A 268,576-nucleotide genomic window follows, 5' to 3' on the forward strand; every position below is an offset into this window, starting at 1 on the left:
GAGTTTTAAAAATGGACTAATTTCATACATCACTTTAAGTTTCAAGAAATTCCAATGCTCTGAGAGAAATTGCTATGAGAAAGTTGAGATAATAGCTCACATTTTCCTTTTAGCAGCTTCTATAAAGGTGGCCATAATTTTACAATTTAGAGTTCAATCACCAACACCACTTAACCCATATTTGTTACTAAAGAATAGGTGTGTTTTGTAATTGAGGTTACATTTGTCACTAGGAAAGGCATTCTGTTTATTACGAAGAATGTTTGGTTTGGTTTGGTCTGTGTTATGTTATGTTATGACAGAGATTGTTTAATAGCTGCTGAACCCCCTTAGTAAATGCTGATGTGGGAACCTCACTGAGGCTTAATAAAAGATGCCCTTCCAAACTTTACTGACTTTCAGGAAAAGCCAGAAGACCTGATTGTGGCAGTTGGCTTGGGGTCCCATGAGCGGAGGATTGTATTGGAGGTGGTTGGCTAATTAAGTTCAATACCACCCCCTCTGCATCCCCCCCCCATCTGTCTAGCGCTCTTCTTTGTTATGTGACTCTATGATAAATGTTTTTATCTGCTGTTTTATTTTTTTTTTATTTTTTTAGTAAAAAAGTTTTATTTTTACAATCATGTCAAACAATTCATTCAATGTACAGTTAAATACATTTCGTCGGGCCTGCCCAGTCACCACCCCCCTTTTTAACACTCCCCTCTTCTACCTTCTTTTACTATCCAAACCTTCCTCTCCTTCTCTTATCTACATCCTCTCCTCCCTCCACCCTACACCTTCCTTCTCCCTCTTCTACCCCTCTTCCTTCCTCTTCTCCTCTTTCCTACCTCCTACTCTCTCTTTTCTCCCTCCCCACAGTTCTAAAATGGTAACTGGGCAGACCCGACCCTACATTAATTATATTTATACATCTTCAATAATCCCTGTACATTCGCCATCACTCCATCTCTAGTCTCAACCCCCCAATTCCCCTCCCCCATACCCCCGCCCCCCACACCGACTTCCCAGAACAAAATGCAGGGTATCAAAACTAACAATCATAATCTAAAATAATTCCTAAATTATAATCTCTAGTCTCTCCACACTTAATCACACTCTCAATTCCCCTCTCCTTCAGAAATATATCTAATACAAAATATTTCCTAAATTTACTCATATGCTATTCGATATTTTTTTATCTGATACTTATTCTGAATATAATCAATCCACATTTTCCATTCTAAAATATATTTTTCTTGTGTATAGTCTTTCAAATAAGCAGAGATTTTTGCCATTTCTGCCAGATTTGATTATCTGCTGTTTTATAAGGGACACTTTAAATGTTTTTCATGTTGTAAGTCACCCAGAGGCGTTGGATATGAATAAATTTAACAAACAAACAAACAAATGTCCTTAGTTATAAGAATCAACACCAGTTTGATGGAACTGAATTTTCTCTGAAATTCCTTATAATTTCTTCACTTTTATTCCATTTTAAAATGTATATGTCAGACACTGCATCAATTTTTGTACAAACTACAGTACATTGGAGAATCTTCAAATGTAGGTATACCACCCTGAAACTGTGAGTTCAAGACAAACTGGTTTTAATTATCCCCAAGTCCCTCTTCAGGGAAATTTGTTCACTGTTTGTATTGCATGCGTTTGCATATGTGCATTGTACAATGCCTTATTATTGCTTGTATTAAAATCATTCTACAGGATCAAGTCAAACCTGTTTCTGTTTTTCTACTTACTGTGTTTCAGAGAAGACAGAGAAGTTGATTAGGAAAAGTTTCCTTTTTAAACAAAGATAAAATGATCAAAGGTTGGAAATAAATCTTATCATATGCAGGCTGCAAATATTCATATTGCTAGTAGCAAAGATACAAAGTCATATTATGTGCCCTTGGTACCCTGTGGTTATCCAGATTTTTGCAACCTAGGGTAGGTCTGCTTGAAGAAAAGATCTTTGCCTTTGCAAGGCTAAGTAATCTTAATAATGTCGAATTGTTTTATCTTGGTTATGAATGATAATTTTCCTAGGAAGTTAATAAACAATTTGATTTGAAATTGAACTTCATTAGGTACATTGAATGCCCAGAGTTTGGCCTGCTTTCCATTTTGGATTATGTGCTCATATTCCATGTTTAGAAAGAACTGAGAAAAATTACAGATTGGGTTTTTTCTATTATTGGAAAAGGTCAACTGAAACGGCTACTAAAGTAGTAACAGTACAGTGTTTTCTAAACTTTTATCATACATCATTAAAATATGTTTCATCCTGGTTCCATGTTGCAAGATGGATGAGCAGGGTTATTTCAGGGTTATTGGTTTTATGTATGCTTCTATCCTCAACTGTTCAGTATTGGAGATAGCCAGGCATAAAACCTAGATTATCACTTCTATTCTGACTTTTATTTATAACAGAAGCATTAGCCATGCCACTTTTATTAGAATTATGAATTATTAATATCTATGGAATCTATTCTTTTCTAGAGACTTGATTTTAGAACTCCAGCTAGCTGCCGATGTTCCTCATCTATTTATATCAGTTTCTCACGAAATATCAAGACCTATTGCCTGGTCAGACCAGCTGGCTAGGTTCAAAAAGTCTAAGGAATAGTCACTGGCTGGATTACTGTGACTACAAAGAGGAAGTCCATCTGTTGTGTGCTTTGTTTTTAAAAATATTTCTAAAGAAGGGAAGAATACTTTCAACAGAACAGCTAAAAGCTTTCTTTGTCAGACATCAAGCAAAACAGATTAAGGACTGAATACCATGCAAAATATCAGAAACAATTCTCATCCAATGTGTCAGCCCTTTGAAGCAGTCCAGACAAGAAGGACAAACCTTTTCCATGACTAGGTTATGGTTCTTCTTCCTGTCTCCCAAGGTCATTTCCACATACCATTAACATGCAGTGGATTTTTTAAATAAAAATAGATGGTTGTGCTGTTTCATTCTGTAAAAGATGTTTGCCCCATAACTGAACTACTATTTCCTCTTGCTCTGCTTGTTTCAGACCTGCCTGTAGAGACCAAGAAAATGGTAGCTGTAACTTGTCCTGTAGCTGATATTCTTAGATTTGCTTTAAAAGTTGGATGCCTGCTGTAAGGGAGGTAGCATCAAAAAGATAGAGAGTGGGGATTAATTGGTCTTCTCCATTCTTTTAATTGTAACAACAGATCCCACTCCATTAAGAAGCAATAATGGATAGGACTGTGAATAAATATCAGGCTGGCTTTGATAGCATTCTAAGAGTAATTAATAAATGGAACCAGAGGGAACTTGCTTGAGGTGAATTAGCATGTGTGAGAAAGAGACAGAGAGAGATTATGTTAATCCAATTTGCACTATAATTTTCTTGTGTTTCAGAAGAAACACCTGGTAGGAAATCACTGCCACTTTTGAGCAATTATGGTTTAAAAGAGGGATCTGGGGAATCAAAAGATTAATGCCATTTCTTTGTCTAATTCTGGTTTCCCTCAGTCAAAACAGTGAAAATATGAGAACAATACTTGTAAGTGGATAGTTTATAATTATACTCAGAATATCTTCTCTATTGTGGGAATGGGAGAATATTGTTATATTGCAAAGCAATTTAAAAAAGATCATTCACATTGACCCTGACTTAATCAAAATTTACACTATTCATAAAATAATTCTTTAGTGTGCAAATTGAGTATGACAGGAAATATATGAAAATATAAGAATAATAAAAGAGAATTAGATTGAACAAAATCATTCAAAATGTACAATGTATTATTCTAGGCATTCAACTAGCAAGCTCATCTTTGATCCTATAAATCCTATAAAGAATATAAAATCTGGGTTTTTTTCTAGTCTAAAGACACTTGGCTTTATATTTTATCAAGGAAGAATATTCTGGTTTTTGTCTTAAATCATAAATGAGAAAATATATTGAAAAGACAATACTATACAACATCATGCAATAAATCTGTTTCATCCACTCCAACAGGAAACTTTTTCATAGCGTTAATTTCCCAGAAGCCTTAGAGCCTTAGACAAGAAGTTAGTATTTACGTAAATATGTAAAAGAATACTATAAAAAAAAGAGAGCTTTAGGGGGCTACATTAGGTTCATGGGTGTTAGATTAGGTTTAGAACAAGAATACTGTTATCCAAAGTATCTAGAAACGTTATTAGTATATAGCAGCAGAGGGTGCTGATGCCCATCATTTCTTGATGGCCTTGTTTTATTAATGGAGAAGCTGGATTGCTCTTATGTTGCTTTTAAAGCAAATTGTATTTAGTCCACAATGTCTGATTGTGGAATCTTCATGATAATTTCTTCCCTTCCATGTGACCAAGCTTCCTGTGATTTCATATCAAGAAATACTTTGTAAAATTAGGGGTCTTTTACTATTTCAGAATCATTGATATATCAGGGCAGATGTGATTTGTCAATCACACAATATTCATTTTTGTTTCCCAAATTGTTATAGCATATAAGATGATTCCATTCAGACTCAATCCCTTGACAAGAAAATAATGAAAAGCTGGTAAAGCCAAACCAAGCCAAGTTATAGAGAACATTTGGGGGAAAGGGGTGGGAAGGCTGCATACTGAAAGAAAAAAGAAATTGCACATTAGAAGAAAGTTGTCTAGTTTTACAAGCCAAGGTATGTCTGGAGACAAAAAAAATTACCTAAGGATTTTCATTTTTAGATGAGAAGTAAAAGCAGAGAAAGAAAGCAATAGCCTCCAAAATAGTACAGGATCTTCAACTACATCCCACATTTTAGAACTATAACTGGACAAATCAATCTTCACACATATATTTTATATGTATTCAGTATACAGAGTGAGCAAAACTCAATTAATTTTGGATATTCTTCTACCTATGTGTGAATTAGTAATCTTCCTTCCTCTATTTTACATTTCCAGAGGAACTGATTGAAATATTTTGCCAACTAGAAGGTTGGCAATACTGAAATGAATATATTTGTACTAGGAAGATTGGTCAAATGATTTGGAATAAGATAAGATGACACACTCCTGGGCTCCAAGATCACCGCAAATGGGGACTGCAGCCAAGAAATTAAAAGACGCTTGCTCCTGGGGAGGAAAGCTATGGCAAATCTAGACAGCGTACTAAAAAGCAGAGACATCACCCTGCCAACAAAACTGCGTATAGTCAAGGCTATGGTTTTCCCAATTGCAATGTATGGCTGTGAAGGTTGGACCATAAGAAAAGCTGAGCGCCAAAGAATTGAGGTCTTTGAACTCTAGTGCTGGAGAAGACTCCTGCAAGTCCCTTGGACTGCAAGTCCCTTGGACTGCAAGGCGAACAAACAAATCAGTCCTAGAGGAAATCAACCCTGACTGCTCTTTAGACGGACGGATCCTGAAGATGAAATGGAAATACTTTGGCCACCTAATGAGAAGAAAGGACTCACTGGAGAAGAGCCTAATGCTGGACAAGATTGAGGGCAAAAGAAGAACGGGACGACAGAGAATGAGGTGGCTAGATGGAGTCACTGAAGCAATAGGCATGAGCTTAAATGGACTCCAGAGGATGATAGAGGACAGGAAGGCCTGGAGGAACGTTGTCCATGGGGTCGCGATGGGTCGGACATGACTTTGCAACTAACAACAACAACAAGATGACACATGAAAGGGCTCAAATGCCAATATTAAAAAAGAAACACGGATTCTTTTGGCGGTCACGATACAGGTTATAAAAATGCTATAGAATTTCATAGAATACCATTTCCATTGATTATCTTTGTGGGAGAGATGAGGGTTTCAGATGCTAATCTAGTGTTAGAGACCCATGTGGATGTATGCTGCAATTTACAGCTTAATTTCTTAACAGAAGATTCTATATTAAATCCACAGTTATTGTTATTGATAAAAATGACAAAATGGGATTGAAACCTAGTTTTGTTGTAATGATTTTAAATAATCAGGACCTTGTTTTAAGCATAGTTTATTGAGAGACAAAATTAGTTGAGCTCACACATAAACTCTAAACCAGTTTATTTATTTTTTATTTATTTTATTAAATTTTTATACCGCCCTTCTCCCGAAGGACTCAGGGCGGTGTACAGCCAAAAGGTAAAAACCCAATATATATACAATTAAAACAAAAAATTTAAAACAGAGCACATTACAAAATTGGCCAACATTAAAAATTTACAATTTAAAACCCTAAAATAATAAAACCCCCAATTAAAATTTAATAAAATGTTAAGCCAGTCCCGCTTGAATAAATAAGTGTGTTTTCAGCTCACGGCGAAAGGTCCGAAGATCAGGCACTTGGCGTAGGCCAGGGGGAAGTTCGTTCCAGAGTGTAGGAGCTCCAACAGAGAAGGCCCTGCCCCTGGGGGCCGCCAACTGACATTGTTTGGCGGACGGCACCCTGAGAAGACCCTCTCTGTGTGAGCGTACGGGTCAGTGGAAGGCATGAGGTAACAGCAGGCGGTCCCTTAAGTACCCGGATCCTAAGCCATGGAGCGCTTTAAAAGTGGTAACCAAGATCTTAAAGCGCACCCGAAAGACCACAGGAAGCCAGTGCAGACTGCGTAGCAATGGTGTACGTGGGAGCAACGAGTGGCTCCCGTTACTACTATTCTGGACTAGCTGCAGCCTCCGGGTGCACTTCAAGGGCAGCCCCATGTAGAGAGCATTGCAATAATCCAAACGAGAAGTGACCAGAGCGTGAGTGACCGTGCATAAGGCATCCTGGTCAAGGAAGGGACACAACTGGCGAACCAAGCGTACTTGGTAAAAGGCCCTCCTGGAGACGGCCGCCAGGTGATCATCAAAAGACAGCCGTCCATCCAGCAGGACGCCCAAGTTGCATACCCCCTCCCTTGGGGCCAATAACTTGCCCCCAACAGTCAGCCGCGGTTGCAGCTGACTGTACCGGGGTGCCGGCATCCACAGCCACTCCGTCTTGGAGGGATTGAGCTTGAGTCTGTTTCTCCCCATCCAGACCCGTACGGCTTAAACATCAATGTCTGGTTCCAACACTAAACCAAAACCAAACAAATCCCATTTATAGTTTCATATGGTATATGGAGTAAGAATAGGTATTTGGAAAGTCAATACTTCTATCACCGTTCAAGTAATATTTATTATGATTGGTAAAATGACATTTTATTTAGATAACATAATTTTCCAGAAAGTTTAAGAAACACAGAACAATAAATTAAATACTTTGCATATATTGAGCACAACCAAGCCCCCACCCAAACACACCCCCAGCCAATCAGAGCACAAAAAAACCTCCATCCAATCAGAGCACAGCCAAGCTCCCACCCAATCAGTTCAAACCCCCACTAGCAGTTAAAAGGAAGAAACAGCTGCGATCACACATTGCTCCCAGAAGCACGAAGCTGAAGCCTGAAGATGACGAATGAGACTTCGTCGAAACGTTGATATTCGGGCCTTGTCAATTCCATATGCTTTCCTTAGCTCCTCCCATAGCTTCAACAATTTGTCATGCTGATAGGGGAAAATGGACATTATAGTATAGTGTATCTATCTGGAAAGTAAAAGGATCTTGCTTAAAATGAATTTAGTCTTAGATTCTGGTAATCAGAATAGATAAAATTGATAATTTTAGTGGAATAGCTTGCTTTGGCATTGAAAAGATCTAACATTAGACTTTGATTTGTTTCTGAAGAAATTTTTTTTCTTCAGAAAGCTCCATAATTGGCGTCCAATAAATGCTGTCACTCCTATGCCTTAAAAAAAGATAAATTTCAATAGGGTGAACAAGTTGTTCAGTTCCAACCTTTCTACCTGTTGAATGACTGATTGTCACAAGATTTTCAAAAACATGGGGAAGTTCTGACAAGTAGGAGGAAAGTGGCATTTCGTTATGAGGCATAGCTATTGCAAAGCACTGTAGCAACCAGGAAATAGCTACCTCTGTGGTTTTTGGTTTTGTGCTGTTTATAAGCTTTCTTTTTCATTTTTACACTCTAGGTTTAGCACACATAGGAGACAGCCTTAAACTCCATTAGCTCTTCTTCCAAGCATTTTAAATTATAATCCTATACTTCTTAGCCATTGGGTGTACAATCTGGGAGTCATGGGAGATAAGAGTGTAATATATCTCGAGAGGAGGAGATTAGGAAGGCTATGTAGGGAACATGCAAAGTACAGTAGCTGTCATCTACTCCGAGGCAAAGTTCAAGGGAGTTTTTCCGCTTCTAGTAGACGCAGGAAAGCTTTTCTAAGCCTGCCTTTTCTTAACTTGGCCGAACTGTCTGAAAATAATAGGCACTATATAGTTGGGAAGTTCAAGGTTGAAACACTCAAGAAGAGCACCGTTGTGGTCCCGGTTCTCAGCCTATTTTTTAGTCCCACTCCCCAACGCACGAAACCTTTGCGCGCGCGCTGCAAATTTCCTTTTCGTCGTTGTTTCAGGCTCTCCCTCCCTCCCTCCCTCTCCCTCTCCCTCTCTCTCTCTCTCCCACCCCTCTCGCACGTGAGCGCCGAACCCCACCCCCTCGCCGCCAACCGTCTGGCGTCGCCGTCTTCCTCCCTCACCCCCTTTGTGTGCGCGCGCGGTCGACCGCTCGCGCTGACGAGGAAGAAGGCGGAGGCGCGCGCGCAAAAGAGAGTGCCTCGCCGCGCCCCTTCCCTTCTTAGTTGCAACCAGCCATTGCCGGGGCGGCTTCCTGCTTACTCGCCTCCCTTCCTTTCCGTTGCTGCCTTTGCAGAACCTTCCCGAGGGCGCAGTTTTCGAGGCGGCGGTGGCAGCAGCAGCAGCAGCAGCAGCAGCATTCTCTCTCTAACACACACACACACAGAAACACGCAGAGACCCTTCCTTCCCCACCTCGCTTCGGTCGCCATGAATCCCAGCTGCGCCCGCTGCGGCAAAATCGTCTACCCAACCGAGAAGGTGAACTGCCTCGACAAGGTGGGTGCTGTGAAGAGAAGGCGCGAGCCCCGCGGGGGCGGTGGGTGGGGTGGGGCGGTGAGTGGCTTTTGAAGGAATGCCTGTGAGGAACTGAAGTGGAGATCTCGAAGCCGAGGAGGGCGGGGGGAGTCGAGGAGCAGCGGCAGTTGGCAGCCCTGAGGGAGACTGTTGTTGCTGGTTGCCCGGGTGGGGTGTGTGTGTGTGTGTGAGCGTGTGAAGGGAGAGCGTTCGCGGGGGACGGTTGGGGTGGAGCGGGGCAAAGATGTCAAGGGCGGGATGGTCGGTGCGGAGCGTGTGTGCGTGGAAGGAGAAGGGGAGGCGGGCCAATTGGAGGAGAGGGATAGGCAGGCAGGCAGGCAGGCAAGCTCCGAAGTGGTGGATTGCCGGAAGGGGAGAGCAGGCCAGGCTGAGGGAAGGAAGCGTGTGGAAAGCACAAAGGGGGCATTTTAGAGAGCGGCCATCGGGGAGTGGTTGAAGGAACAGGGCGTGGGAGGATAAGGTACAAGGTAGCCTGAACAAAAGGCGGGCTGCGTAGAGGAGGGAATGGGGGACGGGTCACCCGGGAGAACCTAGCGCTTCCTAGACGCGGTGGAGCTGAAGCAGGCTTTCTGGGTGTGGAGTGGCCAATCTGGTGTAGCTGAATTTTACATGTGCTTTTTGCGAATGTCTCTGTAGGGCCATGATTGCAACTTAAAAAGCGACTTAATGGTTGTGGGGACAATATATAAAGTATGGGGTATCACCTGTAGAACGGCGGTTGATGACACGTTGAAAGCTTCATACTGGTGGCAGCAGCTATTAAGGTTCAGATTCTGCTTGTCGTGAGCTATACAGGAAAGAAGTCAATTTTGGAATCGAATATAAGAGATGGCGTGAAGAGAATTTGAGAAGCCTGCCGATCTCTAGCGACAGGTGTGCCTTACTGCCAGTACAGCAGACCTGCAAAGAAAGTATGAAATATATTCAACAGTTATATTATTGGGAGTGTAGTTTAGGGAGGATGGAGTGGTAGAGAAAACTAATAAGATCTATATTTTCAGCTTCTAAAAATAATGGATTAAGTTGACACCAGTTTGAATTGGGAAATATTGCATAAAGACATTGTGGATTTAGGGAAGGAATGTTAAAAGCAGGGCAAGCTATTGCTAAGTAATTAACACTTTTGGCATTGTTCTGGTTATAAACATAGCATCTATAATGTAAAGGCTTCTCACTTTATCCTTTTGCAGTAATGTAACTTCAGTAAAATAAATTAGGAAAATAACCAAACCTGAAGCTTAGCAAAGCTCTGTTCTTAATTTTTCTTAATGTATTGATCCCTTGCCTAGAAAGTATCTACTTGCTTTTTACTGTATTTTTATCAAATTACCTGCCCATTTTTTTAAAAAAATAAAGGAATTACAAAATGATTTTCTCAATTATTTCCATCAAACAAATTAAGTAAAGGTTATATAGAACAGCTGATTTTGATATTGAAGACATTCCAGTTTTGAATTGTCAAATATGCAGGCTTTTGAGCCACGTTGTCAATTGTTTGTTTAAGCAAATGTTACGACTTTGAATAGTTTTCTTAAGTGTTTTAAAAGTGGTTTTAAATGTCAAGAGAAGCTTTCTACCAATTTTTGCCACAATTAAAAAATAGCTTTGTTGTATCAACAGCTAAAAAGATGAACAAATTAGCCATCATCTGTTTTATATTAGATTCTGTTCCTTTGCCACCTCCCTTTGGATCGATGATTACTGCAGTTTATCGAGTTTATAAGAACAGATCCTTTTTAAAAATGACTATTTTGCTCTTTGAAAAAGAAACTGAGTCAAGAATTGTAGGGATTTTGCTGTGTATCATGTTTATAACTACAAAAACTTATATGCCTTGCTCATCTTATTACATATTGGCTTTAAAAAGGTCCTGACTTTTTAGATTCATAGATGATGTGGCAACTTTGTTTCCCTGCTTACTATGCCTTTATTAGGGGAGGAGATTTCTGTCATAAACTGCAACTACTAATTATATACTCCTGAAATAGTGATGGAGTTAAATCTTAATGAAGTTTGAGTTAGATTTATGTGATGTACAGATAGAAGTAGGGAACTACAGGTTCACCATTTTTGCAGTAGACCTTTAAACAGCTTACGCTCACAAGTTGTTATAAGGCAGGCCTATCAAACAGGCAGCCCACAGGCTGGATACATCAAGTGCAGGCCATGCCCACCCCATCTTCGCAAAGGCAGAAATGTCGCGATATGTCACAATCTGGCCCATGACGCAATTGATTTTGACACCGTTTTTATAAAGGCTATCTACGATTAGAAATGAATCTGTATGTTGTGGAAGGCATTTAGTGGTAATTAAGAGGAAAGGGGAAATTTTTCACTGCACTGTGCAGTAATATTTTTTCTATTTATAATATAAACATGAAAATCATGTATGACTGTGCCATGTGCTAATAGATTGGTATGACACAACCTGAGCATTGTGTTTAGAATCATTGTTTTTTTAAAGCTCTGTTTTGGTATTAAAAGAATGCAAAAACTATGACATAAAAGCACATTTGGTCAGCTCCCAAAGTCCAGTCTTTGATTTAAAAGCAGTGGGACAGAGACTGAAATTTACTTCCGTATAATATTTATCAGTTAAATTGTTATGGTTGTCACTCTTCACCCATTGTGGGTGGGCTTGCAAAGATTAACAGAAAAACAATATATTAATATTAACAAAATATGACCATGCCCGAAGGAGAGGAATTTATTAACATTTCACCAGAGACCTATATCTTCCATTTCTCCCAGGACAGGGCTTGGAAATAGGCAGTAAACTTCAGGGCTCTTTTGAATGACTGTGGTTTCAGGGCTTTGAGAGTAATACCATTCAGAAAGGCAAGTACTACAGTAGAGAAGACATCCTTCCTTGGTCCCATGAGACAACATTGCTTAATATAGGTGGGACCAAGCATGACAATCCTGTTATTTTACAAGATCACAGAAAGAATTTAAGAACTAATTTTTCCCCCAATACTTAAACCCTATTATAATTTTATTTTGCCTTTTTAATACTTAAGATGGCAAACATACCTAATCCAATCCTAATCCAAACATACCAAAGGAGCCATGGTGGCGCAGTAATTAGAATGCAGTACTGCAGGCTACTTCTGCTGATCGCTAGCTGCCTGCAATTTGGCAGTTCAAATCTCACCAGGCTCAAGGTTGACTCAGCCTTCCATCCTTCCGAGGTGAGTAAAATGAGGACCCAAAATTGTTGGGGGCAATATGCTGACTCTGTAAACCACTTAAGAAGGGCTGTAAACACTGTGAAGTGAGTGATAAGTCTTAAGTGCTATTGCTATTCTCCTGCCTATTATCATGTGAGATGCATTGGGTTGAGAGCGAGTGCCTGGCTCCAGTGTCACCCACCTCATCTTTCATGCCTAAAACTCAGTCTCACAGTCTCTAAGTCATCATCTTAATCACTATGCTAGAAAGACACTATTCCATTTAGGGCTTTATAGATAACAACCAACATCTTGAATTGTATCTGAAAGCCATCTAATAACGATATGGAATCTCTTAACAGATGGTATTAGTTGATATTGTTTCTCATCTAATGGTTTTGCTCCATATGTGTATCATTGTGTTGCCAATTTTCTAAATAGTAGCCCATGTAAGTTGTATTTCCTGATAAGTTGCATTTTTTATTAAAGCTCTATACTAAAGTAAGCCCTGAAAATCTCTAATTTGGCTCAGTTTTTGTCAACAGTAATGACACATATCTGACATTCCCAAATCGTACAAGAAATGAGTATGACAACTTAACAAATATAGATTTTACTGAAGATAATGTTGGTAAAGCTCTTCACAACTTGAAACCAACTCTATGCATTGGACCTGATGGACTTTGTGCCTACTTCTTAAAAAAACTTTCTAGTAATTTAGCAGAACCCCTAAGTATAATCTTTAATAAAACTTTCACAACCAGTTCCCTTCCCAATCTCTGGTCACTAGCCACAGTCATTCCAATTTTCAAAAAAGGCGACCCCAGCTTAGTTGAAAATTATAGACCAATCTCCTATGTTGCGCCTGCAAAGTAATGGAATCCATCATCAACCAATCCATTACCTTGCACTTAGAATTACACAACTTACTCTCAAATAAACAATTTGGCTTCCGAAAAAAATTATCATGCAATTTACAACTTCTCCACTGTAGTCCATTTGTATGGACTACAAATCTTGATTTAGGTAAAACAATAGATGCAATATACATAGACTTCTGTAAAGCTTTTGACTCAGTAGTACATGATAAACTTCTCCTAAAATTAAAATCCTATGGCATTTCAGGACCCTTACATAACTGGATATCTGCTTTTCTGTTGAACAGACAACAAGTAGTTAAGGTTGGTAGTACTATATCAAATCCTGTTCCTGTCAAGAGTGGTGTTCCTCAGGGTAGCGTTCTTGGACCAACTCTCTTTATAGTATTCATAAATGATCTTTTTGATCACATCTCAAGTGACTGTGTTCTCTTTGCTGATGATGTCAAACTTTTTAACACCACTGAAAATACATCTACAATTTAAAAAGACCTTGATCATCTAACCGCTTGGTCTAAAATTTGACAACTACGAATCTCAACCAGCAAATGCTCAGTCCTACATATTGGAAGAAAGAACGCAATCACTAAGTACATGCTTAATGGACATTACCTCACAGATGACCCCCACCCAGTCAAAGACCTTGGAGTTTTTATATCTAACGATCTAAGTGCCAAAGCCCACTGCAACTATATAGCAAAAAAGGCTCTAGAAGTTGTTAACTTAATTCTACGTGGCTTCTTTTCCAAAAACACCACACTACTGACCAGAGCTTATAAAACTTCTGCTAGGCCAATTCTTGATTACTGCTCGCCTGTCTGGAACCCATACCATATATCTGATATCAATACAGTTGAGCGTGTCCAAAGATATTTTACGAGAAGAGTTCTCCACTCCTCCGTAACCAATAAAATACCTTATTCCACCAGACTTGATATCCTGGGTCTAGAAAACTTGGAACTTCGTCGCCTTTGACAGGACCTGGGTTTAGCTTATAGAATCTTCCATTATAATGTCCTTCCTGCCAATGACTACTTCAGTTTCAACTACAATAACATGAGCTACCAACAGATTTAAACTTAATGTCAACTGCACCAGTTTAAATTGCAGAAAACACGATTTCTGTAACAGAATTATCTATGCCTGGAATGCATTACCTGACTTTGTGGTCTCTTCTCATAACCCCAAAAGTTTTATTAAAAATCTATCCAGTGTTGACCTCACCACATTCCTAAGAGGACTCTAAGGGGCGTGCATAGATTTCTTTGAGGGCCGGATCAGCATTGAAGTTCTCCATGGGCTGGCTGGTGGGGGAGAGGGAGAGAGATGAGACGGGCACTTCCTGCAGTACCCTGCTGCCCAAAATGGGGCATAGGGATATGGACAGCCCCCCTCTGCACCCCATTTTCAGCCTGGACAGCCTCTTGCAGCACTTTGTTGCCCAAAACAGAGCACGGGGCCACATGAGGTTCCCCACACCACGTTTTTGACCTGGACAGCCTCCTGTAACAATTTGCTGGCCAAAATGGGGCGTGCTTTGGTTGGCAGAGTACTGCAGGAGGCTGTCTAGGCTGACACAGAGCATGGAGGGGGGGAGGTGTACATAGCCCCCTGGTGCCCTGTTTTGGCTGGCAGAAGCACCACGGCCCAGATTTAAGCACCCCAGTGGGCCTTGAGTTTGACATCCCTGATCTATACCATGTATTGTTTACACTATTCCCATCTTGTATATGGAAAATGAAACAGAAAGATTTACTAAGTGAATACAGTGGCTAAATTTGGGTACTTTTTTTTTTTAGTTTTCAAGTTCCTACATGCCCTTTTTTAAGCCACACTGGCTATGGTTTAATTATGCTATACAATAAGTATTATTCTATAGAACTACTATGAATTTTGTTCCAATGTAACAATAGTGAATATAGCATTTAGCTATATTTTTGTACCTAGTATCTATTTATTTACAAAGGTATGCAAGAATGTTCCATCTCATCTCTAAAACTGGATTTTCATTGCATAATTAGCCAACCACATTTTAATTTACTATGTGTAAAACTGTAGACTGTTTATGATTCCATGTACTATATAAATACTAGGTAGGTTAAATAATGAAAAAAACCTGTCAAAGCTGCGATTATATATGATAGTTCTTAGCTCTCCTTTTTGTCGGGCAGTAGTCATAATTTTTTACAATGATCACCTTCAGTGTTACAACATTCATATATAATATATCTTTGGTCCCTCTCCATCTCAGAATAAATAACAGAATTGTAAGAGGTCTTGCAAGTCATCCAATGCAACCTCTTGCTCAATCTGGAGGCCCTAAACCAGTGATGGCTAACCTTTTCTGGACTAAATGCATGTGTGCACTGCCAAATCCCCCAAATACAATGCATATGTAGCCCCTGCGCATGCATACATGGGCCGCACTCGCCTCGCCCACTGCACATGCATGCATGCCCCCCCCCACGCATGTGCAGCAAAGATCTGAAGACCAGCTGGCTGATGGGAGGCACGCGTGCATGCGCAGCAGGGCTGAACTAGGGCAATGGCTTGTGTGCTCAAAGAGAGGGCGCAGTGTGGCACCTCTGGCACGTGAACCATAGGTTCGCCATCACGGCCCTAAACCATTCTGGATAGTGACTGACTAATTTTGTCTTCAAAACCTCCAGCAATGGACCACCACAACTCTGGGACATAAATCATTTTTAAGACAATTGAAGCAAATTTTAGTATAAACTTGGCTTGTGTCACACCACTTTTTAGGTTGGAAAAATTGCTATATGAAAAATGTATTTGCCCAATTTTATTGGGTAGCTACAATATTTTGTTACATATTAATGTGAATGACTTATTATCTGATAACAGTATTCACTGTTATTTATACTGTATTTTATATTTGAGATGAAATTTGCAGTCACTCAAATTGTGTACATCATGAGGGTAAGAAAGCTTCCAGTTACCCTGCATTTGTTTGGTGACTGAAAACATACAGTTGTATATGGATATACATTAAAGAGGTTCTGATTTTGGTTATGTCAAAGGTTCAGTGAAAATTAAAAAAATATAAAAATGAACTACATGGAAATTGGGTTTCAGACTCGTATGAAAGTATAAATCTGTTGCTCTAGGCAATAAAATGAGGCTGACTTCTAATACCGATGAGTCATTACATGCTCTTGTCATCTAGGCTGTATTTAAAAATTGGGTGTGGTGAATTCCCATATTATTAGCTGACTCCAGGATACTTTGCAATTAACACTGATTGTGGGTGTTCAGAAGAGTAGCAAATCTAACTATTGTTCTTGATCATTAAATAGTAGTGTACCAATTCTTGCTTGATAGTCTAGTTTAGAAAGCTGCTGTTTTGTATTTGAAAGAAAATAAAGAGGTCCATGTGGGTACAGATACTCTTGAGAAACTTTGATTTTACTTCATATGTTAGCTGATAGTTTTCCTAGAATTCTAAAATAATAAAATGTATTTTATTTGTCATGAAAGCAAAGTTAGTCCAACAAGAAGAATCTTTATGAAGATTTTAATCAGTAATTTTATCCTTGTGATTTTACTTCAATTTTCCCCCCTCCCAAAAGTGCTGAAGAAGGATTATCAAGAAAAAATGAAGTCCAAAGTTATATGTAGTAAATAAATACATTTAATTCATTTTGACATCAAATGGAACCCTTGAAAAGAAATGGAAACAGATTAATTCTACAATATTATTGGAACATGTTATATAAAGTACATTAGTAAGTGGTCTAAAGCAGGGGTCCCCAACCTTTTGGACTTCAGGGTTCACCAAGTTGATAATTTTAAATCCTGCGGACCAATAATACGAATCCAGCACGCTGCTTGCTGAAGTGTCTGGACTCCCATTGACGGGATGGGGTCCTTCAGGCACTATCCCTCCTCTCTCTCTCTTTCTTCTCCCCTCCCCTCTCTCTCCCACTCTTTCTCATTCTCTCTCTCCCTCTCCCCCCTCATTCTCTCTCTCTTTCCCACTCTTTCTCCCTCATTCTCTCTTTCTCTCTCCCCCCTACTCACTCCCACTCATTCTCTCTCATTCTCTCTTTCTCTCCCCCCTCTCCCACTCATTCTTTTTCTCCCACTCTCTCTCTCATTCTGATTCTCTCTCATTCTCTCTCACTCTCTGTTTCTCTCTCTGATTCTCCGTGCGTCCCTTTCAGAGCCAGGCAGCTTTGAGTAAGAGCTGCGAAGAGACCCCTCCCCCAGGCGACATCCACAGGGAGGCAGGCAAGTCGGGCGGTGGAGTGCCCTTTGAGTTTTCCCTCCGGCTAAGTAAGCAGCCCAGAGACTCTGGGGGCAGGAGGAGGAGGAGGAGGAGGAGGAAGAGGAGGCAGGCAGAAGCGGGAGGGGGTGGAGTACTCCAAAGAAATAAGGTGCGCTGAGAAGGACTGCTGCCTGCTGGGCTGACCTCGCAAAATTGAGGTGGGGGGGTCCATACTTAATACAAGATATCCCCCTTCGGGGGGGCCCTGTACTTCTTCCAAGAAGGTGGCTCTCTCTCTCTTATTCTCTCCATCTCTCAATCTCTCTTAGTCTCTTTCTCTGTCTCTCATTCTCTCTCATTCTCTCTTTCTCTCCCCCCTCTCCCACTCATTCTTTTTCTCCCACTCTCTCTCTCATTCTGATTCTCTCTCATTCTCTCTCACTCTCTGTTTCTCTCTCTGATTCTCCGTGCGTCCCTTTCAGAGCCAGGCAGCTTTGAGTAAGAGCTGCGAAGAGAGCGCCCCCCCCAGGCGACATCCACAGGGAGGCAGGCAAGTCGGGCGGTGGAGTGCTCTTTGAGTTTTCTCTCCGGCTAAGTAAGCAGCCCAGAGACTCTGGGGGCAGAAGGAGGAGGAGGAGGAGGAAGAGGAGGCAGGCAGAAGTGGGAGGGGGTGGAGTACTCCAGAGAAATAAGGTGCGCTGAGAAGGACTGCTGCCTGCTGGGCTGACCTCGCAAAATTGAGGTGGGGGGGTCCATACTTAATACAAGATATCCCCCTTCAGGGGGGCCCTGTACTTCTTCCAAGAAGGTGGCTCTCTCTCTCTTATTCTCTCCATCTCTCATTCTCTCTTAGTCTCTTTCTCTGTCTCTCATTCTCTCTCATTCTGATTCTCTCTCATTCTCTCTCTCTCACTCGCTGATTCATTCCCTCTCTCTCTCTCTCTCTCTCTTTCATTCTGTCTCTTTTCCTCTATTTCATTTTGTGCGGCATCAGCATTCCACCTCAGTATATTTGCCTAGCAGGTGGAGCAAAGCAGCCCTTGTCTCCTGCTGCTTGGGACTTGGAGCTGTAAACGGCTTCTGATCAGGGGAGCAGCCGGATTTTGCTCTCCATTGTGGACACCAGACCGGCCCCCTGCAAGCTCTTGTTTCTCGAAGAGCCCAGCCGAAGTTTCCCACGCCACTTCAGCGAGCGCTCCTCGAGAGACGAGAGCTTGCAGGGGCCCAATCTGGCATCTGCAATAGAGAGCAAAATCCGGCTGCTCCCCAGACCAGTCACCATTTACAGCTCCAAGCCCCAAGCAGCAGGAGATGAGGGCTGCTTTGCACCACCGGCTGGGCAAATACACAGAGGCGGAATGCTGATGCTGCGCAAGTGCAAGTAGTGCTTTGCTCCCACAACTTCCAACCATTGCAGTCGCTGCTTCGGCCCGCTTGCGCCACAGCTTCTCCACCAGGGTGCACCGGCAAAAATACAAAGATTTCTCCATGGACCACCAAAATTTTCTCGTGGACCACCGGTTGGTGACCGCTGGTCTAAAGTACATACTACCTTGAATATTTCTCTCTTTTTTTTTAATTATTATTATTATTTATTGAATTTTTATACCACCCTTCTCCCGAAGGACTCAGGGCGGTTTACAGCCAAGAATAAAAACGACAACAATATACACATAAAATAATGAATTAAAAAACTTATTAAACAAATGGCCGAATTAAAACATTAAAATAATAGAACCCCATAAAATTATAAAATTATAACAAATATTAAAATATTAAAACTATTAAAATCCTATGCCAGTTCTGCGCGAATGAACAAGTAGGTCTTCAGCTCGCGGCGGAAGGTCCGAAGGTCCGGCAGTTGACGAAGTCCAGGGGGAAGTTCGTTCCAAAGGGTGGGCGCCCCCACAGAGAAGGCCCTCCCCCTGGGGGCCGCCAGCCGACATTGCTTGGTAGACGGCACCCTAAGGAGTCCCTCTCTGTGCGAGTGTACAGGTCGGTGGGAGGCATTTGGTAACAGCAGGCGGTCCCGTAAGTACCCTGGCCCTAAGACATGGAGCGCTTTAAAGGTAGTCACCAAAACCTTGAAGTGCACCCGAAAGACCACAGGTAGCCAGTGCAGTCTGCGCAGGAGTGGTGTTACATGGGAGCCACGTGCGGCTCCCTCTATCACCCGCGCAGCTGCATTCTGAACCAACTGGAGCCTCCGGGTGCTCTTCAAGGGGAGCCCCATGTAGAGAGCATTGCAGTAATCCAAGCGAGAGGTAACCAGAGCATGAGTGACCGTGCATAGGGCATCCCGGTCAAGGAAGGGGCGCAACTGGCGAATCAGGCGAACCTGGTGAAAAGCTCTCCTGGAGATGGTCGTCAAATGATCTTCGAAAGACAACCGCCCATCCAGGAGGATGCCCAAGTTGCGCACCCTTTCCACTGGGGCCAGTGATTCGCCCCCAACAGTCAGCCACAGCTGCAGCTAACTGTACCGGGGTGCCGGCATCCACAGCCACTCCGTCTTGGAGGGATTGAGCTTGAGCCTGTTTCTACCCATCCAGACCCGTACAGCCACCTATTTCTCATATTTCTGTCCTTATGGTACAGAATGAATTGCCCCTCTCAGAAACTGTGTTCTAGGATTTTCATAACATTTAAGATCAAAGAAGTGACTGAGATGCTTAGCTTCCATTTTATGGTTTAATACAATTTCAATTTAGGCAGTTAAGTAAAAAAACATTATTTTACTACATGGGCGCTCTAGTTCATCTTCCACTGTGAATACAGGTAGTCCTCAATTTACAACTACACTTCGGATTGGAATTTCCATCATAAGGTATACTGTTATTACGCAAGTCATCAGACCTGATTTTATGACAATTTTTACTAAATTAAATGAATCTCCTGATTATTAATTGAATACAATTTCCTCAATTTCCTTGAATACAATTTGCTTATCAGAAACAGTTGGGAAGGTTGCAGATGATGACCATAGGATGCTGCAATCAATTGTAAATGCAAACCAGGTGCCTAGTGCCCAAATACTGATCAGTGGTATGATGGTTGTAACTTCAAAGACACATTAAGAATCACTTTTCCCAAGGCCATCATAAGGTTGAACAAATGGTCGTAAACTGAAGATTACCTATATATTCTTTCCATTATCAGAATATTTGCAGGTGACAATTCAGTGCTATCTTTTCTCAGTTCAGAAATTTCTGTTCCTATTTCAGAAGACATAAAATCTTCCACTTAGAAATGCTAGCATGAACTAATTCTGTTCTTAATCTTGATGATAAAATAGCTATCTTTCAAACCAATGGGAAACTTGGTTTTCTTAAGTATCAGAATAGTATTTCTGTTGTAAGATCACATAAAATAACTTCCATTTGCGAAGTATTATTGTGGGCTTTAGTCAGATGGTATTTATATATTTCTGTATTCTAATTTTATACAAATCTGTAAGAGCAGGGGTTCCCACCCACGGGCCGCAGACTGGTACCTGTCCATGGCCTGTTAGGAAACGGGCTGCGTGGGTGAGCAAAGCTTCATATGCACATGTGCAGGATTTAGGTTGCAAGAGAAACACACCCATCCCAGTGTGTGGAAAAATTGTCTTCCACAAAACCAGTTTCTGGTGCCAGGAAGGTTGGGGACCACTATGTTAGAGTTAATAGGTTTAGTAGTTACAAACTAGTTATTTTAAGAACTTACTACTGTTTTTACTAATTAAATAAAAAGACATGTTTGTCCTGGACTTGTTCAGTTTTTGTTATTACATTTGAGCAACATAAAGTTCTTACAGTGAGCATCTGTTTAAAAAATCCATCAGGACTGGTATAAAGACATGTTATCTTTAGATATATATTCTTTAGTTAATTAATCCACTTGCAATGTTTCTTATATTTCCCTAGTACTGGCATAAAGCATGTTTTCATTGCGAAGTCTGCAAGATGACTCTCAACATGAAAAACTACAAGGGCTATGAGAAGAAGCCATACTGCAATGCGTAAGTATGCTTTTCAGAATTTGCCTCATAATTCTGGAGATGCACAGATTAAAATTATTTTGTACGGAACTATACATTTATAGATCTTGGTTGAGATATTAAATCATTTGCAAATAAGCAATATGAAGAAAAAAAACTGATTGAAGAATGTTCTCATGGAATTCTTAATCCTATGCAGTGCATTTTAGTTTTCCAAATCTCTAAAACGGACTGTGTTTCTTTTCTTGATAAAGATGAAATTAATGGCAATAATATATTAAATGACAGTGATACCAGTATAACATCTTTTGCTAAAGAAAATATTGGTGCCACTGTTGGTTAATAAGATTGTAACAAAATATAAAAGGAAAATTTGCGGTTTCACTAAAAGAAAAAAAAATCCGAAATAATTCCTTAGCAATAATCTAATGGAAAAACTTGGAGAGAAGTTTCCAGACTGAGGAACAATTGTGATAAAGCAGAGTGGTAATCACAGAAAGAGGAAGAGCTACAAGATGAACATATTTAAACATGCTGGAAAGTAATGAACAACCAAGTATAAGAAAGTACTGCAAGGGAAATTTTAGTCAGCAGTAAGGAGCAGAACGTTTTGTGAGAGAGAGCCTTATATATTATAAAGAAAAACTGAGAGCAACTTACAGTTAGAATGGACTTGTTAAATGAAGAGCAGTTACATATAAATTTAAGCAGAAATATGTAGCATGAAAAGCATAGCTGCTAACAGTGGGCAATAATACAAATTGCAATTACTGTTTCCTCAGATCTTGGTCTTCTGGTAGCATTGTTTATTTGGGTTGCCATAGTATCTTCTAAATGTATTTTTAAAATAGGTGAACAGGTGTTCTGGATGTGCTAAGCCCATGTTCCAAGTACTCTGAAATAGCCTTTGGAGATAGGCTTGGAAGAATTGCATAGTTGTATGGTGCATTACAGATAATGAAAGCTCCTTAATAAGTATTTCACTTAGTAAAAATATTATTAGTTGATTTCCTAAGTAAATTTCTTACTACTGAAATTAATTTAGGATGATATTTTTAAAGGCTTTCTGTTTATATCACTGCTACACTGCTACATATATAACATGTTATATATATATATATGTATGTATGTATGTATGTATGTATGTATGTATGTAAGTGAAGCATATAAGGTAGCTCAGTGGCTAAGACGCTGAGCTTGTCGATCGAAAGGTCGGCAGTTCAGTGGTTCGAATTCCTAGTGCCGTGTAACGGGGTAAGCTCCTGTTACTTGTCCCAGCTTCTGCCAGCCTAGCAGTTCGAAAGCACATAAAAATGCAAATAGAAAAATAGGGACCACTTTGGTGGGAAGGTAACAGCGTTCTGTGCGCCTTTGGCTGGCACATGACCACAGAGACGTCTTTGGACAGCCCTGGCAGTGATACTGATCTGCTTTGGAAATGAAAACATAGGAAGACAAAAATTAAAATTAAGTGTGGTAAATTTTCAGAATTCATATAAAAGCTAGTGAAATGTTTGCCTGAAATCATTGGACCACTTCTGCTATTTGAATTCATTTGAACAAAGAGAAAAAAAAGAAAAATTAATATTTAATGTTAGCAACTTCTGTAAGGCTGTTTTCTAATTAAGTAGAAAGTAGTTATCCTATGCTAGTAGTACTATGAACTGCACATTCATAGCTGTATGTGTTGCAGGATACAGAATGTTCCTTATTGGGAATGGTCATTTTGAATATTCCATCACTTGTGCAACAAAATAAAATACATTCGTGATTTGGGACAATATTTATTTATTTATTTATTTTATTAGATTTATAAACCGCCCTTCTCCCGAAGGACTCAGGGCGGTGTACAGCCAAGATAAAAAGAGACAATATACAATTAAAAATAAATTAAAAAACTTATTACACAGTGTGGCCGAAATTAAAATAATTAACATCTAAAAACCCCAGTTAAAACTAATATTTTATTCCAGATTATTTTGAATATTCGAATATGCCATAGTTATGTATATAGTTGCATATTAGAAAAACACTATAGTGTTCAAATATGCCAAGTCTCTAAATCCACCAAACCATGGTGAATATTTATCTACCAATAAAATAACAGTTACAGGTTACATTTCTGCTGCTGTTGACTGGAACCACTGAAGGAAGAAAGTCTTAGGTAAGAAAATTTATTAGGAGAATAAATTAAATTCATTACTATTTGTTCAGTAAATATATTGAATGCTGGGTATTCAAAATTGTGGAAACCTTTTGGGAAAAGTGTATTTTTAAGGTTTGATGGCTAATACCACTTTTTTTTTTAGTAGTACCATAAAATTATATATCAATGGAAAGATAATTTAATCAACAATGTAATGCAACGAAGTTTGTTTAATTATCTATATTCTGTGAAAGGTTATAGCCAAATAACCAGAAAAAGGAAACACAACTTGCTTAGGTTGATATAGGTAGCTTTCCTTGATCTGACTGTAACCAATGAGCATGAGTGCTTAGAGAGCCAATCAGGTGTCATCTTGTTTTGGCAATGAGCCAGTCAGAGCACAGTAGGATTTAGTTATTGATGTCATGTGTTGAAGCTGAGAGGAGGACATTTGTCACTATGTTATGTGATCGCTATCAAGTTGGTTGGGGTTTTTTGTGTTCTTTCATTTAGTGAGCTTGTAAAACGTAATAAAATTAATGGTGCAAAGAGTTAACTGTCACCCAGAAAGCAATGTAAAATAGTATTATTAAGTGAACAAGGCCACAGTTATAAAGAAATTAGAAGAAAAATTGGTGGAAACTTAATCAAAGGTAGCATTTCTAAGTTTTTGAAGACAATCACTTAATCACATGATTTGCTTAACCATGGTGATTTGCTTATCAACTGCCATAAAAGTTATTGTGAAATTGGATTTGACTGGACTTAATGGCGGCAACAATATACAGTGGAAATTGTAGACTCAGTTGTGGTCATAAATTCCACAATTTATATGTTCCAGTGGAACATTTTAAAAGAGACTTCTTTCGTCTGATTTCAGAACAAAACATTTTCATTTGGGATACTGCTTGCTTCAGAATTATATTATGACTAGACTTCAATCATGTGACAAACCAATTCCAACCCCCATGAATAAAAAAATTTGGATAAAGATATTTGGCCTTTGAAAAATTATTGAGATTATAGAATTACCCTATTTTTGCCTAAAAAGAAGCAGATTTTACAAACTATTTTATTTTTCTACTAGAACCCTAACAACCATTAAGTGGACACAAGTGTGAAATTGTGGCTTATGTAGGTAGATAGTTGCAGAAAAAAAGGCTTCTGAGCACCTGCTAATCTTTCAGTAGTATAACTGAAGCATGCATATAAATCATACCCCTCATTTACAGCAATCTAATTTAGAATGCAAAATGAGCTTTTTGTTTTGGAATTAGAAGCATTTACTTTATTTATTAAATTATATTACATATCTACAATATCTATAGACCCTAGGATATTTTTTTCTACTCATGCCTCATATTATACTTGGATTTAAAATGTTCTTTGTCCAAACCACTGAATTCAAATGTAAAACCTCAAATGCTAGTTTTAGTTTAAAGAAAGTAAAATATATTACGGCAGAGCCCAATATATTCATGGTTTGACATAATATTGTGGGGGTGGACTGCAACTATGTTCAATGTTGCTTACAAGGTTCTCTTTTCTAAACAACCTCCATAAAAATCTGGATTTGAACAATGAATGTCCTATCTTTAGGGAGGGATTGAAGAAGAAAAATGGCTACGTTTATACTGGCAGAAGCAAGTGTGCTTCTTCAAATATGCTTCATACAGACTTTCTTCTGTCCATTTTCTGGCTTTGTTCCCAGTTTTAAGTTTATTTCTCAATGAGAGCAATACAGTGAAAGCTATGCTTCCTCTCTACTGTCATGGTGCCATATAGTAATTTAAACATAACTTTCCAATGGGAGTTGTTGCTTTTTATGTCCTCTGAGGTTTTTCCTCACAGGTGTAGTAGGGTGAAGGGGGCACATTTAGTGCATTCTCAAGGATTTACTTCATAGTCTCTTCTGTCAATAGTGCAAATTGCCATATGCCCTTGTGATTTAGAAAACTGATCACAGTTGTTGCTGAAGACAGAACAAGAAACTGATTTAAAGTGGAAATAGCTGGACATGAGGCATCATTTCCTATTGTTAAAGCTGTTATACAATGGAACAGATTCTCCCAGGATATAGGCTTTGTTTTGCTGGAACAGAGATTGGATAGATATAGTAATTCATTATTACAGAATCTTTTCTGGGATTCTATAATAATGAATTACTATACTGTCAGGGAGTTGGATTAGATCGGTGGGTCTCAGGCTTGTGTTCCATGGGCAATATATGGTCTTCCAGGTGATTTTTTTTTTTTTTGGCAGCCTACTTCACAAGGACAGAGGCAGAGTGGTGGAAGAATGACTTGTTTGTATAACAAAAGGCTAGCAAAAGGGTGGTGCTACTATTTGAAAATGGATTTAGATCTAGAGAGGTGTTTGCATTTCTCCCTCAAAAGTTGGGTCTTGTTAAGGTTGTTACTGGCTGATAATTGGGGTTGGGGTTGGCTTCATCTCAGAATGTGGAGTTGGATAGTGGGGGAGATATTGCCAGATCAATTGCCAGAATGCAATTCTGGAGAGATATTTCTATTTTACAAGATCTTTTAAAAAAATTTTTTTAATAAATCTGGTGGCACACTATGATTTTCAAGTTATAGGAGAGGGGTTTTTTTTGGTTGCAGTCTTTAGTATCACAATCTTTAAATTGGTCATTGTGCGGCACTCTAGTGATTTGAATTTGAGCTTTCTGAACTAGTAAATATCTCAGGTCTCTTCAAGGCCTAAAATACAATACTATTTAAAAGAAAAAATAGAAAAATATTAAAAATATTAAAAATAGAAAAATAGAAAAAGCTGAGTTCCTTGGTGGTATTCAGTAAATTAAACCCTAGATACTGAAATAAATGGTTTTATTTCCAAACAACAAACAGTTATAATAAAATGATTAAATAAAATGATTAAAATTATTTGAATAGGAGATAGTTAGGAGAAGATGTGTTGCATGTAACCCATTAAATCAGGTGTCTTTATTTCCTGAAATGCTGTTTTAACAGCAGGAAGCAAGTAACCTCGTACAGCTATTTCCTCTGCCCTCCCTTATCCTGGGAGGAAAACATACTGTTCCTTTTTACAAAACAACTATTTTAAAATAGTAAAATATATTTTGTTTTTATTGAGATTTGTACAGTTGGAATAGTGCTCTTGGCTGATTAAAGCTGTGATGTCCTTTTCTAGCATTCTAGGAAGAAATCAATGTGTTTTTAGGTGTGTTTGTAGGTGTGTGATAATGAAACAACTATGGGTTCATTTAAATTATGAGTTTGGCCTTTACTTGCAGCTGGGATATATCATGCAGACAGAGGAGTTGAATGTTGTGGAAGTTTAGAGAAACATTTTATATTTTAGACATCAGAGAAAAATGATACCTAATGTTTTATTGCCAAATGCTCTTCATTGGTACATAAAGCAGTTCTGTCTGTATATGAATAAGCACTGCTTTTTTATTTGTATTCTTGTTGCATCATTAATACAATGAATGACCTTTTTTGTACTTTTGTTTATGATATTCTGGAGTTTACCCCATTGTGATTTCTACTTAGTATAACTGCAAAAAGGCGATATCATAAAAAAAGAAAAATTTGCTTTGATCCATATATGCTGAGAAGCCATAATCTAATCATTTGTTTTGGGATTATGTCTAAATAAATCTAAACAGTTACTTTTCTAAGATTATTTGCACTTTAAAAAAATGAAAAATTATTACAAGTATTGTGATTCAATTCCTAATGGGACCATTTTCTTTCTATCTCCCCCTGTTTTATTAAGCACTTGTCTATTCTGTCTCAGATAAATCTTTCATTTAAGTGAGTTTTTTTCCCTCCAGTATTCTGAATTTCAAGGAAGTTTCTCATTAATATAAAAGACTTAAATCCATTTCTTGTGTGGAAGGTAACAGGAAAGTATATTGAAAAAGCAGTTTTTTCAGAAAAAAGGTTGGGAAAGAGAATTTTTCATTTTCCCCCCTTCCCCTTGGATTTCACATTTTCAGATGTAAATATATTCCCATAAGTTATCTGTATAATAGTGATAACTGCAAATCACTCTTCTTTTTCTCCAATGGTCATGAAATATCAGGGAGAAAAATCAATGGAGACTGAAAGTAATGATGGATTAAATAACAACAACAACAACAACAGAGTTGGAAGGGACCTTGGAGGTCTTCTAGTCCAACCCCCTGCCCAGGCAGGAAACCCTACACCATTTCAGACAAATGGTTATCCAATATTGTCTTAAAAATTTCCAGTGTTGGAGCATTTACAACTTCTGCAGGCAAGTTGTTTCACTGATTAATTGTTCTAACTGTCAGGAAATTTCTCCTTAGTTCTAAGTTGCATCTCTCCTTGATTAGTTTCCACCCATTGCTTCTTGTTCTACCCTCAGGTGCTTTGGAGAATAGTTTGACTCCCTCTTCTTTGTGGCAACCCCTGAGATATTGGAACACTGCTATCATGTCTCCCCCAGTCCTTCTTTTCATTAAACTAGACATACTGAGTTCTTGCAACCGTTCTTCATATGTTTTAGCCTCCAGTCCCCTAATCATCTTTGTTGCTCTTCTCTGCACTCTTTCTAGAGTCTCAACATCTTTTTTACATCGTGGCAACAAAAACTGAATGCAATATTCCAAGTGTGGCCTTACCAAGGCATTATAAATTGGCATTAACACTTCACGTGATCTTGATTCTATCCCTCTGTTTATGCAGGCCAGAACTGTGTTGGCTTTTTTGGCAGCTGCTGCACACTGCTGGCTCATATCTAAATGGTTGTCCACTAGGACTCCGATCCCTCTCGCAGTTACTACTATTGAGCAAGGTACCACATATCCGGTACCTGTGCATTTTGTTTTTTTGGCCTAAATGTAGAACCTTACTTTTTTCACTGTTGAATTTCATTTTGTTAGATAGCACTCAGTGTTCTAGTCTGTCAAGATCTTTCTGTATCTTGAGCCTATCTTCTGGAATGTTGGCTATTCCTGCCAGCTTAGTGTCATCTGCAGATTTGATGAGTTCCCCATCTATCCCCTCGTCCAAGTCATTGATGAAGATGTTGAAGAGTACTGAGCCTAAAACAGAGCCTTGTGGTACTCCATTGCATACTTCCCTCCATGTGGATGTAGGACTACACGTTGAGTGCGGTTGGTCAGCCAGTTACAAATCCATCTGGTGGTGGTGCTGTCTAACCCACATTTTTCTACTTTATCTAGTAGTAGGTTAAAGTTTTCTACTTTATCAAATGCTTTACTGAAGTGCAAGTAAATTGTATCGACAACATTCCTCTGATTTGCGACCTTATTCAGGGGAGTCCGCGGACCTTATGGGCATTACGGAAACCTGGTTGGGCCCAGAGGGGGTCCCCTGGTTGAGATGTGCCTCCAGGTTTCCGAGCATTTCATCAGCCGAGGTCCAAGGTAGGTGGGGGTGGCGGTTGTTATCAAGGAGGATCTAGAGCCGAGGGAGGCCACTATTCCTCAGATTGCCGGTTGTGAATCCCTTTATGTGCGGTGGGGCTATAGGAATCAGTTGGGCTTGGTGATCGCGTACCTGGCTCCTTGCTGCGTGACCACAGCCCTGCCTGAGCTGTTGGAGGTACTTGCTGCTGTGGCGGTTGAGACCCCCAGACTTATTGTCATGGGGGATTTCAACCTGCCATCAGCTGGCTTGTCATCGACGGCAGCTCGGGAGTTCTTGGCTTCCATGACAGCCTTGGACCTGATTCGAGTAAATGATGGCCCTACGCACACGGGGGGAGGCACACTGGATCTGCTTTATATCTCTGGACAGTGGTTAAATGATCTGGTATTAGATGATTTAGTAACGGAACCAATGTCATGGTCGGATCATTTTCTCCTTCGCCTAGACTTCCGAACCGCCATTCACCACCGCAGGGAAACGGAACCTATACGGTGGTTCTGTCCCAGGCGCCTGATGGACCCCGAGAGGTTCCTGACGGAGCTTGGGCCATTCCCTGAGGAACTGGCCCACGGCACGACTGAGGAACTGGTCGTGGCCTGAGAACAGGCGCGCCGGGCCTTGGACCGTGTCGCGCCTGCGGCCTCTGACCCGCGAGATCTCGACCGGCCCTTGGTTCTCCGAGGGGCTGAGGGAGATGAAACGCCGGAGAAGACGCCTGGAGAGCACCTGGAGGTCCAGTCGCCCGAACTTGATCGGACACTAGTTGGGTCCTATTCTAGGACCTACCTAGTGGCAATGAGGAAGCGAGCGTTCCTACGCCTCCACCCTCATTGCGTCGGCAGATAACCGCCCGGCCGCCTGTTGGGTCACCCGCTCTCCTACATCAGGAGGTGCGGATGACCTTTGCAGGACGAGCCGAGGAGTTTAGTGTTATCTATACGATAAAATCGCTCAGCTGAGGGACGGTCTGGATCAATTTGGGATGATCCAAGCGAGGGAGAGGAGGCACGCCTTGTTGAGTCCATTTGGGATGAGTTTGACCCTGTGGCTCCGAGGACGTGGACAGGTTGTTGGGGAGGCTCCACGCCACATGTTTACTGGACCCGTGCCCTTCCTGGCTGGTACTGGCCACTCAGGAGGTGACACGAGGCTGGCTCCAGAGGATTATCAACGCTTCTTTGTTGGAAGGGGTTTTCCCTGCCGCCTTGAAAGAGGCGGTGGTGAGACCCCTCCTTAAGAAGCCCTCCCTGGACCCAGCTGTTTTGGGTAATTATCGTCCAGTCTCCAACCTTCGCTTTGTTGCGAAGGTTGTAGAGAGTGCCGTGGCGCGACAGCTACCTCAATACCTGGATGAAGACGTCTATCTAGACCCGTTCCAGTCCGGCTTCCGACCCGGATACAGCACGGAGACAGCTTTGGTCGCATTGGTGGATGATCTCTGGAGGGCTCGGGACAGGGGTTATTCCTCTGCCCTGGTCCTATTAGACCTCTCAGCGCGCTCGATACCATCGACCATGGTATCTTGCTGCGCCGGTTGGGGGATTGGGAGTGGAGGCACCGATATCGGTGGTTCTCCTCCTATCTCTCTGACCGTCGCAGACGGTGTTGACAGGGGGCAGAGGTCGACCGCGAGGGCCTCACTTGTGGGGTCCCCAGGGTCGATTCTCTCGCCCCTCCTGTTCAACACCTACATGAAACCGTTGGGTGAGATCATCAGTGGTTTCGGGGTGAGATACCAGCAGTACGCTGATGACACCCAGCTGTACTTTTCCACCCCCGACCACCCCAATGAAGTTGTTGAAGTGCTGTCCCGTGTTTGGAAGCCGACGGGTCTGGATGGGGAGAAACAGGCTCAAGCTTAATCCTCCAAGACGGAGTGGCTGTGGATGCCGGCACCCGATTCAGTCAGCTGCAGCCGCGCTGGCTGTTGGTGGCGAGTTATTGGCCCCAAAGGATAGGGTGCGCAACTTAGGTGTCCTCCTGGACGATCGGCTGTCGCTTGAAGATCATTTGACGGCCGTCTCCAGGGGGCCTTCCACCAGGTTCGCCTGGTCCGCAGTTGCGCCTTCCTTGATCGGGATGCCTTATGCACGGTCACTCATGCGCCTGCTACCTCTCGCTGATTACTGTAATGCTCTCTACATGGGGCTCCCTTGAAGTGCGCTCGGAGGCTTCAGTTAGTCCAGAATGCAGCTGCGCGGGTTATAGAGGAGCTACGCGTAGCTCCCATGTAACACCGATCCTGCGCAGGCTGCACTGGCTGCCTGTGGCTTTCCGACCCGGATACAGCACGGAGACAGCTTTGGTCGCATTGGTGGATGATCTCTGGAGGGCTCGGGACAGGGGTTATTCCTCTGCCCTCCCTTATCCTGGGAGGAAAACATACTGTTCCTTTTACAAAACAACTATTTTAAAATAGTAAAATATATTTTGTTTTTATTGAGATTTGTACAGTTGGAATAGTGCTCTTGGCTGATTAAAGCTGTGATGTCCTTTTCTAGCATTCTAGGAAGAAATCAATGTGTTTTTAGGTGTGTTTGTACCCATTTTTGAAAAATAAAAGTTCATATCTTTAATGGGGACCCTGTTTTATTAAGCACTTGTCTATTCTGTCTCAGATAAATCTTTCATTTAAGTGAGTTTTTTCCTCCAGTATTCTGAATTGGAATTGAGGGCCCTTTTAATTTGAGATATTAGAGTATAACATTCTGTTTTAAAATATTCAGACTTTGGGAAAGTCATCTTTAAGCTAAAAATGCTTGCTATTGAGGGTACTGGTGAAAAGCAAATGAATTGTTAGATAGATGTTTAAGATTAGGCACTGTAAACCGCCCCTTCAAAATATCTTCAAGGATATGATGTTTGTAGATTACATTTTAATGTCTGTTAGTTGCCACAGTTCATTTTCTGCTGTCTCGCCTCCCTGATTTTGAGGGTGTCCCAGTGACACCTGCTTGGAACCAATTCTGACTAGAATAGTCTATAAATCCTTTAAAAATGAAAATTATTACAAGTATTGTGATTCAATTCCTAATGGGACCATTTTCTTTCTATCTCCCCTGTTTTATTAAGCACTTGTCTATTCTGTCTCAGATAAATCTTTCATTTAAGTGAGTTTTTTCCTCCAGTATTCTGAATTGGAATTGAGGGCCCTTTTAATTTGAGATATTAGAGTATAACATTCTGTTTTAAAATATTCAGACTTTGGGGAAAGTCATCTTTAAGCTAAAAATGCTTGCTATTGAGGGTACTGGTGAAAAGCAAATGAATTGTTAGATAGATGTTTAAGATTAGGCACTGTAAACCCGCCCCCCTTCAAAATATCTTCAAGGATATGATGTTTGTAGATTACATTTTAATGTCTGTTAGTTGCCACAGTTCATTTTTCTGCTGTCTCGCCTCCCTGATTTTGAGGGTGTCCCAGTGACACCTGCTTGGAACCAATTCTGACTAGAATAGTCTATAAATCCTTTAAAAAATATAAATACATATTGAAGTCGCCTATTTCCTTAGAACAAAGAATTTAAACAGTGGAGGTTGTTATTCTCAACTAATTCTCAACAAAATACAGAAGATTTCATAATCCAAAAAAGCAAAAGGTAGCTCATATCAGTAGAAGGAGGGAGTTAAAGTTCTATTGCTTCACTATTTTGTACCAGGACATAGAGATTATTCATTCATAAAACCTGATGATACTAACTAGACTGAAAAAACTCACATATATTTTTCACTGGTTTAGCTACAAAATTGTTATGCTCATTTTTTTTCATTCTTGGGTAAATTGAATCAAATATACTTATTTTATATTTTAGACATCAGAGAAAAATGATACCTAATGTTTTATTGCCAAATGCTCTTCATTGGTACATAAAGCAGTTCTGTCTGTATATGAATAAGCACTGCTTTTTTATTTGTATTCTTGTTGCATCATTAATACAATGAATGACCTTTTTTGTACTTTTGTTTATGATATTCTGGAGTTTACCCCATTGTGATTTCTACTTAGTGATAACTGCAAATCACTCTTCTTTTTCTCCAATGGTCATGAAATATCAGGGAGAAAAATCAATGGAGACTGAAAGTAATGATGGATTAAATAACAACAAAAACAACAACAAAGTTGAAGGGACCTTGGACGTCTTCTAGTCCAACCCCCTGCCCAGGCAGGAAACCCTACACCATTTCAGACAAATGGTTATCCAACATTCTCTTAAAAATTTCCGGTGTTGGAGCATTCACAAGTTCTGCAGGCAAGTTGTTCCACTAATTAATTATTCTAACTGTCAGGAAATTTCTCCTTAGTTCTAAGTTGCTTCTCTCCTTCTCCTTGATTATTTTCCACCCGTTGCTTCTTGTTCTACCCTCAGGTGATTTGGACAATAGTTTGACTCCCTCTTCTTTGTAGCAACTCCTGAGATATTGGAACACTGCTATCATGTCTCCCCTAGTCCTTCTTTTCATTAAACTAGACATACCGAGTTCCTGCAACCGTTCTTCATATGTTTTAGCCTCCAGTCCCCTAATCATCTTTGTTGCTCTTCTCTGCACTCTTTCTAGAGTCTCAACATCTTTTTTACATCGTGGCAACAAAAACTGAATGCAATATTCCAAGTGTGGCCTTACCAAGGCATTATAAATTGGCATTAACACTTCACGTGATCTTGATTCTATCCCTCTGTTTATGCAGGCCAGAACTGTGTTGGCTTTTTTGGCAGCTGCTGCACACTGCTGGCTCATATCTAAATGGTTGTCCACTAGGACTCCGATCCCTCTCGCAGTTACTACTATTGAGCAAGGTACCACATATCCGGTACCTGTGCATTTTGTTTTTTTGGCCTAAATGTAGAACCTTACTTTTTTCACTGTTGAATTTCATTTTGTTAGATAGCGCCAATGTTCAAGTCTGTCAAGATCTTTCTGTATCTTGAGCCTATCTTCTGGAGTGTTGGCTATTCCGGCCAGCTTGGTGTCATCTGCAAATTTGATGAGTTCCCCATCTATCCCCTCGTCCAAGTCATTGATGAAGATGTTGAAGAGTACTGGGCCTAAAACAGAGCCTTGGGGTACTCCACTGCATATTTCCCTCCATGTGGATGTAGTTCCATTGAGGACTACATGTTGAGTGCGGTTGGTCAGCCAGTTACGAATCCATCTGGTGGTGGTGCTGTCTAACCCACATTTTTCTACTTTATCTAGTAGTAGGTTATAGTCTACTTTATCAAATGATTTACTGAAGTCCAAGTAAATTATATCGACAGCATTCCTCTGGTCTACTAATTTTGTCACTTTGTCAAAGAATGCAATAAGATTAGTCTGGCATGATCGGTTTTGACAAACCCATGTTGGCTTTTGGTTATTATTTTGTTTGCTTCTAGGTGTTCAGTGATTCGTTGCTTGATTATCTTTTCCAGAATCTTCCCTGGTATTGAGGTTAGGCTGATAGGTCTGTAGTTTCCTGGATCTGTTTTTTGAAGATGGGAACTACATCAGCTCTTTTCCAGTCCTCTGGCAGCTCCCCTGTGCTCCAGGATCTTTGAAAGATATAGTTCAGTGGTTCTGAGATCACGTCTGCCAGTTCCTTCAGAACCTTGGGGTGTAATCCATCCGGTCCTGGTGATTTGAACTCGTCTAGGGTAGACAGGTGTTCACTTACCATTTTCTTCCCTATTTTAACTTGTGTTTCTAATCTGTTTTTTGTGGTGCTGTTTTTGATAGGTTGGATTGTTTTTTTCCTTTTGTGTAAAGACAGATGCAAAAAATGAGTTAAGTAGATCTGCTTTCTCCCTGTTGCTTGTCATCTTCTTGCCACTTTCTCCCAGCAATGGGCCAATTGTTTCCTTGACTTTTTTCTTGTTTTTAACATGTTGGAAGAAGCTTTTTTTGTTATTTTTTACTTTTGTCACTAGCCTTTGTTCATTGTGAGCCTTAGCTTTCCTCACTTCATCTTTACAGGCTCGGACTATTTGCTGATATTCTGCCTTAGTTATTTGCCCCTCTTTCCACTTTTTATACTTGTTCTTTTTGTCTTTTAATTTGTCAGATATTCTTTATGCATCCATGCTGGTTTCTTTTGAGATCTATTATTTTTCTTCCTCGTTGGTATTGTGCCAATACCTTTTATAATCTCACTTTTCAAAATTTCCCAAGCTTCTTGAGTTGTTTTCCCCTTGAGAATTCTCATCCATGGAATCCTTCTCAAGCTCTCTCTGAGTTTATTGAAATTAGCTCTCTTGAAGTCCAAGACTCTATTTTGACTTTGTTCTATTACTTGTGAGGAGAGAAAGCCAGTTTTATGTAATAGTTAAAGGTATTGGACAGGAGACTCTGAAGGCCTAAGGAAGAAGGCAATGTTAAAGCACTTCTAATAAAGTTGCCAATAAAGTAGTTGAATTGGACCAGGCAATCACCAGGAGACAAAATTGTCTCAAAGGTTTCTCCTCTCCCCACCCACCCCCAAAAAAATCCCAGACATAAAACGATGAAATGAGAAGGAATTTGAAGAAAATTATAAATATGGAATTTTTGGAGTAATGGAGTAATGTTTCTTGATTTACTAGAAATTCTATGAAGCAGAATAATTGAATTGCTTTTGTGAACTGCAGTTATAGCTTAGAGGCCTGGAATAATGGGTATATGACAACTTTCTGCTGCTTATATTTCTACTAGCAAGAAAATGGAAAGGAGTAATTGAGATCTGTTCCCTGTACTAGATTTCTTTTTTGTCTCTTGCTTCATAGCTGTTGCAGTAGCAATTTAAATTGCCAGCATTGGTTCTAAAATAATTTTGTCCCGGTTTGTTATGAAGTATGCCATTTTTTTCAATGCACAGGCTCCTGATGTGTTTTAATCATTGCTAATGTTAATGGAAAGCACTATATTAGCTGTATATGAGTGTGTTTGTACCCATTTTTTGAAAAATAAAAGTTCATATCTTTAATGGGGACCCTGTTTTTATTCCTTGCAGTTCTTTATAGATTGGTTACATGCAAGGAATTAAAGTTTGAAGTATCAATATGTTTATGGTAAAGAAGTAATTAAATCAAATAGAAAATGAAATTCAGACAAAAACCCATTTTATTTCAAATTCAAATTGTTTTGCTGCACTTAATGGGAGAAGTTAGTTCTGCTTTAGGCTGCAAATAATTTTAAAAGAAAATTGGTATTGGCATTAATTGTGCCAGAAAAATATGACATAATACCTCCATAGTTGGTGGCTTTGGAACTTTTCAAAAGAGCTCTGAAAGGACATTAAGCAATTCTCTTTCATAGATTCTGAGTAACAATTACATTTTTCTAGGCAGTTAACTGTCCTGATTAACTCAAAATCTGCTCCCAACTTTATCCACCCTGAATAAACATTAGAAATGTGCATATTGGTTCTTCTGTATCTCCTTTAATTTTGAGCACAATAGATGATTTTGAAGCATGAACCTATTGGGATAACTATTTTTGGTAGAAGATTTTCTTTGGCTTTTCACCACATGGTTGTTGTTGTGAATGCTCCAACACTGGAAGTTTTTAAGAAGATGTTGGATAACCATTTGTCTGAAGTGGTGTAGTTTCCTGTCTAAGCAAGAGGTTGGACTAGAAGACCTCCAAGGTCCCTTCCAATTCTATTGTTCTGTTCTGTTCGTTTGGGGCATTAAATTTTGCATTATATTGTCTGGTCTAAAAATGGTTTTATGGCTTGGATTATTTATTTATTTATTATTTTATTGATTTAATTTTTGTAGCCACCTATCAGCAAGTGGGTCTGGGCAGCATACATCCTAAGATGTTAAAATATTAAAACAATTATTATCTTAAGTTTTTTATTATCATGTATTGCAGTAACCTTACAACTGATATTAGTAAGTAATCGCCCATTTAACATCTTTTAACATTTAGGCATACAATGTTGCATAACTATAATATTTCTCCTCTATAGTTAACCAGTAATAGAATGAAGATATCTGTTCATTGAAAAGGTCTAGTAGAAATATTAGGAAGATGGAAAATAGATTCCTGGCTACCTTTTTGGCAGTAGCTTACAATATTGCATTATACTATATCAAATTTGGCTCAATGGTAGTTTGAGCAAGGAGAGCGACTTGGATTTAAAATGACAGATTTTACCTGTTCCTATTATTTAGGAGTTAGGGTTAATTTCTCACAATCTCTTCATATTGCAGAACTCCTTAAGAGAGCTTAAAAATAGTGTTTTCATGCTTCCGTAAATTAAAAGCAATATATTTGATTTGGGTATATAATATTGTATATTAAATACATTGCCCTACATGTATTCTGGTTTTATGTATACAGAACAATGTAGTTTATTCTGAATTGGAATTGAGGGCCCTTTTAATTTGAGATATTAGAGTATAACATTCTGTTTTAAAATATTCAGACTTTGGGGAAAGTCATCTTTAAGCTAAAAATGCTTGCTATTGAGGGTACTGGTGAAAAGCAAATGAATTGTTAGATAGATGTTTAAGATTAGGCACTGTAAACCCGCCCCCCTTCAAAATATCTTCAAGGATATGATGTTTGTAGATTACATTTTAATGTCTGTTAGTTGCCACAGTTCATTTTTCTGCTGTCTCGCCTCCCTGATTTTGAGGGTGTCCCAGTGACACCTGCTTGGAACCAATTCTGACTAGAATAGTCTATAAATCCTTTAAAAAATATAAATACATATTGAAGTCGCCTATTTCCTTAGAACAAAGAATTTAAACAGTGGAGGTTGTTATTCTCAACTAATTCTCAACAAAATACAGAAGATTTCATAATCCAAAAAAGCAAAAGGTAGCTCATATCAGTAGAAGGAGGGAGTTAAAGTTCTATTGCTTCACTATTTTGTACCAGGACATAGAGATTATTCATTCATAAAACCTGATGATACTAACTAGACTGAAAAAACTCACATATATTTTTCACTGGTTTAGCTACAAAATTGTTATGCTCATTTTTTTTCATTCTTGGGTAAATTGAATCAAATATACTTATTTTATATTTGTTGTAAAACATACATTTTAAGACAGGATGAGTTAGGAAGAAAATTGGAATTAGTAATGGGAAGATAATGGGAATATAATGGAAAGATAAGGAATAGGTAAAGCAGCAGAAAGATATTGGGAGGAAGGTAGAAACTACATTAGAACTGATTGTTACCGGATTTAGATAACTGGAAAAGAAAGTTCAAATTTTGCTCAAGGACAACACTAACTGTTACACAAAATAATATGCACATGTATAGTTTACTTGTTTGTTTTGTTGGTAAAACTACCGCTTTCCTGCCACTGAAATTTTGTTTCATTTATTGTTTCATTTATTAGGACTTGTTTTTAAGTTTGACTGATAGCATTGACTGATAGAAGTTTGTTTGTTTGTTAAAGTGATTCTAAACAATTTTATAGTGCTTGTGGGCATATCCTTCTGACCTACTTAATTGTCTGCAGCGCCTTAAAAGAATATATTTTTTATTTCTTTGTAAACTCATCATAATTTTAATTGGCCATTGGTAATAACCGTGACCATCTAATATTGGTTAATAAGGAACTAATTTTCTCCCAATCACTATTGTTATGAGCTGTCTCTTTTCATGCAGCATGCATACACCATTTGGGCATTCTCATAAGTCACAGAACAAAGTTATGCATAAAATAAATCAAGCTATAACATGCTCTCGTGCAGAATCCTTCCACTTGTTCATTTATTAGCAGATTGATATTTTATGCATCCATGAAAATCTATACAAAAGAACGTAGAGCTGATGCTGAGCAATGGTACAAAATTTAGCATACTACGTATAGGATTTCAGTGATAAGGATTGAATTTTTATGAAAGCTGAATTTTTGATAGAAAATATATTAATAGAACAATATGAGTATTGCATTTAAGTGTTCAGGGTTATTTTTTTAATAGATTAAGGCTGAGATTTTCAAATTTAAATTTTAAATAAATTTAAATAATTATTTTTGTAGTCTTTCAGGAACCAAAAATAACATCAATAAATTGTAAATACGCTTACTGTTATGGAGAGAAGTATCTTGAATTGATAATGAATGCTCATAATTTGTTCAGAAGCCAAAAAGTGAAGGAAACCTAGAAAGAGGAGTAGTTAGTACTGCTTCCTTAAATATTTATTGGCCAGTTTAGAGTAAGATTAGACACTGTTAATTCTGCTTTATTTATTTATTTATTTTGCAGACATTATCCAAAGCAGTCCTTCACTATGGTGGCTGATACTCCAGAGAATCTGCGCCTTAAGCAGCAGAGTGAACTTCAGAGTCAAGTAAGGTTTTTAACTGTGTGTTCTCATTCTGTAGGTTGCTGTATGTTAGCAATTGCATTCCACCAAACCATACTCAAAGAAGATTTTAGCGAAGAAGTCAGTATCTTAAAAAGAGAGCATGGCTGGATGCTTAAAAATCAAAGCTGCTTTTACTTCCCCCATATTAGGAGAAGAAGAAAAAATACAGAAATGAAATAAAATATAAGCTGTCAACTCTACAAGCGATAACTCTTATGATGCAACACATGAAGGATAATATCTTAAAATTAGCTCAGGAATCCAGAGCATGAAAGTACAATTGTGAAAGTCCTTATATACCTACTAAGAGTGAGAAGGATGACTCAAGATATAAACATGGCAGATAGTTAAATTATGAAGAAGTAGGGTGATATGTGCAGAGATGAAATAGCATAGAGTAATAGAATTGAGAAGATTCAATGTGAAAGAAGAATTCCACTATTCAGTGTTGAGGATTGAACCTCTGGGTTCATCAATCCTTTGCCTGAATCTCATTTATAAAGGTGTAGAGTCATGCCATATTGCACAGAGCAAAAATAGATAAAGGACTGTAAAACTTTTTGCATACTAGGAAAGCAAAGTATGCATTTGAAAGCAGAAATAAGTTTCTTATAGTATTAATAAAATCATATTTTATTCCTAAATCATCATACAAAATTTATCTGGGTGTTGTTCAGTACTATGCTTTAGCAAGCCAAACCATCATATATTCTTTTGCAATAAAAATAAGAATGCATGTTGAAATCTGCATATCAAATAAGAAATGGTTACATTCAAAGGCTAGCAGAATAAAGTAGCCCTCAACTTATGACCACTATTGGGAATAGAAGGGGAATTTTGTCATAGTTGGATGCAGTTATAAAGTGTGACCAGATATGATTTCACTGTTTTCACTATGTTCTTAAGGGAATCACATGATCATTAAATGACTCCAGCTTCCCCAATTGACTGTTTTTGTTGGAAAAGTCATATATTGTGACTGCAGGCTTTTGCAACTGGTTGGAAATGCAGCCAGTTGCCAGGTGCTTGAATTGTGTTCATGTGACATTGGGAGTGCAGCAATTAAAAGTGTGAGAATAGTGTGTGTCACCTGGCACACATGGCATTGCCCGTTCCTCTTCTGGGTTTCTGGCACGTACGTGTGCACAACGATCATCTGTCCTTTGTGCATCGGCCAGAAACTGGAGGAGCTGGTCTTCCGTTTTCCTGCATGCGTGCCAGCCAGCTAATCGTTGCGTGTACATGTGCACCAGAAACCCGGAAGACTAGCTTGCCAGCGCGCATTGGAAACCAGAAGTTCACTTTTGGGGACACGCATGCACCCTTGTCAGCTCCTCTTTCAGGTTGTGGCCCAGATGAGCACATGCGCTTCCTTTTTGTACTCTGTGCCAAAAAGGTTTGCCATCACTTCCCTAGGACATTGTAATTTTAAATGAATGGTCGTAAACTGAGGACTATTTCTATTCCTCTTATCAAATTTACTGCATATATTAAAGAAATTGTTATCTTTCATTGTTAGATGCAAGTAGTTGTCTCATACCAAACTAACTGCCAGTATACTTAGTTTTCCCCCCCAAACCTCCCACTTAAAGCTGGTGTGTTCTATGAGCTAGGTAGAACTTTTTCACAAACCCTCATTTCCTCCTTTAGAGCGTACTAACAATGAGAGAACTTTGCTCAGTGAGGAGGAGAAGGAAGGAGAAGTAGATTCGATGGAGATTTCTTTTTTTCAGCACATTGATCCCTGCAGCAATTGAAGAATATACAACAAGATCTAACAACATAATACTACAACTCTAAAGTTCTTCTTTATATAGGTCATAGTTACTTCACTTCTTGTCTTTTTTTATTAAGCCTCAATACTTTTGCCATTAATAATTTTTTCTGATTTTAAAAGAACATTTAGAAGTGGCTGGCCATAGAATTTGTAATTATAGGCTTGTTAATATGCATTATCGGATATGCATTTCTTGCTTTGTTTTTATTTTCATATAAAACTTCCTTATTTTTCCCCCTTATTCCTCTATTTCCTTTGTTCTAAATGTAAACCCAGATTTATAAGCTGAAACTTGGTGAATGATTAAACAAAGTCATTGATGTTTAAGCTCCTAATTATGCTTCAAAGTTTTGATACTCTTTTCCAGCACAGATTCATTGATAGGGATAATTGCAAGTCAGAAAACAACTATTTATCAAAAAACTTTCCTGGTGCTCCCTGTTATCCCTAGCTTGCTCCAGGGTATGTGGATAATCCTCTGAACAAAGCAGTGAGAAGTCATACTCCATTTTTTTAAGTATACAGTACATATATGGGCCATGAAGACAGATCAGAACAAAGAGTAAAGTCCACTTTCTATTGCTTATCCCTGTGCTAGCTAAATAAATATAGTTTTATCATAGTTCACTTATGTTATTTATCAATTACTTCTTTCCAGTTCTTCCTCCTTTAAACCTGCCTTATAATCATATTTGATATTCCATATTATGTTTATTTTGTTCCAAAATTGGATTTCATGCCCCACCAGCCTGGTTGCTAATGTTGATTTAACCCTGGGAGAGGACTGAGTACATGTTCTTGATTCTTGTTTGCAATCTCATGGAAATATTTTTAGTTTTCATAAGTGCTCTGCTTTTAACCTGTTAAACCTCATATAGATCTGATTTCAGGAAAGAGGCTGAACGTAAGTTCCTCTAGTTGGGTGTCCTCACTGCAGATCCAGGGTATGAGCATTATGACAAGCAACCATATTTTTCTGGGGATGCTTTAATTTCAGAAGCTAATGTATATATTGGAATACATATATTAGGAATATATATTAGGAAGATTAACGCGAATCACTGTTACCTTAAAATAACTGATTTTTACTTCCATTTCCTGTATCCAGTTGTGGTGGCTGGAGGAATTAATGATTCAAGTAAAGTGGTACCTTGGAGGAAGACAATTACAGAGCTCAGCAAAGTTAACCAAACTTCTCTTTATGTGGTCAAAACCTAAGCTTAGTGAGAATTGTTTTTTTTTAATTATTATTATTATGCTTTATTAATTTTCTGCTATCAATTTATTTAGTGCTTAATAAACATCAACCCAGTTGTGTTGTCTGGATTATTTTGTTTGCTGAACAATACTGTCAGGCTGCCTCTGATTATATCTAGGAAAGAATACACCTTGACTTCATTTGAAAATAAAGAAAAGTACTTTTACTAGGTACATCTTGATTGCAGCAGTATAAAGTTGGATCTGAGACAAAATATGGCTAACATTTCATATCCCTCCATTTATCCCTCCTCTCCTCAGGAGGTCAGGCTGGTCTGGTCCAATGCCAGCTCCTTCTCGGGCCCCGTGGTAATCTTCTTCCGCCGGTCTCTAGCTGTTAATCATCTCAGGAATGCAGTGTCTGTTGAAAAAGCCCGCGCTCTTAACATTCAGCCGTTAATCACCCCTCCTCCACTGTTATGTCAGACAACACTCTTAAAGGGCCCTCTTCCCTTACCCTGTATGGGGCAATGATACATCTTACATCCTTAACTATTTTACATTACAGAAAGAACCATTTTACATTCTAACTACTGAATATAAATTGTACAAAAAATATGTGAGGATTGGAGTGGAGGCTGACAAATACAAACTATATTCCTAATCTTTACCTCATTTTTCCAGGCATTGATAGAATAAATTACATTTTTGATACTATTCTGTATCTTCTTTCTGTTTAATCTTCAATGTAAGTCTGTCCATTTCTGCACAATCCAATCTCTTTTTAATTATCTCTTCATCTAATGGTATTTCTTCATTTTTCCAAAGCAGAAATACAATCCTCACTGCTATTAATACATGCAATATTAAATGTACACTTCGTTTATCAAATTTTTCTGATACTATACCTAATTTTAAAAGTTCAGTTTTAAGATCTACCTAAATCTTTTTCCTAAAATCTTTTCTAACCACATGCATATTTTTGCCCAAATGTTTTTTGCTTTAATACATGTTCACCACAGATGGTAATATGTGCCAGATTTTTGGTTACATTTCCAACATTTACTAGCCATATTTTTGAACATTTTGGCTAACCTAGCAGGTGGTAAGTGCCATCTATAAAACATTTTATATAAGTTTTCTTAATACGAAGTTGTCATTTTTATAATTTCTTTTCCATATATTTTGCCATTTCTCTAGTTCTATATTATGTCAAAAGTTTTTTGACTACTGTATCGTTGTTTCTTTTACTTGTTCATCTTTCTTTTCCTTTTTTATTGAAAAAGTTTTTAGAAAAAAAAAGCTTTTCTCCCTCCCCCCTCTCCCCTCCCTTCAACCCGCCCCCCCCCCCGACTTCCCGGAAAAGCACAAGGTATAGTTAAAAATAAAACAAACATATGCTGAAAATTTTTCCTCCTAAACTCAATTATACTCCTGCCTTTCTCATCAAATCCTAACCTCCCCCAATGGAATCAGAAATAAAACATCGTAATCATTCAAAGGCAGTCTGATATCTCTTCATCTGATATCTGTTTTGAATATAGTCAATCCATTTTTTCCATTCATTTAAGTATCTTTCTTGCGTATTGTCTTTCAAAAAGGCTGAGATTTTTGCCATCTCAGCCAAATTGGCAACTTTCAATATCCATTCTTCTATTGTAGGTAATTCTTTTTTCTTCCAGTACTGTCCTATCAGTAATCTTGCCACTGTTGTTAGATTTAAAATCAATTTAGTCTCAATTACTGTACAGTCCGTGATAATTCCCAGTAAAAAAAAATTGCGGCAGGAACTTTATCTTGGTTTTTTTTACATTATCCTGATATCTAAACAAATTTTCATTTAATCTCCCATGTTGTTCTGCCTTCTTTTTCATACTGCAATTCCATCCAAACTGGGCTATGATCAGATAAACATCTTGAAAATATCTTAATTTTCTTTTCCCTAGAAAGCAAATCATTAGAGGTTAATATAAAATCAATACGTGAAAAAGATTGATGCCTATCAGAGAAAAAAGTATAGTCTCTTTCCTCCAAGTTCCGCAATATCCATACATCTCTCAACTCAAAATCTTCTATCATCTCAAAAAAGGATTTAGGGAGCTTTGCATGTGCAGGTATCTTTTTAGAAGAAATTCTCTTGTCCTTTCGTGTATCAATTACTCCATTCCAATCTCCTAATATAATATACGATCTATAATCCCATAGAATCAATTTATCATACAACATTCTGTAGTATTTTTCTTGTTGCTGATTAGGTGCATATATACCCAGCAGAAGAATCTTTTTTGTTTCTAATGTAAGTTCAATAGCAATATATCTTCCATGAATATCTGCCTCTATTAACTTAGCTAGTATATCCTTTCTTAAATATACCACTATGCCATTTTTCTTATCCAAAGCTGAAGCAACAAAGTGTTTACCTAATTTTGAGTTTATCAAATATTTTTGATCTGATAATTTAATATGTGTCTCTTGTAAATAAATCACATCATTTTTAAATTGTTTCAGATAATGAAATACTTTTTTTATTTTCTGAGCTGAATTCAAACCATTGACATTCCAGGTCAGAATTTTATTTGCCATTACTGGCCTCCTGAAGCTTTTGAGCAGTCAGCTGAAGATCATTTTCTCGTATCTTTGGCCTTGCCCCTCCCACCACTTCTGTAGCAGAATCCTGACCTTTGCTTTGAATTTGTTGCTCCTTTTCTTTACGCTTAAAGGCTCCCCTTGTCACTCTTTGTTCTTGTGATTGTTCCTCAGATGATAACATCACTGGGGTCACCTCCACTTCCACACTCATTTGACTCTCTTGAATTCTTTTTTCTATTACTTCTATTTCAACTTTCAACACAGTAGAAAGAAAATCTAATACGATATCTTCTTCCTGATAATACACTGTCAAACCAACTGGAACTTCCCATCTAAATTGAATCTGGTACTTTTTAAGTTCTTGTGTAAAAAATATAAAGTCTTTCCTGTCCCTTAGCATCTTGGGAGGAATCTCTTTCAAAACCTTCAACTCCGGATCTCCTATTTTCAATTTTTTCTGATATGCAACTTGCAAAATCTGGTTTCTCATTGTTCTTTTCACAAAGTAAACCACAATGTCTCTAGGGAATTTCTTCTGCCTAGCAATCCAGGAATTAACTCTGTATATTTTATCAATTTGATAAGCAACCTCTTGTGGATCAAATTCAATAAATTCAGCCAAGGCTTCTGATAATTTTTTTTAAAATGTTCACCTTTTTCCTCTTGTAAACTCCTAATTCTCAGTGCTCCTTCCATCATCCTATACTGCATCACTACCCCTTGATCTTCATTTTTGTCCAATTTTATTTGAATTCCTCCCATTTTATTTTCTAATTGCTGGTTTGACTGGGCAATTTCTTGCACCTCCTCCTCCAACCCCTCCAGTCTTTTTGCCAAACCTTGAAAAGCCATCAAAATATCTTCTCTTATTTTTTTATTATTCTCTTTCATTTCTTCTCTTCATTTTCCATCAACTCCTTAAACCTCTCTTCAAACATTTTCCCTTGTTCTTTAAGCATATCTTCCAAAGCTACTTCAGATCCCTTTCTACCAGCAGTCTTAGGTGGTTTTGTAGCCATTTCAGTTTTTAAAAGTCACAAAATTTAAGTTTAAAACTTTTCTTTTCCCCTTTAAGTATAGGAGAGCTCAATTCGTTGCAATCCACAAATAACGTTTCTTAGTTACACAGCCAGCTTTCACTTCACTTCCCTTTCGCTTTCTCTCAGAGACGCCATTTTAAACAGTCAGTTAAGGGGGAAAAAAAAGATTTTTCCACTTTTTAAAGGGTAGGAGTCAGGAAGTCAAAAATACTTGCAATCCAATAATTATTCACTCGCGTTTATTCCGTCTGCATGTAGAAATCCACAGAAAAAATCGATTGGGCAGAGATGGACACTTTCTTCTTTTCCTGCATCTGCAGGAGTGTGCTGAAGTTCGGAGCTCGGCAGGGTTTCAGTGGACTCAACCCTCCGGGGCTCTGCTTAACAAAGCCAAGGCCCTGGGGAGATCTACCACTCTCCCGCTGCTCTATCCTCTCCCTTTCTCCCAGGGAGTTGAAGCCGGCGAACAGCTGATTTTCGCTGTTTCGCCAGCTTTTACGAGATTTCATCACTGAGTGCCTTGATTAGGCGCCCAGCGAGGAAAGTGGTGCCACCGGAAGCCACTTGTTCATCTTTCATTTTCAAATTTAGTTGAAAGTTATATAGCTCTTAATCAGTTTTTCATTAGAGTTCAACAATTTCTGATTGAATATTGTCTGTTCTTTATAAAACTTAGTGAGAATTGTTGAATGTGCCTCTTCATTTTGTATTTAAGTATTTACATCATTAGCAAATTCATTACAACTTTCCCTTTTAAACAACAGAAATATGAAATCCCATAAAACAATTCACATTATTTCCCACGAACCTCACCCCTCACTAGAGCATTAGTAAAAGACTGCTGTTGTTTATAGTATCTTTGTGTTTTTCTTTTCATGGCTGTTTCCTCATATTTTCATTTGGTCTGTAAGGTAGATGCTAAATGGCTTTTTCTTTCATAATGCTTTGTTATATAATGACTGTATTTTTAGATTGTTTTGAATTTGGAAATACACGTTATACAAGTGATATACGGGACAAATTGCTAAGGTCAAGTAACATTTTACCAAAGTAGCATCAACACCTGACTATAACCTCTGTGCTTGTTTTGGTGCAAAAAATAGATATATTTTAATAAGAACTTCAGAACATAAAATCGGGAGGGTTTAGAATCTAAATACTGGTTATATGTTATTCCATTTGGTAGTTCCTAGAGCTGTTGTTTTTTTTTTATTTACATTTATATCCCACCCTTTTCCGAAGACTCAGGGCGGCTTACAGTGTATAAGGCAATAGTCTCATTCTATTTGCATATTTACAAAGTCAACTTATTGCCCCCCCAACAATCTGGGTCCTCATTTTACCTACCTTATAAAGGATGGAAAGCTGAGTCAACCTTGGGCCGGGCTTGAACCTGCAGTAATTGCAGGCTATTGTGTTCTAATAACAGGCTCCTAACAGCCTGAGCTATCCACGGCCCTTGGACCTTTTCTCTAACAACATCTGGAACTGAAGTAATGATGCTGAGAGCTCCTACTACATACTTCTGACAGTTTTGCTTCTTTATTTTGAGTAGCTTAGAAGGCGTAACTAGTTCCGATAGCTTGCCAAAAACACACAATTATCTTCTGTGTAAGTAAACAAGTCTTCCAGCTGGATTAATTTTAACGCCTGCAGCCCACAGATGACTGTAAAATAAGAACGTTTATTTCCTGTGGTCTTGGTTTACTAAATGTGGAAAACTGCAGTTTGGGGGAGAGAAAATAGGAAATAATTTCAGGCTAAACAGCACCTGAAACTTGAGAATTCTGTATTTGTTCTTCTGTAAGAGAGAATGTCCAATTTTAAGCACCTATCCATTTTTGTAGCAGTATAAAAAGAATCCTATTGTAGTGCTTAATGGTTTGTGAATATTTTTGAATTTTCAACATTTTTGCATAAATATTATAAAATGTGATATGTAACTCACACTAGCCCTAAACCAGATAAAGAAAAAACAAATACATGAGTCAAAACCACTATAGTTGTTCATTTATTTATTAAGGAAAACAATCCAAAGCTATTTGTGTGTTGCAAAAGTATGTGAACATACAAGATTATTTGAAGGGGAAGTTAGAGTCAGATGTTTCAATCATTGAGATGATAATCATGTATGAGAAATCTTGCCTTGAATTCTCAGTAATCTCTATCAAAGTATGATCTTTGCAACACAGGTATGTTGGAAGTGTGTCATGGCTTGAACTAAGGAGATTTGTCAGGGACAAACCCCCCCCCCCCCAAATCCATTGTTGATGTTGCACAGGCTGGAAAACATATTCCAGCCCGGAGCCTGGTTTCTTCCAATGGAAGGGACTGCCTTGCCTTCCACTCCTCCCAAGTGCCCTTTTCCCTGTGGTGCCCTTTTGGCTGCTGGCACCCTGCCTTATTGGGAGTATGGCAGTGGGGCTGCTTTCTTTGCTGCAGCTCGGGATTCTTCATGCACTGTGGCTCTGTGTCTCAGTCTGGCCCAGCAACACAATGCAGATCTGCTATTCACCAGGAAACCAGGGGTGAAATGCTCCCGGTTCGGACTGGCTCTGACGAGATTGGGGCTGGTTCGCTGACCGGGAGCAGTGGCTGGCTGGCCAGACCTCCAAACCGGTCCACAGCGTGCAGTCCTGCCATGCTTGCCTGCATTCAACGCTACATTCCATGCTGCCTTCCTGGTGTACCGGTGTCCAGCTTGTGAAGGCAAGCAAGCGGAAGCCCACATGGAAGGCCAGTAAACATGGCAGGGCTGCGGGGAAGGACCTAGCAGCTTACTCGCTCCCCCCCAACTCAAGCAGCGGCTTCCCTGTTTAGCTCCAACAAGATATCCATCTATGATGCCTGCACCAGCATCTGGAGAGAAGCAGAGAAGAAATGCCGCTGCTTGAGTGGAGGTGGTGGGGGCAAGGAGAATGTGCTTTAGTGCAGCTCCTGCCTTCTGTGACGTTCTGTGAAAGACAGAATGTGCTTCTGTGTCAGAATGTGGAGCTCCTGGTTCTAACAGTGAGTGACACCAAGTTGGCCATGCCCACCCAGTCACGTGACCATCAAGCCACGGCCACAGAACTGATAGCCAAAAAGAAAAAAAAAGATTTCACCCCTGCAGGAAACTCTAACACTATGGCAGGAAGCTGGCTCACTTTGGGAAGTCCCAATGTAGTCCAGCTGATTTTGTTACCCTTTACTTCAAGGCTTCTGCTGTCCTATACTCTACAGTCCTGATATGAGTGTATATTTTATCCCCCCCCTTTTTTTTTTAGCAAAAATTTGAAAAGATTGGAGGCAATGGCCTATGTAACTAATTAAAATACGTGTCCAGTATGTGTTAATTTGCTGACTTCTTTTGCTTTCCTTAGGGTTAGGCTAAATTGCAGGAAATCATTATTGTTTCCACCTTGTTTTTTAAGTATGAATCATTTTTTTCATATGATTAAGAATCAGATTTGCTTTTTTAATGAAACTTAAGATGGACTAAATGCTCGATTGAATTTGCATACTGTTTTCAAGATGCTTGTTCCCTAGCATTCCCATTTATTTTAAAATTGGAGTAAGAATTTGGGCACCCTGATTTAAAAATGAGACGTTTGATAGACTTCTACTGCTTTGAACTGAAGCTGCTATGAAGAGAAGGAATGGAGGAAAGAATTCACTAAATAACTTTTCGTTTGCTGGTGAATTGAATTACCTCACTCAGGGATTGATGGTGGCTGTCCCCGCCCTTTTGACTTCCCCCAGTTAGTCCCTTTTTTTTTTCAGCATTAGACTCCCACCATTCTCCTTTTAAGAGTTTATAATAGCCAAGCATTAAGCAAGACATGGGAAAGAGCTACCCAGCTTGCCTGACTCACTTATGTCTAGCCTTCTACAAGCATAAGAGTTGAGTCGATTCCAGCTGAGTGCCCATAAAAGGACAAAGAAAACTGAAAGCCAGCCTTGTCTGAGTATTTCCTCTGCTTGCTTGCAACAGACTTGTTGCTTCATCCTCTGCACCAGAGGAATGTCTCCCTTTTTCTGTGTAGTTTGCATAACTTCAATAAATAAATTCAATAAATTATATTTCTTTGTTATTTTTTTCTATGATTAATATAGTAATTTATTTCCAATATGCTTCCATAATCTTGTCTGTAACATTCAAAATTTGGAGATTTCAATTCCCATGTTAAAACATGGGACAAAAGGAACAATGAATTCTGTAAGAGTTGGAAATACTTGGAACAAAAATATGAAGGAGTAGAATGTCTTATGAAATACCTTCAGAAGATATTTAATTGATAGCAACTCATTAGTTAATCGAAGTAATAATTGTCTCATTAACAACATTGTATATCTGTTATCAGTTACATCATCATAATTTTTGTTTGCTACAAGTATGATGTACTTTAAGTTTATGATTCTAATAAAATATAAGAAGAAATTTGCAGATAAACATAAGCACCCAAAGGGTGTATGTTTCTACTTTCCTGTTACTAGCTGTTGTAATAATTTACAGACATTGCTTGTCTTGAATGGTAAACTAGATATACCTTAGGGATATATCATTTAAATATTTTCTTTGCTAAACTTTAATGCCTTGATATACTTTGATTTGAATCCCTAGTACCATGTAATGGGGTTAGCTCTTGTTAACTTGTCCCAGCTTCTGCCAACCTAGCAGTACGAAAGCACATAAAAAATGCAAGTAGAAAAATAGGGACCACCTTTGGTCGGAAGGTAACAGCTTTCCGTGCACCTTTGGCATTTAGTCATTCCATCCACATGACCATGGTGACGTCTTCGGACAGCACTGGCTCTTCGGCTTTGAAAAGGAGATGAGCACCACCCTCTAGAGTCGGGAACGACTAGCACATATGTGCAAGACGGGGGTGGGTTCTACTTACCTTTACTATCAGTTCGCATTGTGCTCGCGCATGCTCAGAAGCTTCTGCGCATGCGCAGATTGCTTTTGATGACATTCGGGTCAGTGGGTGTTCTATAAAACCGTTTTACTGGTTTTATAGAACAGGTCCAAACTGGGGGCAACCCACCACTGATGCAAAGGGAATCTTTACCTTTATCTTATACTTTGATTTAGAGAAGTGTCTATTTTCTTTCCCTGGTTTGATGAAATCATTTAGCACTAAATGCTGTTCTGGCGGGCAGGTACAAAGTATAGAATATAAGGGGTTACACTCCTGAAGTTTTTGGAGTATTTTTTCTGAGTGCTGGGCATCCCTTTCTATAAGAAAGTTGGGAATGGAAGCCCCTCTGCTGACTACAGATATGAGATTAGTGAATTTTGTTTAGAGATGAATATATCTGGAGGAAAATAACTTATTTTTAGGTATGTGTGGTTCAGGTTGATGGTAACAAAAGATTTATTGATAGAAAGACAACATGGGTTGTGCAACAGAGTTTTCCAAGTTTCCTAAAATTCCTCAGGAGGTAAAATTGAAAAAAAAAAGGAATATAAAGAGAAATTGGATAAAACAATAGTGTGAACTGATAACAGATGGTTATAGTATTTTATATTGTGCAATGATGAATGCTTGCAATATTTGATTTGCATATTTCTGAAAATACTGCTGTCCCTATGTCAAATAGTCATAATATTGCCCCCTGTATAAAATGATAAAGTTCAGATATTTTTAAACCAATCCAAAGATTTCATTTTTCCTGCTCTAATTGTCCTATTATGGGAACAGCTAAAGTTATAATAACACATTTACAAAACATACAATACTTTTCTGATATCTTTCATTAAGACATGTTCATACTGGAGCTGCTTTTGCATTGCTTCCAGACCGGGGTGAAATGCTCCCGGTTCGGACTGGATCCCCTGATCCGGTAGCAATGTCGGCGAGTGGTTCGGAGAATCTCTCCCCCTCCCCCCGCATGCCCAGCTGAGCCCACGATCATCAGAGGTTTTGTTTTGTTTTTTACTTTTAAAAGCATTTTTTCTTTGGCTGAAAAAATGCTTTTAAAAGTAAAAAAAATGCCTCTGATAATCGCACAGCTCAATTGGGGTCGTCAGAACCCTTTAAAAGCATTTTTTTACAACCTCTTCGACCGAAAAAAAGGCTTTTAGAAGGTTCTGGCAATCAGGCAACTCAGCTGGGATCGTCAGAACCCTTTAAAAGCTTTTTTCCCTCTGGCAATCCCAGCTGAGTTGCCTGATCATCACAGGCTTTTAAAAGAACACTCACCCGGTCACATTACCACCACCACCCCAATAAGCCATGCCCACAGAACCGGTAGTAACAAATTTTACATTTCACCCCTGTTCCAGACTCTGGATAACCTAATATGTATCAGAAGTTTCTTATTTCTTGTTAAAATTTCTCTTTTGAGTTGGGTTTCTTAAACTTTTTTTTCTTTGATTCAGTCATGACCAATGGAGATGTCTGAATAGGTCCTGTAGTTTTCTTGGCAAGATAGTTCAGAAGTGGTTTGCTATTGCCTCCTTCCTAGAGATGAGCAAAAGTGATTGGCCCAAGGCCAGCCAGCTTGCTTCATGCCTAAGGCGGCAATAGAATTCATAGTCTTCCCGGTTTCTAGTTTGATGCCTTAACCACTCTACTAAACTGGCTCTCAGACTGGTTTTAGTTGTCTGTATTGACATGCACTCCTGTCAGTTTCACAGTTTAGATTTAGAAAACTGCTTGCAGCTGTGAGTGTCTTTTTGCTGTCAGTGAGAACAAGGCTGTCTGTCTGTCTCTCTTCCCTCCCCTTTGCTGGCCCCACAGGGAGCAATAGCAAATATGTTTACATTCATCAGAATGTTGCTCTGTACACTGAGATTTTTTTTAGGTAAATAATTTTTAAATTGGCATTCAGGTGTGTATGTTTTGATTTTCCTAATATCTTGGACAGATGCCTTCAGGAAAACCTGCAACTCACCAGAATAGAAGCACTATTTACTTTAGAATATCTTAATATATACTAATATGGGGAAATTTTGCTTATTGGGTGATTTCCCCTTTTATATATGGCCTTCTAGCTTAGCTACTGACTAAGAGGATCCTAAACTCAGCTTCTAGGGACAGAGTGATTCTTTGTGTGTATGTACATGAGTTTCCTCTTTAAATTGGATTTAAACACATAGAGGTAAGGGAGATTTTAAACATATGAGTATCTGAGTATGGGAAAGTTCCATCCATCAAGAACCTTGATTTTAACATGTCTGATCCCTGCAAATACAATTCAGTGTGTCTCTTAACTTTAATTTGTCAAATTGCAGTGTTAAATCCATTCTCAAAATGAATGCATGTACAGTTCTCTTCTACATTAATTTGTTGAAAGAAAGTAACTGTTTATTTAACAAAATGGGCACATTCAAGGCCAAGGGGAACTGATTGAAACCCTTTGATTTGATTGTATTTCCTTAGCAATTTTCTTACTAAGCCATGTTAATTGACAAGAAAGCAGAGTACAATATGTTGCTTTTGTAAACAAGTTTGTATCTATTTGCCATAATAAAAATGTTTAGCAGTTTCAGCAGATGGTAGCATTTGACTGACCTTTCTTGGGCTCAAATATTAATCAGTTTCTGGAATAGTTCATGGGGAAGCTTTTAGTGGGCTAGAGAAAAGTTTAAAATGCATCCTGGAAGATTTTAAAGGCAAACTACAAATAGTCCTTACTTATGACCACAATTAGGATCAGAATTTCTGTCGCTCAGAAATGTGGTCGTAAAGTGCAACATGACTTGACTGCATTGCTTAGCAATGGCTATCTCAACAATTCCCATTGTGAATAGGTTGTTAGCCAAGGACCCACTCCAATCCAAGCCATTTCAGCCTTGGTTCATCCCAGCTCTGAGCCTAGGTTCTTCCAAGGTAAGGGACTGCCTTTCTTCAACTCCTCCCAACTGCTGAAGGTCAAGTAGGGTGGCAGGGACTGTGTAATGCAGAGGCCCAAAAAAGCATAGAAGGGGAAGATAATATGTGGGTGAATGGATTGATCATAGGTAGGAGTGGGTTGTCAAACACCTGAATTTTGATCAAGTGATTGAAGGAGCATTGCAACCACAAGAGTCACCATGTGGTGAGAGGGGCGACAACAAATTTAATAATAAATAAACAAACTTTTGTAACTCTTGGGTCTGGACATAAATCCCTTTGTTCAGTGCCCCAGTAAGTTTGAACAATTGCTAAATGAAAGGTCGTATACCTGTATTTTTATTTTCATAAGGAACATTGCTTAGTTCATGGCTTATTAATTTTAAACATTTAGCAATTTAGCACTATTATTTTAGATTTTTTGAAGTGTTTTAATCTTTTTAAGGATTAGTAAGCATGATAGTTTTAATCAGATATGTCCAACCGTCAGCTCTGGACAAATGTGGTCCCACAAGATTGTAAATTTTAACATTATTATGTAATTTATATACATTAAGAGCTGAGGTGGCGCAGTGGTTAGAATGCAGTGGCGCAGTGATTAGAATGCAGTACTTCAGGCTATTTCTGCTGACTGCCGGCTGCCAGCAGTTTGACAGTTCGAGTCTCACCGGCTCAAGGTTGACTCAGCCTTCCATCCTTCCAAGGTGTGTAAATGAAGACTCAGATTGTTGGGGGCAATATCCTGACTGTAGACCACTTAGAGAGGGCTGTAAAAGCACTATGAAGCAGTATATAAGTCTAAGTGCTATTGCTATTGCTATTAACTATATTTTATAATTTCCACATGGCTCAGGACAATTTCTTTTTAGTCAATGTTTACACAAGCTAAAAGGTTGGACAACCATAATTTAAATTTAAGATTGAGGTCTTTTTCACAACTTGCATCAAGATTTGAACTTTGACTCTTAAAAGCAGGGGTGGTATTGACTTACCTTCGCTACCGGTTTGCAAATGTCACTTGCACGTGACACCTGCGCACGCACAGGACCTTCTGTGCATGTGCAGAGCATCAAAACCGGAACGTGATGACATCTGGGTGGGTGGACAGAGCCTCCCACAGCCACTGCTACTGGTTCGCCCAAACTGGATAGAACCGGTTGAATACCACCACTGCTTAAAAGCCACCTATCCAAACAAGCTGCACATCAGTGCCATAGATATGACACCATCTATAATTAAGGATACATTTTTCTGAATTGGGTGACTTCTGAACCCATAACATTGACTTGCTGGGAATTGAACCTAAGCCAGATCTTCTCCATCTACATCCTACCAGCCTGCAGGCATGAGGTCAACACTTTATATCTGTTATAACATATAAAGCCATTAATTCATACTAGGAACTTTACACAATATTTAGAACTTTTTTAATTCAAGTATTAGCCATTGCAGATTGTTTCAGCAAGTATTTCTAATGGCAATTTCAGACCCACAATAATAATCACTTTTAACATTCAGGTGAGGTTTTAAATTAGAATTCATACACAGTTGTGCTGGCATAATATAAATAATGTCTGTTTCTTCATTCTCATACACAGGTCCGCTATAAGGAGGAATTTGAAAAGAATAAAGGGAAAGGCTTTAGTGTAGTGGCCGACACACCTGAATTACAGCGAATCAAGAAAACTCAAGATCAAATCAGCAATGTAAGCTGCCCTGCACATTTCATCTTCTGTCTCTATGTTTCAGATATTTAAAACCTTTTCCTTTGTCAGCTTCATTTGTTCCTTTTCTTAAAACATCTTAATTGCAGATACTTGAATTTTGTTATTAAGGCAGTACTGTGAATACTTGCTTATAAAGTCCAAATACTGCAAATACATTCCTGTTCATCTAACATTTATCCCAAGACACTGGGCTAAACTGGATTGGGCTGTAAACATCAAACAAGAACATGTCTTCATACATCCCATTGCAGCCCTGGGGGTTCTGTAGCATAGACAATTGGAGTTTCCCTCTGTAACTGAAGAGGAAAAAAGCAAAATGAAAAAGCAGTTACCTAATTTCAAACTTGCAAATCTGGCAAATATACCATGGAGCAGAGGGCCTGGGAAGGGAATCCCCAAGGGATTCAGTTTATTTTGCATGACACCCCAAATCTTCAGGTTGGGGAATGACAAAGGTCCTCATTCACAAGAATGGCTTCAGGGATTGAAATCAAAAGCAGATGGTCTCTGATAGATCTGATCGTTGTGGATTTAACTAGCATAAGTGACCACGCCCTTATGCTAGTTAAATCATATGATGGATCCTATCATAGTTTAAATTTTTCTCAAGTTCCTGTTGTAAAAATAAATAAGTAATAGTTAACTAATATTGATCTGATATTCTTCAAAAAAAATAAGGAGGGAGGGAGGATGGATAGACAGTCAATCAATCAATCAATCAATCATTCTGGCTAGGAAAGGCAGTTTAATGGGCAAAAGAAAGTGGGAGTTGATTACACTCCACAATATTGTGTAAAAATGAACCAATTCTGTTTCCATCCTCTGGTTCATATCCTCTATTACAGTAATTCATCAAGTGTAGAGATAGGTTAAAGATAATTATTTTAAGGAGGGAATCAGTATTTATGGAAAATGAATTGACTACTTATACATCATGATTCTTGGGTTTATGTCTTCCTGGAACTGCCCAAGACTATGTGCTGGTATTTGATAAGCAATTGCTAAACAGCATAATATATTATTTTCCTGATCATACTGAGTAGAGACTAGGTAACAAAAACAACTTGATGTGTTAAGCTTTTGATAAACAAATGTAGAATTGGTAAAAAAGGAAAAATCGATTACAATTTTAGTACTATCCCTACTCTGCAGTAACCCAATTCCTGACTCTCAGTCCTTCAACTATTTGAATATTCATCTGTGACTTTCAGTGGAAGTTCACAAACCAATTGAATTTGAATTTTCATTAAGACAGTGAAAACAAAAGTGCATGACATAATAAAGGTCAGCAAGGGGTCAGGAAAATTTCTACTAATGATATGGCAAATACATTATAAGCTTTCCCATTTGTCTCTGTGCTCTTGCTGATAGTATCTTGTCCTTCTTTTGTAGATCAAATACCATGAGGAATTTGAGAAGAGCAAGATGGGTGCTCCTGCAGGGGAGGGAGGTGAGCTGGAACGCCGTAATTCCCAAGAAGGTGCCAATTACAGGAGACCAGTTGAACAGCCGCCTCCATCACATCAGCAACCTCATCATGCCCAGCCAAGTAACCCTGGTAATGAGCAGTAGGAAAAACAGATTGCTGGCAATCCCATCAATGTATTCATATGAATATAAGTATTAATTTGCCCTGCAATAATTTTGTCTTGCACAAATAAGATAGGATTGCCTTTGTTCACTTTATAGTTATAAGGTGGTGTTTTATGAAGCCTTATAATGTATAGTTAGGGACACGGTGGCTCAGGGACTAAGACACTGAGCTTGTCAATCGAAAGGTCGGTAGTTCAGCGGTTCGAATCCCTAGTGCTGCCATGTAACGGGGTGAGCTCCCATTACTTGTCTCAGTTTCTGCCAACCTAGTAGTTCAAAAGCATGTAAAAAATGCAAATAGAAAAAATAGGGACCACCTTTGGTGGGAAGGTAACAGCGTTTCGTGCGCCTTTGGTGTTGAGTCATGCCGGCCACATGACCACGGAGACATCTTCAGACAGCGCTGGCTCTTCGGCTTTGAAACAGAGATGAGCACCGCCCCTAGAGTTGGGAACGACTAGCACCTATGTGCGAGGGGAACCTTTACCTTGATAATGTATAGTTATTAATTATTTCTTATAATGCAGTCTAAGGAACTCGTGCTGGGATACAGCCTCATTTTATTTAATTTACCTGTGAGATTGAGCTGAAAAAAGGTAGCAGCCCAGAGTTACTATTGATAATTAAAGGGGTACTTGAATCTGAGTCTTCCTAATCCTAACCTTGTTAGTATTATATCACATCAGAATTCTGTTAGAAGAATCAAAAGATATGTGGGTGAAATGAAACAGTTCCATAGCATTGAGAAGTGGGGGGTGGGGCTGTGCTAAAAGAAAAGGGGAAAATGTGACATAACTGGAAAGACTTTGCTAGTTGATGCAAAATATGCCATTCTATTCCCACAGTTTATCCATCTGAGATTAAAAGGCAAGAATATTATTGTAGCTGAAGCCTGCCAATATTGTGTGCAAAACTGGAGGGATCGTCTGTAATATTAGGCAAAGTAAACAATTGTAGTCACTAAAAATTATTAAAATAGTAGGACAAATAATTGTAAGTACAAAAGATATTAGTTTCCATTTTCTTATAAACAATATTCTGCTCAGTTTATCTGTTCAGTTTTGTTATAATCGCTGACCAATATTCAAATTCCTGTATAGACCATGAAGAACCAATATAAAATTCAAATAAAATTAAGGCTTAAAACTATTAACTTTTAATAAGCATACGAAATGCTCCATTTGATTACAAATTATTCTCCCCAAAATCATGACACGAGGCTCTAAAAACAGCCAGAGGGAATTTTGCAGCATGATGTGTAATCTCATTCCACAAATAAATAGCACAAATGATTTAATATTGCAGGAGTTTTAAAAACATAATGACAAATAGAAACAAAGATGAAAGCAAAGGATTGTACTTATTCCTTTACCAGATTTTGTTGTTTTAAGGTAGTTAAATTGTGAATTTTGCATCTCGGAGACATTTTCATCAGGAATTTTGTATTGATCCAATGCAGATTCATGTTATAATCAATGGTTAACAATTTCTTTGATCCCTATCCCCCCAATTTTAGTTTATCATCAACAGCCATCACAACAACCAGCCTCTCAATCCTATGGCTATAAGGAACCAGCAGCACCAGTCTCAATACAGCGTAGTGCCCCAAGTGGAGGAGGAGTAAGTATGGTCCTTCATCGACATGTTTCTTGGAAATATTTCAGATTTTTATTCTGAAATAAGTAGTTTTAACTCTTAACCATTATCCAATGATGTGGCTTATCTCTAAGGTTCAGGTGAAGACAGGAGGAAAGTCAAAGTATATATTAAGCAAAATTACTTTAATTGCAGCAATTAATGTACATTATTGGAAAGGAATAATTTTGCAAGTCTAATCTCTGCATGTGAAGCTACAGAAGGCAGCTCAAAATATGGTAATATTTAGCTTCCAGCTGTCTATTGATTCTCTGATTTCAGCTGAAACTTGAAATTATGGTTTTCTTAACTTAACCCTTAATTTTTTCAGTTAGAGAAGTCTCAGATACAGTAAAACTTTTAATTCAAGTTTCATTCAGTTCATGCTGAACTGCAGGATAATGGAACACAGTTCATCTATAAGCCAAACAGTAAGACCAAAGTTCATCCAAATTGGATATTGTGTAGCATTTCTAGGTGTTTTGCTTAATTTTTGCATGTTGTTTTTATTTTTTTATATTTCAGTTTTGTAAACAATAATATAGAAAATAACATGAATTGTGCTTGCATGTAACAATTGGGTGGGGGGAGTGGGTTATCATAAGAGTTATCATCTACCAGAACAATCCAGAAACACTATTTGGGATGGGAGCTAATAGGAGCCAAATGTTTAAATCTATCTTTTCACACTTTTTAATAGGTTGCTGGAACACTGAAAAAAGGAGGCATAGCATTGGAACGGCACAATATTCTTTTCCCCACTGTCAGATTATTTCCAAACAATCAGTTAAGCAGCAAACATTAGAGATTGTGGAATGGGAAGACTTAAAAATCCTTTGCTGCAAACTGCAGCAACATAGAGTACAGGGGATAGGGGACAGGACTATAGAGGAAGACATAGAGCATATTAAAATTTCCTGGAACAAGTGGCTTTCCAGGGAGATAATTATGTGGTTTTTATTTGGCCTATAGGTTGGGTGCCTTCCTATATTTTATCTCTGAGAGACGTGCATTTACCACTAATTCCACTTTCCTATTGATATGTTTATATGCTTGGACATAATAATGTAAGATACAGTGGGTTGTGTACTTAGGGTGCTGTGAGCAACAGGAGAATGTAGAAACCTTAGGAGAGAAGGAGATCTTGTTAATTTGTAGTGTGTAAGATGCCTAACAAGGAAAAGTAATAAACTGTTCTTTTCTGGTTAAATTTCATTTTCTGCAAAAAAAACTCAAAAAACCCAAACCCTTTCCTAATATTGGGAAATTTAGATTATTTGTAAACAAGGGTGGACAGAGAAATAAGCCCTTCTATCAGCCTCTATTTGTAGACGCTTAGCTGCATTTTCTTCTCCAGTTTTGGGAATATCCATTTCTGAGCATTGATTTATACTTTACTTTCTTCTCTTTCCCCTCTCCCAGAAACGGTTTCGTGCAGTCTATGATTACAGTGCAGCCGATGAAGATGAGGTCTCCTTCCAGGATGGTGATACCATAATCAATGTGCAGCAAATTGATGATGGCTGGATGTATGGCACCGTTGAACGGACCGGTGACACAGGCATGCTTCCAGCTAACTATGTGGAGGCTATATGAGCTCTGTTGTAGTGCTACCCTGAAAGCCAGCAGGGCAAGGGCTCTTTGGGGTTTTTGTTCTCTTATCACTTCTTTGCTCTCTCTTGTTACCCATCATTTATTATGTTATGAATCTTTGACACAGTCATCTTTTTCTCTACCAACTTAGCCTTGATTTGGAGGCATACGAACTTGGGAGGGGTATCATGTAATTGCCCTTCCATTCTTTTCCTCGGCCTTCATGGAACATAGCACTGTGCCCTTCTCCTTCTCCCTCTCCCTGGAACTGTATTTTTTGGAATTGATACTTAATGAAATAAATCCTACTTCAATTATATGGATTAGGAAGTAGTGTGGGAAGGCTGAAAAGCTGTTTATTTGGCTGGTGGAGAAGGAGAGGAATGTCACACTTTCAGTAACTTGGGGAAAATCTGAGCATTTTATTGAAAAAGATTATCAGGATCTCTGCAATGTTGACTCTTGCTCATTTATTCTATCTTAACTTTCCTTTTCATGAATTTTAAATATCCATTTGAAAGAAATGAAAGTATTTTTCAAAAGCAGGAGAGCTTTTTGTGGACTGAAAGCAATGAGCATATATGTAGTCTATATGGAAGATATGGAAGCTGCAGCAGTTTCTATCATAAAGGTACTCTATACAGATGGAATAGTTTAGCACAACGATCCTCAACCTTTGCAGACTAGCAAGGGAGAGGAAATCATTATGGGCAAGCGGTGGGTGAGTACATGTACGCAGCTTCATTTGCACCAGTGGCGGGCACATCTGTTTGCTGCTCAAATGAAGCTGCAGCATTCACCCGCTACTCATGCAAGTAGAGCTGTGCATCCGCATTTGCCCACCACTTCCATGGCCCAGTTCCAGATGAGTTAAGGCCCAGTATGGGGCTGGGGATTGGGACCTCTGGTTTAGAAGGCTTGATTGTAATGTTAGCATTGCCTCTTAGATGCCATGTCTCAGCCAGAGTGAATCTCTAGTTCTGATACATGGCATGATTAGACAGTAGTCAGAAAAATGCTCATGAAGAGTTGCCTCTAGAACATTTAACCCGCATAGCTTGAAGACATCAAGAAAGTTCAGTTGCCTTTTTTAAAGCACTTTTTGGACAACTATGATCAGGATGACTAAGAACTTCCATAGAGGCCCCTTTTTCCAGACTTCTAACTCTTGTTGGTATTTAATGTGTGGAATAGGCAAATTCCCCAAATTTCTCTGTATCAGCCTTAGCAAAGAGTCACACTTTCTACAAAGGTGCTATCTTTGGGACTACATTTTTGTTTTTCATAAGTTTCTGTTCAAAGTAAATTCTTGTATGAGGAATTTTTTTTTTAAATTAGGACTCAAAATCTAGTAGGCAGATTAAGAAACTGATCCTCCTTTCCTTTGTGTGCCATTTGAGCCAAGCAATGTTTACAGTCTATCCTCTTTTCCATTGTTTCTCCCTGGTAGACCTAATCCTTGGGCGAAGTCATCAGGGGAATAAAGTCCTTTCACTAGAAATATTCCACTTTCTCCTTTGCTGTCAGGTTGACAGTTTATTTGCTGCGTGGGATAATATCATGGACCAAAATCAGATTTCTTATAGAAGTTTGCTATAAAAGAAATATCAGGGAATTGCTACAAAACTGGAAATTTATGTGCTTGGATAATGTGATGGAACCACAAAGGCAAAAGGATTACTGAAAGTGTGAAATTCTTAGATCATTCATTGAGTAGAAATTGCTTTCGCTTATTTTTAAAGCTCTCCCAAGACTCACTCCCTCCTCTTCAGCAAAAGTACAACCTGCTGTCTGTCAAATAGCAGAAAGTATCCTGAAAATTGATATTTGTAACATTTAAATATGCTACAGTTATCAAAGACACATTCACTTATTCTTTTTGTCTTTGTTGTTCTTATGTCTCCACTGTAAAGGATCAATATGATAAATTCTTACTACTTTGAAATTTTTTGCCATTCCATAACTGTTTGATATAGCTTTTTGATCTCTGCTTTTTCCCTTGCATAGAGGAGGCATGTAAAGGGCTGGCATTCTCTCTATTATTTCCACTGTTTCTGGGACTTTTTTCCTTAACTTTCTTTGCACTACAAAGCATATGCAGTTAAGAATAAAAAGCAACCATCTCTTACAAGGGGTGCAAGCAAGGGTATTCATTAAGCAAGGATTAAGGAGAACCTTTTACCTCAGTGTATAGTTCCTCCAAATTTAAGTAAAGGGATGTTCCAGTATTTTACTTGGTCTTTACCTTTCATAGTTAGCATATGTTTGCTGGTTTGATTTGAGCTCCTTGCCTCATAACATTAAGAAGCTCTTATACATTATTCCAATCAATATAGAAATAGCGATCAAATTATCAAGTCATTCTTTTTGTGTTGTAGAAGCACAAACATTTTAGAATCTTATTTCTTAAAAATCCTAGTCTCTGTTTTTCCCTTAAATGCTTGCACTAGTGAAAAAGGTGTTCAAGGAAGGAGTGTCTGTTTCCTCATACCATAGCATAATTCCATGAACTCTATTGGAGCCACTAGAAAGGCCAGTGAGAATGGTAGCAGGCTTTCCTGTCAGAAGGCAATTTGTAGTTGTCTAGGGACCACTTACCCTTGAGGTGAGTTTTTAAAGGGTGCCCAGAGAAATGACTGATGGGGGTTAGATCATCACATTCTTGGTGCTAAGATGTAAGCACAAGCTTAGAAGCAGCTGTTTTTCTGACTGATGAGAATTAGGCAAAATCGTGTGGACAATCTTGCAGAGGCTATCTTTTCATGAGGAAGATACAAAGTAACATAATGTGAATAAATATTTTTAGAGGACCAAATAAAGTTACAATAAAATAGCTCATTTAAAAAAAATCTCTTCTAGCTTTTTCACCCCTTCTTTGAAATAAATGGTTTGTCATTGCTTGATTTATTTTTTTCCGCCTTTTTTGAATTATGCACTTTTATCTTTGATTTTTCCAATATTTGAAAAGTACCTAAACCTGTATTTAAATAAATAAATGGGGGGAAAAAGAAAGAACGGCTAAAATGCATCTCTATAGCCATTGTTATTCACATCATGTCTTCTATACATCTTAGATTTTCAAACTAGACTTCAGTGTCTAAATTAATGACTTTAATTATTTGCTTTGAACTATATTTTGGGGTTTACATTTGTTCTCTTTGTATATTTCTTCACTGTGGACTTACACACCCTCTCAAAATCATTTGGCCTTTTTCAGTGGGACCATAGAATCAAATGTAGTGCCAGTTATCTTCTGGTTTATGCCAATTTAAAAATAAAAATATAATTTGTACCTGCTGATTGTTTTGTTCTTCATTTTATGGAATTACATTTCCCTCTCCCTCTCCCATCCCCTTCTTTTCAACTGTATCAATAAAAGAGAAAAAAAAGTTATTTTATAGCAATAAATTTTACTAAGCTAGTTTTAGAGTAAACTTGGTTACATTGTGGTATCGGTTTTGCTAATGCACACTCACAGACAATAAGTTTACTAGTCTAATTCAAGGACCTTCTTTGATATTCTGGGTTGATTTAGGAAACATGTATTGTTAATCCCTCATGGTCTTGTTAGCGCAGATTTTAAAAACTTTAGATTCTGAACTAAAGTCTTTGTGTCCGCTGTGATGAAGAGCTAAAGATGACACAAAAGAACAGTCAAGAAGAAAATGATTTGATTCCTATACAGCATTTTGGTGTTTAATTTTAATGTTAAAATTTAATTTTTAATGGGAAAAATACCTTTTTGGATATACATATTTGAATTGATGAATGTGACAACTCAACCACTGTAATTTGTGAACTATGATTTAATGGATTAGCATACCATATCAAGCAATCACAGCTTTAACAAACTAGCTAAAATACAGCTTAGAAGTAGTGCAAAAATCCAGCCTGGGCTGTTTAAAACCATTTTCACATCATAAGTTTTCGATGTGTCAGTTCTTGTGATGGAATGTGCACCTATAATAGGGGAAAAGCTTTCACACAGAAAAGCCCAGATTAAGAGACTACAGTCCTGAGCTGGAGGAAGGGAGAGAAGAAAAATGTTCAGGGTAGCCACACTCTAGAATCTGCCATAATATATTTAATAGGTTAGTTAGAAAGGTTATAATTTTATTTTGGCAAGATTTTGTCCCTTAGGTGTAAGCAAATAAAGGATTTGACTCAATTTAGCATTCACAATGTAGTCTGTGGGCTTGGGATTGAGTTTGCTGCACCAAGACAAATTCCTTGTGTGTCCAATCACACTTGGCCAATAAAAATTCTATTCTATTTCTTAAGCTTATGAATTTTCTTTTTTTCAGGAATGAAAGTAAACTCACCAGATGGCTTTTCAAACTTATTTTGAAGTTTTCCAAAAACCTAAAACTAGTTGAATGGGTAACTTCCAAAAGTGATTAGAAATGAGTGAATGAATTCAGTATTCTTTAAAAAGTTCTGTTGTGGTTGAGAGCATGGTTGTTTTCCTTGTCCTCTGGCACTCAAACCTGCAGGAAAAACAAAACAAAACCCAATTCCATAGTTTCCTCACAAGACGTAGCTATTCAGAGCACAAGTGGGCAACCTCCACTCCTTTCTTTATCCAGTCTACTGAACAGTCCTCAGATCTTAGCCACTCATTTGGAGATGTCCTAGCTTGCCATTCCTCATCAAGAATGATCTCTGTACTGTACTTCAAAAAAATTATCTCAAATAAATGGATGTTTTTGTTTAAAAATAGGGGATTATGAGTATTACATTATTACCAACATTTATGTATCTGATAAAAGCTTAATATTCCATACAATAATTTAATATCGATCTAGGTTATGCAAAAGTCATTTCCTTAAGTCATTTAAAAAAATTAAATATTTTATTTAATTTTTAATTAGTAAAATTTAACTATCTACATTTATATTCTAGCAATTTACAGAGTCAAAGAAACCATATTTTTCATACTATATGACACACTTTCTCCCCACCCCCCAAAAAGTGGGTGGAAATGTCTGTGAATCTTATGAAATGAATAGTTCAGTGGGGAAAGGGGGGTTGGTACAGCGGGGGCATTTGCTGCTGCCACCACTGCCGCCATTTGCCACCACCAGGGAATGTTGGAGCTTTCGCTGCTGAGCAGTTGATCAGGTTTGATTGGTCTCCCGGAATACCGCCAATCAGCTGTTCTAGGCAGTGGGGATCGCTGCCACCGATTAGCTGTCGCTGATAGCCAAATGGCAGCGATAGGAAATGGGACAGTGAATGGCGGCAGGGGTGGCAGTCCCCTCCACCTAGAACAGCTGATCGGCGGCATTCTGGGAAACCGATCAGCTGCTTGGCAGTGAAGGCTCCAGTGTTTCCTGCCGGCAGCCTCAGCTCAGCTCAGTTGACCGGTGGTGGGTGCAACAGAGTGGAGTCCTGACAAGGCATATACTGGGGCTGGGATAGTGCTGAAGCTGACCGGGCTATTTGCTGCAAAGACGCTAGCCAGATGAAAATCGGATGGATGCTGGGAGGCAGAGGCAGATATTTTTTCTTGTTTTCCTCCTCTAAAGCTAATGTGCGTCTTATGGTGCAAAAAATACAGTACATTATTAAATCATAGAATTCCACAAAAATCCTTTAATAACCCCCCCCAGTGGTCGCCCACAATCAAAAGTATGCTGAAAAGAAGTGTTTTCAATACCAGCATGTTCCACATAGTGACAGGCTATACAGGGGGCCTCTCTGCCTATGTACTGTACATATGACACTAAACAGACCTTCTCTTAAGATGACTTTCCAGGACCGGTGGAATACTTTTTGTGGAGTTTGAATCACCTTGCAACTACTTTAACAGAAGAAGTCTTCTAGTCCAACCCTCAGCTCAAGCAGGAAACCATTTCAGACAAATTGTTGCCCAATCTCTTCTTTAAAAACTCCAGTGATGGTGCACCCATAACTAATCAAGCCATTTCATTGGTTAATAGTTCCAATTGTCAGGAAATTTCTCATTATTTCTAGGTTGCTTCTCTGGTTAGTTTAAATCCATTGCTTCTTGTTCCTCCTTCAGGTGCTTTGGAGGATATTTTGTAAGCTGTTGAGTGAGTAAACTAGCACCAGTAGCCTGGTTTACATATTGGGGCCTTAGTTAAGTTCGATCTCAGTTTGATCTCAGCCAAGACCAAGCAATAAAATGTGTGATAAACAAAATTTCTCTCCTCAAGTAAAACAAGGGATGATAATTAGATTTTGTTACAATGAGATGCAATTCCTGTAATTTCTGGTAAAATAAAATTGCCATGGGAATAGATGCACTCCAGTCTATATTACATTTAAAGCAAGAGCATAGAGCAAGGTGATAGAAGTTGGTCCTGCTCTGTGTCTACAAATCTACAGCAATCTTGGATTTAACTGGCTTCCCCCACAAAGCAAGGAATTTTTGGAATTTCTGCACATTTTCGACAACAGTTCATCATATACTTTAGCCTCCAATCCCTTAATTATCCTCATTGCTTTTCTGTGCACCCTTTCTAAAGACTCAACAACTTTTTAAAATTGTGGTAATCAAAACTGGATGCAGTATTCAAAGTGTGGTCTTATGAAAGCAGTATAAAGTAATAATAACACTTCACGTGGCCCTGTTACTATCCCTCTGCCAGTCTGCACTTGGGAGACTAGACAAGCAAATGGGGAAACCTTAACTTTAATAATGATGGAATTAGAAAAGAAGCAAAGCCATCAGTCCTCCATATCTTAATTAACTTGACACTCAGGCAGCTGTATTTCTCACATATATTATAATCCTGACATGGGGTTACCAGATCTGGGTTGCAAATGGCAGCAAAGAAATTTCCAGAAATTCCAATCCTGGAAGCTTGAGGTAATATTCTTATGTTACAGGATTTCTTCCACAGGCTAAGCATGGTAAATTCCTCCATTGCCAGGGAGAATCTTTGCTGGTCTTACAGGCTGAATATGATCTGATTCTCTTAATCTAGCAGGGCAGTCCCTGATGCAGCAGAAACCGAGTAAAAATCAGAAGAGGACAAACAAGACAGTCCTTGAGTTCTGCCACCTTCCCCTATGCTAGACTTTATCTGGATTGTGGCTAATCTTAAATATGCATCTTTACAAAATCTGCATTTCACTGCATCACCCTGTGTAGAAGCCTACTGTTATGATTCTCCCTACATCCCATTTCCTCTTGAAGAATTGGATCTGCTTCATCGGGAATCGGCTTTTTGCCCTCTTGAAGAGTGGCTCTGTGTGTGCTCCTTTAGCCTGCAAATCCCTCCCTTTCTCATTTTTCTTCCTTACTGCAGCATTTCTACATCACTCGTGCCTGCCCATCCCAGCCTACGATTCCAGCACGGCTACTGCTGTCCTTGCTTCTTCCCATCATCATGCTGGACATATTCATTCTCATGTTTTTTGCCATTATAGGGCTGGTCGTTTTATCATATATCATCTACATGCTGTAACATGTCCGGCCACAACCCTACTGCTACCAACAGCCTGTGAAGGACAGCCAAGCCAGGAAGCAGGTTTTTTTCCCCCCCCTCCCTATTTAATGCAGTTGTTTTGCAGGTGGGAATTGTCACTCTGGTTCATAACATAGCTGGGTTTTAAAATTGGCATTGGATTGTTCTTTTATGTTTGTGATAGGGAGCGGGATAGTCAACTGAAGCGTTAACAATATGATTTGAAAAATATGTCTTCTTCAAGATGGATCATGCTTGCTGAGCAAAATGTGTTTCTTTAAACATTACTTTGTTTTCGTTATGTATACATAACATTAAGGTCTAAGAATCACCCTTTTTCAGAATTTCAGGTTGCTTGTTTACAATTGTGCTAATTTTAGAACAAAAGAAGGAACAAAGGTTAGACAACATCTAATTTGCAGGTTTAAGATTTTGAGGGGGAAGGGGTGCTTGCCTTTAAAAATGACTGAAGGCTTGATATTCTTTAGTAAGTCATATTATTTGCATTTCTATCCATATTTTTCTATTCTCCTTTGTCTTGAATCATTCCCTTTGTTTTTAAATGTAAATTTTCTCCAGACAGGAGCAGCGTCTGTCCATGGATTATTTCCATGTTTACATCTCAGCAGCATGGTCTTCCAGAGCATTCTGGAAAAAAGTTAACCCTTGCAAAACTCCCTGACAACGAGAAGAATGATTTAGCTAAATGCTGAAGCTGTATCCTAAGACTGAGTTGGAAGTGCATGGGAAGAACAAGAGGCAAGGAAAATGAAAAGAACAAAAGCAGAAAGTGAGAATTCTAATGGAATGATCCTAAGACAGTGGAGGGGAAGAATCTGCTTTTTAAAGAAAAAAAGTTGTGTTTCTGCATATCTAGATATACAATCTTCATTGATTTTAAGAAAATGCAGGATTCTGAAAGCATCAGATTGCAGAGAAAGGAGTTGGAAGAGCAAGAAGACTGTTGTGCCTCCTAAATTACATTTTATGTTTGCCGTGCTAAAGTCTCAAGACATAAAAGGCAACGATGTATAGAAATTTCAGGTGTAGCTACAGAACAGTTTTCTGGAGGAAATGCAAGGGAAGGAAATGCTATCTAGTAATTACACAGTATTTTCAAAATGTCATACTTATCTCTCTGTGGAAGATCGGGGCATATCTTAAAATGCAGCCTCATTCTATAGATCAGCATGTTTTTTTTTTCCTTGCTTTTTTAAAAAACAAAACTTTCCAGAAAATAATTGGTTTATAATGAGTTATTTTCTCTACTAATATCATCATGCTAAATATGTCACTGCAGATGTATCAAAAAGCAAATTCTAGCATATTAATAATTTTCACTATCATGATCAAACTATAACAATTATATATGTAATTTTATAATACTGTAAGTAAACCAATTTTCTTTGTAACAAAATATTAATTATATTTCCTATATGAAGCAAGGAAACTTGCCACAGGGATAAAATAAAAATCTTTTAAAAAATAATAATAATAAAAAAAGATGAACTGCTTATATAAAACTGTCCTTGAAGAATAGGGCTTATAACTAATTTTTTATTTTAGTGTTTTTCAACTTTGGCAATTTGAAGATACATGAATTTCAACTCCCAGACTTCCCCAACAAGTCCATACATCTTAAAGCTGCCAAGTTTGAGAAACACTGTTCTGTTCTAGGGTCCTTGGGAAAGAATGTCAGCAACTATAATCATTCTCCCTTTCAGCTGCCAAATTTTTTTTCCCCAATAAAAATTATTTTGCTATTCTTACCTGATACTGGGGACAAAAAGAGACGTTCTGGGAAATACATCTTGAGTGCTGCCAGGATGGGCTAAATCCAAAGTTCTATATTTCCCTAAGAAATAAAAAGCAACATGGAAATAGAAACTGGAAGGAGTGGGGGAGGAAAGAGTGAGGGAAACATTTGGCCAATGTAATTCCAGCAGATTTTAGCTGATTGTACTTTTATCTTCTCTTTTTTGTCCCATCACCATAGATGCTGTTGATATTAGAATCTAACTATGCATTCAAAATATGCAATTTTCCATTTATATCAAGATATGGGATAGGATGTGGTTTTAATGTGGAAAATAATCTGAAAAATAAAGGGGAGGGAAACCTAGCAGGAAATAGTTGTCTTCTTCCCACCGACACACAAAATAATTTTTGGAAGATTTTAAATGTTGCGAAAATTTCTTGAATATTACTTTAAGTATAGCCTTTTTAGTAACCTAGAAAATTCATTGCTCTAAAATGAGGGTGAGGGTGAGGGATCTGCCCGTCATAGAATTCACCCACCCCCCCAACAACCCTTGGAGTTCTAATTAGAGATTTTTCATAATTAATATATTCAATGTAGATATTTCTCCATTCCAAAATCTAGTGTAATGCTCAGTGCCTCAGTTGCTAAAAAAAAAAAAAGGAGAGACTTATCTGCCTCTCCGGTTAGAGATGTGCAGTTTCAACTTCTCAAGTGCTGGGCTAACAGAGGCAGAACAGAATAATAGGGTTGCAAGGGACCTTGGGGGTCTTCTAATACCTGTTCAAGGAGGAGGCCCTATACTATTTCAGACAAATGGCTGTCCAATCTCTTATTAAAAACCTCCAGTGATGAAGCACCTCCAACTTCTGAAGGCAAGTTGTTCCACTGGTTAATTGTTCTCACTGTTACAAAATTTCTCCTTTCTTCTACATTGCTTCTCTCCTTGATTAGTTTCCATCCATTGCTTCTTGCCTTGCCTTCTGGTGTTTTGGAGAATAGGTTGATTCCCTCTTCCTTGTGGCAGCCCCTTAAATATTGGGACACTGTTATCATGTCACTCATAGTCCTTCCTTTCACTAAACTACTCGTACCCAATCCCTGCAACTTTTCTTCATATGTTTTAGCTCCAGTCTCATAATAAATTTTGTTGCTCCTCTCTGCACTCTTTCCAGTGTCTCAAAATCTTTTTTTATATTATAATGACCAAAATTGGATGCACTAATTCAAGCGTAGTCTTGCCAAGGCATTATAAAGCGGTACTAACGTTTTATGTAATCTTGATTCTGTCTCTGTTAATGCAGACTAGGACTGCATTGGCTTTTTTGGCAGCTGCAGCACACTGCTGGCTCATATGTAAGTGACTGTCCACTAGGGCTTCAAGATCTCTGTTGCAGTTACTGCTATTGAACCAGGTTTCTCCTATTCTTTACCTTTACCTTTTCTTTTTCTTGCTTAAGTAAATTTTTACTTTTCTCTACATTGAATTTCATTTTGTTAGATAGAGCCCAGTGTTCAAGTCTATAAAGATCCTTCTGTATCTTGAGACTATTTTCTGGGGCGTTGGCTAATTCCTGTCAGCTTGGTGTTGTCTGCAAATTTGATGTGTTTCCCTTCTATTCCCTTATCTAAACTGTTTATGAAAATATCTGCAACTTCACTAAAATGACAAAAAATCCTTTGTAAATAGAATAAAGGCCTTTGCCCACTGCCACATTTTCTGCCAATTTAAGTATGGTTGCTATCTTTTCTTATTAAATTGTCAAAAATATCTACACTGGCATAACATTGGCTGACTTCATTTTTGCTCTCTCATGTTCCTATTGTCTCTGTTCTGGTTTGCTACCAAATGGAATTTTGCTGCAGAAAAGGGTATATTATACAAAGGAGTTCATTTAACCATCTGGGTTTTCTGTCCTTTCCCATTTTGGGTATTGCTAGTTGATGGGAAGTACCTACCAATCCTGACATGATTCACATTTCCATGTATGTGTGTGTATGGGGGGGGGGGAGAAGAATAGCTTGGAGAGATGGCATGTTTTAATAGCTCGCTCAAGTTACATTGTCATGCTCCTTCTGTATCACTGTCCAGCTAACTGCAAGTCCATTGAGGTTAGTGTTTTTGAAGAAGGCATGTTTTGGACCATTTGATAGGATGCCAAGAGCACAGGAACTGCCGTTGGTTGCTGTCAGCATAAGGATAAAAACAGGAGATTAACATTAGGTAGCTAAGTATGACTACACTGCCTTGCTAATGGATTGAGGCAACATGACGGGGATGTTATGGAGACTCAGCAGAGTAAAGATGATGACAGGAGAAGTCTCATTGCAGCCAAGTGCAAGTGGCCAAAGGCTCTCAGTTCATGCATTGGTTTTGCACAATGTGTTTTATAGAGTAGGCTTTATATTAGGTTGGGTAGATTGTGGCTCAGTAGGTGCTAGAATGCAGCTGTTGTCCTTGCACATGGGATGAACCAGGCAATCATGCTAAGCCAAATATGGCTAATTTGGGAGACACAGTATAGAACTGTATGAATATTCTATTCACTTGGTTTTGACACTGAGCATGAACCAGACATTAAATTTAGGTATTTATTTAGTGAAATTTATACAGCAATTCATCTGAATAGCAGACATGAAATTCGTGACTCAGAATAACCACGGGAACCAGAGCTTTGCTACTTTGTAGACTTATAATGAACAAATCAAGTAGTCACCATCATGTGCTAACATCATGACAAGAATGGGATTTATAGACTTTTCTCTGCCATCTTTGAAATTGCCGTGTGGTAGATGCAATGATTTCTACTAGTACATTTATCTAGAAGTTTGCCAAATTATGGTAATTAGAATAGAATCTTCCAGGATATTGAAAGTCATTAATTTGGCTGAGATGGCTAAAATCTCAGCTTTTTTAAAAGACAATACGCAGGAAAGATATTTAATTGAATGGAAAAAATGGATTGATTATTTACAAAATAGATATCAGATTAAGAAATATCAGACTGCCTTTGAATAATTAGGAAGTATTATTTTATGTAATGGGGAGGGGGTTGGGAGATGAAAAGATTTGGATGAGGTTAATTGGATTAGAAGGGAAAAATTTTACTCTATGTTTGGTTTATGTATAACAATACCTTGTGATTGACCGGGGAAGCCGGGGGGGGGGAAGGGAGGGGGGAAGGGGGTTTTCTGGGAGGGAGGGGGAAATGTTTTTGTTTTTTAAAAACTTTTTCAATAAAAAAAAAGAGAAAAAAAAAGAATAGAATCTTCCAAAGTGTACACAAAGTGATGCTGCTTCTGTGTTTTAAATCAGCGGTCCCCAGTGTGCACATGTGTATACAACTCAACTTACGCAAGTTGAGCTGCACGTCCGTGTACGCCAGCCCACTGCTGATGCGAGTTAATGTCTGGTTCTGAAAAGACCACAACCAGTGCGAAATGTAAAATTTGTTACTACCGGTTCTGTGGGCGTGGCTTGGTGGGAGGGGTAATGTGACTGGGTAGGCGTGGCCAACTTTTTTTTTTAACCTTTTAAAAGCATTTTTTCTACAACCACTTCAACCGAAGAGGTTGTAGAAAAAATGCTTTTAAAAGCCTCTGACAATCCCAGCTGAGCTGCGCGATCATCAGAGGCTTTTTTAAAACTTTTAAAAGCATTTTTAGGCCATTTTATTGGGCGATCTAGTCCGAACTGGGAGCATTTCACCCCTGGCCACAACCCAGTAGGGGGCCTCTATCTGGGGGTTAGGGACCCCTGTTTTAAATACATAAGATATTACTGGTCAAAATACTAGTAATACTTTTAATTTGTGAATTTTGATCTACAAAGCAAAAAGAAATTGAGAATTAGCAGGGAAACTCAACAAAAAGCTTCTAATGCAAGGGTGTCAAACTCAAGGCCTATGGGCTGGATCTGGCCTGCGAGGTGCTTAGATCTGGCCCAAGGAGCTGCCCTGGAAACTGTAAAGGACCAGCCTGCGGTGCCTCTGCCTGCGAAAATGGAGCTAGATATTTTATTTTTGGTCCCAGACCATGACTATAAAAAGAAAACATTCTAGAATGATGCCAAAGACCTCTAAAACTCTAGTTTGCAGGTGAGAAAGCTCTTGCTATTCAGATATTGTTGGACTATTTCCCTTCAGTTCTAGTAGTAGGAAATACTGAAACCTGAATTTCCAAAAGTCTACAAACTCTCTTCCCCTTTTGTCTGAGAACCCATAATTACATTCTCAATTGGAAATTAGCATTGGCTGCTAATTAGAGAAGATCTAATTAGCAGCCTATTCATATTCCAGGGCACAGAAATGGGCCAGTCCAAAATTTGAATGGATTCTTTCTGCATACTGAATATTCATTTTTAAGAGAGCCAGTTTGGTGAATAATGAAGGTGCTGCCCTAGAAACCAGGAGACTTTCAGTTCTAGTCCTACCTCAGGCATGAAAGCCTGGTCTGCTGGATGACTGAGTCAGTCACTCTTGGCCCAACCCACCTCACACAGGGTTGTTGTTGTAGGGAAAAATGGGAGGTGGGAGGAGCAACATATGTTTGCTGCCTTGAGTTACTTATATAAAGTAATAAAGGTGGGATAAAAATTAAATAAATTCATTTTGATAAACGAAAGGCTGTGTCAATAAAACACAAAAATATCTAATTTCTTTAAGTTACTGGCTGCTCTCTTAGCAGTTCCAAGATAATTGCTTATTATTTCTCCATGAGTGTGTGGGAAACCCACACCTAGAATCCTATGCTTTCCTCAAACTTTCTTCATGTGTTAGATTTTTAAGTGTTTAGTAACACTTAAAGGTTAACTCTGGGATGATGCTGGTTTCTTCTTTCATTTTTTTCATTGCGATTCTTCATGGTTTTCAAAAGCTAGAGATTACCATGAATGAGCTAATGGCTCAGCTTGCACAGCACAGCCCATGATTAACTTTATCCTTACCTCTTTAGCTCACGCCCTGCCCTTCTCTTTGCTTCCTGCCAAACATAGCAATTTTCCCTGGCTAGGTACCAACCAAGAGCACATTGTAGGAGAAGAGTTGTGTTTTTCTTTCATGGGCTGCAGCTGACTTAATCTAATACATATAAATGAGAACTTAAAACTTTTAATAACATTTGTTAATCAGAAAAGATGCTACCAGATTCCTGATTGTGTTATTGTATTCTTGTATAGCAAGAATATACAAGAAGTGCATGCATTCCTTGTTCTTTAATTTTCTTCTTTGTGGATAGACTACTATCAGTTTTAAATGATTCACAAGGGATCCTTATTCTTTTCCTTTATCCATGCAAGTCAGAACATTGTACTCCTGTTTTACTTTAAGGTGTGTGAAACCCAAATGTTGGCTTAGCGATGGACTGACTGACAATACTCAGGGAAATAGATCCATTTAGCCAATTATTTTAATTTCATATCAGAGGAAGATATTACTCCAAACATAACCTTATATAACCCTAACCTGTTCCAGTAGACTTACCCAAATATCTATGTGTCCCATAGAGTTTTCATTAACTAAAATGTTCATGTATTAATACTAAGAATATATAATTAAAATCTCTTAATCTTAGCTAAACCTGTGCCCCTCTTTCTCTTTTCCTTCCATCAATTATGCCAACAAGCAACTTTGTTCAGACCGCCGGAGAAAAGTGCCAGTTTGCCCCTGTAAAAGTGGCTAGTGAGATAGGATTAGAGTTGAACGGGGTGGGCATCCGAGCTGCAATTGCTGTATCATCCCTACCACTGAAGTCAGTAATAGAGCAGGGGTCTCCAACCTTGGTCCCTTTAAGACTTGTGGACTACAACTCCCAGAGTCCCTCAGCCAGCAAAGCAAAGCTGGTGAGGAACTCTGGGAGTTGAAGTCCACAAGTCTTAAAGGGACCAAGGTTAGAGACCCCTGTAATAGAGGACAAATTAAAGGCAAACACTGGCACCAGAAAGCAACCAAAGGGATGAAACAGGTAGAGCACTTGAAGGCCTTTGGGAATTCCATCCATTCCCTTAAAAGCAGCTCTGCCCTGGGTCACATGAGGGGAAGGACTTAAGAGCAGGATTTTCCCCCTTCTTTTTTGTAGCCTGCAGCTGAACTCAGCCCATTTCTAAATTCAGTTTTGTTTTGTCAAATTCTCTTACCACATCAAATACCTATTCTGTTTTCAGACAGTTACTGTGCTGAATGGACTGGCAGACTCCCAAGGCCCTTTTCGTAATGTTGTACAAATGTGCATCCCTAGCAAGTCCACAGAAGGCGTTCCCACTGTCTTCGCTGGCCTGAGTTGAGCCAAACCAGACACAGGAAGGATCATTTCCTCAGGCCTAAAGTCTTCCTTCCTCACCTCCCCACCTCCACCCCATCCCAAGTGACATGCAGGCCTTTGGATTTGAAGCTCTAAAGGGAATCTCCTTTCCAGGGGCCAATGCATGAACCTTCATTTAACATTTCAGTAGCAAGCCAAAGGGGCTGCATTTGTGGGCATCTTTCTTTGATCTGCTAAACGTGACCTGGACTTTGGCTTCAATGTTTTTTTCTGGGGTGGCCTCACTGCCCCTTGGGATTGTCTTGTTAACTGCTTTATTATTGCTAGATCCTTGATAATGCATTCTTCAGGATTTTTCTTTTTCCTTACTTTAATACCTTACCATTTTCTATGCAATCCCACCTGACGTTGTGTCTTCCCCAAACCCAAATACACTTAAAAACAATCTTTAGTAAAAACTTTGTTTAATGAGATAGTTCATAAATAGCAACATTATCTTTGATTTATATTGTATGCCTATAAGTGTATGTATATTTATATAATTTGTTAAAAATAAACTGATCTTTAAATATATTTTGATATTCAATCCTTGAATATTTTCACTTTACTAAAGCACATAAACAATATAAAATGGCCAGTAATTCAAAATCAGAATAATATGTGCAAGTTTTTTCAAAGCTTTTAATGGAAAACAGAACACATTTCCCCAATTGATGCAATGATGTTTAACCCAATCTGTATAATTGGGTCAAAAAGTAGTTCTGTTTCAGAGAGAGCTTCCATTAAAATACCACTTTATAATGCCACACTTGGAATACTGCATTCAGTTTTGGTCACCACAATGTAAAAAAGATGTTGAGACTCTAGAAAAAGTGCGGAGAAGAGCAACAAAGATGATTAGGGGACTCAAGGATAAAACATATAAAGGTTGTGGAACTGGGTATGTCTAGTCTTATGAAAAGAAGGACTGGGGTAACATGGCAGTGTTCCAATATCTCAGGGGCTGCCACAAAGAAGAGGGAGTCAAACTATTCTCCAAAGCATCTGAAGGCAGAACAAGATATAATGGATGGAAACTAATCAAGGAAAGAAGCAACCAAGAACTAAGAATAAGTTTCCTGACAGAACAATTAATCAGTGCAACAACATGCTTCCAGAAGTTGTAAAAGCTCCAACACTGGAAGTTTCAAAGAAGAGACTGGATAACCATTTGTCTGAAATGGTATAGGGTTTCCTGCCTAAGCAGGGGTTAGACTAGAAGATCTCCAATGACCCTTCCAACTGTTATTCTATTCCATTCTATTCTGAAGTATTATAATCAGAATATAGAATGAGTCCAGAACAATCTCAGAGGGCATCTGCTCAAGTCCTAGCAATCACTGACCATGACATACATATCTACAGAAACATTACTTGTGACTATTTTTAAAAGATAATCAAGCAGGGTGGTTTTAAAAGAAGTTATTTCACACTATTATCCTTGCTAGAGCAAAAATAAAGGATATGTTTTATTTTGTTCCATTAATAATGAATAATGATCATGAAAAGTCAAAAGTCTATGAATCACAAAGTAATATGAGGAATCCTTACACTATAAAAGTGTACTATACATTTTTGTTAGCTTTCCTCTAAATTTGTGTTCTTTTCTGGGGTTTAACCGCAATTTATTTTTATTTTAGCATTGATTACCCATTTCTTTTAATTGCTGTAGTTTATAAATTTTATTATGGACTATTAAACTATTTTATGTTTAATCAATTGGATGTAACAACTATGGCAAGAAAAGTCATAAAATGAAGCAAAACTCAATGAATGAATGTCTCATTTAGCAACATAAATTTTGGGCTCAATTGTGGTTATAAGTTGAGGATAAAATATATAAATAGTGTACTTGTATATAAATAAACAGAAATTCTTTTTACTATTGAAATTATATACTGAGCCTTAAGTGATAGATAGCTGGGTTCTGGGGGAATTGGGCATAAACTGAACTGAACTGAACAAGGTCTTTAATTATGCTTCATTTTAATAAATCTAGAGTTTAAAAAATGGTTTAAAATACTTTCTCCTTTCTTGACACAAATGAATATGTTACTCCCAAAGAACTGTGGAAATGATTCTAAACCACAGTTTTTGCAGCACAAAAGGAGATAAACTTTGCAAGTGGGCTGCTCAAAGGAAATCCTCTGAAGGGATGAACAGCTAGAGGCTTTAGTTTGTTTGAAGCAGATCATTTTTGTGGGAAAATATAACTACTGGCAAAAATCCAGAGAACCACTGGAAGGTAGCAGAGATTTTAAAAATATTGTAATACCTTGATGCTCTCTAGTGGCTATGTGGATTTTTGCAGGCCACATCTGTTACCATATAGAATCTAAAATGTCTGGCAGTTTTCCCCATCCTAGTACTGTTCAAATACTGTATAATGAATTACAAATCCCAATGCTAACTACAATTTCTGTATTAATGGGAACATAAATCTTCCACAGCGAGAGGATACACAGTTAAGAAAGAATGGCTTAGTGGGTACACACCTTTGAGGCCTAGCCTAGCAGCCAAAGGCTAATAATCACATGGCCAGTTTTCGCACTTTCCAGCTAAACAGAATCTGGCTATTTTAATGGTTTGCATTATTCTGATTCACCAACACATAGATTATTGCTTTCTTCATCAGAATTGGATTCCGTATTCTGCCCCAGTCTCTGCATATCCTTTTCTTGTTTGTGTGTGTTTATGTGTTAAACTACTCACATCAGCAATTGTACAAAATTAATAATAAATAAATCTTGATGCTCTAATATAATTGATCAAGCCTAATGAAATGTGTATTTAGAAAGCAGATCAGAATGCTTGCAGCCACACATGGAGACAAAAAAAGATAACAGGCAAAGTATTATGCTTTATTCTTGGCTATTTTCTCCAAATTCATAGCCAAAAAAAAAAAAAAAATTACACACAGTAATTCATGGTTAAGTAAAGGATTTCTTTATGAAAATTTGCTTGTGCATTGACCAGATGAAAAAGATTCAGAAAGATAGTCTCTTCTTCATCATGCTCTCCTAAGTAAAATAAAATTTAAAAAACAGGTTAAACAATACTTATTTTTATTTGACATAAAGATTTGCTTAGTTTGTAAAATGCCAAGCTAATAGATAACATTTTATTTCATCAAATATATTTCATCAATAAATCACCAGGAGTCATGCTTGACTCAAGAGAACGTTTATCTTATGTATGAATGACTTGTAATTAAACATGGATCATATTTACTTCTCTTGGAAGCATTTTTTAGTTACGATATGATTCTATTTGTTTAGACTACATTGGCTGTATTTATTGTAAATATGTAAGATTTGTTATATACAGTAATAACCCATGTAATAGTTCATATGCTCATAGTAATTTGTGAGTATTATTTTTCATTTTTAAATTTTCTAGTATGACATGTAGAAAAATATGCACGGCAGAAACCCGAAGACCAGCTGGCTGGCAGGAGGTGCACACGCATGCACAGCAAATCTGAACTGGGGCAACAGCTCACGCGCCATCAGAAAGGGCGCTTTGTACCACCTATGGCATGTGGGCCATAGATTCACCATCATGGAGCTAGGCTATTGGCTCAGATGGCAGCCTTTTTTTTATGGCATAGGACTGGTTTTTTGACAGGATCACAATACATGGAGAAAGAATTAAACCAGTGCTCCCCAAACCTTTTCTTTCAGTATCTCAAACCGCTTATCTGAAAGTCCTTTTTACTCAGTGTAAATAAAATATCTTAAGTCAGTATAAATGACCCTGTTGACATTGAATAATGGGTTCATATGTGCTGTTATCCAAAGAAAAAGAATTTTTACCCAATTTGGGGTAATTTACCCAGGTTTGGGAAGTAGTGGATTGAAACTTTACCGTACTCATGTCTCAGTGTGGTTTTAATCCTAACCACTTTACCCATAAGATCTATTCTTCCTAAAAGTGAAACATAATTATATTTATTTTTACCTAAATATGTGATTATTGGTGTGTGTGGGTGTGTGTACAGTATTCATGCACACACACACACACACACTGCTTAGAAGATTTAAGGTGCAATTATAGTAAAGTAAGTAGTATAACTGGATTTCTTACCAGCTATCACCAACTGTAGAGCATCCATGATAATTTGTGCAAAGGTATTCTCTATACTTTGCAAAAAAAGGTTCTTTTCAGTTTCAGTAGTGAAGACAGTACAGACTTTCTGCATCATTTTTACAGCCCAGCTCATGCAATAGAGGTCCTTCTCGCACACCTAGTAAAACAGAAATTTGAAAAAAGTGAAATTATTATTATTATTATTATTATTATTTATTCAATTTTTATACCGCCCTTCTCCCGAAGGACTCAGGGCGGTGTACAGCCAAAATAAAAACAGACAATACAATATACAATTTAAAATACAAATTAAAAAACATATTTTATAATTGGCCTAAAAAACTTTAAAATATATAAAACTAAAAACCCTTAAAATTAATAATAGAAATTTAAAAATCAATAAAATTTAAGCCAGCCCCGCGCGCATAAAAAGATATGTCTTCAGTTCGCGGCGGAAGGTCCGAAGGTCAGGTATTTGGCGTAAACCCGGGGGAAGTTCGTTCCAGAGTGTGGGAGCCCCCACAGAGAAGGACCTTCCCCTGGGGGCCGCCAGCCGACATTGCTTGGCGGACGGCACCCTGAGAAGTCCCTCTCTGTGAAAGCGTACGGGTCGGTGGGAGGCATGCGGTAACAGCAGGCGGTCCCGTAAGTACCCAGGCCCTAAGCCATGGAGCGCTTTAAAGTAGTGACCAAAACCTTAAAGTGCACCCGAAAGGCCACAGGTAGCCAGGGCAGTCTGCGCAGGAGCGGTGTTACGCGGGAGCTACGCAAAGCTCCCTCTATCACCCGCACAGCTGCATTCTGGACTAACTGAAGCCTCCGAGTGCACCTCAAGGGGAGCCCCATGTAGAGAGCATTACAATAATCCAAGCGAGAGGTAACGAGCGCATGAGTGACTGTGCACAGGGCATCCCGATCAAGGAAGGGGCGCAACTGCCGAACCAGGCGAACCTGGTGGAAGGCCCTCCTGGAGACGGCCGTCAAATGATCTTCAAACGACAGCCGTTCATCCAGGAGGACACCTAATCTGTGCACCCTATCCTTTTGGGCCAATAACTCGCCTCCAACAGTCAGCCGCGGCTGCAGCTGACTGAATCGGGGTGCCGACATCCACAGCCACTCCGTCTTGGAGGGATTAAGCTTGAGCCTGTTTCTCCCCATCCAGACCCGTACGGCTTCCAAACACCGGGACAGCACTTCAACAGCTTCATTGGGGTGGCCCGGGGTGGAAAAGTACAGCTGAGTGTCATCAGCGTACAGCTGGTATCTCACCCCAAAGCCACTAATGATCTCACCCAACGGCTTCATATAGATGTTGAACAGGAGGGGCGAGAGGATCGACCCCTGCAGCACCCCACAAGTGAGGCCCTGCGCGGTTGACCTCTGCCCCCCTGTCAACACCGTCTGCGACCGGTCAGAGAGATAGGAGGAGAACCACCGATATACGGTGCCTCCCACTCCCAATCCCCCCAACCGGCGCAGCAAGATACCATGGTCGATGGTATCAAAAGCCGCTGAGAGGTCTAATAGGACCAGGGCAGAGGAATAACCCGTCCCTAGCCCTCCAGAGATCATCCACCAATGCGACCAAAGCTGTCTCCGTGCTGTATCCGGGTCGGAAGCCGGACTGGAACGGGTCTAGATAGACGGCTTCATCCAGGTATTGGGGTAGCTGTCGCGCCACAGCACTCTCTACAACTTTCGCAATGAAGCGAAGGTTGGAGACCGGACGATAATTACCCAATATAGCCGGGTCCAGGGAGGGCTTCTTGAGGAGGGGTCTCACCACCGCCTCTTTCAAGGCGGCAGGGAAAACCCCTTCCAACAAAGAAGCATTGATGATCCCCTGGAGCCAGCCTCATGTCACTTCCTGAGTGGCCAGTACCAGCCAGGAAGGACACGGGTCCAGTAAACATGTAGTGGCGTGAAGCCTCCCCAACAACCTGTCCACGTCCTCGGGAGCCACAGGGTCAAACTCATCCCAAACACTCGACAAGACGTGCCTCCTCTCCCTCGCTTGGATCATCCCAATTTCGGTCCAGACCATCCCGGAGCTGAGCGATTTTATCGTATAGATAACCACTAAACTCCTCGGCACGTCCCTGCAAAGAGTCATCCCGCACCTCCTGATGAAGGAGGGAGCGGGTCATCCAAAACAGGGCGGCCGGGTGGTTATCTGCTGATGCAATGAGGGTGAAGGCATAGGAGCGCCTCGCCTCCCTCATTGCCACTAGGTAGGTCCTAGAATAGGACCTAACTAGTGTCCGATCAGCTTCGGAACGACTGGACCTCCAGGTGCTCTCTAGGCGTCTTCTCCGGCGTTTCATCTCCCTCAGCCCCTCGGAAAACCAAGGGGCCGGACGAGACCTGTGCCGGGTCAGAGGCCGCAAAGGTGCGATCTGGTCCAAGGCCCCAGCCGCGGCCTGTTCCCAGGCCGCAACTAGTTCCTCAGTCGAGCCGTGGGCCAGATCCTCAGGAATTGGCCCAAGCTCAGTCAGGAACCTCTCGGGGTCCATCAGGCACCTGGGACGGAACCAACATATAGGTTCCATCTCCCTGCGATGGTGGGTGGCGGTTCGGAGGTCTAGGCGAAGGAGAAAATGATCTGTCCATGGCAACGGTTCTGTTACTAAGTCATCTAATTCCAGATCATTTAACCACTGTCCAGAGATATAAAGTAGATCCAGCGTGCCTCCTCCCATCATTTACTCGAATCATAGAGCCATCATTTACTCGAATCAGGTCCAAGGCCGTCATGGAAGCCTGGAACTCCCGAGCTGCAGTCGATGACAAGCCAGCTGATGGCAGGTTGAAATCCCCCATAACCATAAGTCTGGGGGTCTCAACCGCCACACCGGCGGTTCATATCCGGCAATCTGAGGAACAGTGGCTCCCTCAGCTCTAGATCCTCCTTAATGACAACCGCCACCCCCCCACCCCTACCTTGGGCCCTCGGTTGATGAAATGCTCGGAAACCCGGGGGGGCACAGCTCAACAAGGGGAACCCCCCCCCTGGGCCCAACCAGGTCTCCGTAATGCCCATAAGGTCCGCGGACTCCCCCTGAATAAGATCACAAATCAGGGGAGCTTTATTAACCACGGACCGGGCATTACATAACATCAACCGAAGATCCAAGCTCTGAGGATCATGGCCGCCCGAGGAACGGGTAGGGACTGAGGGGCCGGAGCACGTGATCGCTTTCAAGCAGCGAGCACGTGCTCCCAACACTCGATACGCCCCCCCCTCCGCCATATCTGCCTCTTCCACTTACCGTACAGATGGAACAACCCTCTAATCCTGGAATGAACCCCTCCCCCCTGCCTTCAGACCAGATGCCCTGATGCCGCAAACCAGCACAGGGGCTGGATCCCTCCCCGACGGGTTCTTTCCCCCACCCGTCATATCCCTCCCCCCCTTTAAAAAACCCTTATTTACAAATCTATTTAAAAAAACCCACAAATTCTTCTTGGCCGCATGCCACCTCTCTGGGTCCCAAGACCCTTTGTTAAGGTAAGCCCTCGATAACTTGGAGGGCCATTCCTGCGAGGCGGGGGAACCTCGCAGTCGTAATAGTTCGGCAAACAAGTATCTCATGGAGGAGTAGTCAATAAAACGGCGAAAGAGTGTCCATCCCTAATCGGCAAAGATGTTCCAGTCGTTCCGATAGTTCACCAAGACCCAATATTAAACGGTCAACCGTATGGGCCATAGTCCGTAGAAGTCCAAAGGGTCCAGGACAACCAACGGATCCGGGGGTCCAGTCCAAATCCAATGACCTCCCTCTCGGAAGCTGGTATGACAGTATTCCCTCGGTTGATCCCTCGGCTGCTAAGGTGGAAGATCGGCAGTTGGATAAAAAGGTCTCTCACTTGGATTCCCGGCATAGCACCATCACGGGACAGAACCCGTGCGGTACGGTGATTGGAACGACATTTGCCGATGCCGTCAATGCCCTTGATGATTAAAAAACTCCCCAATCCTTTATTCCTATCTAGTCCTTTTCAATCCAAAGTAATTCCACGGAAGTTTTCCTTTGAAATACACGTATGTAAATATAGTAGTAGCAGCTTTCATAGGGCTTAACTTTTTAAATTGTTGTTTTCTTGCTTTCTGGTGGTTTGACCTTTCTTTGCTTGGGTTTTTTTTTTTTTTTTGATATAACTTAGCTTAAACTAGATAAAGTAGTACATCCTTGCTGTTTAAGGATTCTCTGTGTTTCATCTTGATTCTTTCTATATGACTTTCCAAATAGAATCACAATAGAGGCTTTCCTGATAGTTGAGCACTCCTTCCTATCAAATACTATTACAATTGCCACCTGGCAAGCACAATTTCCAATGGCATTTTATCCATGTATAAGGAAATTATTTATCAAGGTAGTAAATACAATATGATAAATAGTAACATTCAGTATTGCTGTTGGTGCTTAAAATGTCTATGCTTCCACTGAAAGAGTTAGTTCCTGGGTTTTCATTATAGCAAAGGTCTCCAACCATGGCAACTTTAAGATTTATGGACTTCAACTCCTAGAATTCCTCAGTCAGCTTTGCTTTGTTGGCTGAGGAATTCTGGGAGTTGACGTCCACAAGTCTTAAAGTTGCCAAGGTTGGAGACCCATGCGTTATAGCTTGGTAGTAGCATGCTTAGGAAAAGGAAGCCTCACTTCTGGAACAACAGCATTAACAGTTTGGAAGACATTAAATATTTGGAAACATGGAAAGCGGAGAATTATTCTTAGTAGAGTTGTGAAGAAAAATGCGAGGAGTTTATGCAGGAGTGAAATCTAAAAATTTTCCCTACCTGTAATGTATCTTTAAATGTTTTGGCGGGAAACTAGCACGTTGCGGATTGGTTGAAGCCACCGGTTAAACTGTATATAAGGAGAGGTTTTTTCCCAGCCTGTTTGCTGGGTTCACCCTATATTAAAGAGCTGTTGTCACTACCCTGGTCTCCAGCCTCGTTACTGCCCAAACTTAACACTGGCGACGAAGGTGGGATTTCGAGGTTAAGAGCACCAGGAACGAGCTGAACGCACGAAAGAACCGAACCCAGCAAAGCCCAGGGCGAGATCGCAGCGATGGCCAGCTACACTCCGCCCGCGCCGTTTGACCCATCCAGGGAGAAATGGGGAACGTACATGACCCGTTTCGAGAGCTTCCTCGAAGCAAACGAACTGCAAGGAGTTCCAGACAACCGCAAAAGGGCGTATTTCCTGAGCCACTGCGGCCCCGAGGTCATCGACATCGCGGAAGCCCTGGCAGAGCCAACGCCGGTACAATCGGTATCGTGGCAAACTCTGCAAAATCTATTAAAGAACCATTTTGCGCCAACACCGTCCAAATACGTACGGCGTTTTGAATTCGGAGAGCGCAGACAGCAAGAGGGCGAATCCATCAGCGAGTACATGGCCGCCCTGAGGAAAGCCTCCAAAGACTGTGGGTACCGAGACTTGGATGAGGAGCTGTTAGAGCAACTCATCCGGGGGGTCAGAGACATTCGTTTGCGGAGGCGGCTGCTATCGAAAAGCAACCTAACGCTGGCAAACGCTCTGGACGAAGCCAGAGCTCATGAGATGTCCACCCAAGCGGCGGAAACCCTGCAAAAGCCCCTCACGCCAACGGCGAGCACGAAATCAACCCCGGTCCACAACGAAGAAATCCAAACCGAATCAGACGGCGAGGATGAGGAAGGGGTTTGTCTCACCGGGAGGAGGGGCAGAGACGACCGGGATGAATGCGGAAGTTGCGGAGGGCAACACCAGCGTCAACAATGCAAGTTCAAGGACGCTACATGTCGGCGGTGCGAGAAGAAGGGGCACCTGGCTCAAGTCTGTCGAGCACCCCAACCTTCCCGCCGAAAATTCAAACCAACCAATCAGAGCGCGGGATCGGCTAGGCGACCCGTGATTGGTCAAAACAAAAAGGGCGCGAACTCAAATCGAACGACCGTGATAGTAGGCCGCGCAGCAACCCGTGTAGAGAAGAAAATCTTCACGAATCCGAAAATCGAAGGAGTGCCGTGCCGACTAGAAGTGGACACAGGGTCAGCGATCACAATCATGTCCTGGGACACTCTTGCAAAAGCATTGCCGAAAATCACCAAACGCAAACTGCAAACACAGCGGCTAAGAGTTCACGACTACCAAGGGAATCGCATCCCTGTTCGAGGGACCACCTCCGTCCGCGTCGAGTACGGACCACACAAGAAGACCCTGCCCATCACGATAGTCGAAGGGACCCTGCCGAGTTTGTTGGGACTGGACTGGTTCCGTGCATTGGGCATGGGAGTGACTGGCATTTACAGAAATGACTTTACCCTAAAGGACATACTCAGGGACGAATTCGAAGATGTTTTCAAGGACTGCCTGGGCAAGTACAAGGGGACCCCTATTTCCTTCAATTTAGACCCCCAGGTAGCCCCCATACGGTTAAAAGCAAGGAGGGTTCCTTTTGCCCTTAAACCCAAGATTGACAAGGAGATAGATAAGCTCATAAGTCAGGGGATACTAGTGCCAGTCGATCATGCAAGGTGGGAGACGCCAATCGTCACCCCAGTGAAACCAGATGGGTCAGTTAGAATCTGCGCTGACTACAAGGCGACGTTAAACAAAGCCTTGCAAAAAAGCGCCTACCCAGTCCCCGTGGTACAACACTTGCTGCACTCGCTGGGGCAAGGGCACGTTTTTGCCAAATTAGATTTGGCTCAAGCCTATCAACAACTGCCGGTAGACGCCAACACAGCCGAAGCCCAAACAATTGTGACTCACAGGGGTGCTTTCAAGTGTACCCGGTTACAGTTTGGGGTGAGTGTGGCACCTGGTCTATTTCAAAATTTAATGGAGCGGCTTCTGCAAGGGCTCCCTGGGGTAGTCCCCTATTTTGATGATGTATTGGTATCAGCCGAAAATTTAGAAGAATTAGGGGAGCGTTTGAGAAAGGTTCTGGGCATTTTCCGGTCAGCCGGTCTAAAGGTGAAAGCGAACAAATGCCAAATAGGGGTAGAATCCGTAGAGTTCTTGGGCTACAGAATAGACAAGGAGGGAATTCACCCCACTGAGAGCAAGGTCAAGGCGATAAAAAAGGCTCCAGCACCCAAAAACAAACCAGAGCTACAGGCATTCCTGGGTCTAGTGAATTTTTACGCGGTCTTTTTAAAAAATAAGGCAACCATTACCGAGCCGCTACATAAGTTGTTGGGAAAGAATGCTGCTTGGTCTTGGGGAAAGTCGGAAGCTAGGGCTTTCGAAGCAGTAAAAAACCTACTCTCGAGCGATAGTTTACTGATCCAGTACCATAGCACAATGCCATTGGTATTAGTTTGTGATGCTTCCCCTTACGGGGTGGGGGCTGTGCTCAGCCACAGGCTGCCAAATGGCACAGAAGCCCCAATAGCATTCTACTCCAGAACGATGTCCTCGACAGAGAGGAACTATAGTCAGTTGGATAAGGAAGCCCTAGCTATAGTATCAGGGGTAAAAAAGTTTCACGAATACGTTTTTGGTAGAGACTTTGAAATTGTTACAGACCATAGACCACTGTTAGGGTTACTGGCTGGCGACCGACCAACGCCTGTGGCACTTTCGCCCCGATTGACAAGATGGACTATCTTTTTAGCCGCCTACTCCTACAAACTGCAGCATCGGCCAGGGAAAGAGTTGGGGCATGCGGATGCATTAAGCAGATGCCCACTACCAGGGGCGATTGAGGACCCCACTCCGGGGATGCCCATACTGTTAATTGACTCTCTGGACTCTGGGCCAGTCACGTCTAAGGAGGTGGCTCGGGCATCATACCGGGACATTACCTTGAGAACTGTACTTGGTTGGGTACAAAGAGGGTGGCCCGCTGCGCCGGGCGAGCAGTTTAAAGAATTTGTAAAGAAACGGGGGGAACTTTCGGCTCAAGGGGGGTGCCTGCTCTGGGGGGATCGAGTGGTGATCCCAGAAAAATTGAGGAGAAGGGTGTTGGATCTACTCCACGAGGGACACCCAGGGATCGTAAGGATGAAGGGTCTAGCGAGAAGCTATGTGTGGTGGCCCTTAATGGACTCAGAAATCGCTGAAAGGGTAGGGAAATGCCTGGCCTGCCAGGAATCCAGACCACTACCCCCAACGGCCCCGGTTCGGGAATGGGAAAGACCCCAAGGGCCCTGGTCTAGAATCCACATTGATTTTGCCGGCCCCTTCCACGGCCAAACCTTCCTAGTAGTAGTCGACGCCTACTCCAAATGGCTGGAAATCATTCTCATGAGATCCATGACAGCCGAGGCCGTGATCTCAGTCCTACGGCACCTATTTGTAACCCATGGGTTGCCCGACACGCTAGTATCCGATAACGGCCCGCAATTCACGGCAACCCAGTTTGAGGAGTACTTGGCAGAAGAGGGCATCCGGCATGCCCTCTCGGCGCCTTTCCACCCTGCGACGAATGGCCTTGCAGAGCGTTCCGTCCGGAGCGCAAAAGAGGCATTGTCAAGACTCAAGCCAGGTGACTGGCAAACAAAAATAGATGTTTTCCTGGCCGTCCAGCATAGAACCCCCAGTGCCACAACCGGCAGAAGCCCAGCAGAATTATTGATGGGCCGAAAGCTCCGGTGCCCACTAGACCGTTTAAATCCAAACTACACACCGGAGGGTTACAAGGGGGGACTCGAAAAAACAAGAGGGATGGAAATAGGCGACCGAGTGTGGGCACGAAACTATGGTGACGGCCCAATCTGGATAGCCGGACAAATCCTAAACATAACAGGTCCAAAATCATACTTGGTAGAGTTAAAAGACGGCCGAGTATGGAGGCGCCACATAGATCAAATAAGAAGACGAATAGCCGAACTTTCCGAGTTAGACGAAACAGGCCCTGACCATACAATGTTTGAACCCACAGCTGACTTAAACCCGGGAAAATCGCAGGACTTATCTGAGTCCCCGGAGGTCCAGCGACGCCAACAGGTTCCATTAGAAAACAGCAGGGACGACTCTGCAAGTAATCCAGGGCCGGATGGCCTAGAGGAGGAGCTGAGAGGAGCAAACAGCCCCTCCGATCAGCTCAACCCACTCCCAGGGACTGAACTGCGCAGGTCCGAAAGAGTCAGGAGACGCCCAAGTTATTTGCGTGACTACGTCGAAAAATAATATGTAAATATCATGTAAATATGGGTAAAGTGTTTTCTGGGAGGGAAGGAGTGTAATGTATCTTTAAATGTTTTGGCGGGAAACTAGCACGTTGCGGATTGGTTGAAGCCACCGGTTAAACTGTATATAAGGAGAGGTTTTTTCCCAGCCTGTTTGCTGGGTTCACCCTATATTAAAGAGCTGTTGTCACTACCCTGGTCTCCAGCCTCGTTACTGCCCAAACTTAACACTACCGGTACTGTGGGTGTGGCTTAATTGGTGGGTGTGGTTTGGTGGTCAGGTGACTGAATGGGCATGGTCAATAATAATAAATAATAAAAATAATAAAGTATACAAAACTTGGGAGGCACTGGTCTACCTTCTTTAAAATTAGAGGCCCCAGTCTACCAATTGCCTTTTACTGAGAGGCCCCGGTCCTGTTGATTGATTATGTGCTATCAAGCCAGTGTTGACTCTTAGTGACCACATAGACAGATGTTTTTCCAAGATGATCTGTCTCTAACTTGGACTTCCAACATGCACTTATCACCTTAGGCTGAGTGGAGGTGTGTGTGTGTGTGTGTGTGTGTGTAGAAAAATGGTTGCCTTCACCTAGGCATAGGAAGGCAAGATAAACTAAAAGTTCCTTAAAAACACTGTAATGGCAGCCTTGCTAAGTCACACTAACAAGTGCCAGCTTTCAAATAAATTTTCTCATCCTAGTGTCTGAAACAAATCAGCTTAGCTTCCCAAACCGGTAGATATCAGCAGGTCAGGCAAGTTCTAGAGCTGATTTTCAATTGGTGCAAAAAAACCCACAAAACCTCACACAGAGAAATGCTCTCAACTGGTACAATACATGCATTCTACTTAATATACACATAAAGAGCTTAAGTTAAAATTTCTCTTTTCCTGTACAGTAATTAAAGACATAGGATTCCTGCAGTTCTCCCAAATGGCTTACAACCTGAGAAAAACAAGATGATGGCCATATAATCTGTATCAATGTATGATGCTAGTATTAATATACTGTAAAGTGCTCTGATAAATATAATGCAGGCAAACGGGGACATTTTGACACATCTGATGCCTTGAGTTAAACATCATGGTCCTGCCTGCCTGTCCACTAATTACATCAGGCCAAGAAGTTAGATAAGCATGGCAAAATCCCAAATGCCCATTCCTTCAAGGACTGCTGTAATGAAAGTTTAATGAAAATGTTTTCCCTGTTCACATATAAAATGACATTATACAAGTAGCAATAAAAGAATTGCATTTATGCACATGCTGCCATAGAAACACTCCTAAAGCAAGGTAATTAATTTGAAGTATTTTCAGACTATATTAATTTGTCTCTTTTAAAATGTTATTTTGGTTAGTTCATTTTAGCGAATTGTCTGAAACTGCTAAGGAAGAACTGGTATCTAAGAGCCAAATTAAATAAGACATCAAATATGTCATTGTGCTGAACACATTTAAGGCTTTAATCATGTTTAAAGTACACTGGGGAGAGGAGATCCAAATAAAAGTACATGAGAATTTAAATCCTGATTAAAAATTATTTCACTCAAAAGAGTTATTGGCTCTGGAGCTAAACTTCTTTTTTTGAAAATGACAAGTTTTCTCTACATGCCAAATTTACAGTTCTCCCCCATTGGAGATGGAAGATTTTCATTTAAATTGTGTGGAGAAAAGAAACTAAAATAGAAAAGAAAGAAAAAAGAGTCAAGTCCTAAACACTGTTTTATCATTCTTCTCATTCACAGTAGTTACTCTTTCACAGAAATGTACAAGATAATTAAATGCAGTCACTTATTTTGAGTGCATGTGCCCCATTCATAAGTCATAACATAAAGAAGAAAATAGTACACAGAGACGGGAAAATATATGTTAATTACCAATGCCTGGAACACCACCAGCCTTGCCAATGGAACAGCTTGACCATCCACAGCTTTACTAGCCATAAATGGGAAGCAAATGGTATTTCCGCACATAATAAGAAAACGAGCACTGTTTTCAAGATGCCATTCCTGAGGGATTACTATAAAAATAGAAAAAATATTTTATATATACACAAGCACAAACATAAACATCACAGTCACATATAGTATGCACACATGCATGTTTAATTTTTAACTTTAATGTTTTTACATTTGAAAATATTATTTAAAAACAGGCAGAATATAACAATTTATCTAATCCACAAGACAAGCAGTAAAAAATATTCAACAATGTAAACTACTTTGGATTTTTATAGGTGTTCAGTATGAAAACTATGGTACTTATAAGATTTAGCTTATGTGCTTTTCAGTGGATGAGCAAGAGTACTTAAGATTATGAGAGTCCCACGATTTACTCTCTAAAACCAGGTCTCTCATGGCTTATTAAAGTGACTGGAAGGTGTCAGATAAAGATTTCTAGTGGTGGTTAATTGTTCTTTGAGTGAAGGGTTTTTCTTTTATTTCTTAAGAAGGCCTTGGTTTACCCCTTCCTGTAGACCCCACCATAGAAAGTGATCAAAACGTTGGTTACACAACAGCTTCAGAGGACCATACACGAAGTGGATTATCTGAATCCTTTTCAATCAAGTTTCAGACCTGGGTATGGAATGCAAATGGCATTGGTCACACTTTTGCCTGACCTCTGCCAAGGATGGGATGGGTTGGGCCTCCAGCTTGCCTTACTTGACCTCTCAGTGATTTTTAATACCATCAACCATGGTGTCCTGCTGGAATGAGTCAGAGGATTGGAGGTCATGGCACAGGGTTATGCTGGTTTCCCTCCTTTCTCTGGGATCAATCCCAGTCCGTAATGATTGGGGAGAAGAGGGCCCACTCTTAGCCTCTACTTTCTACTTTGTGGGTTGCCGTAGGATTCTCTCCTCTTCTATTTAACATCTACAAGACACTGCTGGGTGAGTTCATCCCTTGTCATTGGGCGAGACATCAGTACTCAGTCTCTGCCTCTGGTGAATTATGCAATGCTGTAAATCCCAGGAGGATCTGCATAGGAAACAACAGGCTTCAGCTAAACCCAGGCAAGACTGAGTGGCTTTGGATTTGAGGGCCTATTGGTTCTCAGACTTGCCTTCTTTAATGCTGGATGGAGTTGCACTTCCCCAGAGAGATCCGTGGTGTAATCTGAGGACCCCGCCTTGATTCATGACTCCTGCTCAAAGAGCTCCCTGTTGTGCACCAGTTGCACCTCTTCCTAGTTTGGAAGGTTCAGCTGACAGCTACCAATGCCCTAGTCACCTCCAGGCTGGATTACTGTAATGTACTCTATATGAGGCTGCCATTGAAGAATATCCAGAAGCATAATTGGTGCAGAAGGACAGGACAGAACATAGCATACCTCTGCTCCATGACCTGTATTGAAGCCCTTCATGGCATGGAGCCAGGTATTCTGAGAGAATACCTGGCCTCTCCCTGATTACACCAGTGTCTCATTAGATCTGGCACAGAGGACATTTGGTGGGTACCATCATTACATTTGATGGGTCCCAGGAGGCAGAATGTTCTAACCATATGGAACATTCTCTCACCCCTTCCTCCAAGTCAAGTTAGCTCCATCCCTGTTAATCTTCTGGAAAATCACAGTCACTGTCATGTGATCATCTCACTTAGCAACAGAACTACTGGTCGCAGTTGTGGTTGATACATAAAAACTTGATGTTATCTTGAATTCAAGTATGCAAACAAACCTGAAAGCTCATCTACCAGACCGATAACATCGTCCACCATCCATTCATCTCTATCTGTTTCGTATAATAGTTTAATAGCATCTGCCAACCCTTTTAAACTATTTTCATCGGTTGGCCCATCAGTCATATTCCTCCAATCAATATTTCCTGAATGATATTAAACAAAAAAGTTATTGAAGGAGAATTTGTCTTGAGATATCAATTAGCCATACTATTTTTTTGAGGTATAAAGAAAGACAGTTCTAGATTCAGCAATTAATAATTGCTGTCTTGCTAAAAAATCATTAACAGGATTGCAACTGATTTTCTTCATGCTTAATATTCCACTTCCTTTCCTGTTTTCCAACTCTTATCTGAAAACTTGTATGTTTTATTAATTAAAATATCTTACCATCTTCTTCAGATGTAGGTCCAAACATTAGATACAGCAGCTGAGCTTGATTTACAATTGGCCACGGCTTTAAAATACAGGTCAGCCAAAATATTGAATCAGTCTCATGAATCCAATGGTTTAGAAGTACACCACGGCAAAATGACCTTATCCTCAATTCCAATTTACGGAAACGTCCTAGACAAATTAATAGAATTTAGGCATTAGTCTGCATTTAGAGTTTTCTAATGTTAAAACCCTGTATATTGTGTGAAAAATAAATATTTTGGATGGCACTTCTGCAAGTTTAAAGTCAGTAGCCACTATTGCTTTCACAGTTATTAAGATGTCACAAGATACAGAAGTCCACATTTATAACATGCTCAAAACAGAAGATTATTTACCAGGCTTGCCGCTGACAATTCTCTGTATTCTCTGAGGTAAACTGGTGACATCGCAGAGAAAATCGTAAACTCTTTCACATTCATCTTCATCCCAACCAGCTGTTAAGGTCTGAAAACATACATAATAAGCCAACAGAAATATAAAAAAACAACATTTTAGAGTTTGAAACATATAACTGTTTTATTTACCGTTTTTGTAATGTGAAATTTAATGAAAGTGGCCAGTGACAAAGTGCAGAAGATGATTTATTTTGGGATACAGAGAGAGTCCTCCAAATAATAAGTTCTGCAATGTCTTTAGCCAACTTTGAACAGAATGGAACTTTAAAAAATATAGCTATAGAATAAAGCTTATACAGCATGCAGTAATGAACTCTAAGGTTCAAAATCTTATGCCATAATAAATATATTTATTTTTAAAGCATTACAAAGTTCTCTATTGCTTTTACCTGTAAAAATACTCCATAACAATGTAATCCCAAACAGTTCAAAGGATCTAAGCAGCCATAGAATTGGAAACAGGAAATCTATAAACAAGCAGTAGAAAAAAAGGTATCTTTCAATTTACTTATTTCAATGGGATATAGAAATTAACAGACACAATATTTCTTGGAAAACATCTGTGCTTACTTCTGCAAACTTTTTGTTTATGTACTTCAGCCTCTCTTTTGTAGGGAGCAGTAAAGTGCACCTCTTAAACAATAAGCCTAGAAAGAAAAAAAACAGAAAAATCATAGAGATATTTGAAAAAAGTGTTTTTGTGAAGATGCTTTTCAAAATCTGTAAACTATATTGAGTTAAGAACCAGGAACCATAGGGACATTAGTTACTTATTTCATTCATTCATCCAGCTATTCATTCATTCATTCATTCATTCATTCATTCATTCATTCATTCATTCATTCATTCATTCATGTGGCCTAGCAATCCATTTTTACTTTTATCTCAAGACCCATATGGTCTTTTTTAATTCCTAAACTATAATTTACATAGCTATAATACTTCTGCTTTCCATAGAGCACTATCAAAGAGCTAATCCTTCCTCTTTCAACCCACACAATTCCATGATGCTTAAAAGAGGAAAGTAAGCATGTATATGAAATCAACCTAGCCTTGTTTATGATTGACAATTTCCAAGGTCTGATTAATTTAAATGAGGGAAGTGAGTACTTTAGGTGGGAGGAGGGGACAGAGATGCATTGGTTATTCATTAACTGATCAGCATCCTGAAAATATGCAATTTGAAGCTTAGCCATTCTTCAATTAGCTGAGATTTATACATCTTAATATGTTTTTTCTATCTGCTTCCTGTTTTGGAATATCTGAAAAGGATTCGGTTTTGATCACCTAATGAACTGTAGTGTTCCAGAATGGAGGCTGCAGTAGAGTCATCCTGGTCATGAAAATCCTGTGGGAAAAATCTCCTATTTCCATAGGGAGAGGAGATGTAATTAACAACACGATTTCTGATAATTTTTGATACTATGCACATCATACTGATATCTTTCACTGAAAAAAAAAGAAAGAGAAGAATAATTGTTAGGTTTTATTCACTCGGTACTTCTTTTTCTTTCATTCATCAGACAAATTTGGGACTGCTCTTAAGCCAAGATAGGCCCATGGTGATACAAATAATTGTGTATGTATGATCTTTTCAAATGACATACATAGGAACACACAATTTTTTTTCAAAAGATTAAATCTTATGTGAATAACAAAATCTTTTGTTTTTTGAAATTCCTGTGAGATTTCAAGTAAAATTTTTTATGAGCCATACTTATAAAAAAGGATAAGGCAATTATAAAAAAATTAAATTAATGTAATCAAATTAATTGCCTGTAAAATAAAATTCTCCATTTACAAATGTAGTTCATCTCCATTTGCACATACCAACCATTCTCTCTCTCATAGTGTATACAACTTATATCCTTGTTTTCTTAATGCATTTTCTTAATAAAAAGAAATTCTCAAATACAGAAACATACTAGAACATATATTCCTCTCCCTTCAATAGGAGTCTATGAGCAAGTGACAATATGTATCACAACATAATGTCTAGAGTCCCTTAGATGCTTATGTGCAATGGCACAACACAAATACAAAAGGACTGAGCTTGCATCATGATATCACGGTTTGTTATTTTTGGGTCAATGTGGGTAACAGTAGCCACTTAAACATCCTTAAAGCAAAAATAATAAATAAAGAAGAGGAACTGAATGGAGGTGAAGTAATGGAAAGAGGTAACTTTAAAGGAGGAAGAATAACTGAAAGAGGAATAGAGAAAGAGAACAGGAGAGTTATTTATTATTACAAAACAATTAAAATTCACCAGGCAAACCACCTTTCCCAAGCCAAATCTTCAAATGCATCCAAGCTTTGTATTATCTACAATTTGATGTTTGTTCATTTCAACAGTTTCCTGTATTATCAACTTGGGAACCACTGCTCTAAGAAAACCCTAAGGAAATGGGTTAACAAATCTCATGTTGCCATAAACAGATTTTCACACTCTATCCCTCTGTGATTCCATATTTTCTTTTTTTATGGATAGTTGAGCCAATTTAATTCTATCAAATTAACAAGTAAAACAGCTTTGAAGACAATTTTCAAGTAGTGGAACTAGAATTCAGCAATCTAAGACTAGCTGTGATAAGAAGAAAGAAATCTGAACTGGCACCAAATTACTTTCAAAGACCTAGGAAGTGAAAATTATCTTGGCATGCACACAAAGATCCTAAACTGAGTCAATTGGTGGTTTTATCTACCCTCCCAAACTCTGTTTTCGCTGGCAGAGGCACCGCAGGCCGGTCCTTCACTGTTTCCAGGGCAGCCGGATCTGGTCCCCAGGTCTTGAGTTTGACAACCTGTCTCTAAAGTGTACACTGGTCACTCACTAACAATGTCTCTGGGGTGCAACTTTTTCACACTGATATTTATCAAAACAGTGATTGTGGAATAGCTATGCTCCCAGTTAAAAGAACTTTCACAGATAATTCTTCTCCAACCAAAGAAAGGGAGGTTCAAAAATCCGATGATTTCTTGATTGTCCTTTCATAGATTTAGAATTCCACCCTGAATTTAGATCCCAATAGTATAGTATAGTATAATACAGTACAAAATAGAATAGAATAGAACATAATTGAATTCTCTATTGGCCAAATGTGATTGGACTTACAAAAAATTTGTCTTTGGTGCATATGTTATCAGTGTACAGTGACAATAGTGGCAATGTGGCTGCCTATTTTGCATGTGGGATAGAAGTGACTCACCTGAAATATATCCTAAAATGATTTCAAATATTTCTAATGGAAATTTGTTAAAATCTCCAAGTGTGGGCAGAAATGGCATAGTATTACTACATTTGCTGCACGGTTGAGATTCGCTACAGTGATGTTTTTGATTAGGGGCTGCAGTACTACTACTTGTTGTAGGAGATTCCCTCCTCTTTTCTTGCTGCGTACTGGTGGATGCATCCTGAAGAAAAACAATTACAATTAAAAAGAGGAATATTACATCAATAAAATCAATAAAACAATAAAAGTAGGCAGGAAAGTGACAGAACTATGTTTAGTTGTTGCATAAATATAGTACATATAAATGTTACGTCGATGATTTGTAAAATTAAAATTTTCATGGGATTCCTGAAAAAAACTGAAAATCAGATTTAGTATAGAGTTGGACCATTTGTCTTAGACTTCTCATTAGAAATTTAAAACCTCAGAGAATTTGAAGAGGAGAAACATTGCTCACAAATCAATAGATTCTAATTACTTAATTTGAAGAAATGATGCAAATAATAAGGACATTCCTTCAATTCATAATGATAATCAGTAAAATAGTTGTGCAACATTTTTGATTTAATCTCAAAAAATGCACACCATGAGAACAAACATAGCATCTCTTCACAACACTCTAAAGCAGCTATGCTCTCTTTCATAGACAGAGCTGCTGAGATAAAAGATGTGGCTTGCTAAAGCACTTTTTGAAATGTAATTTGAAACATTACCAATTTGCAGTAATCACTCTTAAATTGGGAAATAATCCTTGCAAATATTTTTCCCCAAAAGATTTATGATTGAGGAAATATTCTTCCTTTTCAATTATGCCAGTTTATGGTTTTTTTATTTATTCAATTTCTATAGCTGCCTACTCAATCAAGTGTCATTAAGAGACTTACCTTTCTGAAACTGTAAAACAGGTAAAATAATTAAAAACAATAAAACAGTAAAAACATCCAAAAATAAATACGTACAGTAGCCAAGGTAATTAAACTAGCTAACAATAAAGTCAACAAACTGAGCCCTCAAAACATTCCAAGCCCCGTAACCAAGTTTTTAGAGCCTTGTGAAATGTCAACAGGGTTGGGGCCACTGTAATCTCTGAGAGAAAAATATTCCACAAAGCACAGACTATTTCAGAGAAGGCCCATCTTCTAATTATTATTGTCATTATTATTATTATTATTATTATTATTATTATTATTATTATTATTATTATTATTATTATAGATTTAATCTTGAATTCGATTCACAGCTTGAGACTGGTAAAAACTTAATAGTTCAAGTCCTAACCAAGTACTAAAAGCTATAATAATAATAATAATAATAATAATAATAATAATAACAACAACAATAACAACAACAACAACAACAACAACAACAACAACAGCTGAATATCCCGACTTTGCAAAAATAACACCACCCCACCCTACTTGGAACTGCTTACATACTCAGACGCTACCTTAAGAATAATAAAAAATTGAATGCTACTCATCTCATTAGATCAGACTCTAGGCAACTTATAGGCATTCAATTAAAACGCACAACGAAACTTTAAAACAACAAATAAGGCTATTAAATTTAATTAATATTCTTTGGATGATGGACTCTGCAATATGCCTAATCTGCTGGATTGAATTGGAGACTAGATACTCTTGGAAAAAAGACAGTCCCTCAAGTAACCTGATCCCAAGTCATGTAGGGCTTTAAACATTAAACCCCGCACACCGAATTGTATCCAGAAAAACACTGGCGAACAGTGTAGCTCAGGTAATAGTGTATTATATGAATTGTGTTTCTGGCACCATTAATTTCCTGTGCAGCCATATTCTGCACCAGTTGAAATTTTTGAATGCTTGCTTCACTTCTATAATTATTTGAATGCTTGCTTCATTTCTATCATTATTTTTTCCAGAATGTTATCATTACTAGAATCAATTTTAAGGTTTTAATTTGTACATAAACTATATAACTGTTCAATAATTTATTGGCCAATTTAAAAATGCATACAATTGGCTCACAGGTAAACAATTGGCTCACAATTTACTCAAGAAGTAAAATGAACAACAGAGTTGTTATATGATTATTCTTAAATTTCTGACAAACCTTTGCTAGTTGATCTGAAATATTTTTGCAAGAAAATATATGTAAGTAGGCCTAGGGGAGGCTGAAAACTGCTTCAAATCTGTCAGAAAGATGGCACTCAAACAGATACATTGTGATTCCTTTTCATATTAAAAAGAGACAATATTTAAACTTCCTTTTCTGACTTGAAATAATTTAAATAGTAATATTTATATGTCTTAGATGTACATATTTATTGCCCCCCCCCAACAATCTGGGTCCTCATTTTACCTACGTTATAAAGGATGGAAGGCTGAGTCAACCTTGGGCCTGGTGGGATTTGAGCCTGCAGTAATTGCAGGCTGCTGTGTTTTAATAACAGGCTATCTTACAGCCTGAGCCACCTGAATCAATTGGCTGCAATTGATATATATACATACAACTGTTCTCCTCCCCCTTTGTGTGTGTGTGTAACGGGGGGGGGAGGGGGGGAGGGAGGGAGGCAGAGAGAGAGAGAGAGAGAGAGAGAGAGGGACAGATTGGGCCACCTACCATTTCAGAATCCGTATCAGTATCACTCCGCTTCATCTTCCGTTTCTTACCGTGTTTCATCCTTTTCGTTACTGATACCCAAAATGTTAAAGATTTACTACCTTGTCAAGATTTAAGAAAGACATAAGAGAATATCGTCAATTTACAGGTAGTATTGAATTCCAAATCTCCAAATCTTATCTCCCTGCATTTATATGTTGAAATGAAACCTTGCAACTCTGTGTTGATTAACTCCCATTGCATGAGACAATCTCTTATCCCCATTTTTGTGGAATTTATGTTAGATATAAGAATGGAAGAATAGAATAAATGTTATTCCCCTCTTTGGCTCTCCATGTAGACGAAAGATATTATAGCAAATATTGAAGATTGCTGATAAATTTGTTCAGGACAATCAACGGGAAGATGTCACTGTCAAATGTTTTGGTTTTTTAAGAGTTATTTGAGAAATGAGCTAGTCTTATAAGATATTTTCTATAGTTAAAATTTGGCTCTTTTTTGATTCTTAAGAATGACATTTTTTTCTTTTTCTGTTTGTATATATATATATTAGAACACTTCGCTAGTATTATATACTGCAGTTCCAGCTACAATATCATCTCAGTAATTGATTTTTGCCTCTCTAAAGTGAGCTTTCCAATTTTTGAGAGACTGAATTTAGCATTGTTCACAAACCGTAGGTTATTGTTCAGCCCTACCAAGTAAATTTGGTAGGTAAAATGAGAACACATCAACATCATGAGATATAATGGAATGTATATAATATAGCATGGTTATAGTTATTTGAATCTTACTTTGACAGCCCCTTCCTCAGGGTGAAATGTGGATCATTAATTTGTATGAGGCAAAAATGCATAGCTACCAAAATGGGGGAGGGGAACATATTGGACTATCTTAATTTAAAATTTTAATAATATAGATTGAACTAATTTGCATCCAAATTCCTCTACAACATTTTAAATAATCTGGGTTTTCTAACCAGAATTATAAAAGTATGTTTCTCTGACAACTTTAGGAATATGAACTTAATTTAATAAGATAAATCAAAATAAAGTGTGAAGTTTGCTGTTTCATAGCAGGTAACAGTCAGAATTCCCAAGCACAAAAATTTTTATTTCAGAATTAACAGTTATGAAGCACTATAAGAAATAAAACACTTTCAGCAAGATTTTTATGTTTTAAAAAAACTTTGTCAGTTTTATCATCAATATATTATTTTTTGATCATTTGCAATACATTGGATCGTTACTTCCTCATAGAAATACAAAGAATAAAATATCATTGAGAAACTCAGAAACTGTTTTCCCATACATGTTAAGTATCCTCTTTTCTTGTAGAACGTTCATTTTGTTTCTATTCAAGAGATGCTCAGAATAATGAATTTCTTCTTTGAAATCATTTGCACCTCACTTTTCATCTTCAAAGGCTTCCAGAATGTTATGTGTCTAAATACAAAGGTTTTATTAAAAAGAATGGCCTCATACTGAAAATCCTGGGTGTGAATATTCACGCAACCGCGGACATTTATTTACCACAGGAACTCTATTTCTCTAAACAATAATTCACCCGAAATAATAAAACGTGTCATTAATTCTCCTTTGTATCGCGTTTTGTACATTTCCCGCTACCCCCCCCCCTCCCACCTCCGCCCCGCCTTCGTTGAGCCTCGTACAATTGCACGATGGTTCGGAAATCTCCCGCCCTCCTATTTGGCTCCTCCCCGCTCATAAATAATAAGCAAGGTCACTCGGAGGATGTTGGCTTGCTTTGGTTTTGAATAATAATGAATAATTCATGAGAAGGCGGCTTGTTCTTCCAGAGGGCGCCAAATGGCCTCTTCCGTGCCTGATTTTCTAAAGGACGTAACAGAAGAAGCCCCATCGAATCATGGCGTTCTTGAATTTTGAAGCAGGCGTTTCTTTCTTCTTGACAACCAGGACCAGGAAAATCAAAGTCTTCCTGTCAGACAACTATCTCTGAAGTAGCCTTCCTCAGCCGGCTTCTTCAGTTCTGCCGGATTACAGTGCCCATTGCTCAACATATCGGCACCACTCAGAGACCGATTGGTCTTGAGGTCAACTTCAGGCTTCATAACAAGAAACAACTTTCTGCATTTGTACTACGGCGTGGACATTATGGAGCATTTTTCAGACATTTCATGAACACGTGGGTGGAGAATACAGCTCGCGTTTACTTTTTTGATTTACTCTTTTGATCTGGCCTGTTGAATTATCTTGTCTTCTTCTATTCATTTCAAGTAGCAGTGAAAGTCAATTGCAAATGATCAAGAATTGTGGGTTAAAGACTCATACACAGATTTTCCAGACATCGGGGGGGGGGGTCCCCTAAGGCCCCTTAAACCCTAAGGTATGACTTGGAGAAATACGATAGGTATTGAAAAGACCTATCTACACTAGTATTGTATAGCACAGAGCATTTTTGTAAGAGTTAACATTTCCACAATGATTTGTAGATGTCTTTGAAAAACCACTAGAGGTCCCTTCAAACCAAAAATAATATTGGGTTGAGCAAGTTTTAATGGATAGGAATTTGGTTGCCAAATTTAGGCATAATTTTTCTGCAAATGAAAACATTTAAATCAAATGAGGACTGGATGTTGCCTTTCAGTCTAAGCTGAAAAAATAACTCAGTAATATTTCTTATCCGGTTTTCTAGGAACCTAACAGATGCACAATGTTCTTCACTGGGAGACATTCCAAAACCTTGATTTTTATTATATTAATATCCTTTTTTGTGGTTGAAAACAACCCTAGAAAAGTCCCTCTCTAATTTTAAAAAAAGACATATAGAATGAATTAACCCGGAAACAAAGCAAAGACTAAGTTTTTAGGCAAGAACTTATGCTACAATGCCAGACACCAATTGAACTTCCAAAGACTTTTCATTATTACTATTCTATAATTCTTTTATTCTAACATAAATACATACACATAGAAATTTATGTTTGTTATGTAAACAGGTTTCCCAGAATTTTTGATTCCAATAAGAATTTCTACAATGTACAATATTCTATAATATTAAAACGCAGATAAATTTATAGAGGCATATTTGAATTGCTTTTTTAAAAAAATCCGTGTTATATTGTAAAATAAGGCCATTCATGGAATGTTTTTTGGTAGTTAAATGATTGGAATTATTATCTGCCATGTAGAGTCAGACAGTGAGGTTTATTGCAACATTTGGCCAAATTTTCAGATTATTTATTTGCTTAATTATTTTGATAATCTCCTTTTTGTGCTTATGTACTTGGTTTGTGAGTACATGGTGTTGAATTGCCTTTTTTGTACATAATGTGCCTGACAGTGGACTGCTGGTATCCAAACTCTTTGGAAATAGTTTGTAATCTTTTCAGTCCTAGTGAATAACAACAAATGTTTTTAGGAATCCTGAAAAATCTCCTTGGTTCAAGCCATCGCACATTTTCATATATCTGTGTTGTTAACAGCAAATACTCAACATTCTATTCTATAAGTATCTCCCACACTCACATTATTGTATACTATATACAGTGTACTATAAAAATACTATATATATTGTGAAATGTTGAAGGATAAGTATAGTTAATCTACTTATCCTTCAACATTTCACAATGCAGACAATATTCTGTTGCAATATGTTGCCAACACCCTAACTATTATTGAAAACCAATTTTTAATATTTCCTTTCATTTCAGGGAAGGATAGCTCTACAAAGTTTTTGTCTGTATGTGGCCACTTAATGAAGGAAAGCCAAATTGTTTATTATTTGAAAGAAATACTGGTAGCTGGACTGAGACAGTAAACTCAGTTATTGGATAATCTGCATGGAAAGAATAAACATTACTTTGATGGCAATGTTTACTTTCAGCTATTGGATTGCTTTGACTAAGCAACGATTGGCCAAGGAGGCTGTAATGAGCTGCAGACTCATAGGTATCCCGAGGAGCTGAATTTATATGTGGAAAGGTGTTTTTTTTTTAAATTAAAAAATATTTATTATACTGTCTCTAACTTCCTTAATCGTTAACAGAATCCAGTCTCCCTAGATAATTGACAGTGAAGCTGAAATCAAGTTAATTGAGTAAAAATAGTAAAGGGGAATCGTTTACTCAAACTTCCTTGAACACCCCCCAATAAATTACCTAGACCTTAATCCACACTTCAAAGAAGAAGGTCTATAACATAGATGGAGTTAATTAAAACTGTCTCCCAGCAGAACTGTATATTCACTACGATAAACATCACAGATGACATGTACCTACTCAAATTCCACACCCCCCACACAAAAAAAATCTGCCTTTCTATAAAAATATATGATTTCGGTATCCCGTTCATTGCCTTTCTTTCAGGAGTGTACTCCTTGCTCCTGAAAAAAGCCAACTCCTTTCCATGCAGCTGTTTGGCATCTTTCTTGCAAAACCCCAGCTTGGGACCCTCAAATTCTCTGCACAATTGGTGCCCAATGAGGGGGGGATTGTGCAAAACTAACAGCCAACAGATTGAGCCCAGCTGACATCAGACAATTTTGTCTGGTGGGGTTCTGTTCCTGCACTTCACCCCCTTTGGCGAAGGCAGTAAAAGGGTCCCGAGGTTCCGTTTGAACCACGGCAGCTGCTTGAAAAGGAGTTATTCGATGGGGTGCCTTAAATTTCGGTGTTTATGCCTAGTGTGTGTGTGTGTGTGTTTCTCTACCTCTTCCTCCCATTGCAGCTGGATTTACTTTCTATCACTCAATCTTACTTACACCCCAATTCCTGCGACCTAGGAAAGATTTAGGTGTGTGAAAGATTTAGGTGTGTGAGCTAAACTTAACTTAAACTTAACTTAAACTTAAACTTAACTCTGACTTTGGCAGCCACCAGCCTGATCTCTGAAAAAAAAGCCATATTTAGAAAGGAGGGGCTGTTACTCTGCATAAGAAGAGTTCTCCCAGGCACAGAGCCTGAAAACTGTCGGTGGAAAGTAAGAACGGAAGGACCCTTACTCTTTACTCTTTGAAGAAAGTCCTCTCAAGCGTGAAGCGCTTGCAAACTTTCAGTGGAAGGAGGGGCCCTTAATCTTTGCGGGGTGGGGGTGGGGAATCCTCCTGAACAAGCAGTCTGTAAACTGTTGGAAGGAAAAGAAAAAGATAGCGGAGCTGCTACCTCACTAGGAGGTCTCCACGGGTGGCTGTGGCCACCCAAAACAAAACAGTTCTTCTGCATATGAGATAGGAAATGGGTAAGTTCATTCTGGAGATTGTCCATTTCCCCATTGGGGAGATTCCTTGATACCTGGGATAGGAGAAAACTAACTGTCTCAGTAACAGTAACAGAGTTGGAAGGGACCTTGGAGGTCATCTAGTCCAACCCCTGCTCACGCAGGAGACCTGTACTTGGGATTCAAACCGCCGACTTTTCTGATTGACAAGCTCAGTGTTTTTGTCACTGTCAAGGCGGGGATGAAAAAAGTTATGCAGAAAAGTTATGTAGGGACTGAACTAAAATTGCAAATGAGTCTAATTTGGCCAGCTAAGGTACTTTTGATTATTAAAGGAAGAAAATAAAAATGCCTGGTCCCAGTTTGTAAAATGTAAGATCTGGATCTTTTCTCTTTGTAAGAAACACAGCCTTTGTGTATGTAATATATGTGTATTGTGCTTTTACATTTTTAAGTAAGAAAAGTTAATAGAAAAAGATCACTTAATTATGCTGTTGGTGATCTATAAAGGAAACATATATAAAACAATATAAATTTTCTTTAATTTCTCCACTTTACCGGGCTAATAGCCAGATGGCTTGCCTTAGAACAGTGATGGCGAACCTTCAGCGTTCTCGCGTGCCAGATTGCGTGCTGGAAGTGGTATGCGAAACCGTCCCGTCCCAAATGCGCGGCCTTGCTGGCTCCTGTCATGTTCCTGTGCTCAAACACACGCCGGTCAGCTGGCCATCGCGCGCACAGTGCTGGCGACCTCGGAAGTGGGGCGATCCATCGTGCATGAGCAAGCCACCAACCCGTTAGGCTGGGTGCCGGCTCGCACATACACGATGGACTGCCGCACTTCCAGGGTCCGCTGGCACCACGTGCGCAACGGCCAGTTGACCAGCGTGCGTTTGAGCACAAGAATGCAACGAGGAGCTGGCGAGGTCACGCATTTGGCACTGGACGGTTTCGTGTGCCACTTCCGGCACGCATGCCATAGATTCACCAACATGGCCTTAGAGGATAAGAAGTGGGGGAAGGGGGACTCTTTAATCACATTTCGTTCTGCAGCCTATGACCATTTGCAACTGCTAAACATTTCTTCTTTCTAAATCTCTTTAAGAAATGCCTGAAATAAGCTATGGGGAATAAAGTCTATGCAGATTCTCAATCATCCAGGTCAAGGACCTTGGAGTACCCATATCCAATGATCTAAGTGCCAAAGCCCACAGTAACATTATTGCCAAAATAGCATTAAGAGCTGTAAATCTAATCTTGCGTAGCTTCTTCTCCAGTAAGATTACACTACTAACCAGAGCATACAAAACATTTGCTAGACCAATACAGCTAATCTGTCTGGAACCCACACTACATACCGGACATTAATACAATTGAGCGCGTCAAGAAATATTTCACAAGAAGAGTCCTCCACTCCTCTGCTCACAAAAAATACCTTATGCCACCAGACTTGAAATTCTGGGTTTAGAAAATTTAGAACTATGCCGCCTTCGGTATGACTTGAGCATAGCTCATAAAATCATCTGTTACAATGTCCTTTCTGTCAATTCCTTCAGCTTCAACCACAGCAATACACGAGCACACTATAGATTCAAACTTAAAGTGAACTGCTCCAATCTCTATTGCAGAAAATATGACTTCAGTAACAGAGTTGTTAATGCTTGGAACACACTACCAGACTCAGTGGTCTCATCCCAAAAACCTCAAAGCTTTAACCTAAGACTGTCTACTGTTGACCTCACCCCACTCCTAAGAGGTCTGTAAGGGGCATGCATAAGAGCACCAGTGTGCCTACCGTCCCTGCCCTAATGTTCCCTTTAGTTGTATTCATTTTATGTATTCAATTCATGCTTATACTTATATATTATTTAATATGTATTTGACTAAATAAATAAATAAATGGTTGTCCCAAAGATGCTTTTTTTTCTAAAAGGCAATTAGACTTTCTTGATTTCTTTTTCCCTTTGAAAACATTTTGCTTCTCCTCCAAGAAACCTCTTCAGTTCTAACTGAATAAAGGGAATGCCAGCAAAGCAATGTGGGAGAAACCTTTTTTCACCTTTTCTTTCCTTTTCTTATCCCTTCCCCCAAGAAATTTCAACATGTAAAAAACCAGAAAAAAAGTCAAGGAAACAATATCCATTAATGGAAGAAAACTGCAAGAAGGTGACAAGCAGCTGGAAGAAAGCAAAACTACTTAAGTAGTTTTTTGCATCGGTCTTTACACAAAAGGAAAAAACAGTTCAACGTATCAAACAAAACCACAAAAACAGTTTGGTAAATTGCAGATTAGGAATGCAAGTCATAATAAGCAAGAAAATGGTAAGGGAATACCTATCCCTCTATATGAATTCAAATCACTAGGACCAGATGGATTTATAGAATAACGAAGTTGAAAGGGACCTTGGAGGTCATCCAGTCCAACTACCTGTCTAAGCAGGGGACCCTGTAACATTTCAAATAAACAGTTGTCCAATCTCTTCTTAAAAACCTCCAGTGTTAGAGCAACCACAACTTGGGGAAGCAAGTAATTCTGTAATGTGAGAGCTACCTCCAGTTTTTATTCAGGTTTTACCAAAGCTCAGGAAAGGAATATATAAATTACCCACAAACATTGTAGATTTGGGTACCTTTAAGTTTCCTTTAAGTTCTAGAGAAAGCAATAGCACAATGTGCTCAAACGCTGAAAAATTAGAGATTGGGAAATAAGCCTCTGTTGGGTTGTGTTTGCAGTTTCTTCTTTTAATTAGCACATGTGATAACAAACAGCAAGCAGTAAGTTAACCAGGAATTGAAACAACCAGCTAGCTAAAGCCAGGATTGATTGAATTATCCCCAGGATTGGCTTCCATTTCTTTTGAAAGTTTCCTTTCAACATTGCTAAAATATATGAAAAATGGTTGCAGGAATTGGGTAAATGTCTAGTTTAATGAAAAAAAGGACTAGACATGACATGACAGTGTTCCAATATCTAAAAAATATTCCCCTTCAGAAAAAGGAGAAGCCCATCCTAGGGATAATTCAATCAACCTTGACTTGAGCTAGCTTTTTTTTTTCAATTCCTGGTTAACTTACTGCTTGCTGTTTGTTATCATATATGCTAATTAAAAGAAACTGCAAACACACAACTCAACAAAGGCTTATTTCCCAAACTCTAATTTTTCAGTGTTTGAGCACATTCTGCTGTTGCTTTCTCTAGAATTTAAAAGAAACTCTCAATTGTCTAACAATGTTTGTTGGTAATTTATATACACCTTTCCTGAGCTTTGGTAAAATCTGAGGAAAAGCTAGAAGTATCCCTGCTACAAGGAATATTAAAGTTAATGGTAGCTGTAGTCGTCTCTGTAATTGTAAAAAACCTGTATTGTAATTGATGAATGGCATTCACAGCTGACATGCACATAACTTTGATTTTTATAATTGTACTTCACTTGTAAGAAAGCTAATGATTTGTAAATTGTATGTAGAAACGGAGGTTTGAGAAAAGAATGTAAGTTTTAGAAGAAATTAAAGGAAAGGTCTAGATAGGATGTAAGAAGGAAGCAAGAGAAACCTTATATATCGTCTGTGATAAGAAAGTTTAAGAAATGTGATTCAGAAGATTTGAAACTAGCATATGTTGTGTATTAAAATTTGAGTGATTTTGCATTGTAGTGTGGATGTATCCTTAATAATGCATTTGGAACTTTAAAAGAGGTGAATAGTTGCTACTAAATATATACTTGGCTTTCTGTTGAAGCCCGTGAAAGGAAAGCAAACAAATTTGTGAAGAAAGCCAGTTTGGTCTACTCATTAAGGAACCAGGCTAGAAGGCTAGAGGTTATGACTTCAAGTCCTACCTTAGCCATATAAACTAAAGCAAGTTTGTTTTCCGGGCAAGTTGTTTTCTCTCACCCCTAGGAAGAAGGCACATTTTTGTTTTCCTAAGCACTATTCCCTAATCTGCTGTGTTGCCTCCATTTGTATTGAATTTGAATTTCAAACTCCATTGAATTTGTATTGCAGCCTCTATCAGTAATTCCATCATTTATCTTGCACAAAAAACATTTCAGCATTGTCTCAATGCAGGCTAATAAGAAAAAAAAAGACACATGACTTTTTCACTTTTTATTTGTTTTACATTAAAATTCTAAATGGGTCATGAAAGCACTTTGTCCCTTAACATGGCATCTGATAAGGGTGAAAGGAGCGAGAGGAAAAAAAAGTTTGGCAATATTTAATAGAGCTCCATGGATAGGTAGAGTCTATCTGAAACAACCCCCCCCTCCAATATTTGGCTCTGGAAGCAATTCAGAAAATACATTCTCATGTATTATACCAACTTTTCAAGTTCTTATTCTCAAAAATTATTAAGAAAGGGAAAAGTATTAAATACCTTTGCAGCTCAATGGATGACCCAACTTTTACCTTAAGCTACACACTGAATACAAATAAGCCTATCATAAAATGGGGTCTTACTTTCTGCAACAGGAACTGCTCCTCTACGTTACTACCATTTGCTAATTCTGCTATTATACATATTCCCTAAAGTAGGGGGAAAAAATCAGCCTACCAGCATCAGCCTAATGAGGTAATTAAGCCAAATAAGGCTCAAAAGCAACTGTAACTAGTTTTAAACAAATTAAACTATTACTTAGCCAATTTAAATCTGGAACTTTCCCCATCTCTTGTATTGTAAATTCATCTTTTGGGAATCTGATTAAACTCTGGAATTGAACTATTTGCAGGTATTATGTGTGGGATTATGGCAAAGAAAGACGTACACTTTAAGTTCTGATATATATTTCCTCCACATGAGATTTTCCTGGACCTTGTGGCAAAAGGCCAAGACCCAACTCAGGGGATTTATTAGATTCTGAGACTGTAAACAATCCAACCCAGTTATAACACTTTTCATTTGTAAAGTCTCTTAAACAATTAATCTGCGTCCCACTGACCATGGGTCATCAAAGGAGTAGAAGTCACTTTGAGATCAAGCCAAACTGAACTCCAGTCAATGATTTATTGACCCTAACCCAGACCATGCCTAGCAAGAAAACCTTTCCCCAAAAGAAGGTTTGCACACCTGTGGAAACAAGCACCTGCTTTCTCGCTGGTGGAAATAACTGAGAGCTAAAGAAACAGACTTGAAAAATCCCTAATGACTCATTAGGTATAGATGAATGTTGAATGCTAATAGAATCCTGGCTACCCCACAATAACCACTAATGATTGTCTTTTGATTCAGTAGCCTTCAATAGGAACCTATTGGGAGAAATGGCAGTCACTTCAGGATCAATAGTTAATGCAAATGAAGCAGCATTGGATTTGGTTAGCCATCACCAATTGAATGGCTTGCCTGACTGCCGTTCTACCGCACCTCTTCCTGCTAATCAGATGCCAAGATCAATCAACACTTCAGCTACAGGATTTCCACCAGCTGGACAGCTATACAGTAAATATGTGTATTTATTATTGATACCATATATCACAAAAACGGGCAGACAAGACTTTAGTGAACTCCATCAGGTGAAACTCCAGGGAATACTTGCTGAAAACTGGGCATGGCAGATTGTGAAAGTAGTAACTTGTTGAGATAATTGGCTTTGTATTGATCCTTTCAAATAATTTTTCTCCTAAAATTTTTTTCTTGCTCCATAGAACAGAAGGGTTGCATAGTTTTGAGCATGGTAAGCAAGAGAGCCTATACTATTGTTTTCTAAATGAATCCCAATTGTATGCTTGTTACTCTATAACCTTCCTTTTTTACATCTAACAAGCATCAGTTCCTTTTTCCAAAGCAAGCATCTTTCATAAGGAAATCTAGGTGACAGTTCACCATAGGCCCAAAACAAGTCTCTTTCATGAAAATTCATATGAATCAAAATATGATTTCCCTGATAATAAAAGATATGCAAAAAATGGTCAAAGTGTAGATTTTAGTTTAATTGCATTGGAAGTTATTCACACATATTATGAATGACAGAATGGCTATGCAATCATATTGATGTAACACAAATCCATCCGAAGATCAGTCACAATTTTGGTTTTTTATTCTGAAACTTGAAGCAATCTGAAAAGTATTTTAGTACTTAATATTATGTATTATTGTAGTATCAACATTTCATTCCATGCAAATAATCCATATTAAATGCTTTGCCTGAAGCTTTCCTACTTCATCTTTCCCAAAATAGAAATATACTATAAATTCAAGTATGTAGAAAGAAATTAGGCCTTGCATTGCTATGAGATAAATAATATTAACTGAAAGGATTTTTATATACAGAGGGAGTTGCTGCAAGGACTCTTTATAGATCAGATATGTTCAACACATCCAAATTTGGCAATTTCCATAAACATGACCTCTAGCTATCTATATAGTTCCAAGAGACCCAGGACCTGGCCTTACACATTATGCTAACCCATGGTGTAACAGTGTATTAATAAACCTGAAAGTGGCTGGGTTTGTATAACATACTAAACTTAAATATTATGATCTGTAGGTCACTATGGCTGAGTTCATGCAACATGCTAAGCAAAACTGAACTTTTACCATGATGTATGAAACCAGCCTCAGAGTAACTGCAGACTCTGGTCAATATTATGATGCATACATTCACATTTTGCACTAAACCAAAAGGCATATTTTTGGTTTAGCACACTATGAATCCAAACTCTATAATTTGTACATCATGGTTCATGGCTTAGCATTTTGTGATTTATTTAATGAAGCATGGTAAAACAAACTATGAGCTAGTGTGATGTTTTAGCAAAGGAACAAAGTACTTTATTTTACATTTTGAACTTGAAAACAGGAAATTGCCCCCAAACAAGTTTATAAAACATCCATGTAAACCAGTATGGAGTGGAGTTAAAGGATGATGGTTTTTTTTCTGTTTTTAATTGCATCCTTTTGATTGTGAGACAATTTTTTCAAAAACAGTTGTGTGCAATTTTTAGGCCTGTGTTCTCTCTTCCTAATACACCTCTTTACAGAAGCATTCTAACAGTTGTGATTAAATAATAAGGTATATTTAATTATAAATTCTTTATAAATATTTTCCAAGATGGGGATTTGAGAAATGTTATTTCATATTTGGTTTTTATTGTTGCTACTTTTCTTTGGTCTTTTTAAAAATGTTCAGCAAAGATATATAAAATACTGGTAATAGCTCCAATTTCATTTTCTTCAATTTTGCATTGCTGTGCATTTATTTTCAATTAAAGTTCGATCTTGAAAAAACCCCTTGGACAGAAAAGCTTGGTCAAACCTCAGAGTCAGGGAGCACTATGCGAAGGAGCAGATATAGGATGCATCCCTATATGTAAAATTAGAGGTGATTTCCTCTCTTGTCGCACCTTTAACTAAGAGACCATGACACATTTATTTTCAATATGTGCAATCTCGCCATACAGTATGGATAGCATAAAGCACAGGTGTCAAACTTGTGGTGAAACATTGCCATCACGTGATGTATCATGATGTTTTTTCCCTTTGCAGAGCTGAGGTGTGCGTGGCCTGTATGTGACGCATCCGGTCTGCGGTCTGCCAGTTTGACACCCCTGGAAAGTATTTAACATCTCTGGGCTAAAGTACAATAAGTTATCTTTAAGATATGACATACACTAACAAATAAGTTTGGCTAAGTTTCTGGTAGTTAATTAAATTAACATATAATGGATTAGCAATATAATGTCCCTGCTTTTCTCTTTCCCCTGCATATAACAGCCAATATACATAATAAGCATACATGGGAAATTCAAAATGTGATGAAAAGTTACGTCCATATGAAATATTACCTGGAATAAAGGGAGGAGATGTGGGTTGTGGTTTACTACTTACTGTAATGTAAGTGGACAGCGTTTCATATTTACGCTCCTTAATTTTGGTTTGCTGTCTGTATTTATATGTTGGTGGGAACAATAGAGGCTGACATGGGATGGATGGAGAAAAGACCTGGATTGATAAACAATGTATGTTCTATCTCCTAAATCTTGTTTTAGAATTAAAACAAAGCAGGATTTAGTAGGACAGATCTGACTATTGGAAGATACCAAAATAGTATAGACTACTTTTTCCAAATCAGGGAGAAAAATCAGAACCCTTTCTGTACCAAAAGATGAATTAAAAATGTCTCAGCCAATCAGTGTTTCTTTGCCAGCCAACAAGGAAAACAAAGCAAGTTTTTTGGTTTTTTTGCATCTGAACAAAAAGAATGAAATTTGGGGATTTCATGTTTTTATGATGTTGACAAGCCACTGGACTGCTTATCCTGCTATACTGTGGTAGTCTTTTTACCCCAGTTCTGACATTCAACTATTTTACTGGGTGGCAAATAGGACAAAGCAAGCATTCCTGCCAATGACTGTATAAAACGCCAGTGCAAGGCAAAATAGTGCTGTTTGTACAATAACATTCACTAATTGTAAATTGTAAATGGTATAATTTCCTTCTTGGCAAAACCTTGGGAGTGTTACAAAGCCAGTACTTTGTCCAATGCTAACCCACCAGGATCACTTATGTGCCACCGAGTCAATCTGATCCATGTTCTGAGTTCGATTCCCATCTGGATGTAGTGTGTTTTGGAATGCATGGTTCATGGAACAGCAAATTGTTTAAGTGAGAAATAGTTTGCAACATTCTATTCTATCCTTTTAGAGATGCAGTTACTCTCTTATATAAGGAAAAATAGGAAATTGAGCAAAATCTAAAGAATCACACAATTTCCAAAACTTTTTAAAAAATTAAATATCCACAATTTAAAATGAGCCTGGAAATAACCCTGATATTTGCAATCCTGATTCCTACCTTTGGTATCATTTTTAATTGAAGCAGAAATAGAATTAGAAGAAAAATGGTGATATGGACATATAAAAAAATAAATTTCTAGTCATAAATTTCACAAATTTAGTATTTCCTTCATGAAAATAAACATGTCTACATCCTGTTGAGAAAATTTTCCACTTTGTTCTGCTACAGAAATCTATGTCCATATTTGGCTTTTAAGCCTTTAGAAAGAATACAAAATAATAGAACAATTCATAGCAGAAGTAATATGAGTTTGCTTGGTACAAAGTTTTATCTTCTGACTAGTTCAATGGCAGGTAGAGAAAATTACTGTCAATGGAAATGCCTCTAATTAACCTCCTCCGATTTGGCTAATTGTATGTCACCATTCCACTTAAGGCTGCATTTCAGGCCCAGCCCAAACTGAGATGCTTCATTCAATAACTATGGTGACTAGGCTGAGGTTTTGAAAAGTCCAAGTCAGACCAGCTGTTCCATGGCTCTCTAATTTTAAAAAACCTTCATATCTTTCAAGGAAAGTTTAGCAGGACATCTTCAATCTTAGCTAGAAAATTATATTTCCCTCTTTCCTAATCTGTATTTGAAGGAGGAAAATAGTTCCACACATTATTTTGGCACTGTACAATTACCGTTAGAATGTCTACAAAGATGGGTTGGGCAGAGGATGTTTCCCATAGTCCATAATATCTACAGATGGCTACACCTGACAATATTCATGCAAGATAGTCAGGTACTATTAACTTCTGCAGTGAAGTCATAACTTTTCTTCATGATTTACCCGGTAGCCCTATGCCATATGTGCCTCCTGTTTTAATATTTTATTTTATTGATTGATTGATTATGAAATTTATTTGCCACCCATCCCATTTCAAAGCACTCTTAGTTTATCCATTCCAATCCTCCCTTGGGGCTTCTTTTTAATTTTGCTTGATTTTCCTTCCCCTCCCCCTTTCAGCTATACCCATCATAAAATAAAACAGTAGATGGGAGACTTGATTAAAGGTATAGGAGCAATAAAGGAGGTATACTCTTTAACACTGATCTGCTTCAACAAAACTGTCCTTTTCCTGACCAGATGGTTCTACTTCAGTGTAAGGTGAGCGGTTTCTGAACTTCATGGTAGGCCACTGATGTGGTCTTCGCTGTAGTGCAAAAAGAAAGAGAAAAGTTTCAATTTGAGAAAAGGAAGTTTTTTGTTAAACACACACACCTCTCCCACACAAATTTCTATCTGCTTTTTATCATGGCTTACTAATTGCAGTTCTCACCCTCCAATGTTCAATGTTGTATTAGTCTTCTAAAAAACGTTAGGAACCGTATTCCTTCTTCAGTGTTATCTTTACCACAACACTGTGTGGTAGACCAGGCTAGTCCCCTAGAAAATTTTATCTGAATTTGCATTCCCTTAGTTCTTAACTGAATAATCTAGCCATTGTACCACACAAAATCTTAATCAAGGCTGTTCTTAGATTTGGGGAGAGGTTGGATAAAATGCTTTCTGCAGTTATTGACATACTCTAGATCCGTGATGGTGAACCTGTGGCCCGCGTGCCAAAGATAGCATGCAGAGCCCTCTCTGTGGGCACGAGCGCCATCGCCAGCTGCTCTTCTGGTTTCTGGCGCTCCAGCTGGTTTTCATGTGCGCCAGAGCACCGGAAACCTGAAAATTAGCTGGCCAGTCGGTCTTTGAGTTTCCAGCACTTCGGCTCGTGCGAAGACCAGCTGGCCGGTGCTCATGTGTGTGCCAGAAACCCGAAGATCAGCTGGCTGGTGCGCGTATGTGCACCAGCCAGCTGGTCTTCAGTTTTTGGCACTGCGGCAAGTGCACACATTCCAGTTTGGGCACTTGGTGCCAAAAAGGTTCGCCATCATTGCTCTAGATCATTTTGTTTTCTAGTTTTGCTTCCTTCCAAATCCTTTTTTCCAGATTCTTTTTTCCTTTTTTCACTTTTGAAAGAATCACAAAGTGCTGTCACTTCCCGCCCCCCCCCCGCCCCACTCTTTTAACATTTCTCCACAAACCTAAGAGTGGGAGAAGGAAGGTTAAAACAAGTCCTGTTTTAATTTAAGCAACTTTTGTGCTCTTAAATTTGCATACCATATACTTGCACCCAATGATTCAAAGTACAAAATTGCTATTGCTCTGAAGCTATAGCAGGCACATTGAAGTGGATAAGACAGGACACAAAGCAGAGCCTCTTGGGACCAGTATAAGTGATAAAGCCTTTACAATACTGGCCATTCATTTTGCCTTTAAAATTCCCCTACTTTGAGAAATGAAAAAAAGAAAAGAGGTTTGTTTGTTTGTTTTTATCTTGTCCGCTCTTCAGAGATTTTGGGCAACACGAAAGGGGTGCTAATAGATTGTATATATCCTTTGGCAGGGGTGAAATCCAGCAGGTTCTGACAGGTTCTGGAGAACCGGTAGTGGAAATTTTAATTAGTTTGAAGAACTGGCAAATTCCACCTCTGGCTGGCCCAGAGTGGGATGGGAATGGAGATTTTGCAGTATCCTTCCCTTGCCATGCCCACTAAGCCACATCCACCAAGCCACACCATGTCCATCAAGCCACGCTCACAGAACTGGTAGTAAAAAAAATTGGATTTCACCACTGTCCTGTGGAATATATAATATTGCTTTTTCCCCCTGCTGTAAACTATTTCTAAATCTTAATAAGTTCAGCTTTTTAACAAGATAAAGTATAAACAAGGGACTTATAAACAAGCTCACCTCAATGAAGAACAGAGCAGCAGTTGAAGTAGGATTACTGGTGATATAGATGCCAGCAAGAATAATAGCAGCAATCAGAAGAACTGCGAGGAGGATACCAACAATTGTTCCTGTATGGATTTGGGATCCCCCCTTTTTTGTAGGGACACGATCTCTCAAACCTTCTGGGGAGATTATTATAAGGAATGGGAAAAGAGACAGAGTGAGACTTCATAATCCAGTTCTCAATAGTGACCCCCTCCCTTCGGAATATCCTCTCTCCTCCCATGAAGTCCAGAGGGCTCTAATGCTGTTTATTTTTTCATCAACAAGTTAAAGCTATTCTGTTTGAATGAGATATTGATATTGTTCATGAGCACCTTCTTTATCTACTGATTTGTGGGTTTTTTTAATTTAATATTTTATCTTATTGATACATTCCTTGAGTCTGTTAATACAGGATATAAATCCTGGAACTAAATAGATCAATATATACTTGGTGGAGTTTCTACATTGTGCAAAATGAAGATAAAGCAAACACATTATGGTTAGCATGATGTATGAGCACAACCACTGACTGACAATAGTTCCCTATAGTTTTAGGCAAGATTCTGTTCCACTATTAACTGGAGAGCAGAGGTGGGTTTCAGCAGATTCTGACCAGTTCTGGAGAATCGGTAGCAGAAATTTTGAGTAGTTCAGAGAACTGGTAGTAAAAATTCTGGCTGGCCCCACCCCCATCTATTCTCTGCCTCCCAAGTCCCAGCTGATCGGGAGGAAATGGGGATTTTGCAGTAACCTTACCCTGGAATGGAAAGGGAATAGAGATTTTACAGTATCTTTCCTCTGGAATGGGGAGGGAATGGAGATTTTATAGTACCAATCCCTGGAGTGGGGAGGGAATGAGATTTTACAGTATCTTTCCCCTGGAGTGGGGCAGGAATGGAGATTTTACAGTATCCTTCCCCTGGAGTGGGGATGGAATGGAGATTTTACAGTATCCATTCCCTGGAGTTGGGCGGGAATGGAAATTTTACAGTATCCTTCCCCTGGAGTGGGAATGGAATGGAGATTTTACAGTATCCTTCCCCTGGAGTGGGAACAATCATTGCAAAAAAACTCATAAAACTAGGCCTGATTCACTTAACAATCACATCACTTAGTAACAGAGGTTCTGGTCCCAACTGTGGACATAAGTCAAGGACTACCTGTAAACTCTTCAAGAACTCATAGAATTATGAGTTAAACTCATGTTTAACTTATAGAATATTGTAATGTCCTTCCTGTTAAAGACTACTTCAGCTTCAATCACAACAATACAAGAGCAAACAATAGATTTAAACTTAATGTTAACCGCTTCAATCTTGATTGCAGAAAATATGACTTTTGTAACAGAATTGTTAATGCTTGGAACACACTACCTGACTCTGTGGTCTCTTCTCAAAATCCCAAAATCTTTAACCAAAAACTCTCTACTATTGACCTCACCCCATTCCTAAGAGGTTTGTAAGGCGCGTGCATAAGAGCACAAATGTGCCTGTCATTCCTGTCCTATTGTTTCCTTTCATTATATCCAATTAATATAGTTATTACATACTTATGCTTATATATATGCTTATATATTATATAGTTACTTTCATGTTTATGCTTATATATACTGTTGTGACAAAATAAATAAATAAAATAAAAAATATTGTTGGGGGGAGGGGGAATTTGTGTGTAACTTCCTGGAGGAAAGGTGAATCTAATAAACAACGTTTCAGTAGAGCATATTAATAGAACTTTTTCATATATTCTAATGCAATGCAACAATGAAGGTATGTAAGGTATATTGAGGTACTGAGGTATATAATTATTGCTCTGAATAAGATGAACATGCAGAAAATTGCATTTGCAGCAGCAGTACAAAAGAAAGAAATTGCTATGGGAAATATTTTCATACTATAGGAAATTTGCAAACCTTGTTTTAAATATAGGTATGTTTCTGTAACTATACATCCATTCATTCATAGAAGTAGTTCAGAAATAGAACAGAAGAGGAAGAGAAAGTAGAAAAAGGAGGCAACAGGTAAAATAACTGGCAAAAATATTAAAATCTACTACCAAAATAACATGATATTCTTTCCCAGCCATTAAAACAATAGCAACCCAACAAAACTGTGGGGGCCCCTGCCCTCTGGAACAAGCTGCCTCCGGGGCTTTGTCAACTCCCCGACCTCCGGACCTTTCACCGCGAGCTGAAGACGCTTTTGTTTCAATGTGCAGGGCTAGCATAAATGTAGTTTTAATTGGGTTTTTTTAAATGGGGTTTTAATCTTATTCCAATTTTTAGGCCATATATTGAATTAGTTTTTTATACTGCTTTTAACTTATGTTATATGTATTTTTTGTATTTTTATTGGCTGTGAACCGCCCTGAGTCCTTTGGGAGAAGGGCGGTATACAAATTGAATAAATAAATAAATAAATAAAACAAGTTAATGGGACAAATGGCATCGTATAACTAAGCTGTAGCAAGAAATGGTGGTGTTAAAACTATAGTAGAAGCAAAACCCATAGCAGAAGTATGGGCTGTATGGTGCTATTTGGAGCATTAACCAACAGTAAAATAAAATGGAAAAAGTGTGACTTTAAGAGTATTGGGAAGGGTTAACACTATATTGTAATAATCAAAATAGGAGGTTGCCAAGGTCTTGAAAGACAGTTGCCAAATCCCTTCTAAAAGAAAGTTTCTGTCATCTGTCAATTGCTCCTAGCTGCTGCCACCATCTGGTCACTGAAGATTATCAGATGAAAGAAAACCATCAACTCAACAACATGGATCACTCAGGGAAAGGGTCTGTTTTTGATAGAGCCTGTCTAGGAGTTTGACATGTCTTGGGAGTTTGACATGTCTTGTCTGGTGACTCTGATGCCATAAAAGAATAGAAAAATATTACCTATACCATTTGTGATTTCTTGTCTTTTTAAAAACTTCAATAGTCAGGAAGCAATTTAATTAGTTTTGGATGCAATATTTGAGCAGGGAAAGAGAAGCATCAACTACTCCTGTCAGAGATTAACAAAATGTCTTGAGGTTATTTCCTTCCTTCACAATAACATCATAGACAACATCTCTTTTATTAAGTGTTCTCCAACATCAATTGAAAAAAATAATTTGAGAGCAGTGTGTGTTATGTCAAACTCCTAAGACATTTTTTTCCAACCAGGTAATCTCCAGATGTGTTGGACTATGTCTTCAATAATTATGATGGCTAGAGATCTTGAGAGCTCTAAATAATCTGTCTGGAGAATGTCAAATTCAAAAATTTGTCCTACACAGATATATTTTCACAAACTTTGGTTTTAAGAAAGCACTTACCTTCTCCTAGATTCTGGTTCAACTTTGTGTCATCTGTAAGAACAAAACAAAAACAAAAAAGTGAAAATGAACTAGCATAACAAACTTTTCTTGACAAGTTAGATCCCTCTATGCTGTCTACTAATAATCCTTCCAGAAGAAAATCCAGAAGCATTGTGATTTAAATTAAGAGTCTGCTTCATTACCAGAGGTTTGGGTTCCTCTTAAGATGGTGCAATTAAGTTACTGAATTAGTCAATGATTTAAATACTGGAAGATACAATAACAGTTGTGGCTCAACCTCCTTCAGAAGGAATGGGCAGGCCATTGGTGTTACCTTGCCGTAGAGTACTAGAGATTCTGAGTAAGGCTATTGAAAGGAACAGATACTGAATATCTTTTTCATACCAAACTCCCCCTCCCCCACCATCCAACAGCTGGAAAAGTAGCTGACATTATTTGTTGCTCCACAGAACATATTTCTGCAGTTAAGGAACCCATATGGGTTCCAATTACTCCTGTTGTGCTTTATGACATTTCCCAATTTTTAAAATATATTTTAATCCTGTCTTTTTTATATATAATTCAGTAGTAAACATGCCAATAATTCCTACTTTTCTTGAGAGAGTGACTAGCCCAAGGTCACCCAAGGAGGAACTAGAATTCACAAGCTCCCAGTTTCTAGGCCGGCACCTCAAATTACTACATAAAATCATTATATTTATCTATTTGTTTTTGAAAGGAAACAAAAGCATGAATTCATTTGTTTTTTATACATTGCTTACTGTTACATGGTAACAGTATTATTAGTACCTATAATAATAATACCAGTAAAATAATGGTATTATTTTAATACAATAAATAAATGCAGAAGGAGTTGCCCATAAAGAGTTGGAATTGAATCAGACCAAGCTTAGGGCTGCTTTGGTGGTAACCTGATTTGAATTCTAATTCAAGATTTGTGGAATAATAATAAAAGGATATGTACCATTGAGATTGCACAAAGTGCAGTTCTTTCAATCTATTGCACTACAGTTCCCGTCATGCCCAGCCTGCATAACCAATAATGTAATTGCAGCTCTCATAATATCTTCCCAGCATGGCCTCTGGCTTCAAATGTATCTCTGAGGTCTTTCAAGTTCCACAATTTGTTTCTTTTACAAGTAAAGATTTGGCACAGCTTTCTGAACAAATTTGCACCTACACATACACATACAGTATGCATACATAAGACTTTGTAGTGATAAAATATAGGTTTTGTGTGCATATGTGTCTATATTGATATGCATTATGCATAAAATGTGTGTATGGATTCATACATCGAACATTTTTTCTTCCCTGCCAGATTTAAAAAAATGAACTAAGAAATTTATAGTTTCTCCTCATTTTTTAAAAAGTCAATTCTGTCTCAAAAGGATTTGTCCTCTCTTTCCTTCATTGCTGAAGGGCAAATATTAATGTTCTTTTTGGTTTAATTTAATTAGCAAATGAAGCAGACACTATTAAGCAGCACACTTAAATCAGTACCTGTCACTAATCTCAGAGGAGAACAAAATTTGGTGCTAATTTAGGCACATTGCACATAAAATCCTGAGAAATAGAACATTTTTTAAAAATGGGGGAAACTAAGCTAAATTGGAAAGTACAATTGGGACCTTTGATGAAATACTGCGCAGCTAAGTACTCTAAATGACTTTGCAGGGGTAAATTTGTAAAAAAAAATCAATATTGTGGTCACAACCATGCAATATAACCCCATCTCCTTTGTACATGAATGAATGCCTATTAAAAAGGGGCAGGGATTAGATACATGGTTGTGATTGCTATCTTGATTGATTTCCCCCCCCCCTTTCTTGCATAGGAAGGCTTAATTTATAATTCTTCCAAATTTACATATCCTAAGACCTAAGGGATGGTTGTTTTCAAACAGAAGACGTTGTGTTTGCTTATAGTGTAACTAAAACAATTTTGGAAGGTGAGAATTCATAGCTACATAAGAAAGGGAAAAAAACCAAGCAAATCCTTAATCAATTTCATATATGACTTGTAGCTTTCTTGAATGGGCTGGAATGGACTGAACAGTGTGTAAAAAATTAAGGGAGTTGGCTGTATAATTTGTAATTAGTCTCTGATAGCCTAAACACACATGAATCACACAGCACAGCATTTTTTAACCTCACAGGGTGCCTACCTTCTGTAGTTAAGCTGTCTATAAATTGAGAGGATGACGTGATGGTATCTTCTGGAAATGGTGTAAAGGGGCTATGATTGGGAGTTGAAGACATATAGTGTTCATCCTCCTCAAACTCTGCACAAGTCTTCTCCTCTGACTGAAATGACAAAACAAAATAGTTTCTTTGGTTTCACCTGATGCCATTCCTCTCACTAATAGCAACCATTCCAAGCTTATTAGTTTAAGAACTGCAACAGTTCCTCTTCCTCTTCCGTCTTTTTCTTTGTTAGGTCATATCTTTTAAATTATAAATCTAAGGAGAAGGATTAAAATACTACCAATTTTCAGAAACTGTATATTGTTTTTTTCCTTTGCTAAAGAGCAAGGTAAAGGTAAAATATGTTTTAAATATATTGGTGTACATTGGTGTGTGTGTATATATATATATATATATATATATATATGTAGGTCTTTGGTTATTCGAGTTTTCTCCCGCGTAAAATTAGAAGTGTCTTGGCGACATTTCGACAAAGTCTCATTCATCATCTTCAGGCTTCAGCTTCGTTCCTAGAAGCACGAAGCTGAAGCCTGAAGATGACGAATGAGACTTTGTCGAAACGTCGCCAAGACACTTCTAATTTTACACGGAGAAAACCCGAACAACCAAAGACCTATCTATCTATCTATCTATCTATCTATCATATAATAATATATATATTGTTTTCTGAGGTTTTCACGGTGTTTGTATATAGGTCTTGGTTATTCGGGTTTTCTCCCGTGTAAAATTGGAAGTGTCTTGGCGACGTTTCGACAAAGTCTCATTCGTCATCTTCAGGCTTCAGCTTCGTGCTTCTGGGAGCAATGTGTGATCGCAGCTGTTTCTTCCTTTTAACTGCTAGTGGGGGTTTGAACTGATTGGGTGGGAGCTTGGCTGTGCTCTGATTGGATGGGGGTTTTTGTGCTCTGATTGGCTGGGGGTGTGTCCTGTTTGGGTGGGGGCTTGGTTGTGCTCAGTTTAGTCTGTGTTGCAGGGGGATTTGAGCTGGTGAGCTGCATAGCTGTTGTTTGGCTTTGTGGTCGTGCTACATCTTCATAGTGGGTGTCAGTCTGCTGCATGTATGGATTGGAGGGGTTTGAAATGGCTAATGTTGCAGCTGCAGTCTGGCTTCTGGTCCTTGGTCGTGCTTCCTGATCAGTGTGGGTTTGGGTCTGCTTTCTGGGTGGATGTGCGGTGGTGACATCCTGTGTGGACCTCGTGAGTGTGGGTCTGGTGTCATTCCTCGTGTTACCACAAAGCCAAACAACAGCTATGCAGCTCACCAGCTCAAATCCCCCTGCAACACAGACTAAACTGAGCACAACCAAGCCCCCACCCAAACAGGACATACCCCCAGCCAATCAGAGCACAAAAAAACCCCATCCAATCAGAGCACAGCCAAGCTCCCACCCAATCAGTTCAAACCCCCACTAGCAGTTAAAAGGAAGAAACAGCTGCGATCACACATTGCTCCCAGAAGCACAAAGCTGAAGCCTGAAGATGATGAATGAGACTTCGTTGAAACGTCGCCAAGACACTTCCAATTTTACACGGGAGAAAACCCGAACAACCAAAGACCTATCTATCTATCTATCTATCTATCTATCTATCTATCTATCTATCTATCTATCTATCTATCTATCTATCATATAATATAATATATCTGGTGGCTCAACAGACTAATGCAGTCTGTTATTAACACAGCTGCTTGCAATTACTGCAAGTTCAAGTCCCACCAGGCCCAAGGTTGACTCAGCCTTCCATCCTTTATAAGATAGGTAAAATGAGGACCCAGATTGTTGGGGGCAATAAAAGTTGACTTTGTATATAATATACAAATGGATGAGACTATTGCTTAACACAATGTAAGCCGCCCTGAGTCTTCGGAGAAGGGCGGGATATAAATTCAAATAAAAATAATAATAAAAAAAAATACCAAGTTTAAATCAATAAACCCCATTTTCTAATCCCATATAATATAATCCCAATTCTAATTTATTTATTTATTTATTTATTTATTTATTTATTTATTTATTTATTTATTTATTTATTTATTTATTTATTTAAATTTTTATACCGCCCTTCTCCCGAAGGACTCAGGGCGGTGTACAGCCAAAAATAAAAACCCCAATAATCCCATGTTTATAATATTCTGGAAACATACAGATATGGAGCCTGCAATCTAATCGTAAAGGCTTAATCTTCCTGCTACCTCACTCCCAATATAAATTGTTTTTTAACCATTTGTTTTACTCTGGATATATCTTTTGCCCCTACCCCCCATCTATTCTTAGATGTGTCATGTCAATGTTAACTTATCTGTAGACTCAACATTTTATGTCTTTTCAATTGGTTCTTCCACATGGTCTTCAGTACCTGGAAATAACTGATGATCGGTTGCTAAATTGTGGCCACTTTTCTAACACTGTCTTTTGTTTCTTTATCTTTGTCCAAAAATATAATTCAGAGAAGTGCACGCTACCTTTTTTGATACTGCTTTTTTAAACTCTTTACACGATCAAATGCCCTGGACATTTGGAGTTGATTAAGTAAAATGGATCCAAATAAATATTCTTTAACTTCATTCTCTCAACTAGATTTTTAGCTGAATGGGGTATACAGTGTGTACCAAAAGTCAGATCCCCATATAGTAATCACAATGCAGGTAGTCCTTGACTCACGACCTCAATTGAACCTAACATTTCTGTTGTTAAGAGAGATAGTTGTTCTGCCCCATTTTATGATCTTCCTTGCAATTGTTAAGTGAATTATGGCAGCTGTTAAATAAGTGACACAACTGTTAAGTGAATTTCGCTTCCTCCTTGATTTTTGTCAGAAGGCTGCAAAAGGCGATCACATCACAGGACACCACAGCCACCATAAATATGACCCAGCTGCCAAATGTCCAAATTTTGATAATATGATCATGGGGATGTTGCAACAGTCATAAGTGTGAAAAATGGTCTTAAGTCACTTTCTTCAGTGCCATGATAACTTCGAACAGTCAATAAATGAATGATTCTAAGTCAAGGACTACTTGTATGCTTTATTAACTTTTTCCCCCCACAGAAAATATTGTTCTATTTAGGAATATTCAAAGTTATGCATCAAAAAAGTAAAAAAAAAATGTTTGGAAGAAAATGGCAATTAATTAAAATATTTAAATGTAATGTATATAATAAATTGTTTATAGGACTGACTTTTGGCACACCCTATATCTATTACTTCCATATTCTCTTCTTCTGCTTCTATGCTATCTTCATTACTGCTCCATTCTTCAAACTTCAACTGTGCAGTCCAATAGTTTTCCTTTCCTCTTTTCCTAGCTTAAATATCATGGGAATCCCTTAAATAGCAATAGCACTTAGATTTATAAACCGCTTTAGAGTGCTTTACAGCTCTCTCTAAGCAGTTTACAGAGTTAGCATGTTGCTGCCAACAATTTAGGTCTTCATTTTACCCACATTTGAAGGATGGAAGGCTGAGCCAATCTTGAGCCTGGTGAGATTTGAACTGCCAAATTGCAGGTAACTGGCAGTCAGCAGAAGTAGCTTGCAGTATTGTGCCACCTCAGCTTTCTTCTACAATTTTCTTGCATAATCTGCAAGAGTCAGCAGAAACTCCATCTATCTATCTTCAGAAACCCAGCAAATATGTCGGTTAGATTGATATCTTTTTCTCCAGAAATTCAAAATAACATACATATCATTCCCTCCTCCAAGTTTCCCCTCACAGCTACTTGTGAAAAGGTTGAGTTGAAAGATTCCAATTGGCCCACCAAGCTTCCATAACTGAGAGTGTATCTAAGTTCATCTAATCCCTTATCTACCACATGCCTAGGAACTCACATTCTTTTCAATTAATGTCTGCCCTGTATGATTCCATGCCACCACCTATCTTTACAACCTTGGCTCAGCTGCAGGAACTTCTCTGAATCTGGTATTTGGGTGGGTATAATATTGTTCTGCTATTTGGAGGCAGGAATTAATCCACTAAAGGGAACTCTTGTTTCATCTGTTTTTTAGCTTCTGAATTTCAATATATTTTAAGTCCTATAAGGAACTGCTGACTTGATATGTTTTGCTTCACTCTCTCAAGAAAGGAAGCTAAACATGAACATAACAAATTTATATTTTCTCTTGATGAGGGTACAAATTCTATGCAAAGCATCTATTTCTTTTTTTTTCAATTTCTTCTGTTTCCCTTTAGTGAGGAGTGGGGATAAGGAAAGTGTTTTCTGAAACTTGTTCTCAACATTTCGGGTTTGATAAAAATAAAGATGCGTGTGAATCATTTTTTGTGTGGACAGTGGGAACATTGGGAATGCAGACTTGCCCATTGGTGAACATTAAGCAGAACTGAATATTTTATCTTTTTACAACTTTTTATAACCATTACTTCTTGGCCGCAACCGTATTCCAGCCATTCTTCACGGTATCGGTCAAGGCCACTGGAGCACCTGCAGAAAAAGAAAGCATAAGAGCTGATACTTAAAAAAAAAATGATATGGTGGTGCTTGTTAGATGATGTTTTTACTGGGAATGTTTTTCCTAAGTTATCTAGGAAATAGTAAGATATTCTTTGTGTCCTTTTGTGGCTATAGCTACACTAAGCTAAAGTAGAGTTGTTTATTGTTCAGTGTATTGTGGGAATGTAGTATATTATATGCAAGGAACACCTGTGTACTGTTAATCTCAGTTTAACTAACTATGTGAGCCAAACCTCTAGGTAGCATTTTCTTGCACGCTTCCACTTTGCTGCATATGGGCTGCTTGTACACATGGAAAACAAATGCAAGTGTAACGCAGGAAGAAAGCATATAAAAGCACTCTATTTCTCATGAGGAATTATACCACCACTGCATAGACTAAGATTCGTAATGTTTTCAGTTAGGTACGGGAGACTTTTGAAAGATCCAGACATGAGGGGCTTAACTTCAAGAAATATACATCAAAGTGCCAAAATTAAGACTTTATGAAGTTATTTTATGAAAAACTGCAGCCACTTTATCCGAATTATCCCCCCCTGCCTTACATCCTCTCCCCCAAATTCTTGAGGCTTCCCCTCCCTCACGCCTCTAAAACTATAGCTTCCTGAAGAGGCTGTAAACTTTTTGCTAAAAAGGCCTGCTGGCATGTCTGTACCAAGCTATAGTTGCCAGGCCTTCGTAATAACAATGTTGGCATCAGAGCAAGAATTTGGAGTCTCCGTCCTCTGCATATTGTGCTAACAGAGGAAATCCCTAGGACCATCTGGTCCAATCTATGTGGGAGGGCCAAGTGATTTTCTGAAGTATGATCTTATCATCAGAATTCCCAGCTGGGTTTAGTGCACCAGACACATGGACACCAAATAAATATAACAAACACAACAAAAAGGGATTTCTTTAAGGAACTAGGGATTCCATTCCAGTGCAGCTGGGTTCAAAGCATGTAAATGTTCCCTTAACTAATTTGGATTCTTGGGTCTACCTCAAGAGCAGCACATCATGATTCCTGCCCCACCACAACCAATGGGGTTGTGATTTCCAATGGAGCCCAAACCCAGCCTATTCCTCCTGCATATTCATTAGACTGTGATTTACTGTTGTTCTGAGGAGCTTGGGAGGCAAAAGATGTGGCAGAAAACCAGTCTCTCCCAACTCACTCAAAGGTCATGAGTTACATGTTCACATGTGGATTGTTCCTGATACAAAGGTGACCAGGGAGAAAAGAACCTCATTTCTGATGTCTGCAGAGCAATCAGCTGTTGCCTTGCAACTGCACAATTTTAGGCAGCCTGTTGAGCATGCTGGGAAGTATCCCGTAGCAGATGTGGGTATTGATAGGATTCATCATTTCCATCTTCATTTCTGAATGCTTCAAAAAAAGTATACTTTTTTCTGGAATCTTCTTGAATTTTTCTTGGAATTCAAGTTAAAGTTTACACATGGATATGTATAAATCTAACGGATCTCTTGTTTTAGTTAATTATAAAAAGGTAACGGTAAAGGTTCCCTTAGCACATATGTGCTAGTCCTTCCTGACTCTAGGGGGCGGTGCTCATCTCTGTTTCAAAACCGAAGAGCCAGCGCTGTCTAAAGACATCTCTGTGGTCATGTGGCTGGCATGACTAAACGCCAAAGTCGCACGGAACGCTGTTACCTTCCCACCAAAGGTGGCCCCTATTTCTCTAATTGCATTTTTTTTACGTGTGTTCAAACTGTTGGCTGACAGAAGTAATTAGTCATAGAATTCCTCATTTCTCAGAGTGCATAACAAAAGTGTATCTACTTTATCAGGTATATTAGTCGGGACCATATATGAACAAGGCACCCTACTAAACTAGCTAAAAAGTTGATGGAAAATACTGTTTTAGAAAGATGTTGCATTTACTACCAGAAAAAATGACATGTTTAATTTGTTGCACAAATGCATTAGTGCTTTTGTTATATTTATCTTACATTTATTATCATCCCTCTGGAAATTAGACTGCCCCCTCCCCCCCCGACACTCTTTCGGAAGGTCCTGAAGATGTGATTCTGCCAGAGAAGGACAGAGCCCTTTAAATGGCTGATATGAGTGTGTGTTGTTGCAGGGTAAGGGTGGGGGGACGGCTTATTTTATTATTTGTACTTTTTAATTTTATTTCTTTTCTATTGTGTTTTTATTTCCTGTAAGCCGCTTTGAGTTGCCGTGAGCAAATAGGTGGCAATATAGATTTTCCAAATAAAAAATGAAATAGGACAGTTGTTGAAGGCCTCACTCCGCAGAGAAAGAGACTCTCAAAATGCAGCTCTTCTTCCAAAGCATATCTGGTATGTACAATTCTGCTTTAAGAGAGAATATTTATTTATTTATTTGAATTTATTTATTTATTTGAATAGGAGCCTTGAAGTTGATCATTTGACTGCACAAGTATTTCTCCCCAACTTTATGACTTCTATGTCACTGTTGATTCACAGGACACATTCACCAGGCTGTAATTTTGCTGTTATTTTACCTCAATGTACTGTAGGCCTTCCCATAAACCCCCATCTCCCCTGGCTTTTTCTGCTGCTATAGAGTTTTGGGGAGGTCTACAGAGGTGGGATTCACATAATTTACCTACTGGTTCGCCCAGCACTGAAAATGTGGCATGCGTGCTTACTTCACTCACACATGCCACCTCCACGGATGCACCCAGCCTTCCATGAATGCACTTTGCTCACACACATGCCTTCCACGCATGCACTTCTCCTCGAAAACGTGCCTAAATAGGACAGCATACAGCCAGGGCAGGCAGGCAGGCCCACCTGCGATTTTTTGCTACCGGTTCTAGCTGGAGGTCTAGCATTCTGCCAAGCAAAATATATTTCAAATATATGTTAACTTCTGGATATGAATGATTTCCTCTATGGATAGATGAGAGGATAAGTCATGTCTGTGAGTGACATGTAAAGCTGGAGCTGGAAAAGCAACACAATGAAGGGGACTAAAGAAAGCAAGTTATACATATAGGCAGGCTACAGCAATAATTGCTTAGCTCTTCAGTGGAGATGTGGGATTTCTGGACATTGAAATGTTTTAAAAGTACCCAAATGTAAAGGAGTATACAGCACCCAAGCCCACGTATGCAGTTTATTCTTTGCAACATTTCCTACTTCCATCATAATTGCAAGATTTTGTTTTGTCGTGGGCATCGTAAACATTTTAAACACAGCATATACAGGATCAATATTTTTTTATGGTGGCATGTGTCCAATAAACAGCAATTGAGTTTCAGAAAAATTGCATCGCCACAGTGTCTCACACACGAAAGAGACTGATCTTATATTTCTAACTCTATAACAAGTGACAAATTTTAGATAATTGAGGGCACTGCTTAATAATTCCTGGACCTGAGCTGGGGGGGGGGGAACCCAGAGATTTAGTGATTATGTAAAAAAAGTTCGAGTCAACACATTTTTTTAATATTTTGGAGTACGAGGACTCCTACCGTCACAAAACTTGAGTGGGATGTGGAGACTTAAGACTAGTAAGTCTAGATATCAAAAGATACCCATCTATATGAAACTGTTGAAGACTACAAAAATTCTACAAGTTAAATTTCATGACAAGAGCCAGACAATATTAACTTCTTTGAGAAGTGAATGTAGATCTCCCCTTGGATTTAAAAGACTTACCTCTGCAGAACATGGCACCAACTACAGTTGAAATTTAGGCCAGATGTCATACAGGCTTCACAGTTGTGAAGCTGGAGACAAGCTATAAATGAAAAGATGTAGTGAATAAAGAATGTTCCAATCTTTTCTTTCTAAAGCTGGCTTGGAAGGTATTCTTTCTATTCTTCTATTCTTGTCCCCCCCCCAACTTGAGGAAGGCAGACTGAGACTATAGAACTGTTACTTCATGTCCTCAAGATGAAACTAGCTCAGGGTCATTATATTCCACTTCAGTATGCTCTCATCATCATAGTATTCATTTAAAATAAAGAGATCAGGTTATTTTTCTTTTCTTTGTTGCATCAGTTGCTTTTGGAACAGAAAATCACACAGTGGACTATATTCTGACCCTGTCAGTTGATAATATGCTGTTGCTGAAAATTCCTTAGGAGCTGTGAGGAGTTTGGAAATATACAAGTTATTCTGTAATATTTTTTTGCTCTAAAAATGGCTCAGCTCCTGCTAGCGCTTGTCCCAGGATGAACCCCAGAATTCCAGAGAAATTGGAAAGGCTGCATTGTTTTCTATCTTACAAGTAAATCTTTTTTGTTTTAAATTAAGTCCTACATTTTATATTCTTGACACGTTATAAAAGAATTTGCAAGAACTTGGAATCACTTGCAACTGAATACATAATAAATATGATGTTCTTTTCATGTCCTTCTCTAAATATAGAGCTAGTCACCTGAAGTCTTTCTGGTAGTGATATTTTCATTACTAAATGTGGTAAAATCTGAATAAGCTAAACAATTCTTTACAGAGTGTGACTATTTCTCTTTTAATACTGATGAAAAAAATCATTACACTATAAGTAGCCAAGACAACTCTCCAATGAAGACTTGATAGCTGCTAATTGATTTCATATCCAATTTTTACATATATATAAGCATCAAGGAATAATCTGAGATCTAAACTACTTTTATGCATCCTCAAGTTGCTATAGGACAGTGATGGTGAACCTGTGGCATGTGTCCCAGAAGTGGCACACAGAGCCATCTCTCTGGGCACACCAGCCGTCGCCCATTGTTCTTCCAGTTTCTGGTGTGTGTATGCATGCCAGCCAGCTGGTCTTCGAGTGTGTGGGAACACCATTAACTGGAAGAGTAGCTTCCCGGTGCACATGAGTGACTGGGAGGCTAAGCTTCCCGTTTCCAGGGCACATATAGCTGGTCTTCGCGTGTGCATGCATGCCAGAAACTGGAAGACCAGATGACTGCCGTGCATGTGCTGTGCACGTTGGAAACAGGAAGCTAAACTCTGTGCTCAGCCTCTGTGGCTCAGACTGCTAATGCAGTCTGTTATTAACAGCAACTGCCTGCAATTACTGCAGGTTCTAGTCCCACCAGGCCCAAGGTTGACTCAGCCTTCCATCCTTTATAAGGTAGGTAAAATGAGGACCCAGATTGTTGGGGGCAATAAGTTGACTTTGTATATAAATATACAAATAGAATGAAGACTATTGCTTAACACAGTGTAAGCCGCCCTGAGTCTTTGGAGAAGGGTGGGATATAAATGCAATTAAAAAACAAAACAAAACTATTCTTCTGGTTTTCAGCACTTCCCTGCACTCTCCCTCATGCTGGAAAGGTTCGCTAACCCTGCTACAGGACTTCCATATATGTTGGAAAGACAGTTTTCTTAACCTTAATTAATTGGTTTAGTTTATATCAGTATTTTTCAAACTTGGCAGCATGGCTAGTCTAGTGAAGAGAAAGACCAGGGAGACATGATAGCAGTGTCCTAATATTTGAGGCGTTGCCGCAGAGAGGTGGGGAGTCAAGCTATTTTCCAAAGCACCTGAAGGCCAGACAAGGAATAATGGATGGAAACTGAACAAGGAGAGATTCAGCCTGGAAATAAGGAGAAATTTTCTAACAGTGAGAGCAATCAACCAATGAAACAGCTTGCCTTTGGAAGTTGTGGGAGCTTCACCACCGGAAGAAACTGGACTACGATCTGTCAGAAATGGTGTAGGGTTTCCTGCTTGGGTGGGAGGGTTGGATTAGATGACCTACAAGGTTCCTTCCAACTCTGTTAATCTGTTAAATCTGTTAAACTTTAAAATGGATTTCAATTGCCAGAATTCCCCAACTAGCATGCTCACTGTGGAATTCTGGGAACTGAAGTCCACACATCTTAAAGTTGCCAAACATGGTTTATAGCAGTGGTCACCAACCGGTGGTCTGCGGACCATTGGTGGTCCATGAGAAAATTTTGGTACTCCGCGGCACACCCAGGTGGAGGAGCTGCTCCAGGATGAGCAATGGCCAGCCCTGTGACTAGAGCTCTGGAATATGGGACTGGCCAGGCAGCTAATGGTGGGGCTGGAAATCATAGCCATAGAGGGAGGTTTGTGCAACTTGCAACTTTGCAGCGCAGCCCTTGCTGGCTGGAATGAGATAATGGTGCAAAGAGGGGTGGCGGTGCAGGTGGGCTGAAGCAACGGGTGGCGGGAACCCCAGGCTGTTTCTTCCCCCTGCTGTACCTTCCTGGCAGCCAAACCCACCAGTGGCTGTCCCTGCCCCTCGCCCTCCCTTCCCAGTCATTCCTCGCATGGCAAGGGAAGGGGAGGGGGGGATGGAGATTCGCTCCATATTGCAGAGCGGGAGCAAAGCTTAGTTTCTTGCTGGATCTCACCAGCCCTTGTTGTGGTCCATGCACCTCGGTCTCTCAGGGAGATGCTTGACTTCCTCTCAGCCCCAAGACACTGGCTGGCCCATGAGATGACAGAGAGAAAGAGAATGGTGGGGGGGAGACAGAATGAGAGAGAAAGAGAGGGGGGAGAGAAAAAGAGAGAGAGAAGGAGACAGAATGAAAGAGAGAGAGAGAGAGAAGAGGGAGAGAGAATGAGAGAGAGACAGAAAATGAAAGAGAAAGCAAGAAAGAGACAGAATGAAAGAGAGAATGAGAGAGAGAGAAAGAAAGAGACAAGAGAGGGAATATGCGAGAGAATGAGTGGGAGAGAGGGGAAAAGAGGGGGGGAGAGAGAGAGAATGAGAGAAAGTGGGAGAAAGCGAGAAAGAGGGGAGAGGTGGAGAGAGAAAGAGGGAAAGAAAGAGAAAGACAATGAAAGAAAAAATGAGAGAGAAAATGAAAAAAAGGGAGAGAGAGAAAGAGAGGAGACAGAATGAAAGAGAGAAAGAGACAGAGAGAGAAAGAGAGAGAGAATGAAAGTAAACAAGAGAGAGAAAGAGACAGATTGAAAGAGAGAGAGAAAGAGAGAGAGAATGAGTGAGAGAGAGGTGGGAGAGAGAAAGAAAATGAGAAAGAGTGTGAGAGAGAGAAGAGAGAGGGGAGAGAGAGAGAGGGAGGGAGAGAGGAGAGAGAGAGAGAGAAAGAAAGAGAGAGGAGGGAGAGTGTCTGAAGGACCCCATCCCATCACTGGGAGTCCAGGTGCTTCAGCAAGCGGCGCACTGGATTTGTATTAGTGGTCTGTGGGATTTAAAATTATGAACTTGGTGGTCCCTGAGGTCCAAAAGGTTGGGGACCCCTGATTTATAGGACTTCAAGATAATCAGATGAATTGTATAACTTTGATAAATAAATGTTTCCTCTGGAAGATTGTGGGAATTCTCACCTCATCTGGCTTTCTATTTTTGTTATTTTCTTCTCCTTTCTCCTAGTTTTCCCTGCTGGAAAGGTACTGCCAATGACTTGTCTTCTAAAATTGTCTTGCCTTCTTGCAAAAAATATGGGGAAACAGAAGGCAAAGATGGAGACAGAGTGCCTGTTTTTTTTCTAGCTTTGGGTGCCCTCCACTGGCTGACATGGGACAGCTCACTAAAGGACACTCAGAATACTAGTTGCTGGACTCAGCCCTGCACAGAATTGCAGGATTGCAAAAACAAGGGTTATGGTTAAGGAGTAAAGCTAGCAGTGAGTGGAAGAAGCATAATGTTTAGTTGATAATTGCAACTTAACCAATCCTGTCTATATATTTTGAACCCCAAATTTGTATTGAATTAGTTCAGTAAAAACATTTGATATTATCTGTTTAGGATTCAAAATGCTATTTTTTATTTTTTTATTATTTTTTTTATTGAAAGAGTTTTAAAAAACAAAAACATTTTCCCCTTTTTTCTCCCCTCCCTCCCAAAAAAAAAACACCCCTTCCCCCCTCCCTCCCCCCCCCCTGGCTTCCCGGGTCAATCACAAGGTATTGTTATACATAAACCAAGCATAGAATAAAATTTTCCCTTCCAATCCAAATAACCACATCCAAAGCTTTTCATCTCCCAACCCCCTCCCCATTACATAAAATAACTTTCTAATTATTCAAAGGCAATCTGATATTTCTTAATCTGATATCTGTTTTGTAGATAATCAATCCATTTTATTTTATAGTAATAATATCAAAAGAAAATTGGAGTCAAGAGCCTTTTACTGTATTTGACAGTAATTTTAACACACACACCCCCCCCCGTTTTATAGAGAAAAGTATTTATAATCATGCAGAAAATACTTTAATTATGATTTTATACTGCTGGTTGACCACCCATTTCTTTTCAGTTACGGTTGGATTCTGGATTTTATTTTAGTCTATTATAATGCCTGCCAATCTCTTCTACCTTTTTCGCCAAAGAAGAGAATGTGCATGAGATGTTGAAGAGGCTTTTTCTCAGCTCCAAGTGCTCTCAGGTCAAGCTCTGAGACACGTGCCCAGGCGAGCACCCAATGAAAGGAGCAGGAAAAAGCCCAGGCGTGGTGAAGGGGGCTTGCAATATTGAAATGCAAAAGAAATATATTGCTAGCCGAAGACCTATCATTTGATCCAGAGTCTAAAATTTACCTTTCTCTACAGCTCTTTTAAAAAAAAAGCCTCCACCAATCAAAGGCTGCCTGATTCAGCAAAGAAAGGGAGGGGAGAAATTGCTGCCTTGTTTCTTTTTTTAACCAGAGGCAAAAAGATACCGGTTAAACTGTTCAGTTTGCATTCCAGTTTTGAAACTCTTTCTCTTTGAACCTTGCTGAAGGTTGACATGCAGCATCTTTTCAAACAGAAAATCATTCAATGATATTAATGTCCGTAACTGAGAAGAGTTAGGGCTATCGTCCATGCAAACTTTTATTAATCTCAAAAGTCCATAAGCTTCTGTAAAAATAGGGCTCAGCTTCCATGAAAATAACATCATTATGTTCATATTTGTCACAGAGTACAAAAAAACCAGACGTAAGCACATATTAGAAACGTAGGGGAAATTTGACTTCTACCCTGGTATGTAAGAAATTTGCAAGTAATGTTGTAAAACATAACATGTACCCAGCAAGATTTTTTTGGGTGTGTATCCAGAGTTGTCATAGCCAAAATATTTATCCTTGTAAAAAATTGTTTAATCTGTTTACTTCACTTAATGTGCTAATATTGTAACTATAAGGAAACATTGCAAGATTTTTTCCAAAACGTTCCTCTTATATTTTAATTTTTTTCCTTCCTTCCTTCCTTCCTTCCTTCCTTCCTTCCTTCCTTCCTTCCTTCCTTCCTTCCTTCCACCCACCCACCCACCCACCCATCCCAAGCTTGTACATCACAGATGTCAAACTCTCAACATCACATTGCTGTTATGTGATGTATTGCAACATTTTTCCCTTCACAGAGTTGGGGTGGGTGTGGCCTGCCCATCTGGCCCACGGGCCACCAGTTTTCCATGATTGTGTTCATGATTACTTTCTGCTTGTGCAATAAACAGTGCCTAGAAAAAGCAAGTCAATGCAATTTGGTGTGAGAACTTACTGGGTAGAGGCAAAAATTCCACAGCTGATGCACTAGTGATCTTGCTAGTATCCAGTTCCACTCTGTGGTATTCATATATGGTCCGATGGTGAGATTCTAAAATAATTAGGGAGGAATATTAAATTAGATCAGGATTCCACACTGTCTCTTACAGGATGTGGCCATATCACAGATTTCCACCAAATTTTGCATAATTAAATATTAAGATGAAATTAATAGAAGAGAATATCTGTAGCTCACATTAAACAAACAACCAAGATCAGAGAACACCAAGGACTTTATGAGATGTATTGAGCTACCTGCTAGTTGTCAGAAGGAGCCACACAAGTCAATGCTTGAATAAAGGACAGGAATTTTGGTACCAGGAATTTTTTAAACTGTAATCCCACTCTACAAGTATTCCTCAATTTACAACAGTTCATTCAGCAATCATTTGAGTTACAATGGCACTGAAAAATGTGGCATTTTTCACATGTGACTACTGCAATATCCCTATGGTCACATGATCAAAATTCATATGTTTGGTAACTGACTCATATTTATAATGGTTGTAGTGTTCCAGGATCATGTGATTAACTTTTGCGACTTTCTGACAAGTGAAGTCAATGGAAAGCCAGACAACTGCAGTGATTCATTTAACAACATGACAAGAAAGGTCATGTGTGATGCTTATATATATTATTGTGACAAATAAATAAATACAAAAATAAAATAAAAATGGGGCAAAGCTCATTAAACAACTGTTCCAGTTAGCAGCATACATTTTGGGCTCAATTGTGGTTGTAAGTCAAAGACTACTTGAAGAGTCAAAAATACCTAGAGAGTTTTACATTTCCTAAAACCTAAGCTATCTCACAGACTGGTTTCTGAATATTGAACAAATATTCAATATTTGTTGGTCATTAATGGTAACAGCAGCAGAACTATTTCACTGTGGAATTATATCGTTTGGAAAGTTCCTCTGGCTTTCTCTGTGGCTCTGTATTTGAATATAATTATAAATAAGAATTGCTGAGAACTGTGTTCTTTGTCCATTGTGTGCTGCCCAATTGTCCCTGCCAGCTGAGGCAGCTAAACCAACTAGAAACCAACAAGGAAGCAAGCAACTTTCCACGTCATCCATTCCCAGAATTTAACATGTCAATGTCTTCACAAATTAGGAACACAGAAACAATTCCTGCTCATGAACAATAAGCAAGAATTTTCAGCAATTCTGGTTTATTGGTAATCACTATTTATATTCCTTTTAAATGGGCTGTTCTTTAAGTTAGCTTTTAACTAAAACTGTCAGTTGAGTGGTCTTGTAGCTGATGGATGTCGTTTTGTTGCAATCAAAGGTTTTGTTTTTCTTCTTCATCATGCTGTAGCTTGGAAATCAATATACACCGCCTTAAGCAGGCTTTCTGCCGAAAATGAGATGCAAGTGGTTGAATGGGCTTACATGGTGGAAATTGCAATAGTGAATAATGGTGGTTCAATAATGAAATGAACTAATAAAGGCAGGTGGCTCTGAGATATTTCAAGCAGAAGAAGAAATCCTTTCCTGTATGGAAGAAGTGTTTTCCTTCTTCAACCTAATCTTCTCCAGATACATTGAACTCATATGTTCGAATGATATCAGTATGGGGAAGATTGGACTTCAGCTCAAAATTTAATTTAATTAATTTAATTTAATAGGACTTCAGCCTATTAAATTAATGTGACATATGCTGTAAACAGTGGTTTACAAAATATAGAGGCTACTCTTCCATAACATTCTAAGCCAAAGGCAAGCAAATCATATGTAAAATATTAAACACTGAATCATGATTAACAAATTATGATGGCTAGTTCACAAAATATGCTAAGATGAACAAACAAACCATTCTATGGTATAATGTGATGGTCTGGACCATTTGACATGCTAGTTCATTTTGGTTTACATATCATGGAATTATTGTTTATTGTGTTGTAATCGTAATGTGTATTGTAAATACAATGTGTGGTAATTACGTAAAGGTAATCCACGATTAATTACCATATCATATGAAACCAACTGATACTTTGTCAGTATTTTTCTAGCAATAAAGCAGTAAAGCAATAAAGCAAACTTATTGAAAGAGAAGGCAATCCTATCAGGTAGAAATTTTAACAGTATTGTTTTTTTTGTTAGGAAGGCATTTTTAGTCAAGGAAATGGTTAAGTATGTGTTTTCTTTGTCTGTGCTCTCATTCTGTTTTGTAGGTCATATAACAGTCCCAAATGTTCATACTTTTAACAAGAATTTTGCATCATAGAAGATAAGAGCCTGATAATTTGTCAGGAACAAATTAGTATATGCACTATACTTCTGTTTTCCGTTACCCCATTCCTTTCCCCCTCCACTCATAGTCTGCCAGACTTACCAGGGGAAGAGTTAAGGATCATAAAAGCATCTGAAAGACCAGCTTTGACAGGATGTTGTGTAGAACTAATTTCAAGCACTGACATGGGAATCTGGAGTCAGAAAAGAGGAGAAGGCATAGAAATGACAGTTAAGGAAAGTCCAGAAAAACCAGTCCATTTCTGCCAGTCTTTGACATCTCATTATTCTAGATGGCCAGGACCTTGATGGACATTTGAGAAACTCATCTTTTCTACACTAGACTGCATACACTCACCTCCTTGTAACCAAAGACAATTCTGCCACTCTTGTACAAAGCTGCCTGGAAGATGAAACAGCCTTTGTCTTCTTTCCCTTCTAGATAAACTTGATCCCACTGGACAACAAACATGGTTCCTTTGGAAGTAGAAGGGCAAAAGAAATGAAGCACCAGAATGGGAACTAAAAACTTGAACAGTTTACTACGATTCATAAAATCCAGGAAGGAATAGATCTGACCAATCTATGTAGTGGAAGAGCCTTTCCCAAACCCATTCCTTGTCCTTCTACTTGAGCATGAACAGAAAATATCGGGGATATTTTTACTAAAAAAGGAAATAGTTTTCTTCTCACTTGTTGAAATGTGCTTCTAAGCATGTACAATATGTTTTTAATAATGAGTAACCAACAGGCCATTAAGTAATCGGTGAAAAAGTCCCATTGAAAAAAATCCTCATTGATTTGAACAATCTGCTTCTGCAGGCCCTCTTAATCAACCAAATATAAAGTACTGTAGGTGGGAAGAAAACTGCACTGCAAATACTTTATAAAAACATCAATTCAGACTAAGTGGTAACCCTGGTAACTATCGTTCCAGGCACTCAACCATATCACAGGCAGATACACTCTGATTCTGGGCACTAGCAAAGATAATTGACCTGCACTTATCGCGGCCCCCCCCACCACATACCTACTGATTGCTCCTAATTTTATAATTTTGCCTCTTTCTAAAAAAACCCAGAGATGTAAATCAAACCTATCTGCTACAACAGCACAGATGATCATAAAACGGTTTTTATGAGTCAGTCATCAGCCAAGAACAAAATCGCTAATTAGCCTGACTCCAGCTATCCTCCATTATCACTCCCCAATAAATAAATCCTGACCATGAAAAATGAAATAAAATAAAAGCATCCAAAGATATATAGAGGGAAGAAGATGGAGGGTGGGGGTGAGACTTCCTGGAGTTTGAATTTCATTTTGCAGAATAAATATCCAGTCCAGCATAAGTAGCAGTGGGTAAGTTTGCGTGGATGTGGGATAGAAGTGGTGATCTAGTCCTGGGAAGATTACAGAGGAGAAAAATATCATAAGAGCTCACCGTTGTCAAAATATTTGACAGTGGAGTTGCGTGAATAGCCAGGATTGAAGTTTGCCATCAGAGGGGCAATATACTGTGTAGCTGTCAGCATTCGATGAATGACATCGCCCATGAAAATAAAACCTGCCAAAAGAGCAGTTGGGAAGAGCACATCATATTCAAAGTCAGGTAACTTCATCGGTGCTTTTTGAAAATGTTGAGTATAATCCATAGTTCCAGTGCCTTTTGATTCCTACAAATCTCAGAGTTAATATATTTCAATGCATAAGAGAAGGGAGATACTGGTTTAATCTTTGATCATTGGTCTCCATTTTTCATCCTAACCTCACAAGGATGTTGCAGAAACAGGAAAACAAAGTGATTTATACTAGCAATCTCCAAGTTGATGTGTTTTAGATATATTGGATTGCAGCTCCCACAATCCCCATCTCCATCCATATTGCTATGAGGAATGAGTGATTGATCCATTTAGATCAGTCTTCCCCAATGTTATGTTCACCAGTGGGTTGGATTATGGTTCTGCAATCGTCCTCTGTTTCCTCTCCCAAGTCAAGGAGCAAAGTACCAATGTCTGATCCAGATAGTTGGTTATGTGAGATACCTCGTCTGCTTTCACTGCTTCACAGTAAAAATTATAAGAATTATAGAAAGCTAATGGTTGACTGTCCTTTTAATTCTCCAAAAATCACTCTGTCTAAAGGTAAGGGTGGGTTATTAGTTCTCACAAGAGAAAAACTGCCCTAATCTTTGAAGCTAGGCTTGATCATTGTGGTGATTTCACACAAAATGAGAAAAAGTAGAAATGTCAGAAATAAATTGCAGATGTCCCCAGAAGCAAATTAGCTGAATGATAGAAATCAGAAATGGTATCAGACCAGAATAAAGCAGGCAGGTCAAGAATAAAATTTCAAAATAATTTATGTTGATTTTAAAGTAATTGCACAGGGGAGGCAAATGTGACTTAGTCCTCCTCCATCTCTGGGAATGCTGCGTTCACGGGCTCTTCAAAGAAATCCAAACTATTTCACTTTCTGAGGTGAAGGATAAAATAGAGTCCCTCTTTCATTCTCCATTCAGTAGCTGATAAAAAGTTTATTTTACTTCAAGACATGTTTTTATGGCACCAATAAAATATCTTAGGCTGTGAAGGAAAGATGTGAAACACTGAAAATTCTGCTTTTCAGCACTTTATCACTAGGCATCCAATACAAATTGCAGTGGTGCAAACATGGCAAAATGTGCATTGCAATATCACAATACTAACTTTTTCATTTGTGTTTCAATGTCAGATTCAAATCACATGTAGACATCACAACACTTTTGTCAAACTATTTACTGAATCTGCACTACTATTAATCTTCCCATAGTTCCCATCACCAATCTCTTTCCATTTATGACTGTATGACTATAACTTGTTGCTGGCAATCCTTATGATTTATATTGATATATTGACCATCAATTGTGTTGTAAATGTTGTACCTTTTTTTTTTTTTTTTGTTTACATTTATACCCCGCCCTTCTCCGAAGACTCAGGGCGGCTTACAATGTATAGGGCAATAGTCTCATTCTATTTGTATATATTTACAAAGTCAACTTATTGCCCCCCCAACAATCTGGGTCCTCATTTTACCTACCTTATAAAGGATGGAAGGCTGAGTCAACCTTGGGCCGGGCTCGAACCTGCAGTAATTGCAGGCTTTGTGTTCTTAATAACAGGCCTTACCAGGCCTTACCAGGCAGAGCTAAACCGGCCCCTTGATGAAGGTATCTTTTCTTTTATGTACACTGAGAGCATATGCACCAAGACAAATTCCTTGTGTGTCCAATCACACTTGGCCAATAAAAATTCTATTCTATTCTATTATTTTCCTCACCCTCTTTGTTCCACCCATGGAAGCTTATCTCAGTGCTTAAGCATCTCTAGAGCTTGTAGGCAATTTCTTACCCTACCCCTTCTGGGTATCATTGAAGGGCAGGACTTCTGGCATGATCTTACTTGGTCAGCGAACCTTTATAAAGTACCTTCATTTTTGTCTGCAATAAAAATTCTTAACTAGCTGAGCCATCTCTGTGGGACTTCTGTCAGATTTATCAGATGAGCTGAACTAAGCTGAGAAGTATTCCAAAATCTGTGATTTTGTGCCAGGTTCTGGTGGGGGAGCCTGACAGCTTTCTGTCTACTACTCCTATCATTACAGGAAAAAAACCCATTGCTTAAGCATCCAGAATGAACCCAGTGGCTATTGACCAGATTATTCCAGTATTAGAACCAAATGGTAGCTCAGATGAATAGATTAACCCAAGATTTGCACCAATATGGTCAAAAGGTGGGAAAAAATCATCTTTGGATCCCTTGCTGTACTCATTTTGCCTCCTAAACACCTCCTTTATGCAAGCATGTTATTCTCAACCCTATAGCAATAGCACTTATAGCACGTATATACTGCTTTACAGTGCTTTACCGCCCTCTTTTAAGTGGTTTACAGAATCAGCCTATTGCCCCCAACAATCTGGGTCCTTATTTTACCCACCTCGGAAGGATGAAAGGCTGAGTCAACCTTGAGCCTGCTGAGATTTGAACTGCCAAATTCTGCAGTCAGCAGAAGTAGCCTCCAGTACTGCACCCTAACCACTGTGCCACTGTGGCTCCTATTCTGCAAGACCAGTCTCTGATCTTTTTGGTTTTTGCTTCTTTAAGAAACACTGATAGGTGCCTATACCAGATCAGAAGCATTTTTGCTTGCTTTGGATCCAAATTTTGCAGACCTCTATCAACTGCTACAGGTTCCATTTGGGGAATCAGACTAATACTGTGGCTGTTGTTGCTATCCCAATCATATGATACCAAGTACTATCTGATTCCCAGCAAGATAAATATGATGGGAATTCATATAAACATACTGTTTCTTTGCCCAGGATAAACTTTATAGCTGCCAGTACCTTGATGACATTGCCACCAATTGAACTCATGTAGGCTTCATAATTAGCCTAACAGTTGAAGGAGCTGATTCAGAACAATCCAGATTTGGACATCTGTTCAAATTCTCTGGCAGGCCGAGAAGTATTTCAAGGATTCAGTCCACCATGCAGCTGGGGCTAATTATGACCTATGAGCACAAGTCACATCACAAGGTTGTCTTGAGGATGAAATGATGGGTGGGAAATGGAAGAAAATGATGTACATCACCTCAGTCTTTTAGAAGAAGATGACATTGATGATAGTGAGGAAGAAGTGTAGGCTAAGGCAAACATGAATATAATAGGATGATCACTTCACAAAATCACATTGGTGTCCCTTCTCTTTTAGGAAAGATGGAATTAGCACCTGGGCCTGTTGCTCAGCAACAATATAGTGGTTGGAGCAAACATGAACCTGCTCTTCTCAATCTCACGCCTCCACTAAGTGACTTCAGTTAAAAGCCCACAGGCTCAGTCAGGTCAAGCAGCTGTAATCATTTGAGAACCACAGTCTAAACCTTGTGTTCAACCCTGCTTCCAAAATACGTGCTGCAGCTAACTCCCCATATCTTATAAGCTTTTTGCAGAAAAACAGCAACTCTTATGACCAGTGTAATAACCAAAGATGCTCACCTCCTGTTGCTATGGTGACCTGCCGCAAGTAATGGCCATAGAAAGGGAAATCAAAGGATAAGATGACTCTCTGTAGAAGAATAATGAGGAAAACAGCATTAGAGATGAGAGTTGTCTTGGGTGAATTATTACCCTTATTTCTTAATGCTTTAAGATGAGCAGAAAATGTTAATTAGGTTTATACTCACAGGTCTTTGTTTTGGGTGAAAGAGAGGAAGGCAAATTCATACAAAGAAAAGAGGGTAATTTGATTCTCAATAAATATCTTGGCATAATTTTATACTTTCATTATCTTTCATAGAGAAAGTGTGATCAAAGTGTGATCCACTACATGTGGCAGTGCACAGACTCCTCAGCCTTCTGAAATGCTACCAGATTCTTTTACATATTTTTTTCTGCGATGAAGCCTAGCATTTCCTTGAAGATGAAATAGTGAGCAACACATATTTCTTGGTATAGATTTTTATAAATCCATAAATTTGGAAAGAACCTCACATGGTTATACAATAGAGCCAGCCTTTTATCAAGTTTAGAATAGCTGTTGCTACATCTTCCCCTTATAAAAAAAAATTGTATCTCTGAAATGTTGATGGGAAAAATTAGAGCAGAGCAATATACAGCCTTGTCTCTTCAAAATGGCTGCATTTTATTTATTTATTTATTTATTTTGTCAAATACATATTAAATAATATATATAAGTATAAGCATGAATTGAATACATAAAATGAATATAACTAAAGGGAACATTAGGACAGGGACGGTAGGCACGTGGGTGCTCTTATGCACACCCCTTACAGACCTCTTAGGAATGGGATGAGGTCAACAGTAGACAGTCTTAGGTTAAAGTTTTGGGGATTTTGGGATGAGACCACGAAGTCTGGTAGTCCATTCCAGGCACCAACAACTTTGTTACTGAAGTCATATTTTCTGCAATCGAGACTGGAGCAGTTCACTTCAGTTTGAATCTATTGTGTGCTTGTATATTGTTGTGGTTGAAGCTGAAGTAGTCATTGACAGGAAGGACATTGTAGCAGATGATTTTATGAGCTATGCTCAGGTCATGCCGAAGGTGGCGTAGTTCTAAATTTTCTAAACCCAGAATTTCAAGTCTGGTGGCATAAGGTATTTTCTTGCAAGCAGAGGAGTGGAGGACTCTTCCTGTGAAATATTTCTGAACACGCTCAATTGTATTAATGTCTGATATGCAGTGTGGGTTCCAGACAGATGAGCTGTGGAGAATTGGTCTAGCAAATGTTTTGTATGCTCTGGTTAGTAGTGTAATCTTACTGGAGAAGAAGCTACGCAACATTAGGTTTACAACCCTTAATGCCTTTTTCGCAATGTTGTTACAGTGGACTTTGGCACTTAGATCATTTGAGATGAGTACTCCAAGGTCCTTGACAGAGTGAGGGTCATCTACAAGGTCATGTCCACCTAGCTTGTATTTTATGTTCTGATTCTTTTTGCCAATGTGTAAGACAGAGCACTTATTGGTTGAGATTTGGAGCTGCAATTTTTTACCATTCTGACACAAAGTCTTTTTGAAGGGTAGCAGCATTGATGGTAGTGTTAAATAGTTTAACATCATTGGCAAAGAGAACACAGTTACTTATAATACTTATACCACTGAGTTAAAGGCTTTACAGAAGTCTATATAAATTGTATATATTGCTTTGCCCTGATCAAGATTTGTAGTCCATATGTTTTTACAGTGTAGAAGTTGTAGATTTCAAAACTTCTGACTGGAAAATAGATCTCTTACTAACCTTTGGGCTGAATATTAATTCCAGAACTGATGATTTTATATGCAAAATGTTATATATTTGTAAAATGACATTTTTGCTGGCCAACAGCTTTAGCAACAGATGAGGGAATGAACTAATGGTGTCATTTGACAGTGATGAGCTAGAGAAGTTTGCTTCCTCTGCCCTATAATAAGGAATGTAAACACACACACACACACACACACACACACACACACACGGACAAACATGCACATGAGAGAGAGAGAAGGGGGGAGAGAAGAGAAATCAATTAAAACCCAGTGACAGCGTACAAAATATCATGTCCCAACACTTAGCTGGCCTTGATTAATCTTGAAAAACGTAAGTAGAATTAGACCCAAAGAAAATTAATTAGGGAAACCACTTTTAAATAAATAAATACATTTTGGAAGATGGCAGTGGTATTTATTTCATTCATTATATGACTGAGCATCTCAAACATATGATTCTAGGTGGTTTCCTGAGAATAAAAAACAAAAGAAAAATATCATAAAATTCAATGAGTAACAAACAGAGAAGCTAAGATAAAACCAACTGATACCATCAACCGAACAACTCAATCATACATACGGTAGTTTCTATATTGACTGAACATGAACATGCCCTTAAAAATAAGTGTGACTCAAAACAGGCTTTACCTCAGGAGGATCTGCAAAATGTGGACATAAAACAACACATATGAAAAATAGACAGAGCATCAATGACACTATTGTGACCCATCTTATTTTTTTTTCAGATTCTCTTCAGACAACTTTGCTTTATTTTAAGGTTAGTGAAGGAGAAAACATATATAGATATATATCTGTCTATCTGATGTTTATATGTCTTTTTTTTGTTCCCAATGTGGCAGTATTGAGATTTGTAGCATAGTATATCTAGACAAAAATTCAAAAGTGGAATAATTCTATAGCATTTGGATAAAAAAAGTTAAAATCACAATGTCAGTTTAACATTAATTTCAAACCAATTGCTCAATATTAATGCTGTAGTTACAACAAGCTACATATAATTTTGTTTTATTTGCAGCCCTCCCGGAGTTCAGGAAATCTGTGTTTAAGGTTTTTGAGCTCTGAGGCATCTTATTTTTACATAATTACATAATTTTATAAAAATAACTGCTTTATGTTGTTGCAAAAGTTAAGATAAGATGATGTTCTGGTATTAATTTGCTGGCCACATCTCCAGACCCCTGAAAATAACACTGAAGAATAATCGTAACTAGCAAAATAATAAATACTTTTCCTCATGCTAAATCTAACATTTAAAGAACAGAGTCTTCTGACACTGAGAAGTTCAACAAACTGAATTTTTTTAATGGATTTCATCCAAGAAACTTAAAACATAATAAATTTGTGAGTATTTAACAAATACCATACCATAAGACTGACTGGATTCAAGTATATACATGATTTATTTAATTCTTGAACAATAGTCAACCATCAATCAACGATATAATTGACTGGATTCACATAAAGTCATAAATTATGACTTACAAATCACAATGGTTGGCTAAACCAAAATCAAACCACTTTATAGCTTAATGAATGTGTAAATCAAATCCTTATGTTTCTTTTGCTCCCACAAATACTCATTACTACCTCTCCAGTTGCAATGAAGATGAGTTAGCTTCCTAATACTGACTTTTTAAAATCACCACTGGATTACAACATGGCCAAGATGTTGTAATTACACATAAAATTTATTCTCTAGTCAGGCTCTTCTCTGATTTTGTTTTACTATCCATTTTCTTGCTTGTCCCGCTAGGCCAGTGATGGCTAACCTTTTCTGGACTTAGTGCCCAAAGCGCCTGTGCGCGCCCAAACCCCCCAAATGTAATGCATGTGCGGGCCCAGCACATGTGCCCCGCTCCATGCATGCACATGTGGCCCCTCTGCACATGACCTGCCCCTGTGCATGTACGCGCAGTTCCCCTGCATGCCCCTCGTCCCCACGCATGTGCAGCAGAGACCCGATGACCAGCTGGCTGGAGAGAGGGGCGCATACATGCACGGCAGAGCTGAACTGGGGTGACGGCTCACGTGCCCACAGAGAGGCTGCTGTGTGCCACCTGTGGCACGTGTAGATTCGCCATCACAGTTCTAGGCTTATTCTGTACTAGCAGAAAGAGAAATAGGGCTTGAAAAACAAAATGTACTTACAGAGTTCAGATACCAAAAGTTAAAAAAGTAAGTCAAAGTAAGTCAACATAAATGCTGGTGGATTGGCAGGATTAGGAGAAAGGATGGCTCACCGAAGCTTGTCTGTGTGTATTGGACAGGATTCCATGGATTTTTACTTGGCTCCTGTTGGCTTCAGCCACCTCGACCCAAAGTTCCTTAGCTTGCATCTCTTCGGGACCATAAATTCGGGATAAATAGTAGCTGTGATTGTCTTCCTGCGCAGAGGTAAAGAAATAGGGTTATTTTAAAGCAGCTTTCCCTCAGCCAAGGCTGCCTGAACACACTGGATTACAACTCCACAATCCGTGAACAGTATGGCTATAATAAAAGGATAAAATGTGGTTAATATCATGTTACTTCATATTTTTCCTTAAAAGGATTATCAGTTAAATATTTGATGTATCAATTAGAAATGATATTTTTCAAGCAAAAAAGCCAGCTGACAGGGTTCCAGAAAAACCTCCTGCTTTAAAGAAACAATATTATTTTTTAAAAAAGATTCCTTTCTATGAAAGGAAATAGGAATGCCTCCTTAAAAATAAGTCTTGTCACCTACAGCTTTTATAAACATAATTTTAAAACAGTTATTTTGTTGCAAAACAATTGCCTGGTATATTACTGCATTTAAACTGAAAACTTTTACTGATATATTCAAAAAGGTAAAAAATTAAAAGCACTGAAAGAAAATGCCTTCACCCAGTTTAGTTTGACCAGCTAAATGGGGTGAAGAACACTGAGTCAAATTTTCTTTCCTCTCTGTACTTTTAAGAAAAGCCCAAGTTTAAGAGGGAATGTTTTAAGTTCACTTACAGGAAAAGTTCCATCCTTGCATTTACTGTCTGTTTAAATGATTTCAGTTGTGTTTCATCATCGTCGTCATCATCATCATCATCATCATCATCATCATCATGTGACTAAAAAGTCTAACGGAGCCTTTGCCCCAGTTTAGCTCTGCCGTGCATGTGTGTGCGCCTCCCACCGGCCAGCTGGTCATTTAGGCTCTGCCACAAGTGCAGGGGGAGGTGGGGTGCATGCGAGGGACACATGGGCATGAGTGGGTGTACAAGGGCACGTGCGCATGCGCATATGCAGGGGGCGGGGTGGATGTGAGGAGTTACTCGCGCATGTGTGGGAGCAAGGCGCATGTGCGGGAGCAAGGCGCATGTGTAAGGGCTGTGCACGGATTGCATTTGGGGGGGTTTGGGCAGGCATGTGCACACTTTGGGCACTTGGTCAGTCCAGAAAAGGTTAGCCATCACTGCACTAGATAGTGAAACTTTAGTATAAGCTCCCAACTTTTAAACCAGCTTCAATCAGAGTGATGGGTTTTGTAGTCCCATGGAGACCGCAGATTAGAGGCCGCAGATTGAGGAAGTCTGACCTACAGCTATCATTGGTAGTCCACTCCAAATTAAATGCTTGAGGACAAAAATGATAGTGAGAGAACAAACTAAAAATAGCTTTAATTTGAGTAATTTAGTCATATCTCCCAAAGAGATTTCCTTTTTTAAAAAAAAGTTTGGGGATATGGAACAGGACAGCAATCCTATTTATAAAGTAATATTTAATGTGGAAGAAGCTTCCCTTTCTTGTTTTAGCAAATCTTTGTTCACTGAAGGAAAGACAAATGAAAGTCGAGGGGAAAAAGCTGTCAAGCATAACAAGAATATTTCCCATAAAAGAGAAATAGAAATAACACAGAAACTCAGCCCTAGCAAAGGTTTTGGTGCCATCTTATCTATAAGACAAAAGATCTTCAGCTCCAGGGTGATAGGATTAGCCCTCACTCAAGATCCAAACAGGACAAAGTCATTAATCCATAATAGGAATTAGGAAGCCCCTTCATTGCATCACCCAGCAAGATTCAACCAAGCTTGGGAGTCAAGACAACCTACAAAGTTACCCTGCATGGCCCCATGGGAGTCTGACAACCAATCAGAATACATTTTTTTCACAGGAACAGGAAGCAAGTTAAAAGCCCAAGAGAGGGTATAAATCTCTCTCTCTCACACATCCACCCACCCATGTGCTCGATTGCCTAGGACCTCAAACCATGTGGTTCTGTCCACCACTGAACCACCTTTCCAAGGAGTCTCCATGTTTCCAGTGTCTTTCTTCCCACTTGGAAATGGACCCAGGTGGACATTTCTTTCAACATTATCTACCTATACTGGTGAGGTTTTACAACAAATTAAACAAAAAAAAAAAACATACTTAATTTTGGTTCTCATGTGAATATCCTCTAACCCAAAGCTGTAGAACTTTTCGTCTTCCAAAATGCACTGAATCTGGCAACCTTCCTTACCACCGGTATATATAATTGCTGAGATGGTTAGGCATTATAGTTCAGTAATAACTGAAGAATTGCAAGTTCATACTTCTCCACCCCCTTTATAATAAGGCTGGCAATCCTTATGATTTATATTGATATATTGATCATCAATTGTGTTGTAAATGTTGTACCTTGATGAACGTATCTTTTCTTTTATGTACACTGAGAGCATATGCACCAAGACAAATTCCTTGTGTGTCCAATCACACTTGGCCAATAAAAAATTCTATTCTATTCCACCCCCTTTAACCTTTAAATACGCTAATAACATAAAATGGCTATGCCACTTGGTTTAGTTAGTGGGATCATTTTACTCTGCTGCTTCTGCTTCTAGTAGCATTTAATCTCCTGCCCTGGAAAAATTAACATTTAGGGTAAAAATTTGTTGAACCCTTTCTCATATGAATGATGTAACATATCTCTCAATATAGATATGGTAACTCAGGTAGTGATAGTAGTCCTTAGTACACCTCTTCTCAAGGTTTTTAATTCATTGTTTGCTAAAGACCCTTTATTCTTGTACTACTGTATAATAACCTTTTGTTGAGAGACTTCTATAAGTTAACACCACATGATCCTAAGAAGATATGTTTGGACTTTCAAATTACCCATTTTTTTGCAGAGGGATTTTGTCTTCATAAACACTGTCCTAATCCTTATTGACTTCATGCTGCAGAAGGCTCTGGCTCTAGTTAAATAATCTTGTAGTCAAGATTTTATCCTGGAATGGTACCAATAAAATCATGTGGATTTCACAGTAGCCTTGCTAACAGCAGAATTTTCAACTTCATAAAGAATGCCGAGATTTGGCAGTTATTTTTAACAAGGTATTGGCCAAAGTTTGGACTTGATTGGGAATTGGTCCTTGCGGCCCTTCAAAAGAAGAGAATTAACTTGGAGATTTGCACTCATTCTCTCCTATTTTAATTAAACAAAAATAGTTAACGAAACTGGAAGACAAATTGTTAAAGAAAACCTGCCAAAAAATAATTGCTTTTCTGCAATGTCTAGATTCATAGTCTCTAACCATTGCATAAAATATGTTGATGTAGAAAAACTTTGCCCTTAATCTTTCAACTGCACAGTCTTTCAAATGTTTTCCAAAGCAAATATTTTTATGTCACAACTGGCCAACCTCATTTTAGCCTGATATGATGTACCATTTCAGTCAGTATGGTACATCATGTGAGTGCTTTTGGGTTAATTGAGTAAATAAAGTTAAGTTAATCAGGGTAATATGTGAATATGACCCACATTGGATTTATTTCAGTAGCTTCTTTCTACTGTTCTCTGATCTTTAAACAACTGTGTAATATTCCCGGTCAATTCATATGCAATGATACTGGGAACATGAGTAGAATTTCCACTTTTCCATTTCTTTCCAGATACCTCAATCTTTGGTTTATCAGCTGGTTTTCATTAGTAAATGTTGCAATGACCATACTCTTCCTAGGAAATTCTACTTCCCAGAGCTATTAAGTTAATTCTTCTCCAGACCTTAGTTTTTTTCAGCCAACCATTCAGAAATTAACTGACAATTATTTTGTCTCGTAAACTGGATTCATGCATCAACTTTAGCCATCGCTCGTTTGATCATATTTCACTAAATAAACTGCAATTCACACAACGCACTAAATTGGAAGCTCCAACAATTATATGTTCATATAGCACAGTTGAGAGTACTTCTTACATAGTGTACGAAAATCAAGGTTATAGCAAATCTGAGTATTAAAAGGTAGATGAAAAGGTGGCAAGTAGTCCAGAAAGTGGGACAGGAAGAAAAAAATAAGTGCAAAAGGATTTTAACCTTTTCATTTGTTATTTTGCAACTTCCATACACACCAGTAGTGGGTTTCAGTTTTGGCCATACAGGTTCACTCGTGGGCGCTTGTGTGCTCACACAATGCTTCTGCGCATGCGCAAAGACATCCAGGCAGGTGGGCGGAGCCTCCTGGTAGCAACCCACCACTGATACACACGATTAGTTCTTAAATTAGAGCAGATGCTGCAGTTCTTTTCCTACTTGCTTATACTAATATTCCTTCTCTGAATTCCTTTTTGAATTTCTTGTGAGCAAGCTTAAGGAGTTCATTCCAGTTTGGGGAGAGAAGCCTGGTGCTATCATACTTCTCTTATCCAACTGCTCTGGGTACTGGCCCTCTGTTTTGGCATGAAATATATTCTGTGGCATTCATTGGCATTCTTTTTATGATTACTCCTTTATTAGCAGTTTATTAGTATACAGAGCTGATTCTCAGATATAATGTGGAGTACACCAGCATAAATGAAGACCCAAGGTTATATCAGGACTATATCTTCACCTTCAAAATCTCTTGAGAGAAGCTCTTCAGAATAACAGCATTTGTGATGTGAACCATCAAAAGTGTATTAGTTCCACAGTTGTCACCCATGTTAGCCTATTTTCTCATTTCAGGATTCACACGTTAAGGAGCTTCCAAATGTGTTCTCAATAAAGTGAGGGAAAACAAATGAAAAGAGCAAATGCCGGGACTGGGTGGACTTGGCTGTTTCTACATCTCGGATTGTGCTCCATCATGACCTCATTACTGGATCTTTATTATGTCCCAATCCACCGCCTTTATTTAGTTACAGCAAGGCTCAAGAAGGGAACAGAAACAAAACAAGCTGAGGGGAGGGAGAAGGAAAGAAGGAAGGAGTTCTGAGTAAGGTTTTGTAATCTAATTATATTATTTTGCTGAATATTTTGGCTACCTTTTTTACAGAGATATCCCTAAGTAGAATCCTCTAGAAAAGGGTAGGAGATGGAGGAACCAGCCAGCCAGACTTAGCCTTGATAAGAAGGAGGGAAACTGCTTGAGGCCCCTCTCAAAATATATTTTGGTATTTGAAAAGATCTATGTATGATGTAAATTGGGTTAAGATTATTTATTTATTATTTATTCATTCATTCATTTAGTATTCATTAATTTAGTTCATATGGCTGTCCATTCTTCAGGAGACTTTGCAGATAAGAGATTCTTAAATAAACATCACTCTGTGTGTGTGTGTGTGTGTGTGTGTGTGTGTGTTTGTAAATTGAAAAAAATATATAATGGATTAGGAACAAACCACAAACCACCCATATAGTGGGTTGATCAAACTCTTGGCCCAATGCCTGGGGAAAGAACTTAGTCTTCAGAGCTTTCTTAAAGGGTGGTAGGTCAGGGCCAGCTGAATCTCAGAAGTTTGAGGGAAATGCTCAATACAGCAGATACCGGAACAGAGAAGACATTCCTCTTGGGTATCCAAAGACCCAAGAGGTCCCATCCAAAGACTTCGTTGAATTGATGAGATGTGGAGTAGGCCAACCACATACATATGGCTGCATGTTTGCATAACATAAGCAACCAAGTCAGTTGCTCCACAGAACAGTCAATTCACCCTTATGGAGCAATATATAACCATGGTTGGTTCAAATAATCAGCAGGCAGCTATTTTTAAAAAAAATCAATTGAAAAAAACTGGATACCTATCACAACATTAGATCCTTGAGAATAAAAATAGGTGACCAAGTGCCAGTTCAAGTAGAGTTGAGGAGTGTACTGACTCTCATACTATCCTACCATTTACCAATCTATCCATCTCCAGGAGTGGAGGCAGAGACAGAGTTTTTGGTGAAACTTGGTTTTTGCAGTACTGTTCTGTCATATCATCTGTTTCAGGAAAAACCCATTGCTTTATTAATCTCAATTTGTCCATAGAATCAGGAGGAGTTAGATTTACTTTAAAATGTGAGGGTATTTGGGACTGAAACTAACCTTGCTAATAGACTGGATTATGGTATTTTCACAATATAACATCTCTCTCCTTGATGTAGCCATGAGTTTAATGGATTGGATTCTATGATTAGCATATGTTGTTATAAACCTGAATATATTATTTGCAGTGGGATTTTGGTAATAGGAATGAGGTCTGCCTCCATATATACCCCAAATGTCTATTTGTTTACTATAATAGAAAATCAATAAAAAACTACACAAACACAATATACACAACAGATATATAAAGAAAAATGCTATCTTAAAAGAAAAAGGGAAAGAGAGTGCTAATTCACTTTAAATAACAGTTGTCATGGAATAAAAATACCGTATATACTCGAATATAAGCCGATCCGAGTATAAGCCGAGGTCCCCAATTTTACCCCAAAAAACTGGGGTAAACTGGGGACTCGAGTATAAGCCGAGGGAGGGAAATGAGGCAGCTACCGGTCAGGGAAAGCCTCCCTCCCTCAGCCGAGAAGGCTGGCGGCTCCCGCCCGCCCTCTCACTGCACCGCAGGGCTTCCCGTGCTAATGCAAAAGCCCGAAGTTTGCACCATCCGTATAATGTGAAAAAGAAAAAAAAAACTCAAGTATAAGCCGTATATACTCGAGTATAAGCCGAGGGGACGTTTTTCAGCACAAAAAACGTGCTGAAAAACTCGGCTTATACTCGAGTATATACGGTAGTTGTATAGAATTTGGTTAATTTCTGAAAACAGCTGGATAGTATAGAATAGAATTCTTTATTGGCCAAGTATGATTTGACATACAAGGAATTTGTCTTTGGTGCATATGCTCTCAGTGTACATAAAAGGAAAAAAAGTGGTGGGGGAAGGAGAGGGAAAAAATACATTAGTCAAGAATCATAAGATACAACATTGATGGTCATAGGTTACGAATAAGGTTACTAATTAGGTCATAGGTTACTTATAAGCAATCAAATCATACTAGGAAACAATAGAACAATATAACAATATATAATCGTAAAAATACAAGCAACGTAGTTAATAGTTATGTGGGAGGAGACAGGTAATAGGAAGGATGAGATGAAGAATAGTAATACAGTCTTAGTAAATAATTTGACAGTGTTGTGGGAATTAGTTGTTTAGCAGAGTGATGGCATTTTGGAAAAAACTGTCCTTGTGTCTAGTTGTTCTGATGTGCAGTACCCTATAGTTTTGAGGGTAGAAGTTTAAACAATGTGTGTCCAGGATGTGAGGGGTCGGTAGATATTTTCACAGCCATTTTTTTGAGTCGTGCAGTATACAGGTCCTCAATGGAAGGCAGATTGGTAGCAATTGTTTTTTCTGCAGTTCTAATTATCCGTTGAAGTCTGTGTCTGTCTTGTTTGGTTGCTGCTTCATCCAAGTTTGAGGGGGTGCGGCAAGAACTGAGGTGAGACAGATATCAACAGCTAATGTTTATTCTAACAAATGTACTTCATGGTACCAGTCAGTAACAGAACAGAATGCACCCAGTTGACAGCTACTTTATACTTGGCTTTATAATTGTATACTTTATTCAAATTAGGAACACATTGTCCCCGCTAGGAGACAGACCAGAGGGAGAACTTAGAACATAGCACTCCTTCCCATCTAGTCTGCGTATGTGTAGCCTTGAAGATACGCTGGGTGTCGCCAGACTTGGTTTGATCTTTAGGGGCTTGTTTTTGCCAATGGTTCTGATTGGCAAGCCTCATCTTCTGGTGGACTACCAATTGCCGTCATCACCATCAGACTTTCCAGAGGAGGACCTTCAGGAACTCTCTCTGGGGTGGCTGGTAAGTTAATGGGTTCATTTTCGTAAGAGTGGCTGGCTACCATTCGTGGTGGGCTGTTATATTGTCCCGTGCTCAGCACCATGAGTAGGTTTTCCTGCACAGCCTCATCGGGCGATTTTTGTGCCACGCTGTTCTATCAGGCTCTAAGTTGATCACAGTGGTGCTGCCACACTCACCATGGTCTAGCTCCACCCTGTATAAACTTACCCAGCAACCACAAGGGATGGCCTTATAATTTTGGGCAGATATGGTGTCACCCATGCTAAATGAATGGGATGCGCCTCGAGTCTAGGGGCCTGCTGGGCGAATATTGGGGGTGAAGCCTATCTAGGGTGGTTCTCAGCCGCCTGCCTATGAGTAATTCTGTTGGGCTCTTGTGTGAGCTGGCATGGTGTGGTGTGCTGCACTAGCAGGTACTCATCTATCCTCTCTTGCCAATTCCTGGGGCCCATCTTCCCTAGTGCTTCCTTAGAGGATTGGACCATGTTCCGCAAACCCATTACTGGCCGGATGAAATGAGGAAATCAGGCAGTGGTTGATTCCTACTCCAGCTAAAAATAGCTCAAATGCGGTGGACATTAGCTGGAGCCCGTTGTCCGACACCAACAGGTCGGGCAACCCATGAGTAGTAAACAGTTTCCTCAGGGCCCTAATGACCACTTCCAAGGTGGTAGAATATATTAGCATGATTTTTACCCACTTCGAGTAAGCATTGGCTACGACTAAGAAAACCTGCTACTGGAATGGCCCCGCAAAATCAATATGTATGTGGGACCATGGTGCCCTTGGGTTCTTGTGTCTGCAATTTAGGCAGCAAGGATCTGGTCTCTTGGCACCTTTGACAGGTGGAGTCCCATTTAATTATTTCTTTATCTAGCTTGGGCCAAAGATAACTCCTTCCCAGGGCCTTCATTCTCATTATGTCTGGGTGGCCCTGGTGCAGGGTCTTAAGTATAGACTCTCTGAGGGGGAGAATCACAATCCGGTGTCCCCATTGAAGGCAGCCCCTTTGGGCCGAGAGTTCATGCTGCTTCATTTTTTAAGGCTGAAGCTCTGGGTTCACAGATCTCTGAGGCCAACCTCGGTGTACCCAGTCTAAAACCTGGATGATTACCTGATCCCGAGTAGAATGCTGGGCAATGTCAGAGGTGATCACCGGGAGCAGGGAGCTGTCAATCAGGAAAACAGGTGAGGCAGCACTGGGTCTTTTACCATGGTTTGCAGAGGGCAGCAGCTAAGTGCATTGGTGTGTCAGAGGTGCTTTCCAGGCCAGTAGGTCAGAGTGAAGGAATATGCTACCAGGAACTCCATCCATCGGGTCATGGTTTACGCCAATTGCCTGATCTTCGGACCTTTCGCCGTGAGCTGAAAACGCATTTATTTATTCAAGCGGGACTGGCTTAAAAGTTTTATTAAATTTTAATTGGGACTATTTATGAATTTTAGGGTTTTAAATTGATTGTTTTAAATTTCGGCCATTTATGTAATATGCTTGGTTTTAAGTTTCTGTTTTAATGTGTATATTGTGGGGTTTTATTATTTGGCTGTACACCGCCCTGAGTCCTTCGGGAGAAGGGCGGTATAAAAATCTAATAAAATAAATAAATAAAAATAATCTATGGCGAGAGAATCTGCAGGGTCTGGCGGTTGCCGGCCAGGAGTCTCAATAGAGGCTTGTGTTCGGTAACAAGTCCAAATGTGCGGCCGTAGAGGTAGTCATGAAGTTTTTTGACTCTGGCCACAAGCGCCAATACCTCCTTGTCTATTTGAGAGTAGTTTCTTTCCATGGTGACCAAGGTTCGGGGAAAAACAGCTACGGGGGCCTCAATGCCACTTGGCTTAGGACAGCAGCGATCCCTTATGGGAACATATCGCAGGCCAACCGCAGGGGAAGGTTTTCACTATATTAAGTGAGAACTGCGTTGGAAACCAGGAGCTGTTTGACAGCTTTGAAAGCGGCAGACGCCTCAGCACTCCAGAACCATGGAGCCCTTTGGTCCAGGAGGTGGTGAAGTTCAGCCACCAATGCTTTGTGTGGGAGAAAAATCGCATAGAAGTTTAAAAGACCCAGGAATGCCTGGAGTTTGATCTCACTGCGAGGAGGTGGTGCTTCTGGGATTGCCTTTGTCTTAGCTGATGTGGAGTGCAGACTGGAGCTGTCTATTAGGAACCCCAGAAATTCCACTTGGGGCACTGCGATGTTCTTCTTCATTTTGAGTCTGACGCGCCAGAAATGATGGAGCACCTGGCACAGTCTGGTCATCAGCTCTGGCATGCTGGGTGCAGAAACCAGCATGTCATCAAAATAAGGCATGACCCCAGGATTTCCTTGGAGCAGGCATTCCATCAGGCTCTGGAACAACCCCGGGGCCACACTCACTCTGAATTGGAGTCGGTGGCATTTGAATGCACCTCTGTGCGTGATCGTCTGGGCCTCTGCGATGGCATTGTCAACAGGCAGTCGAGCTTTGCGAAAATAGATCCATTACCTAGGGAGTGCAGCAGGTGCTGCACTACTGGCACCAGATAGGCATGGGCTTGCAATGCCCAATTTAGAGTACCCCTATAATCCGCACAGATACAGATTGAGACATCAGCCTTGATGGATGTCACAATGGGTGTCTCCCAGGGGTAAAAGTCTCCCGGTTTGGACCAGATTGCCCAATCCGATAGTGATGGTGGTGGGTGGTTCAGAGAACCAGTAACAAAAATCCCTGCCCCCTCCCATGCCCAGCTGAGCTGCGCAATCAACAGAGAGTGTTTTTTTTAACTTTTAAAAGCATTTTCTCTTTGGATGAAAAAATGCTTTTAAAAGTAAAAAAAGGCTCTGATGATCGCGCAGCTCAGCTGGGATCATCAGAGGCTTTTAAAAGCATTTTTTCTACAACCTCTGGCTGAAGATGTTGTAAAAAATGCTTTTAAAAGGCTCCTCTGATGATCCCAGCTGAATTGCCTGATTGTCAGAATCTTTTTTTTCTTTTAGAAGCAAAAAAAATGCTTTCTGTGTTTCTTCTCCCAAATTTACAGCCCCAATTTTAGGTTGTATTTGCTTTGCTTCCTTTTCCCCTTTTTTAACCATTCCTACCTCTTCTTCCATCTTAACTTCTAACAATGGCAAACTTCCAACCTTCAATATTTTAGTATAAAAATCTCTTGCTTTAAAAACTGTATTAAGACAATATTTCCCTCCCTTATAGTTTACTGTTAATCCAGCTGGTACATTCCATCTATACTGTATCTGGAGATTTCTAAGCTGATCCACCAAAAAAGCACATTCTTTTCTATTTCTTAACATTTTAGAAGGAATTTCTTTCAATACCAATATCTCTTGTCCCAATATTTGAATTTTGTTTTTATAAGAAACTTGTGAAATTTCATTCCTAATCTTCCTAGATGTAAAATAAATTACTACATCTCTTGGCAAATGTCTCTGCTTTGCAACCCATGAATTAACATGGTAATTTTTTTCAATTTGGATTTCAAAGTCCACTGTTTTCTGTCCAATCAGCTGTGCAAAAGCCTCTGCAAAAATCTTTTTTAAGTCCTCTCGTTTATTTTCTTTCAGGCCTCTTACTCTCAATGCAAATTCCATAACTCTGTATTGCAATAAAACCCGCTCTTCTTCTGCTCTCTCCGCCTTGATCTGGAGCACCTCTATTTTATTTTTTAAGTCCAAATTAACTTGATTAATTTCTTCAACTCTATCATCCAACTGCTTTATATTCTCTGCCTTGGTCTGAAACTCCTCTATTTTGCTTTTTAAATTCAAATTAACTTGATCAATCTCTTCCACTTTTTCATCCAATTATTTTATATATTCAACCAGAGTCTTAAATGCTGCCACCACTTCTTCTCTTATCTCTTCACCCTCAGTTGCAATAAAATCTTTAATTTTCAATATTTTCTCCTCAATTTCCTTAATTTTTTTATCCCAAACAGAAATTTGACCCTTCAGAAATTCCTTCAGCTCCTCTTGTAATTTATGTAGTTGAATTCACGGGGTTCCAACTTCCTTGAAGACAGCAGACTGTATTTGTACAGAAACCATCTTACTTTGATTTTATAATTTAAAACAAAATCAAATCTTTTCGTAAACACAGTATTTAAGTTGAATAAATCAGTTGTATAATCCTTCCAGCTTTCACTTTATAATTTCTTCAAACTATATAAATTTTACTATATAAACGTAACATCCAGCAAGTTTAAGCAAAGTTATAAACAGTAACAGTGTTAATAAACACCTCTTTGACTTTCACTTTCATGCCCATTATACTCAGACGCCATTTCCTTTCTTCTCAAATGGAATCCACACACGGGGTTGAGGTCTGGTACTCACATCTACCTTGCCTCCTGACATTGCTCTGTCTGGTTAAGTCAAAAATCCATTTAATCTCAATATTGATCACAGATGTGGTTGCGGCGTTTTGCTCTGCCAAAAAAGACAGAGGCGTCCTAGATCCGGAGCTCTTTGGGTTACCAAGGGAGCTCTTCCCTTCAAGCCTCCATGATCATTTCTGGTGCTTTTGGGGGAGCTCTACCTCCACCCGATCGCTCACCTTTCCCTCTTCACCCGGGGGAAAGATTTCCAAGCCACTAGACAGCTGATTTTCGCTGTCTTAGCAGCTCTACGTGATCCAGGGCTGGCAGTCTAAAAAGACCATCCTCAATGACCAGTGGAGCCACAGGAAGTCCCCAACTCATTAAATCTTATTGAGTTGATACCGTATATGGTCAATCCCAGGGCTTCAAACCAATTAAGCCCCAGAAAACTAGGTAAAGAGCAATCAACAACCACCAATGGCAGATGACCAGAGAATTCCTTAAACTGCACCTTGAATTTGCCACTGCCTACGATGGGAATAGTCTGATAGTCTCTTAACATAGGCTACATGGTTCCAAATGTCTCTTGGCGATTCTTGGCACCAGTCATTTTAATGTGCTCCACAAGACTATTGATGTGGCTGATCCCGTGTCCACCTCCACCAGCCACGGCGTTCCCTTGATCTGGACCGTAAGGCGGATTTTCTGTTTGACAGGTTGCCCGCTCTGATGACAGGCCGAGTTCCCTTTGGTTGTTTTGTGGAAAATGGCAATGCAGTCGTCTTGATTTCTGGCAGTTCTCTGAGGAACACGCATGTTGAATGGCTGCCTGTCCAATGGTCTTTTTGGCGGTTAGGCCGATCTGCAGACCCTGGTGAGATGGCCTTTCCACCCACAACAGTGGCAGATAGCGTCTTTATAGTTGCAGGCAGCTCTAGGATGATTTCCTCCACAACCCTTGCATTTTGCCTGGCTCTTTTTTCTTGCCTCATTAAGGCAATTGACATCTTCCTCCCCATCTGAATTGTCCTGGAGGTCGGCTTCACTGTAGTGAATGGCAGTTCCTTTTGATTTTGGTGGGCTTTGGCCCCTCTGCATGTCAGCTTGACATGCATGTCAGCCCCTCGATTAGATAGTTCTGTTGCACATGCTTCGTCAAATGCTGTTTGGAAGGTGAGGTCTGGCTTAGCTAGTAGCCAACGCTAAGCCACTAGCCATTCACTAACCGGTCAATTTGGATAATCATCCAAATTTACAAAATCGATTCTCTTTCCGCCTGGTCCCTGTGGTAGAACAGTTGGCGGCGAGCGATTCTGGATGGCGCTGGAGTGTAGTGATTCTTTAATTTGTTCATGAAACTGTCCCAGGTCCCTGAATGTATCAATTTTGGTGCCATCAGCGTCATCTCAGTTTCAAACATCTCTGTTCCACAAAAACTGAGGAAACAGGTGCAATTCCGGTCACTTGATAGGTCCGTGTAGGTGTTAGTGATAAGGAAACATTCAAAATGCACTACATACGGCTCCCACAATTCCATGGCTGGGTTGAACAGCACAAAGTTATGTGAGGAAGCCATTCCTGCCAACTGTCGGTAGACAATTGGGACAACATATCATCGTTCACAAGAGAAGTATGCACTAGTGTACACCGCTCTTTAGTGACTCCACTCACTCTGTTCCCTCAGCCCTGCATCCCACCTTAGTTGCCAGTGCTTCATCGGAGCTCGAGGGGGTGCAGCAAGGACTGAGTCGAGACAGATATCAACAGCTAACATTTATTCTAATAAGTGCACTTCATGGTAACAGTCAGTAACAAAACAGAACGCACCCGGTTGACAGCTCTTTTATACTTGGCTGTCAAACGGCAGCCAATCAAGAACAAGTCAGGAATGCATTGTCCCTGCTAGGAGGACAGACAGAGGGAGAACTTAGATGCAACACAGACAGTTACAGAGGTGCAGATGACAGACTCAATAATTCTCTGTAGAACTGAATCAGCAGCTCCTTGGGCAGATTGCACTTTCTGAATTGGCACAGAAAGAACATTCTTTGTTGTGTTTTTTTGATGACATTTTTGATGTTAGGTGTCCATTTTAAGTCTTGAGTTATGATAGAACCTAGAAACTTGAAGGTCTCTACTGTTGATACTGTGAGTTTCTCCTAAAATCTACCACCATTTCCGTTTTGAGTGTGTTTAGTGCAAGATTGTGGTTGCACCACAAGGCTAGTTGTTCAACCTTTTGTCTGTATGCAGATTTGTCGTTGTCTCGAATAAGACCAATCGATGTTGTATCTGTCAGCTTTGGAAGCCATATTAGGCCGGAAGCTTCTGTGCTGCCACTTTCTCATGTGTGGGAAAGTAGGAGGGGGGATTTAGTAGAGGGGTTGTCTTTAGACTTAATAGCATTCTTCCTGTCAGTCAAGGTCAGGCCAATCCTACATCTGGAGAAGGAGTGGTCGGAGTGCTGTCTCGAGATGGGACGGATGGAGATTGGAGCATGTGATCGACTGAGGAGTCAGGGGATGGTCTTGGGGGTTTTGATTTAATGAGGGAAAACCCAGACCTCTCAGATTTGGGTTTTCCCAGATGTGCCCGTTTACCTATTCTAGTAAATAGAACTTTGAAAGATGATTGCTTTGGAGTTTTACTTGGAGTTGGGGTCTTTTTCTGGAATGCTGACAGTATCATCTGCAAACTTCAGTACTTTAACAGAGGGATCTTTTGAGATGCAGTCATACTGAACTGATTAAAAAAAATATTAAAATACGTGTAACTTCACTGGAATTTTTGTTGTTGTTGTTGTTAAAATAGCTTGAAGCCAGATGAGATAACCATCCCTATTCGGCAGTCAGATAGGATATGTGAACCACTGTTTCTATTTCATTATTTTGCAAAACCAGGTGCACTGAGAGAAAGGTATGTTACTTTTGTCAAGTAGCAACTCTTTGAAGAGTTGATTGTAATAAAAAAAATCAACTTATATGGGAATCAGATAGGAGGATAGATTTTGCAAAGCAGTTCAGCATTTGCTCAGCTGTGCAATAACCCAAAAATGACATATTAACAGACAAGTGTCCTTCAAGTATAATACCATTTTTCAATATTGAGTGACTGCAACAAGCAAATATGAAGCAAAGATTTGAAAAATCATGATTGAGAATGAGGAAATAAAATATTTCAGAATCCAGTTTGGGGATGAGATGAGACCCAGGTTCTTCCCAAGAAATGATAACGAGGACATTGTCACCATTACATCCAAGCTGTAATGTACTCCACCTCCCCTTTCTCTTTCTTTCTTTCTTTCTTTCTTTCTTTCTTTCTTTCTTTCTTTCTTTCTTTCTTTCTTTCTTTCTTTCTTTCTTTCTTTCTTTCTTTTTCCCATTCTACGGAGATACTCATGGCCTCTTCTAAGTCATCCATTACTAAGTTTTGGAAAGTAGCCTTGTTCTACTTGGCTCAGTTCATCTAAAGATTCTGACATGCTGTCTCTCCATCATCTCAGCATAAGCTGCTAAATTTGGCTCTGACCTTCAGAGATCAGTTAAGGTCTTGTGGTATGCTTTGCCTGCAGTGCAAATTCTCTTATACTACTTCTAACTTCCAATCAGAGTCAGCTAAAAGGTATTTTTGTTGTTAAATGTTTTTCTAGCAAGAATCTAACTGTGGGACAAATTCCCTAAACCTTGGAATCTATTCCTGGCAGAAATTAAGGGGGGGAGCAGCAGGCATATATCAGATGTTTTAAAAGCATAAAGATATTTATTTTTAAAGTATTGCTTACATTCATGTCCTTCCACATGTCTGTGGAGCTTAAATCTTATTATTTAAGATTATTTTGTATTTTGCTTCACGACCAGCCCAAACAACTCTATGGCTAAATTGGGAGAAACTGCCTAATTCCATCTGAACACTCTAACCACTACATCACATTCATCTGCATCATAGGCTGACTTTTTGCATCATTGTTAAGCTGTTTTGGTTAACTATGACTAAATCAGAAGCATTCACACAACACAAAAAGCCATCATTCACAATACAAACCACAATGGTTGGATTCACACAGTATACTAATGTCATAAATAAGAAAAATATCTAATGGCTTAATTTAATGTATGAATCCAGCCACATTGAATTCAGTTTAGGTGTTGTCCAATTCCCAAATCCCAATATAATAGCAACATATAAAATTCAATATCACCCCATACAAAATAAATAAATAAGATGGAAATCTGCCTATTCCATAACAATTTGTGCAAAAGGAATGCCATAAGGAATTGTATGCGCTGTAGACCAAGGCCTGAGAAGACTGCCAGCCTTTAAGTCCTCCTTAATTAGGATTGGAGCAGCAGAAATGACACAGGGGACCCCATTCCAGAAGTCAAGTGCCATGACAGAGAAGGTGTCACATAATATTGCATGCATCAAAGTGACCCAAAGTGTACTCATTCTGCTGGCCCACACTAGCTGGCAGAAAATGTGGGGGAGAGGTAGTCTCTCAAATGACTTGGCCCTATGCCCTGTACAGCTTTATAGTAACTAGACAACACATGACCCACTTGGTCTGCAGAAGCTATAAACTTAAGGAAAGCTCTTAATTGGGGAAGAGATGGAAAATCCCCAAATCTAGGTGACCCTAATATTCACAGCCACTTATCTTAATAGGATTAAGTCAAACTGATTCCTCTCCATGCAGGTCTGCACAGCCTCCTAGCATTGGGATACATTGGGTCAATTTGGAATTAAAAGGTACAATTGGTTATCTTCAGCATTCTGATAATACCAAACGTCAAACTGGCAGATAATTTCATTCAGTAGTTTCATGTACATTTTAAACAGGAGGGGAGAGAACATTGTCCCAAACAAAGGAGGGACCTAGGGAGTAAACTCCAACTGGAACTGGAAAAGGAAGAGAAGCACCATAAAACAGTACTCCTAATTCCCAATATCTACAGGCGGCCTAGAAAGATAGGCGGCCTATCAAAAACTGTTGAAGGTCAAGGAGCACAAGGACATTTGCATCACCTCCATCCTCGCTCCACTACAGGTCATCGGTAAGAGTAATGCTGACTCCATACTGAATCCCAGCCTAAATAAATCTAGATAATCCACTTCCTCCAAGGTCTTTGGTAACTACAGTCCTTTTCAACAATCTTCCATAAAAAAAGAAGGTGGTTCTTACTGATTTTGGTCTTCCTTCAATGACCCTCCAGTTTGTTGTGTCTCGTCTGATCTCACCACAGCCGGGGTCTTCTTATCTGCTTCCGAACACGGAGGAATGTCCTAGTATGCCTCCCGGCCCCAGCCCTGGCTCCATACCCAGACAGGCTGAAGAGGAGGAAATACCTCCAACCCCCAGCTCTGGCTCCATGCCCAGGCAAATGGAGCAACTAGACCCCTCCCCCTCCTCCACAGCATGTGAGCCTGAGGGAAGTCAATTGCCAACAGCTGCCGACTGGAGTGACCCTCGCGTCAGAAGACTTGATAGGCGGAGGCAACAGAAGGAAGGGAGGGGCAGGCCTGGATAAGTGCTGAGTCATGGAACCACACCCCATGGCCTATATAAAGGATCTGCTTTCTGGCATTCTCTGAGTCAGGCAACGTCTAAACATATCTTGCTGAAGTCACTGAGGACTTTGCTAGGACTTTGGCAGAGCTGCAGAGGCACGCCTGATTTGGATTTCCCTGACCCGGCCGTCAGCGGAGGAGTGGGACACGACACAGTTATCTTTCCTTGTACTTCACTTCCAAAAGGTCCTAGTAAATCAAGATGCACCCCAGGAATCAGTGGTCAGAGAGAAATCACATAGGAATGATGTTTTAAATAGGGGTGTGATGAGCCACCTGTCCATTTCAGAGACTAAGATATTAAGCCTCAACCCACTGCTCATTAGATCCTCAGGAAAAAAATTCCGAGCTGTTTCTGAAACCCTGCAGGATTCTGCAATTACCTGGGGCAAATCAATCAAATAAATCTTATTTCCCCATTGAGAGGGGACCCCAGGACCCTGGAAGGCAATTAGAGACTGATCTGTCTGTGGACTGATATTAAGGTATTCCACAACCATATAATATCACAACTTCCACAAGGGGAAAAAAATCAGAAAAAATATGTGGCTGCATGCCATCAATGACTTAAGATAGGTGCATGGTTGCCATGGTTGTGAATCCCTAAGCTGCCCTGGACTCAGTCACCAGGTTGCAGATTAAAGTCCCTGAGCAATAAAAATCATAGGGACTCTCACTAATCCAGCCAGTGAATCCAGCAGCTCAGATAGTAGGTTCCAGATAGCTTCTAGAAGAACTGTTTGCTGATGAGGGGGCTCAGTGTGAACACTGGGGGCTTTGTGGTTTTGGTTGTTTTTTTTTGGTTTTTTTTTTGTGTGTGTGTATTTGTTTTGCTTCCTGCAGTCATGATCATTCTGCCATTGAGTAGGATGGGAGGCTGTTTTATTGGATAACTCTAATTTGGAATATGTGTTTCTGCTAAACCTGTTCTGGGGCTGTCAATTCTTCCAACATTCTCTGCAGCTAACCTTTATCACAAGTTTGGGACTTAAGAATGAGCAGAAGATGACACTTATCTCTTTGCCATGAATGCTTTGATTTCTACAGTTCCAGTTACTGCATAGCAACTACAGTTCCAAGGAAGTTTAGCCTTCTGTTCCCTATGATGCATGCAGCATGCTGTGAGCAGACTATACAACCTCTCTGTGTACATTTTTCACTTCAGAGCTACATCTTTGCCCCATAGTGACCTGAAATGAAGCTAGTCAGCTACAAGCATAACTCGGTATGTCGGACTACCTGCTCCCAGCTATAGTGTGCAATGGCCACTCTTGGCACTATACTGTGAGAATATGCAGTGTGAGTTTTCTTTTACGCTGATTTCAATTCATTAAAATATACTGTTCCATTTAGTAATGGTTCACACTCTCATTTCAAAGGGCATAAACAATAGGATGCTAATCTCTGTATCATTCAGAGAACTTTCCAATAGAATTACACTTCTCCATAGACATTCTATTCACCACATGAAGAAGTCTCTATTTTTTTCCTAACCTAGAATAGGAACGTTTTGACCTTCTTGCTCCCTCCAGGGATCACACACTTAAAAATATCCTTTTATTGTTCCATTGGATCTCTTCTCCATTATCCAGCCCATGGCAGTTGTACATATTTACCTTTATTTTGTAAGAAAAATAGAATTTAATTAAATAGATGAAGTAAGCTCATTGGCAATGATAAGAAGTAAATAATGGAGTAAAGCTATATGAGGCACCACAGAGGCAGGAGGAGGGATTTATACCTGACCTAAAGCAATAATGTAGTTTGTTTGTAGTTTAAAAGTTGATTTTAAGCATTACGAAAAAATGGCTGTGTTAGTTCAGCATACACTATTGTGGTTTATCATAGAGATACTGAGTTGGAAGAGGCCTTGGAGATCTTCTAATCCAACCCTCTGCCCAAAACAGAAATCCTGAAACTATCACAGACAAATGAATGTCCGATCATTGCTTGAAAACTCTCCAGTGAGGACCATCCACAACTCCAAAAAGCAGGCTGCCCCACTGCTTAAGAGCATCTGCAGTCATTAAATTCTTCCCATGTTTGAGTTTGGATCTCTTGTGTTAAAGCTTCCATTCGTTAAATTCATCTTTAAAGAAACAGAATCTGAATTTGTTTTAAGCAGCTCTTGGCATGTAATAATAGCAGTTGCATAGAATGTGTTTATTTTTTTCAAAAATAGTTGAATACCAATCTAATGAAATCTAGTGGTTTGTATGTGGTTTTTGTTTAAATAGATACAATCTATGTGTCTCCAGTAGGAGTATATGATCTACATCTTTACGTGACCAGTTCTGCAAGAGCAGGTGTTCCTGAAGCATGCTCGAGCATTTTAACTGTATAAAACATTTTAACTGTTTTAAAACGTTCCATACAGGAGCTCCATACATACAGCTCTTCACATCAAATACATAATTCTAGACAGCTCTTATAAACAATACTGAATTGCAGGATTTATTTTCATCAAGAAGTTAGCTTGGAAGTTGATTAAATGCTTTTATTTTAAAGCTATTACTGCACTTATTATTTAAAAGTCTCAGAGAGCTAAATAATTCCCAATGTATCTCCCATTTTTAAAACCATAACAGCTCTAGGGTGCAGGCTATTTATTTATACTTATTTTAATAGAGCAATTTACATGGCTGCCCAACTCTCTCTTGTGATTCTGATAACAAACTAACCCTACAATATCAAATGAACAATAGAAAGTAGTATAAATGTAAATCATATTCACAGTCTATAAATCAATTTCCACGAACACTAGCATTAATGAAACATGCTCAGGTGACGTTTGGCCCTCTGTTCAAGGGAACATTCATACATTTAAAGTTTTGCAAAAAAAACAAAACCCTCAGCAGGACCATGAAGGGGGGAAGGGGAAGCTCCACAACAGAGACCTACTACAACAGAGAAGGCATCCTTCCATACTTCCTGACTCCTAGCAGAAGCCATTGTTTAATAGATAGGACCTGGAGATAAGCACTCTATCAGATCTGGAGATATCAGCAGAAATAATTGAAGACAGGCAGTCCTGAAAATAAACTGTTTCTATGCTTGGCACCTTGAAACCTTTCTGTAGCTTGGCACCTTGAAACCTTTTGGGCGCCAGCTCAGCTCATGAAGTAGTGGTATGATGCTAAAACACTGCAACTTCATATACTGCTGGGCTCTGACCCAACTGCAGTTTCCAAATTGTTTTTAAGAGCTGCGCTATATAGAGGGGTTATAGTAATAGCCCACCAGATAATATACTAGTCCATCTGGTAGGTAACCATGCATGAGTGACTTCCTGAGGACTACCGCCACATCCAAGAATTGGAGCAACAGGCATATGAGATGGATCTGTGCAAAAACCCTGTTGGTCCAGCTGCCACCTTCTACTTGAATCAGAGCTCTAAATTCAGGAGGATCCTCAAATTACACATCTGGCTGGGGAAAGTATTATTACCTCATTGAGAACTAAAAATGGAAAGTCATTGGATTCAAAGAAACCTGAAAACCCAAGAACGCTTACATATTAATAGCAATAGCATTAGCATTTACCCATATACCGCTTCACAGAGCTTTACAGCCCTCTCTAAGTGGTTTACAGAGTCAACATATTGCTCCCAACAATCTGAGTCCTCAGATTAATAGCAATAGCATGTAGACTTATATACCATTTCATAGTGCTTTTACGGCCCTCTCTAAGTGATTTGCCGAGTCAGCATATTTCCACCAACAATTTGGGTCCTTCTTTTACCCACCTCGGAAGGATGGGAGGCGAGTCAACCTTGAGCCGGTGAGATTTGAACTGCCAAACTGCAGGTAGCAGTCAGCTGAAGTAGCCTGCAGTACTGTATTTTAACCGCTGTGCCACCTCGGCTCTTTAAGGTTGAATTAAGATTGAACTGAAGCCTGTTCTTTCCCATCTAGACCCTCATAGCCTCCAGACTCCAAGAAAGAATCTTGATAGTATCACTTGGTTCACATGGAGTAGGAATTTACAACTGAGTATCATTGTGTACATCAGCTTTTAAATGATTAAAAGGTATGTGGAGAAGTATGCAGCCTCAAATAATAAGGCAAAGCAGAGGCTTGGGGCTTGAACTCTGCTTCTTCCCCTCTCAACACTAACTGGAACCAACCCTGGAAGAAAACAGAAAAACAGGGCAACACCACCCCCTCATTCCTAAACCTCCATAGTTGGTGCAGAAGGACACCATGACTGATGGTACTGAAAGCTGCTAAGAGATCAAGGAGAGCCAGAATGGATGTGCCACATACTTTTTACAACTGAATAACTGAATAACTGAATTTAAATTGTATTTTTATGTAAAAAAAATTTATTGCCGCCGACTCGCACGTGACGGCTCAAGGTGGCTTTCAAGGATATTCCTATACCCATCAGAGGTATTGCATAATGCAATCAATGCTGTTTCAGTATTTTCAAAGCCTAAAACTGCCTGAAATGGATCCAAATAATCTGCTTCCTTTAGTACAGTAGAACCGATCCCTACAAGGGTCAATTCACCTCCATTGGGCCTAGTTCTATGTCATCTTTTAGGAAGCTTTAGCTAACCAGGAGAAACAAGGACAGAAATTATAACTGTAAATTATACAGATGGCTGAGTTCACAGCCTTCAGGACTAACAAGTTCAGACTCTTTTTAGGTCTGACAAATCAGACAACTGTATGTTTGATCAACTCCACATCTTTCGTGTGAACATTGGGCTTAAGCTTTTAAAAAGGAAGAGGGAGAAGCAGAACAGTGCTCCAGAGAGAGAGAGAAAGTGATATTATTGGGTGGTACTGAATAGAGTCTTTTTAGGAAAGCATATACCTGAACCCTACCCACAGAGTGTTCCCGCTCAAAATATAATTCACTATTTCAGGGGTCTCCAACCTTGTCAACTTTAAGACTTGTGGACTTCAACTCCCAGAGTTCCTCAGCCAGCAAAGCTTGGAGGTTGGAGATCCCTGCACTATTTGATATGATTTGATATGACCACACAGGGTGAAATGTTCTATTCAAGACACTAAAACCACCTGTTAAAAATAATCCCTGATTTTAGGTTCCCCCATATATTTCCACTTATGAGCCACTGATCTCAATGGACAAAAAATAATGGAGGGAAAATGGTATTTAGATAGGATTCCATAAGAAAATGGGAAACATTTTATTCCCGGGTTTCTTGATTTTTACATGAGTTTGAAAAATATGGGCTGAGTCAGGGAGGGATTAATGTTTATCTCTTTTTCTGTATAACCTAGCTGTGGTTTTGTCATGAGGATGAAGAATCCGTAGCATTCCAAATACTAATGGAGGCAAAATTCCATCCCCTGTAGCCAAGGTAGCCATCAGGCAAGGTTGGTTAAAGTCTTCCAGCACCTAAAGGGCTCTAATTTCTCCATCTCCCACATCTTTTTACAAGGAAAATTTCCTTAAAGTTTTCTGTCTGATCAAAACCTCTTAAAGATGTGAATTATTTCTTACATGAGACTTACCACAATCTGGGTTTCATTGTCTGTCAGAGTGTCAATAGTCAAACTCCTTCCTGAAAAATCTTGGCTGATTTGTGTCCTTTTGTCTTCAGATGTGGTTTCTCGAGTCTTTCGCTCCCCAATTTGAGAATGTTCTCCAATGATAGCTCCAGGCCCCTGGGTCCAACCTTTAGGAAAAGAATTAAAATTATGAATTATATGTATAAATAAATATATACGAACTATTTCTAAGAGTCAGAATAGAATAGTTCCAGGATGAGTCATCTATGGCCATGAATCTCTTTTCAATGGTCGCTGGAGATTTCCAGCATTTTGTCATTAAAATTTGGCAGTCCAAAAATATTAAGAGCCAAACTTGGGAGGACTTTACAGACTAAAAACACTGCTTTGAATTGTACCTGGAAATCTACTGAAGTCAGTGCAGCACCCACAATAAAAGTGCAAGGTAGCTGTAGCAACACACTCATCAGAAGGTAGGTTGCTACTGTCTTCATCAACTGTGATTTCCATCTTCTAAAGCATTTCTGTTAAAGTTCACTGCAGCAGTCTAGTCCTCATGAGTTGCCCAGCTATTCTATTCCAGGCAGGAGGCGCAGTAATGCACTGCACCAAATAAAGATGAAGAATCCAGCAATAGCTGCAAATCCAAGAGGACTCCCAAGTTGCAGATCTGCTCCTTTGGGAAAGCAACATTCACTTGAGTTACAATAGACAGGGAGGGTTCTGAAGAAAAAGCAATTCCTTCTTCTTAGTGCTCAATCTTAGCCTGTTTCATCTCATCCAGACCCCTGCAGCCTCCAGACACCAAATCAAAACTTTTGCTTCTATAGACTCTCCGACCCAGCTTAGAAGTGTCAACAGCAGCAAACAGATATCCTCTCCCAGTAGTTTCTTATAGGTATTAAAACAGAGGGGTGAGTGGAGGTTTACCAGATATCTGAGCAGGCAAAGAGGGAGATAGACAATTGCAAAGGAGGACTCACTAACTCTTTAACTTACTTGGCATCCACAACAATAATTACAACAATTAGGCCTACATATATGAGTGATGAGCTATGATGGCACAGTAGTTAGAATTCAGAACTGCAGGTTACGTCTGCTGGCTGTCGGCTACCTGCAGCTCACCAGCTCAAGGTTGACTCACCCTTCCATCCTTTTGAGGTCAGTAAAATGAGGACCCAGATTGTTGGGGGCAATATGCTGACTCTGTAAACTGCTTAGAGAAGGCTGTAAAGCACTGTGAAGCATTATATAAGTCTAAGTGCTATTGCTATATATAAGAAATTAGTACTAAGCCAAAAAATTAAAAGACACTTGCTCCTGGGGAGGAAAGCTATAGGAAATTTAGACACATGCTAAAAAACAGAGACATCATCCTACCAACAAAAGTGCATATAGTCAAAGTTATGGTTTTCCCAGTTGCAATGTTTGGCTGTGAAAGTTGGACCATAAAGAAGGCTGAGCGCCAAAGAATTGAGGCCTTTGAACTGTGTTGCTGAAAAAGACTCCTGCGAGTCCCTTGGACTGCAAGGCGATCAAACCCATCAGTCCTAGAGGAGATCAACCCTGACTGCTCTTTAGAAGGCCAGATCCTGAAGGTGAAACTGAAATACTTTGGTTACCTAATGAAAAGGAAGGACTCACTGGAGAAGAGCCTAATGCTGGGAAAAATTAAGGGCAAAAGAAGAAGGGACAACAGAAAATGAGGTGACTGGATGGAGTCACTGAAGCAGTAGGTGTGAGCTTAAATGGACTCCGGGCAGTGGTGGGTTGCTACCGGTTTGCACCGGATCAGGTGAACTGGTAGCAGCAGCAGTGGGAGGCTCCACCCACCTGCTTCTGCGCATGTGCAGAAGCGCTGTGTGTGCGAGTGCATGCGCAAAAGCACTGTGTGTGCACGAGCACACGTGCACGAGCAAACTGGTAGTGATGGGATTTGGAACCCACCCCTGACTTCAGGGGATAGTAGAGGATAGGAGGGTCTGGGAGAACATTGTCCATGGGATCATGAAGGGTCGGACACGACTTCGTGACTAACAACAACAAATACGTGAAATTATTTTTCCAGCATTGGAAAGACAAGTTTTTTAATCATAATCTTTCTGAAGGGGTATGTCCCATTTTTATTTAACTAAAATATTGTTTATCCATAACAAGTCAAGCTTGCAGAAAAACAATCCGAAGCAAACTGAGCATTTCAGTGACCATGAGAAACTGACACTGATTGATTCTTGCAGGAACTGTAGTTTACAAGTAGACTTTGACATTCAACCACAATTGGGACTGAAACTTCTGTCGCTAAACAAGGAGGTTTTAGTCATGCTTGATTTTATGACATTTTTGCCACTGTTGCTAAATGAATTATTTCAGTTAAGTGAATCGCATAGTTGTTAAGCAAATCCAACTTCCCCAGAGGTGGGTTTCAGCAGGTTCTGACCAGTTCTGGAGAACCGGTAGAAGAAATTTTGAGTAGTTCAGAGAACCGGTCGTAAAAATTCTGACTGGCCCCACCACCCCCATCTATTCTCTGCCTCCCAAATCCCAGCTGATCGGGAGGAAATGAGGATTTTGTAGTGTCCTTCCCCTGCCATGCCTATCAAACCATACCCACAGAACCGGTAGTAAAAAAATTTGAAATCCACCACTGAACTTCCCCCATTGATTTGGCTTGTTGGAAACTAGTTGGGAAAGTTGCAAATGGAGATCACATGATCTTGGGATGCTGCAACAATCATAAATACATGCTGGTTGCCAAATGTCCAAATTTTGATCAGATGAATATGGGAATGCTACAACAGTTGTAAGTATGAAGACTGGTCGTAAGTCACTTTTTCAATGATGTCATAACTTTGAATGTCACTAAAGAAAAGGTTGTAAGTCAAGAACTATCAATAAATGAAAGAAGGATAGATACAGTAGAAATGAACTCTTGTAGACAAAGGCTTTCATGATTGGTTCTTTTTTATTTATTTATTTACATTTATATCCCGCCCTTCTCTGAAGACTCAGGGCGGCTTACAGTGTATAAGGCAATAGTCTCATTCTATTTGTATATTTATATACAAAGTCAACTTATTGCCCCCCCAACAATCTGGGTCCTCATTTTACCTACCTTATAAAGGATGGAAGGCTGAGTCAACCTTGGACCTTGGTGGGACTCGAGCCTGCAGTAATTGCAGGCAGCTGTGTTTTAATGACAGGCTATCTTACAGCCTGAGCCACACCGCGGCTCCAACAGTGAATGTACAAACTCCTTTCCACAATGTTGTGTTACAGACTTTTCCTGTCCTAGCGTGGCCAGCCTAGCCTAACCTATGCCTCTTTATTTCCTAATTTCACCCAGGGTTTACTGAATGGATCATAACAAAATGATTTTAGAATGTGTTAATAAAATCATTTTACAACCACAAAATATTACAAATAATTAACATGCAATTGGCAAAATAGCATGGATAATACAAGGAAGAACAGGCATTTAAAATCAGTGAAGCATTATTTAGGGTTGGAATGTATTTCTTCACAGCAGCAAGCAATCTGTATTTATGTATGCATGTATCTATGTATATTTGTGTGTATATGGATCTATCTGTCTATCCATACCTATCTGTCTATCCATATCTATCTATCTACAGTATCTATCTATTTATCTACAGTATTTATCTATCTATCTATCTGTCTATCTATCTATCTATCTATCTATCTATCTATCTATCTATCTATCTATCTATCTATCTATCGTCTATCCATCTATCTATCATCTATCTATTTACCTACCTACCTACCTACCATCTATCATCTATTTACCTTCAGCATACTTCACTCAAAGAACAGAAAAACTAGGCTAATTCAGTGAATGAATCTGTCTTTGTTATAATTCAAATGCACCTATTTCAACAGGGCTTCTATTAACTATGAGTAAGCCTGGATTTGATCCAGTAATTTAAAAAATACTGGGTAATGTTAATAATCATCAGTGGAAAAAAGAACATAATCTTAATTCTTTAGAATTTGTGTTCGTGAAGGCTCCCATTTGCTACTAATATTTTATTGGCCCTGGTAAAATGTTTTCTGTGGTCATTAGCTTATTGGGAATGTGATTTTGTCCTGCCTCTCTTTCATGCCAGTATCTTCTTTAAATCATCTAGCCACTAAGATGATAGCGTAGCGGCCCAATTCAGAAGGGCAAATTACCAACAAGTTAAATATTTATACAAATCGTGGCAGGTCCCAGTGATAAAGGACCTGAAGTACTGAAAGTAGAGTATTTTAATGCTACTTCAACAGCAAAATATCTTCAGAATGAGCATTTTTCTTTTTGGTCCAATATTCTGACTACCTTTTGTTAACAGGAGCTACACATGATAAACATGAGTCAGAAAATAGTTTTTTAGGGATAGGACCTCCTTGCAGAATGTGGAAAACAATCTGATAAGTGGGAAATGCATCCGAGAAAATATTGATTCCCCCCCCCCATTTACAGTTGACCTTAAGCAACTGGCGTGGTCCCAAATTTTGATCCTTGTAGATAGGATCTTTTTTTTTCAAATAAAAACTGTAAAATAACACACAAATGATAAATCTTGATGTATTTATAAATGCTGGAATTAACAAAGACAGCCAAGGGTAACTTTCAGCTTCATTCTGCATTCCTTCTTTTCTCTTTCCCATCTTTCCTATAATAGTGAGATACTACCGTAGTAATAGTGGCCTGAATTTGAATCCAGAAACAGTCATTTATGTAGAACAGAACTAAATATGTTTGTTGCAAGTAAGAGTTTACTGAAAACTATTGGCCTGCATTCCATAGTTGTGAGCCTTAGAGGACAGACTAAACTAAGAAACCAATACCATGTAGGTCACTACTTTAAAAAAAAAAAAACAGCTACAGTAACGGGATCTTGGGAATCTAAATGTGTGTATCAGGAAAGGGCTTATCTAAGAGGTTTCCTCAAGGTATTCTTTTATCTGATTCTTTCCTTGATGGGAAGTCTTTTTCCCATCTGCCAGTTCTTTGTGGTAGGTGAGACTAGGAACCAAAGTTATGAATGCTTAGATTACTTTTAGGATAGGGTTATAGTAACAAGTGTAAAATATACTTCCCCTCCATGCAGTGGTGAAATGCACTTACCTTCGCTACCAATTCGGGAGTATGAGCACATGCACCTCTTTTGCACATGCGCAGAGCCTTCTGTGCATGCGCAGAGGGTAAAAAACAGGACATAATGACGTTCTGGCAGGTGGGCAGAGCCTCCTGCCGCCGGCGCTACAGGTTCATGCAAGCCAGATAGAACTGGCCGGATTTCACCACTGCCTCAGTGCCTTTATCTTTAAGAAAATAAGACATTTTTTCAAATTACATTTCTGCTTTGGACTCAAGTTTCATCTCTCTGTTGTCTTGGTTGAGAGTCTTCCTCCTATTCTTCAGTGTCGTTTACAGATTATTACCCTGTAATCAGTGGTGGGATTCAGCCAGTTCGCACCACTTTGGGAGAACTGGTTGTTAACTTTCTGAGCAGTTTGGCAAACTGGTTGTTGGAAGAAATCATTAGGGCAGAGAACCGGTTGTTAAATTACTTGAATCCCACCACTGCCGGTAATCATTACATCATTACACTGTAAGCAGAGAATAGGATTCCTCCCAGGGTGCTCTAATATGATTCAGATCCACTATGTAACCATTTATGTAGGGCTACCAGATCTCAGGTGAGAAAATATAGAAAACATAATGTCTCTGATGGGAGCAGAGAGACATTGCTGTTATCTACTGTAGTAGCCATCCAGATTTTTACAGTCCAGATCTGGCAGTTCTAAACGAGGCGTCTTCTAAAAGGAGAAAATAAAAAAATGTCATTCAGCCACACCATATTATTCTGGGCTTGCTTTCTGGAAAAACATATGCCTATCAGTGTACATGTGGCCAGCTTCCTCCACAAAAGCTCCATTTAGCCTTGGCTTGCATGAATGGCCTAGGAAGCCAGATGTTTTCCAAGGATGTTTGGTATAACAAACACTGGGTTAGCAGAGATTATGGAAATCGGCCTTGGGCATATACTTTCCTGTTTGGGGTGGTTTTATTTATTTATTTATTTATGTCTTATAGAGGGAACACAAAGCATCTTGATGAGAATAAAATCAACATGTGTAACTCAAAATCTCTAGGGGTCATGTCAATTTTAAATAGCAATGGTTTTAGGAGTAAAAACATGTAATTTTACTAAGCCAAATGACAGATTGGAGAGGCTGACATTTGACTTACATAAAACTGGTGCAGGGATTTCAAAATGACCTAACATGAATATAATTTCCACGCTGAGCTGAAATCTAGTTTAATGTTGTCTCTACTGATATTAATCTGAAAATAGAGTCTTTCTTTTTTTTAAAATAGCTCTATTAAACACAAGAATTAGACTAATACAAACTTATATAGAGGGGGGGGAAAGAAATCAGACAGGGGTCAAATGAAAGAAAAAAACTAGAAGTGTAAAAAGAAAAGAAAGAAAAGATATACAAAGAAACAGCTTCCAATCTTCTTTAAAAGCAGTTACTGCATAAGTACAATAATTATAAATTGACCTCTGTCTCTAAAATTACATTATGATACTCTTCTTTCTATAATATATCTCATCTAATTTCATTTTTGAATTTATGAGGGGTTTTTGGTCATCGATAAGGGTTTTTGGTCACCAATCAACATAGATATTTTTTATTCTAGAAGTAGAGTTTTTAGAGCAAATATTATGGATCCCAAATTGTTGGTAATAGAAACTCTCCATGCACATTTGTAAAAGTAAATGCATTAAACAAAAGTATAAAGTGTAAATCTAATATACATATATCAACATATATGATTGTTATCAGCCAAGTTAATCCACTCTTAGATAACTGGGCTACAAAAGGAGCATAGAACTTTTTTCATGCCAAGAGATATAGACCTTCTCAATGAAGTAATAGAGGCCACAATACAATAAATGGGTGAAACCAGGTGAGAGGGTCAACAACGGAGAATGTGGTGGTGATGGTGGCACGTTAAAAAAAAAAAGTCAAGATGTCTTGGAAGAGCACCAGGGAAAGAACACCAGAGACTCTTGGGAACAAGGAAATTAATGCGGCCTTGGCTACCAGGTTGTGCACCCTGTACTCCATAAGGATGCCTTGAGAAGCACTTTCTCAAAATCTCCTGTGATTGTAATGTATCTTTAAAAGTTTTGGCGGGAGTTTTGGCGGGAATTAGCACGTTGCTGATTGGTTGAAGCAACCGGCTTAACTGTATATAAAGAGAGGGTTTTCCCCAGTACTGGCTGCTGGGTTCACCGTATATTAAAGAGCTGTTGTCACTATCCTGGGTCTCCTGCCTCGTTATTGCCCAAACATAACACTGGCGACGAGGATGGGATATCGAGGCTAAAACACCAGGAAAGAGCTGAACGCACTACGAGGGCCGAACCCAGCAAATTCAGGGCGGAACGCAGCGATGGCCAGCTACACACCGCCCGCGCCGTTTGACCCATCCAAGGAGAAATGGGGGACATACATGACCCGTTTCGAGAGTTTCCTCGAGGCGAACGAACTGCAAGGAGTTCCAGACAACAGAAAAAGGGCGTATTTCCTGAGCCACTGCGGTCCCGAGGTCATCGACATCGCAGAAGCCCTGGCAGAGCCAACGCCGGTACAATCGGTATCGTGGCAAACTCTGCAGAACCTATTGAAGAACCATTTCGCGCCAACACCGTCCAAATATGTGCAGCGTTTTGAATTTGGAGAGCGCAGACAGCAAGAGGGCGAGTCCATCAGCGAATACATGGCCGCCCTGAGGAAAGCCTCCAAATATTGTGGGTACCGAGATTTGGATGAGGAACTGTTGGAGCAACTCATCCGTGGGGTCAGAGACATTCGTTTGCGGAGGCGGCTGCTATCCAAAAGCAACCTAACGCTGGCAAACGCTCTGGACGAAGCCAGAGCTCATGAGATGTCCACCCAAGCGGCGGAAACCCTACAAAAGCCGCTCACACCAATGGCGAGCGCGAAATCAACTCCGGTCCACAACGAAGAAGTCCAGACCGAATCAGACGGCGAGGATGAGGAAGGAGTTTTTCACACCGGGAGACCGAGAAAAGAAGACCGGGATGAATGCGGAAGTTGCGGAGGGCAACACCAGCGTCATCAATGCAAGTTCAAGGACGCTACATGTCGGCGGTGCGAGAAGAAGGGGCACCTGGCTCAAGTTTGTCGAGCACCTCAACCTTCCCGCCGAAAATTCAAACCAACCAATCAGAGCGTGGGATCGGCAAGGCGACCCGTGATTGGTCAAGACAAAAAGGGCGCGAAGTCAAATCGAACGACCGTGATAGTGGGTCGTGCGGCGACCCGCCTAGAAACGGAAAACTTCACAAAACCAAAAATTGAAGGAGTGCCGTGCCGACTGGAGGTGGACACAGGGTCAGCGATCACAATCATGTCCTGGGACACTTTTGCAGCTTTGCGAACATCGCCAAGCGCAAACTGCAAACACAGCGGCTAAAAGTTCAAGACTACCAAGGGAATCGCATCCCTGTTAGAGGACAACATCCGTCCGCGTCAAGTACGGACCACACAAGAAAACCCTGCCCATCACGATAGTCGAGGGGACCCTGCCAAGCTTGTTGGGACTAGACTGGTTCCGAGCATTGGGCATGGGAGTGACTGGCATCTACAGAAACGACTTTAACCTAAAGGACACACTCATGGACGAATTTGAAGATGTTTTCAAGGACTGCCTGGGCAAGTACAAGGGGACCCCTATTTCTTTCAATTTAGACCCCCAGGTAGCCCCCATACGGTTAAAAGCAAGGAGGGTCCCTTTTGCTCTTAAACCCAAGATTGACAGGGAGATAGACAAACTAGTCAGTCAAGGGATACTAGTGCCAGTCGATCATGCAAAGTGGGAGACGCCAATCATCACCCCAGTGAAACCAGATGGGTCAGTTAGAATCTGCGCTGACTACAAGGCAACTTTAAACAAAGCCTTGCAAAAAAGCGCTTACCCGGTCCCAGTGGTGCAACACTTGCTGCACTCGCTGGGGCAAGGGCACGTTTTTGCCAAATTAGATTTGGCCCAAGCCTATCAACAACTGCCCATAGACACCAACACAGCCGAAGCCCAGACAATTGTAACTCACAGAGGTGCTTTCAAGTGTACCCGGTTACAGTTTAGGGTGAGTGTGGCACCTGGTCTATTTCAAAATTTAATGGAGCGACTTCTGCAAGGGCTCCCGGGGGTGGTCCCCTATTTTGATGATGTATTAGTATCAGCCGAAAATTTAGACGAATTGGGGGAGCGGTTGAGAAAAGTTTTGGGCATTTTCCGGTCAGCCGGTCTAAAAGTTAAAGTGAACAAATGCCAAATAGGGGTAGAATCCGTAGAGTTCTTGGGCTACAGAATAGACAAGGAAGGAATTCACCCCACTGAGAGCAAAGTCAAGGCAATAAAAAAGGCTCCAGCGCCCAGAAACAAAACAGAGCTACAGGCATTCCTGGGTCTAGTGAATTTTTACTCGGTCTTTTTGAAAAATAAGGCAACTGTTGCCGAACCGCTACATAAGTTACTGGGAAAGAATGCTGTTTGGTCTTGGGGAAAGACAGAAGCTAGGGCATTCGAGGCAGTAAAAAACCTACTCTCGAGCGATAGTTTACTGATCCAGTATAATAGTACAATGCCATTGGTATTAGTTTGCGATGCATCCCCCTACGGGGTGGGGGCTGTGCTCAGCCACAGGCTTCCAAATGGCACAGAAGCCCCAATAGCGTTCTACTCCAGAACAATGTCCTCGGCAGAGAGGAACTATAGTCAGTTGGATAGGGAAGCCCTAGCTATAGTTTCAGGAGTGAAAAAGTTTCACGAATACGTTTTTGGTAGAGGTTTTGAAATTGTTACAGACCACAGACCACTGTTAGGGTTGCTTTCTGGCGACCGCCCAACGCCCGTGGCACTCTCGCCCCGATTGACCCGATGGACTATCTTTTTAGCTGCCTACTCCTATAAACTGCGGCATCGGCCAGGAAAAGAGTTGGGGCATGCGGACGCGTTAAGCAGATGCCCACTGCCAGGGGCGATCGAGGACCCCACTCCGGGGACACCCATACTGTTAATTGACTCTCTGGACTCTGGCCCAGTCACGTCTAAGGAGGTGGCTCGGGCGTCATATCGGACATTACTTTAAGAACTGTAATTGGTTGGGTCCAAAGAGGGTGGCCCGCTGCGCCGGGCGAGCGTTTCAAAGAATTTGTTAAGAAAAGCGGGGAATTATCGGTGCAAGGGGGGTGCCTGCTCTGGGGGGATAGGGTGGTAGTTCCGGAGAAATTGCGGGGAAAAGTTCTGGAACTTCTGCACGAAGGTCACCCTGGGATCGTGAGAATGAAGGGTCTAGCTAGGAGCTATGTGTGGTGGCCCCTAATGGACAAGGAGATTAGCGACAGGGTTGGCAGATGCCAAGGGTGCCAGGAGTCCAGACCACTACCACCAACGGCCCCAATCCGGGAGTGGGAGAAACCCCAAGGCCCTTGGTCCCGTATACACATAGATTTCGCTGGCTCTTTCCATGGCCAAACGTTTCTAATAGTGGTGGATGCATTCTCCAAATGGCTGGAGATCATCCTAATGAAATCCACAACCGCTGAAGCTGTCATTTCAGCACTAAGGCACCTTTTCGCCACGCACGGGCTGCCGGACACTCTCGTGTCAGACAATGGGCCACAGTTCACTGCAACACTCTTTGAGGGGTACTTGGCAGAAGAGGGCATCCGACATGCCCTCTCAGCGCCTTTCCACCCTGCGACGAACGGCCTTGCTGAACGTTTCGTCCGGAGCGCGAAAGAGGCATTGTCAAGAAGCGGCCCGGGCGATTGGCAATCACAAATTGACGCATTCCTGACGGTACAACACAGAACCCCTTGTGTAGCTACTGGCCGCAGCCCAGCGGAGCTACTGATGGGGCGAAAACTAAGATGCCCATTAGACCGGTTAAACCCGAATTACACGCCAGACGGGTACAAAACAATATCAGGCAAAACAAGGGAACTGACCATAGGGAGTTCTGTATGGGCGCACAATTACGGTGACGGCCCAAACTGGTTAAAGGGAGCAATCATTGACACCACGGGCCCCAAGTCTTATCTTGTAGAGATAGAGGACGGCCGAGTGTGGAGACGTCACATAGATCAGCTGAGGAATAGGATTAACACTAGACCAGAGATAGACGGAACGGGCCCTGACTACTCATTGATTGAACCCATAGCTGACTCCAGCCGAGAAAAAACGGGGGACTTATCTGGTTCAGACGAGGTCCAGCGACACCCTCCGGTCCTTCCCGAGGACAGTAGGCACGACTCGGCAAGTAATCCAAAGCCGGATGGCTGGGAGGAGGAGCTGAGAGGAACGGTCAGGCCCTCCGGTCAGCTCGACTCAATCCCAGAAAGTGAACTGCGCAGGTCCGGGAGGGTTAGGAAACGCCCAGATTACCTGCGTGACTACGTAGAGAAATAATATGCTAAATTCATGTAAATAATGGTAAAGTGCCTTCTGGGAGGGAAGGAGTGTAATGTATCTTTAAAAGTTTTGGCGGGAGTTTTGGCGGGAATTAGCACGTTGCTGATTGGTTGAAGCAACCGGCTTAACTGTATATAAAGAGAGGGTTTTCCCCAGTACTGGCTGCTGGGTTCACCGTATATTAAAGAGCTGTTGTCACTATCCTGGGTCTCCTGCCTCGTTATTGCCCAAACATAACAGTGATAATTCCATAAGGACAGTTGACAGCGCAGGAGTCACATCACGCTATGCTATATACAAAGTAGATACTTAGCCTGTGGATCACAATACTGGATTCTTTTCATCCATTGATCTGAAAGCCTTTTTCATTAGAATGTCCCATGGATATATACCATTGATATGTGGTGTAAAGGTAAATTGAGAGAACAGTTGGGACTCTAGCTGTCACAGAAGCTTAGAGACTAGGAGTGCAGCTCACCCATGTCTCTTCCCCAGGCAGAAAGCCACACTTTCTTCTCAGTTTAGAGTGGAAAGTATGATGAAAGACAAATGGGTGGGAGTTTTCATGTTCCATTTATAAACATGGTTTGTAAATCTTGGGTTTTCCTTTTCTGTACAATTCTATTCTGTTATTCTGAATTTGATTGAAAATAAATTGTCTTCACACTTTTGACACGGTGAGATATGATTAGAACCAGTGACCCTAGTGCCCACAATGAAATTGTTGAATTGCAACAGTATGTTTTTGTTCAGCCTATTGTGATCAGCTACTGTCAGCCTTCCAAGGTAGTCCAGTCAAAAAGCACACTTAGGAGTATGAGCTCTGGTGTTACTATAAGATTACATTAACAGAATCTTCAAGTCTAAAGTACATATCTCCCTCCTTGCCTTTACAAGAAACTAGGGGGAGGGTCCCTTCTCAGATACATTTGCCATGCTCCTACTCCTTCTGTGTGTTCATCTGCCTCTTATCTGACTTTTGCCTCATCTGGGCCTCTTCCTCGTTATTCCCACATACCGTAACAGCAACAGCCCCAGTGAGCACCTGGCTGAGCATTGGCAAAATGCCATCCTAATTTCCTAGTTGTGCATCCCGTGAAAGTACTCTTCTTTTCCCTCCTCCCCTTGTCCTCATTAAGTCATCTAATTAATTTGGTCTTTCCTCATTTATCAATATCAAATTGGGCAGAGCAGAGGGCAATGCCAGGGGTAGATTTAACTAAAAGATACATGCCAGTCAGGGTTTACTCTTTCCTTAAAGCATCCTTGCAGGCTGCATGCAGCCCATGGAACTTATTTTAAAATCCTAGCACAATTAAAATATGTTAAAGAGTTACTTTAAGATCTTCACACATACAGCCCTATGTATATACAGCTAGCTCAACATATCTTGCTATTTCGTTTGGAGCTGGAAGTACATTCCTGGTCCACTCAAGGGCATTTGAGGTTGTAAATCCCACAAGCCTTCTTCTTGGCCATATAAATAAATTAAAAAATCAGTGAAATAATTAAACACATGCCCTTTTATGACACTCAAGATCTGCTATCTGAGATGACTGTCTAGGGAATAATGGTAGGGTTGATTGCCTCCTTGACTTTCCATGGATGAGGCAGGATAATTGTGCAATAAAAGCCTTCTCTGGAAACATTCTCAGAAAGCAGAACATAATTTCATCCAGGGTTCTTTACTTTTAACCACTATTTTTGTACAGTTAATTAATTTTGAGTTGGAATACTGGCAATAATATGAATTAATAGAATTGCACATCCTTTATCAAAGACCATCCCAATATAAGCAGATAACAATTCAGGATAAATTATGTAGATTAAAATAGTTTGCATATATCAGGTATCTTTTTACTTAGTTTCCTATTTGTATAGGTTAGCTTCTGGGGAATTCTAATAACTGAATTATTTTAAAGAAATCTTTAATCTTTCACCATTTTAAAGCAAGGGTGTCAAACTCAAGGCCCGGGGGTTGGATCCAGCCCATTTGGCCCATGGGGCCACCCTGGAAACAGTGAAGGACCGGCCTGCAGTGCTTGTGCCAGCGAAAACAAGCTCCTGAACTCCATATTCGGCTGCCACAGTCTCCTGCAACCCTCTGCCAGTAAAAATGGAGCTCAGTTTTCACTGGCAGAGGGTTGAAGGAGGCCATGGCAGCCGAAAACAGAACTTGGGAGCCTGTTTTCGCTGGCAGAGCACTCAGGCCACCACAGGTGCCCCAACAGGAGTGACATTGAGCTGGCCACGTCCCTGACCACACCCCCACGCCCCTGAGATCAAACACAACCCTGATAAGGCCCTCAATCAACTCAAGTTTGACACCCCTGTTTTAAAGGAAGAAGGGGAACAGCTGAAATAATTACAGGCAGTATTTATTTATTTATCCCCCACCTTTATTTGTATTACAAATACCTCAAGGCAGCAAACATATCCAACACATTTTCTTCCTCCTATTTTCTCAAGAACAACAACCCTGTGAGGTGGGTTGGACTGAGAGCAAGTGAACCTTTGCTTATAGCGAATGCCAAAGATTCTCAATTAGTATGATTTTCATCTAGATAGAACATCTGATAGTTGATACCAAGTGGCGCTGGAGATGCAGATGTCAACCTAGTTCTGCTTATAAATGGAGAGATTTTGTGTTCCTCAGTAACATCTCATAAAATAGACCAGTATAATCATCTTATTCCCACTCACGAGCCATCCTCCAACAGGGTATGAGTAAACCCAGGATGGTGGTGATAGTAGTGGTAGTAGTGGAGGTGGTGGTAGTGAAGGAGGAAGAGGAGGAGGAAGGGAAGGGAAACACAGGCAGGATTTACCGCAGATCCATTGGTTATATTACTTTTCCAAAATGTAGTTGCTGCTGCTGCTCAAATCACAATATCCATTGTGTTAAAACATGAGCTTCAGGCACGCACCTTATAAAATCTGTACAAACAATAAACGAAGTAAAATGTGCTAGAAAGATTGTGTGCTTTGGCAGTCAATAGCTCTGCAGATGCAGTTACTTCTGTGTTTATTAGTCCAATTTTATTTTAAGAATATACCACGTTTCAAGCCATCATCCCTTGGACTGATTTTAGAAAATAAACCCTTCCCTGTCCATCAATCCCTTTGGGAAGCAGAGATCTGGGCCAGCCTCCCTGTAGTCAATTTCATAATCCCTTGATCAGTTTCATAACCTGCTAGAAAATTCAGCAGTTTGATTTTCCCTCCTTATATAACTGACATGCATCTTGCTTTAGTAAATTCCTATGTGTAAAATTGATATATTTTAACTTTGAGACATATTGTGTTCAGCCTCATGCATGAAATTACCATATATCCCCCCCACCCGGCAAAAGCAGAAAGCACCAGAAAAATTAGCTGATCATGTATCATTTCATCCATAAGTGAAGCGGTTGTCACTGTGGAATGATGGAATAATTCCAGTATTTGCAGTATTTCCACTGCAAATAATGTATCACATTTTTTTTTAAATCTAGAAGATACTGAAAAGATGAGTGTCAAAGGCAGCCCTCATTTTCATCAGTGTCAGGTTAAACTTTCATTGTTCTCTTCATCTCTCTTTCCCTAGTATACAGACTATCCAAGCAGAAACTATTATTTGGCGCAGTCAGTCTATGGTTTGGCTGCATTCCCTGTAATTTCCTGGCATGAAAATATTGAGTTGAGACACTTTATGAATCAAGCAAATACTGGAAAGGCTGTAAGAGTCCATCCTGCGGGCCAAGCATTGCTGATTTTTCCTGTTTACATGGTTTTCTAGCTGAGATTGGGGAAGAAGCCAACAGAAGTTTGGATCAGTTTAGGATATCGCAAAGTGATTTTAGGTGACTTATCTAGGAAATCTTTGTTGCATATTTAAATATGTTCAGGCTTCTTATAACATTAACTGAATGCGATTTTGAGACTTGCCTAAATATTAAGTTGCTGAGAAAGATGGATTTGGAGGAGGCTATTACGCTCATGCTTCGTTTGTGGGTTTTCCAAAGAATCCAGTTGACCGCTGTGGGTACAGAATGTAGAAGGGAAAGAGTGTTTGATCTGATCAGCTGTGTTCCTATTATATTATGACTCAAGAAAATGAAGACACAAACAAGCAATTTTCATAAATCTTATTTGCTCTTCAACTCAAGAAGACCCAAGTTTCTAACATGTCTCATCAAGCAGCTATGTTAACTTCCAATAACAGAACAGAACAGAACAGAACAAAATATTCTTTATTGGCCAAGTGTGATCAGATACACAAGGAATTTGTCTCCAGTGCATAAATTTTCAGTGTACATACAAACAAAGGGATACAATCATAAGACCAATAGGAGAAAGCAATAGGAAAGATGAGAAGTATAATAGTAATACAGCCCTATTACATGGGTAAATATCATTATGCATAAGGTAGTGCTATGTGAATTAGGTGTTTAGCGGAGTAATGGCATGGTAAGAAAAAAAATGTCTTTGTGTCTAGTTGGTTTGGCATGCAATGCCTTATAGCACCGTCCCAAGAGGAGGAGTTGAACCAGTTTATGTCCAGGATGTGAGGGGTCTGTAGATAATTAAATGAAATGAAATTAAAATGTAATTAAATAATTAAAAACATTTAGATTTGTGAACAACCATAGCTTGATATGCCATCCATTCCAGTATATGTGTGTGTGTGTGTGTTTGTGTGTGTGTGTGTGTGTGTGTGTGTGTGTGTGAAGTGTTGCCTGAAAACCTATTACTATAGTTTGGAAAATTTATACTCTTTTGATATGTCCAACTGCAATGTCCATTATGCCCAGCCAACATATTTGAAAGATCTTGGATTAAGGAAGGGCTGACCAATAGCAAGAAGCTTCTTGACATCACGTCTTGACTAACCCACCAGCCATTTAAGTCTGTAGCAATCAATGGAGCTTACTTTCAGGCCAGTACAGTGGTTGGCTATTAAAACACTACTTCACAATTATGATATACTACCTCCTAAGCTCCTCTCCTATACTGTAAAGGCTGTTTAGGCCTTTGGTACCCATCTCAGCTGAGGCCAATAAAACAATGAAGTCACAAGGCGACTAGAATGCAGGTGGAGAAAATCTCATATGAGTGTGTGTGTGTGTGTGTGTGTGTGTGTGTTTTCGTAGGTTTTCATGGATATATGTATGCAGATTTTGGTATGTTCGGGTCTTTTCCTGTGTAAGGTTGAGAGTATTTAAGCAATGTTTCAACAAGGTTTCACTTGTTATCTTCAGGCTGGAATTTTTGGCTTTGTTCTTATGTGAGCAAAGTTTGCCATTTCATTTGCCATTAGCCATATTTATATTACATTACATTACATTACATTACATTACATTAACCATATTTGCCATTTCATTTGCCATTAGCCATTTCAAACCCCCCCCCCAATCCATACATGCAGCAGACTGACATCCACCATGGAGATGTGGCACAACCATGAACACAAAGCCAAACAACAGCAATGCAGCTCACCAAGTCAAATCTCCCTGCAATTCAGACTAACCTGAGCACAACCAAGCCCCCACCCAAACAGAACACACCCCATCCAGTCAGAGCACAACCAATCCCACCATCCAATCAGAGCACAGCAAACCTCCCAACCAATCAGAACACACCTCCACCCAATCAGAACACAGCCAAGATCCCAACCAATCAGTTCAAACCCCCCCAACAGTTAAAAGGAAGAAACAGCTGCGATCACACATTGCTCCTAGAAGCACGAAGTTGATAACACCAGCCTGAAGATGACGAATGAGACTTCGTTAAAACGTCACCAAGACACTTCCAATTTTACGCGGGAGAAAACCCGAATAACCAAAGAACTGCATACAAACACCGAAAACTATATATATATATATATATATATATATATATATATATATATATATATATATATATATATACATATATATATATACATGTACATATATTTCTGAGGTTTTCACGGGTGTTTGTATGTAGGTCTTTGGTTATTTGGGTTTTCTCCCACGTAAAATTGGAAGTGTCTTGGCGACGTTTCAATGAAGTCTCATTCGTCATCTTCAGGCTGGTGTTTACAAACCCTAACCCTAACCTCCTAACATTTACTCATATATATGTTTATATACTATATAATCTTTTTGTATGATGTTGTGACAAAATAAATAAATAAATAAATATATGCTAATAAGAGTTTGCTATTGAACCTATTAGGTGGGGTTGATGGAAAAGAGAAAAATGATCTTCTTCTGTACTCCATCCTCTTGAGGAACCTTTCCTAAGTTAACTTATGTAGATATATCAGTGATACATTGATGACACCCAATTCTACCTCTCTTTTTCGTTAGATGCAGATGAGGCAATAGAATTGCTGAATCCATGCCACTTGCAATGATGGTCTGGATGAAGCAAAAAAAAAAAAAAAAAGACAGAGATGCTAATAGTAGATGATCAGTCTGCCTAATTAAGTGGAGTTCATCCTTTTTAAAATGAGACTAAATTTCCCTTAAAGAATAAGGGAAATCCAATTTCTAATATCTCAGGGGCTGCCACAAAGAAGAGGGAGTCAAACTATTTCCCAAAGCACCTGAGGGTAGAACAAGAAGCAATGGGTGGAAACTAATCAAGGAGAGAAGCAACTTAGAACTAAGGAGAAATTTCCTGACAGTTAGAACAATTAATCAGTGGAACAACTTGCCTGCAGAAGTTGTGAATGCTCCAACACCGGAAGTTTTTAAGAAAATGTTGGATAACCATCTGTCTGAAGTGGTGTAGAGTTTCCTGCCTGGGCAGGGGGTTGGACTAGAAGACCTCCAAAGTCCCTTCCAATTCTGTTGTTGTTGTTGTTGTAGTTGTTATTTATCTTTATTCATTAAACATGAAACTCAGTCAACTGAACATTCAAAAAGGCATCACAAATACCATTGACTGGTACTGATGGTTGATACGAGTTGCTGCCAGCGTCCTAGGTATCAACCAAGTACCTTCTTAAGATGTATGATGTTCCAAGTAGCGCAGTTTTTTGCAGTTCTGCTGGTGTTATTGCAGGAAGCAGCAATTTGTTGATGTATCTTATAAAATTCTTGGACATGGTACCAAGTGTCCCGATGACAATGGGTATTACTGTTATATGTTTCATCCATAGCCGTGTAGTTTCGATGGCCAGTTCATGATATTTCATGATTTTTTCCAGTTCTTTTTCTTCAACTCTGGCATCTCCTGGTACCGCAATGTCAATTTTAAATGGGTTTTAAGGAGTCAGCCTAAATTTAAATATTTCATTTTAAATTATTTTAGTGTTTGTAAAAATTGTTTTAATATGGCTGTAAACCGCCCTGAGTCCTTCGGGAGAAGGGCGGTATAGAAATATAAACAAATAAAATAAAATAAAATAATAAATAAATTGTACGTTTTCGGTTTTCCACAACTGGTATGTTGTGTTCCAAGTGACGATCCGTCTGTATTTGAAAGTCCCACAAGATCTTCACTTTCTCACTTTCTATAACTTTTTCCACTTTATGTTCCCATGACTTTTTGGCAAGTCGTGTTTTTTACATAATGACCAGTAGATTAATTTAGCAACTCGGTCGTGTCTAGCTTTGTAATCAGTTTGTGCGATTTTGCTGCATTCACATATTAAATGTGAAACAGTTTCGAATTTGTTGTTGCAAAGTCAGCAGTTTGGATTGTCGGTAGATTTTTGTATCTTTGCTTTCATGGCATTAGTTTGTAGTGCTTGTTCTTGAGCAGCGACTATTAAACCTTCCGTTTCTTTCTGGATGGTTCCCATCTTAAGCCATGCCCATGTCAAGTTGTCATCACATTTATTATTTATTAATAAATAAACAGACCTAAAAGGTCTGTGGACCTTTTAGGACCCGCGGCTGCTGAGAACGGGCCGGGAGGGCGATCGGCGAATGATGGCGGCCATTTTAGATGTCTGGGAGGAGGTGGCATTGTGGTCGGTGTCTCGGTCGGTGAACCCCCCCCCCAGCTTTTCCTGGCTTGCTCCCCATGTTTTCTATCTCAAGGACTCAAGGACTCTCAAGGACTCTCCTGCTATTAATAACGGCGGTCCCCTCGATATCGGAGGGAGGGGGTGATACCGGAGGTAAGGAGGGCGGTCTGGCCTATTTTTGGCCTGGCTTTCCTGCCACAAGATCTCCCCTGTCGCAAGGACAACGGCGTTCCCTTCGATATCGGAGAGGAGGAGGACGTTTCGGCCACCTTTTTGGCCTGGTTTGGCCAGGCTCCCTAATAGCGGCGATGTCGGCCGCGCTCCCCCCCCGTTTGTTGGGGGCTTTGGGACGTATAACATCTTTTGGGCACCTTGTGATCTCTTTGGGAGCTGTTGTTGGGCTGTATTGGAGTCAGACTGGAGTTCTGGGAGCTGCTGCGAGCTGTTGGGAGTTCCATCTGGAGACAGCGATGGACTCGGAAGGCAGCTTGGATGGCAGCTATGGAGCGCCTTTCCCTCCCCCCCCTCTTTTTGGGACCCGGATGTTTTTCTGGACAGATTGTGCTATTTAAGTCCTGGACTATTAGTTCTGGATTATGGACTTACCAGGACTGTTCCATGGGTCTGATGGTTAGAATATATTTTACATCTTATACGTCATATGCTACATCTTATATCCCATTTGTACCATGGAGATTGACTGTCCATTTTTACATCTTACGTCACCTTATATCTGGATCCTAATTAGAGAGCTACCTCAGGAGAACATCTCTGTTAACATTTCTGTTAGTCTGGGACGATCTACTTTCTGCTGACTTTTATTGTTTATTGCATGTGCTATTCTAGATCCGAACTCTTGCGCCTGCGAGGTGCCCCCGCCTCGTGGGAACGGCCTGTTACTTTACCGAAGGCCAGCCTCAATGACGGGTCTTGGGACCCACAGAGGTGGCATGCAAAGAAGAAGAGCCTTTGGGGTTTTTTAGATAGGGTATTTTTAAGGGGTGGGAGGGTAAGGGCGGGTGTTGGGGGAAACCCGTCGGGAGGGGGTCCAGTTCCTGTGTGTGCTCGCGGCGGTAAGTTAATAGGTTCGAAGGTCATGGGGGGGTTGTGTTCCGCCTGTGGAGGGTGGTTTTATTTGTACGGTAAGTGGGAGGGGCAGATATGGCGGAAGTGGGGGCTCATATCGTTCTATGGGGGCGCGCGCTCGATGTTTGCAGGCGGTCGCACGCCCCGAGCCCTCAGACTTCCCCCGTTCCCCAGATGGTCAAGACCCTCAGAGCCCGGGCCTTCGGCTTATGTTATGCAACGCACGGTCCGTGGCCAATAAGCCCCCCCTAATTTATGATCTTATCCAGGGGGGTGCTGCGGACCTTATGGGCGTTACGGAGACCTGGTTGGGCGCAGAAGGGGGCGTGCCCCTTGTTCAAATGTGCCCGCCGGGTTTCCGAGCATTCCATCAGCCGAGGGCCCAGGGTAGGGGTGGAGGGGTGGCGGTTGTGATTAGAGAGAGTCTGGAGCCGAGGGAGACCACTGTACCTCAGATTGCTGGGTGTGAATCCCTCTTTGTGAGGTGGGGTCATAGATGTCAGATGGGCTTGTTTGTCATGTACCTGGCTCTTTGTGGCGTGGCAGCAGCCCTGCCCGAGCTCCTGGAGGTGCTTGCTGGAGTGGCGGTGGAGACCCCCAGACTTATTGTCATGGGGGACTTTAACTTGCCATCGACCGGCTTGTCATCTTCAGCTGCTCGGGAGTTCACGGCTTCCATGACGGCCTTGGACCTGACTCAAGTAGTTGATGGCCCTACCCACAGTGGGGGTGGCACCCTGGATTTGATTTTCATCTCTGGTCAGTGGTTGAAGGATCTGGACTTGAGGGATTTAGTCATTGAGCCTTTGTCATGGTCAGATCACTTCCTCCTTCGCCTAGACTTTCAGACCGCCACTCAACACCGCAGGGAGACGGAACCAATACGTTGGTTCCGTCCCAGGCGCCTGATGGACCCGGAGAGGTTCCAGACGGAGCTTGGGCCGTTTCCTGAGGGTCTGGCTCACGGCTCGGCCGAGGAACTTGTCACGGCTTGGGAACGAGCCGCAGCGGGGGCCTTGGATCGTGTCGTGCCTTTGCGGCCTCTGACCCGGCGTAGGTCTCAACCAGCTCCCTGGTATTCAGAGGAGCTGAGGGAGATGAAACACCAGAGAAGATGCCTAGAGAGTTCCTGGAGGTCCAGTCGTTCGGAGGCTGATCGGACACTAGTTAGGTCCTATACTAGGGCCTACCTAGTGGCAATGGGGGAAGCGAGACATTGCTACGTCTCCTCCCTCATTGCATCGGCAGATAACTGCCCGGCCGCCCTGTTTCGGGTAACTCGCTCTCTCCTTCAACAGGGAGAGCGGGATGACCCGTTGCAGGGACGTGTTGAGGAGTTTAGTGGTTATCTATACGACAAAATCGTTCAGCTTCGGGATGGTCTGGACCAAAATTGGGTAGATCCGGGTGGGATGTCTGAGAGCCGTCTTGTTGAGGTTGTTTGGGATGAGTTTGACCCTGTGGCTCCCGAGGACATGGACAGGTTGCTGGGTAGGCTGAATGCCACCATATGTTTACTGGACCCGTGCCCCACCTGGTTGGTGCTGGCCGCACAGGATGTGACACGAGGCTGGCTACAGGGGCTTACAAATGCTTCTTTGTTGGAGGGGGTCTTTCCGGCCGCCTTGAAAGAGGCGGTGGTGAGACCTCTCCTCAAGAAGCCTTCCCTGGATCCAGCTGTGTTAGGTAATTATCGTCCGGTCTCCAACCTTCGCTTCACGGCGAAGGTTGTAGAGAGTGTGGTGGCATGTCAGCTTCCCCGGTACCTGGAGGAAACCGTCTATCTAGACCCGTTCCAGTCCGGTTTCCAGCCCGGTTACAGCACTGAGACGGCTTTGGTCGCGTTGGTGGATGATCTCTGGAGGGCCAGGGATAGGGGTTATTCCTCTGCCTTGGTCCTATTAGACCTCTCAGCGGCTTTTGATACCATCGACCATGGTATCCTGCTGCACCGGTTGGAGGGATTGGGAGTGGGAGGCACCGTTTATCGGTGGTTCTCCTCCTATCTCTCCGATCGGTCGCAGATGGTGTTGACGGGGGGGCAGAGGTCGGCCCCGAGACGCCTCACTTGTGGGGTGCCTCAGGGGTCGATTCTCTCGCCCCTCTTGTTCAACATCTATATGAAGCCGCTGGGTGAGATCATCAGTGGTTTCGGTGTGAGGTACCAGCTGTACGCTGATGACACTCAGCTGTACTTTTCCACACCGGACCACCCCAACGAAGCTATCGAGGTGTTGTCCCGGTGTCTGGAAGCCGTACGGGTCTGGATGGGGAGAAACAGGCTCAAGCTCAATCCCTCCAAGACGGAGTGGCTGTGGATGCCGGCATCCCGGTACAGTCAGCTGCAGCCTCGGCTGACTGTTGGGGGTGAGTCATTGGCCCCAATGGAGAGGGTACGCAACTTGGGTGTTCTCCTGGATGGACGGCTGTCTTTTGAAGACCACTTGACGGCCGTCTCCAGGAGAGCCTTTCACCAGGTCTGCCTGGTTCGCCAGTTGCGTCCCTTTCTGGATCGGGATGCCTTATGCACGGTCACTCATGCTCTCGTGACATCTCGCCTGGACTACTGCAATGCTCTCTATATGGGGCTCCCCTTGAGGAGCACCCGGAAACTCCAGGTAGTTCAGAATGCGGCTGCGCGGGTGATAGAGGGAGCCCCTCGTGGCTCCCATGTAACACCCCTCCTGCGCAGACTGCACTGGCTGCCTGTGGTTTTCCGGGTGCGCTTTAAGGTTTTGGTAATGATCTTCAAAGCGCTCCATGGCATAGGTCCGGGTTACTTACGGGACCGTCTACTGCCACCGAATGCCTCCCACTGGCCCGTGCGCTCTCACAGGGAGGGACTCCTCAGGGTGCCGTCGGCCAGGCAGTGCCGACTGGCGACACCCAGGGGAAGGGCCTTTTCTGTGGGGGCTTCCACCCTCTGGAACGAGCTTCCCCCAGGACTTCGTCAACTTCCTGACCTTCGGACCTTCCGCCGCGAGCTCAAGACACATCTATTCATTTGCGCAGGACTGGACTAGATTTTTAAAAATTTTAAATGTCTAAATTTTAGATTTGGTTTTAAATTGGGTTTTATTGTTTATATGTCTATTTTAAATTTTGGCCTATATAATAAGTTTTTTAGATGAATGTTTTACTTTGTATATTTATGTGTTTTTATATGGCTGTACACCGCCCTGAGTCCCTAGGGAGATAGGGCGGTATAAAAGTATGAATAAATAAATAAATATATTATTATTATTATTATTATTATTATTATTATTATTATTATTATTATTATTATTATTATTATTATTATTATTATTATTATTATTATTATTATTATTATTATTATTATCTCTGTAGCCTAAGATTGCTTCTGGATCCATCCTTGTCATTAGAGATGCAAATGGCTTCTGCAATATAACGGAATAGAATAACGGAAGGGACCTTGAAGGTTTTCTAGTCCAACCCCCTGCACAAGCAGGAGACCCTACACTCTTCTGGACAAATGCCTGTCCAATCTCTTCTTAAAACCTCCAGTATTGAAATTTCAACTTCTGAAGGCAAGTCATTCCAAGTGTGAATTTCCAAATATGAAGAACATTTTATTAATATTCAGAGCACAAGCTATGGTTCACGAGTATTTGAACAGATAACCTGACTATGATAATTCAGGGCTCGTTAACTTCTTCTTTAGAGTACTCTATAGCAGAGGTCTCCAACCGTGGCAACTTTAAACCTGGTGGACTTCAACTCCCAGAATTCCTCAGCCAGCTTTGCTGGCTGGGGAATTCTAGGAGTTGAAGTCCATCAGGCTTAAAGTTGCCAAGGTTGGAGATCCCTGCTCTATAGCTTCCTTTATTGTGCTTCCTCTAAAGGTTGTTTGGAAACAGTACAAAATGTTAAAGCAAGAATACTGACTAAAGCTGGACAATGTGACTATATGATCCCAGTTTTTAATGATCCATTGGCTGTCAGTTGGTCTCCAGTCCAAAGTGCTGATTTTAATCTATAAAGCCCTTCATAACTTGGGACAAAAGTATTTGAAGGAATGCTTTTTCCTATGTGGTCACTATCTATAGCTAATGTCAGTTTCAGAAGACCCATTCTGGGCATTCCTTGATGCTAAAATGTGGCAAGAGGCTACTGGTAAGTGGGCTTTTTTGTGGTGGCCCTTGATTTTGAAATTTCTTCCAAAGTATGAGGTGCTGGTGCTAAGCAACCTTACTTGCTCTGCAGCAGCAGCGAAGCCCATGTTCATTTCTCCTGTCCTGTTAATCCTGTTCGGGTTTTTAATTTTGTTGTGGTTTTTTGTACATTCTTCCACTGTTTCAGTATTTATCTGCTTATTTTCATTTTGTATGTTTTGTTTGTATGTTTATAAAAAAAAATTCAATATATAGTTTTATTGTTTTTAAGTATAAATGTACTTGTAAATTACCTTAAATGGGAAGAAGCACAAAACTGCTTTAATTAAATCAAATAATTGTTAATCTCTTTATCCCCATAGGTCTCTTTCCATGGATTTTGAAAAACAAACTTCTATCTTGTCCTTTAAACATAGTTTCACAATAATGATTATTGTAATAAGAAATGAGAAGAACTGCTTCATTTTTTTAACTGATATTAGTTTTTAATCACACAAAACACTACTCATAATTCTGAACTTTTACACAGTCCTTTCAGATATTTAAAGGGCTTCCTATAATTTATTTAACTGTGCTCCTTATCAAACCTTTACAAGACAGCCTGAGATACTATCTCTTGCAGACAGATGAAGGCATTGATTCCCACAGGGAGTGGTAGACTTACAGAGTTTATGACAAAGCCGTGATTAGGATGGCAAAACTTATAAAAACTATATTTGACGGCAGTCATTGGATTCTCTGACTCCACAGGGTATCCGGTTGTGGGTTCCTGAAGAACTCAGATTTCATATTGGTGAAAATATGCAAGATATCCCTAAAATCAACATCCATTCCTGAGGAGTTGCATATTTTGGCCAATGTAACTCAATTTGTTTTTTGTTTTTGTTTTGTTTTGTTTATTTGTTTTTTTTAAAAAAAAACTGGTAGGATGGAAAGGAGAAAATCATAGACCAACTTATTTTAGCATTTCTTCTGGAGAAATTAGTAGAAAGTGTTATTAAAGACAAAAAAACCCACAACACATATAGAAAATATGTGGGCTTCTGGAAGATTCCTATAGCGCTTTGAGACTATAGACCTTTCCCCAGTGCTTTCAAACCATCTTTGATGCAGCAGAAAACTAGACTGGCACAAAATTGGCTATTTCTTTTTAATTCTAATACTTCTATTTTAAAGTCTCTACAGCCACATGAGCTCCCTCTAAAATATTGCATAGGGAAACCTAAGAGATGTTACTCACCTTGAGGCTCCCCTCAAAAAGGGAGTTTATTAATTTGGCTCCATTACTGTTAAAGATGGTATTAGCCAGGGTGAAATGCTCCCAGTTTGGACTGGATTGGCTGATCTGGTAGAGATGGCGGTGGGTGGTTCGGAGCACTGGTATTTTTTATTTATTTTATTTATTTATTTAATTTTGTCACAACAATATATGTAGGTATCGTACAAAAAGATTATATAATATATAAACACATATATGAGTAAATATAAGGAGGTATAAGCATATATATATATATAGGAAGAAGAAAAGAAAAACAATAGGACAGGAACAGTAGGCACGTTTGTGCGCTTATGCACGCCCCTTATGGTCCTCTTAGGAATGGGGTGAGGTCAATAGTAGAGAGTTTTTGGTTAAAGCAAAAGTCCTTGCCCTCTCCCCCATGCCCACCCAAACACCCAGTCGCCCAGTGGCCCGCTTACCCACTTGCCACTTCTTTCCGGATCGCTCGCTTTTCCCACCCGAATGGTTGTAAAAAATGCTTTTAAAAGGTTAGGGTTAGGATTAGGATCAATGAGGTAGTTGAAAACAAGTTTATAAGTCAGGAAAAATGCCAATCTTTTTTTTTTTTTTTTTTTTTTATTAAAATAGTTTTACAACAATTAAATTTTTCCCCCCTCCCCCCCTCCCTCCTAAACCCCCCTCCCCCCCCCGGACTTCCCGGAGCAAACACAAGGTATAGTTCCTTAAACAAAACAGTCATACATTAAATTTTTAAAAATCTAACACAATTATAATCTTTCTCTCACATAACCTGACTTCTTCCATTAAAATCAAAATAACATCCTTCATTCAAAAGCAATCCGAAATTTCTTAATCTGATATCTATTTTGAATATAATCAATCCAGTTCTTCCATTCATTTAAATATTTTTCTTGAGTACTGTCTTTCAAGAAGGCTGAGATTTTAGCCATCTCAGCCAAATTGGAAACTTTCAATATCCATTCTTCTATTGTGGGTAATTCTTTTTTCTTCCAATATTGTCCAATCAACAGTCGTGCTGCTGTTATTAAGTTCAAAATCAACTTAGTCTCAATCACTGTACAGTCCGTTGTTATTCCCAAAAGGAAAAATTGCGGTAGGAACTTTATCTTCTTCTTCAAAACATTCTGCATAATCCACCAGATTCTTATCCAGAAAGACTTAATTTTCTTACAAGTCCACCATACATGAAAATATGTAGCATCATCACAATTACATCTCCAACATTTCGCTTGCATATCTGGATACATACATGATAATTTCTTAGGATCTAAATGCCATCTATAAAACATCTTATAAAAATTTTCCCTTAAATTCTGCGCTTGCGTAAATTTAACATTTCTAACCCAAATTTTTCCCATGTTTCCAACATTATTGGTTCTTGAATATTCTGTGCCCATTTTATCATACAATCCTTTATTAAATCTCTTTCAGAATCTATTTCTATCAACACAGTATACAATCTCTTTATATGCCCCTGAGTTTGATTTCTAATTTGTTTAACCAAATTTTCTTCATTTTGAATGATACCAATTTTCTGATCTTCTTTCCATCTAGCCTTTAACTGTCCATATTGAAACCAAGTATAATTCCTCCCTTCTTCTTTTAATGTATCCAAAGATTTTAGTTGTAAATTTCCCCTCTCATTGTATAAAAGATCTTTATAAGTAATCATTTCTTGTTCCTGTTCTATATTTATATTCTCTACTGCGTGCCTAGGACATGCCCATATAGGAATTTTGTAATTTAACTTATAATAATATTTTTTCCAGACACGCAGAAGAGAAATTCTCAACACATGATTCTTAAAAGCTTTATCTACTTTCTTATCATACAATAAATATGCATGCCAACCATATAATAAATCATAACCTTCTATATTCAAAATCCTTTCCTCCGTCAAATTAAACCAATCACTTAATACCGAAAGAACAACTGCTTCATAATACAATTTTAAATTAGGCATTTTAATCCTCCTCTTTCCGTGTATCTTGCATTATTTTCATTTTGACTCTCGCTTTTTCCTTCCCATATAAATTTATTAATTCCAATCTGCCATTCATCCAAATTTTTATCTTTCTTAATTATTGGTATCATCTGAAACAAGAACAAGAATTTAGGCAAAACATTCATTTTATAGCTGCTATTCTCCTAACAAAGATAATTGTAATTTTTCCAAGTATTCATTTCCTTCTGAATTTTTTCCATAACACATCATAATTATTCTTATACAATTTTCCATTTGATGATGTAAGAAAGACTCCTAAATATTTAACCTTTTTTACAATTTCAAATCCTGTTATTTCCTCTAGTTTTTCTTTCTGGTTCTTAATCATATTTTTGGTTAACACTTTTGTTTTATTTTGATTCACTTTAAACCCTGAGACCCTTCCATATTGATTAATTACTTCCAACAAATATACACTGAATTTATAGGCTGAGTCAACATAACAACCAAATCATCTGCAAATGCTCTGACTTTATATTCATATCTTCTAATTCTAATACCTCTATCTCCTTAACTCTCTTATCTTATCCAATAAAGGTTCCAAAGATAAAATAAACAATAAAGGTGATAAAGGACACCCTGCCTTGTTCCTTTCGCAATTTTAAAACTATCTGTCAAACTACCATTAATTATTATCTGAGCTGTTTGCTCTCCATAAATTGCCCTAAGTATTCGTATAAAACCATTTCCAAATTGCATTTTGTCTGTTAATTTAAATAAAATTCCCAATGCAAACGATCAAAAGCTTTCTCTGCATCCAAAATATAAACGCTGCGGAATCTGATTTTTCTTTTCCAAGTATTCCAATATATTCACTATCTGCCTAACGTTATTCCTCATTTGTCTCCCTTTTATAAAACCAGACTGGTCAGTGTGGATCCTTTGTTGTACAATTTCCATTAACCTATTTGCCATTATTTTTGCAAAAATCTTATAATCATTATTCAAGAGTGAAATTGGTCTATAATTCCCAGGCTTAGTACAATCCTGATCCTCTTTTGGTATCAATGAAATAAAAGTAGTCCTCCATGATGGTGGTACTCCATCCCCTCAATATCTGATTGAATAACTCCATAAGTGGACCAACTATCTCATCCTGTAACTTTTTATAATATATTGCTGTAAGTCCATCTGTGCCCGGGGATTTCCCTATTTTTAATTGCTTTATTACCCAAATAATTTCCTCAGAAGTTATAGGCCGATTCAACTCTTCCCTTTGTTCATTAGTTAAACCTTTAACCTTATATTCTTTCAAATATTTATCAATATCCATATTCAATATTGTATCTCTGGCATATAAATTTGTATAATATTCCAAGAAAGCTTTTTTAATTTTATCCTGTTGAAATCGCACTTTACCCTTGTATTCAATTCCTTCAATAGTACGTGCTTTCTGTCTTTTCCTTAACATATAAGCCAACCACCTCCCTGATTTATTGGCATTACAAAAAGTATTATGTTTAGCATATTGTATATTGGTTGCCACCTGATCTGCCATTAACATATTAAATTGACTCTGTAATATCTTTATCGCCTCAATAGTTTTTAAATCATGTGGATTATGTACCAATAATTGTTGTTTCCTCTGAATTTCCTCTTCTAAATCCCTACGCTGTTTTTGTAGTTTTCTCCTCTGTCTACTATTAATATATATCAAGTTTCCTCTCATAAAGGCCTTGCTCGCGTCCCACACCATTTCTATCGAAGTTCCCTTTCCCAAATTATAATCAAAAAATTCTTTCATTTGTTTTTTACATTGATTTACATTATCCTCATATCTAAACAAATTTTCATTTATTCTCCATGATCTTCTTCCACCTTCATATTGCAACTCCATCCATACCGGACTATGATCAGTTAAACACCTTGGAAATATCTTTGTTTTCCTAACCCTAGAAAGCAAGTCATTGGTAATTAATATAAAATCAATACGTGAAAAAGATTGATGCCTATCCGAAAAATAAGTATAATCTCTATCATCAAAATTCTGCCTTCTCCATATATCTTTCAACTCAAAATCTTCCATCAAATCAAAAAGATTTAGGCAATTTTGCATGCATAGGAATTTTCTTAGAAAGAGTTCTTTTATCTTTTCTAATGTCCATTACACCATTCCAATCCCTAATATAATAAATGTTTTATAGTCCCAAAAAGTCAATTTTTCATGTAACAATTTATAAAATTTTTCTTGTTGTTGATTAGGTGCATATATGCCAATCACAAGTGTCTTTTTTCCTTCTAAAATCAATTCAATAGCAATATATCTTCCTTGAATGTCCGTTTCAATTAATTTACTTGATATATTTTTCTTCAAATATATAACTATACCATTTTTCTTATTCGAGCAGAAGAAACAAAATGTTTACCTAATTTCGAATTAATCAAATATTTCTGATCTGATAATTTTATATGTGTCTCTTGCAAACATATCACATCATTTTTAAATTGTTTCAAATAATGGAATATTTTTCTTCTTTTCTGTGCTGAATTTAAACCATTAACATTCCATGTCAAAAATTTATTTGCCATCTCTGGCCTCTTGAAGCTTCTGAGCAATTAGCTGAAGACCCTCACTCTTCGGCTTGGCTCCTCCCACAGCTTCAGTAGTAGAATCCATTCTTGTCTTTGAAGTCGTTCCTCCATCTCCTTACGCCTAATAGCTCCCCTTGTCACTCTTTGTTCCTGAGATTGTTCTTGAGGGACTGATATCACAGGTGCAGTTTCAGCTTCCCCACTCTGTTTCTCTTGAAGACTTTTATCCACTGTTTCTACATCCACTTTCAATACATTAAAAAGAAAATCTTTTGCTTTCAGTTCAGTATCAATTCGATATCTCCTGCCTTGAAAAAATACTGTTAAACCAATTGGAACCTCCCATCTATATTGAATCTGATGCTTCTTAAGCTCTTGTGTAAAAAACCTAAAATCCTTCTATCCTTTAACATTTTAGCAGGGATCTCTTTCAAAACCAACACCTCCTGTTCTGCTATTTGCAATTTCTTTTGGTATGTAGCTTGCAAAATCTGATTTCTTATTGTAGAAGTTAAAAAATAAATTACAATATCTCTTGGGAGCTTTTTCTGCCTCGCTACCCAAGAATTAACCCTGTATGCCTTATCAATTTGAAAATCAACTTCTCGAGGGTCCATGCCTAACATTTCAGCTACGGCTTCTGATATAACTTTTTTGGGGTCTTCTTCCTTTCGGTCTTGGTGACCCCTAAATCTCAAAGGCTTTTCCAATGCTCTATATTGCAATACCACCACATGATCCTCATTTTATCCACTTTATTTTGAAGCTCTCCAACTTTATTATCCAAATACTGATTTGCTTGACTAATTACTTCCACTTTATCCTCCATTACTTCCAAATTTTTTGCCAAACCTTGAAAAACCATCAATAAATCTTCTCTAATTTTTTTATTAGTCTCTTTAATTTCTTCCCTAAGTTGATCCTTCACACCATGAATATTATTCATAATTTCTTTAAATCGCTCTTCAGAAACTCTGTTCTGTTCCTTTAATATATCTTCTAAATTAGTTTCAGACCCCCTTCTCGTCATGGGAGCTTTTGGTGGCTTAAAAGCCATTTTAATTTAAGTAAAGTCTCTAATTAAAATTAGTAAATCTCAAAGTCTCAAAAAGTCTCCAATTAAAGTTGTAAAATAAAAACTTTCACCTTGCCTCCTCTGGAAAGCTTCTATTCAGCTAAAATCCACAAAGACAAACTTCGCTTTCTCTCACAAGCAGCCTCCAATCCACTTCCTTTCAGACGCCATTTCTTCCTTCACTAAGTTCAAGTAAGAAAAAGTTTTCCCCTTTTAAAAAGGAGTAGAAGTCAGCTCTCTTCTTGCTTCCCCAGTAATCGATCGCTTGTATTTGTCCCCGTCTGCTTGAAGTTATTCAAAACGGAATCAATTGAGCAGAGGTGGGCGTTTTCCTCTTGTCCTGCTTAATTAACAGGATCGAGCCGAGTCTGGAGGGGGCTGGGTTATGCAGGCAGCCGTCCGAGACTCTGCATAAGAAAGCAGAGCCCCTGGGGCAATCTTCTGCTATCCAGCTGCTCTGGCTAATTCTCTTTCACCCAGAGAAAAGCTTTGAAGCTGGCTAACAGTCGTTCTCCCGCTGTTTCACCAGCTTTTACAGAATCTCAGTTCGGGACGCCATTCCAGGCGTCCTTCTCGGGGAAAACGAAACCACCGGAAGTCCAGGAAAAATGCCAATCTTGTATGTGGCTGCATTACAACTGATTTGAAAAGAAATCAAATGCCAACTAGAAAAAAGAGTTTAAAAACCTACCAATTTAAGGAAATAGAATATGCTCATATAGGGCACAGCTTTTGGAAGCTTTTCAGCTTAAAAAGGGTAAGAATTCTTATATAACATGTGCATGCCATAGAAAATTTTCCATTGTTAGTGCTATTAAAATATGGGTGGGGGGAGGGCGGGAGTCAGTAAAATTAAGCATAGGGAGATTTGGGACCATCAAAGAGAAGTGCTTTTTTAATAAATTTATTGTCATGGGATTTGATGAGGGTCTTAGGGAATTTACATTTGTCCTATTTCTACATTAATCTTTTCCAAGATTCTCAATATTGCACAAATGGTTTTTTTCCCCCTTTTCCATACAATAGAATTTGCTGCTACTAACGTAGAAAGTAACTTCAATTTAGACTACAGATATCTGGACTTCTAGGAAAGAGATGGCAGACTGAAGATAGCTTCCTAAAAAGTTTGTTCACAGTGGAACAAAGAGGTAGTGAGTAAGCCAGCTTTTTGATAATTCTTCTCTGGACAAGGAGAGGACTTGAGATCGCCTATAAGCACTCCAAACAGCTGCTCCTCTGGTGGATTTAGAGCTCGGGGAGATGAGAGAATAATCACAGCCTAAAGAGTCATGGTGGCGCAATAGTTAGACTGCAATACTGCAGGATACTTCTGTTGACTGCCGGCTGCCAGCAATTTGGCAGTTTGATCCCCACTGGCTCAAGACTGACTCAGTTTTCCATCCTTATGAGGTCAGCAAAATGAGGACCCAAATTGTTGGGGGCAATATGCTGACTCTGTAAACCACTTAGAGAGGGCTGTGAAGCATATATAAGTCTAAATGTTTTTGCTATTGCTATCTTGCTCCAGCAATGATCAGTGTCTTTGAAAGGACATTAGTTTGCATATTTCTTTTTCTTATCACTTTTGGAAATTACTTGTTAACTGTTTTTCCATTATTAGGAAACTTTGGATCCACACATTGCATAGCATTGGTATTTGCCTTCCAGCTTCACTAAAAGAAGCTTTAAGAACTTATTTTTTTAATAAACAGTAAATGTTGATTAAAGCTTTGATTTTAGAAAATTACAAATGGACTAAAAGTGCAGATGAATTTTACATAATATTTTAGAATTAATTATAAACAATTCTTTCCATGGGAAAATGTTACTGTTGTAATTTAAAAAATAACAATGATAACATTCTTAAAAAATTGGAGCCTAGAGGGAATTAGAAGTAGCTAAAGTTTACCAGGAGAACATTGAATGAAGCACAGTGTTTAACACTGAACATTGAAGGATATTTTTGAACAATGGACCCAGCAGTTAATTTTAAAAATGTCTGCCTCTATAAATAGACTGTATTTATAAGATATTATGGATGAGCAGAAAGTTCTACCTCAAAGCATTGAGACTGAGTTGAAAGTGGATTTCTACAAGAACGACATGGAAAAAGAGATTGCACTTGGACATGAAAAGAAACGGACTGATTTCTTAATAATTAAAAAGAATTACAAATAATAAACCAAGAGAGCGACCTGAATAATTTTCCTATATTAGATTTACAAAAAAGGCATGCTAAAGTTTTGAAGAATTTTGTGAAAAGGGACAAAGACAAAATAAAAATAAACTAAATTTTACAACATTGCAGTATTTGAAGGAAGTAAAGACTGGTATTGTTAGAAATATAAAGGGAAGCAATATAAAGTTGCTTTATTTAATCAAGCTTAAGAATTGAGCTTTATCATATCAACTATGCTATTCTGGTGACTATATACTGCATGTAACTGATTTGAGTGTTATGTTTTTTATGATTATCTGCCACAGCTAACATCCCAAACAAGAGAAACTGAACTGAAGGACTTTTGCAAGTAAAATACATTCTTACAAGAATATACCACCTGGCTAATTCCTCAGCCAAATATTACATGCCAATCTTATTTGTTCCAATTCTTTCAAGGGGGATTCACACCACGATGATTTACATAAAATATTCTAAAATCTTTACAGTTTCCATTTAAACAAAGTGAAGAAACAGATGGACAAAATGAGGCCAGAACTTCAACTGGACAGGCCGAGAAGAGGAAGTGAAAAGATACTTGTCAGTTGTCACTTAGAGCTCTAAATGAAAAAATTCCCAATATATCATCAATCATCCATTCCCATTCAAGACAATTAAGAGATGAAAATATGAAGAGAGCAAATTTAGCAACACATAGACAGACTACTTCCTAATAATAAAAGCTGTTTAATCAAGGATAAAGACTTTATCTGAAAGTAGTAGGCTCTTATTTTTTTGGAAACACTTGAAGAGAACAGGTACGTCTGTCAGGTAAACTATATAATTCAGGAATGCCCCAAATCTGCCCAACTGTTTCATTTTGGTAATCTCATCCCAATCCCATCGTAAGGCCCATAAAAGTTCCTTTCCCAAACCGCTTCCCCCAGAGGATTCCATCTTCTGCCAGTAGCTGTTTGCCCCAAGCAATCCCTGCCCCTGTGATCCCTTTGATAAAGGAACAGAACAGGATGAGTTAATTCCAGAGAGAAGCTCAGGGTAGGCACTGTTCCCAAGGATGTTTAGGAACCAAATAGTCCTTCAAGAAAGGAAAGGATAGGCTGAGAGGCATGACCAGTGTCACAACGAGACAGTTGCGAACCCCAGGAACTCAGGGGGAAGCGCCAATATCCCCATCATTATGGGGGTCCACAACAGACCATAGCTCTCCTGCAGGGACAGCGAAGACAGAAGGAGCCGCCGGAGCGAACAGGGAAGTTGCAAATTCCCTACAGCACCGGCCTTTTAGCCTTCGATCCAGAGATGAGGACATGCAGCCATTACAAGCTGCCAAAGTCGGGATGGCCACATAAGACTGTGTTAGAGTGTTGAAGCGGTGAATTGGACAAAATATTGAAGCTGGGTGAATGAACACCAACTTACGGAGGACTATTTTAAAATTGATATTTGCCAAAAAAATTTTTAAAAACTCTGGAATAGCGGCTAAATTGACCAGGGCTGTTAATATAATAGAACAAAAGAAATGGAAGCAGTATCCAAAGACCTAACAGAAGCTTGATCTTTGAAATTGAAGTATAGATCCCTCAAAAAAAGGGGAGGAAATGGTTAAAGCCGGGAATTTGGATAAATTTGGAAGTTTGTAAAATTGATTAAAGATTACAAAAAGGAAAAGGAAAAATCAAGAACTTAAAACTGAAATTTGATAGAATATCTCCAATTTTCTTTTTCCTCTACAGACTGGAACTAAACAAATTTTAAACTTAAATCTATTGGACTTTAAATGGGACTAATTGGAAAAAACAAAAAATAAACTAAAATAAAACAAGGCTAAGTAAAAGAAACAAAATGGATACTTTTGCTAATTGTGGATTAGAATTGTGGATTGCAAAGTGACACCTAAAGGTGGAAGAGGAAACTACAAGAACTCTAGCTATTGTTGAAAATCTTTTTATGGCAGTGATAAGACTGGTGAGAACCGAAAGGGAGGACTTTGTTAATAAGCTGTTCGACCTTGACAAGAATAAGAGCTACAACTTCAAAGAATGAAACAGAGAACAACCGAAATGAAGAGAAACACACACACGATTTTTAAGCAAGAAATAAAAGAAACAACTACAAGATTGGATGCAAAATAAGACTCAGAAAAAAGCAAGAGCTGCTCCAGAACTGAGAGTGAACAAAGAACTTATGATGTTAAAATATAAACTTAAAGAATTATATAGGATTAATAGAGACAAATAAAAAATGGGGGAAGAGGGGAAAAGGAGAACCAACAAAAATATAGAATAAGCAAAGAAGGCATGTAATTTTAAGAGGAAAAAAAAATGAAATTGAAATAGATTAAGATGGAAATATTAATGAGGAGAATATATAAGCATGAGACTTCTTGAAATAAGGGAAATACTTGCTTTTTTTACTTTCTTTACAAGATTAAGAATTTTAAAATCTTCATCGATATGTAAAGAGTTGATTCATACTAATGTTATGGAGTTTGGCAGGACTGATAGAAATATAGGACAAGCAACGAAAGCAAGGAATTTTAAGAAAAAATAGAAAGGGAATCAATATTGATTAAGAGTGAACTATTAAAGAAATGATAGTATATAAAGATGAGATTTTCTGAAATAATGAATGTTAGCTTGTTTTCTACTTTTTTCTACAATATTAAGAATAATAACCTCAAAAATGTCTATTGAAATGTAAAGAGATGATGGATGTTGATGCTATAGAGAGTGAAAAGAAAGAAATTTGTAAATGGGAACATAGGGTTTTAACATAAATGGGAAGAAATAAAAGAGGGGAACTTTAAAAAAAAGGGATAGATTTGATTAAAGATTTAAATTTGGGACGGAGGGTCAGACAAGAATTTGTTTTAAAGAGCAACACAAATAGGGAAATTAAAAAGAGGGGAAGGGAAATACATTGATAAAATATATAAGAGAGTGGGGGGGAAATAAATTTGATATGATTATATATCTGGCTGATATTTTGTAGAAAAAAGGTATTTTGTATGTGGTTTGTTTTAAAATAAAAAAAAAAATTCCAAAAAAAAAAAAAAGGAAAGGAAAGGATAGGCTAAGTCTACTTGAAAGTGCCCTACAGCTCCTCCATAAGGAATGGACAGCATCTAAATGAAGGGCAAGGGGTTTGGTCCCAATGCAATAAAATCCTCTAGCTTGCAGAAGGAAGCCTGGGAAGCATTCTGCCTTTGGGTAGGATCTGGTTTTTCACCTCTGCTGGAATTTCATCTTGTCTTTGAAAGTCTCTGTTAAGCAAGAACAGGAATCAGATAATCTCCAAAGCTTTTTCAACTTCTAAAATTTTAGGATTCTCAATATAGATGTTTAACCATTTTTACTTAGTACATAAGAAAATAAATCTCATTATTCATGACAGCTGTTCTTTGATATTCTTACATATCATATACATCAGTTTGATTCTCATCAATATAGTGCAAAATATTTCAGAGCCTTTTAGTCTTATTGCTTACGCACACTGAAGATAAGATTCCCCTGCTTGATGATGTGGATTACATAATCCCATACTTAAGGTCTGAATGAGGCTAGGCAATTTGTGGCACTCCTGGGGCTATTGGATTACTATTCCCAATATTGTAAAGCATGGCCAACAATGAGGGATTCTGGGAATAGTAGTTTAGCAATGTTCAGATGGCTGTGGATTGCTTGGCCCTTTTCTAAAATAATTGTTTCTCCCCTCTTCTGCAACTGATATTCATATCAGCTGCTTCCAGATCTGTTACATTCCCAGAATTCCTAGCCAACACATCTGGAGAACACCAAGTTAATAAAAGACTGATTCATAGGAATTCTGTAGCTGACCTAACAATTTCACTTTGCCAAAACAGCCATTCCTTTTCCAGAGACATCATATCCTGTACCTTTAGTATTCATGCACTCTTGGGTGGGGAAAGGATGATCTTAGATTAGAAAAACTAAAACAAGCGCAGTTGAGCCAAGTACCTAATCAGACTTATGAACTATAGACAAGAACAAGAGACAGGATGAGTTCCCAAGGCTTAACTAGAAGGATAAACTTGTACGTTTCACAAAATTTTATGACAGTATGAGAAATTCATGAAGGGATGCAGTGACCTAAAAGGAAGAGGTAATTAGTTCTTCCTTGCTAGAGCTTTTCAGACATAGGCTGGGTAGCCATCTGTTATGAATATTTTACCTATGAATTTTCTTCATTGGATTAGATGGCCTTTAAGATTGCATCCAATTGAATAGAATAATAGAATTGGAAGGAACCTTGGAGGTCTTCTAGTCGAACTCTATGCTTAGGCAGGAAACCCTATACCAGCAGTCACCAACTGGTGGTCCGTAGACCACTGGTGGTCTGTGAGAAAAAAAATTTTTTTATTTCATTTGTCACAACAGCATACAAACATTGACATAAAACAACAACACATCATATAAGAAAAATATATATATAAGCAAAAGAATGCAATAACTATGTTAATTTGATATAATGAAAAGGAACAATAGGACAGGAACGGTAGGCACATTTCTGCTCTTATGCACGCCCCTTATAGTCCTCTTAGGAATGGGGTGAGGTCAAAAGTAGACAGTTTTTGGTTGAAGATTTTTGGATTTTGAGTAGAGACTATAGAGTCAGGTAATGAGTTCCAAGCGTTAACAACTCTGTTACAGAAGTCATATTTTCTGCAATCAAGTTTGAAGCGGTTGACATTAAGTTTGAATCTATTGTTTGCTCTTGTATTATTGCGATTGAAGCTGAAGTAGTCTTTTACAGGAAGGATATTGCAATAGATGATTCTGTGTGTTAAACACAGGTCATGTCGGAGTCGGCGGAGTTCTAAGTTTTCTAATCCCAGGATTTCAAGTCTGGTGGCATAAGGTATTTTGTTGTTTACAGAGGAGCGAAGAACTCTTCTAATAAAATATTTCTGGACGCGTTCGATTGTATTAATATCAGAGATGTGGTATGGGTTCCAGACAGGTGAGCTGTATTCAAGAATAGGTCTGGCAAATGTTTTGTATGCTCTGGTTAGTAGTGTAGCGTTTTTGGGAAAGAAGCTGCGTAAAATTAGGTTTACAACTCTTAGAGCCTTTTTTTCTATGTAGTTGCAGTGGGCTTTGGCATTTAGGTCATTTGATATGAAAACTTCAAGGTCTTTGACAGGGTGGGGGTCGTCAGTAAGGTAATCTCCATCAAGCTTGTATTTGTTGTTTGGGTTCTTTTTTCCAATATGTAAGACTGAGCATTTGCTGGTTGAGATTTGGAGTTGCCAAGTTTTGGACCAATTGGATACAAAGTCAAGGTCTTCTTGAAGGGTAGAAGTATTGTTAGTGGTACTAAATAGTTTGACATCGTCAGCAAAGAGAACACAATAACTTGAGATAAGGGCACAGAGATCATTTATGTATAGTATAAAGAGCGTTCTGTGGTGGTCCACAGAAAAATTATTTGCATTTTTTATATTGCACTAAATCAGGAGTCCTCAAATTACAGCCTCCTGGGCCAGATACGTTCAATGAATGTTTGTGTTGCTGCAGAGAGTCTCCCGCTTCAGGGTCTTTTTATGTGGGTCGGAGGGGCTGAGAAATTCCAACTTAGGGTCTGCTTCAGCCACCTGGTGCGGGGCTTTGGGTGAAGGATGGAGGAAAGTGCCACTGGTGGCGAAGAGCCAGAGGGCCTTCTTCCAGGGGGACTGCATCAAGGCCTAGAACTGGCTGACCATCTCAGCCTGCTGAGCCTCCAGGTGCCAGTACCTGGCCTTACACTCCTACAGATCTTTCCTCTACTTGGAAATCCTATGCTCCTAGTCCTAAGTGAGGCACTTCTGCTGAGCTTCCTTCTCGGTCAGATCCAATTTGAACTGAGCTGTTTTGCCAACTCTTTCTTGTGATGGCTGCTTAGCTCCAATAACTGCTTCCTGTTGGGCCCTAAGGAGCCCGAGCAGGCAGGCGAGGAATGGCTGGGAGGGGAGGGATGAGTAGAGGCTGGTGAGGCGCCCCTTGACATGAGTGACATCGAGTTGGCCATGCCCACCCAGTCACACCCACCTAGCCATGCCCCCCAGCCGGTAAGCAGATCATATTACTGGTTTGCAGGATTTAAAATTATGAATTCAGTGGTCCTTGAGGTCTGAAAGGTTGGTGACCCCTGCCCTATACCATTTCAGGCAAATGGTTATCTAATCTCTTATTAAACCTTCCAGTGTTGGAGCATTCACAACTGCTGGAGGCAAGTTGTTCCACTGATTAATTGTTCTCACTGCCAGGAAATTTCTTCTTAGTTCTAAGTTGTGTCTCTCCTTGATTAGTTTCCATTCCATTGCTCCTTGTCCTGCCCTCAGGTGCTTTGGAGAATTAACTTGACTCTCTCTTCTTTGTGGCAGCCCCTCAGATATTGGAAAAATGTTATCATGTCATCCCTAGTCCTTCTTTTTATTAAACTAAACATACCCAATTCCAGCAACCGTTCTTTATGTTTTAGCCTTCAGTCCCCTATTCATCTTTGTTGTTCTTCTCTGTACTTTTTCTAGAGCAGGGCTGTCAAACTTGCAGCCCGTGGGCTGGATGCATCACACCAGAGGTGGGTTTCAGCAGGTTCTGACCAGCTCTGGAGAACCGGTAGCGGAAATTTTGAGTAGTTTGGAGAAATGGTAATAAAAATTCTAACTGGCCCCACCCCCATCTATTCTCTGCCTCCCAAGTCCCAGCTGATAGGGAGGAAATGAGGATTTTACAGTATCCTTCCCCTGGATGGGGGACGGAATGGAGATTTTACAGTATCCTTCCCCTGCCATGCCCACCAAGCCATACCCAAAGAACTGGTAGTGAAAAAAATTGAAATCCACCAGTGCATCACACACTGGCCACGCCTAGCCCCAGTTTAGCGAAGGGGGGAGAAAGTCCCAACACGTCACGTGATGCTGCTGTGACGACATGAGTTTGACACCTCTGTTCTAGAGTCTCAACATATTTTTATATTGTGGCGACCAAAACTGGATGAAGTATTCCAAGTGTGGCCTTACCAAAACATTATAAAGCGGTATTAACATTAACATTTCATGTGATCTTGATTCTATCCCTCTGTTAATGCAGCCTAGAACTATGTTGGCTTTTTTTGGCAGCTGCTGCACACTGCTGGCTCACATTTAAATGATTGTCCATTAGGACTCCAAGATCCCTCTCACACTTATCATCCACGGTTCAGTTTTAAAACCATTGAAATTCATTATTTTCCTAATTGTTATCATGTGCATTAACCCATCATTTGCTCAAGGCAAATGATAGATTATAATATAATGAAACTGAAATAGACAGCCACTTAATGTCACCTTGCACTGTGAGATAATTGGCCTATAAAATTGATATAAGCAAACAAATATACAGAAATAACCAGCCAAAATGGTAAATATGGCTTCTTCCCTAAAAACAGAACCTTTTCAAATGGAATGGATTCCATAATTTGCAAGCAACATAGGAGAAGGCCTTCAGTCTCTATACATGAGCTCATCCATAGGAGCATCTATCTACCCAATTCATTTCTGCTTGGACTCATTGGATTTCATGTTGGAGCCTTGTTTACAAATGAGACACAACACAAGAACTGGGAAAGTAGATCAGTGATTTTGCGAGCTAATTAGCATAATACAAAACCAGCAACTCTGTTAAATATATGGAAACAGTTTCTCACAAACGTGATCTATTCTAAAGAGAAGATTATATGAAGTGTATCACTACAGTATGGTGAACTAAGTTCCCAAGGAACACATGTTCGGATGTACCCTCAGTGGATCCATCTGGCTGTGTAATATGATATATATTTTCATATATACACAAACATAAATCATAAGCACAATAACTAAGTTTACCCAAGATTATGTCAGAAATTGACTGGCTGGTTTGTGACATAGTCCAAATGTTCCTTCTGGTTCATATGAACCCAGAAAGTTGGCTTAATTTCATACTAACGAATATAAACAGTAACTAGAAGCACTGTATGAATTGTCACCCCACAACTCTTCAAATTCGCCAGACATTTGTGTCTTGCATTGCCACAATGAATCATTCTTTTTCAATAGTCTTCCATGCGTTTTTAAGTGACTGGAGGGTTTTATGGACCAATACTTTGATGCACATAGAAATCTATATATAATGCTGCCATTTGACAGGTATCTCTTTGTGCTTTTCTATGAAAATAAATACTATTTCATTTGTGTACCCTTGGTGCCCTCGCAGAGTCACCTGTGTGTTTTACATATCATTCTGCACATGTACCTTATTCCCATTGTTGTTTTGGGCTGGCTCACACTTGATTCCTCTATGCACACCTGTCTTCACCTTCCCTCCTTGCCCCTTTATCTCACATCCCAATTTTGGTGAATGGGTATTTCTTGAAGCTTTCTTTCCCCAGGTTCACTGGACAACAGGCACCTCCAACCCGCCTCCCGCTCCTCGTTCATTCTTTGCTCACTCGCCCCATGGAAGGTGTGGACTGTACCTGCTCCTTTCCTTTCCGGGAAGGAAGATCCCATTGCCTCCTCCTGCAGAAGCCAGAGCAGCACCAGTGCTCCCCAGGAAAGCTTCCGCGATTCGGGTTGCCCCATCACTCCACTGCACCACTTTTCCTTGGCACGAACTTTCTGGTGTGCCTGGGGAGCAGCTTCCACCCGGGCCGTTCCTCTCTCTCCTCTGCAGCCACCACCTCCGTTCGGCTGCCGACGGCGTGGGATGAGTGGCTCCCGGAAGATTCCTGCTCGGTGGCGAAAACTTGTCTGCTTCAAAACCCAGCATTTGGAGGTTGCTGGTGCAGCACGGAACTGTCAAAGCTCAGCTGAGCGGAGGGCGGGGGGTGAGGGTGGGCGAGAGAGGCAGGAGTAAGGGGGCTGGGAAGGATGGAGAGGAACCGGGGAGTCGGCCTGCCCTCTGGTGGCCATTGGTAGAATTTGGTACAATATAGTATCCAGAAGTGGGATGAGTGTTCTACCTATCCTGGCCTTACTTTGTAGATAAAGTAAAAAGTTACTTTGGTGGAGCTAGTCAAGAACATGGGAACCGATTTGCAAACGCAGGATTCTAATCTTCCTAGAATTATGCAACATTAGGGTTGGAAGAGACTTGGTAGGTGATAAATTTGAACCTTTTGACCAGAGTGGGAATCTATTATTTTCCTATTGCTGATGTCTCCACTTGTTTCTCTATAAAACTTCTAGTAAAGGGAACTCCACCAGTTCCAAATAATTCATATTGGAAAAGCTGTTACCATCAGGACATTTCTCTTCTGTTTGCTTAACAAAAATAGGAATCTACTGTGGTTAATGTATTTATAAATAGCTGGAAAACTAAAGTGTGATCTCAGAAAGAAATGGGAAATTTGAGAAAGTTTACAGCATTTGAAATACTTGCATAAAATCAAGATCAGTTATGATGTCATATTACAACTTGTTATTGAAATACAATATAGAGCAGAACAAAAAGAAGATAAAATTGTTTTAAAGAGCTGTGGGACATTGGATGAAATACGGGGAGGGATCAATAAAATTTACATGGTCACAGTCGGAGGGAAAATTGATACAAGATGTTTTATACATGGCATAGTATATAACTCCATTAGTAATTGCCAAATGGGCAAATTAATCAGTGATAAATGTTGGAAATGCCATAAAAAAGAAAACTCCTTTGACTATGAACTACCCAGCATGTTTCACCCCCACCCTGTACTCATATTTTAGATTTTCCTTACTCAATTATAAGACTTTGCATTTATTCCTGTTGAAATTTATTTTGCTGGTTTCAATCTTTTTCTAGCTTCTCAGAATCCCTTTGAATTTTGATTCGGTCCTCAGTCTAAGCTATTTCCTCTGTTTCCAACTTTGGTTATTTGAAAATGTGACAATCATATTTTCTAATCACTCACCCACTTTATTAATAGGCTGAAGAGCAAAGAGCCTACAGTCATGTTTGGATACATCTCTTGACAATTCCAACAATGTGATGCTATTGATGTACTTTTGTTGATTTTGATCCCTAAATGAACTCTGTATTGATGGAATGGTAGCTTAACCCAATCCATATTTTGCCACCTTCATTAGAATTTGGTTTTGTTAAAAACTTTGTTGAAGTCAAGGTAAATTATGTTCACCACATTCCCATGGGCAGTTAAATGAGTCCTCTGCCAAAGTAGGAAATTGGGCTGACCTGGATTGATCTATTCTTGATAAATTATGCTGTTTTTTGCCAAGCAATACATTCTTTTCTAAATGTTCCTAAACCAACTTGCTTAATAATCTGTTCAAAAGTTTTGCCCTTCTTTAGTATAAAGCTGACCTAGATCTTCACTAGTATCCAATTGTCTACCCTTTCCATTTTCCTCCTTTTACTGCTGGCTTAATGAAAAAGGTCCTTTGTGGCAATTAGCTTCCTTTGTGAGCCTAAGCTATTTTTGACTCTAGCTTTTCTAACTGCATTTCTGAAGACATTAACTGCTTGCTAGTTTACTTCCTTGGTGATTCCTACCATGTAGCTGTCCCTTTTATTCTTAGATCAGTTGCAATTTTCCTGTGTATCCCCAATAATCTAAACTGCCTGCTCCAATTTTAAGCCTAAAGTGTTGCATGAACTTGCCCATGTGATTAATGATTTCAGTGGCACCTAGTCAATATTATCTGGCCTCAAAAAGTTAAGCAGGATTAGACCCACTCAGATGGAAAAGAACAAGATAAAATCACATCTAAGTTGATCTAAACTCTGTTTACTGCATGGATGCATCTGTATAGTTTTCTTAATAACACTAGAGAGACTTCAGCTTAATTATTCTGACAAGGGACAATTAGAGGGGGTGTTATCAGATTGTCCTAAACTATTGGAGGAAAGTTGGGATATAAATATAAAAATAAAACAAAACAATATAGTAGTTTGTCATTGGCTTCTTGCAAGTCACTTATTTGAAATTTTGCAGAAACCAAATGTTGCATACATTTAGAACATGTACATCCAAGAAAGCCTCTGATAAACTTACTTGTTAACATTCACAGTGCTGGAATATTAGAAATGCAAGCAGTCATCTTGATTTCCCACGTTTTGGACCTGGTTTTTATGACTAGATTGGCCTCCAAGTTCAATCATTTACAGGAGTGAGGAATAAATTCTGATATAGTGCTGCAGAATAGTTCAAGGGTGCCAACTGTCAACAGGAGCCATGGCTCCCTTTTTTTTTCCAGAACACAGAATTCTAGAGTTGGAATAAACTCTGATGGTAGCAGTGTAAACACTTTATCTTCCCCACTTCTGAAACCTTATATCCTCCAAATGTGTTCTATTTCAGTTCTGCAATCTAGTTGATGTGATAATAATTAAATGTTAAGTAGTAAACAGGAGATGCTAAGAAAACCTTTACTATACAGTGCAAGTTATTGATGAAACTTGATATTGAATGATGTGAAAACTTAGGGAATTGCAAAGGGATTCTTGGACTTTCTAGATCAGGGATGTCAAACTAGCAGCCTGTGAGTTGGATGCGTCACTCACAGGCCACACTCACCCCAGCTCTGCAAAGGCAAAAAAATATCAGGATACATCACGTGACGTGATCAAATTTAAAACCTGTGTTCTAGATTCTTATCAAGATTTGTGGCACCAGCCCCAGTTATAGTCTTTGGGTGAAACTGATCACACTCATGACTTTACAATATCTGACCACAAGGACACCACACAGGAAGAGGTGCAAAATAAATGACATTTAATGAGGAAATACTTTAATTTTTTTTAAGTTCAAACAGACCATACTTAGAAATATTTTTTAAAATCCCACCATTATAAGAATATATTTGAACATAGAAAAGACAAATTACATTTGTTTACATAGCACCAAACCTTCTAATGATAAAGCACATATTTCTGTAACTTCATGAATTAGCATACCACCTTCAAATGTGATTAATTTTGCCGAAGAAATTAAAGTTTCCCAGACATGTTTAATACTGATTTTCCACAGTTCCAAGCCTGGGAATGACCATTCCAAAACAGATAGTTTGCATTATGTTCAAGAACACTATATTACATTTTTGCCACCATCCTTCATGTGCCTTGGTCTATACATACACTATGACTGCATAGTGAGATGCAGGGGGGGGGGGTAGAAACCAGGGAATATCAGGGAATCACATTTCTGAATATTCATTTACATCTACTGTATATTCCTCAAATATGGCTGGCTGGGGAATTCAGGAAATTGAAATCCATATATCTTAAAGTTTCCCATGCTTGAGAAACATTGCTGTATATTAAAAGCATGCAAAGAGAAAAGAACTGTATTACCACCTTAACAGTTACTTTTCTCTTGGTAGGATGCTTTTTAAAAAAAAATAAAAATCTTGGATGAAATTACTTTTGGAAGGTCTCCTCTCGGTAGTCTGCGGTTATAGAGGCAACTATCTTATACTAATTCTGCTGCACAAAAGTTCAGACTAAATATGGCATTAACTACATTTATACATAATAAACTGTACAAGGAGGAGTTATTCTGGCAGGATTGGTAGCCTCAGTTCTCCCTTGTGTCCAGGTCAGTCTGTCCTACAGTTAGATAGCAAACACTTCTAAGCCCAGAAGTAACATGCACATTTTTATTTAGGTTATATTTGAGATTAAGCTGTTATAATGTCAGAACCTAACATTCTTCCTCTTAAAAGAAGAAAAGATAGGTTGAGAGAAAGAATTTTCTTCTTTACGGACTGTCACACTTTCATATCACCTGTTTTGCTTGAACTAACAGATTTTCTTGTCCAAAACTTGCCTTGACCTGTTTGAAAGGAATCCTCGAAAACAGCAGCTCCAAAAAGAACTCTTTCCTGATATGCATCTCTCGCACAGGCAGCCACACGCACACACATACATGCACATGAACACATGCATGTGTGCGCGAGGGCACGCGCGCACATACACACGTAGAGTCAGAAAAATACAAAAAAGACAGACTTGGAAAATTTTAAAACAACAACGCAGCATTGAAATTATTTATTGGATATATAGGTAGTCCTTGACATATGACCACAATGGACTATGGAATTTCAGTTATAAATGACTGTGGTCATAAAGTAATGCATATGACCAGAGTCAATTTTGTGATTGTAAAGCAAATCACTGCAATTGTTAAGTGAATCACATAGTTGTTCAGTGAACCCTGCAGTTAAGCAAATCTACTCACCCACATGGGCACTTTTTGCCAGAAACCAGCAAAAGTCAGAGAAACAGCAAAAAAGGTCACACACTGCAGTCATGTGACCAACAGAGCACTGGAAGTGCCCAAAATAAAATGATGTGACTTCAAAGGAAATTAAATGACTGGTCATAAGTCAAGAATTATCTATAGGACAGACGAAATGACAGCAATCCTAGGAAAAGATGAAGAAATGAGGACATCTGTTTCAAAATTTCCTTGGCTACTTATTCATTTGGGAAGCAATTCAAGCATCTCACAAGGCAGAGTGAAATCCATGAAATAACATTTCCCAAAATAACATTCCATCTTCTTTGTTGTTGTTTTCACAATGATAATGCAAAACATGTTAGCATCGTGGAAAGGAAAAGCAATGCTCAGCAGTGTTCCATAATCTTTTTTGGTTCATAGGACTTAACACTTCTCACCGCAGTGTCCCATTCTGATTGGGAAGGTATAAAATCAAAGCCACACAGTGGCGTGATATAAACAGACTTTCCAATGTGATATGATTAGATCCGAAGTCCAGGAAGAATCTCTCCACAGGCTGAATGCAACTCCTCCTATAATATGACATGTGCTAAAAAGTATTTTAATAAAATACTGATGCCTCTGGGAAAAAAGCCTTCCAAGGTCCAACAGATCCTGAGAGTTTTGTAAAGTGGAAATAAATATAAAGGTTGGTTTATTTTTCCCCAGTCCCAAAGTAGGTTTGGCTGAGATTACTTGGCAGCAACTTGAGATATCATCCATTCTAAACCAGCAGGAAGGCTGAGTGGAGAAAAAGAAATGATTAATACTAGAAAACCCAAAATTCACAATTCCTAGAAGAAAACTGAAATTAACTTGGATCCTTTCAAGGGAGAAATCGTTTTCTTTTCTTTATTGGAGAAAGTCCAAGACCTCCCTCCAATGCTTACTAGACAGGTAGCATCAATTGACTTCTTTAAAGAATTGTATTGGAGGGCACCTGACATACTGCTCCAGGTTCTAGCCTCCTTATTTCAAAAAATGTTCTAGGTTTTGCTTGAATCTCCACATGCATTCTAAGAAAGATATCAGTTAAGAAAAAAATGTAGATGGTTTCAACTAGATTGGGGTCTCCAAACGTGGCAACTCTATGCTGGCTGTGGAATTCTGGGAGTTGAAGTATGTCTTATAATTCCAAGTTTGGAGACTCCTGAACTAAATGCTCAGGATATTTTAAAACAAAGGTAAACTGAACTAATAGACAGCATCTGAAAAGCTAATGTAGTAATTTTACTATTTTGCTTGCTTGTAAATGGGTGTTTTCTGACCAGCCACATCTACCGCTAAGGAACAATTATACCCAAGATATGGGCTAAGGGTTTAGACAGCGGTGAAATTCCCCCCCCCCCCCGTTGTATCTGGCTTGCCGAACTGATAGCACAGGTGTCAGGAGGCTCCGCCTACCCGCTGGAACGCCATTACATCCCTTTTTTTACCATCTGCGCATATGCAGAAGAGGGGTGTAAACGCATAGTGCGCGCATGCTCCTGTTCCCGAACTGGTAGCAAAGGTAAGTGAATTTCACCGTTGCTTCCAGATATGTTCTTCGCTTTCAAAAGGATGTGTTTCTGCTTTCCTTAATTTTAAACTTGGGTTAAGTCCAAAGGATAGAACCATTTTAGGCAGAAACAACCAGAAACCAGCCGTTTAAATAGGGCACAATTAAGGCTGTCCACAGTGAAAATGATTTTTTCAATTAATTCTAACTGATTGGGCAATCTTTATGATACTTTGTATGAGAAAATACCCTTTTTCTTTAGAGAAATTATACATGGATATATGAAACAGATACAGCTTAAGTAAATACTTTCCTTTCACCCACCCCACATTCATACATTGAAGACAGCATTGGCCACCTTCAATGTTTTTAAGAACTGTTATTAAAAATCAGTCGATTCACATTAGATGAGTTATTAAACATTTCCACTCATGACATATTTCAACAATAGAAAATAGCCTTAATCTGTTTAAAAGTGTTCCACGGTTCCAATCCAGGCTTGGCAAGGAGACAGAAAGCTGCATTGTGCAATATTGAATTTATTGGCCTAAGCCAGAACCGTTTTGCTTTCTGCCCAAGTTATGCTCCTGCCCCATAGAAGGAACAAAATATTTTTTATCAAGAGAAACTTGATGCCTTTTAATATTGGCACTTCCACCTGCTCTTTGCTCATTTCACACAACAACGAATTATATAGCAGAGGTGTCAAAGAGATGGTTTGTGGATGCCTCAAAAACCGATGGCACTGCACTGCTGTCCCACAACAAAGCCCACACAGGCAAGGCAGAAGCAAAGAATAAAGAGCTGCAGAGCTGCCCTGATGGGATTCTGAAGGTTTTGAACCATCACAGGTGCTGTGCTGGCATGTAATTACCCTGCAGGTGTGCAGAGACCGTTGCTGCTGAAATCACCATTTGTCAATGTTAGTTGTCTTCAGGAATGTGTGATACGTTACGGGGAATAACAACTGCAGCCATAGGGATACAATATTTCAGTGTTATGGAAGACATCATATTTTTGCTTTTATGTGTCATCAATAGCAACAATTTGCATTTAATCTGTAAATTATTAATTATAAATAATAATATTAATATTTTAATATTATTGATGAAATTGACATAATTGATAGCTATTTATATTTAATATTTGTTGCATATTTGAATGCAAGGCACTGAACAGCATTCTTAATGTCTTGTGCCTCCCACCCAGTTTGAGCTTATGACTCACTCTCTAGAGCAGGGGTCTCCAACCTGGGCAACTTTCAGCCTGGCGGACTTCAACACCCAGAATTCCCCAGCCAGCTTTGCTGGATTTTGGGAGTTGAAGTCCGCCAGGCTGAAAGTTGCCCAGGTTGGAGACCCCTGCTCTAGAGAGAGAAGACTTCAGCTGCTCCTAGCATACAGGATATGTAATTCTGGTTTACTGACCCCTCTCCTGTGAGTGCACAGCAACCTTGAATATGCCATGGGTGGTCTCTGATGGAGCTCAGGGTGAGGAACTTAGAAATTTCAGAGGTAGACATGGAATTTTTAATATCTTGCTTGTTGGCAAATATCAACACAGCTGCATTACGCAGGTCCTGGGGAAAGGAAAAGAGAGTAGCAATATCACTTACTTATATACCGCTTCATAGTGCTTTTACAGCCCTCTCTAAGTGGTTTTCAGAGTCAGCCTATTGCCCCCAACAACCTGGGTCCTTATTTTACCCACCTCAGAAGGATGGAAGGCTGAGTCAATGTTGTGCCAGTGAGAATCAAACTGCTGAACTGATGGCAGCAGTCAGTCAGCAGGAGTAACCTGCTGTACTGCATTCTAACCACTGCACCACCATGGTGCAGTAGGTAGAATGCATGTTTGCCTCCAGTTTCTATCAACTCACAATTCATTCAAAATGAGAGAAATAATACACAAAACTATCACATAAAGATCAGAACAGAAAACAGTCACAAAAGTGTGTCTGTGGCTTAGCATGAGGTGTGGATCCAAAATGGTTTATTTGTGGAAGCAATTTGTGGACCAATCTCAAAAGCTGGATGTGTCATTGGGCCTGAGGATCCCAAGAAGGGTGGATCCTGCAAGTAATTGCACTGCAGTCCATCTTGTCCTTTGGTACTTTATAACTAGTTTTAATTGATTTAATTATGGTAGGTTGTAATTGTTAGTTTTGTTTTAACCATATATGCCAGTGTCACATACAAATGAGATGGACTGCCATATAAATTTAATGAAGAAATAAAGAAAAGCATGATATGGAATCCAGCAACTATGGTTTAATAAACCATTAATTGTGGCTTACCAGCATGACTACATTCAGTCATAATTATTCTACAAACCATCGTTGAAATAGATTGCTGTGAATTATGAATAATGTAGCTGTAATTTAAAAGTCTGTAGAGATTCTCAGTCATCCAGGTCATGGTTGTCCCAAAGGTGCTTTTTCAGGAGGCACGAAATAGAAAGTCCAGTTGCCTCCTGAAAAAGCATCTTTGGGATAGCTGCAATTTAGTTTTTATTTAGTATACCACCACTGTAAGTTTTAAGCTATGATTTATGATGATGTAATATTTGAGACCAAACAACATAAGAACTGTCTTGTCCCAAAGGTGCTTTTTCAAGAGGAAACTGGACTTTCTGGTTTTTCTTTGAAGAAGATTCACTTCTCATCCAAGAAGCTTCTTCAGCTCTGAACAACTTAAGAACTTCAGAGCAGAAGAAGATTCTTGGATGAGAAATGAAAATCTTCAAAGAAAAATCAGAAAGTCCAGTTGCCACTTGAAAAAGCACCTTTGGGACAATCATGACCTAGATGGCTGAGAAACTCCATAGACATCAAGGACTACCTGTGATGGTGAAAGATCTGTTAGGATTCAGTTGTTGCTAATGATTGATGTGTAGTAGTCTCAATTTTACATGTTTTAAACATGAGTTGGTTAGCAGACAGGTTGTAAAGCAGATCCAGCTAGTATTCTCACAGCACTGAGGTTCTTTGGGTGATTCAGTTTGTGGTCAAAGCATTGGACCAGGTCTATAAATATTGCAGGAATAGTACAATAGATGGAATTAGTTCAAGCACCAAATACCACATTCTCATGCTTCTCATGTAAATAATCTCTAAAAAGAAATAGCCTGCTCTCTGCTGACTTTCTCCCTGGAGGGAGATTTTTCCATCCAAGCACTTAAAAATGAAATTCAAACAGCTCTAGTGCCATGGCTGGACCAAATTGTAATTGGTACAAGTATCAATCCCGAACCCGGGGTTTGCCATACCTGGGGGAGGGACCCTTGCAATGGTAGTGGGTGGTGGGAGACTATCCTTACCAGAGGCTGCAGGAGTGAAGATCACAACGCTGACAAACCGCTAATCCTAACCAGGTGAGATTCGAGCGACTATCAGGTGTTCGGATGTGTGGCGAGAACGACGAGGCCAGCAAGCAGCTGATCCCAGCCAGATGACATTCGGCCGAAGATCAGCTGTTCGGCGGGCCTGCACACCAACTGACAATCGTCTACTCAAGTCTGCTGATAATCAGAGGATCGGGCCTAACTGAAGGCCAGTTGCTGCAGTGGTGGGAGGGTGCGGCTCTAGTATTTAAAAGGAGATTTTTCCATCCAGGCACTTAAAAATGAAATTCAGCCAGCTCCAGTGCCATGGCTGGACCAGCTTGTAATTGGTACAAGCAGCATTGTAACAGCAAATGATGCCCAGGAATATAAAATGTACAAAACAACTGTGGAGCAATATCTGAAATCAGACAACATATATCGCTGCATGTGGTAACAGGCAAACTCACCTCATGAGCTAACATCTTATACAGTTCCTCTTTTGTCACTGTCAGCCTCTCACGATCTGTGCTATCGATCACAAGGATGACAAACTGATCGAAGGGGGAAAAACACATTTATAAACTTGATCAAGACTAAGTGAACAGAATTGAAGCAGTGGCTGAGTTCATACAACCCACTACAAGCACAATATATTGCAGAAATTGTGATTTATAAACCATGTTTACGATATAGCACATTGATGATCTAAACAATTTTATCTTATTCAATAAGCTACTATTAAGCAAACCATTCCTGTGAATCTAGTTTTCAAGTGTCAGCCCCTGTATGCCCCAAATAGCATTGTTTAGGAGAAGAAGGAAATATCAGAAGGCGTGGAGAAAGATCCTATCACACAGGAAAGCTTCAAAAGAATGAAAAGTAAGCATTCTTGATGGTTGTGAAACTCTGTCTGATGGAAGGAAGTAGAAGACTAGACAGAAGACTAAATGCAAGTAGAATTAAATAGGAGTATTTAGAACTAGAAATCTAACAGCAGCTCCCTCAATCCATGTCTCATTTGCCCACATCTAAGGTTTAAGTTAGTATTATAGTGTAAATTTATTGGTCAGGAAGTTCAGAGGTTTTGATGAGGGTTTGCTAAACCAGGTTCATTATTTTGAACTACTAAGCATGCCTTCATTCCAGGAACAACAGAGTTAAATAATCAAAATACATTCCTAACATCAGAACATAATTCATGGAAGCCAAAGAATAAAATAATTTCAGGGCATGTATGCAGAGGGAAGGAGATCCAACTGAAAGAGACTTCTTCCCCAGGGGAATTTTTAAAAAGAGATTTGAAATGTAGGAATAGATATCTACGTGGCAAATAGTGTACTGTCTGGAAAGCATATAGGAGAAAGAAAGAGAAGAAAATCACATTTCACCTCTAAAAATGTCAAGAATTCAGTTTTGGCATATGAAAAATGAGTCTCAGCTTGCCTTTGTTCTACAAAACTATGATACAATCAAGATTCACGGGTAATTCCCATCCCCTACAAAATGCATACCTAAGCAGTAACTTTGCATGCGATAGCACAATATCAATATACAAGAGGAAGTAGAGTGACAGAAAACAGCTACCAGAGAAAACCAAACATAAGATCAAAGAGGTATCCGGAACATCCTTCCCACATTGTTGCCATGAAATTTAGTGGCAAATTTTAGATTTTAGTTGTCTGGTTTTCACAGTTGAAAACAAACAGGAGAACAGATATATAAAATCTTCTTTTGTATCAGGACATTTATATTCCAAATGTGGAATATCCATGTGGATTTGTGCCATCCATGTGGATTTGTGCCATCCAAATGGTCTTTGGAAACTAAAAAAAATATTGTTAAAAAGCATGTCCACTAAACACAAAAACATTGGCTGGAAGTGACTTGAACAGTATTTCTGAATACCATAATTTCATGCTCGCTTTCACCAAAGCGGTGCCTCGGAATCAGCATTTCTCAACCGTGGCAATGTTTGGATGTATGGACTTCAACTCCCAGAATTCTCCAGCCAACAAGCTGGCGAAGTCCACACATCTTAAAGTTAACAAGGCTGAAAAACCCTGCTTGCTTCTGTTATCGACTTATAAGGGGGACTAACATAGCCACAAGCCTTCTGACATTTCAATATATTGGTTAATATTGGCAAGTCTTAGACTTTTGGGTAAGCATTATACCCACATAAACTTAATCCAGAATAAATCACATCATAGTATGAGTTCAGATTTAACCTGTATGAAGCATCAATCGAGAGTAGTATATTGATTATATGTATTTATGGGGTTTAACTTCTTTTTAAAAATACTTTGTCCTTGTGCTAAACAGTAATTTAGTTTGTTTAAACCAGGGGTGTCCAAACTACGGCCCGTGGGCCAACTGCGGCCCGCGGGTCAGTTTTTTTTGGCCCGCAGCAAATTCTGGAAGTATAATTTAAAATGGCCCTTTTAGGTCATGCTCCTCCCCATGGGCGGGGAATAATGAAGGGAGGGGGCAGAGGAGGCGGCGAGCGGGAAAGAGGCTGCTGGCCGTGCCTGCCCCCAGCAGTTCTACCCTCGCCTTCCTCGGGCCGCCATCGAGAAACAGGTGAGGAGGGGTTCTGTCCTCGCCTTCCTCGGGCAGGGAATAACGAAGGGAGGGGGGGGAGGCGGCGGCAAGCGCGAAAGAGGCTGCTGGCCGTGCCCGGCCCAGCAGCTCTGTCCCCGCCTTCCTCGGGCAGGGAATAACGAAGGGAGGGGGGGAGGCGGCGGCAAGCGCGAAAGAGGCTGCTGGCCGTGCCCGGCCCAGCAGCTCTGTCCTCGCCTTCCTCGGGCAGGGAATAACGAAGGGAGGGGGGGAGGCGGCGGCAAGCGCGAAAGAGGCTGCTGGCCGTGGCCGGCCCAGCCGCTCTGTCCTCGCCCTCCCCCGGCAGGGAATAACGAGGGAGGGGAGGCGGCGGCAGCGCGAAGAGGCTGCTGGCGTGCCCGGCCAGCAGCTCTGTCTCGCCTTCCTCGGGCAGGAATAACGAAGGAGGGGAGGCGGCAAGCGCGAAAGAGGCTGCTGGCCGTGCCCGGCCCAGCAGCTCTGTCCTCGCCTTCCTCGGGCAGGGAATAACGAAGCGGGGGGGAGGCGGCGGCAAGCGCGAAAGAGGCTGCTGGCCGTGCCCGGCCCAGCAGCTCTGTCCTCGCCTTCCTCGGGCAGGGAATAACGAAGGGAGGCGGGTCGGAGCCTCCGCGAGCGAGGCGACTTAAGCAAGGCAAGGAAGGAGTTGGGGAGACGCGGCGTGGAAGAACAAAAGGATTTGCCGGAGGTGGGGATGGGGACTGAAGGGGGGTGGGCAGCGAGCAGCCCGCGCCGCTTTTCCCCGCCAGTCAAGAATGCGCCGCGCAAGAGGCAGCAAGGAAAAAAAGTTTTCCCGTAGGCAAAAAGATGACACGGGACGCGGATTGCCGCCTGGAGCTGTCACGTGGCCCAGGTGGCCAGGGACGCCTTTCCACGCAGACCAGGGTCGCTTAAAGCGGCCTGGAAAGACCCACTTGGGCGCGCAGTCAAGAAAATCAAGAAAAAAAGTATTGTACGTTACTTCCTTTATCAATCACCTTGCTGACATTTGCAAAGAAAAGTATAATCAAAAAGTATAAAACAGTAGTCCGTAGTGCAATTTTGTGACTGGATCAATTGAGGTGCCACTGAAGGTGTCTTCTTACTCTTGGTCTACAGAAGCCACCTTCTGAGGTCACACCAGGGTCTCTGAACATGGGTTTTTGTAAGGCTGACACAGGGCTGATAGCGGGAAAACTCAGGCAAAATTGTCTTTGCGTGGTAAGCGGTTGTGTGACTGCAGAAAGTACCCCCCCCCATTTCATATTCCTGTAAAACACAACGTCCGCAGCTTGCAACAGGGTGGACGTAAAAGCCCGTCTTGACTCAGACACAGCAAATTGAGGATGTAGTTTGGCATCAGACTACATCAGACTGTGTTTGGTCCTACACAGAGTTCTTGATCTCTGTTAGAAATACACACAGTAATCATGTGTCAATATGTCACCTCTTGTGTGTGGCCCGGGCCACACATTAATTTACTAGGCTTATATACTGTTTGTTGTCCAGCCGCATGCCTTTCTGAATAATTATATTTAAAAATATTACATTAAAAATCAACATAACACAAACACACACGTACACAAACATAGAGATACACACGCACATATATATAACTCACACACATATAGTATACTTAAGCCTAAACTGTGCATAGGGACTACCCAGACGGCTGAAAAAAGTGATTTCTGACAGGTTCTCACACTTTTGACCAGTCCTCACACTTATGACCGGTCATCATTTATGCCTGTTGCAGCATTTTAGGACTACTCAGAGGGCTGAAAAAGTTATTTTTGACCTGTCCTCACACTTTTGACTGGTCCTCACACCTACAACTATCTTTACATTTTGCACCCTATCTTGTAACCGTGGTGAAGAGAAGCAGTTGTGAAATGAGTGATATGGTTGTTAAAAATGCTGCAATGGGCATAAATGTGAGGATGGTCATAAGTGTGAGGACTGGTCAAAAATTACTTTTTTTAGCCCTCTGAGTAGTTTCTATGCCCATAGCCACATCCACTCAGTCACATGAGCAGTTAACCACGCCCACCAGTCACATGACCACCAAGCCACACCCCAAAATAAGCCACGCCCATTCCCCCCCCCCCCCCCGTGGCCCGGGCCTTTGCTTATTTTTCTGTATTTGGCCCTCACTCAAAAAAGTTTGGACACCCCTGGTTTAAACATAGCATAAGTGGTTTATGCTTATACAAATTTGTATTCCCAAGAATTATTGCCCAAACTTATCTGCTGCTTCAACTCCTACCCTCAAAACGACGCTATAGAGCACTGCACACCAGAACAACTAGACACAAGAACAGTTTTTTCCCGAAGGCCATCACTCTGCTAAACAAATAATTCCCTCAACACTGTCAGACTATTTACTGAATCTGCACTACTATTAATCGTTTCATAGTTCCCATCACCAATCTCTTTCCACTTATGACTGTATGACTATAACTTGTTGCTGGCAATCCTTATGATTTATATTGATATATTGATCACCAATTGTGTTGTAAATGTTGTACCTTGATGAACGTATCTTTTCTTTTATGTACACTGAGAGCATATGCACCAAGACAAATTCCTTGTGTGTCCAATCATACTTGGCCAATAAAAAATTCTATTCTATTCTATTCTATTCTATTCTATTCTATTCTATTCTATTCTATTCTATTCTATTCTATTCTATTCTATTCTATTCTATTAAGTGTAAACAGGAGAAGAAACAGTCGAGGTAAGATGGGCATCAATATCCAAATAACCCCCAACTTGCAACCATAATCAAGATGAGAATTTCCATTTCTAAGCAAGGCAGTTAAGTGAATTATGTCTGGTTTTCAACCTTTTTTGCCACAATTGTTAAGCAAATCACTGCAATTGTTAAATGAATTTACAGTTGTTAAGCAAATTAAGCTCCCCCCCCCATTGACTTTGCTTATCAGAAGCCACTTGGGAAGGTTGCAAACTGTGATCACATGATGTGGCAACTGTCAATTCTGGTTGCCAAATGCCTAAATTTTGATCATGTGACCTTGGGATATTGCAACATTTGTAAGTGCAAGGATTGGTCATAACTCTCATTTTCAGTGCTGTTGTAACTTCAAACAGTTACTTAAATAAATAGTTGTAAGTCAAGGACTTACCTGTATCTGGAACAAAAACTTTAAGCAGTTAGAACAGAATAGAATAGATTTTTTTATTGGCCAAATATGATTGTATACACAAGGAATTTGTCTTGGTGCATATGCTCTCAGTGTACATAAAAGAAAAGATACCTTCATTAAGGTACAACACAATGATAGTCATAGGGTACAAATTTAACACTTAATGATACAACACTTAATGATAGTCATAGGCTACAAAGAAGCAATCAGAAAACAACTATAAGTGAACTGTATATAATGACATGTTTATCTTTTCTGATACAGACGTTTGCCCCCTTCTATGACTAAGCATAGCTCATATCTGGATACCATTACAGCCTTAATATTTAGTGTATGGTGTCCCACTAACAAATGACCAAAGAGCAAAAGGTTTTGCAGAATTTTGTGATAAACATAGATTATGGAATAATTATAATTTGAGAGCTCAAGAAACACAACTCTGGATCATTATTCTTCCCACTATTCCATATCTATTTTACTTCCTTAATTTATTTACTAATGTTTACCCAGCTCACCTCTGTGTTGGAATAGTAGGTATTCCAAGTAGACCGCAGGTTTTCCTGACCACCAATGTCCCACATGAGGAAATGTGTCTTGTGCTGGATGATTTCTTCCACATTGCTTCCAATTGTAGGTGACGTATGCACAACCTCATTCATTAGGCTGATGGAAGACCAAAACCATAAGGTGCTTTGTTAGTGTCCCGTCCTCCCCAAACACTTTTATCTTAAAAAAAAAAAAAAGCCAAGATGTTTGAGACAGTTAAATCTTCAAATTACTTATGTTCCATAGGATTTGGAAAAAACTGAAAAAACTTACTATACAAAGTACACACGGGGACTAGTATAATAATCTTGATTCTTGTTTTAGGGGATAGTAAGAATCTGAACAGGGATGCTATAAATCTCTCACATCCCCTGAACAACAGTTGAAATAAACATTATGTGGCTCTTTTAGAATACCCCAAACAACTTGTTCTATACTAACAGCCAGTCAGATTTTTAGCCTGGATTTGGCATTTTTGTCCGCCTATTGTCCTTTCCAATGGCCTGGGGCATATGTGGTTGTTTAAATTATTAATTTATTAATATTGAAATATATCACAGCCTAGCCATGTCAGATGTGAAAAAAACAGGCCCACATGTAAATGTTTAATGTAACTGATTTATTGCTAGAAGCTTATGCCCGGGTATCTTCTCAACTAACAAGGGGAGCTGGATCTATCCCATTCATGCCTATGTAAGAACTCTAAACTGATTCTTTCTCTCTGGCTCTGCCATTCCTTCTCCTATAGCCAGATGTTTAAACTATATTTGGCATTTTTAGCCATCTATCAAGTCCTAGCCAAATATTTGAGATGTTACTATTATTTTAAACAGCAAAAGATAGGTCCTGTTGTTTTTTTTACATTTATATCCCGCCCTTCTCCGAAGACTCAGGGCGGCTTACAGTGTGTAAGGCAATAGTCTCATTCTATTTGTATATATTTACAAAGTCAACTTATTGCCGCCGCCCCCCCCCCAACAATCTGGGTCCTCATTTTACCTACCTTATAAAGGATGGAAGGCTGAGTCAACCTTGGGCCTGGTGGGGCTTGAACCTGCAGTAATTGCAGGCTGCTGTGTTTTAATAACAGGCTTCTTACAGCCTGAGCCACCACGGCCCACGGTTTTATCTTTTTTCTGGATTTTTACCCCCAAAATTTAGAAATGTGGTCATATGTGTTTCATACATGATTAATGGATGTATCCTAAAGGCAAAATGTGTATAAAACAGACACTCAATATCACCCATCAAATACTTTTGGAATTTGAATATATCCTAGACTACTATATTACAAAAAAGCCACAATTTAGTTGTAACATGCAAAGTATGTTCTAATACTTGCTGAAACTTGGCAGCTTTAAAATGTGTGGACTTCAATTCTCAGAATCCCCCAAACCAGCATTTAAAAAGCACTGTTCTAGTTTATAAGTCCAACTACAGATTAAAGCAAAAGTTCTCCTATTACTGAGAACTTCAGGAAAGGAATATGCAGTAGTGACACAATGATATCACTAGAGACACAAGTGGAGGTTTCTTAACTTTGGAGCTTCAGGTTTCATATTTAATCGATTCACTGTTACATTTGTTGCACTGTAAGAATTTAGAGGCTTGCTACAACTTTTTAATGGCATGACTGGAAAATTTGGGAACTGCAAAGAAAAAAAAAAGATTGAAAATGTATGCAAATCACAGGATATGAGCTTGCCTACTCCTGGATTAAACTCTGTTGCAAAGGGAACAGGCCAAGAGATTTATTTAAACTAGACACTGGATACTGAAAAAGGAGTAAGACAAGGAGACACTCACAACTGGTAAAGTATGGTGGTTTTTCCAGCATTGTCCAATCCAATAATTATCACCTTATGCTCTAGAAGAAGACAAAGTTACAATATGTCAGTTAATTTGGTAAAATATAATTGCTACTTCTTTAATTCACCCATACACTGGATTATTATTGCAACAATGCAATTGAGGAATAGACTGAGAGAAGGTTTGCTCAAGACTACCAACTGGACGCATAAGAAAAATAGCTCGAATCTGTAATTTCCATTCATACCTAAACAAATATGCATGCAACTCATGTACCTTCTGTCTCCCTACCCATTTTCAAATCCTTTGGTTGGCCTGTGGATTTATTAGGGATTTCTGAGTAATGAAGGAATAATGATTTGACATGGTTTAAAACTCACCATGCATTATGAACCCACTAATTCAAGGCTTGCTTTTTGCATCAGTATTCCTACCAGTCTGAAATTAATTAAGTTGATTTAATTACAGCTTAATATTTTTATCTCTCCCTTCATCTTACCCCCACTGGAGTAGTTTTCTTTGACAAGTGTATCACACATCCCTGGCATAGATGTCCTAGAAGAATAATTCCCTTGCTAGAGGCTCCAACTCAAGTTGTGGTAATAAGGATTCTTAGAATCTGCAAATCTAGAATCAAATATCCATGTGACTAAGATTTCCATGTCTTATTTGGTACTACCTAGATCTAGGCAGGTGAAGGTTCAATGCCAGTATGCTAGCTTTTTAACTTTCTACCTGACTCTGTGTCTTTTCTCAAACTCCCAAAAGCTTTAACCAAAAACTGTCTACCATTGACGTCACCCCATTCCTAAAAGGACTATAAGGGGCGTGCATAAGTGCACAAAAGTGCCTACCGTTCCTGTCCTATTGTTTTCTTTCATTATATGTGCTTGTATATAATGTTGTGACAAAAATAAATTTTAAAAAAGTATCCTTGATAGTAACATATCCTTACTCGATCTATTCATCCCTTTTTTGTAATCTCTTAATACTTAACCCAGTGTTGGGTATGGTAAGATTCTAAGGTAGAAAAGACAACTTACTTGTGGTATGGTTAAGACACCAGGCTAGAAATTGGAAACTGGGAGTTCTAGTTCTGCTTTGGATTATAAAGCCAGCTAGGTGATCTTGAGCCAGTCAGTCTCTCTCAGATCTAGAAAGAAATGGCAAACCACTTCCAAAAATCTTGCTAAGGAAACTGCAGGGACTAGTCCGAGCAGGTTCAAGGAGTCATGACTGATTTGAAGGCATCAAAAAGGAAGAAAAAGAAATGGGAATACTAAACCTTTTTGTTCACAGACCAGTGTTGGAGCAAATTTTGTATCATTGATTATCTAGTTTTTCCTCTTGGCCCCTTTAATTTTTGAACTATGTTTCAAGCTTATCCTAGCTGGCCTTTGTTGCAAGAATTGAGGTCTGACTAAATCTGAATGGTGTACATCAGGGGGTATCAGACTGGTAGCCTGCAGGCTGGATGTGTCACACACAGGCGGTACCCACCCCAACTCAGCGAAGGGAAAAAACATTGTGATATGTCACATGACGGCTACATGACACGGCGAGTTTGACATTCGTGGTGTACATCCTTCTCTGTTTCACCCAACAAATACTGTTAGATAGATGATGCTGAAATAACATGACTATTTCAGGTGAGGCTTCTTTACTGAGTAGGATTATTTTTACTAATCCTAATTTGATCTTTTCAATAAACAGAAACAATGATGAGAATATCCCAATATTGAGAAATGACACTGGTCAAGTCCTGTTTCAATTGTTTCTGATGCTGCACTACATAACTTTAAGTCTATACAAGATGCTTAAGTTTTTGTACAAATATTGATTGGAAATGTTATACTCATATTGGATTATGCAAGTTTTAAGAGTTTGTGAAATTTTATATTACAAGGCAGATAATTACTTCCTCCCAATTCTTGTCAGCGGTTTTGTTCTTATTGCCGATTAAAAGGTAGCAGAAAATGGCAAGTTGCAAAATCTACATTTTTAGATCCTGTTTTGAACTTATTATTTCATGTGGATGGAGAAGACGCTCACACTGAAGTTTGGTGAAGTAACTGCTTTCTTCTATTTTGACTATTCTTTCTCAATGTGTAATATGTGTAGACCAAAAATAATGTTGCATTGTATACTATTGTCGTTTAAGATGATGTCTATGATTTGGGAGAGGAGTCAATTGTCAGAGAAGGAAAGTTAACACCCTATAGATTATAGAAAGTTAATCTATAAGTGGTATTAGGGGAGGAAAGGAGAAGAAGATAATGTTAGTCATATTCTTCTTTATCCCTGTTTGAAGGAACAGAAGAAACCTGTTGGCCTCCAGGATTTTCCTACTTGGGTTCTTGCTTAAATATCCTGGATACTAATCTGCCGCATTGCTTTAGGAAATTTTGAATTTTCATTTTTCATATTCAATACTTGTGAAAAGTACTCAGTGCTTTATATAGAACTCCTTTATTACCATAGGTAAATTTACGAAAAGATACCTAAGACTGGTTCTGAGGTTCATGTGATTGTATTTTGGGCATTTGGCAACAAGCCTGCATTTATGGCCATTTGCAGTATCCAATGGTCATGTAACCACAATTTATAATGTTTTCGCTGAAACCTAGCATTAACTTCTGTTTTCTGGCAAAAATGCCCAAAGCAAACAATGGATTTTTTTAACAACCATCATGTTCAATTTAATGACCATGGTTATTCACTTAATGGCTGCCACAAAATAAACTGTAAAATTGGGTTGGTCATATAATTACTCACTTTACAACCATTATGGGTCCATTATGGTTGTATGTCAAGGACTATATATGCACCAGTGGTGGGATTCAATTTTTTTTACGCTTCTGTGGTCGTGGCTTGGTGGTTGTGGCATGGCATGGCATGGCTTTGTGGGTGTGGCCTTTTGTGCGTGGCCAGGAAAGGATACTGTAAAGTCTCCATTTTGTCCCGATCAGCTGGGACTCAGGAGGCAGAGAATAGATGGGGATGGGGCCAGTCAGAGGTGGTATTTACCGGTTCTCCGAACTACTCAAAATTTCTGCTACCGATTCTCCAGAACTAGTCAGAACCTGCTGAATACTCTCTGACATGAAAGAAAGAAAGAGAGAGAAAGAGAGAGAGAGAGAGAGAGAAAGAAAGAAAGAAAGAAAGAAAGAAAGAAAGAAAGAAAGAAAGAAAGAAAGAAAGAAAGAAAGAAAGAAAGAAAGAAAGCTAGCTAGCTATTGGTACTTTCCATTTCAATATATCCCATTCCAAATTAGATCTGGCCTCACATCAGAGCTGACAATATTCTCTAATTCTACTGACAACCTTGAAATTTTCATCTGAAGCTCTCATTGGACTCTTTCTATTTTTTCCTAGTATGCTTACTGAACTTACTGAATTCTCTCTTACTGAAGAGAATTGCTGACTCCTGAGGACGGAAGGGTGGACACTCCTATGGCAGTGTGTAGATTGGTTCAGTGAAACTTATTTGGATAAGGAGATAAGGAGGAATCATGTGCTCTGGACATCTGCTCCTAGTGAGGGGACTGCAGGGCAGTGGGCCTTCCACAGGTTTGAACATAGGGAGATGATGGGATAAGCTATCTTACTTACATATGTGGCAAACCTCTTTTTCTAATCACATTTGGAAATTGCCTATTAACCACCCTAAAGGTATCAGAGACTTCTGAAGTAAGTTTGAACATCTTTATCAGGTGAGTTTATCTTTGACTCTGTACAAAAAATTAATTATAAGTTTAAAAAGTTAAAAAAATTAACAGTAAAACAAGATTTTAGTCTAAGAAAGTTATAAATGGATTAAGCATCCAGATAAATTTGGAGACTTACAAAATGACACAAAATGTTATAATATTGGAAATATTAAATGATGTTTTTGAAGAATGGAGTCATAAATTAGTAATTATAATAATATTAATATCAATAATCATGTTTACTTCTATGGGTAAACTATGTCTAAAAGACATTAATGAAGGAAGACAGAGGCAGAATAAGTTTTATCTGACAAGGCAGAGAAAGCATCAGAGATGATAGGCCAAGAGAATGATTTGAAAAAAGATGCTTTATAAAAGAAACTGGCTGGATTTTAAAAAATTAAAAATGACCTGGGAAATGTGTTTTTGCTGGATCTGCCTAAGAGGCTGGTTAGTCTTGATGAAATGTGTGAAGATAAAGAATAAAGAAGAATTGAAGAGAAATCAAATCCTACCACAATATTTCACTGAATTAAAGAACAGAATTTTCTGCTGACACCAGGATTAAAAAGCTGGGGTTTTATGACTTTGTCAATAGATAAGGAAGAGGATGTGGCTTGAAGAAATAGCTGTTTGATCTTATAGGGCAGTGTTTCTCAGCCTTGTCAACTTTAGGATGTGTGGATTATAACTCCTAGTTGGCTGGGGAATGCCACACATCTTAAAGTTGTCAAGGTTGAGAAATACCGTTATAAGGGGGTGAAGACCAGAGGTGGGTTTCTACCAGTTCGCCCAGGTTTGGGCAAACTGGTAGTGGCGATGGCAAGAGGCTCTGGCCGCTAGCCTGGACTTCATCACAGATGCTCTGCGCATGTGCAAAAGGTTCAGCGCAAGCACGGAAGCGCCAAACGCAAGCGCATGTTCACAGTTCCAAACCGGTAGCGAACTGGTGAAGACTTATAAAATGCACTTATACTTCTTTGATGAAGGTTAGAGATCTCTTCTTTATGTACTTATATTTTTTCTTTTTTCCTCATACTTTTTATTCTTTTTTTCCATTTTCTTCTGTTTTTCTAAATTTAGGTTTTACTATCGTAATTAAAATTCTTAATAACAATTATATTAATAAAAGAACACAGCAGGAATTACCAGTGAGATATTTCTGGTGCAAGTTAAAAGGGCATCATTCCTGGGTATGCACTAAGAGACCCCAGGAATGCACAATGATTGCTCTCAAATATCTAAAAGGTAGGGTAGGGGGAGAGAGGGAAAGAGAGAGAGAGATCAAACACTCTAGGGCATGGGTCACCAACCTTTCAGACCTCAGGGATCACTAAATTCATAATTTTAAATTCCACGGACCACTAATATGATTTGCCTAATGACCGACTGTATGGGTATGGGCTAGGTGGTCATATGACTGGGTGGGCATGGTCAACTTGATGTCACTCACGTTGAGGGGCGCCTCATCAGCCTCTACTCACCCCTCTCCTCCCAGCCCCACCTCACCTGCCCGCCTAGGCTCCTTAGTGCCCCAAGCAGTTATTGGAGCTAAACAGCCACCATGAGAAAGAGTTGGCAAAACAGTTCAGTTCAAATTGGATCTGACTGAGAAGGAGGTTCAGCAGAAGCACCTCACTGAGGACTAGGAGCATAGGCTTTCCAAGCAGAGGGAAGACCTGTGAGAGTTCAAGGCCAGGTACAAGCGCCTGGAAGCTAAGTGGGCTGAGATTGTCAGCCAGTTCCAGGCCATGATACAGTCCCACTGGAACAAGGCCCTCCGGTTCTTCACCATCAGTGGCACTTCCCTCCAGCCTTTGACCAAAGCCCCACACCAGGAGGCTGAAACAGACCCCAAGCTGAAATTTCTGCTCCCCTCTGACTCGCACAAAAGGACCCCGAAGGGGGAGACTCTCCACAGCAACACAAACGTTTATTGCATGTATCTGGCCCAGGGCCATAGTTTGAGGATTTAGTGCAATATAATTCAAATCTTTATTGTCAATGCACAACATATATACAATGAGTTTTGTACATAAAAAATGCAAATAATTTTTCTGTAGACTATCAAAATTTTCTCGCAGACCACCAGTTGGTGACCGCTGCTCGAGGGTCTAGGACAATTTAGAATGGCCATCTTGGCATGGCCAACTCACCTCTGCCAACTCACCACCGCCAATTCATCTCAGGACAAGTCAACACAGCCCACTCACCAACTTGCTACGGGCAGCCAGGTGGGCAGGTAAGCATGTGGGCAGAGTAAAGAGCAGCAGCAGCTGGGGGCTTCACACCAGAATGAAAGCCAGGTGGGTGGGTGAGTGAGTGGGTGGGTGGGTAGAATGCAGAGAGCGGCAGCTGGAGATTTCCCATTTTCACACACACTGCTGCCACCATTGCTGCCACTGTGCTGAGCTCCAGGCCATTCAAAGTTTGGGCCATTTGGCAGTGTTGGCAATATTCAAGTTGTTCAGCAGTGGTGGCAGTGGGTGGTGGAGACCATGTATGTCTCATTTTCATACTCCTACCGCCATTGTTGCTGTGGTCCATTCAGTGATGGCTGTGGGGTTTGGGCTGTGCGACAGCAGCAGTGGGTGGGACAGAAGCTCAGTGCAGTGGGTAGAGGATATGAAAATGGGATGCACCCATTCTCTGCTGCCTCCCTGCCACTTGCCCTGCCCCTGGCACTTCCACTGAATGGCTGAACACCACCACTGCTGCCAAATGACCCAAACTCCAAATGAGCCAGAGTTCAGTGCGATGGCGGCAGCAGTGGCAGTAAGGATGTGAAAATGGGAAGCTTCTGGCTGCCTCTGCTCTGTGCTTTGCCCACCCACTCAATCATGCACCTGCCTGGTTCTCACTCCAGTGTAAAGACCAGGCAGCTGCCACTAATTTGCACTCTGCCCATCCGCTCTCTCACCCGCTGACCGGGTCTCTCTCTGGCTCCCCTTGGTGAGTTGTCCCTTCAGCAAACTGACCATGTTGAGTTGTCCTGCAATGACTTGGTGGCTTTGAGTTAACAGCGGCAACATTGCAGTGGCAAGCTGGCGGCAGTGAGGTGACCATGCCAAGTTGGCCACCTGAGTTGTCCCATTCTGCTCCTCCATTGCTGTTGTGCAGACTGAAATGGCTATGCTGGCTGTGCTATCTGTTCTCATATTGATGCATAGCATAGACATCAGGATGCTCAAACAGAAAGCACCCAAAGCTAGATCAACGCAAAATTCACAAGCAAACATTATTATTATTTTTGCATTCCCCCTGACCTCCAGCCAATATAACAAAGAAGAGAGAGCAATTTGGAATGAAAAAAAAATAGTTTGGCACAGATCCTGAAGCATCTTCCGTTTCATTTTATGTTAAACAAAGGGGACTTTCCTTTTCTTACACTTCTCCCTAGAGGATTTTTAACCTAATACTTGACTTACAGCCACAATTGTGACCAGTGCTACCATAGATAAACCAATGGGTTATTAAGTGAATTGTGCCCATTTTTGCAAACCTTTATTGCCATGGTGGTTAAAAAAATCCCTGCAGTTGTTAAGTGAATCATGCTTAATGATTCCAGCTTCCCGCTCTGATTTTGTTTCTAAGGTGGTGACTGGGAAGGTTGAAATGGCAATCACAGGATCCCTGCACATTGCAACCACTGTAAATAGATGCCAGCTGCCAAGCACTCAAATTTTGATCAGCTGATCATGAGAATGCTACAGCAGTCATAAGTGTGAGGATTAGTTGAAAGTTATTCTTTTTTTCAGTCAAGTCAAACCTTTATTGTCAATGCACAACATGTGTACAATGAGATTGAATGAGCCTCCTTTGGCGCAGCCCCTCCCCCAAAATATAGAATACATCTCAATAAATCAATAAATAAAAGAAAAAGAAATCCCTAAACCGAAATAGCAACAGCACTTAGACTTATATACCGCTTCACAGTGCTTTATAGCCCCTCTAAGTGGTTTACAGAGTCAGCATATTGCCCCCAACAATTTGGGTCCTTATAAAAGTAATAACTAACACACATTCCCATATACATATATGTTTATAACATTATATTATATTACACCGGTATAAACACGTTGCACTTGTGCTGGCTCTGCAAGTCTATATTAAACCTAATTGTGGTGTTATGTTGCATTCAGAAGTCTGATGGCCCATGGATAAAAGCTATTTTTCAGTTATCTATTCGGCTGGCTATGCTTCTATATCTCCTGCCCAATGAGTAAAGAAGTGCTGACCAAGGTCTGAATCATCCTTGAGGATTGTCCTTACTCTGCTAAGGCAGTGGGTCCTGGCGATTTCGTCCAGTGGGGTCAGGGGGCAGCCCATGATTTTTCGTGCTGTGCTCATCACCCTCTGTAATGCCTTTCTGTCCGCGGCTGTCAAGCCAGCATACCATGCCGTAACACAATATGTGAGGACGCTTTCTATCGTAGACTGGTAAAAAGAAGTCATCAGTCGTTGTTCCACCTGATTTTTCCGCAAGACCCTAAGGAAATGGAGTCTTTGTTGAGCCTTCCTGACCACATGGAATGTGTTTTTTTCCAGGTGAGATCTTGGCTAAGGTGGACTCCCCAGAAATTTGAAAGAGGAGACCCTCTCCACACAGCCCCCCTTGATGTAGAGTGGGGCAGGTTCCTCTCTCTACTTCTCAATGTCTAGCACCATTTCTTTTGTCTTGCTGGCGTTTAGATGCAATTTGTTTACTGAGCACCATGTGGATAACTCCTGGACTTCTTCTATTCTTCAACTTCAAGTTGAAGACTGTTGCTCTTGCAACTTAAAACAGTCATTAAACAGCTGGAGTAAATGGAGGTTTACTTGTATATAGAAGAAATCAAAAACCAAAAAGCTGAAAAGTGGACTTGATTTAAATATAAATTATAAACCAGGACATATGAATGACGTTTTTCCTCTCTGAGACACAGTTGTTTAAATTCATATAAAATTCAGAAAAACTGTTTCAAATTGCAAGCTGTACATCACAACCCCTCCTTGGTAGGGGTTGGTAGTCTAAGAATTCCATATATGGCAAAACAAGATAATGAGATTACCTTTTCGATTGGCAAGCAGCCCCATTTTAAAAAATAATCTGTTTCTTCTAAGAACAAGACTGGCAGCAACATTACATGAAACTTACTTGCTTTGCAGAGTAGGAAGGAAGCGCTACTTAAAGAAACAATACAATGGCATAATTTGTTCTCTCTAAAGACAGACAAATCCCAAAATACTCTCAAGAGTACCACTAGCAAGCATTGTTTCAAATTCCAAACATGGACTCAATGTGTGTGTGTGTGTGTGTGTGTGCATCTGTGTATACACATCATTTTTGGCTTCTTCTATATGAATGAAGTCTTGTAATTTATAATGTGTAATTTATGACAGAAATATACAACCTGAAGCTGATGAAGACGTTGATGCAAATTATAATTTTTATCATGATACAAAAGGAAAAATGGTTAAATATCCAGCTGCATTTCAAATATTGCTGTTACATGAATTACATGTAATTTTAATTCAACATTAAATATATATCATGTTGGATTTTCATACAATTTATCTTCTGCTTTCTGGGCTCCAGCCCTCTGCCTAGAATAAGATAAAAGACATGCATCTCTGTGCTAAAGCCATATTTCTTAAAATGTGATCCAAGGACCTTGGAGTTCCTCCAGGACCGTTTCAGGGGTCTGCAAAATCAAAATTATTTGCCCAATATTGAAAATATTTTCAAAAGTTTAAAACAATGTCACTCTTCTCATTATAATTTTATTTGTTAAAAATATTTTTTCATGAAAATATTTAATATCTAATGGATTTAATACTGCTATTTTTACAACATTCAATAAATATTCTATGAATGCATTAATTTAATTTTTAATCCAGTATATATTGATAAATATAAGCAGTGCAAACAAAAGCTCTTTTGGGATTTTCCATCATTTTTAAAAGTGGGAAGGGATCCTGCTCACAAAACATTTAAGGAACACGGCCTTAAAATGATTTCATAGAACATGGAGTCATAAGGCTGGGAAGGAATCTCAGAGACCTTCTCATCCAACCAAGCTCAAGACAGTAGTTTCATACCATCCAGGTCAAATGGTTTTCCAGTATGTTTGTGAAAACCTCTAGTGACGGAGCACCCACAACCAGTGGTGGGTTTCTATCGGTTCGTCCCGGTTTGGGTGTCATCATGGATGCTCTGCGCATGTGCAGAAACGCCGCGGGTGAGTGCATGAACAAAGGTAAGTGGAAGCCACTACTGCTCACAATCAGTGTTGCGATTCAGCCAGTTTGCACCACTTTGGGAGAACCGCTTGTTAACTTTGTGAGCAGTTTGGCAAACTGGTTGTTGGAAGAAATCATTAGGGCAGAGAACCGGTTGTTAAATGACTTGAATCCCATCACTTCCCACAGCCAATATCCAAATAGAATGAGACTATTGCCTTACACAATGTAAGGCGCCCTGAGTCTTCGGAGAAGGGCGGGATATAAATTCAAATAAAAAAAAACAATTAAAAAACACACACAACTTCTGACTGCATACATATTATATTTTATGACATAAGATAGGCAACTTTGAGACTCAATGAATCTTCATTGTGAATCCTTTCCAAAAGTATAGATTTCTATCACTTTCCATTGGTACCAGATTCTCATTCCATGGTTGTCAGTAGCCATAATAGTCTGGAGTTCTGGGAGTTAAAGCCTATACACTGGGAGAGAACCTCACTTGTGGAAGCCTAATTTATTATCTGCATCAACTTTTGATATAAGTTGCCATATTTTTAAACTAGTGATAACATTCAAATAGAAATTGGAAGATTGCTAATTTAAACAAACCATAATTAATGTTATTACAGTTTTGGTTCATTGTAAATGTAGAAATGAAAGTTTCTAGGCCCAATAGGAGGATGGGAAGAAAAACACACGAGCTCAAAGTTGATTTTGCTTGTTCCTCTTTGTGTACATTGGACTAAGTCACATCTTAGCACACATGAACATGTCAAAACAACAACAATAACAACAAAACACACCTGCGTGGAAGTTAGCTAATTTTTAAGGATGATCATTTCTTTGTGGAAATTTGCCAAACTTTCGGCATTTTTATGGTATATGGCTGTATAGGGAAACACAGAGGTTTGGTGCTATATTCCAGACTGATACGTAATGAGAAAACCTTGGAAGTAATGAAGGAATGCCTACATATTGCAGGGCCAAAACAACGCCTACATATTGTAATGTTAAATATGCAAGTTCAATCACATCAGAATCCACAAGGGATAGTATTTGGAATAGCCTACTTGTAGTTGAAACCTGGTTTTTCATTCTGCATGCAGCAGGCAGAAGGGGCATTCAAGTGGACTACAGGTAGTCCTCGACTTACAACAATTCATTTAGTGACCGTTCAAAGTTACCACGGCACTGAAAAAAGGTGATTTATGACAATTTTTCACACTTATGACCATGGCAGCATCCCCATGATTACATGATTTACATTCAGATACTTGACAACTGACTCACATTTTCAATGATTGCAGTATCCTACGGTCAGGTGATCCCTTTTTGCAACCTTCTGACAAGGAAAGTCAATGGGGAAACCAGATTCACTTAACAACTGTATTACTAATTTAACAATTGTAATGATTCACTTAACAAATGTGGCACAAAAAGTCGTAAAATGGGACAAAATTCCCTGAGCAAATTTCTCACTCTGCAACATAAATTTTGGGCTCAATTGTGGACATAAGTTGAGGACTAGCTGTATTGTCTCTACATATGGCACTTTCATCCTCTTCTCTCAGATTGCTTCCCCTTTGGCTTTCTGAAAAATCTTTCTATCTTAGGTCATATATGAATGTTTTCTTCACCAGCCTCTGTGTACAGAAAAACACATTGGCATAATATGTAGTCTTCCATGGCCAGTACTGAGCTTCAGGGTTTAGTGATCCTGCACCAATCAGAAATCAATTCAGCTCAGACTGGTCACCTAGCTATAAAGACAGGTGCTCAGTCAATCCTTGCTCAATATGTTGTTTTTGAAGATGTACAGTTGCAGGCGAAATATCAGGACATCTTTAGCCTAGACCAGCGGCCCCCAACCTTTTGGCATCAGGAACTGGTTCTGTGGAGAGAGCTTTTTCCTCAGACCAGAGGGAGGCGTGGTTTTGTGTATTGACTGCATGGATGGGGCTTTGCTTGTTTGTGCGGACCGGTTGATGGCAGGCAAAGGATCAGTCCATGGACCGGAGGTTTGGAGACCCCTGGGGTATACCATGGTCATTAAACCTGAAGTACAACATTGCCCAACATGCTAACATAATATATACCCTCCACTGGAGTAATATGCCTAGTCCATTATCCTGACTGTTGTAATGTGTGACAAAACAATGAAACAGTGGATTCCCATTTCCTTGCCCACCAAGCATCACTGCTGAACAGTAAATAAGGACCCATCACCCTCTGGCTTCCTCCCTCCCTCCCCCCCCCCTCTCTCCCCTTCCTCGTCTCTTCTCCTTTCTCTCTCTCCCAGTCTATAGCTACAGCTCTTATTGGGAACCTAAGCATGGGATGCCATACCTAGGGTGCACAAATAAAAATAATGTGGTTCAGATTGCAACATCAAAATATAGAAAACTCTGTATCTAGCCTGGCGCCTAGTGATTGCCTGGATGTTTTCGGGCCATCCTGTGTATTTTGGTATGTTGAAAGCATAGCCATAGGAACTAGGATATATAACATTGCTGAAATATATATTAGGGGTTCCTTTCTTGGTCTTGAGAATTTTGACTCTAGAAAGGAAGAAACTCACATGAATATAATATGTTCATTTGAACACACAGACATGTATATAGCTTCAGCATTGGTTCTCTATCATGTTTATATATATATAGTAACTTTCTTCTGAACATGCAGGCTGAGGAGCAAAAGTTAGTCCAAAACTGGCAATAAACTAGGAGGCCGCATACCCAGAGGTCATTATAGTTCCAGTCTTTTAAGGTATGTAAAGCATTTTGCTTAGAAAAGAGGGGGGAGAGGCCATGCCAACATATAAAAGTGGAAGTACAAAAGATGGAAACTATTCTTCTAGCCAAACATTTGCCTAAGCAAACAAACCATGCCAAAGAAAGGCAGAAGTTTCCATGAAAACACCCCCAATACTCCCACCCACTCAAAAACTTTTGCAATTCCCAGACTCGGAGAGAACAATAGAAGAGGCAAATTTTGACCAACTTTTAGAAAACCTTGCTCTGACTAAATTGTTATTGTCTCAGATACCAGTATATAGGAGAAACTGGAAACAAAAAATACATCACCCATAAGGATTCAAAGATTTATCTCTTAGCTGATTCCTTTAAACATAGCAGTTTAAGATTTCTGCTATTGCCTGCTTTAATTTCCTTTGCTTTTAACATTTTGTTCCCATTCATTGCTGCTTTACAACCTAACTTGTCCACCACTCTCCCACTCCTATGCACACACATCCCACCTCACATGTTCATTTGTTCTCACACCCAAGCACATACCATTTGCCACAAGAAGCCCTTCAACTTCAGATATCCAGGCATGGCCTTTTGTCTTTATTAGCACTCCCTGAAATAACTAATAATGACAGTTCACTTACTTCACCAAGCAAGTACACACAGAAGACACTTTCCAGACGGACGTTTTACATCATCTTTGATGCCCTATTCAAATTCAAACCTTTATTGTCAATGCAAAACATATGTACAATGAGATTGGATGAACTTCCCTTAGTGCAGCCCCCCCCCAACACAAAATACATTTCCATGACTTATAAGTGAAAGAAGAAGGAAAAAATGCAAGATCATTAAAAATTAAAACACAAATATCATATTACAGACTCTGTAGTAAAAATAGCATTAGAATTCACAACTGCTTTAGCCCTTTCCAAAAGACTTTCATGAACAATTTTACTTCCCTCATTGTTTCAGTCCTGCTCAGCACATATCATCTCTCTTCCCTGTCATTCTAAAGCACACATGCACTCAAATGCTACATGCTACAGGCTGAGTGCTGGCACAACAACTGCAAATTCTGGTTAGCTGCACAAAAGCTTTCCTCACCAGCTACTAGCTGATATGCTGAAAAGGTCATGGCTCCACACCCCAAATTTAACCCTAGAACATGGTACTAAGGTTCTTGAAAGAAAAAGGAAACTAAAAGAGAGAACGAAAAAGAAAATAGAAACAGAAAAATAATAGGGAAAAATAGGGAGTGAAATCACGAAAAGCAACGAAAGCACAGTTCCAACTAGAACAATAAAAGAAGAAAGGGGACAGGGACAAGTAGAAATTGTTAAGTTTAGAAACACAAGAGTGAACCAAAAAAGAAAAAGGTGTAAAAAGACAGGAAGGGAGAGAAAGAAACATGAAAATGAAAAAAAAAAATTAAAAGAAGGTTGGAAATCAAATGAAAATGCTGCCGGGGCAAAATGAAAGGAAGAAAAGGGGAAAACAGAATGAAAAAAAGGAATCGCATTTGAAAAGAAAGGCAATAAATGAATTTTAAAAATGTGAGACAAATGAGAAACAAAAGGAGAGACAAGGATGCAGTGCGCGAAGGCATGGTTCGTGCAAAATTAGAAACAAAGTAAAGCTGGGATTTAAAGAGAAAGAAAAAGAGGAAAAAACTAGGGGAAAGTTGGTGGACAACAATCTAAAAGGTAAACACGATCTGATTGACATTCACACTTAGCATTCCGGGAATTGTGTCATAAAAGGGGAGGAAAATGCGGGCGCGCCGCGCTCAAAGACATCTTACCGCGACTTCCAAAAATATTCAGGAGTTTAGCAAAAAACTGACCCATCCCGAGCTTCACAGCTTCATAAGCAAACGCCTTCGCCCCCGCCCCTCTTTATAGGCTCCGCAGGTGCCGCGTCAGAAGCTAAGTCCACCCCTGCCGAGCTCCTCCCTCTCACTGGAAAACTCTCTAGATGGGGACAAGAGGGACTCCGCGGAACCCTTGAGTGACGTCAGAATGCGTAGTGGAAACAGGGGATAGAAATCGGGCAGGAAGACGTGGGAACAATGCAGGACTGGGGCTGTAGGATAAATTCTCTTCTTCCAAGAAACTGAAGAGGAGCTCTGTGTGAAAGGACCGGAGGGAGACAAAGGGAAGTCTTAGCACTGGACTGTCCCTCTTGGGACCTGGGTGTAGAACTGACAGTATTTGAGACACGGGTCAGGCAGGGCTGTTTAGGGATGCTGGAGCAGCTTTTGAGGCTAGTTTTAGAGCGGACAGCTGCCACTGGAGATCTTCTCCATGACCAGGTCCTGATTCATGTTAGGCTTTAAAGTTGACAATCAGCACCTTCATTTGCAGCCAGAAGCAAAATGGCAAGTAGAACAGCTCTCGAAGTAGAGGTATTTTACCTGGAAGAACTTTGATACTCCCATCACAACTCTGAATTCTGGACTAACTGAAGCTTCAAGGACAGTCCCATGTGCTGCAAGTTGCAACAGTCCAAATGGGAGGTGATTAAGCCTCAAGAAACTGAAAGGAAGGCCATGCAGTCCTAGAATTGGCCTAACTAGGGACCCAGATGTAATTGTGCAAAACGCTTCTTAGATATGGGTGTCATCTGCTCCTGGAGCAGAAGCTGTGAGTCTAGCGGGGGACTTCCAGGTTACTCTCCAGGGCGAATTTGACTTGAGCTGCTGGAGAAACTAGGAATCCGATTTCCACAGAGGTATCACGCTGAGGGGTTTCTTGCAAATGTTGCTATACTGCTTTAAAGCTACTAGACCAGTTATTGAACATGTGTTTAATGTTTGTTGGAACTGCAAGACCTGCCTGTGAAAAAAATATGACTCCTGGTTCATTTAAAGGGCACAAAGAGGCAGTGCTAATCTCGCCCCAGATGAGTGCATTAGTTTTCAGCAGGATATATAAATTTGAATATTTGAGAACTAGAAAAAAAAATTGATAATAGGTCTACCAGTTCCCCCCCCCCTCCAGCAAGTGACTGGAAGACTAGTAAACCTGTCAACTAATCCTCTACAAGATGAGCACAGTAAAGGTTTGTCCAAAAACAGTGCAGGGTCAGGGATTTGGATGGAGGGAACTTTCTCAATGACACATGAATTCACCCCACAGTCCACGTCTGTCTCACTGACTTGTCAAATGAGCTGGTTTTTTTACCAGATGGAAGTAGGAAGTTTACTTTGTTGTCATTGCACCTCGTACAACGAAATTAAATGCCATCTTCAGTGTACATCATATATAAGAAAACTATAAAAAAATAAAACAAAAACACACATCCTTCACATTCTACATTCTATTGAATTGAAAACCCCTGATACTGCACTAATATTGCACTATACAGTAGAATTCAACATAGTTACTGTTCTGGGATAGAAGCTGTTTTTCAGTCTATTTCTCCTTGTTTTTATTGACCTGTACCATCTGCCAGATGGCAATAGTTCAAAAAAAGGGTGCCAAGGATGAGATGGATCTTTAAGAATTTATTTATTTATTTATTTATTTTATTTTTCAAATTTATATACCGCCCTATCTCCCTAAGGACTCAGGGCGGTTCACAGGCAGTTAAAATACATATAAATACAGATTAAGAACAACAATTAAAAAACTTATTCTATTGCCCAAATTTAAAATAGTATAAATAATAAAAACCCCTTAAAACCCATAACTTTAAAATCTAATCCAGTCCCGCGCAGATGAATAAGTGTGTTTTAAGCTCGCGACGAAAGGTTCGGAGGTCCGGAAGTTGACGAAGTCCTGGAGGGAGTTCGTTCCAGAGGGTGGGAGCCCCCACAGAGAAGACCCTTCCCCTGGGTGTCGCCAGACGACACTGCCTAGCTGACGGCACCCTGAGGAGTCCCTCTCTGTGAGAGCGCACGGGTCGGTGGGAGGTATTTGGTAGCAGTAGGCGGTCCCGTAAATAGCCCGGCCCTATGCCATGGAGCGCTTTAAAGATTGTCACCAGCACCTTGAAGCGCACCCGGAAGGCCACAGGTAGCCAGTGCAGTCTGCGCAGGATAGGTGTAACACGGGAGCCACGAGGGGCTCCCTCTATCACCCGCGCAGCCGCATTCTGGACTAACTGAAGCCTCCGGATGCCCCTCAAGGGGAGCCCCATGTAGAGAGCATTGCAGTAATCCAGGCGAGACGTCACGAGGGCGTGAGTGACCGTGCATAAGGCATCCCGGTCTAGAAAGGGGCGCAACTGGCGCACCAGGCGAACCTGGTGGAAAGCTCTCCTGGAGACGGCCGTCAAATGGTCTTCAAAAGACAGCCGTTCATCCAGGAGAACGCCCAGATTGCGCACCCTCTCACCCTCCCATCGGGGCCAGTGACTCGCCCCCAACAGTCAGCCGAGGACTCAGCTGACTGTACCGGGATGCCGGCATCCACAGCCACTCTGTCTTGGAAGGATTGAGCTTGAGCCTGTTTCTCCCCATCCAGACCCGTACGGCTTCCAAACACTGGGACAGCACTTCGATAGCTTCATTGGGGTGGCCCGGTGTGGAAAAGTACAGCTGGGTGTCATCAGCGTACAGCTGGTACCTCACACTGAAGCCACTGATGATCTCACCCAGCGGCTTCATATAGATGTTGAACAGAAGGGGCGAGAGAATCGACCCCTGCGGCACCCCACAAGTGAGGCGCCTCGGGGCCGACCTCTGCCCCCCTGTCAACACCGTCTGCGACCGGTCGGAGAGATAGGAGGAGAACCACCGATAAACGGTGCCTCCCACTCCCAATCCCTCCAACCGGCGCAGCAGGATACCATGGTCGATGGTATCGAAAGCCGCTGAGAGGTCTAATAGGACCAGGACAGAGGAACAACCCCTATCCCTGGCCCTCCAGAGATCATCCACCAACGCGACCAAAGCCGTCTCCGTGCTGTAGCCGGGCCGGAAACCGGACTGGAATGGGTCTAGATAGACAGTTTCATCCAGGTGCAGGGGAAACTGATATGCCACCATACTCTCTACAACCTTCGCCGCGAAGCGAAGGTTGGAGACCGGACGATAATTACCTAAAACAGCCGGGTCCAGGGAGGGCTTCTTGAGGAGGGGCCTCACCACCGCCTCTTTCAAGGCGGCCGGAAAGACTCCCTCCAACAAGGAGGCACTCATAATCGCCTGGAGCCAGCCTCGTGTCACCTCCTGAGTGGCCAGCACCAGCCAGGAGGGGCACGGGTCCAGTAAACACGTGGTGGCATTCAGCCTACCCAACAACCTGTCCATGTCCTCGGGAGCCACAGGGTCAAACTCATCCCAGAAAATGTCACCAAGACCACCCTCAGACGCCTCATCTGAATCGTCGCAATTTTGGTCTAGACCGTCTCGAAGCTGAACGATTTTATCGTATAGATAACCGTTAAACTCCTCAGCACGTCCCTGCAACGGGTCATCCCGCTCCCCCTGGTGAAGGAGGGAACGGGTCACCCGAAACAGGGCGGCTGGGCGGTTATCTGCCGACGCAATGAGGGAGGAGGCGTAGCAACGCCTCGCTTCCCTCAGTGCCACCAGGTAGGTCCTAGTATAGGACCTAACTAGTGTCCGATCAGCCTCTAAACGGCTAGACCTCCAAGAGCTCTCTAGGCGTCTTCTCCGGCGTTTCATCCCCCTCAGCTCCTCGGAGAACCAAGGAGCCGGTTGGGATCTGCGCCGGGTCAGAGGCCGCAGAGGCACGACACGGTCTAAAGCCCCAGCCGCAGCCCGTTGCCAGGCTGCGGCTAGTTCCTCTGTCGTGCCGTGAGCCAGACCCTCAGGAAGTGGCCCAAGCTCCGTCCGGAACCTCTCCGGGTCCATCAGGCGCCTGGGACGGAACCAACGTTGTGGTTCCCTCTCCCTGCGGTGTTGAGTGGCGGTCAGAAAGTCCAGGCGAAGGAGAGAGTGATCTGACCATGACAAAGGTTCTATGACTACATCTCTCAAATCCAGATCCTTCAACCACTGACCAGAGATAAAAATAAGATCCAGAGTGCCACCCCCGATGTGAGTGGGGCCATCCACTACTTGAGTCAGGTCCAAGGCCGTCATGGAAGCCATGAACTCCCGAGCCACTGTCGATGATGAGCCGGCAGATGGCAAGTTAAAGTCCCCCATGACTAAAAGTCTGGGGGTCTCCACTGCCACCCCGGCAAGCACCTCCAGGAGAATGTTTTTTTTTTAAATTCGCATTTATATCCCGCTCTTCTCCGAAGACTCAGGGCAGCTTACACTATGTCAAGCAATAGTCTTCATCCATTTGTATATTATATACAAAGTCAACTTATTGAACTTTTGAACTTTCTTAAGGCAGCGGGAACTATAAAGCTCTTCCAAGGAGGGGAGAGGGCAACCAATGATCCTCTGGGCAATGATGTTAACCATCTGGACAGTGTCCTATCTGCCACTGTGCAATTAGCAAACCATACACAGGTGCAATAAGTTAAGATACTCTATAGTGTAGTGGTAGAAGGTCACTAGCAATTTTTCATTCAGTTATTGTTTCCTCAGAAGTCTCAGGTAGTAAAATCTCTGCTGGGCCCTTTTGACCAGTGCTGCAAGGTGAGCACCCCAGATCTTGTCCTCGTTTGTGGTAACATGCAACAACTTAAAACTGGCCACTTGTTCCACTTGGTCTCCATTGATGACCAAGGGCTGGATTTCTGATCTATTTCTTCTGTAATCCACTATAAGCTCCTTGGTCTTATTTGTGTTAAGGACCAAATTATTGTCTCCACACCAGGAAAACAACCCATCCACCTCATCTTGATAGGCAGACTCATCGCCTCAGATATGAGTCCTACCACTGTTGTATCATCTGCAAAGTTAATAATAGTATTGCTGGCGTGAGTGAGAATGCAGTCATGTACATAAAGAGTATAGAGTAAGGGACCAACGCACAACCCAGTGGTGTACCAGTGTTAAGAATAAGGGCCAAGGATTACCCAATTTGACTGTCTGAGAGTGGCCAGACAGGAAATCCATAATCCAAAAACAGACTGAATGAGAAAGCCCAAGGTCCTTAAGTTTAGACACCAGTCTATGTGGAAGAGTTGTGTTAAATGCAGAACTAAAATCTACAAAAAGCATCCTCGCATAGCCTCCCCACTGTTCCAGATGAGTCAGAGCAGTGTGAAGAGTGATGACTAGAGTGTTTATCAAATGTATGCGGAATGTATTAATCTTCTGGGAGACCCATAGCCCATGTTCAAAAATGGCCTGTGCGACAGTTATCAATGTGAAGCACCTTTGCTTCAGCAACCTGTCACTCAGTCACCTTAGAAGATGGGTAAAGTCTTGGTCCCACACAGTCATTCACACTTGCCTAAGTCTGCAGCATCTCACAGCACTTCAAGGCTTACAAGGCACTTCTGTCTTACACATTGGAAAAAAGAATCTGAACACTAAATACAAGCTCAATGGAAATTACCTTGTAGATGACCCCTACCCCATTAAAGACCTTGGAGTTTTCATATCAAATTATCTAAGTGCCAAAGCTCACTGCAACTACATCGCAAAAAAGGCTTTAAGAGTTGTAAACTTAATCTTGCGTAGCTTCTTCTCAGAAACACTACACTACTAACCAGAGCATATACAACATTTGCTAGACCAATTCTTGAATACAGCTTGCCTGTCTGGAACCCATACCTCATTTCGGACATTAATACAATTGAGTGTGTCCAGAAATATTTTACAAGTAGAGTTCTCCACTCCTCTGATTACAACAAAATACCTTATGCCACCAGACTTGAAATCCTGGGTTTAGAAAATTTAGAACTCCGCCGCCTTCGACATGACCTGAGTTTAACTCATACAATCATCTGTTACAACGTCCTTCCTGTTGAAGACTACTTCAGCTTCAATCACAACAATACACTAGCACAAAATAGATTTAAGCTTAATGTGAACCGCTCTAATCTTGATTGCAGAAAATATGACTTCAGTAACAGAGTTGTTAATGCCTGGAATGCACTACCAGACTCTGCGGTCTCTTCCCCAAATCCCCAAAGCTTTAACCAAAAACTATCTGCTATTGCCCTCACCCCATTCCTAAGAGGTCTGTAAGGGGCGTGCATAAGAACACCAACGTGCCTATCGTTCCTGTCCTAATGTTCCCTTTGATTGTATCCAATTTATTATAGTTATTAGATATTTATGCTTATATATATATATGCTTATATATTGTATAGTTATCTCATACTTATGCTTATATATTCTGTTGTGACAAATAAATAAATAAATAAATAAAGGCTCACTGGTGATTATCTGTTCTCCCAGTAGCTGGTGACTTAGGATGAGAGGCAAAACAAAGCCACAGGAACCTAGTAGTTGCTTAAATTTTCCCACAGTAAATTGAGGATAGGTTCACTTGTAACCCTAGTAATTGAGGCAAATTGTTCTTGGCTATTAGGGAAGTACAAATTAGGCTTGCATAGCTTTCTTCTGGCTCAAAAACCAGAGAAAGAGACATTAACATGTCTATGTGAAAGAGTCCTAATCATCAAGGCAATTGTTTATGGTTCAGTGCTTTGCAGCCTGGATCCAGGCAATAGGGCTAATTCAATAAAGCATGGTTAAATAAGTTATAGGTCAGGGTGTTGATCTGAGTTGTGGACTTAAATGCACCAGTCAAGGATTTGTGAAATGTCTCTGAGCAAAAACAGATTTGAAGACTGCTGAGTGAATTAGCAAGAGGGCTTCTGTTAAATCCAAGAATCTTTTCCTACCTTGATCTTACTTCTTCCCCTGTAATTGTTTCTCGTAAAGCAGAAGCGGGGAGTGAGAAGCAGGAAAATGGGGAGATCTAACACTTCCTCCCAATATTGTAGTAGGAAGTATATTGGCCCTTTCCCAGTGTTTTATGATACCTCCACCTGTCTAATAGTGTATGCTACTTTGAGGAGGGCTATTGAAAGGGGGGGAGTGATCTAAATATTCTGCAAACCAGCACTCCATTCCTTGTAATCCAGTGGGGAAATCTAATTGCAGATGCCCTAAATAGACTAGTTTATTTAACCATAGTCCCTCAAATTGCTATGTTCATACAACCCACATATATTGATTTAAGGCCAAGTTGCAAGATATAAAGACCTTGTCCTTGTAAGAAACATAATTTTTATTTTCCAAAACTTACATTGCAGTTTTTAAAACCTGAAAAGACCAAGTCATTTTGATTTGGCTGCCTTAGACTTGGTTAATTCTCTTGTTTATATCTATTTTTCTTGTAAAAACAGATTTTTGGAGAGGGATTAATTTAGCATGCAAGATTGCTGTTCAGTGGACATGCATGGCTGAAATTCTGGATTTGAATCTCATTGCTTCTTAGTTCCTGGTACTCTTGAAATATAATTTTCAGAAAAGAGTTTTTGCTGTCTGATCAAATGCTTTGCAGTGAGGTGATGGTTACCTAAAGACAGCATGGATACATTTTTCAGGAAATTGAACATATTATTGAAAAGTAATATATCTTAGGGTGGAAAATTAAGCCCTATTATGCCACTTCAATCATTATATGTTTCAGCCAGCTACTTAGAATCTGAGCTTTTAAAATTGATGTCTCCTGTCTGATTCATGTTTCTAATGCTATTTGTAATATGCAAAATGTTTATTTTTGGAGTAGAAATAGGCTTTGCTGCCTGAGAAATTATTTTTTTAAAAATGAGAAGGCGGTATCTGGGTTTGAAACAGAGACCTCTTGATCTGCAGTCAAATGCTCTACCACTGAGCTATACCCCCATCTTTTTAGCTTCATTGTTGCTAGCATCTTTGTGGTATTTGTTCATTGTATTGAAATAGATTTTTCCATGAATTATGTCAGTTTTTTTATGTGAGGTAAGAATGTTTTTCTCTAAAAGGAGTGACTGAATAATAAGTGTTTTGTTTATTTTGTTCTCAAGATACTAGGTCTTAAGAATGATTATTCATGTTTTAAAATAATAAATTGCATCCTCTCCAGATATGAGATTTAACTCCTATAAAAGGGACACAGTGGCTCAGTGGCTAAGACGCTGAGCTTGTTGATCAAAAGGTTGGCAGTTCAGCAGTTCGAATCCCTAGTGCTGCCTAACGGGTTGAGTTCCTGTTACTTGTCCCAGCTTCTGCCAACCTAGCAGTTCAAAAGCACATAAAAAATGCAAGTAGAAAAATAGAGACCACTTTTGGTGGAAAGGTAACAGCATTCTGTGTACCTCTGGCATTGAGTCATGCCGGCCACATGACCACGGAGATGTCTTTGGACAGTGCTGGCTCTTTGGCTTTGAAACGGAGATGAGCAATGCCCCCTAGAGTCGGGAATGACTGGCACATATGTGCGAGGGGAACCTTTACCTTTACCTAATAAGCTGGATATTATTGGTAATCCAACACATAGGAAGTCAACAGATTGAAAGAGACTTATTTAAAACAACACACAAAAACTTAGATGATAAAATAGCACTTAAATGAAAGATAGTATATCCAGTATATAATAGATTAAAAACCACCTTGTATCTCCTTAAATATACTGTAGGTCATTTTCATGGAGACGAAGGCATATGGAGGTTGATACATAAATGGTGGAGGTGGAAGACCTGCTTATTATAAATTATATCTGCAGGAGTCACATCTAGTGAATACTGCTGTTCAAGGCAGGGTTAACTGATATTTTTGCTCTCCAAAAAGAAGCCCTAATATGGTAGAGAGTAGACCAGTGTTTTTCAATCTTGAAGATGTGTGGACTTCAACTCTCAGAATTCCCCAGTGAGCCATGCAAGGATGGACAACCCATAGCCAATAGGTTATGTACAGTCCACTCCTCCAGATACTATGGATGGTACCACTGATTTTCAGAGGTATAAGTTTCAGTATTGTTTGATGAATAAAATAAAAGGCACATGCATATATGCACATACACACATGCACACACACACACACACACACACAGAGTCAGATAATAATATGTCTTTAGATATTCTCTTGGAGACCTATTCACATATTTAAAAAAGCAGTCCTTGATCCCAAAAAAGAGTTGTTGACATCAATCCATTTATTATTTTAAGAGTAGCTCCATCTTTTCATGAATTACACATCTCAGATATGTTTATTCGCAAATGTACAATCAAAATAGATGGTAGACAACTCTATGTACAATACTATTTACAGGAAATAATACAGCTATTTAAAAAACACTGTTTCATAGTTGTCTATTTTTTTTGGCATCTCCAGTCATCTTTTTTCACTTCATACTCAAATGGTTTCCTGCAAAAAGAAAAAAAGAGAGGAATAAGATTTCAACCAATACAGTATGGGCAAACTTGTTCTTGTCATTGGTTTTAGATTTCATTTCCCATCATGCCCTTACCTTGATGCTAGCTGGGAAGATGTTCTGCCCATCCTTCTTTGAATATCACATGCCATTAAGCTTTGTTAAAGGGAAGTACGTGGGCAATGGATATTGGGCTACAAAGACCTTTGGGGTGGCCCATTGTGAGAGCCTAGAACTTTCTGACCAATAAATTCTGTTGCATTAAGACAGTCTCCTGCTCTCCTAAAAATCTTGATACACCCACAATCGACTGCATTGCAATTGCTACGAGGTTTGTTTCCATTGCTAGCAACCTCAGCTGCACCAAGATTTCTGGAAGAAGGTAAAAGTAACATCCTAATCCTAGCATGCAGCCAAAATGGCAGTTTCCCCATTGCTGGCAATCTCAGCTACATGTCAATCATGGCAGGTAGGATGGGCTTTGACTTCGCTTCCCCACTGTTTTTGTGCAACAATATTGCTGGTTTGCACAAGGAGTTAGCAATCCCAACTGAGAATAGGAGATGGGGACAATTTGCTTGTGTGGGGAAAAATGTACCTCTTCCAGGTGATACCAATACTCACTCTCTCTTGGGCTGCATCCGTCGGCATACAAGTCCTTCTAAACAGGGGCACAACTGGTTCATGCTGAATGCAATCCCTCCTTGGGGGACATGGCACTTCTCATCTAAAATCAGCCTTTTCTTGCAAACCATTTCCCCATGGATACGGGCACAGCAGAAGCCTGGAGAACAGTCTTTATTGTGATGACAGCGGGCACCTACAAGGGGCAAGCAAGAAAGCATAAATCTGGGAGCCCAGCTGAACTGGGAGGGGGGGGGGAGAGAGAAAAGAATTTTGAAACCATTGTAAAATCAGTGAAGTTGACTTCAACAATGGTTTCAAACTAAAACTAGTTTGAATATTGGCACAATTTAGGCATGGATAAAATATTTTTTAAAGTAAAAACTTAAGAGTAAGAATTTTAAATAGTCAAGTTAAAATACTCATCAGAAAATGAAACAAATGTTCACACATTATCTCAAGCATTTTCCACTGGTATTTGGAAGCTTGTAAGAATGTGAGAATCCGCCTTCCTAAATTAAGTTTAGCCTGCAACCTTTAGCTTCCAACCTCTGGAGAAAATAATAGACAAGTCATACATCCAACCCTAATTCATTAATGCTTTTGGTTTGATAATATATATTTATGGATACAGGATGAAAATCAAAATAAGAGGCCTGCTTAGCACCTCAAATAATAAAAAGATATATTTGGATCAGGCCTCTCTAACCTGATGCCCATGACTGCTGGGCATGGGAGATTAAAAAAGACAGCATAAAAGAAAATGAAAAAGCAAAGTCTGAGTAATTAGGTAATCCTTAAAGAGCATCTTTACAGTGGCATGGACAGAATTTATCAGATAAAGTACTTTCTGAAGGGGTGAAAAAACAGTTTGAAAGTCTAATCCAATATTATACTGTGCATTGGGCTAAGCAATAATTTGTCTAAATATGATTTACTGAAATAAACACAAGTTGAACTGGCCCACCTACTAATGCATAAACAGGTAGAATAGACTATATGATGGCTCATTATATGACTCATCATATGATGACTATATGAGGCCTGCATTAGGGCAGAAGTCCAAGAAGAAAAGCAAACTGATTTGAAAAGCAAGATGACCATTAAAATTTGTGGAAAGGGGAACTTGGGAACTATAGTCTCAGTAGCTCTGGAAAGTTCCAGGTTAGGAAAGGTTTAAAAAAAGGTTTAACATTTGCAGTAACAAGCTATTCATGACATACATTTTTGCTTAGGCTATTTAGACTTCCTCTAACTCTGATGAATAGTCCACCCCACTATAGCTTACCTTCATGACCTTTAGGTGCAGTCTGGAGGCATTTTCCAAACATACAAGTCAGATTGCTGGCACAATGGGTATCATGACGGCAGTATTCTCCTTCTTGCTTAAGTGGCCTGCAGATCTCGAAGTGGAGGTCACAGAAGAACCCCAGTGGACAATCAGTTTCAGGACTGCACACATTTGACTATGTACAAAAGGGGAGGAGAAAAATATTCAGTTAGGTGCCCCAATAATATAGAATTGCTACGCTTTAGAATCAGTTTCATAGTCATGAATGACTGGGACAGGAAATATTATTCGGTAAGGAGACCAAAGTAATCACCAAAAATGTTCAGATTTAGGCAATCTGTCGTATTTTTTGTCATAACTGTGGTTTCAAACTGGTTTCAGTTCAAGTAGTTCTTAGAACAAACACTTAGATCAATACTGTCAAATAAAATCCAAACTTACTTCATATATAGTCCTCCAATTAGGCAATGATGGCTGGGATTTGAAGTACAGTATATCCTAACCCTTAGGAGTAACAAATTATGAAAAACCAGAGCAAATTCAATTAAAATAATTTGTTGGTTAAAAGCATTAATTGTCTAGATTTCAAAACCATGCTAAAACACAAATCATGTTTTACAAGTCCTAATACCTGAGTACCTGCACTACAGTAAGCCACAACCAACCAAACTATGCTAAACTTTAGTAAGTGCATGAATCAAATCGTATTTCCTATAAAAACAAAGGTTGGTTCCTGAGAAGAGAAAACAATTGGATTATAACTCTGTTGGGACTACAGATTTATAAACTATGTGGAAGCTTTTGAAAACTCCAGAAATAGTCATTAGACTAAGTGGTACAAAAACAGGAACTTGAGCAGCCCTTCCTAGCTTGATATCTTCTTAGTGCAATGTTTCTAGGTCTCATGCTAGCTGAGAAATTCTGGGAATTAAAATCCACACATCTGAAAATTGCTGTGATTGACAAACAATGAATTGGATTGCAATCCATACTATTTCCTTACTAGCATTACCAGTAGCCCTGAAGATTAAGCTGATGGAAGACATAATGCAATGCTTCTTCAGGACATGAGACTGGAAAATATTGTTCTGAACACTGAGCAGGATGAGATGCAGGTTTCTACTTACCATTCGCTCTAGACTGGATGAAGGTCCAGGGTCCATAAGAGCTGCTACTTCATTGGCACTGTGTCCAGGCAAAGTATAGATCCAGGCCCATATGTAGCTCTGTGCTGTGGGCAAGAAGCAGAGAAAAGCAAGGAGGCAAACCTGATACTCCATCATTACAGCAGCCTTGGTTAAAGCAGTCAGCAAGGATAGAGATACACTCAAGCAAGCCTGGGAAAGTTTATATAGCCTATCCTATCTCAACCCCTGCTGTGAAAGATGTTTGCCAATCTAATAGGTAGGAGGAGGAGGTAGTGGTAATCAGGAGTAAGGAGCTTAGCATAATGACTTAGGGGGTGCCACTTCAGGAGCAAAAGAAACCCCCCTGGCGGAAAAGCAATACTTCTATCTCCACTTTGGAAACTGTTCCGCCAGCAGCATTAAATGTGGAAAGGAGAGTCAACATCCTAAATCAAGAGTAGTGGGGCGGTGGAAGTGGGGGGGGAGAGAAGCAGACAGACTTATAATTTACAGCTGAAATGTTGGCATCTACCTTATAATGTCATTTTATTTGTTAATTTATACTGTGCGTGCCTGGACACACACATTATTCTTCCTTCTTTCCAAACTATGCTGGTTTTCTTAAACCCTTTTTAATGAAAATACAAACAGCATTCTGGTTAGGCATGCAAATTTCATGCCTTCGATGTTAACGTTTCCACTGTCTTTCTTGCACCCCAAATTCCCATCACCTGCATTTTGTAACCACTTCTTTAATTAAGGTTCAGAGGATTTCAAAAGATGCCCACGGTTCAAAATCATACTGGTTCTGGTACAGGGAATGCCTGACCATGGATTTGAAGAAGAAATAAGCTACTGATATATTGTGTGTTTTCTGACTATTGGTTATGGAAGTCCAAGTTTCAGGTCAAACTTCTCTAAATGGAGATCAAATATTCTAGAGTGCAGATCAAATTTTCTTCTCTGCAAACTGTTGGTTTAATTTGGACAAAGGAAATAAATTCCTTGGGTCAGAATATTTTTTAGTCTTATTATTTTAAATCAGGAGTGGGAACCCTGTACATATATAATTTGCAATTGGTAAATTCTGAGTTTTAAATAGAATAATACAATACAGTAAAAGCGAACCGTATACAAAATTTGATAAACCTAATTTGCCAGTTCTGTGTTAGAATGTTGGTCCTAGACCACTATTTTATGGAGTATCTCAGGGTTTTATCTTCTCCCTACTTTTATTTTATTTTATATTTACATGAAGTCACTGAGAATTGGGATCAGTTCTTTCTGCGCCAACTCAGTAAGCTCAAACTGCCCAAGGAGCTGCTGATTCAGTTGTACAGAGGAATTATTGAGTCTGTCATTTGCACCTCTATAACTGTCTGGTTCGGTTCTGCAACCCAACAAGAAAAACACAGACTTCGGAAGATAATTAGAACTGCAGAAAAAATAATTGCTACCAACCTGCCTTCCATTGAGGACTGTATATTGCGGACCTGTATATCAAGAAGAGAGCCGTGAAAATATTTACAGATCCCTCACATCCAGGACATAAACTCCTACCCTCAAAACGATGCTATAGAGCACTGCACACCAAAACAACTAGACACAAGAACAGTTTTCTCCCGAAGGCCATCACTCTGCTAAACAAATAATTCCTTCAACACTGTCAAACTATTTACTAAATCTGCACTACTATTAATCTTCTCATCGTTCCTATCACCAATCTCTTTCCACTTATGACTGTATGACTGTAACTTTGTTGCTGGCAATTCTTATGATTTATATTGATATATTGACCATCAATTGTGTTGTAAATGTTGTACCTTGATGAACATATCTTTTCTTTTATGTACACTGAGAGCATATGCACCAAGACAAATTCCTTGTGTGTCCAATCACACTTGGCCAATAAAAAATTCTATTCTATTCTATTCTATTCTATTCTATTCTATTCTATTCTATTCTATTCTATTCTATTCTACTGGTTCTCTCCGGATCGGATGAACTGGATGTGCAGAAGCATTGAGCAGGCAAGCAGGCGTGTACATGTTCACGAGTGAACCGGTAGCAATGGGTTTTGAAACTCGCCCCTGATATGGATGGCAAGGTACCATCAGAATCCTGTTGTTCCCCAGCTGTACATCTATCATCTGGACCAGCTGAGACTGTTGAAGTTGTCTCCCAGTGCCTAGGCTTTGGATGGGGGAGAATAGCTTTCAACTGAACCCTAGAAAGATCAGACAGCTACAGATGTGGTTATTAAAAAGTGACATATCCAAAGATTTCCACCTTTCAGTCTGCATAAGGCTGCACTTCTCCAGTTAGAGTTGATGCATAATCTGATAGTCCTCTTGGACTCATGACATGACTGGCAATAATTTTCTATGAATTTTGGCAACATTCTTTCCATTACTAGTTGGTGGAATTTCTAGGAACTAACACAGAATGTATGCTTGTGGTCTTTCTCTAAAGATATGGTTTCTTATGTATAGCACTTATCCTTGGATCTTATGCCAAGAATGACTCAAATTCCTACATATACAGTATGGGACTTAAGAAGTTGGACTAGGAATGAGAAGACCCAGGTTCAGATCCACCATTAGCCACATAAATTCCTGGCTGACTTTGAACAAGTCATTCTTTTCTAGCCTAGCTTATCCTCAGGCTTATTGTGAGAAATTGGAAGAGGGCTTGCTATGCATGCATGTTGTTCTTTTTCCTGGAGAAAAAGCAGAACACCATTAAAAAATTTAAACAATTCTCTTTATGGGGGAAAAAAAATAATTGACTTCCAGACTACTGCATTAAGCTCATCTGAGACAACTATGAATCTAGCTATGTGGCTCCTACTTCACCTGAGTTGGCTATGCACACAGCCCATTTATATCTGCAGCTAATAGGAGTTCATAGTCTGGAAACGTCAATGGGAAATGTTTTTGGACTGTGCAAAACTGATGAAAATTTGCCACATATGTGCTCATAAAAATTTTCATATATGAAAAATGCACAAGAGAGGGAAAAGGAAGAAATTTCAAAACAGTGCTGGATTTCTGTTTTCATTTATAGATATTTTCTACTAAGTGTCTTTCAGTGGTTTTATTTTGAGGTTTTATGGTAATTTAATTCCTCGTTGGCTAAGATGATGGCAAGCATGTATATTGGAGAGCAGTTGTTACAGGATTCCCAAATTATGGGAGCTGTCAAGTTATGAAAACAAGTTATCGTTATCACTAATCAAACTTACTCCTTTCCTTGCCTATTCTGTGCCAGCAATTTAAATTATCAGTTTATATCCTTAGCTGAGATCTACCAATCATCATCTCGCATTCTGCTGTAGACAACCCGTCAGACCCCATTTCTAGATATATTGTTATTGATAGTGGACACAATAAACAAGCAAAATCCCTTAAAGATTATTGGATTTTTATGAAACAGGATTTCATGGGCTGTTCCATGGAAATGCAAATTCCATTGCTGCATAGTGTGTATGTTTTTGGATAAATGTGTGAATGTTTATCTAGTTTTAAACCCCTCTCTCCACACAGCTCATCTCCTCCCAGTGATGGTTTTAGCACCTTCCTTAATGGAGTTGCAAATGGGATATTTACCTTCCTGATGTCTTTAGCATTTTCTCCCTTGGACAGTTTGGCCCAGCTGGGAAGGGGATTATGGCAGCTTTGCACAAATAAGCAAAAATAGGAGCTCTGCTTGCCTGGAGCCACTCAAAGTGGATTCCTCTGAGACTTCCTGAGCATATCTTCCACAATGTTTGTACCAGAGTGAAAACAGCGTGCATATGTCTGTGGCACGTGCATGGACACACACACATACACACACACACATATTTCTTAAACAGTCAGAAAGCCAGGAGTGTTTTTATGGCCAGCAACACATTCTAGCATTCCTTCAGGGCTGGAAACAGAAGTGTCTGCTGTTTTCAAAAGTAATAAATTATGTAGTTCTACTAAAAAAAAAACCTGGTTGGTATGAAACCAATTAAATTGTATTTAAATTAATCAGACACAAAAGAAGACTTTAATGTGCGCACAGGCATGTGATAGGCACATGCATCTATGGTGCTCTATCTAGAAAAATTATCTCCATAGAAATGCTTGTCTTGACAACGATTAGGAAAACAATAGAATGGAGTCTATTGTTCAATAAAATTACATAACCTTGTAATTATTGTTCTGGTTTACAAAAAGCTGTCCTATGCTCATTTAACTGCTAATGGCTGGGACTATTCATTTCACATATAACATGCTAAAAAATGCATAGGCATGACACATAATTCATGGTCATTTCAACAGTACTTTATTTAAGTAAGGCAGTTTTCTGGGTGTCCATGATCCATTGAACCATCAACTAAATCATATGGGTTTGCACAACATGATAGGCTGGCTGGCTGGCTGAATAATAATTGGTTCATTGAATCCAACATATAGCGTGGTTGCTTATTCATGGTTTACCAAATAAATTACAAATGGTTGAAGTCACACAGGGTCCTTGTGAAGCCCCACACTCTTCCAATGCTAAACAAAAAAACCCACCACAAACTATGTTTAGGTGTAGTAGCATGATATGTGGGCCAATTATTGAGCAAGGAATAACTCAGATTTTCAAACTTTGCACATCTTCCTGTCCATGTGTTTGTAGCCCAAGACAGGGAAAAGAGGTGCGTGCATTCTTCCCCTATTGTTGATTACAGGGAAACAGCTAAGGCAGAGGTCCCTGCATCAGAGAATCCAAAGAACTCTACTCAGAGGCTGAAGACTGGAGCTGATGCAGCTGTGTACATGCAACATCTTTGGAGCCATGTACAACAAATTCAAATGAATAGGCTCCATGTGTGTTCAGAGACATCCCGTTTTGTTACTGCTATATTTCACACTGATAGGTTTTAGGACTATTCCAGTGGACAAAAATAGAGCCACTTGTACATTCACAGACAAAGCTTGGCCTGGAAGCCTGCATTGTTGGACGCCTGCAAAGTGGCCACATCCTACATAAAACACAAACAGCTGCCAGGAAGCCAGGTCAGAAACTACAAATACTAGCCATAAACTATGATCTCCAAACTGCAATGGTTTAGCCAGAACCAGTGGTGGGATTCAGCCAGTTCGCACCACTTCGGGAGAACCGGTTGTTAACTTTCTAAACAGTTTGGCAAACTGGTTGTTGGAAGAAATCATTAGGGCAGAGAACCGGTTGTTAAATTACTTGAATCCCACCACTGGCCAGAACCAAAGAAATTGTATTATGGTTTGAGGAGTCGCATAAACCAGGCTATTGTCCCTAATACACACACACACACACACACACACACACACACAGATTTTGCGGAATAGATTTTCCAATTTCTCTCTTAGAAATATTATATATACATTGAAAGAAGAAAAGGAAAAGGAAAGGAAGGCAGGAAGGCACTAATATTAGCTGAATCTGGAAAACTGGTTTGATCTACTCTAGTTCTTTTTATTTCTCTAACTTTCAATTCAGCACTGTTGTCAGCAATTTCTGTTGTTTCTCAGATCTTGCTAATTTTACATACAATCGATTTATCCTGTTCAGGAAGGAACACTTTGTCTCACAATTTTATTGAGCATAGGACGAGCTGAGGATTTTGTACAGTATCTGTCTGATAAAATCGCTCAGATTCGGGATGGCTTGGACACTGATTGGATAGATCCGGGTGGGATGGCGGGGACAAGTCTTGAGAATGTTATCTGGGCTGAGTTCGATCCTGTGACTCCTGATGACATGGACAGGTTGTTGGGTAGGTTGAATCCCACCACATGTTTATTGGACCCGTGTCCCTCCTGGATGGTACTGGCCACACGGGAGGTCACACGAGGCTGGCTCCTGGGAGTTACCAATGCTTCTTTGTTGGAGGGTGTTTTCCCCTCCGCCTTGAAAGAGGTGGTGGTGAAGCCCCTTCTTAAGAAGCCTTCCCTGGACCCGGCTGTATTAACGAACTATCGTCCAGTCTCCAACCTTCGCTTTCTGCGAAGGTTGTTGAGAGTGTGGTGGCATATCAGCTTCCTCAATACCTGGAGGAAACTGTCTATCTAGACCCGTTCCAGTCCGGTTTCAGACCCGGATACAGCACTGAGACGGCTTTGGTCGCGTTGGTGGATGACCTCTGGAGGGCCTGGGACAGGGGTTGTTCCTCTGTCCTGGTGCTATTAGATCTCTCGGCGGCTTTTGATACCATCGACCATGGTATCCTGCTGCGGCGGTTAGGGGTTAGGGGTTGGGGGTGGGAGGCACCGTTTATCGGTGGTTCTCCTCTTATCTCTCTGACCGTTCACAGACGGTGTTGGCAGGAGGGCAGAGATCGACCCCGAGGTGCCTCAGGGCTCTGTTCTCTGTTGTGGGGTGCCTCAGGGGTCTATTCTCTCGCCTCTCCTGCTCAACATCTATATGAAGCCGCTGGGCGAGGTTATCCGTGGTTTCGGGTGGATTATCATCTATACGCTGATGATACATAGCTGTACATTTCCACCCCAAACCACCCCAACGAAGCCGTTGAGGTGATGGGCCGGTGTCTTGAGGCCGTGCGGGTCTGGATGGGGAGGAACAGGCTCCGACTCAACTCTTCCAAGACAGAGTTTCTGTGGGTTCTGGCATCCCGGTACAGTCAGCTTACACCATCGCTGACTGTGGGGGGGGGAAGTACTGACCCCCAGGGGAGGAGTGCCCAACTTAGGCGTTCTCCTGGCTGATCGGCTGTCCTTAGAGGAACATTTGACAGCTGTCGCCAGGGGAGCATTTTATCAGGTTCACCTGATTCGCCAGTTGCGTCCCTTCCTTGACCGGGATGCCTTACGCACGGTCACTCATGCCCTCGTCACTTCCCGCCTGGACTATTGCAATGTTCTCTACATGGGGCTCCCCTTGAAGAGCACCAGGAGGCTCCAGTTAGTCCAGAATGCGGCCGCGCGGGTGATAGAGGGAGCACCGCGTTGCTCCCATATAACTCCTATCCTGCGCGGCCTACACTGGCTGCCGGTAGCCTTCCGGGTGCAATTAAAGGTTCTGGTCACCATCTTTAAAGCGCTCCATGGCTTAGGACCAGGGTATCTACGAGACCGCCTTCTGCTGCCGATAGCCTCCCAACGACCGGTGCGCTCCCACAGAGCGGGCCTCCTCCGGGTGCTGTTGACCAAGCAATGTAGGTTGGCGACCCCCAGGGGGAGGGTCTTCTCTGTAGCGGCACTGGCCCTGTGGAACGAGCTTCCTCCAGGGTTAAGGCAACTCCCTGATCTCCGGACCTTCAGGCGTGAATTGAAGACTTTATTATTTCAACGAGCTGGACTAGCCTAAGAATAAAATATTGTAGTCAATTTTAATGGGTTTTAACCGGTTTTTTACCGTTTTAGTGATTTGGCAATTATAATATTTTGTTTTAATTGGGTTTTAAATTGCTTATTTATTATTGTTGTATTTTTAATATGCCTGTGAACCGCCCTGAGTCCTACGGGAGATGGTGCGGTATAAAAGTATAAAAATAAAAATAAAAGCATGCAGTGTTAGAATTATGATGGGAGACATTAAAGATCCTTTATGAAAGGAAAAATAGAGGGAAAAGGTTTGGCTCAGTAATAGAGCCTTTCACAATAGTTTGAAGTATCTGTGGTTCAAATCTGGCAATTTCCTCAAATAAGTATTTTAAACAAACCTACAATTAGTTTGAAGATGATGCAATGTTAATTACATTTTATTTAAAAAAGAAAGATGTTGACAATGTTAGCAAACAATGTGATGTGTTAAACCAGTGGGGTTTTTTTTATACTTCTGCAGCATTTGTTCTATCAAATGGATAAGACCCAGATTCTGTTATTCAAACTATGCTACATGTTATTCACATTCTGATTACAATTAACAAGATTTTTAAATTTGTTTGGAGAGACGCAATCTATTGAGAAAGGGAGGGATGTGTTTACTCTATTTTCCCGTTTGTTAAGCTGCTTAAAATGATTGCATCTCAGGGTTACAAATAGCAGTTTGGGAAGGGATTAATTAATTGATTATGTGCCATTAAGTTGATGTTGATTCTCAGCAACCATATAGCTAGATTTTTCCAGGGTCATTGGGGCATTTTAATTATTCCCGAGATTTCATGTATCAGCATGAATTTATAACTTGATTCCCCAGGACAAGAAGAGTGTAATATTTAAAGGCCGTCTTTGAAAGTTCAATTCAAATCAAAAGCTTAAAACAAGGATGCATCTGGTTGAATCAGGACTAGTTTAACCTGCAAGAGTGAGACCAAGAGGCCCTCACTCCTAAAGATGCATTTTCTTCAAGCCAACAGAGAGAGCAACAGTCTACTTCAGGGGATAGAGGGGGAGAGGGGAGAGGGGGAATGTGAGCTGACTTCTAATATCTAGAGAATTACAAGACAGCAGGTTTGGGACCCCAGTCTAGGGTGAGAGACCATGCCGCCTGTTTCAGTGAAAACAGAAAATAGAGTGTGGCAGTTTCCTTGCACAAAATCCTTTTGTTGTTGTTTTTAAGGTATGCACTTATGCTTTGGCTTGAACTGGTTTATATTGAAGTAAATCCATTTTGTGTTGGTTGGCCTGACTTAATTTGGTGCAGGAAAGTTTGCAGCCTGGATACGGGGTAATAAATGCTTGGGAATAGGGGGTTGCAATTAGAACCAACAGCCTGATTCTAAGCCAGGGCCAAGGGCCATCTGAGAAAGGGAAGCTGGAGGAGAGAGAGAGAGAGCTCAAGCAAATCATTTTGGAATGGTTCATTTCAGTGGTGGGCATATTTCCCCCTGGAAAGACAATCACACTGAATACAGTAGAAGAGTAGCTTAGTGAGAATGAGGCTGTAGGTGAATATTATAACATCCAAGTACATGCAAATGGAAGAAATCAGAGTGTTATTAAAATGTACCAGAAATCAGTTATAATAATTATCATTATTATTGCTTTCAGTGTTACTCTGAGGTAACAAATAAAGAGGCACTGATTAGAAAATGAAGACCAACATTTTAAGAAATCAAACCCAACAACAAAATCATTCTGTTATTAGTTGCGAAGTTGTGTCCAACCCATTGTGACCCCATGGACAATGTTCCTCCAGGCCTTTCTGTCCTCTACCATGCTCTGGAGTCCATTTAAGCTCACGCCTACTGCCTCAGTGACTTCATCCAAGCACCTCTGTCGTCCCTTTCTTCTTTTGCCCTCAGTCTTTCCCAGCATTAGGCTCTTCTCCAGTGAGTCCTTCCTTCTCATTAGGTGGCCAAAGGATTTGAGTTTCATCTTCAGGATCTGGCCTTCTAGAGAGCAGTCAGGGTTGATCTCCTCTAGGACTCACTGGTTTGATCGCCTTGCAGTCCAAGGGACTCACAGGAGTCTTCTCCAGCACCATAGTTCAAAGGCCTCAATTCTTTAGCACTCAGCTTTTCTTATGATCCAACTTTCACAGCCATACATTGCAACTGAGAAAACCATAGCCTTGACTATAGGGTGACTGCAGGGTGATGTCTCTGCTATTTAGTATGCTGTCTAGATTTACCATAGCTTTCCTCCTCAGGAGCAAGTGTCTTTTAATTTCTTGGCTCATCTGGGGTGATCTTGGAGCCCAGGAAAATAAAATCTGTCACTACCTCCATTTCTTCCCCATCTATTTGCCAGGAATTGAGAGGGCTGGATGCCATGATCTTAGTTTTCTTAATGTTGAGTTTCAAGCCAACTTTGCACTCTCCTCCTTCACCCGCATCAAGAGGCTCTTTAATTCCTCTTCACTTTCTGCCATTAGAATGGTATTATCTGCATATCTGAGGTTGTTGATATTTCTCCTGGCAATCTTAACTCCAACTTTTGATTCTTCTAGCCCCACCGTTCTCATGATGTGTTCTGCATATAAGTTAAATAGGCAGGGTGACAGTATACAACCTTGCTGGACTACTTTCCCAATTTTGAACCAATCAGTGGTTCCATGTCCAGTTCTCACTGTTGCTTTTTGACCCGCATATAGTTTTCTCAAAAAGACATAAGATGATTTGGTACTCCCATCTCTTTAAGAACTTGCCACAATTTATTGTACTCCACACAATCAAAGCTTTAGCATAGTCAATGAAGCAGAAGTAGATGTTTTTCTGGAACTCCCTAGCTTTCTCCATGATCCAGCACATGTTGGCAATTTTTTTTTAATTTGCATTTATATCCCGCCCTTCTCCAAAGACTCAGGGCGGCTTATACTATGTCAAGCAATAGTCTTCATCCATTTGTATATTATATACAAAGTCAACTTATTGCCCCCAACAATCTGGGTCCTCATTTTACCTACCTTATAAAGGATGGAAGGCTGAGTCAACCTTGGGCCTGGTGGGACTTGAACCTGCAGTAATTGCAAGCAGCTGCTGTTAATAACAGACTGTCTTAGGAGTCTGAGCCACCAGAGGCCCATTTTGATCTCTAGTTCCTCTGTCTCTTCAAAATCCTGCCTGTACTTCTGGTAGTTCTCGATCTACATACTGCTGAAGCCTAGCTTGTAGGATTTTAAGCATAACTTTTCTAGCATGTGAAATGAGTGCAATGGTGCAATAGTTTGAACCTTCTTTGGCATTGCCTTTCTTTGGAATTGGAATGTAAATTGACCTTTTCCAATCCTGTGGCCAAACTGAATATAGCACTTTTACTGCATTGTCTTTTAAGATTTTGAATAGCTCAGCTGGAATACTGTCACCTCCACTAGCTTTGCTGTTGCTCAGATTTCCTAAAGCCCATTTAACTTCACATTCTAGGATGTCTGGCTTGAGGTCAATGACCATCCCATTGTGGTTATCAGGGACTAAGTTCATTCTTGTATAGTTCATCTGTGTAGTTTTGCCACCTCTTCTTAAACTCTTCTGCCTCTATTAGGTCCCTGCCATTTTGGTCCTTTATCATGTCCATCTTTGCATGAAACATTCCCTTCATATCTCCAATTTTATTGAAGAGATCTCTAGTCCTCCCTATTCTATTGTTTTATTTTATTTCTTTGCACTGTTTATTTAAGAATGTATTCTTATCTCTTCTAGCTATTCTCTGGAATTTTGCATTCAGTTGGGTGTATCATTCTCTTTCCCCATTGCCTTTCACTTTCCTTCTTTCTTCAGCTATTTGCAAAACTTCCTCAGACAGCCATTTTGCTTTCTTGCATTTCTTTTTCTTTGGGATGGTTTTAGTTGCTACCTCTTGTACAATGTTGTGGACCTCCATCCATAGTTCTTCAGGCACTCTGTCTATCAGATCTAATTCATTAAATCTATTTGTCACCTCTACTGTATATTCATCAGGGATATTATTTAGTTCATACCTGAGTGGCCTAGTGCTTTTCCCTACTTTCTTCAATTTAAGCCTAAATTTTGCAACAAGAAGCTCATGTTCTGAGCCACAGTCAGCTCCTGGCCTTGTTTTTACTGACTGTTTAGAGCTTCTCCATCTTTGGCTGCAGAGCATATAGTCAATCTGATTTCTGTGTTGACTGTCTGGTGATGTCCATGTGTAGAGGCGCCACTTGGGTTGTTGGAATAGAGTGTTTGCTATGACCATTGTATTCTCTTGACAAAATTCTACCAGCCTGTGCCCTGGTTCATTTTGTACTCCAAGATTAAACTTGCCTGCTATTCCGGTTATTTTTTGGCATCCTACTTTAGCATTCCAATCCTCCATGATGATAAGGACATCATTTTTTGGTGTTCATTCTATAAGGTGCTGTATAAGGTGCTTCATAGAACCTGTCAATTTCATCCTCTTCAGCACCAGTGGTTGGGGCATAGACTGTGATATTGAATGGTTTGCCTTGGATTTGAATTAAGATCATTCTGTCATTTTGGGGATTGTATGCCAGTATTGCTTTTCCTACTCTTTTATTGACTATGAAGGCTACTCCATGTCTTCTGAGGGATTCTTGCCAGAAGTAGTATACCTGATGGTCATCTGAATTAAAT

At 39.9% G+C, this 268,576-nt stretch overlaps 5 protein-coding genes, 1 long non-coding RNA gene and 1 other non-coding gene across 13 annotated transcripts; 2 read left to right on the forward strand and 5 right to left on the reverse strand.

The window, feature by feature from the left end:
* The first annotated feature begins 8,548 nt into the window (after positions 1-8,548).
* Positions 8,549-62,998, forward strand: LASP1 (LIM and SH3 protein 1). The gene is made up of 7 exons (XM_058181100.1): positions 8,549-8,887; positions 21,108-21,202; positions 38,924-39,008; positions 55,051-55,158; positions 56,572-56,737; positions 58,289-58,392; positions 59,830-62,998. Exons 1-7 carry the CDS (start codon positions 8,819-8,821, stop codon positions 60,001-60,003), a joined length of 801 nt encoding a protein of 266 aa, XP_058037083.1. The 5' UTR covers positions 8,549-8,818; the 3' UTR covers positions 60,004-62,998.
* Positions 62,999-67,188: 4,190 nt separating this feature from the next.
* On the forward strand, positions 67,189-68,950 carry LOC131197561 (uncharacterized). The gene is made up of 2 exons (XR_009154986.1): positions 67,189-67,542; positions 68,016-68,950. It is a non-coding gene; the product is annotated as an uncharacterized LOC131197561 (long non-coding RNA).
* A 9,452-nt stretch (positions 68,951-78,402) lies between these two features.
* On the reverse strand, positions 78,403-99,163 carry FBXO47 (F-box protein 47). Its single transcript, XM_058182922.1, has 11 exons — positions 99,063-99,163; positions 96,438-96,642; positions 94,516-94,677; positions 93,799-93,875; positions 93,618-93,695; positions 93,169-93,277; positions 92,786-92,962; positions 92,395-92,541; positions 90,590-90,732; positions 79,579-79,738; positions 78,403-78,512 (listed from the first exon to the last, which is right to left on the reverse strand). Exons 1-11 carry the CDS (start codon positions 99,120-99,122, stop codon positions 78,403-78,405), a joined length of 1,428 nt encoding a protein of 475 aa, XP_058038905.1. The 5' UTR covers positions 99,123-99,163.
* Positions 99,164-110,164: 11,001 nt separating this feature from the next.
* Positions 110,165-212,324, reverse strand: PLXDC1 (plexin domain containing 1). 2 transcript variants are annotated; one of them, XM_058180804.1, is made up of 14 exons: positions 211,987-212,324; positions 169,763-169,926; positions 146,569-146,712; positions 142,534-142,603; positions 138,943-139,065; positions 137,860-137,978; positions 137,605-137,695; positions 135,221-135,316; positions 129,451-129,532; positions 125,706-125,766; positions 121,289-121,427; positions 119,119-119,151; positions 115,780-115,940; positions 110,165-114,190 (listed from the first exon to the last, which is right to left on the reverse strand). In XM_058180804.1, exons 1-14 carry the CDS (start codon positions 212,090-212,092, stop codon positions 114,080-114,082), a joined length of 1,500 nt encoding a protein of 499 aa, XP_058036787.1. In that variant the 5' UTR covers positions 212,093-212,324; the 3' UTR covers positions 110,165-114,079. The 2 variants fall into 2 exon arrangements, with proteins under 2 accessions (XP_058036787.1, XP_058036786.1); XM_058180803.1 differs by having other exon boundaries at positions 115,780-115,943.
* A 2,893-nt stretch (positions 212,325-215,217) lies between these two features.
* On the reverse strand, positions 215,218-244,216 carry ARL5C (ADP ribosylation factor like GTPase 5C). Of its 6 annotated transcripts, XR_009154888.1 has the most exons (7): positions 244,140-244,216; positions 229,645-229,705; positions 227,808-227,955; positions 222,019-222,102; positions 219,655-219,806; positions 219,102-219,194; positions 215,218-217,470 (listed from the first exon to the last, which is right to left on the reverse strand). XR_009154888.1 is itself a non-coding variant. In XM_058180805.1 (6 exons), the coding sequence occupies exons 1-6, from the start codon at positions 244,183-244,185 to the stop codon at positions 217,422-217,424; spliced, it is 540 nt and encodes a 179-aa protein (XP_058036788.1). In that variant the 5' UTR covers positions 244,186-244,216; the 3' UTR covers positions 215,218-217,421. The 6 variants fall into 6 exon arrangements, 5 of the variants coding, with proteins under 5 accessions (XP_058036788.1, XP_058036789.1, XP_058036791.1 ...); XM_058180805.1 differs by lacking the exon at positions 219,102-219,194; XM_058180806.1 differs by having other exon boundaries at positions 215,218-219,194.
* A 7,786-nt stretch (positions 244,217-252,002) lies between these two features.
* TRNAC-GCA (transfer RNA cysteine (anticodon GCA)) lies at positions 252,003-252,074 on the reverse strand. The gene has a single exon. It is a non-coding gene; the product is annotated as a tRNA-Cys (tRNA).
* A 1,373-nt stretch (positions 252,075-253,447) lies between these two features.
* On the reverse strand, positions 253,448-260,335 carry LOC131196818 (dickkopf-related protein 3-like). The gene is made up of 6 exons (XM_058180178.1): positions 260,232-260,335; positions 258,085-258,116; positions 256,624-256,727; positions 255,494-255,671; positions 254,206-254,401; positions 253,448-253,574 (listed from the first exon to the last, which is right to left on the reverse strand). Exons 1-6 carry the CDS (start codon positions 260,249-260,251, stop codon positions 253,520-253,522), a joined length of 585 nt encoding a protein of 194 aa, XP_058036161.1. The 5' UTR covers positions 260,252-260,335; the 3' UTR covers positions 253,448-253,519.
* Positions 260,336-268,576: the final 8,241 nt, after the last annotated feature.

This window comes from Ahaetulla prasina, chromosome 4 (genome assembly GCF_028640845.1).
Source record: "Ahaetulla prasina isolate Xishuangbanna chromosome 4, ASM2864084v1, whole genome shotgun sequence".
Lineage (NCBI taxonomy): Eukaryota > Metazoa > Chordata > Lepidosauria > Squamata > Colubridae > Ahaetulla > Ahaetulla prasina.

Bases quoted from the DNA above. Each gene is read 5' to 3' on its own strand.
- LOC131196818 (XM_058180178.1), bottom strand. From the start codon at position 260,251: ATGCTAAAGACATCAGGAAG. The intron at 255,672-256,623 runs GTAAGTAGAAAC...TTTTGTACATAG, and splicing joins CATCCAGTCTAGAGCGAATG to TCAAATGTGTGCAGTCCTGA. The intron at 253,575-254,205 runs GTGAGTATTGGT...TTCTTTTTGCAG, and splicing joins CGGATGCAGCCCAAGAGAGA to GAAACCATTTGAGTATGAAG.
- FBXO47 (XM_058182922.1), bottom strand. From the start codon at position 99,122: ATGAAACACGGTAAGAAACGGAAGATGAAGCGGAGTGATACTGATACG. The intron at 96,643-99,062 runs GTAGGTGGCCCA...GTTTTTCTTCAG, and splicing joins CTGATACGGATTCTGAAATG to GATGCATCCACCAGTACGCA. The intron at 92,963-93,168 runs GTAAATAATCTT...TAATTTGTCTAG, and splicing joins AATTGTCAGCGGCAAGCCTG to GACGTTTCCGTAAATTGGAA.
- LASP1 (XM_058181100.1), top strand. From the start codon at position 8,819: ATGAATCCCAGCTGCGCCCGCTGCGGCAAAATCGTCTACCCAACCGAG. The intron at 39,009-55,050 runs GTAAGGTTTTTA...TCTCATACACAG, and splicing joins AGAGTGAACTTCAGAGTCAA to GTCCGCTATAAGGAGGAATT. The intron at 56,738-58,288 runs GTAATGAGCAGT...CCCCAATTTTAG, and splicing joins TGCCCAGCCAAGTAACCCTG to TTTATCATCAACAGCCATCA.
- PLXDC1 (XM_058180803.1), bottom strand. From the start codon at position 212,092: ATGGGGCAACCCGAATCGCGGAAGCTTTCCTGGGGAGCACTGGTGCTG. The intron at 146,713-169,762 runs GTAAGTCTCATG...ACCTCTGCGCAG, and splicing joins ACAATGAAACCCAGATTGTG to GAAGACAATCACAGCTACTA. The intron at 137,979-138,942 runs GTGAGCTCTTAT...CTACTTCCAAAG, and splicing joins TGTCAAATATTTTGACAACG to GAACCATGTTTGTTGTCCAG.
- ARL5C (XM_058180805.1), bottom strand. From the start codon at position 244,185: ATGGGTCAGTTTTTTGCTAAACTCCTGAATATTTTTGGAAGTCGCG. The intron at 227,956-229,644 runs GTGAGTGTCTCC...GTCTTCCATCAG, and splicing joins ACCACCATACTTTACCAGTT to CCTAATGAATGAGGTTGTGC. The intron at 217,471-219,654 runs GTCAGTAAACCA...TTCTCCACTCAG, and splicing joins TGTGCACTCACAGGAGAGGG to CCTTCCTGCTGGTTTAGAAT.